The 269,869-nt window shown below is 39.3% G+C and overlaps 1 protein-coding gene across 4 annotated transcripts; it reads left to right on the top strand.

The window, feature by feature from the left end:
• Positions 1–40,690: 40,690 nt before the first annotated feature.
• Positions 40,691–223,653, top strand: LOC131070317 (uncharacterized). 4 transcript variants are annotated; one of them, XM_058005825.2, is made up of 10 exons: positions 40,694–40,759; positions 40,852–40,929; positions 106,808–106,887; positions 106,994–107,091; positions 137,114–137,145; positions 151,974–152,015; positions 200,714–200,797; positions 222,674–222,762; positions 222,902–222,952; positions 223,069–223,653. In XM_058005825.2, the coding sequence occupies exons 4-10, from the start codon at positions 107,018–107,020 to the stop codon at positions 223,117–223,119; spliced, it is 423 nt and encodes a 140-aa protein (XP_057861808.1). In that variant the 5' UTR covers positions 40,694–40,759; positions 40,852–40,929; positions 106,808–106,887; positions 106,994–107,017; the 3' UTR covers positions 223,120–223,653. The 4 variants fall into 4 exon arrangements, with proteins under 4 accessions (XP_057861807.1, XP_057861808.1, XP_057861809.1 ...); XM_058005824.2 differs by lacking the exon at positions 106,808–106,887 and having other exon boundaries at positions 40,691–40,759; XM_058005826.2 differs by lacking the exons at positions 40,694–40,759; positions 106,808–106,887 and having other exon boundaries at positions 40,779–40,929; positions 222,677–222,762.
• Positions 223,654–269,869: the final 46,216 nt, after the last annotated feature.

The raw sequence follows: 269,869 nt of genomic DNA, 5'->3' as shown, positions 1-269,869 counted from the left end.
ATAAAGCCTTGCACATTTGAGGTAGGTGACTTAGTTCTCAAAGAAAATCCTAAAAATCAGCAAGACAGAGAGAAGAAGGGCAAATTCGAACCAAATTGACTTGGTCCTTACATCATTACAGCAGCCTATGGATCAAGTCCATATCATCTCTCAACTCCATATGGTGAACCTTTGGAGGATCCTATCAACAACATGCACCTTCGTAGGTTTTACACATAGCTCTTCAGAGTATCCTAATTCAAAAATACAAAAAAATAAAAAATTCAAAAAATACAAATTTAATCATAAAAATAAAAAATCATTACTTGGTGAAAACCTAGCCAACGGGCGTCTTGTGACACACACACACAAAAAAAAGAAAAAGTAAAAAGAAATAATCTGTCCAATAGTGAAAACCACTTCGGTGGTGCCCTGGGCAAGTACCATGGTGAAAATTGGGTCACCAGCGCCATGCGTAGAGACATTTCTCCTCCCTCCTTCAAGATTCCATTTCATCCTTTCACCTAGAACACACTCACAACCTTTCCATCCATAATAAATCAGCTCCTATCTATGGCTAAGGAAAATCCTACATCTAGTGATGGGTGTGGAACTGAGCGCATCACATGTTTTGAGGAGTATAATTTCTTCCAATTTTCTTCAGTCTATTCGTGCACAATCTGCAATAAAGCAACATTTGCATCACCAATGTGGAATGGCTGCAGCTGGAATGGGTGCAATAAAGTTCCATCTTCTCTGCAATAAAGTATCAGTTGCATGGATTCAGTTAGTTTCAGATGAGACACAAAAGCAACAATGGGCTTCAACAAATCAAATCTTTCAATAGACTCAGACAACATTATGGTTCGGTGCTATCTATCCTTTTGTGAACGAAAAAATTGTGACCACAGTCAAATATACTTATACAAGTGACAAGAGACACTAAACTTGAGGACTACAGTGGATGTTGGTGTCGAGTCTTGTTTTTCTTTTGATATTATCTTTTGGTGACATGTCTTTTAGCTTTTCTAGGATGTCTCTAACTAGAGATTCTATCTCGAGGATGTCTTTGACTAGAAAGACGAGGATGGGGTATCGTCACCTATTTTTATTTGTTGTCTATGGATTGTCTCTTAGTAATGATATGACTTGTCCAAGGATATGAGCATAATTTGAGTCTAGTGTGAACTGGGGCATTCTTTGTTTGCAATTGTCTTATCTCCATGCAAATGGGTACAATGACTTTCTGGATCGAACCTATGTTTGGATTGTCATAACTTACTTGCCATAATAAACCTCAATGATGATAACGCATAAGAATCTCTTTCACTTCCATATCTTCTATCTTCCATCCCCCTTTCTTGATTGACCTCCATCATCCTTCCTAAGTCCATGTAGTCTTCTATCACATGACTGAGTATAATGACACACCAAAAATATTTGCATTTCATGTAGTTGCACTTGCACTACCACATGTTAGCATTTCATACATACATATAGATATCATAATTGCATCACATCCTACACACAAAACATGTTAGCAAATTTTACATTCTCATCATGTAAATAGTTATGTACATTATCATATTCATTTGCATTTCATACATTCACATTTGCATTTGCATAACATTTAAAACCATTAAAAAAAATTAAAAAACTTGCATTTCATCATGTACGTATTTGCACCACATAGGTACACATGCATATAGCTACCGCAAGGATAAATCATCTCATATATATAATAAGTGTCATGATACAATGATGTCAAAATCGTATGGCTACAATCACCTGAAGGTGTCTACATCATCATATAAAATGGTACAAAACTAATACATAGGGAGCCCTCTAAGGCTATGATGAACTCCCTCCCTCGGAGTCAGTTGAACTCGGAGGAGTCTGAGCTCTAGAAGGACCCGCCCCAGGATCATCTCTCCTGCCCCTTGTATCTGGTGGTGGTGGAGGACCCATGACCCCACCACTAGATGCTTGTCTCCTGTCTCTCCCTCCAGTGGTCGTCGTAGTCCGCGATGGTCTTCGGAAGCTCCTAGCCCACTGATTTGGTGGAAGAAATTCACAATACATGTCTCTCTAGTAGTCTATCTCCTCCCCTACCCACAAAGCATTGGCATATATGACCCCTCTGTCATCTGTTGTCTGCCTCCCTACCCTCATTGTTGTCTCAGCCTCCGTATAGTGCTGAATAGCCTGATCCCTCTCCCACTCAGTGTCCCTCGGCTATCTCCTGAGTCTAGCTGTCTCCAGATCCTAGATCTCATCTGCCCTTCCCTGGCAGATCTCCCTCAAGGATAGTAGCTCATCCTCCTCCTCTCCCCCCTCACCTTGTCCCTATGGCTACTCATGTGGCTACTTGTTTCCCTGTCCCTGCTTCTGTCCCTGTACCTATCTAGGAGCCTCTACTTGTCTGGGAACCTGTGCTATTGGCACCTGTAGCAGCAATCCACCTCTGCCCCTCACTATGTGAGCCTGTTGTTGAGCCTCTCTCTCCTATCCACCCTCTCTCCTCTGAGCCACTCTCCTCTCTACTACTGTGTCCTGCCTCCATCGTCGGCCTCTACCTCTACCATCTCCACTATCATATCCATCACCTCCACCATCTCCATCTATCAACTCCCCTAGATCCGTCAGTCGTGGAAACAGATGCTTTGCCCAATATGGAGTGTACTCTGCATCCATCCCTGCATCCTCTATATTTTCCCATATATCCCAAGGAATGGGAACCATCTCTACCAGTTGTGCCACTGCCTAATCATAAGACAGTAATGGACCTAAATGCACCTGATCCCTCATTGTTCGTGCATACATCCCTGAACCCCGTGGGATCTATTGTATCCTGCCAAACTGCCTGCATACCCTGTCTATCAACTACCACTCAATAACATATGGTGTCCGACCAATCAGATACCTGGTCCTGAACGCATATGGCAACTCTACTGCATCATCCTCCCACTCCTCACAGTATAAGTAAGGCCTCCATACCACACTGTCTATCTCATCGATAACCCTGCACCAATACTCCAGTCTCCCAATCTATGCCTATGACATAATCATATCATATAGATGTATGTAACTACGCCCATGTCCTCTGCCCCTAAAGTGTATCAGTTGTGTAACTAACACATGCTCATAAGCCCATACTTGCAGTAGTGTCACTCCGCATCCCAATCCTTTTGATCCGTGATATAGAAACTGATGCAACTCATAATACAAGTGTGACAGTAGACACGACCCCCATACAAACCTTGTGTGCTCAATCACCAATATCTCCAGATTCCTCCCCATCCCACAGCCAACCCTCGTGTCGTCCTATCCGGATAGAGGAACCCATTGATCACTCCTACCAGCACTGCTGGTAGTGCCAATCCTATCATTGTCATAGTGTCCCAAGCCACATGTCCAACCCTCATCTCTAGTCCTGGATCTTGAAACACTCATCTCAGTGCATCCCTGTCTCCATCTTGATCGTAAGGAACCAACTCCCCATCGATCGATATCCTCAGTATCTTGTATACATCCTCCAAGGTGACTGTCATCTCACCCATCAACAAATTAAATGTGCAAATCTCTGAGTGCCATCTCTCAACTAATGTAGTCAACAATCCCATGTTCGCCCGAAACTCGGGCACATACAAAATATGTCACAGTCCCATAGCCTGAACTGCTGCTCTATCCTCGACTATCAGCTCTGGTCGTAAACTCTGAGTCAAATGGAATCTCTCCCGTGACTCCAACATCAGTAGGTCCTCCTGCAGTCAAGCAAATCAATTGTGTCAATCCTAGAGGCATTCCTTGTTCATCACAAAGTGCTGCTCTTTTTAGTACTCCATGTTCATCACAAAGTACTGCTTTTTTATCCTTGTAGCATTCCCTATTCATCACAAAGTGTTGCTCTTTTTTAGTACTCCCTATTCATCACAAAGTACTGCTTTTTTATCCTACTAGCATTTGTTCATCACAAAGTGTTGCTTTGATCCTATCCTAGGGCCTCTGCTTGAGTGTATCCACTTGAGTAGTTTCCTAATTGGCAACATATGTTCTATAACATAATTGTCAATCCTAGCCCTATCTGCTATTCTAGTCTTCCCTAGAGGACCTGCTTGAGTGTATCCTCTCAGCATCTTATCCAATCGACAACATATGTTCATCACAGAACTGTTGATTTTTCCTTGAAGACATAAACGCGCTTACATACTTCTCAAATGTGTCCGTCCTGCACAGACGCGCCTGAATCACACGGATGTGCCTATGCTCTACCCAGACACGCTTGTCCTACATAAATGCATCTGCAAGACACAGATGCACTTGCATTGAACACAAATGCTATTGAAATTGTAGACGCATCTGGCACAAACACATACGCACCTATCCTACCCAGACGCGCTTGGCACCAACGTAGACGCGCCTTAACATTTTTCCCCCTGCTTGACATTTTTCTCAACATTCCTAAAGTGCATTTATTGCAATACCTAGCATGCATTTATGACAATAATTAATGCAACAAAGTACAATGAGGTTTTGTGGTACTCACCGACTCTCCTGCATCTGCTGGCCTCTGATATCGACGAACGCGATCGAATATGTGCACCAATGCCATTGTTGTTCACTGCTCTCTGCTCTTTCTGCACTCTGATCTCTTAGGTGTGTGGATGACAATGAGGATGTTTTCCCTCGTATTCTATCTTATAGACTACCCTAGCCCTAGTATCCCGAGTCAGTCTTCTTTATCTCGTGACTCTGTCACCCTATCCTATCTTGTCAGTCCTTTCTAGCCTTTTTTTTCTTATCGAGAGATTGTCTGTGATCTTTCCAGACATTTTCATCTAATCTCTCAAGGAGTCATATCATTCCCATCTTGGGGCAACTTTGTATCAGTTCATCTTATCTTCTTTGAAACAACGCGACAAGCCGCATTGTCTCAAAGAGGGGGAAAATGTAGACACCTGAAATTGTCATGTCTAATTAAATAAATATCTTTTTTTATTTAATTATTTTAGCCTAATTCTTCTATTAATTAAATAAATCTTTATTTATTTAATTAATTCATTTATCCTCTTCTAGCCTTATTTCTCATTTAAATAAATATTTTTCTTTATTTAAATTACCCTTTTCCTAAATTAAATAAATACTTTTATTTATTTAATTGATCCCACTTCCTCTATTAATTAAATAAATCTTTATTTATTTAATTAATTCATTAGCCTTTTCTACCTTTGACACATGTCATTCATCTCTTAATACATACACTACCTACCCTCTTATTATTTTATTATTTTTTCTACCTACCCTCTAATCCTAGCCGACCATTTATCTTTTACACCTCTTAATCTTATCCCTACATTTCTTATAGTGTCTGCTATATAAGAGGATGCTTCTTTCATTATCAACCCTAATCAACCTAATCTATCTTTTAAGCCAACTACGCTTTTGAACTTTCATATGCGATCAAGCCTACTTGCAACCACATTTCCATTCTTTGTTGAGCTCTTGTGCACACATAAAATCTGAGAGAAAATATATCAAGCAAGATCAATAGAGATACGAAGAATGGAGATTCAAACCCTATTTGACATGTGATGGTATAATCTTTGTGATTTTGTTGATTTGCATTGTCTTAGGTAATCTTCATATGTTATGGTGGATCTTTGTTGTTGTTAGGCTAGGGTTTTGTGGTTGAATCCATTTAGTCTTTCAATATTGTTTCCATTTTTATCATAAACACCTATCAGTAAACTAGACCGCAGTATCAAAATATGTACAAATTTTAGAGATATCAATAAGGCTTGTCCTAAAGATGATTTTCCACTACCGAACATTGATTTGAGAGTGGATCTTACAGTTGGTCATGCATTTTTATCTTTGATGGATGGATTCTCCAGGGATAACCAAATAAAAATAGCACCTGAAGACCAACATAAAACAACATTTACTTGTCCTTAGGGTACCTTTTGTTGGAATGTTATGCCCTTCTGATTAAAGAATTCAAGTGCTACATATCAAAGAGAAATGACAACGATCTTTCATGATCTCATACACGTCACTATGGAAGATTATGTTGATGACCTTTTGTTAAAGTCAATAACAAGAGAAACACACATTGATATCCTATTTGTGGTTTTTGAACGTCTAGAAAAATACAAAGAGAATAAATCCCAAGTGTGTCTTTGGGGTGACCTCTGGGAAACTCTTTGGATACATTGTCTCACAAAGAGGAATTGAAGCAGATCTAGTGAAAGTCAGAGCTATATTAGAGATGCCACAACCAAATAATATTAGTCAACTTCGGTCTCTACAAGGAAGACTTCAATCGATACACAAATTCATTGCGCAAATTGCAGATAAATGTTGTCCTTTTCATCATCTACTTCGCAAGAATATCAAGTTCAAATAGGATGATAAGTGTCTATAGGCTTTTCAAATTCTCAAAGATTATCTTTTGAATCCACCAGTATTCATTCCACCTATTCCAGGAAAACCCCTACTACTTTACATATCATCTACGCAAATAGCATTGGGGGCACTCTTGGCGCAACAAGACAATGAAGGCAAGCAAAGAGCAATATACTATATTAATCGCACATTGATTGGTTATGAGCTTAACTACACTTCAATTGAGAATGCATGTCTTGTTTTAGTTTTTGCCTCGCAAAAATTACGTCATTACATGCTAACTCATAAAACAAAGCTTGTTGCAAGGATAGATCCACTCAAATACCTTCTCAATAAGGCGACACTTACTGGCAGATCAACAAAATGGGTTTTGATCCTAAGCGAGTTTGACATTGAATATGTGGATAGAAAAACAATTAAAGGACAAGCTATTTTAGATCAACTAGAAGATGCACCTATGATTGATGACACTCATATTGTCTTGGAATTCCCATATGAATCCATTCTTATGGTGATAAATTTAAAGCCTTGGCAACTATATTTTCATGGTTCATACACGCAGCATGGCGCAAGAGCTGGTATCCTCTTCATCACACCTCAAGGGGACTCCATTCCTAAGTCATATTCATTGTCATTCCCTTGCACAAATAACATAGAAGAATATGAAGCATTAACAACAGGACTACGAATTGTAGTTTAGTATAAAGATCCAAGAACTTCGTGTTTTTTGGGACTCTCGACTCGTGATTCGTCAAGAAAATGATGATGATCAGACTAAAGATGAAAAGGTAATGCCTTACAAGAAAATGGTGGACAATTTTAAGCAATAGTTCACACAGAAAGGGATAGCAATTGAGTTGTAGATGTCATGGCTACCATTCCTTCTTTGATTGATATGCCTCTGAATGAGACCTGCTATGATTTCTTAGTGGGTAATCTTTTGGTTCCCTCATATGAGATCCTTCCACCTGACCTTACCAACAATCAACATCACACCTTCATTCATCAATCCTCCCGCTATGTAATTTTAGTCGATATCCTTTATCATCGGGGTCTAGATGGTTCTCTCCTTAGATGTTTAGAAAGTGATGAAGCATAATTGTGTTACGTGAGGTTTACGAAGGTATATGTGGTGCTCACTCTCGTGGTATAACCTTAGCCAAGAAATTGTTGAGGACTAGATACTACTGGCCTACTATGGAAAAAGACTCATATCAGTTTATCAGAAAAAGTAAGCAGTGTCAGATTCATGGAGACCTTATTCATGCACCAGCACAATAACTTCATCCAATTGCCACTCCATAGCCCTTTTGTCAACGGGTACTCGACCTCGTAGGTAAGATTCACCTCCTTCCAATGGCCATAAATTCATTGTTACAGCCACAAAATATTTTACAAAATGGATTGAAGTTGTTCCTCTCACCCAAGTCATCGGAAAGTAGATCGCAACTTTTATCCTTAATTATATCATTTGTTGATACGGTGTTCCCCTTTCCATTGTCACAAACAATGAGCATCCATTTAAGAATCACAATTTTCATGAGTTGTGTGATTGTTTCCATATCCATCATCACTTTTCCACCCCATATTACCCCCAAGGTAATGGTCAAGCTAAGGCGTCTAACAAAACTATCCTCAAAATCCTTAAAAAGATAGTCGATGACGCTGGTCGTAACTGGCATATTCAACTCAACCCTGTGCTTTTGGGCCTACCGCAACAATGTTCGCATACCTACTGGAGCTCCACCTTATTCAATTATCTATGGAGTCAAAGCTATCTTGCCTATTAAGGTTGAGCTACCATCCCTGCGAGTCTATTTGCATAATCTAATCAATAATGAAGATTACAGGGTCTCCCGCTTACAAGATTTGGAATTATTGGATGAGCGTAGACAAACTGATTTCAATCATCTCAAAGTATATCAATGAAGAATGAGTTGAAGCTATAATCATAAGGTAAAGCCTCACACATTTTAGGTGGGTGACTTAGTCCTTAGAGAAAATCCTAAAAATCGGCAACACAGAGAAAAGAAGGGCAAGTTTGAACCAAATTGGCTTGGCCCTTATGTCATCATAGTAGTTTATGGATTGGGTGCATATCAGTTCTCAACATCAGATGGATAACCTTTGGAAGATCCTATCAATAGCATGCACCTTTGTAGGTTTTACACATAGTTTTTCAAAGTATCCCAATATCAAAAATACAAAAAATTGTCAAAAATACAAAAAAATCATTACTTGGTGAAAACTTGGTAAACAAGCGCCTTGTGACATTTTTTTTTTAAAATCGAGAAAAAGTAAAGAGAAATAAATTCGTCCAACGGTGAAAACCGCTTCAATGGCACGCTAGGCAAGTACCATGGTGAAAACCAGGTTACTGGCACCATGTGTAGAGACTTTGTTCCTCCCTCCTTCAGGATTCAATATCATCCTTTCACTTTGCACGCACTCATAGCATACCATCCCATAATAAATTTACCCATTCCTATCATGGCTTGTTGTTGATCTACCTAGGATTGGTTAGCCATTCATAATCAACCCCTCTTCACCCTTTCCTTCCATAATAAATTAGGTCCAATCTGTAGTTGGGGCAAAATCCTAAATCTAGTGATGGGAGTGGCACCCTCAGCATCGCATGTTTTGAGGAGCATCATCTTTTCATACCTCCTTCTTTTCATGCACAATCTATAATAAAAGGTCATTTGCATCACCGATCCACAATAAAGTTTTGTTCTTCTCTGCAATAAAAGTATCAGTTTCATGGATTTAGCTAGTTTTAGATGAGACACAATAGCAGTGGGCTCTCAACAAATCAAATCTTTTAGTAGACTCTGGAAATGACATGGTTTTTCAGCATTATCTATCCTTTATCAGGAAAACAAAATTGTGACCAAATCAAACATGTTAACATATGTGGCAAGAAACACAAATAACTTCAGGATTTCATTGAATGGCGGTGTCAAGTCTTGGTTTTCTTTTGATTTTATCTTTTGGTGACATGTCTTTTAGCTTTCCCAAGATGTCTCTAACTAGAGATTTTATCTCCAGGATGTCTTTGACTAGAAAGGTGAGGATGGGATATGTTCACCTATTTTGTTGTTTGTGGATTGTCTCTTAGTAATACTATGGCTCGTCCAAGGATATCAGGACATTGTGAGTCTAGTGTGAACTGGGGCATTCTTTATTTGTTAATGTCTGATCTCCATGTAAATGGGTTCAATGACTTTCTAGGTTGAACCTATACCTGGATGGTCATAACCTATTTGCCACAATAAAGCTCATTGATGATAATAGCACAAGAAAATCTTTCACCTGCATATCTTCTACCTTCCATCCCCCTTTCCTTTTGTCTTTCATTTATCCCTTCTTGAGTCCATGTAGCTTGCTATCACATGATTGAGTATAATGACATGCATCTCATGTAGTGTTCATTTGCATCACCACATGTTAGTTATATTTTACCATATGCATATACAAATCAGAATAATATCACATCCTTCACACACCACTTATTAGTATCTCATATAAGCATTTGCATATGATAACATAAAAACCAATGAATCACATCATATCTCATTGCATCATCATGGTATCATAGAATCATAATAAAACATGCATCATACATAGACTACATAATCATATAGAATCATCACATTACATAATCATAAATCATATAGACACGTCACATAAGAACACATGCATATAATCACCACAAGGATAGGTCATCTCGTATATATATCAAAAATATCAGCATCATGATACAATGATATCGAAATCACATATAGCTACAAAATCACCCGAAGGTGTCTACATAATCATATAAAAATGATACAAAATGGGATCCTAAAGAGCTATGATAAACTCCCTCCCTCAGAGTCAGCAAGTCTCATCGGAATCTGAGCTGTCAAAGTCCCAGTCTTAGGATCGTCTCGTCTGTCTCCCCCTACATCTGGTGGTGCACATGAACCCATAACACCCCCAATAGACGTTTCTCGCTTATCCCTGCTTGTGGTGGTCATGTAGGAAGCTCTCCTATAGCTACCTGCCCTCAGGTGTGGAGGAATTGTTGCATAGTATAAGTTCCTCCAGTATGCTCTCTCCTCTCCTACCTAGAGATAAAAAAGAAAATCTTGCTCCAGAGTTAACTGATAGTGTAGCTTGTCCTACCCTCAATGCCTCCTCTGTGGCTATATATTGTTGTATGGCCTCATCTCTCTCCCTCCGCATCTCTCCTAGTTATCGCCTCAATCGAGTCACGTCTCTCTCAAGATCATCGATCTCATCAGCCCATCCCTAATTGAGCTCTCATAGTATGAGAAGCTCGTCCTCCTCCTCATCTCCTCCCCGAGCTCCCTCTGCCTGTCCACCCTATCCTTGTCCCTGTCTCAGTCCAACCTGTACCTATCCCTGTACCTAATCTATAACCTATAATGGTTGTCCTCCTCTCCCTCTAGGTGGTCTTTGTGGTCTACCTCCCTCCCCACCTCCATGTGCTCTCTATCCTCCCTCCATCCCTCTGTCCTCCTCTCCCCTAGACAATCCTCCTCGCCCCTCCTCTCCTCAACCTCCTTCATCGACAACCTCCATCCTCATTGTGTCATCATACTCCTCTGTAGGTATGGGCTCTCCAAGATTTATCAGTCGTGGAAATGGATGTGCCTCAAAATATGCTTTGTACTCATCATCCATCCTTGCATCAACAATATCCTGCAAAATGTCAATGGCATAGGTACCATCTCTTGGAATTGAGTGATTGTTGCATCATATGACAATATCGTCCCAAAACGAGCCTTCTCTCTAACAGTCTGTGCGAACTCTCCCGAACCCCTGTGACATTTGTTGTCTCTTGTCAAACTACCTAGTAACCCTATCTATCAAATGGCTGTCCAAAATATATGGAGTCCTCCTGTTGAGATACCTGTTGCAGAAATAAAAGGTAGCTCTATGGCATCCTCCTCCCAGGCCTCGTAGTCAATATATAATCACCATGTAACACTATCTATATCATTAATAACGTACCACCAGTACTCTACCTTCCCAATCCACAACTAAAAAGTAATCATCTTGTACACATGGACATATGTCTGCAAATGCCCTCTGAATTTGAAATGGATCGGCCTCGTCACTGTTATATGCTCATAGGCCCATACCTGCAATAATGTCACCCCACACCCTAACCCATTGCCACCAAGGTAAACAAACTGATGAATCTCATGGTATATGTGTTCTAGTACACAAGGGCCCCATGCAAACCTCCTCCTCTCAATGAGTAGGATCTCCAGCATCCTCCTCCATTCAATGGCCAATCCACGTGTCGCTCTATCAAGACATACATACCCTTTGATTATCCCTCTTAACACTACTGTGAATGTCTGTCTACTGGAATACATGACATCCTAGCTCAAATTTCCTAGTCTAAGCTCTAGATACGGGTCTTTAAAGACTCGTCAGAGCCCATATTTGTCTCCCTCCCAATCATATAATACTAGATCTCCATGGATCAATATCCATAGTATCCTATATAAGTCCTCTAATGTGATTGGCATCTCGTTAGTCGGCAAATGAAATGTGCATGTCTCTGAGTGCCACCTCTCTCCAAGAGCAGTCAAAGTCTTGTGTTCGTCCAAATCTCTGGCATAAACATCGCATGCCTCAGTCACATAACATCAATGGTGGCATGATCATCGTCAGTCAACTCTGATCGTAATCGTTGAGTCAATAAGAATCTCTCTCGTGACTCTAGCTGGGGAAAGTCCTCCTGCATTCAATCAAATCAATCGTGTCAATCCTAGTGGTACTCATGTTCATCACATAGTTCTACGTGTCTTATCCTAACTATCCTAGTGCTTATGTTTATCACATGGTATTGTATCCTAGTGTATATGTTTGTCACATTTCACTTTATCCTATCTTGCTAGACAACTTGCTGGATTTTTTATCAATTCGACAACTTATCCTATACTCAGCTTAGAAAACCTACCTATTTTAGGGCACTTGTTGAGTGAGTCCTCTTAGCAATTTATCCAATTGGCAATGTATGCTTATCACATAATTGTCAATTCTAGCCTTGTTTCCAGTTTCTCTATCCTAGGGCACCTATTTGAGTGAATCCTCTCAGCTTTTAATCCAATTAATAGCTTATGTTGATCACAAAACTGTCACTTTTTGCCTTTTTCTAGACATACATGCATTTTTGCAATGAAGACGTGATTTTACCTAACCTATGTGTGGTTTGGCACCACAGACGTGCTTTATAAGCACAAACATGACACTGATAGACCTAGACACTCTTGTTAATCATAGACGTGCTTGTTCTACATAAACGTGCTTTTTCTACATAGACGCATTTGTTTATCACATGTGTGACCATACATGGTTGCAGATGCGATGACATACGCAAACGTGTGCAAACTTGACCCAAACGCACCTGTTTGTCACAGACGTGGTCAAATCTAACCTAGACATGTTTCTAGCCTAATTAATGATTCCATGTTTTTGTCTAACTACTCCTAGAATGCGTTAAATGCACCATAAATGCAAAACGTACAAAGTAAGGTCAGGGTACATACCGGCTCACCCATGTCATATGTCCGTTGGAACTGTCGGACACAATCAAATATGTGAAGCCTATGTGCCATCTCTTTTGTATTGTCGACTGCTCTCTAGGTACTCTACTCCACTCTACTCTACTCTACTTTGATCTCCTGAGTGCTATGGATACCAATGAGGATGTTTTCTTTTAGCCTACATATATAGGCTACCTAACCCTAGTTTGTCGTGTTAGTTTTCTTCTTGTCAGTCTTTTTCTTGCCTGACTCTATCACCCTATCTTGTCAGTCCTTTCTAACCTTTCTTTCTTATCGAGAGATTGTCTGTATTTTTTTTCCATTTAATCTCTCGAGGGGGCATATCATTCCCGTCTTGGAGCAACTTGGTATCAATTTATCTTATCTTCTTTGATCCAATGCGACAAGCTACATTGTCTCAAAGAGGGGCAAAGTGTAGACACCTAAAATTGTCCTATTTAATTAAATAAATATTTTTATTTATTTAACTATTCAATCCTATGTCTTCTATTAATTAAATATATTCTTATTTATTTAATTAATTCATTTAGCCTCCTCTAGCCCTTTTCTCATTTAAATAAATATTTTTATTTATTTAAATTATCTTTCTTCTAAATTAAATAAATATTTTCTTTATTTAATTGGTCCCACTTACTCTATTGATTAAATAAATCTTTATTTATTTAATTAATTCATTTAGCTTTTTCCTCTATGACACATGTCATCTATCTCTTAATTTTACTCTACCTGCTCCTTCATTATTTTATTATTTCTTCTACCTACCCTTTAATCATAGCCGACCATTTATTTCTTTCACCTCTTAATATTATCCGTCTATTTTCTAAAAGTGTCTTCTATATAATAGGATTCTTTCTCTCTTTCTAACACCTAATGCAACTATCAAGCCTTCTTGCAATCAAGCGACTTCACAACCACCATCTGTTCTTTCTTGAGCTCTTGTGCATATATAAAATCTGAGAGCAAATATATCAAACGAGATCAATGGAGATAGGAGACAATGGAGATTGAAACCCTACTTGGCATGTGAATGGTATTATTGTTCAATTTATTGATTTGCATGTTCTTAGGTATCTTCATTGGTGTATAGTGAATGTTTTATTGTAGGACTAGGGTTTATTGTGGTTGGATCTTTGTGATTTTACAATAGTTTATCATCATCATCATTTTTCATCGTATACACTAGTAATATTAAATAGAGATAATTGTGCATATATATATAATTGATTGATTAGTTAAACTTAGAGTGAGTGGAATTGAGGGATGGAAATGAAGATATAATTAACATTGAATAATTAAAACATATTTAATTGAGTGCATGAGAGGAGAAAATTAAATAAAATAATACTAATAAATATTTTTTGCTTTTCATGCATTTAAGTGTCACAAACTATTGAATATCCCGGACAACTGAGAGGGGGGGTGAATCAGTTGTCAATTAAAATATTTTACTTATCCCATAGAAACAGATGATGTAAACTAATCTCAAATTACTTAACCATAAACAAATATAAACATGAGAGAGCACACACATGAAACACTAGATATGATGTGAAAAATCCAACAAGGGAAAAACCATAGAGAATGTTAGTTCTCAAACATCAAACACCTGTCAGGGTGACACTAGTTAAGGTGATTTTTACAAAGGGTGGCTCATTACCAAAATTCTCACTGCAAGTAGGTTCGTTTCCCGACTAAAGCCGCAAGAAAATAAAGAAGGCTCACTGTCCAAATGAAGAAGAAAGAAAAAGAAAGAATCCACCACTGAGGCACAACTACCACACAACTACAATGCCAGAAGAAACCTTAGGCACACTGCCACCAATACCAAACAACATCAACACACTACCACACTGCTCAACCACAATCATACACAACTTCACACAAATCAATAGGAGATTGATCATATTTTTAATCCCCTTACTTCTATATAATATTAATCATCATCATCATCACCATCATCCTTTATTTATACTAATCTTTCAAATAGAATTTTCCAATTTGGCCAAAGAGATAATGAAACATAATTGGAAAATAGGTCTTCACTAAACACTCCTCCAAATAATATGTCATCTGCATACACAACAACAATTAGGATCTTATTTGATTCAACTTTGAAGTAATGATTGTTATACACAGACCCTTTTTGAAAACCTTGATTCAATAAATACTTGTCTATCCTTCCATACCAAGCTCTAGGAGCTTGCTTCAACCCCATGTAGTGCCTTCTTCAATCTGCAAACAATATCCAAATCATCTGACAACTTGAATCCTCCTGGTTGATCAATGTAGACTTCTTCTTTTAGCTCTCCATTCATAAATGTTGTCTTTACATCCATTTGATAGACTTTCAAATCCTTATAAGCTGCAAATGCAAAAAACATCCCGATAGCTTCCACTCTAGTGACAAGAGAATGTGTCTCTTTGAAATCAATACCTTCAACCTCTATGTAACCTTTGCATACCAATCTCGCTTTGTTTCTTACAACACACCCATATTCATCTGGCTTATTTTGGAACACCCACTTTGTTCCAATAGAATTCTTATCTATCAGTCTAGGAACTAATTCCCAAGTCTAATTTTTCTTATTTTGATCTAGCTCTTCCTTCATAGCCTCCATCCAATTTTGATCTCTACAAGTCTCTTCAACTATCCTAGGTTCAACTTCAGAAAGTAAACACAAAAGAACTTGTTCTCTAGCAACTTTGCTTCTTGTAATAACACCTTTGTTCTTGTCTCCTATAATTTGATTCTTAGAGTGATTCTTCTGTACATACCTCGAGGTTTTAGATATAGTTTCCAAAAAAACCTGAGTTTCTTTCTGCTTCTCTTCTTCTTTGTTCTTCTCTTCTTCTTTGCTTCTGGACTCATCAAATTCATATCCAACTTGTTTACTAGATTCTTTTGAAATATTTTCATCAACCTTCACATTTGCACTTTCAACAATTTTGTTCTATCTCTTGTTGTAACATCTGTAAGCCTTGCTTTTTGTAGAATATCCTAAAAATATGCCTTCATTTGCTCTATTGTCAAACTCTCCAAGATTTCCTCCATCTCTCGGGATATAACATTTACTTTCAAAAACTTTGAGATACTTCATAGATGAAATCCTTCCATACCATAAATCAAATGATGTCTTCCCATAATTATTTCAGAATAGAACTTTGTTAAGGGTATATATAAAAATATGTATTGCTTCTCTCCAGTAAAGTTTTGGTAGATTTGCTTCTTTGATCATAGTTCTCATTGCATCTTGTATAGTCATGTTCATTCTTTCCACTACACCATTTTGTTGAGGTGTCCTAGGAGTAGATAAGTATCTTTTAATCCCATATTTCTCATATAAATGTCATATTCATTAGAAACAAACTCTCCTCCTCTGTCAGATCTTAAGCATTTGACTCTTCTATCAACTTCATTTTCAAATCTAGCTTTAAATATCTTAAAGTTTTCTAATGTCTCTGAATTTTCTCTTAGAAATGAAACCAAGTCATTCTAAAATGATCATCAATTAAGAGCATGAAATATCTCTCACCTTGTAAACTCCTTGTTCTAGTCGGATTACATAGGTCTATGTGTACTAAATCTAGCAGGTCGATAGAAGATTGTTCTTTTCCTCTGAATGTTCCTTGTGTTTGCTTTCCTACTTGACATTCTTTGCAAACATTGTTATCCGATTTAGTTAATCTTGGTAAATCTCTCACAACTCTTGTCATACTAATATTCACCAAATTGTCAAAATTAATGTGACACATCCCCTGGTGCCATAACCAACTTTCATTGATCTGTGATAATAGACAATATCCTCTAGCAGCTTCCAATTGTCCTTTTTCTAGCAATAATAAAAGTTTTGGATCTCTTCTAGATTTCACAACCACCATCCTGAAAGACAACATTGTAACCATTTTTCGCAAGTCTATCCAACACTTAAGAGATTATGATGTAATCCTTTCACATAGTATAAAAAAAAATTGTCAGTGTTATGCTTTCCGGCAAAAGTAATATATTCTATTCCAACAATTTGAGCAGTCTAATCATCTCCAATTCTAACATAACCACCATCATACTTTTCAAGCTTCACAAACTTACTTTTGTCACTGATCATATGATTTGAACATCCACTATCAATCAACCATTCATTTCTATCTCTCCTAACATGCAATGTTGAAGCAACAGTTTCTACAATCTTAGAATTATTGCTAGGTTTAGGTCCATCTCTTTCTACTAAGAATAAATAATCACCATCTTCATAATTTAACTCATCATCTGAAATACCATGCTATCATCTCTAACATAGTAGGCTTTCTTATTGAACTTTCATTTGTTTTCTTTAAAATTTTGTTTTGTTCCTCTTTCCAGACATCTAGATGCATAATGATCAACTTTTCCACACTTAAAGCATTTAAGAGGTAACATACCTTTATACTTGTCGGTTCCTCTCTTTAGATTTCTAACATAGTTTGCTTCCATTTCATCTAGGCTCTCATCATCTGAATCTTCATCCGCAACTTTTGATGCTTTAACGGTTGTCTAAGTTTTTGCTTTGTCTTTGCCAAACTTCTTTATCTTGAATGCAGTTAGGGTACCATACAATCGTTCTCTAGTGAACTTTGACGGATCATAGGTTTCCTCAATAACTGAAGTATTTTCACTGTAAGATTCAGTAAATTCCTCATAATATTTTCCATCACATCCGTGTCATCCAAGGTGCCACCAAGATCTTCGATCTCATTCACTGCACTATTAACCTTCTGAAATTAGCTTGTTATATCTTCACCTTCTTCCATTCTTAAGTTCTCATATCTGCCTTTAACATTTTGCACCTTAGCTAGTTTAACTCTGTCATTTCCTTCATGGGTATTCTTCAATATGTTCCAAACTTCATAAGGAGTATCTAATGCAACAACCTTCACCAATGCATTTTTAGATAAAGCATTAAAGATAGCATACCTCACTCATTCATTTTCTTTATAGACTTCAATCTCATTTGGGGTAGTAGGTCCATTTGTTGGTTGCACATACTTGGTATCCACTACTTTTCAAGTCTTGTAACTCAAAGATATCAAATAGCCTCTCATCTTCACTCTCCAGAAACTATAGTCAGATCCTTCAAAAGTAAGAATAGTCAATTTATGTGTCATTGGATCTCCTTGAGTAGTTAGTCTCACTTTCTAGGAACTGAAACTCTGATACCAATTGTTGAATATCCTAGACAACTGAGAGAGGGTTTGAATCAATTGTCAATTAAAATATTTTACTTATTCCATAGAAATATATCTAGTAAACTAATCTTAGATTACTTAACCATAAATAGATATAAACATGAGAGAGCACACACATGAAATACTAGATATGACGTGGAAAACCCAAGAAGGGAATAACAACAAAGAATGTTAGTTCTCAAATATGAAACATTTGTTAGGGTGATACCGGTTAAGGTGATTTTTACAAAGGGTGGCTCACTACCAGAATGCTCACTGTAGGTGAGCTCATTGCCCAACTAAAACTGGTAGAAAAGAAAGAGGGCTCACTACCTAGAAGAAGAAGAAAGAAAAAGAAAGCTTCCACCACTGAGGCACAACTACCATAGAACTGCAATGCTAGAATAAGCCTTAGGCTCACTACCACCGATACCAAACAACATCAGCACACTACCACACTGCTCAACCATAACCATACACAACTTCACACAACTCAATAGGATATAGATCTTCTTTTTAATCCTCCTACTTTTATATAATCTTCATCATCATCATCCTTTATTTATACTGATCTTTGAAATAGAATTTTCCAAGTCAGTCAAAGAGACAATGAAACATGATTGGAAAAAAGGTCTTTACTAAACACTCTCACAGTGGAAAGGAATGAGAAGTGGATCACACCACAACGCATTACATCGATCAAAACAACATGTCATATTCACTAGAGCAAAAGGATATAATATTCAAGGTCAACCTGACTCAGAATGAACATATCTTGAAACTATGACTTTAGAGCACACAATCATGTGCCAAATTAGAATAAAAAAGATAAAGATGTGAACAACTTGAAACCAAAATATCATCATCAGAACTGAAAATGCAAAGAAATGTGGAGCACTACAAACATTACCAAATAGTATTATCATCACTGCGTACACATTCAAAGCATAAGATCTGGACCACCAAATCAAGAGAATGAAATCCTAAAGAAACATCCAAAAATATGCCAAAGATTCATGATTATAACTACAACATATAAAAAATGTGGAGCAAAAGACGAATCACTGAAACACAAAATTAGTACGTTGACATCAATGACAACCACATTGACACAACAACTTCACATTTGCATAAAAACAAGTCAAATTAAATCCTTATAGTATTTATTGATGAATTTTTTTGCATCTATATGTGAGTATAATATGCCTTCAATTTAATTAATAATAGTTATTTTATTATTAATGGTGGAGCAAGGGTTTAGGCGCGATGGCCTCTCATGCTAGGTATGGGATTACAGAGGTAGAAGAATTGAAGGATACCAAAATTGAGAATGACATCCCCCCTTTAGGGCATGGTAGGTTCAGGCAAGCCGATACAAGAGATCACAATATGGTCACAAATAGGTATTTGCCCGAGGTAGCGATCCCAACTGAAACAGTTTTGGTGGCCGAAGGACGGGAGGGTGAGCCAGTGATAAGAAAGGTATGTGCCAATGCTAATCAGTTGCTTGTGGTTTTCCTTCTCATTGAAAATCCAGAGTGGAGAGTCTCAGTTTAGTTATTGAAAGATAGGGATTTTTTCATGAAATGGAATTGGGAATGGCCTACTTTTTCTAAGGTTCAATCATGGGTTGACACACATTAGGGAGAAACGTGTGTTTTGAAAACACTCCCAAATGGGTTTTATCTAGTCATTTACCCAATTAAAAAAGACAAGGAATGGAATATGAATAGTGGGTTGTTTATTATGGTGGGTAAAGGGTTTTACATCAAGGAACGAAAACCCAATTTTGATCCCAAAATGGAGGAGATTACGAGTGTTCCGCTTTGGATAAGGTTGTATAATCTCCCTCAAAAATATTGGGACTTGGATACTCTCAAAATGATTGGTGACAAGTTGGGAACTTTCCTGAAAGCGGATGAAGCCTTGGAGCTCAATGAATACAGTATGTATGCCAAAATTTGTATTCAATGGTAGTCCATTCATCACCTACCACAATATATTGAACTGGATATAGGTGAGGGAGTATGGCACTAACCAGTTGAGGTTGAAGATCTCACAGATGCATGTTTGGTCTGCAAAAGTAAAGGACATACAAAAGAAGAATGTTGCAAAGTGCAAAGATCACAAGGGAAAAGGGTCAGATAATAACACCCTATAAGACCTTCTTATTCAATTAACAAAAGACAAAGTTGAAGTTGCAAGTAATGCAACTCTCTCGCTTCATAAGGAAAATGTAAAGGTTGGTGAGGATGGTAATTACAAAGAGATGCATATAGAAGAGTTAAATATGGATATAGGTCTAAAGGAAGGTAGGGACCCTGTAATTAGAGTGAATCTCTAAAGGGTAGTGATGGGCTTGGGTGTCATAAGGCTTCGGTTTTAACATCAAAGGACCCAGTATTTGCGGTGGCAAATGGTTCGATGAGAGCAGTTTTACAAAATGATACAAGGGGTAATCAGTTGATTTCAGAAGAAGGCTTGAGAGTGGATTGTATTTCTAGTGGAAGGATGGTAGAGTGAGAATAATTTGGTTTTATAAGTATCATAGATGAGTCATCTTCTCAAGACAAAAGTTTAAATCCTCTGGTTATTGATCCCTTAGCTGCCAACATTCCTCATATCAATGTAGAGGAGGTGGAAGAGGATGTTGATATGTTGGATGATGATGTGCTTAAGGACATACAGATCTCTTTGATCCAGACCTTGAACTTCATTGATGAAGACACTAAAGTTTTGGATTCAGGAGAGAGGGAAGGTTTGGAGTCCTTGGAAGTAGGTGAGGAAGGGACGGATTTAAACGATTTGGGTATACAAGCTAGTGTTGTTAATTTGGAAATTCGATCCCTCAATCAAACTGAATCTAAATAGGGGAAACTGTAAAGTAGGCAAGAAAAAGTCTTGTGGTCCTAAATATACAAGAGTCCAATTGGAAATTGCTAGAAGTGAAAAAGGATTTAAAAAAACTAAGATTGGGAAGAGGTTATGCCTCTTCTCGGGGGCAATGTTGTTCCTTTCATGGAATGTCAGGGGCTGAAATGCCCCTGACAAATGGCAATTGTTCAAGAGATGTCTTGATCAAGCGCGACCATACATTCTATTGCTTCAGGAGACAAAGTTAAAATTTGTGGAAGTTCAGGATTTTAAACTTAGGTTTCAGAGTTGGGGTAGTGAGTTTATGGAGGTGGAGAGTACCTTGGATGGTTTGGGGTTTTATAGAATTTTTTCTACAGTGAATGTTGTTCCAATCAGGCAGGAGAAGAATTGGCAATGGGTGAGAGTACTTTCTAAAACTCTTCATTGCTCCTTTGAACTTTTTAATATTTATGGTCCTGTAAGAACTACTAGTAAAAGAAATCTTGGGCCTAGCTATCTGGAATTCTTTCTTCTTTAGGTAACTTAGTGAGTATTTTGGGGGGTAATTTTAATGCTACTCTGACCCCTACTGATAAAAGAGGAGGATCAAATTGGTATAGTCAAGTTCAAAAAGATTTTAGTGATTTTGTTATTTAAAATGGTTTGGTTGAGGTAAAATTCAAAACTGGAACTTTCACTTGGACAAATCGAAGGGCAGGTTTTTTCAATATTGCAGAAAAGATTGATCGTTTGTTTTTAGCTAGAAATTAGGTGGTATAGAACTGGCTTCTGGAAGCTAATATTTTACCTATTCATGGATCATACCATTATCTAATAAGCTTCATCATTCAAGATGACTTTGCCCCTACTATGTGTCCCTTGAAATTTGAACTAATGTGGTTTAGAGATATTGGTTTCAAAGAGAGGATTGTTGAATGGTGGAGGAATGCGCCCATGTGGCATGGTAATTGTGCTTTTTTTTTCATAAAAAGCTCCAGTATCTAAAAGAACGCCTTAAAGAATGGAATAGGGGAAAATTTCAAAAAAAATTACTGAGAAACTGCTCATTGAAAGGGAGTTGGAAGCACTTCATAATTGGGTGATTCAAAATGGAATGTTAGATGTAGACTTTGAAGAAGAGAAAAGGATTCATCATAACTATCTAGAAATCTTGGCAAGAGAGGAGGTGTTCTGGTGACAAAAGTCTCAGGAAATGTGGTTAAAGGATGGAGACATGAATACAAAGTTTTTCCATAGATCTGTTAAAGTAAGGTGGTCGAGAAATAGGATTTTCTTGATCCAAAATCATGATGGAGTTGTGGTCATGGATCAAAAAGGTATACAGGAAACTGTAATTCAATACTTTCAATAATTGCTGACCGAGGAAAACACATAGATGGAGGTGGATGGGGACCTTCTGGAGGTAATACCTAATTTATTGACAGAGAACCAAAATAGACGGTTAATGGAAAGAGTGATGATGGACAAGGTCAAAAGTGCGCTTTTTGATTTGGGCAATGATAAAGCTCCAAATTCTAACGACTTTCTTGCCACATTCTTTTAGAAGTTTTGGAATCTTTTTACTAATGAGCTATTGTACGTCATGGAGGAATCTCGTGCAAGAAGGTTTGTTCTAAATGATTTTAATGATACTTTTATTTCTCTTGTCCCCAAGAAGAATGAAGTCATTTCCTTTAATGACTTTCAACCCATTTATTTATGCAATACCATGTACAAAATCATTTCGAAAGTTATTGCTAACAGATTGAAGGGTATTTCGACTTCTATTATTTTTGAAGAATAGAGTGGTTTCTCACCGAATCCATCGATTGTGTAAGATATTATTATTTCTCGTGAAGTGATTCATTCTATCAAGGTGGTAGGGACAGATAGAATGATTGTGAAATAGGACATAAAGAAAGCTAATGATAAGGTGAGATGGAATTTTCTCTTCAAATTCCTACAAAAAGTTTGGTTTTTGTCGTGAGTGGATTGGATGGGTCAAAAGTTGTGTTTCCACCCCAAGGTTTTTTGTACTGGTTAATGGGAGCCCACAAGGTTTTTTTGAATCTTCAAGAGGCTTAAGACAAGGTGGCCCTCTTTCCCCCTTCCTGTTCATCATTATGGCCAAAGTCATAGGCCGTTTGATTTCCAAAAAACATAATGATAGATTGTGGAAAGGTGTTAAAGTGACACAGGGGGTTAGAGTTTTCACTCACCTTTAGTTTACTGATGACACTTTATTGTTTGGGGAAGTCTCTCTAAGAGAAGCCAGAATTATGAAGGGATATTTAGATAATTATAGTATCTGATCTAGACGATTGATCAATTGGAGCAAATCTGAAATTTATTTCTTTAACACTCCTCTTCAAAAAGGTTGCCATCACTCACATTTCGGAGATGAAGACTGTAAGCCTTCATGGCAAATATTTGGGCATCACTCTATTGGATGGTGCCAATAAGTCTTCAATTTGGAAAATCTTAGTTGATTGTTGTCTTCAGAGAATGGATGGATGGAAAAGTCTGCAGTTAACCTTAGCATGTCGTATTTTAATGCTAAACTCTGTTATTTCTACTATCTCATTGTTTTCCATGGTGTGCATGAAGATCTCTATAAAGTTTTTGAAGGTCATAAAATAAAAAATGAGGAAATATTTTTGGAACGGAGCTCAGAATGGGGATAAAATCCCCTGGTGGCGTGGGAAAAAATTTGCAAATCAAAGCAACAAGGGGGGGCAAGTTTGAGAAATTGACAAAAAATGAATGAGGCGATGGGGGCCAAATTGGTGTGGGCTATTTATAAAAATTCTAATCAGCTTTGGGTCCAAATTTTAAGAGCTAAGTATCCGGATTGCCAGGATGATTGGAAGATTTTCATTATTTTAAATCCCCCCATGGCTTGGCCGTTTGGAATTTTATTGTGTCTTACAGAAAAGTAGTCATTGAGCATATAACTTGGCATATAGGTAATGCTTGGGATGCTGATTTTTGGATGGATTCATGGGATGCAAAGGAAATTATAGGTAAAACTAGTAATGTGGATGAAGTAAGAATAATTTTATGTGAAGCTTGGGGGATCGAAGGTCAAAGATTATATGAAACCAAAATATACTGATGGAAGAATGGAATGGGTCTAGAAATCTATTGATGGTGTTCTGTTGAACCCATAATCATAAACAAATCATGGAGACTGTCTTTAAAAGCAGAAGATTTTTACTCTCAGACAAGAAGGATGAAGTGGTGTGGTGTGGAGAAAAGAATGATGTCTATTTGGCCAAAATTGGCTACCAAGTAATCGATCATGAGGAGAGAGAGGAGGGATGAGTGAATGCCCTTTGTTGGAGAAAAGAATGTCTTCCCAAGGGAGGGACCTTTGCATGGTTGGAAATTAAAGGAAGGATTCTTATAGGGGAAATGAGGAAAACGTTGGGTTTTTTGGGCCCTACAAAGTGTGTTCTTTGTGAAAAGGAGGAAGAAAATGTAGACTATCTTGTTTTAAATTGTGATTTTGCCTCTTAGTGATGGAGAATGGTGCAACAAAAATTGTCATGGCTAGGGTCGTTGCCAACAAATCTTAAATCTGTTTTCAGGAGCTAGTTGGTTTGTTATACTAAGTTTGTTTTCTCCCGTATATGAAAAATCTACCCTTCAATGATTATTTGGGAAATCTGGAAGGAGAGGAACAGGCAGATTTTTATGATAAATTAGAATCTTTGGACAAGGTTCTTAATAGAATCAATATTTATACTGAGGAAATTGTTGGTGTTGTTGCATCCAAACATTCCTCAGAGAAGGTTGTTTTCTCAAAATAAGACACTCGCATTCAGAACTACTGGCTGAGGATCAAATTTTGGCTCGTTCATGGGCCCTCTTGGGTTGATTCGATGCCCCCTATGACCTCTACGGAGAAATGGGAAATTCCATAGACAAGGTGGTTTAAGGCCAATTTTGATGGTGCTTCTAAAGATAATCCAAGAATTTCAGGAGTATGGGTGGTGATTAGGGATTGGCATGAGAATATTATGATGTTGGGTGCTCAAAAACTTGAAAAGGGCACCAATAATGAAGCGGAATTCAAAGCAACCTTATTGGCGGTTCAATGGGGGTTGAAGTTTGAAGTTTAAAATTTGCATTTGGAAGGGGACTCACAAATCATTACTAATGTGATCATTAAAGGGGAAGCTAATGCATGGTATTTAAATAAATATATCTCCAAAATTAGAAATAATCTAAATTTATTCAATAATTACAAGATTTCTCATGTGAGAAGGACTAGAAATGAGGTGGCTGACATGTTCTCCAAATGGGCAACATCATTTGAGGAAGTGCGCAATACCCACTTGGAAGGTTTTCAAAATCTAGAGGAGGTCGATGTGGAAGGCGATGTATAAGGGTACAATTAATATCACTCATTTCTAGAAATAGGAGGAATGTAGGGACGAGACATGTTTTTCAATTATTTATAGGGCCTTGGGCCCGTTTTGGCAATATTGGATGTAGGCTTTTGTGAGAAGGTGACAAGTATGGAGGCCACTTTTAACTTGTACACCTCCCAACAACAACTAGCATTCGTAGGGGATATTTCTAAGAAGCAATTGAAGTAAATATTCAAACATGGTGAGGATGCCTTCATCCAGATTGTGAAGATGTTGTTGGGGGATTGTTTCCTTGAGACTATGCACAAATACATAACCAATATGGATGTAGTGACCATGGTTTTGGCGTGGGGTCTGGAATTGGGAGAGAGGAAATATATGTTGGTGGAGGTCTTGAGAAAATGTGTGGAAGATGATTGGTTGGGTGGCCTGATGGAGCTCTTGGCAATGGGAATACCAAGGGTTGGGTTCGACGCTAGAGAAGGACTAGACATTGATGGAATTCATGAGCTGCGTGAATTGGTCTTATATATTCGATGGCTCTTTGGACTGGATAGAGATTAACGAAGGGCTGAGACAACCATTGCCTGAGACTCTCAAATTGTTTTTGAGAGAAAAGGAAGTGGAAGCCCGAGATAACCCGACGAGTAATTCTGCAAGGGGAGGTGATGTGAAACTGCAAATTCAAGGAAAAGACAAGAGGAAGGTTTCGGGGAAGTGTAGGGTCAAGGAGCGAATGTGGCATCCGAGTGTGCAGGAACTAATATGGGTGATGGTGGTTACGGTAATGTTGGTGAAGGACCAAGTGGTTTTTCCCTAAATGTGCCCTAGTTCTCTTCGTAGGGCGGGTTTCTGTTTGATGGTTTTTTGTGGTAAATGATTTGTTTTCTTCTTTTTCATGTATATCTCTATACATGGGATGTTGTCGCTCTCTCAATATATGCTATTTGTAGTCAAATGTATGTAATGTAGTCATGTGTAGGTGTGGTCTTTAGTGAGTTTCAGGGTGTATGATCCAGGTTTGCATTAGCAGTTTGGGGTTCTTCTGCTATGCCCGATTTTTGTAATCTTGGCAATTTTTTGGAATGCCATAACTTTCAGGAGTGTAGGATTAATGGCGAATGGGTAGGGTTTACTGGTAATGGGTTTTCTTTCAATCAGTTTTTTTGGATATATGCAATGTACACTTTTATTTCCAAATATATTAATAAAATGAAACATTATTATCGATAAAAAAAATAGTTATTTTATTAAGATCAATTATAATAATATTACCTAAATATAATTAAATAAATATAATCTTAAACTATATATATTTTTAAAGGTGATAAATTACTGGTATATTGATTAGCATAAAAAGTTTTTACAAAAAGCTAACCCCATCACATAGTGCATCTAAAAACCTGGGTGGTAAGAGAGCAATAGTGTCGCTTGGAAAACAAAAACCCACAACCCTTTACATATTAACATTAGAAGATCAAAACCACAAGGTGACATGGCTACTACCAAACATAGACACAACAAGAAGGCACATAAAGATCAAAAAGCCTAGACAAGAAACAAAGCATGTACAAAAAACTTTGATCAAGACGAAAACCCACTGACATCTGGAGAAGCTTCAAACAAAGGTAAAAAGTAGTCACAAACACTTGAACCTGGAGCCTCCAAAAGATGAACAAAAATACTTCCAGATCATCCATCGATTGGGAGGAGGTGATTGGGGTGATTGAAATGAGCACAAAGTAGCTCGAGAAGGAGGTGCAAAGCTACAAACATGTCAACAACACCATCTATAATCTTTTTAGAAATGGCCAAGAAAAGATGAAGGACCAAATTTATCCTTGAAGGTGTCAAATATTAGCTTGGAGCGAATAGTGAACATAAGCTTTGCACATGCCACATTACAAACCAAATCAAGCTTATTCAAGAAACCACTAATTGGTGACAAAACTTTGAACAAACAATGGGATTGAAGGAACAAATCCAACTCTTAAAGGTTTAAGATGAAGGGTTAAACAAATAAGTTGGCAATGACATAAACCATTGCACCATCTAATAACAATTCCATAAAATTGGACAAGAAGAGAGACACAACTTCTGAATATAGAACATTTGGATAAGCAAGAAGCCAGTCTTACCCAACAACCATTCTAATTGTAATCTCCACATGTGTGAATGGAAAAATTAAGACTTTACTTAGATTTTCTCTATCATAGTTCGTTGGGTCATTGCATTCCCAAAAGCATTTGGGAAGTGAAACTTGCCATTGAAACTCCATAGAAACAAGCACTTTCTCTAAGACGTGCAGAACACATAAGTACTACTAAGAGGGGGGTAAATCAAGAGTACAAAAACTTAATCCTCTTAACAACTTAAATTTTTTATCAAGCTTTAATCTAAAATTGAAAGATTTGAAAGATGCAACAACTGAAATTGAAAATATGCAACAACAAAAGCACAATGTGTAAATACAATGTGAAAAAACCACGATGAAAAATGTCGCTAGAATCTAATGTCCTAATCCAACCTCACAATTAAAATGCTTTACAATATTTAAAGACACCATCCCAAGGAATAACCAAATACCTTTTCTATTGAGCACCAACTGAATCACCTTAGAGTACCAACTGAATCGCCTTAGAGAAATATGTTTAAAAGTCACTTTAAGAATCAAAGATACAAATATATTTTGATAATCTAAACATCAATGTATCCCTTGAATCATCTGAAGAAACTCATACAACAAACTAAGAAACTGATCAAATGCTTCGTGTATCTGCACAATAGTACATTGAAAAGGCTATCAAGTGTGTATGGATATTCACAAAATAATGTTCTGCAAACTGTTACCAAATTCTCCTGTAAATCTGTAGAATGATGTTCTAAAGATAGTTGTCAAAACTTTCTGTGTATTTGCATTATGATGTAATAAGAACAGGTATCCAAATTTTTCTGTGAAACACTAAATGTCCAGGGCAAAATCTGAATATTATATTACTAGCAACACCACAAAAATATGTGTGCAATCTTCAAATAGAAAGTCTACCCACACTATAATTATATGAGGAGCTTATACCTGAGTCTTTGAAACAGAATATAATTCAACAACCTATATATTGTTTCAGAACTTTAAATATCTTACTTCAGATCGAACAGGTTGATATCAGCATCAATGTCTCTTCTTTCACAAGACTCTTGTTCACATATCTTCCTTTAAAGATTGTTGTGTCTGTATTGCTCAATAATAACGCATAATGGTTGTATGTAAACCTTTCACTTCACATTACTCTCTCATTATCGGGTCGGTATATATAAAAATATTTTCTTAGCAATCCCACACCGTGACTTCTTTCTTTTCCGCTTTGTATCATTGATTTATTTGTATTGAATAACATCCATACAGTTTACAATCTGTTCTAACTAACCATCACTGGTCTTCTAGTGCTATGATAATCAACAGTTTGAAATCACTAAGATACAACCGCCAAAGCAAATGTAGACTCTTAATAAGAACAAAAGTTAAGTTATGTATAACCTTTGACACGTTCTTAATGATGCACGTCTCTTGCTTGAGATATTCAATCGTTGTAAACAGAGAATTGTTCGCTACATGGAAATCGAACAAGAAGAAGACTATATTGAATTTTACTCTATGTGCATATATTGTAGAATTGTTCATCTTCAACACTTGCATACAAGTTGATCAAACACATATTATACAAGGTGTTGATCAAACACATATTATACAAGGTGATGCACATGAAAAGGGAAAAGCAAAACCAAAGCTTAAATGTGAATATGTTAGTCTCAACCAAAATCAAAATGAACTTTTAATTTTCAAATGCATATCAAAAGAGAATAAAAAGCATAGAAATAGAAGCAAAACAAATGAAAAGAAGAGAGAAGAGACTCCCTAAGATACCCCCATTGTGCACTTGATGGCTCTCCTTTGTTCTTCTCCTCTCCAAGATCCAAATGCTTTCTTGAGTGTAGCTCTCAGTTTTAGCATGTAGCCATGGATGCCAAATGAAGGATTGAATGGTTGAAAATGAACTTCTATTGTCATGCAAATGGACAAATATAATTGCTATGAGAAAGCTAAATATGAGTGTCTATGCCAATATAGTAACAATGCTTAAAAATGCTTCCTCCTTTGCTTGAGGATAAGGGATCCTTTTATAGGCAAAATGGGTAATTGAAGGGTCAAGATTGATCTGGCTTAGCAATGGCTAGGATTGTATGAGGAGGGTTTGATCCTCAATCCATGTTTGCAACTTCCACTAGTGCAATGGTGACAAGTGGCATCATGAGAAGGCTTGAGAGGAGAGGGAAGAGGCATTAAATGCTTGAAGATACATGATGGTTACCCTAGGGGTTTGGTTAGGGTCAGGTTAGTGGATAATGCTTTTATCCAAGGGATGAATGAATGTGCAAGTGTTAAAGGGTAATCATGGTCAAAGAATTGAATGCTTGAAGAGACTTGAGGGTTAGATGGATGGTTGAGTTAGAGGAAAAGTCTCTAACCAAGGGTCAAAGGTGGGTTAGTTAGATTAAAGACTTTAAGGTTTATGAAGACTCTGGGGGTTAACTTGTGGAAGGGAGAAAACTTTTGATGCTTTTGAGAAGTGACTCCTCACCAATCGTTTAGTTACGAATGTGAAAATGTTTAGAAGGGGATTAAGCTAAATAAGAAGGGATTAGAAGAATTTAGAAGAAGGGTTAGTGTGCAAATGGGTTTTGTAGGAGAACACAAGTGAGATGGATTTTAGGATTTTAATTAAAATAAAATTTATTTATTTCAATCAATTGTGCAACTTGCATTTGCAAGTGGAAGAGTATTTTAAATAAATATTCATTTATTTAAATAGGGATTTTGATTGTGCATTTTAAATAAATATTTAAATGAGATGAAAGGGGATGATTAAATAAATTGATAGATTTATTTAATAGTTGGACTATAGTTAGTGTGATGTATGAAAATGGAATCAAGTGGCTAAGACCTAATCCCACTCTTGTGCACACATTGGAATATGAAAGAGCCTAAGGAGATGATTCAGTTCGACTTCTTCTTACAAGAGAAAGTCAAGGCATATCTTTAGGGTTTATATTCCTTTGCTGCTATGAAGAGATGTCTAAAATGCAATGCAATGATCAACTATGCTAGAAGATGAACATGGAAGCAAACATAAACTGAAAATGCAGAAACTTGTTGAACTAAAATTTAATGCAAAACTAGAAAATGAACTTAGAGGTTCACCTATCACTGAATTTTGGTGATGACTGTGTAGGAACAGGGCACCATGCCCTGGTCCCTAATGTCACAAAGAGTTGAACTTCTGGATCTGAGACTCTAAGGGGCAGAAATGCAGAACTGTCAGAAAATGCTGCAAAACAGGGAAGGACCAGGGCACCACGCCCTAGTCTTGGATCAAGAGGCTACACCCTAGTCCTTGAAAATTGGGATCAAATTATGCACTTGTGTGTTTCGTTGATCCCGAAATTCGTGCGTGCGTTGGATTCCTATACCTGCACCTGCAACTTGAAAAATGGTGTCTAGGTGGCTATTTAGGGTTTTGCCTTAGTCAAACCCCTTGTTTTGGTGATTTCCACCTCTAAATAGCCAATAACGTATTGAAAATGTGTGTGTAAGAATCTTGTGTGTATGCAAGATCCTAAATGAACAAGAAAATACATCTAGAGTTCTACCCTACACTCTAGAGAGCAAACCCTAAATGATTGTAAATGCAAATGTAAATGCTTCAAATCACAAATACTATAACGGATCTAAAACATGAATGTAAATCTAAAAATGAATATTATGAAGCTCATACAAAGACACGAATTTAACATGAAACCATACCAAACCCTAAAGGAGAGGTACAAGCCCATCAACAGTTGGTGATCTATTATTATTCAATGTCTTAAAATCTCCCAATTGATGTTGAAAATGATTGATATAGACTTGATAGATGCTTGATTTGCCGATGTAGACTTCACATAACCTACACTTTCACTTCATAAGAGGCTCCTTCAATCGCTAGAGATTGGATCCCTCAAATGAGGAAAGAAGAGGCTATATGTATGAAACCCTAACTTTTTTTTGGGTCATGGATCAACCTAGAATCAATATAATTTCACAATCTCCCGGGTTCAAACATTAAAATACCACCAAAGCATGCTCCTGAAATTTGGAGAGAAAATATCGGAACCAAGAGGTTGCCTCTTGGTCCAACCAGATTTTTTTCAAATTTTTGGGGAAGCAAGATATTGTGATTCTAAAGTGAATTCCAGAAGGATGTGGAGATTCAAGGCGTCTAGATATGCGAAATCGGGCCTTGAAGGCCGAAATAGTACATAATTAGGGTTTTTGATAAATTAATTAATTGGAGAAATAAAATAAAAGGGGCACACTTAGGGTTAAGAGCCCAAATTTATGATGTGTAGAGTGATGTAAGAAGACTTGAGATTCAATTAAATTAATTAATTAAATTCTTAAAGGAAAATTAAAATGCAAGATGCAAACACACTAAGGCGGGTGCTAACCTAAGCGTGGAATTGTACCACCCAATTAAGGGTGTATAATTTACGACGCTAAGTTTAGCCCCCACTTTAGTGGTCATATGACACTACGTGCATATGCAAGCTAAATTATAGTGAAGCAGTCATCGGTGAGGAGGGGACCTCAAGGAGATCAGTCCAGATCGGTCAACAAGAGTAAACAAAATAGAAACACACATATATGATAGAGGCAATGCAAAACATATAGTTTTATTGCATGAAATTTGATTACATCCAATCGGTAAGAACTGGGTTACAACATACTGACACACATCCTAGTAGAATAGGTCACACCGAGACCTTGAATCGAAAGATGTATCTTCTAGGCATAGTCTATCTTCGATTAATTATAATTGATCTTCATTGATTTCATTCTAAAGCATGATTATATATATATATATCGATCTAAAGGATCCAGTCGACCCAAAAGGATCAAAACCCGAAGAACAAGACCTAACGTGCAAAATGAACAAGGTTGGCCTCCGCCAAGAGATTCCTCCAGAAAATCCAAAGGATGAAACGTAGAAGGTCGAACGCACACTAAGAAACATCAAGATCAACATACAAGGCTCTGCAAGCTTCATAATGGGTTTCGGTAGATCACCAGAATAGGTCTCAGGCAATTGGTAACAAAGGAACAACCGGTAACAAGAAAACGTCATGGAAACCGGTAGCGGTATCTTGCCAGAAAGTGATCCAAACAAGATGCGATTTGGAAGAAAGAAAGATGATCAAGTCTTCAAGTAGAATCCAACTCCACAGGATCCAGTGAGCCAAAACCGAGACATACAGAAAGGAACACTAAAACTGCAAACAGAAAATAAAATGTTTTTGGTTAATGCAAGATTGTTGTGAATCGGGGATGCTCTTGCATCAGACATCCAAATATAATAAAAAAGTGATCCTCTCACTTTGTTGGGGTCAGAGGGAAACCAAGGCGGTCTACCTCTCCTGAGAAATCCAAGATGAATCTTCGATTGGTACCCTCTTCCACTTCACAAGAATTTCTTTGTATTGACTATTCCAGGTACTACGCCCAATCCTACTGTCCAAAATTTCTTCAATCTGATCTGGTTCCTTACGGGGCAATTGTTTCTCAAGGTCTGCAACACCGTCCTCACTAAATTTTGGTTCATGGTACTAATGAAGATCTGCAATGCTGAATATAAGCAAAATACTTAGACTATCCGGTAGCCCTACTTCATATGCATTTCCAGAACTGAACTTCCTCAAAATCTTACAGGGTCCAAACTTCTTCATCTACAACTTATTATAAGTTTCAACTGGGAATCTCTCTTTTCTCAAGTATACCATCACTTCATCGCCAACTTCAAATTCCTTATGTCTCCTCTTCTCATCTGCCTTCTCCTTATATTTGCTCTTCATGTCTTCCAAATGTTGTTTAACCTGAATATGCAATGCTGCCATGTGATCTGCAAATTCTTCTGCTTTTGAACTCTTTCGGTCTTCACTGCTAATGTCTCTCAATTCTGCTATTCCTCTAGGATGTACTCTAGTAACAATCTCAAAAGGTGTTTTTCCAGTACTTTTATTTATTGAATTGTTATAGGCAAACTCTATTTGTGCAAGGATCAAATCCCAACTTCCGGTTTTATCTCCCACTAAACATCTCAACAAGTTTGCCAAACTCCGGTTAACTACTTCTGTTTGTCCATCAGTTTGTGGATGAAAAGTAGAACTGAACTTCAAATATGTCTTCATCTTCTTCCAAAGTATTCTCCAAAAATAGTCAACATTGAACTTAGTGTCTCTGTCTAAAACTATGCTCTTAGGTAATCCATGCAATCTCACCACTTCCTTGAAAAATAGGTCTACTACATGCAATGCATTTGATGTCTTCTTACGAGGTATGAAATGAGCCATCTTTGAAAATCTATCCACTACCACAAATATAGAATCATTCCCTCTTGGTGTCTTAGGCAATCCAAGTACAAAATTGATGCTTATATCCTCCCAAGGTCTTATCAGTACTGTCAAAGGTTTATACAATCCTACTTTATGACTACTACCTTTTGCAACTTGACAAACTCTACAAGTGTGCACATATCTCTTAACATCCTTATGAATTTGGGGCCAAAAGTACTGCTCACTCACTAATGCAATTTTTTTATCAATGCCAAAATGTCCAGCTAAACCTCCACTATGCTTCTCTTTTATCAGGTTCTCTCTCATGGAACTCTTAGGTATGCATAACTGAACTCCCTTGAATAACATCTCATCCAACCATTTGCTTCTATAAACCATAACCGATTCTCTACATGCTTTCCAAGGTTCTGCAAAATCCGGCTCTTCATCATACAAGGTTTTCAAATCTTCAAAACCTAATACTGTCACTCTCATCTTTGTTAGCAAATTCCTTCTCCTACTCAATGCATTAGTAACTTTGTTAGATTTCCCACTTCTATGCTTCAACACAAAGGTGTAACTCTGCAAGAATTATACCCATCTCATATGTCTCTGATTCAACTTACTCTGATTGTTCAAATACTACAAAGCTTGATGATCTGTATACAACACAAACTCCTTAGGCAACAATAAATGTCTCCATTTCTTCAAGACTTGAAATATGTCATAAAATTCCCGATCATACACTAAATATCTCTTCCGGGCATCATTCAATTTCTCACTGAAATATGCTATTGTTCTCCCTTCTTGACTCAAAATTGCTCCTATTGTTGTTCCACTTGCATCACAATCCATTTGAAATACCTTATTGAAATCCGGTAAAGCCAACATAGGCTGCTCAATCACTTACTGCTTCAACAATACAAAACTTTTGTTTGCTCTGGTGGTTCACTTGAATTCCTTTTGATCTCCCCTCATGGTCTCAGTCATAGGGTTGCAAATTGAACTAAAATTTCTGATAAACTTCCAGTAAAAACTAGCCAATCCATGAAATGATCTTAACTCTCCAATGATTTTTGGTGTAGGCAAATCAACAATGGCTTTCACTTTCTCAGGGTCCATCTTCAAACCATCCTCAGATATCACAAAGCCCAAATAAACTAACTCATCCTTCATGAAAGTGCACTTCTTGATATTGATCAACAACTTTTCTTCTCTCAACCTCTGTAAAACTTGTCTTAACTACAACAAATGCTCCTCTTTTGTTTTACTGAAAAATCAGAATGTCATCCAAATACACAATAACAAACTTACCCAATAATTTCTTCAATACCTCATTCGTCAGCCTCATGAAAGTACTCGATGCATTAGTCAATCCAAAAGGAATCACCAACTATTCATATAGTTCTTCATTTGTCTTAAATATTGTCTTCCACTCATCACCTTCTCTGATCCCGATTTGATGAAACCCTCTCTTCAAATCTATCTTTGTAAAGTATTTTTTTTCACTCAAACAGTCCATTACGTCATCCATCCTAGGAAAAGGAAACCGATATTTTACTGTGATCTTGTTTATTGCTCTTGAATCGGTACACATCCTCCATTCTCCATTCTTCTTAGGTGCTAATACTGTTGGTACTACACAAGGGCTTAAACTTTCCCTGATCAAACCTTTCTTCAACAACTCTTGCACTTGTCTATTCAGTTCTTCATTTTTTGCCGGTGTTTAGCTTTGTCAGGCAAACTAGCTCCGGGAAACAAGTCCATGCAATGACTAATACTTCTAATAGGTGGCAATCCATCAGGTATATTATCTAAAATGACATCCTCGTATTCTATCAACAAGTCTCTTATCTCTGTTGGGTGTTCTCCTTCCGTTCCAGTCTCTCAGTCTTCATAGGAATCAAGGCAAAACACACATTCTCATGTCTTAGTCCATCCATGAATTTCCTTCCATCTACTAAATAGATTCTGGTATTTGTAAAAAATTCACTCTTAAAAGATTCCTCCAAAGGTAACAAGGTTTGTTTCATCCCATTGGCCACAATAGTGTATGTATTCTTCCTCCCATCATGTATTGCCTGTCTATCAAACTGCCAAGGCCTTCCCAATAAAAGATGACAAATATCCATAGGCATAATATCACACAAAACTTCATCATGATAATTCCCAATTTTAAATTTTACTAAACACTGTTCACTTACTAACAACTTATGTTCATCTTGAATCCATGTTGTCTGATAAGACTTAGGGTGTTTCAATCTCTCCAATTTCAACTTATTCACCATCTCTTCTGAAACAAGATTATCTGAACTACCACTATCAATAACAACTTTACAACACTTAACAGATACCTTACATCTGGTCTTGCACAGGTTCTTCCTCTGCAAGGGTTCTTCATCTCCTCAGGTATGACACAAAGCTATCCTCATCATCAACAATTCTCCATCTTCCGGTTTATTGTTTGATCTGGTGGGGTTTTCTTCCACTACTGCTGCTCTTCCAATAGCCTCTATCTTCTTACATTCAAATGCACGGTGTCCTTCTCCTCCACATTTAAAACAGGTTCCTCTAAATGTCCTCTTGTCTTGTCTTCCAAAGTTCTCATTCCGGTAACCATCCGGTTCTCTCCTCCGGTAAAAATTTCTATCATCCTTCCAGTATGAATTACCTTTTTTTCTCACTTCCTTATCCTTGTTTTGATCTCTAATGACTCCTCTTCCTCCAGTATATCCTCTTCCTCCTTGAAATATTCCCTCGGTAAACCTTCCACCTCTACCTCTCTGTCTCTACTCTTGTCTTTTGTTCAATTTCTCTTCAGCCTTTAGTGCACATTGGTAAGCCTCTTCAACACTCTCCAATTTGATCATACTGAGTTCATCTTGTATAGACATCCGCAATTTGTTCAAATTTCTTGCAATTTGTTCAACTTGATCATCAACATGTCCAAATTTGATGTTAACCTACAAAATGCTTCGATGTACTCCTTCACACTAGATTCCTTTTGTCTCAGGCTCTGCAATTTTTGGAACAAATCCACTTGATAATTCGTCGGGACAAACTTTGATTTTAACTTAGTAAACACAATGGAAACACACATATATGATGGAGGCAATGCAAAATAGATAGTTTTATTGCATGAAATTTGATTACATCCAACTGGTAACAACCGGGTTACAACATACCGACACATGCCCTGGTAGAATAGGTCACACCGAGACCTTGAATTGAAAGATCTATCTTCTGGGCACAATCTATCTCTGATTGATTCTAATTGTTCTTCATTGATTTCATTCTAAAGCATGTTTACAAATATATATATATATAGATCCAAAGGATACAATCGACCCAAAAGGATCAAAACCCGAAGAACAAGACCTAACGTGCCAAATGAACAAGGTCGGCCTCCACTAAGAGATTCCTCTGAAATTTCCAAAAGATGAAACGTAGAAGGTTGGCCACATGCCAAGAAACATCGAGATAAACGTCCAAGGCTCCACAAGCTTCAGAATGGGTTTCGGTAGATCACCAGAGTAGGTCTCAGGAAAATGGTAACAAAGGAACAATCGGTAACAATAAATTGTCATGGAAATCGATAGAGATATCTTGTTGGAAAGTGATCCAAATGAGATGTAGTTTGGAAGCCAGAAAGATGATCAAGTCTTCAAGTAGAATCCAACTCCATAGGATCCGGTGAGCCAAAACCGGGACATACAGAAAGGAACACTGAAACTGCAAACAAAAAACAAAAAAGAAAAGAAAATGTTTTTGATTGATGCAAGATTGCTGTGAACCGGGGATGCTCTTGCATCATATAGAAAAGTAAACATTTCATGAAAAATGATATATCCATAAGGTGTCGAATGAAGCCCCTAGCGGTATCTTCAGTACACTATTAGGAACCACACCCTACAAAACCACTTGTTAGATAAAATCACAAAATCACCTAAATGCTTACTAAGGAAGTGAAGAAATTTGTTGGTAGCTATATGCTCCCCCTGTTTCGACTTGCTAATCAGTGAGGTGAAACAGGGTAACATGTTTACCACAACGAATTGTGAAAAGAGGTGATGAAAAATGCTCACAATGAAGCTTAATACAAGATCGAAGCGCATCATGGAATATTTGGTAAGAAAGAGAACTGCACCCAATTCCAACACAACCAAGAGTGTGAGGATTGGAGCTCTCTAACACAAGATGAGAGATTAAGAGAAAAATGCAGAATTTATGGTTTAGAAAAGAATTACCTTCTAAATTGTGAAAAAGGAGGAAAAGATCATTATTCAAAGACATCCACCTTTGAGAATAGAGGGGATCTTTGATAAAGATAACATCTTGAAGGAGAGGAGAAGGAAAATAAGAATACCCACCTTCTCCAACATTTAGGAAAAAAGGATTCTTAGCAAAGGATTGCAACTTTCACTAAAGAGAGATTGTTCATGAAAGATGTATTATTTCAAACAAAGAATAGGTCCTATATAATGAAGAGACATATTCTATGCAAGAAATAACATCAACTGAAACAATACAACTCAACAAAGGAAAGGTGAATCTTTAGAAAAAGAGAGAGAAGATAGAAATATTACCCTTGCCTCCCAAGTATAGAGACAAGGACATCAAAGAGAGATAATTTATAAAAGAACATTCTTCTAAAAGAAGGAAAAAGACCTCATCAGGGATATGCACGTTCACCACATAGAAGGGTTCCTTTTAAAAGATACCACTCAATGAAGAAAATAATTTTGATGAATGATTAGAGACTTCTAATACCAAGGAAGATGCCCTAATTAAGGATATGTACTCTAGATCCTCATTAGGGATACTTGTTCCAATATGAGAGAAGGAATTCCAAATAGGAATATACACCTCTACAATCAATAAGAAATCCTTATGGAAGACACTATTTCACAAAGGGGAAAGTTTTAATCTTAAGAAGGAGAGATGTTTGAAATCACTCTTGATCCCATAGAGACAAGAGATGGGACAAAAATAGGCTATTATGTTGCTTCCAAGGTATGCTTGCACGTGAAATTGTACTATCATGAATGATAGTGAGCCCCCAATAAATGAGCTACCAATGTCACATAATGATGAGTAACGTAATAGCCGCTAATGCTATTTGAATATATGAGAGTGGATGAGGAATTTGAATATGACATGTGAAATGCTCTACACTCAATGAGAGCAAAAACATGTATAAGATGATGAGTATTGAAATGTCTTGATCAAGAAAGTAGTCTCTAGTATGAGTGTAGGCCACTAAGTAATTTTCCTCTTGCACATAAGAAAGCTTAAGAAAGGGACGAGCATAATTCATTAGGGCCTTATTTCTAGAAAAGAGGATATTAGAATGAATAGAAGATAAAGCCTCGTAAGTGGGATTGGAAATCTCTTGAGGAGATTCATAAAGAGACTTGTCAATCGCCATAATTTCCTTACAAGTGGGATGAGTGTTGAGAGACGTAGAGGATGATCCAATTGAGGTGAAGGCACCACCACTACTAAATATAGCATTCACATTGAGAGATGGTCTTTTAGATGCTTTGGTGGGCTTTAAAGGATTATATACAAGTCCAAATGAAGCTTCACGTATGTTATTTTCTAAAGGAACTTTAATCCCTTGTTCATTTGTGCCACAAATATTGCCATTATATCCACTCTTAGCTAAAATGTGGAAACCTGGACCATAAAGGGATGCCATATCGGAAAGAGATGGTGGGGCCTCATAGGTCTCATTGTTATAATTAGATGAATAAGAAGAATATTTTGAAGGATTATTTGAATTTGAAGCAGCCACAAAATTGTTAGTTAGTTGTTTAGACAAAGTGGTTTGCTTTTTAGGTTCATCCTTATCTTTCTCCTTCTCAATCTTAAATCCTTTCAAAGAGACCCCGTATTCTCCCACAAAGTAGGGTTAAAGTTTAGAGATCCCCAATCGTCATCTGAGAGTACCCCTTCGGGAGAAAAGATATCTCTGGGAGGGGATTCAGACTGAGCAGAATCCTTACTATATATGATTGCAAATAGTTAAACTATCATGTAATGCTTTGTTCAAGTATCCTTCTGTGAACCTTTTCAAGAATCTTGTATGTCTTAACCAGTGAATGATAGGACTCTTTTGTATTACTTATTCTTTGTTTGACATCAATGACAAATTCTTTCAAACAAGATAGACCAAAATAAGTTGAGAGAATACAAAAATGAAAGAATTAGCTTACAAATTTAATATGACAATTCATTCTGCAAGTATATTATGTTAGTTAAACATGATTAAACCATCAATCTCCAAACCCACTTCATAAATAAGCACAAGCCAAAATTTAATGAAATAAATGTGACAAGGTTGACACACAGAACATAATGTTTATATATTATTAACACTATTTTATTGAAGTGAGAGTTATAGTTAACATTACATAAATATAATTAAAATAATATAATCTTAAAATAATAATTAAGAATCACAACAAATATTTTTATTACAATATCATGAAAGCAAGTACTCGTCATTAATATTTAGTTTTATAAATAAAAAATTATATATTTACCGTCAAAATAGAAACATTACTTTAGCTAGTATCAAATAAATTGAAACATGTAATGCACTTGCACCATCTTATAAAAACATGTCAATATATATTATAAGCAATGCTAATTTATAATGATCATTTAAATTATTTTATGCCAACATTAAATTCTACAAATGAATTAAAATTAAGATTACAATTAAACTTAATTATAAATTATTTATAATTATTATAATTAAAATTGTGTTTAAAATTATTATTACAATTAAGAATATAATAAATTTATAAGAACTAAAATTATAGTTCTTTTTAGTGATTACAATTAAGATTGATTGTAAATCAATTAATCGACGATTAGCGACACTTGTTTTTAATCTTTGAAATACTTTTTCAATATATCTCCCGGGTAAAATCTATAGGTATCTTTTATTGCAAATAGATTGAAGTAGGGAATTGGTTTTGGTTCGTCTGATTTTTCAAAAATTTCTACATTGGCAGGGATTCGCAATATTTTCCTGTCCAATTTTTTTGATTGGCGTCGTTGACAGCACGACACAAGTTGTGCAGAATCTTGAGGTAAGTCTCTTTTGATGGTTTCAGTTGTCTTTTATTTTGGAAATCTATATGCGGTCGGATTACACTTCTTCATGATTCAAATTCAAGTCGTAAGTTTCGTGAGCTTCAAAACAACTAGTCTATCTCACCCACATGTATACTTGCCCAATATTAAGGAGAGTTTAACAAGGGCAGCCCATCTGTCACCATCCTCTTCCACTCGCTTTCTGAAATGAAAAGTTCAAATGGCCTAATGGCAATTGAATAGTTCTATCAGAGCTTGTTCCCCTTCACATATAGGTGTACTACATAAAATTAAGACGACAAGTTTAGTTATCATTGCTGGAGGTTGCGGGTGCTTATCTGGTGTATATATATTAAAAAAGTCTACATATGCCGTGCTCTTTTATCTTTTGGAATTGTATTTTATTCCTTACAGTATCGTCTCTTGTTTATAGAAAACCCTAAACATATCCAGTAATGGTGACAATTTAGTTTCATTAGGTTCTGAATCCATCTAGACCTCTGTACACATTCACAGTAATAACACTTCAATACCCACCTTGTAGTCCAAATTATAGCTTCCGTACACCCTTTCTATGAAATGGCTTTTTCCTAAAATTGTTTGCAGTCATGGTTACATGGATAAGGGCTGGCATTTGTAAGTTTTACAGAGATGGTTCTGCTGGGTGTACTTATGAAACTGGGCCATCTTCTTAGTTATTTTGTTTGTTCGTAGGCCACAAGGACTATTTTGAGCTACTGTTGGATTTCTTCTAAGCCGTTTTTTGATTATAAACCATAGAAACGAGACTCGGACTCGGTGAGGCCGACTTGACTTGGGACTCGGACTCGGACTCGGACTCGGACTCGGACTCGGCAAAGTGAAAAACTCAAGAAATTTAGAGATTTTTAAAGATTTAAAACTTGTTTCATGCACCCTTTATTAAATACACTTTAAAGACACAATAACATCATCAAATAGAAGCTAATTTGATTACATACACAAGTATAAATCAATCACATAAGCATAAACGCAAATTGTAGCTGAAGGAAATAACAAACATAGATATATAAATATTGTCAATTGTATACAATATTACAAAATTCATGGAATAAAAAATCTATGTCATCATATGATCAAATGAGATGCAAACTCTTCCTTTCCAACTCTTGATGCACCAAATGACAATATATGTTGTTATATGGAGTGTTGTCCGTATTTTTGTATTCACAGAAATAGACAACTCCTTTAAAATTTTTGTTAAAAAATGAAAATTTTTACTCTAAGAGACGCTTCCTGAGGCAAATTTTTGCTTTGCCCCTGGATTGGATTATCCTCACTCCATCCTCAATCCACGTTTCAAATTTCATCGCGTTTTGAGTTTGTTTGCTATGTTTTTTCTTCAATTTCGGGTTTTTTCTTTCTGAATGTAGGTGGAAAATTTTCCTTTGATTGCAAGTTTTATTTTTCTCTTGTTTTAGTGTTGTAGGAAAATTTTAAAACAATTACAAGTGCACTTTATTTAAAACATGTCACTTGTAACTTACTTTTTATTTCCCCCTTGCTTTTTATGTCTTTTAAGTCATTGTAGGAACTTTTTGGACAAATTACAAGTGAATTTAAAATTATAAGTTTAAAAAGAACTTGTAATTTCTTTTAAAAGTTCCTATTTAAGTGATTTTTAGATGTAATAGGGATTTATTTCCCTATTACATGTTTTATGTCCTTTAAGTTGTTTTATTTTAAAACTTGTAAAAGGGATTTTATTTCCCTATTACACAAGCCTTTTTGTCAAAGTCATTTTAAACTTGTAAAGGGGATTTTATTTCCCTATTACAAGTTATTTTGACATGTCTTTTTATTCTTTCCTCTCACAAACCCGAATTTGTCTAAGTGATGAAAAGTGAAATATTTAAAACTTGTAGAAGGGTCTTTAAAACCCGATTACATTTCTTTTGCAAAACATGTTCACTTGTAGTTTCTTGCCAAGAACGCGACCTGCCTTTCCCTCCAAGGAGTTCAATTTTGGAAGAGTTTGAATCCGATTTTTTGTGGGAGAATCCATGAAATGAGGGAGGCGTGTCATCTTTGAAGCGTTTTTGTTGCATCTTGGGCCACGTTTTTTGCCAAATGAAAGGTGTTTTGCTGTTCATTTGCCACGTTTTTTGCCTCCTTTCAATCCGTTTTTGCAGCATGTATGGAGGTGTTGTTGGTCTCCTAACCTAAGCAATTCATCTCTTTGCTTCCATACGTGGGTTTGCTAGGCGTATTGACCCGTTCTTTCTCCTCCTTGGATGTCGTTTTTGGTGCTTTTGGTTGAAATCCGAGTTTGTTTGGGATGTGGCAAGGGTTTTCAATGTTTTAGTTTTGCTCTTTATTTAAAGAGATGGTTCTTCCTTTCATCTCTTTGAGGGGCATCTTGATCAAGTAAGGTATGGCTTATTTTCAGTTTTGCTTTCTTTTCTTTTTAAATTGTTTTCATTTCTTTGTTTGATTATGATAGATGTTTGTTTTGCTCTTGTTTTAGTTCGGTTTTTGTGAGAGGTCTTCCCTTTCTTTCCAATCTTGAATGCAATTTGAGGATTGCATTGTCTTTCCCTTTACATTTTTCCCTCTTTACTTGCATTCGCGTTTTTAAAATCCGATTGCAAGTAAGATGAAAAAGTTAAATTTTTCCCCTTTGGTTGAAAAGACTTAATCCTCTTTTGCCAAAACTTTTCAAAGTTGTAACAAAAAACTTGTCTTTCCAATTTCTGGTTTTAAAAACCTGATTATAAGTAAAGGTGTTTTCCATTCCCATGTGGTTAAAATGAAGATGATCTTCCAAAATTCAATTCATATCCATCCGCACTCATTAACCTTGTTCACAAACTTCATTTCCATCATTTTTCTCATATCAAAATCCCATTTTCACACATTCTTTCATTTTTCTTATTATAAGTCTATTTGCATTCGGGTTTTAAAAACCCGATTGTAAATATGTTCTACCTCACTTGCATACTTGTAACACATCTCCCAAGATCCAAAATTGGCCAAAAGCCAAGTTTCAAGCGTTTCTATTTATTCACCATTCTCCTCTCAAGAGGGATGTAGTTTTTCCCCGTTGAAAAGAAGAAATATGTTTCTTTTGGCTGATCTTGATGTTGCTTTGACACTTCTAGATCTTCGTCGCAACGCGCCAGGCTCTTGTTCAATGACTGATTTACCGTCTTCTTCCTCTCAAAAGAAGATGAAGTACAAATATGATAAGTACCAAAACAAGATCTCTCCTTCCCAAGTTTCCACTTCCATGGAGCACATCAAAGATATGGAAATAGGGCATGTTGACATGTCAGAGTTCATTAAAAGGGTGGAGGATCCCAAGGATAGCAATATGCAACGCTTGTTGGACAACCACATTCACCATGCTTCTTCCTTTCTAGTGGCTGCCCTAGAACCTGAGTTCGTTCTTGCTTCTGCTAACTATTTTGACAAAGAGACAAGAACTATCAGGAATGATGATTGGGAAGTGATAATCCGTCTTGATGTGGACACTTTTGAGAAGGTTTTCAGAATACCACCAGCACTTGTGTACATAGAAATCTCCAGAGATAGTGTAGTTGAGTACTATGTTTCAAGAGAGAAAGATTGCAAATGCCATATCAATAGGTGGATCCATGAGCTACAAGCTGCTTTTACACGGTGGGCTAAGTTGTACTATTGTGATTTTAAATGGAAGATCGCAGACACAATCACTCTTCTCAGCAGGATGATGGGTTTGGAACATTCTAATGTTTTTGAACCATGGATGTATAAGTTCATCATGCTCATAAGGCAGTCTCAACACATCTCTTGGGGCGAAATCATCAGTGATACCCTTTGCGAACAACTTGCAGCAGTTCCTTCCATTGACGTTCTACATGAACTCATATTTAGTGTATATAGCAGCATCACTCAGACACTTCCCTGGTCTTTCTACCAAGGGTGATCGCTCTCTTATACCCGTATGGGATTACTATGACCAGCTGCCTTTAAGACCCAACAAATTGCACTGCAGGAGGGTCCAGGATGCCTTCTTTGGTCATTATATGTGCCTGTTTGACAAGACATTGAAAAACAGAAGAGTGTCAGATGCCGCATGGGAGAAGGTGAATGATTATGGCTGCTTATTCCTTCAATTCCCAACTTTCACTTACATGAGAGTTGGATGTTACAATGGCCAGCCATACATGCTTCCTAGATATCCAACTGATAAGATCATTCTTATGGAGTTGGGGAGACAGATCATGATTGTTCATTCACATCAATCTGCTAAGCATAAGGTTGGAATGAGAATTTCCACAAATAACCCATTGAAGATTGGTCATTATTCCCTCATTACATCCACCAAAGCCAAGGCCATGGAGACCGAAATGCAGGAAATAAAGCTCAAAAGGTTCAAGTCAAGAGCAGATTTTGATTACCGAGGCATGAAGGAGAGGATCAAAAAGTCTTTCACACATGTGCATCGGATAGAAGACATCTGGGTTGATCTCCGTACATAAAAGGAGGTTCGTAAGATGGATTATTGCAGACTCACTCTTGAGCAGATTGTTAACTTGAACTTGGTAAACATTCCTAAAGGAATGATTGATGATGGAGAGGTACTTGATCCTGAATATGTTGGAAAGAGAGTTGATGAAGCACCACTTCTATCGATTCAATGGTCACATAAGGGATGCACTTCCATTCTTGATAGATTTCAACTTATCTTAGCTAACACCAACTCTTGGCTCAAGAGCAACGGTGTTAGACTCATCAAGATCAAGATTGGTAAAGAAGATGATTCTTCAGGGCCTCTTGAACGTAAGTCCGAAATCAAAATGGACAACAAGGAAGGTGCATCATCTTCAGGCACAAGAATCAAGTTGAGAGTTAGCAGAGCAATGGTACTTCCTCCTGAAGAAGTGACAGTTTGAGGGAAAGAAGAGCCTCAGCTTCATATTCATGTAATTGATTCTGAAGATCCAGAGGAAGAACTACAATCAGATAATGCTCCCGAGTCACCAACTTCGGAGTTGTTGACGTGTTTTTTATGACTACGTCGAGCACAGAATAAAGTTGCCTAACGGTCACTTCACTCTCTCTTGATCAAAGTACGATTGCATGCTAAGATTGCAAGAAGTTCAAACAATCGACTCCAAGGTTCCTTCAATGCGTGGACGTGACTCAGTTGGCTGATGTGATTGCTGGTAATCCAAGGGGCCTTACGTGTGCATCGTTCTTTCACTTCTTTGCTGTGGCTGGAACTCCATCATCGGATATGGCAATTCTGCGATGCTATTGCTTCGAATGGACTAAAATGAACTGAAAGTAAAAGGGAAAGGGTTTAGAAGGATCTAAATCTACTCCTAAGGGCAGTGATAACAATGGATAGTGCTTTGGTGGACAGATTCCAAATAAACCAAGCTCTGCTTCGCCAAGATAAACTACAACTTTGCAGGAACTGGTGCAATCTTCTGAGGATGTTGGAGGATTTTCATATTGAGAAAAGTGCATCTGAATACCCAACACGGCGCAATCCAAACAACTATTCACAATTGAACTTAGCACAAATTTGGGGGGTTCAGGCTAACTTTACACTGCAACTGACAATCAGCAAGATGCAAAAAGTATGAACCATGGAAATTCATCAAACACCATTACATTCTCCATTGGAATCAAAGCACTAAACTAATTCTAATCTAAGTGAGGAAGGTGAAACCATGCAAGTTTTGAAAAAATAACTTAAGTGGACACCATCAGAGAACAATGTTTCACTATTATTTTCTCAAAAACTTATCGCAACAATTTCATGCAAAGCTCCCTCTTTTTCAAATGAGGGGGGTCACCCCTTATATATAGGCCTCAGGCCATGATTACATGCAAACCCTAATTAGGGTTTTCCCTAAAAGATTCTCCACTCAAGATGCAACAAGGTGGGAATCTCCAATTAATAACCCATCATGCCCATATACAATTAATTCAAAAGTACCCAAAATAGCATCCATTGCGCATTAAATGCACCACCTCCTTCAAATTCGCCCAACATGTGTTGAATATTCATCCATGCAAAAATCATCCCATTATGTCATAAATGCTCCATCATTTCCACATGCGGCGGTTGCATGCAAAAGGAATCTGCCATAAATTCAACATGCAATGACTAGGTCGCCATTTGGTCAAATATTCTGGTAATGAATGCGCCACTCTATTGCCACGTGTTCAATAGATCCTCGCCATGCAAGTGGACTTTGCCATCGTATATCTGCTCCTGCACATCTGGAATTGTTGGAGAGGGAAAATTCGATTCAGGAAGAATTTTCTTGAAGTCTCCTCAACTTTCCTTGCTTGAAGAAGGTTTTTTATCAATTCTGCACATTTCCTATTTTTTAGGAAAATTTCCAAATTAGGGTTCCACGGTCCAGGAGAGAGAAAATTCTCGTACAAGTCCAAATCTGTAAAACTTTTGAAATTTGGATGTGATTTGATGCCCGAGAATGAATTTTTTGAAATTTTTCCCTGGAGGGGAAATTTCTTGTTCAGTTCATCCCTAATTCCTTCCTTGCCTTAGAAATTTTATGTTCAATTCATCCTTGGGTGTATTTCTTCCTTGCTTGGAATTTTGTCCCGAAGGAAAGAATTTCCAATACTTAGCCAAATTTTCATCTTTCCTGGAATTCTGTCCTGAAGGAAGGAATTTCCAACACTTAGCCAAATTTTCACCTTTTTCAGGAACTCTGTCATGAAGGAAGGAATTTCCAACACTTAGTCAATTTTTCACCTTTCCTGGAATTATGTCCTGAAGGAAGGAATTTCCATTACTTTGTGAATTGTCCATGTCTCTTTTTCAACATCCCTATTTTTAGGGATCCTCCTAAAATTTAGGAGCCAGGTTCATTGGATGAAGAATTTCACCCCGATTCTGAATCTATAAAAATTTCCATATTTGGCTGGGATTTGATGTCTAAAAATAGCATAACTGAAAATTTGCCCGAGGGGAATTCTTCTTTTTATTCCTCCTTGACTCCTTGGATTCCGTGCCTTAGGCAAAATTTTAAATTCTTTGCTTGGACGAAATTTTTTTTACCACGCCAAGGATTCATGAATTTTCTCTTTGTGAATGACTTATTGGATTCAACACCCCAGCCCAGACCTGGGCGCATTTTGGCTCTGTCCATGGAGAGGTGGATTATTGCACTTGTGAATTCATTCTTGGTTTTAGCGCGCCAGCCCTGACTTGGGTGCATTTTGGCTCTGTCCATGGAGAGGTGGATTATTGCACTTGTGAATTCATTCTTGGTTTTAGCGCCCCAACCCTGACTTGGGCGCATTTTGGCTCTGTCCATGGAGAGGTGGATTATTGCACTTGTGAATGGCATCTTCAATTCAGCTCCCCAGCCTAGTCTTGGGCACTTTTTCACCACGTTCATGGATTCATGGATTTTTCCATCATTTCAGGCTCTTCGTCAGGATATATGTATGAAATATAACATTTAAGTATAAGTGGCATCTTCAATATGTTTTTTTCCTTTCTTATACTTTAAGTTATATTTCATATATATTGTCAGGATGTTTGAGAGTGGTTTCAGGTCCATAGGAATCATAATGCAAATTCTGGATTTTGGAAGATCTTCCAAATTTCCAGACTTAGTCAAATTTCAGGCCATTTTCGGATTAGGATGACATTGGTGGATTGATGTGAATTTCTGGACTTGGATGATCATGCTTGCTTTCCTCTTCTGGAATAGGAGAGCCAAACTTAGCCAAATTTTGACCACTGTCTGTGCTGAGATGCCACTTTTGGATTTTGAAGGTGGATTTTCCAGACTTACAACAATTTTGTGCCTTACACTTCAGGGATGATTCTCATACTTAGCCATTTTAGATCCCTGCCTATTCGCTTTCAACTTTCCAGATTTAGAAGTGATTGTGCATGTTGATTCTTCGTTGTCTGCTAGCCTGATCTTGCCACAAATAGACTTTCCCGAAATAGAAACTTTCCAATATGTCAGAGTTAGAGCTTAAAACAGGACGCAGGAATGACTTACTATAAATAGAAACTTACTAAAAATAGAAATTACTAAAAATAGTAAGTTTGATTTTTGGCAAAATGGCGACATTCCAGGACTCGGAAAAATCCCTAAAAAATAGGGACTTTCTAAAAATAGAAAGTTGCTCCGTTTGGGCTCAAATTTTACTGGGAGGTCCCTTGAAGGGTCCTAATTTCATTTGTATGTTCAGTTTTTCCAAAACCCTAACATAAACCCCTAAAATCTAGGACAGAAGGCAAAAACCCTAAAATTCACAAAACGAGTCCTAGACTTAGCCGAATTCGCTCAAACAAAAAGCAGATTTAATCAATATGACCCCCAAAGGCCCAAACACTTGCAAAGCAAAGAGATTGACAAGATTGCTGCGAAAAGACCACAAAAACGCAAGCCAAAAAACCAGGAGGGCCTAAAAAGAAGGGGGTCCCCATTTGCAATGGGGCGATGTTTGAAAACGTCACAACAGGAGTCACCTCATGAAGTTCCTCCTCAGATTCCTATAGAATTACCCATGTCTCCTCTCGACTCGGATGTGGATGCTTTTTCCATTATTCATACTGTTCCTGTTTCAGTGGGTGAATCTCCTCAGAGGGTCATTCCAATTTCAGCAGCAGAGCCGTCTCTTGATCTTGCTCAGGAGAATTTGATGAATATCTTTGAGGATAATCCTGCATATATCCCTTTGTCAGAGATTGATACTTCTACTTCTAGTTTTGACGAGTTCATGATGTAGTTGTCATGTCCTTTGGTTAATGAGCAGTTTATTGTTGTTGTTCAAATAGTAACTTCTCCTAGGATGACGATTGCCGTTCAAACAAAAACTGCTTCTCCCTCACTTTCAGTTGTTACTCAAGCAGAATTGATGACTTTACCTCCATGGCTTAGTTCTTTTACTCCTAAAAGAAAGAAGCAGGAAATCTCTCCTGACACCTTTGATTTCCAGCATCTCAAGCAATCAAAACCCAAGGTTGCCAAAAGAGCTAAGACGATTTCAAGGGTAACAGTGGATAGTAACAGAATGAAGGTGGCTGAAATTGTTGAACCAATTGTAGACACGCCATAGGAAGAGATGCAAGCTCTTGATTACAGGATCACGAGGGTGGAGTTTGGGCAAACAAACACATGAAGTGGTCAAGTATGATGCTCAATAGTTGGTAGCCTCATTGGTGCAACGATATGATGAACTTCTAGTGAAGAAGAATAAGCTAGAAGAGGAAAATGTGCAACTTGTCACAGCGATCCAAAAGATCACCAAGTCTTCTAATGAAGGGGACAATCCTTCAACTTCTTCAAATGCAAAAGAATCAGTCCAAGGAGTTGAAAGAGCTGCTCAAAAGGTACAAGCGTTGGATTCTTGGGTAGATCAACTTCATGATTTATGTACCCAAGTGTTGAAGGATGTGTTCCAAATGATGGTCAAGTTGGAGATCATTGAAGAAAAATTGAATCAGGCTTCTGAGGTTTTCAAACAGAACTTGGAAAGAGTTGAAGGCAATTTGATGGTCTGGCACAAGATGCCTCAAGAAAAGTTGAACGTTCTTCAAGAACATGACATTATTCCTTCTAGAGTCATGTATCTAGAATTTGAAGAACTCTTGGAGAATAAAGTCCTTGTTCTCAAGTCACTCATTGAGGATATTGATGATGCCTTGAAATTACGCACTGAAGTGTTGCAAGATGTTGTTTCTCGTTGTGAGAAAGCTTCTTTTAATATTATGGATCAGAATGGAGAATTGTTGCCAGAAGAAGTTCTCTCAGATCTACAGATGAAGATTCATCATGAATGGAGGAATGAACAATTTTCAGCTGTATCGATTCAAGCTTTGGTGAAATACCAAATCTTCTTGTAGGAAATCCGGTCTTCTCTTGAGAAGAACGACATTACAATCCTTCGTTGCAACGATGTTATTGTAAAAACCATGATCATTGCGAAGAATACTCACGAACTGAATCCTGATTAACTGCAAATGATCATCCAGAAGTTCGAAGGATTCATAGCTAAACATGCTGCAACATAAGTGTTTTTCAACACTTATTTGTAATTTCAGTATTGTAGTTTCCCTTTTGACAAGCCTACTTATAAAAACAATTTTGTAAATTGCAAGTTAAGTCATTACTTGCATTTTTGTAAGTACAAGTAGGCTGATTACAAGTCAATTTAGAATAGGACTTGTAATTTTGAATAAGTCTTAGTTAGTAGTTGAATAAGTCATGGTGGTTGAGAGAATTTCTCAAGTTAGTTGAGATCCTCCCGCCTTTTTCTCTAGACTCCTCTCCTATAAATACTTGAGAGGGTCTTTTGTAATAAGGATCTTTTGGAAAGCAAGCAAGTAAACTCTGCTAAATTTACAGCAAGAAAGACTTTGTGCTTTTTTATGTGCAAATTGAAGTCGAAAGAAATAGAAGAAGATTGCTCAAGGATTGAGACTTTGAGTTTGTGTTCAATATTTTGAGTTTGTGTTCAATATTATCTTTCTTGCTAGTGTTTCTCTAAGAGCTTAATCAAATTTGATTTGCAGACTTTGTGTTGCATGTATTGGAGATTAATATTAGCTAGAGTAGATATTCTGTTGAGAGAAGTTGTAGGACTTTGTGCCTATACTTGTACTTGAAAGAAATTAGAAGTAGATTTTTTGATAAGGAATAGCTGTGAGATTTTGAGCTCACACTAGTTCTTGCTGTTTTATGTAGAGAAGGATAAGATATTTCAGACTTTGTGCTGCTATACTTTGTTCTTGTTATCATTAATATAGAAAAGGGTAGATAGGATTTCACATATTCAATATTTTGAGCTTGATATTGCTCTTCCGTCCCGAAGGATGTGACGAAAGTCTTTGTGCTTTCAGGAAACATCCTTTCCTTTCTCTCACTTTGTTTTATAAGTTGTCGCTACTGTTATTTTCAATTGCTATCCCTTTTCTATGATGAGAAAAGGATATAGTTTTTCTTGAAAGAAGAAGAAAGACTGTTGTCTCATCCTTTTTTTAGTTTAGGTATAGTTTATAGATAGGGGGAGCCTTCCCTAAATTAGGAGAGTATCATACTCACACACTGTGGTTGAAACCACAATTTTGCACATTCCTCAGGTGTACAAAATTTTTAACCAACATGGAGCCTAATCAGACTTGGAGGTTAAAATTTCCCTACTTTTATTAGCGCAGTTTCCCCCCTAATTTACGACGGGGGTTTGGCCCCCAAGTTTGGGTCAAGGGGCAGCGCCCCTTGTGGGGTCTAGGGGTAGCGCCCCTGGCGCACTCCTTGTCGCGATACAAGGCGAGGTTGAGGGGCAGCGCCCCGCGATGCCAAAAGACTTATTTTATTTTATTTTTGTATTTTATTTATTTACTTTTATTTAAGGGGTAAACGCTTTTAACTCGGAGCTATGAACCGGTGAGACTTGAACCTTGATGGCAAGAACAACAACACAACAACTTAACCATCACAACATGCCACTATTGGTGACTTATTATTTTATAAAGGCATCGGGTGTTATTTTTCTATTGTTTCTCCTCACAACTCACCTTTCTCCTCCTATTTTGCCGAATGAATGAAATGAAGTTCACTTTTAGGCTCAAAGCATAATATAAACAAAAAAAAATCAATTTGTAACATATTAGAAGTGTTTTTTTTAACGTAAAGTTACATGCCGCTGGGACTTGCCAAACTCGGCCAAAATCGACGAGTTCGAGTTTGGGTGATTTTGGGCCCCACACTCGGCCAAGTCCGAGTTCGAGCCCCCTGGACTCACCCATCTTGAATCGACTCGGAAATCGCTAGACCCAAACTCGGCGATTTTTGGCGATTCTCGTTTCTCTGTTATAAACACTTAGTTAAGTATGATGTAATTCTGGAATACAGAGTTTCGCCACCTTATGCATCATGAGCACTATATTATGTATGTTGGCACATGAGAGATTTGGGGTTAAGTGCTACTTCGCACTTATTAGGCACCTATGTTTAGAGAAGGACTTAGAGGTATTGCTTTGGCTCTTAGATTGAGGCTTCTAATGACTCGAGGTCTACACCAAATTGCTGGAAATTGGTCTATCGAATGAATGGTAAAATCCCAATAGTATCATGTTTTTGTGCCTTAAGAGTGTTGATTTTAAGGTAGTGCTCGCTAACCACATGCAAACATCACATCTGTTGCCTTCCCAACCATAGACGATAAGCTCTTATCCTCACCCCCAAGCACGCTACATAAATTTCTCACCGTCAATTGATCTGCTTGTACATGAATTCGATCTGCCTGATTATGATCAAACTTGTTGCTTGATCTCTGTTCCAAAGAGGGAAGACCACGTCCATATATATCCGTTGAAAGGAGTATTCAAGAGTCGGCTCTCATCAAGGAGGCACGACCTTCATGAAGCATCGCATGCCTTCAAATGAGGGCTAGCGGACTTTAACCAAAAGTCGGCCCCTTTGAAACAAATTCGTCAAATCAAACTTGATAATGTATGTTTAATCATTAAACGTGATAATGCATATCTGACTTAATAAAGATATTAAAGGATTAATATAGGTTGATAGATTCATCAAATGTGTAAGGCCAATAGGCCATTCACACATTTGATCTTGCTGAGTCGGCTTGTAGGATTTCTACCGACGCTATATCATCAACACTCCCTCTTAGCTAGGGAGGAATCCTTCTTAATCTCTACAAGTCACATCACCTCATCGTGATGACTAACATAATGACTACACTCATGTGAATGAAAGAAGCTTATCACCTCATCGTGATGTTTGACCACAATGGCTACTCCCAGAGGGTGAATACACACAAATGCTAAGTCATGGAGTCTCTCACATGACATCCACCATACCTACTCGCAGAGGGTGGAACAAGGGCTGGAACCTTAAACTTCTCTCACAGAGAAGAATGCACAACGGATAAGGACATATGTCCTCTAGAGAATACCTTTTCAGTGATCTCCCTGAATTGGTTATCTGTTGTGAGAGATCATTTATTTGTTGGCATAAGATATCCATTTTTGTGTTGGGGGTGGGATATAATCATGGTCGACATATTGGTATTGTTTTCTGTCATAGTCATTGGTAGTTCAGTGCCTACGATTGTTTCTATCGTAGTTCCGACAATTATTAGTTTCTGCTTGATCAAGTGTTTCTACTACTTGCGAAACAGCAGAGTAAGAGGGGAGTTTTGCACCTTCTTGTGCGAGTTTGAGAAAGTGAGCATTTGCATTCTCTTTGAGTATTATGTCAAAGAGCTTGTTGAACCTAGGATCACATGTTGCTTCTTCTATTTCCTCGTGTAGGAGTTTGTGGATCTTCTCCTCCTACGAATTCTCTATGGTGAAAAGGATTAACGGTTTCGTCATCCTCTGATTCATGTAGTGATTCTTCTTGCTTACGCCTCATGGATCTAGTCTCAACCATGTGAAAATCTAGTGTATGAAAGCGGGATTGTGAAGATTGTGACGGTCTAACTCTCTCTATAGCTCCAATGTTTGACTAAATGGGATGAATTGGTTGTTGTGAATGAATGATTCTCAATACCACAAGTTCATCAATAAAGTACTCTTTAGATCTTTAGTTTGGTGTTCAACAGTTTGGTTAAGGTATAGCGAGTGTTGTGATTAACATCCACAAGCTATCTAACTATGAGAGGATGCACTCATGAGTTAGGTTTACCTACCATAGATGACTAGTATGACCTCTCCGGATGATTATTCCTAGATGTTAGAGATATACTAAGAAGTTGATCTGCTGGTAAGATGTGAAAAATCTGAAAAGACTAAGGACAAAACTTGTTAATGTTGAAAGTTGAATGGATGGTGGTTTTGTGTTGGATTCTGACTGTAAGCGCAAACTTTGGAGTTTCTAGTAGGAGATTTCTGGTTGTGGAATGTAAGATGGTGGAATGTATTGGCTTCTATTATGTGATTGCGATAAGGCTCTTCTTTGGAAAAAAGCTTGTGATCTCAAAGGTTCTAGCTCAAAGTCTGTTGTAAAACCATTTTGAAAGTCTTGATAACGGTGTATGAATGTTTGATGTTTCAACAAGAGCTTACGGTTTTTGTACACAAAGCTTCTTTTTTTTTGGACTTTCTTTTCACTAGGCTTCTTCTTAAAATGGTGCTAGATGGATTTCTTGACGTACTTGAGAGATTTCCAAACCCTAAGCATTGATGTTTGTGCAAGATTTTTCTTTGTTGGCAATTTGTTTTGATCAGTTGAGGATATGTACTTGTTTTGAATGTTTGATTGTGACAAGAAGACACATCAAGCACATGAACACATCTTTTCTTGGTAGAGTAACTTTGAAATGAATTCGATGGAATGTGTATTTTCGTAGGCCAAATTTCCACGGGTCGAAACAAACGCAGACAAATCAATCACTTTTTATCCCTAAGGATGGCCAATTGTAGTAATTCCAGCCCACACTTGATGCTTCTTCGAATCCAATGTGCAACACCTTAAGGAGTGTGTTATATTTTCATCTTTGCGAGAGTGGATAGATAGGGACCTCCAAAACTAGAAGGATGACCCAATCACTCTCTTTCCGTAAGTTGAAAACTTGTACAACTTGGAAATTTCTCTCTCATCTCAAGGAAACACATATGGTGAGTATCTTGGGGGCAAAACCAGCTATGCCCTTGCATTGAAATGACTGCAAAACTCAATCTATAGAACGGGTGGGCCTCTACACTAAAAAGGTTCTAGTAATGTTTGATGGCTTTAGATGTAAGTTTGTTCTTCAGTGACTCACTTAAGAGCCTAGTAACTCATGGTGGGGCCCATATGTCCTTTCGACAAGTTACATTGTAGGAACAGATACACCTAAGGTTACAACTTTAGCTCTCACCAAATTTCTATAGTGGCTCGAAGGATTTACTGCTTAAGGTCATCCCAAGGGTGACATGTCCCTTGGGAGGCCTTTTAAAAAAAAGAAATGGCTTTTATGCTAACAGAATGTGCAAGCGCACCAGTCACAATGTACACTTGTTCTCTTTAGTCCTTCATCACAAGATGTGAGTTTGTAGTTGTCAATCACGCATTAAGATTCTTTTTATGCCAACATTGCAAAATGTGTTTGTTCTTTTTATCGTTTGTAAGAAAGCATAAAATCAACAACTTCGTTTGCTTGAATTGAAGAACGAAAAGTGTTGTGTTCTTTTTACCACTTGCGAGACAAAAGTGTAAGTTCTTAAAATCCCAAAATGACAAATTGATTGTTTTTTTTAAAACCTGAAACTGACAAATTGATTGTTCATTTTAAACCGTTTGTTGCGAAAAATCAAATTGCCTATCCTAGGTTTGATCAATTTGCACCATTAAATGATTTTAAAGAAATATTGCCAATTTGACACCTTGAAAATTTGTAAACACAATTTGTTAGAAATCCTCCTTGATACCCTACATCTGCACCCTTGTTAGACAATTCATTAGCAAAATCAAAGGAAAGGAACAAATGACTTAAAGAAATGATTTCGAGAGGTAGATAGTGCAAAACTTACAAAAGTTCATGTGTCGTTTTCGCAATTTTCCCTATTTCTTGCTCATGTCTCCTACTTCTTATTTGGAATGTGAATTCATCATGAATTTCCTCTAGATGTGATTGGTCACCATGTATTCAATTGCAAAAATACCAGCGACACATGATTATGAAACCAATGCATCACCACCACATGCGCCACTTGCATTTGAAAGGATTTTGGAGACATGTTGATCACATAACCTTTCAGATGCAGAGTGTTGAACGATGACTATTGACTTCAAATAGAGTGAGTACCACAGGTTTGTAAACTCTGGCTCTGATTAGTAATTCCTACAATTTAAGAAGAAGAAAGCCAATTCATCCCTTTGCATATGCTAGCAAGCACTGTTCATACATTCATCACATTAGTGAGATTCCATTTTACTTTGGAGAACTATCATCCTCACTAACCCTCTTAGCATACTTTAAGTAGAGATCATTGTAATGTCCCCTTCCTTGTGATGTTGCATTCAGTGGTCCATTGGCCTATTCCGGAGACCCGTAGGCTATGTGGAAAGATGAATTAAGGGTTCCCATGTTCCTTGGAGTTCCGACCAGACTTGTTAGGGGTGGAATGTGAACTTACTATTTTTAGTAAGTTAGGGTTTGGCCTTCGGGATGGTATAGAGTTGCTAAGCTCGCCAAGCTCTTTCTCTGGTTGCGAAGATAACGATTTTCAGAGCATTACTTCATGACTTACTATTTTTAGTAAGTGGCAGTTTGGGGCATTCTATTTTTGGCAGTCTTGGATTTGGTCCTGTTCCAGCACAATTCAGTGATCCTCATTGTTCAGCCTCATCCGGATTCTGTTGATAATCAGTACTGGAGTTATAAGCGATTTAATTAAATATTATTCCTTATCCTAAGGTTATTATTTAATTATTTTATTACTGATTGATGTTATGGGGAATTGTGCAGAAATTGATATTTTTCCTAAGTCTTGCCTAGGCGAATTATTTAATGGATATAAGGAGACTTTATTTTCGATATACTCCAAAGTTATATCATGCCAAAATTGTGGTCTTCTTCCTAGGCGCAATTTTTGGACTTGGGAAGTGGGCGCAATTTTTGGACTTGGGAAGTGGGCGCCACTTTGGGTCCACCACATGAAATGAAACGTAGTTTGTATGATGTGAATTTGGAGGCAGTTTCATTTGAATTTCAGAGTTGAAAAGATATATAAACAGGTGTTTGGCTCCTCATTTGTTTATCCAAAGAAAATATATTGTTATGCTGTCGGAATGACTCCAGACTTCTTCGAGGGTGAATACCTCCTAGATCTTTCCTTCCGGTTTCGAGTGTGAGACATCACTCCTAGCTGTGGTTCGAAGTTGTGAGCTTTTTGGTGATTTTCGAGTGTGTTGGTGAAGAGTTGTGTGCTGCTGGTTTTTTGGGTGTTGCTGGTGTGTGTTGGCTGGAAGTGTATTTTGCTTGTAGCTGCCGACATGTTGAGTGCATCATTCTGGGTGAGGGCTTGTTGGAAGCGTATCAGAGAGACAATAATTCTCCTACATTGGTGTGGCATTTGGAGAACTCTCCAATTTACAGTTGCAAATCGAACTTTCAGCCAAAACGCCATTTCCAGAATTGCCTTGGGTTGCGTGCCTTGCAGTTGTTGCTCTCCAGTTGTAGTTTTAAGGTATTGATTTGTTTGTTTATGTCATACGCTTCATTTGCTTTTGGTTTGGCATGATTCCATTCAGTTTTGAGAGAGTTACAAGCATTTTAGTGGGTTTTGGGATGGCTGGTTCTGCATTTTCTTTGTATCTGATTTCAGAACAGCAAGTAGTGTTTATGGTGAGAGTGTGTTAGTGAATTCTGAGATATGTACTCCATTCTATCTTCTTTCACATCTCTATCTTTGTAAGAATTGCTTCAGTTGTACTGACCAATTCATTCTATGCTGCATTTTCCACTGAACAAGTGGAAGAGGATGGCTTGGCCACCTGTATGTTTGTAATTCAGTTTTGTCCTCCCACTGAGCAAGTGGTTGAGTGATATTGTCCTCCCACTGAGCAAGTGGTTGAGTGATATTGTCCTCCTGCTGCGTAAGCGGTAGAGTGATTTGGTTCTGTTATGCTCTTGTTACCTTGGCTGGTTTACTGCAAGTCTTGTTCTTCATCCCACTGAAAAGTGGAAGGGGCTGGCTTGCCGCCCAGTATGGTATTTGCATTGTAATTTCCAGCGGATTAGTGAGCTAACGAACCCCTTATCACTGTATGCTCTCACCTTCCCACATTGGGCACTTGGTGATCAAAAAGTGGAAGGGTTACTTTTTAGTAGCATTGGTATTATATTTCCTAACTTTAATGGGTGCATTGTACTATTTGTTGTGCTTGAAAACCGAAAAAATAAGTGGGAATATTACAGTGGTATCAGAGCTTGTTTTTCCTGCTAGCCTGTGAAGTCAGGGTAAACAGAGTTCTCCATGAGTGATAGAGACGTCGCTACTACAACAGAGAATAGAGATGCCAGCAGTATCAGATTCCTACAGTGCCTTTTGAAGAGACTTTTTCAGAAGTCTTGAGAAACAGAGATAAGGAAGTTGATTCAGTGGACTCAGCAGATTCAATGGGGGAAAGACTATTTGGACAGAATGAAACAGTTATGGCTGTAGAGAAAATAGAGAAGAAATTTGACACTATGATGGACATGATGTCCCAGATGATAGCCACCTTTAGGCAGAGTGCTAGAGGAGGGCATAATCAAGATCCAAATCAGAATATGAGTGGTAATAATGCCAGTACTTCCAACTCCGGTGGTAATGGAAATGGCAGCAACAATGGAAGCCATAGTAATGGAGTGCCTGTTGGATCGGTGACTAGGCCATTGCAACCTGTTTTCCTTCCAAGGGAAACACTGCCTCCTGAAGTGGAAGTTCCTGTAGCTGAGGAGATTCGGGCCAACTTTGTGGAGTATGCAGCATTTCTTCAAGAGATTCGAAATGCTATGTTTCTTGACCAATACATGAATCAAAAGAAGAGAAGGGAAGGGAGATATGATAATCGTTACTCCACTCCTAGAGATTTTCAACAGGCCCTTGGGAAGGTCACTCTAGCACACTTTGATGGAAGCAGTGTGAGCACGACTAGAGCTTGGGCGGTAGAGTGATTTGGTTCTATTATGCTCTTGTTACCTTGGCTGGTTTACCACCAAGTCTTGTTCTTCATCCCCCTGAAAAGTGGAAGGGGCTGGCTTGCCGCCTAGTATGGTATTTGCATTGTAATTTCCAGCGGATTAGTGAGCTAACACATCCCTTATCACCGTATGCTCTCACCTTCCCACATTGGGCACTTGGTGATCAGAAAGTGGAAGGGTTACTTTTCAGTAGCATTGCGATTATATTTCCTAACTTTAACGAGTGCATTGTACTATTTGTTGTGCTTGAAAACTGAAAAAATAAGTGGGAATATTACAATCATCCTATGCAATTTCTAATCCAAATAACTCAACTAGAAGTAATGAACCTTTCTCCTCTGTGAACGAAGGAAAACTGGGGGACTACACAGTGGAGTACGGGGCTAACTATTGAGTCACGTTAATTACATCCATTGGAGGCATATTTCAGTTGGTATTCTTCAACACCATGCCAATGCATACACATTAGCCATCCATATGGGCTCCTAGTAAAACAAATACAATTTTGCAGACATAAAGCTTGATTTCACAATCTTCGCCCAGTTCCTCTGCCTACGGTAAAACGAGAGCTTTGGAACGGACCAATCTTTGCTAGTGTCCCTGTTTGTGTCGAAATGGGAGTAGGTTTACAAAAATAAACTTACAAGCAAATGCAATTCGTGGGTGTACAGCCAAATGTCACGACCTTAGCCTCCTTCCTTGTGCTCAAAACGTGAGCTTTTTCCAATCCTAAAGTCGAAGTTAGGTGTGGAGTTTTTATGGATTTTTGGAAGTAGCGGATTGTGACTTAAAGATGGCGTTTCAGCATCATAAGTTGTCTTATTTGTACATTTCCTTAGTGTTGTGCATTATGCACACCCCATCCCTGTTACAGGGGACCCCCATTGTTTTCGTCTGTCTGCCTGAGCCGAAGTCTGGCAAACCAAAATCGCAGGTTAAAGCAAAATCGCATGAAGTCATGCATTTTTAGTAGATATTAGTTTGAAAGCAAACCAAAGGCATAGAAACAAAACAAGGTCGTGCGTCTAAGTCAAAGTGCCTAAATTCTAGGGCAAAATGAAGGCCGAAACGAAAATAGAAAATTGCGTGATTTCATTAAAATCGCGAAGTTTACAAACCAAAAGAAATCGCGAGTTTCGTGCATTCCAAAAGAGGGTAAATGCCCAAAGTTTAGAAAACCTATGAAAATCGCACAGACAACGCCTTCACAAAATCGTGCATTCATAGAGAAATGGCCGAAATTGGTTAATAGAATCCAAATCGTGCCAAACCTTCATTTAGGCTGAAAATGGGGTAAGAGTTTGAATTCGTGCGAAAGCCCCCATTTAGTCGAATATGAGACAAAGTTTGCAAAGTCGCCTAGTAGGCCGAAACTAGGGCCAAGTACAAAATCTCGCCACAGAAGTCAAAGAGGGAGGAGGAGGTCCAAGTTCTCAATTTCGGCTCATGAGCCGAAAAGTTAGAAATCTATATCGCGCCAAACCATCTTAAAATGCCGAAATGAGCAAAGTTCATAAAGCTCACAAAATTGGCTTGTAAGCCGAAAAGCATAATAAGTTCAAAATCGCGCTATCAAGCCTATTAGTTTGAAAATCATTCAAACTCGCAAAACAAGCTAAAGAGCCGAAAATGGGAAAAGGTTTCTAATTAGCCCAAAGGACCTCATTTAGCCGAAAATGATGAAGAATTCTAAATTGCCCAATTCTTTCAAGTAACTCGAGTTTTGCAAGTTGAAATCGTGCAAAGCTTGTAAAATGGCCGATTTTCTTCCAAAGGTGAAAGGCGAAAAGAAAATAAAGTTCGACATTTTAATGATTTCTGCAAAGGTAACTCCGCCTTGAACCAAAAGACCAAATTCTCGCAAAAGGCTCATTTAGGCCGAAAGTGAAAGGCAAGGTAAAGTCGCATAAATCGGCTCATTTAGCTGAAATAATAAAATAGACTAAAGTCGCGCAATTCACCAAAATTGGCCGAAATTAGGAGGCAAAGGAAATTCAGCAGTTTAATCAATTTTGTGAGAAATAGAAACAAGGTGAAAATCACACATTTTGACCACAATGGTCGATTTTCATCATAAAGGAGGGTGTTTTAATGTTTCATTCTCTCCATAGCCCGAGTTTCGCTTAACATAAGAGGGGCATTTAAAGTTAAAATTTAATATGATTGTTAAATTAATTTATTTAATTTTTCAAAATGATTATTAAAAGTGGAATTCGTTGTTTACAGGATGACATCGAGAAGAGCTAGAGCGTCAACCTGAGGCGTAAATTGGAGATGTGATCGCGAGCGATGCCAAGAAGCAAGAATGAGGAACGTGCTGCAGGGCGCAAAGCTGAAGCGGCAAAGCACGAGATCAAAATGACAAAGCCAGGCATTGCTAAAGCAGAGCACGTTGCGGAGGATCAACACCAAGCATGGGGAAGCGCGCCACCACGAACCACAAAGTCGAAGTCCATCTTCAAGACCAAAAATGAAAGAACACTCAAAATACGCATTCTCAGAAACGCACTACTGGAAGAAATTCTAGAAAATCAGTTTAAAAATTGAATTTGTTTAATATAAAGGACTGCTTGTGGGCCTCGTCTAATGAATTCAAAGTGAGGGGACACAAGTTAGTTATGTCCAACTACCTAATTGAGCAGATTAAAGCCAAATAGTTGTAGGTAGTTGGAAATGTGGTTGGGAGGATAACTGATAGTAACTAGGCATGGGTTAAAGCTGCTAGGCTTCTAGAAGGCAGATCAGAGCCCTTTTATGTAGTCGATCCTGGCCTCTGATTCAAAATTGTAAAATCTATAAAAGGTAGAGGCCTTTCTCTTGTAAAGGGTTAGATTCTAGTTAGATTTTGTTAGGGTTAGATTTTTAGAGTTGTTGTCCTCATTTTTGTTTCCAAAAATGAAGGACCACTACGGTGAAATTTTTATGAAAAAATGAAAATTTTTACTCTATGGCACGCTTCCCGAGGCAGAATTTCGACTAATCCTTGGACTGGCTTAATCCTCAGTCCATTCTCGAACTACGTTTCGAATTTCGTCCAATTCTGGGTTCGTTTGCTATGCCTTTCCTTCAATTTCGGGTTTTAAAACCCGACTGCAGGTGGAGAATTTTCTTCAAACTGCAAGTTTTAATGATATTCATTGTTTTGGTCTTTGTAGGGGAATTTTTGACCAATTACATGTACACTTTTATTTTAAATATGTCACTTGTAATTTATTTTAAGTTTCCCCTTTGATGTTTTTATCTTTTTATTGTTTTTTGGTCATTTTTAGTTAAAATAGGGATTTTTTCGCTCAACTGCAAGTAAACTTGCAGTTTGTTCAAAAAACCCCTACTTTAATGGTTTTCACATGTAATAGGGATTTTAAATCCCCATTACATATGTGCAAGTGTTTCTAACTTGTTGTAGGGATTTTATTTCCCTTTTACAAGTATTTTAAACTTGCAATTTGCTCCAAAAAACCCGATTTTGGCTTGCAAATGCATTTTTGACAATTTTTAAATTTGTCATTTGTCCAAAAAAACCCAATTTTGGCTTGATAAGTGAAAAAGTGAAAAATAAAACTTGCCATTTGTCTTAAAAAACCCGATTTTTGGCATGTAAATGAAAAAAGTGAAAATAAAACTTGTTATTTTCTCTCTAAAACCCGATTTGCTTCATTTTGGGCAAATCGAACTTGTGATGTGTCTCCCAAAACCCGATTTGCATGAAAAATCGATTTGTTGAAGATTTCAAAGCAATTTTTTGTGGAGATTTTTTAGGGAGGAAAGGCGTTTTTGCTTCTACCCTATTTTCATGCAATCATCAACATCTTTCATGCCAAATGGAGGTTATATTGACTGGTTTTTGGAGCTAAATCAGCAAAAACGTGGTTCTTTTAATCCACATTTTGGGCGTTTTTTACTTCATAAATCTGCAGTCTCCTTAAGCGTTTTGCCTTTCTCTACCTAGGCGTGGAGGGTGAGGGGATTTTCGCACCATTTAATGATGCCGTTGGAGTTTGTAATGGTGGCCACGTGATTCCCTTTGGCAACGGTTTTCAACCTTTGGCAACGTTTTAAAACATTTGGCATCATTGCTTCTTCTTCTACCTTAGGTGTTTTGCTCTAATAAACTTGGATGCACACTCTCATTAGCATTTTGGTCCTCCAAGTTTGAGATTGCTGCTATATTTATCAGTTTGGGGCATTTTTACAAAAAACGTGATAAGGGTTTGACATCTCGGATTGCTCCTTTTCACCGATTTTGCTTCTTCATTCCAAGAATTGTTGCATTATTGGAGAAGCATTTTGCATTTTTAAGAAAGGTATGTTCTCTTTCCTTTCTTCCCTTCATTTTATTATTTTCTTGTTTTCTTTATTTTTCGTTATTAGTTCCATTTTTGGCATGTGATGTTCTTCCCCTAAAAATTGGTTTTTGTGAAAGAAATCTTCCCCTTAATATGCAATTGTTGAAATGCATTGTTCTTCCCAAAATTCCCTCTTAACTTGTATTCGGGATTTTTAATCTCGATTACAAGTTCACTGGAAATTCTTGTTCTTCCCCTACGGTTAAGGAATTTAATCATTTTTGGTTAAAATTCCAAGCTTGAAAAGTGTGAAATACCCCTCCCTTGCAAATTTGGGTTTTAAAAACCGGATTACATGTTGAAAAGTTCTTCCCATTTTCATGAAAATGACTTTCTTAGATATTCCCATTTCTATCCATTCATGTTCTCCATATCCGTACTTTCCATTTCCATCATTTCCCGCAAGTCAAAATTTCATTTTTTGTCCATTTCTCCATTTTCGAATTTACAAGTGTACTTGTATTCGGGTTTTAAAACCCCGATTGCATGTATGTCCTTTCCAACTTGTATACTTGCGAAAATTCTCCCAAGATCCGAAATTGGTCAAAGTCAAGATTTTCCCATTTCTACATATCTCCCCTCTTCCTCTCACAAAACCGTGAAATTTAGAAATCAAAGTTTTACCCATTTGAAGAAGGAAGAATGATATTTGCAGCTGACTATGATGTTGCCTTAACTCTCTTAAGTCTTCATCACAGCATTCTAGGTTCACAATCAATGTCAGATTTGCCGGCATCTCCAGCTCCAAAGAAAATGAAATACAAATATGACAAATACCAGAATGAGGTTGCACCTTCCTAGGTTTCTTCTCCTTTGGATCGCATTAGGGACACGGAAATAGGGCATGTTGATATGGCAGAATTCATCAACAGGGTAGAAGATCCACAGGATAACAACTTGCAGCGGCTGTTGGACAGCCATATCCATCATGCATCTTCTTTCCCAGTGGCTGCCCTAGAACATGAGTTTGTTCTTGCATGCGCCCATCATTTTGACAAAGAGTCAAGAGTCATCAAAAATGATGATGGTGAAGCTATAATTCGTCTTGATGCGGATACAATCGAGAAGGTCTTCAAGATACCTCCTGCACCTGTTTATATGGAAATCACCAAAGAAAGTGCAGCAGAGTATTATGTGAAAAGGGAAAAAGATTGCAAGCGCCACATCAATAGATGGATCCAAGAGCCTCGTCCTTCCTTCTCAAGATGGGCAAAGTTGTACCGTTGTGATTTCAAGTGGGAGATAGGAGACACCATCACTCTTCTCAGCAGTATGATGGGCCTTGAGCACTCTAATGTCTCTGAGCCATGGATGTATCAATTCATTATGTTCATACGACAGTCGCATCACATTTCATGGGGCGAAATCATCAGCGATGCTTTGTGCGAACAACTTGCAGGAGTTTCTACCACTATGACCTTTTTCATGAATTCCTATTTGGTATATTTAGCAGCGTCACTTAGACACTTTCCAGGTCTTTCTACCAAGGGTGATCGCTCGCTTATACCAGTTTGGGAATATTATGACCAGTTGCCATTGAAACCTAGCAGACTGCATTTCAGAAGAGTCCAAGATGCATTCTTTGGATATTTCATATGTCAGTTTAACGTGGATCTCAGAAACAAAAGAGTATCAGATGAGGCATGGGTCAAGGTGTCTGAGTATGGGTGTTTATTCCTGCAATTTCCCACCTTCACCTACATGAGGATTGGATGCTATGATGGACAGCCATACATGCTTCCAAGATACCCAACCGATAAGATAATTCTTATGGAGTTGGGAAGACAGATCATGGCTGTTCATACTTTTCAGTCTGCTAGACACAAGGTTGGAATGGGGATCTCTAGCACAAACCCATTGAAAATTGGTCGATACTCCCTTGTCACATCTGTGAAGGCTAAGGCCATGGAATTTGAATTGCAGGAAATCAAGCTTAAGAGATTCAAACCTAGAGCTGATTTTGATTATAGAGGTATGAAGGAGAAGATCAAGAAATCCTTTGTGCATGTTCATCGCATTGAAGACATCTGGGTAGATCTCCGCACGGAAGTCGAAGTTCTGAAGATGGATTACTGCAGGCTCACTGTTGAGCAAATTGTTGACTTGAACTGTTGAGCATACGAGCCTTCTCTTGATCGACAACAAGAAAGTGTGTTGAAAGTTCCTGAAGATAATCCCACTTGCATTCAGTTATCAGAAATTGATACTTCCACTTCTGGTTTTGAAGAATTCATGAGGCAATCTTCATGTCCATTGGTAACTGAGCAAACCGTGGTCGCCATTCAAACAGATATTCCTCCCAGGGTGACCACGGTAATTCAAACAGAAACTGCTTCTCCTTTGCCTACGGCTGCTACTGGAAGTGAGTTGATGACTTTGCCTCCATGGCTTAGTTCTTTCACTTTGAAAAGGAAGAAGCAAGAGATCTCACCTGATGCCTTTGACTACCAGCAACTCAAACAGTCTAGATCCAAAGTTGCTAAGAAGGCAAAGACTATCTCTAGGGTAACTGTTGATAAAAGTAGCTGAAATTGTGGAACCTATTGCAGATAAACCACTTGATGAAATGTCAGCTGCTGATTATAAGGTTACAAGGGTAGAATTGGGCAAGCAAACACATGAGGTCATTAAACATGATGCTCAGTTTTCTGTTGCTTCACTAGTGCAAAGGTGTGACGATCTTCTTGCAAAGAAAGACAAGCTAGAAGAAGAAAACCGACAGCTCATGGCAGCCATTCATAAATCACAAAACCTGCTGCTGAAGGGAGTAACTCCATAGGTTCTTTTGGTTCCCAAGAATCGATTCGTGTAGTGGAAAGGGCTGCTCAGAAAGTATAAGCACTGGATTCCTGGGTTGATCAGCTTCATGATCAATGTGTACAAGTGGTAAAAGACATTTTTCAAATAATGTCTAAGTTGGAAACCATTGAGGAGAAACTGGATCAGACTTCTGACACTTTCAAAAAGAATCTGGAAAGTGTTGAGAAAAGTCTGGCAATCTGGCGTACCATGCCCCAACAACAGCTGAGTATTTTGCAGGAGCACGCCATCATCTCTTCCAGGGTCATGTACTTGGAATTTGAAGAACTCGTGGAAAACAAGACCCTTGTTCTTAAATCCCTCATTGAGGAGATCAGTGATGCAAGGAGATTCCGGGATGAAGTCTATTGAGGTATTGTCTCACATTGTGAAAGGGCCTCTTGCAATATAGTAAGTCAGGATGGAGAGCTGATTCCAGAAGAAGAGGTTCTTGCTGATTTATAGATGAGGATTCATAATGAATGGAGGAGCGAACAATTCTCGGCAGCTTCAATTCAAACATTGATGAAACACCAAGCCTTTTTGCATGAGATCCAGTCTATCCTGGATAAAGACAATTCCGCGCTCCTCCGCTGTCACGACACTATTGTGAAGACTATGGTTGTTGCTAAGAACACCCATGAACCGAATCCCGAGGAACTACAAGCGAGCATCCGGAAATTTTAAGGATTTGTGTCTTCACAAAATGCAACTTAAGTGTTTTTCAACACTTAGTTGAATTTTCCCTCTTTTGTAATCTTTAGTTGTAATTTTGTTTTGACAAGTTACATGTAAAAGTATTTTTTGTAAAATGCAAGTTACACATTACTTGCACTTTTGTAATTACATGTAAGGCAACTACAAGTTGTGTCCAATTAGGACTGTAGTTGGAATAAGTCTTAGTTAGTTAGAGTAACTCTTAGTTAGTTAATGAAGTCTCAGTTATTTATTGAATGAGTCTTGGTGGTTGAGAGAATCTCTCTAGTTAGTTAGGATCCTCCCACCTTTTTCTCAAGGCTCCTCTTCTATAAATACTTGAGAGGTCCATTGTAAATATATCTTTTGGAAAGCAAGCAAAAAACTCTTCCAAATTTATAGCAAGAAGTCTTTGAGCTTATGTATGTGAATTGAAGGTTTTGAAGAATAAGAAAGAAGGATTACTCAAGTTTTAAGTCTTTGAGCTACATGTTTGAGTTTGAATCTTTTTATTTCTTCTATGCAAAGTGTTTCTAAAGGAGCTTAGTCCAAGCTGATTTGAAGTCTTTGAATTGCAAGTAGAGAAGATTAATTAAAATAGGAAACTCTCTTGGAGGAGCAGCAAATCTTTGAGCTTGCGTCTATTCTTGAGGAAAAATTACTGTTTGATAAGAAATAGCAGCAAGTCTTTGAGCTTGCATTAATTCTTGTCTTTGTGTTAAAAGAATAGATTATTTCAGTCTTTGAGCTGTTATCTTTTATTCTTTGTAAAAATTTAGTATAGCAAAGGGTAGATAGGACTTCCAATAGTCAAGTCTTTGAGCTTGTTATTGCTGTTCTGTCCCGAAGGAAGTGACGGAAGTCTTTGCGCTTTCAGGAAACTTCATTTCCTTTCTCTTATTTCACTTGAAAGTGGTTACTGCTGTTATTCAATCGCTATCCTTTTCTGTGAAGAGAAAAGGATATTGTCTTTCTTGAAAAAAGAAGAAAGATTGCTGTCCCATCCCATTTTATTTTCCAAGTTGTAGTTAGATAGGGGGAGCCTTCCCTTAATTAGGAGAGTTTTTACTCGTGTGCTGTGGTTGAAACCACAATTTTGTATATTTCCGCAAGTGTACAAAATTTTCAACCAACAAGAGTTAGAACAGGTTAGATTTTAGTGGTTAGGAATAGAGTAGAATTGCTACAAAAATTGTTGTAATAGCAGCTGAAATCAATATATGGACATTGATTTGGTGTTTATCATCTTGGTTTTATTCTTTTTGCATGGTTTTCTTCAGCAAGTTTAGATTGATTCTTTTTGGTGTGCAGGTATTTGATGGTTTCAAGTTCATACCATTGGGGATATGCTGATTGTGTATCCCTGTGTATGGTTAGTTTGAACCTTTAAAACCGTGCTTAGTTCAATTGCAGGTGTTCGCTTGAGCTACGCTAGAATTGGGTGCTTAGGCATGTACATGCTGTCTGAAAATCTTCTAAGACCCTTTGAAGATTGCACCGTTCTTGTGAGGTTGTGAGTTATTCTGGCCAAGCAAGGATTGGTTATGTTGAATCCGTCTACTCACACACCAGTCTTGTTTATCTTAGTTTTCTTAATCCTATCCTTTTGTATTTATTTTTCCTGCAACATCTTAGGATGCAAACCAACTTGTTGCAAATGTAAGGCCCCTTGTGTTTCTAGCAAAACACATCAACCGTTGAGCTATCCCGCAGTCATGAACTGACATTTGGAACCTTGAGGTTGTCCCCATTGATCAATTAAAAACAACTTCAGGGATTCCTTACACAAGAGAGGATAGGATACTCAGCGAGAACATTCTATTCTGCGTTGACCGAAGAGAGTTTTAGCGATACGATTTTAGCAACGTCAACACTTAGTGTTAATCCTAGAGGATCCGGTTAATACTGAGAGGGGGTTGAATCAATATTAACAAAAATTGAAACTTTCAACACCAAAACAGACTTATCTCAGATCTGAAAACATTCAATGCTTAAATCAACTTATTAACTGATCAAAATGCTTCATCAATCATATAATCATCAATATCGGTAACCACTTTAATATCTCTGATAAACAAACATAAATTGTCGTAACCGGTTATCAGAAATAAAACATGAACATCATAAGAAAAACATTCCACACATGAACACAATGATTTTCACGTGGAAACCCAAATAGGGAAAAACTGTTGTGGGAATTGGTACCCACAAATATTTTGCACTCTTTCAGAATGCGCCTTGTTAGGAGCCAAGACTGGTTAGAAGCTTACAATGATGCCCTGTTAGGAGTCACCCGGTTAAGGGATTTCCCTCAGCCCTGTTAGAAGCTTTGATCTGTTAGGATCAAAGAAACGGGACTCGGACTCGGCTCGGACTCGGGACTCAGCTCCAGACTCGGCTGGACTCGGGAAAGTGAAAAACTCAAGAAATTTAGAGATTTTTAAAGATTTAAAACTTGTTTCAGACACCCTTTATTGAATACACCTTAAAGACACAAAAACATCATTAAACTCGGCTCATTTGATTACATACACAAGTATACATCAATCACATAAGCATAAACGCAAATTGTAGCTGAAGAAAATAACAAACATAGATATATAAATATTGTCAAATGTATACAATATTACAAAACTCATGGAATAAAAAATCCATGTCATCATATGATCATCATCAAATGTTTCATACAAATACCAAAGGTAAATAGTAAATACTAAATACAACTACAAGTGTACAAGCCTATGGCTCAGAGGGCCGTGCACCCTCTCGCCCTGCCCCCTGCGAAGGCGTTTAAAGTAGGTCCTGGATGATTCAGCAACCATAGTCGCTCCCCGTGACACCATGCCATGCTTACCAACATCAGGAACGGTTGTGTCATGCTCACCAACATCAGGAACAACTGTGTCACTTTGAGTCTCAGTATTTCCTGTCTCTGCTCGTGCTCTCTGCTCCTCCTCTGCCATGGCTACAGTCTCAGCCTCTATATCTACCTGGTCGATCCAATCAATGTCATCATCACTAAATACAACTGTAGGAGTCCCAGGAGTTGTCTGATTCTCATTGGCCCACTCTGCTTCAAGATCAACCTCATCTAGAATGATAGGAGACATGTCAACTATTGCATTCTTTCTCATTCTCAGGCGGAGGTTGTAGTGAACAAAGACGAGATCATTCATCTTCTCCACAGATAATCTATTGCGCCTCTTGGAGTGTATGTGCTCAAACATACTCCAATTGCACTCACAACCTAATGCGTTGCATGGTTGGCTCAAGATACAAATGGCCAACTTCTGAACATTTGGTGTCTTTGGGCCAAAAAAGTTCCACCAATGATCTGAGTTTGAAATGAGAAAAATAAATAAAATCAGTCTCACTCATGAACTCATTTAACAAGTTACAATATAGTATTGAATAAAACTAAAATTAAGCCTAACAATTTATTTTTACCTGGCATCATAGTTGTCCTACCGTCTTTGGCGATAGGACTAGAGAAGGTCTCCCCTTGTGCATCTGAGAACATCTGTAGCTCTCGAAAAAGGTCTATCTGAGAAGTACCAGCAGGTCCAATCTTCTCCATGATTGCATATAGCCCATTAAGGACCTCCGCATTAGCCTTGAAAGAAGGGATAAAACGGAATGCCGGATTCAGATAATAGGCTGCCGCATGGATGGGCCTATGAAGCTGATGATGCCATCTCCTATCAATGATCTCCCAAATGGGACTATACTTGCTCTCATCTGCTCCATAGACGAATCTGATGGCCTCCTTCGCCCTATCCATGCCCTCATATATATAGCCCATTGCGGGCTTATCTCCATCCGCAACTCGCAACAAAACCACCAAGGGCTTAACAAACTGCAAAATTGAAAATATTGTGTAATTTAGAAAAATGAGCAAATAAGAGAATACATATAATAAGTTATAAAACATGAAGTTAAATTGTAGAATTTATAAAAAAATTACCTTCACTATCTCATCACAAGGGACCCAAAAGCCTTGCTCATCAAAAATGCAGTCTGCCATCTCTATCTCTGCAGGGGTGGTAGCATAGGATGAGGAAGACCACTCCTCACCAACAATCATACGTCTCAAGGCATACTTAGACCTAAGCATGGACTGCAATGTGAGGAAGTTTGTGGCAAATCTTGTGATTCCTGGACAATGCAACTCCTTCTGCTCTGTGTATTGTCTCATAAGAGCCAACACCCATGAATGATTATATACAAATTTGCAGACATTTCTTGCCCTTTCTACACATCTCTTGACCCATGGGATTTTTCCAATATCCTCCAACATGAGGTCAATGCAATGAGCAGCACATGGAGTCCAAACTATAGATGGGTGCCTCTCCATCAATAGTCTACCTGCAACAACATAATTTGTTGCATTGTAAATTGTAATTAATGGAGGTACAAACTACAAGATAGTAATTAATTTGCAAACAAAATTAGTTTGTAATCAAAAGTTTACCTGCAGCAACATAATTTGCTGCATTGTCCGTCACCACCTGTACCACGTTCTCCTCACCCACATCTTCAATCACCTCCTCTATCTGCTCACATAGGTAGGTGGCACTCTTGCAATGGGCGGAGGCATCAATGGACTTGATGAAAACGGTGCCCCTTGAAATAAAAAAATAAAGCTAGGTCAATGATCATTCAATAAACCATTAGATAAAAATTAAAAAATTAAAGACTATATGAAACTAAAATTAATCAATCACCTGCGGAAGAAATAAGAAAATTAAGGAGAGTTCTATTTCTCCTATCCGTCCAACCATCAGTCATGATGGTGCAACCTTTAGTGCTCCATATGTGGCGTTGTTCGTCTAAATCCTTTTTCACATCATCCACCATTTGAGACAAAATGGGTCCCCTCAAATCACTCTCACTAGGGGCTTTGAAGCCCGCCCCGCATATGGTAATGGCATCAACCATTTGTTGCCAATAAGGAGACCTGTCGCAAAGAAACTCAATGAGATAAGTTAAGTATAAAAATTCAATGAGATAAGTTAAGTATAAAAATTAAAACAATCAAAGTTATCAAACATAAAAGTTAGTAAAACATTCACCTGGCTACAAAGAATGGAATACAGCTGTAGCTCCAAAACTTGCCAATTGCCATTTTAGCAGCATCATGGACCTCCTTCTTCCAACCCATGCCCTCAAGCGACGGTTGGGACCCAGGAGTAGTGCGAGGCACAAAGAAGGAATCCAACCTAGATTTACGAATCCTAGGTCCAATGGTAACATTCCCACTACAACTACTAGTGGTAGGAGCATGAGAAGTGGCGGTGGCACTGCCACTTATAGAAGCATAAGCAGAAACGGAAGCACCAGCAGTAGCAAACTGAGTGGGACGATATGGAGGTAAGGAATAAGGGCCTCCAACACAACCTAACTGTGTCCCTCTTCCTAAAACTGTCTCTCTCCCAATGGCTGCTCGATCCTCCTTTTGTTTCTTTTTTCTTTCAATCTCCTCAACCATTACATAACAATCACGTACGGCCTCAAAGACTGCTTTTAGGCATGGTTCGGCATCATGTCCACGCACACCAGCAATATGGTATTTCAGCCTATATATACCTCCATGGAATATTGTTTTGCAAAACATACATCTTGTTTGCCCCTTTCCTTGCCCTGGAAAATCCTCATGATATTTCCAAGCAGGGTCCTTTCTCATGGGGGGTCTAGAAGCTGAAGTAGACATTTTAGGATAGTTTTGTGAAACTTGAAGTTGAGGCAAATAATAAAGTGAAGTTTGCTGCAATAAAACATTACAAATACAAAATAAAATTAATACATACATTCAAAAAAACTAAAGTAAGGTTTGTAAATTTTTTTTTTTAAAAATTGTAGGGTTTGTCAAACCCTACTTTTAAAAAATAAAAATTTATAAACCCTACATACAACCCTACATAGTACAACTACATACTACATAATACATACAAATTACAAACATACAAAAGATCTTGCATACAAGAAAATGTAAAACTTTCAAAATAAATGAATAGAAAATGGAATTTTTGCATACAAGAAACAAAATAATGTTCAAAAAAACAATCTTACCTCTTACAACAAGCTTGAAATGAGCTGCAAACTCTTCCTATCCAACTCTTGATGCACCAAATCGAAACACAATGCAGCTCCAATGTGACAAATTGAAGAAAACTTGAGCTTCCTCCTTGCCGGTTTTTCTTCTATGCACCCTTGTTTTTCTTCCCAACTCACTTTACTCTTCCTTTTTTTGCAAGTGAATGAAATGAAAGTCACTTTTAGGGCTAGAAGACAATTAACATTAAAAAAGGGATTTAAAAAAACTTTCCAAACTAATTTTTTTTTGCGTTTTAACTTATGCCAACGCCGGCCGAGTCCAGGGCTCGGGACTCGCCGAGTTTGGCGAGTTTGGGCCAAACTCGCCAACTCGGTGAGTCTGAGTCCGAGCCCCTGGGACTCGGCCAACCTGACTCGGACTCGGACTCGCCGAGTCTGGGCGATTCCGGGTGAGTCCCGTTTCTCTGGTTAGGATCAACCTCGCAAGAGAATTTAGAACTCTGATAATGAGTCACCCTGTTAGGGGATTTTACAATATGAGGCTTGTTAGGACCTACCCAGTTAAGGGATTTTAGCTGTTGTAATTGTTAGAAAACAATAGTGAATGATCTGTGTATAGCACTCAACTGCTTTCTTGATTAGATCCAATTAAGTTCTAAGTCTGCATCACTTTGGCAGATCTTCTCACACATACTGGTTTGGCTTCTCTCACTTCTCAAAATCATCGACACTCCAAAACATCAACCTTACTGACATAAATAACTTTTACAACTAGGTCGGCATCAAAACCCTAAGACTTACTACATAGATCATCACAAATCTTTACAACTCATTACAGATCATCATATGGATCATTACAATCAATTACAAATCAATATCGTCTGTTGAATGATCATAAATCGTCACAGCAAGTCGATCTGGTACAAATTCAAACCCTTAGCACATTCCGCTAAGCACTTTGCACATTCCCAAGAAATTCGTTCTCCAACCGTGCCAAAACATCTTTCAAACACATCACGTGGTTTGTGCCGTGTTATCATCAACACGTGAACCCGATGTAGATCACCACCAAACCAAAAATCATTACCGGTTAAGAGAATTCTTTACCGGTCCTTAAACCCTTATTAAACCCTGGCAAAACTTCATCAAAAATTCAAAACATGCCTTCCAGTAGCCATCATAGGATGCGGTTCCGGGTACATACTCAAATCCATCATAAAAGCTTATGTATCAAACCACAAGTCACCAAACATCGCCAAACACCCGATTCCGTCAAAACTTATTTGCTTTATCAGTTAAGGTCCTAATTCACAGTCTTGCCGGTAAACTCTATCAAACTGTCAAACCCTTATTCCGGTAGACCAAATCACTTAGCCAACAAGTCAATCACCGAAAACCAACTATAAACATCATTAAACATCAGTTGACTCTGGTTGCCATCAATGACAACACAAATAACTGATCATGTCATCTTTCCTCTACCGGTACAGTCATCCATCATCATCTCAACCTCATCAGTTATGCCAAACATGCCAACAATCTCCCCCTTTGGCATTGATGGCAACACTAAATATCAATATACTCAACTCATACTGTTCCGCTCTGTTCTGGACCTTCTTTGCAACTCTTCTCTTCTCTACTGCACCTCATCTGTCGTTTACACTCTATCTTCTCCTCTTGATCATATGTCTTCTCTTAATCATATTTCTTCTCCCCCTTTGACAACAATGCCAAAGGTGCATAAGCATCACAAATCATCAAATCTGCTGCAACTGCTGTCTTCATTATGTCTGCAGACTCATCTAAGCTGCTCCCTCTGCGGAGTACCTTGCATCTCATCAATCCAAATTGAAAAATAGTCACGAAGCCCACTGGATTGATGCATCCTGCATTCTAGTGTTTTTTGAGTAGGGGTTTGACCCCTAATTTACCTCTGAGATACTCAAAGGTTGTCTTCGGCAATGGTTTTGTGAAAATGTCTGCTAGTTTCTCTTTGCTTGTCACATACTCCATTCGGACTTGTTTTTCCTGTACTCTTTCCCTTAGAAAATGATATTTCAATTCTATGTGCTTAGTTCTTGCATGTAGCACAGGATTTTTCGAAATATTAATTGCACTAGCATTATCACAGTAAATAGTTACTTGTTTAGATATATCAAATCTGAATCCTTCAAGCACATGTCTCATCCAGGTTGTCTTTGTGCAATTCATTGATGCTGCAACATACTTTGCCTTTGCTGTTGACTGAGAAACACAAGTTTGCTTCTTACTTGTCCAATCAACCAATCTGCCTACAAGACGTGAAGCTCCACTAGTAGTGCTTTTCCGGTCATCTACATTGCCTACCCAATCTGCATCAGTAAACACATTCAAAGAAAAATTTCCTTTATAAGGATACCATAAATTATAATCTACTGTGCCTTTTAGGTACTAGAATATCCTTTTCACCGCTACCAAGTGAGTCTCCTTGGGATCCTTTTGAAATCTAGCAACCAATCCAACAACATGTGCAATATTCGGTTTGCTATGAACGACATAATGCAATTTACCAATCATAGACCTTTATTCTTTCTCATCAACAGATGGTGAGTCATCTTGTTTAGATAACTTGCAGCCTATCACCATCGGGGTACCAACCGGTTTACAATCCTCCATGCCAAATGTTTTCAACACCTTTTTGACATACTTACTCTGACAGATAAAAATTCCACCATCCAATTGCTGGACCTGCAACCCAATGAAAAATTTAATTTCTCCAATAAGAGACATCTCAAATTTCTTTTTCATCTCCTCAGCAAAATCCATGCATAAGTCATCATTACCACCAAAGATAATGTCATCCACAAATACTTCAGCTATCAATACTTTCTCTCCATCAGTCTTTAGATATATGTTACTGTCCTCACTAGTACGCTGGAATCCTATCTTGATCAGGTTTGCATGCAACCTTTCAAACCATGTTCTCGGTGCTTGCTTCAATCCATACAGTGCCTTATGTAGTTTACAAACAATATCTTTGTCTTCAAACAAAGCAAATCCATCCGGTTGTTCTATGTATACTTCTTCTTTAAGGACGCCATTAAGAAAAGCTGATTTAACATCCATCTGATAGACTTTAAATTCTTCAAATGCAGTATAAGCAAGTAGCATTCTTACTCCTTCCAATCTTGCCACAGGGGCAAAGGTTTCACCATAATCTTCTCCTTCTTCTTGTGCATAGCCTTTGCAAACCAATTTTGCTTTATTTCTCACAACCTTGCCTTCTTCATTTAACTTGTTTCTAAAGACCCATTTATTTCCAATCACATTCTTGTCTTCCGGTCTGGGAACAAGTGTCCATGTCTTGTTCTTCTCTATCTGATCCAACTCTTCATTCATTGCACTAATCCAATCATCATCCTTTAATGCCTCTCTTACTGTTTTCGGCTCAATAGTAGAAATCAGACAGGAATTTTCTCTGATTTTCCTCCTTGTTTGTACTCCAACATGTTTATCTCCAATTATTTGTTCTTCTTTTGAGTAATTTATCTTGACATAGCTTGGAATAACCGGTTCCGGTGCTGTGCTTCCTGCTTCATGTTCTTCATCTTCTTCATCGCTCTCTGTATTTACCGGTTGAGCACCTATTTCTGGAACATTTTGCTCATCAGTCTTCTGCACTTCCGGTTTTATAAACACAAGTCTTTCTTCATCTTTCTCAGGCTCAGATCTGTTGGTCTCTCTAGATTTCTCAAGGAGTTCATCTATCTTCATATTAGCACTCTCAATGATCTTCTTAGTTCCCTTGTTATAACATTTAAATGCCTTACGCTTTGTAGAGTAACCAAGAAAATGTCTTCATCACACTTAGCATCAAACTTTTCAGTGTAATTCATCTCTTTTAATATAACATCTATTCCCAAAATTTTTGAAATAACTTACACTAGGAGTCTTTCCATGCCATAATTCATAAGGTGTTTTGTTATTACCTTTTTTGACAAGTACCCGGTTCAAAGTATAAATAGTAGTGCTGACGACTTCTCTCCATAACATCTTCGGTACTTCACCTTGAATCAACATGGTTCTAGCAGCTTCAACAACTGTTCTATTCATTCTCTCTGCTATCCCATTCTGTTGTAGAGTTCTAGGAGCTGACTTCTGCCTCTTAATTCCCTGTTCATCACAAAACTTCACAAACTCATCAAAAGTAAATTCACCTCCCTGGTCAGATCTCAAACATTTTAGATTCTTCCCGGTATCTTTCTCAACAAGAGCTTTAAATGCTTTAAACTTATTGAAAGCCTCAGACTTTTCTCTCAGAAAAGTTACCCACATCATTTTGGAATAATCATCAATAAAGATCATAAAATATTTATCACCAAAATAGCTCTTAGTCCTCATAGGACCACAAAGATCAGTATGAACCAAATCAAGAGTATTCTCTGAAGAGAAAGACTTACTCTTAAAGGATACAGAGGTCATCTTACCCATCTGACAATCCTTGCATAATACATTGTCCGAATTCACAAGCTGGGGCAAACCTCTAACATTACTTGACTTACTAACTTTAATCAAATTGTCAAAATTGACATGACAAAATCTCTTGTGCCACAACCAGCTGTCTTCAATTTTCGCCACCAAACAATCATTTACATTAGTATTCAGATGAAATAAATTACCTCTAGTCTGCTTACCAGTAGCAATCAATTCTCCATTATTTCCAAGAATCCTGCACACTCCACTTTTGAATTCAAGTAGATATCCCTTATCATTAAGCTGTCCTACACTCAAGAGGTTATGTTTTAGTCCTTCAACCCAAAAGACATCATCTGCATTACTCTTCCCATTTAATGAAATTGATCCTTTACCTTTAACCATGCAGGGAGAGTTATTACCAAATCTTACAACACCTCCATCAAAATCTTTGAGGGATAAGAACTTACTTTTGTCACCGGTCATGTGGTGTGAGCAACCACTATCTATTATCCATTCATCGCTGTTATCCATGTGAGACACCAAAGCCTTCTCATCAGTCAGATCCTCCTTCACAACAACAAATACAATCTCGTCATTGTCATCTTCTTCCGATTCATCATCGGTCATTCCTTCATCCACTGCAACATAACAATGTTTCTTGCTTTTTCCTTTGAATCTCCTAAACTTATCTTTCTTATCAGTGTTAGGGCAGTTAGCAGCTATGTGTCCAATCTTACTACAAGAGAAAGACTTCAAGGGTAATTTACCTTTATATTTACCTGTTCCTCTAGGGATTCTTCTAGCCAGTAATGCCTCATGTTCCATCGGATGATCTTCATCATCACCATCACTTCTGCTACCGCCATGACTAGACCTGCAGTCATGATTATGACAAACATCTTTTCCTTTCCTTGCTGATGTACCGGTTACAAAAGCTTGAAAGGTAGATTCAAAAGGTTTGGAAACATTATTATCAAAACTGTTAAGTTCAAATGCAGTTAACTTTCCAATTAAAGAATCAACATTAACTTTATCTTTTGAAATGGATCTCAGTTCTTGAATAGCAAACACTCTGATAGAATACTGCGGTAAAAGAGTTCTAAGCATTTTGCTAACAACAGTATCATCTTCAATCTTACCTCCGACACTCTTTATTCCACCTACAACTTCCTTAATCCTTTGTCCATATTGAGCTATGTTCTCACCGTCAACCATTTTCATATCATCAAATTTCCTCTCAAACTCTCTTCCTTTTCCCTTTGTACATGTTTATCTTCTCCATAAATTAAATTAAATTTCTCCCATACTTCATTTGCAGTTTCTAATCCATGAACATCAATATACTTAGAGTCCGACAGAGTACTTACAATTGCTTCAAGAGCCTGAATGTTTTCCTGCTGTTCTTTGAGTTCATCCGGTGTCAAGGGACTTGTAGTAGGAGCAACATACTTGGTTATCACATGATTCCAATATTGTGAACCCATTCCTTTAACGTAGATCTTCATTTGATCACTCCATATCCGGTAGTTGTCTTTGGTAAAATTGGGACCCTCCTCCTTCATCATCTTTCACAAAATCTTTCCCTCAAGCTGTTAGGCTTTCTGTACATAGAGGACCAATGCTCTGATACCAATTGTTGATCCTAGAGGATCTGGTTAATACTGAGAGGGGGGTGAATTAGTATTAAAAAAAACTGAAACTTTCAACACCAAAACAAACTTATCTCAGATCTAAAAACATTCAATACTTAAACCAACTTATTAACCGATCAGAATGCTTCATCAATCATATAATCATCAATACCGGTAACCACTTTAAGATCTCTGATAAAGAAACATAAACTTTTTTAACCGGTTATTAGAAATAAAACATGAACATCACAAGAAAAACATTCCACACATGAACACCATGATTTTCACGTGGAAACCCAAATAGGGAAAAACCATGGTGGGAATTGGTACCCACAAATATTTTGCACTCTTTCGAAGTGCGCTCTGTTAGGAGCCAAGCTCGGTTAGAAGCTTACAATGATGCCCTGTTAGGAGCCAAGCCCGGTTAGAAGCTTACAATGATGCCCTGTTAGGAGTAGACCTTGTTAGGAATCATCCGGTTAAGGGATTTACCTCAGCCCTGTTAGAAGCTTTGATCTGTTAGGATCAACCTCACAAGAGGATTTAGAACTCTGATAATGAGTCACCCTGTTAGGGGATTTTACAATACGAGGCCTGTTAGGACCTACCCCGTTAAGGGATTTTAGCTGCTGTAATTGTTAGAAAACAACAGTGAATGATCTGTGTATAGTACTCAACTGCTTGCTTGATCAGATCCAATTAAGTTCTAAGTCTGCATCACTCTGGCAGATCTTCTCACACACACTGGTTCGGCTTCTCTCACTTCTCAAAATCACCGACACTCCAAAACATCAACCTTACTGACATAAATAACTTTTACAACTAGGTCGACATCAAAACCTTAAGACTTACTACATAGATCATCACAGATCTTTACAATTCATTACAGATCATCATATGGATCATTACAATCAATTACAAATCAATATCGGCCGTTGAATGATCATAAATCGTCACAGCAAGTCGATCTGGTACAAATTCAAACCCTTAGCACATTTCGCTAAGCACTTTGCACATTCCCAAGGAATTCGTTTTCCAAATGCGCCAAAACATCTTTCAAACACATCACGCGGTTTGTGCCATGTTATCATCAACACGTGAACTTGATGTAGATCACCGCCAAACCAAAAATCATTACTGGTTAAGAGAATTCTGTACCGGTCCTTAAACCCTTTTTAAACCCTAGTAAAACTTCATCAGAAATTCAAAACATGCCTTCCAGTAGCCATCATAGGATGCGGTTCCGGGTACATACTCAAATCCATCATAAAAGCTTAGGTATCAAACCACAAGTCACCAAACATCGCCAAACACTCGAGTCCATCAAAACTTATCTTCTTTACCAGTTAAGGTCCTAATTCACAGTCTTGCCGGTAAACTCTGTCAAACTGTCAAACCCTTACTCCGGTAGACCAAATCACTTAGCCAACAAGTCTGTTTGCCCTCTCGGGTGAATACTTAAAGCATGAAGTACGTAATGCAGAACAATGTCATAAAGATCAGACAAGTTTCAGATATGTTATTCCATTCATAATTTGTGTCCTTTACAAGTTACAATGAGGAGTATATAAAGATATCGAGGGGGTGCGAGCGCCAACCACCGCATCGCAACTGCCACCCCTCGGGTGCCAACTAACAACGACTTAATTAACTATTCGTATTCCCGTATACAATAATGCGGCTAACATCATCCCCCCCCAAAAGAAAAGTCGTCTCTAGGCGGCTTACAACAAAATGGAGAATACATGGAGCTCGCAAAATCTAGAAGAAAAAAAAACTAAGTGCGTGCAAAAGGCGTCCTTGATGAAGAAGGCACCGGTGGTGGTGTAGCAGTGGACGCCAAGCGCCCACGGAGCTCATACACCTGCTCTGTCCTCCTCTTGAGATCCCGTTCCGCGACCATCTGCCGCTCCATAGCAGTCTTTACCATGTAGGCTGCCTGGAGCACCTCCTTATCCTTCTTGTCCACATTTTCCAGGGCATTGACCAACCGAGTCTCCAACAGCTCCCTCGAGGCCCTCTCCTCCTCTAACTGTGCCAGCAAGGCGGACTTCTCTGCTACTAAGATGTCCACCGCCGCTTGGTTCTGTGCCATGGTAGCCTCGAGCTCGTGGAACCTGGTAGCCAGCTCCTCCTGAGCTGTGACTGCTGCCATCCTCAAAGCCTCAACTGTAGTTGCCATCTGTTGTGACCTTCGAAGCTCCAGATAACCTTCCGGGAAAGCCTGCTCTACCTCTCTCACCAACGACTGCATCCGGGTCTCGCCAACCCCCTCAGTGAGGCGCCAAGCCTCCAGCATCGCTAGGCTCTCCGTGTTCGGCCACCCGACATGCTCAAAACACCTCTCAAACTCAGCTTGGCATCCCGTGCGGGCAAAGGTCAACAACCCTTCCATCCGCTCAAGCATGGTCGCGTCGACCTGGAGCGTGGCAGATGACACAAGCCGCTGTGCTCCCAAAGTCATCTTAGTAATAAACTGCTCCAACTTTGTACCCTGCTGACTTCCCACTGGCACTTCCTCTGCTCTGTACGGACTGGTTACTACCACCGCCGGGGGTGAAGCAACCCTCTAAATTGCCCTGCTGCTCGGGGAACTCCCTTCCTCGAGATCAATGACATCCAAGGAATACGCGGTCCGCCCTGGGGATAGAGTGGCCTCTCTCGGTGCCATGGGTGCCATCTGGTAACGGCTCAACCAGCTAGTGAGGTCATCATGAAGAGTGCCTGCTGTCGTCATTGCCTCCTGCATATATCCGGCTAACCCTGGCACATTCTGTCCTGCCACATCCGGCACTTCGTGCACCATGGAAGCCTCTGCACTCGCCAAGGTCTCCCCTCGTGGTGGTGTCATGGTTATTGTCGCCCGAGGCTGCCCGAAACTAGGAACTGGTACCGTGGTAACTACACTCACTGTCCCGAAGGACCGCGGCACCGCCAACTAACAAGTCTCTGGTAAGCGGGCTGGTGTAAAGTGGACCTGCACCTCCGATGCTACAGTAGACCCTACTGTACCTGCAGACTCCACTACCCCTTCTTCAGGCAACTGGTCGCCCCTTCTCCCTGTCAGTCGGAAACTCCCTTCGCTTACCTGGGAGGTGTCTGCGGATTCCTCCCTGCCACTGTTTGCATCCTCAGCCTCAGACTCTTTTGTGTCGGACTCCGTATCGGACAGGCGGCCTTCTTCCGTTTTGTGCCCAAACGTGCCTCCGTGCCATGTGCCAAGACGTCTAAGTGTGACCAGTAGAATATGGGCGGCTGGTCTGGTGCAACACAACCCTGTGGCTCCAATGGCTGTGAGCCCGGGGTGATCTGTGTGCAGACTGCGTCCAGGAATAATCCAATGGCGTGATGCGGCATGTAGAATTTCTTGTATTGCAGCGTCATGAACTCGTCCATCCTATCCACCAATAGTGACGCCCAATCATATATCACTCCATTGTGCAGCCCGTTCATCAGTACTATCTGTGCAATGGCTATGTCCGACGCGTGGGTGGCACCTGTGAGGCAACTCTTCACCACCGACAACAGGCATCGCCATACTCCCTTGGCGAAAAATTGTTTCTTCACTCCCCGACTCTTGCCTGCACTCTTGAGGCTATCTTTCTCGGCCTGGGTAAGGTTATCGTGCAACATCAGCTGGAGCAGTGTAGCACGATTCTCGGGGGATATTTTTTGGGAGGTGTCTATCTTCTTTCCTTTTATCCCTGGTATGCCAAATACCCTAGTGAACTCGCCTGCCGTGAATGACACTGTTATCCGCTGATGTTGATAATCAAACACCGACTGGTGGCGATGTCTGTCATAGGTGCCAATCATGGCATGCAAAACCACCTCAAAGTCTTTTATCGAAAAAACTGGCATCTGGACCGCCCAGTGTACTTGTGCCTGGCGAAGGCTCTTCTTTATTAAATCATCCAGAGGTGTCTTTGCCCACTAGTTCCGACAGTCGATTCCATTCAAACCCTCGAACATAACATTATCTGCCGTTATTTCATCTCTGTCCTTTGTCGCCAAGGGTTTGGGACGATGCTTCTTGCTTTTTTGACTGGTGCTCATATCGAGACTACCTGCAATGCGCACCCCAGATGGTAGAATCCGTTTGCCTGTGTCTGCACTGGTTCCTTTTTGCCCTCCTTGCAACTTGTCTTCTAACGGTTGCAACCGCTTCCGCCAATCTGCCTTGTTCCTGTTTGTGTCCATTAGTACAGATTACTTCTTCAATTCTGCTTTTATAACCCCCTTTGTTTTGTTTTTTCCCAAAATAAAAAACCGTCTGCTCGTAATCGGCACAGATTCGTGCGGCTTGGTGCGTGCGGGCTTGTGCCGGCTGCGGCTGCGTGGTTGTGCATCTCTGTGCGGCTGCGCGCTATGGCTGTGCGGCTTCGCGGTTGGCGTTGTGCGGCTGCGGCTACGCGCTGTTTCCAGCTGTGGGTTGTGCGCTGTGCGGCTACGGGTGGAGGCTGCGCGTGGAGGCTGCGCGTGGAGGCTGCGGGAGTGTGCGGCTTCGGCGTTGTGCAGGCTATGGAAGTGGTCGGCGCAGGCGGGGTTTTATTGGCGGTTGGCGGCGCGTGGTTGGCGTGTGCGGTTGGCGGTGCGGTTGGCGTGTGCGGCTGGCGGTGCGCGGTTGGCGTGTGCGGTGACCACCGCACGGTGGCATCCACCGCCGGTGGCCCCACTGCACAGTGGTGCTACCGTCGGTGGTGCACGGTGGTGCTACCGTCGGTGGTGCACGGTGGCATCCACCGCCGGTAGCCCCACCGCACGGTGGTGTCACTGTCGGTGGTGTTACCGTCGGTGGTTCCACCATACGGTGGGCCCACTTTTCTCTCTCTTTTTATTTATTTATTTATTTATTTGTTTTTAATTTTAATTTTTTTTTTCTCGTTTTTTCCAAACATTCGTCATGGTTCGGGCTCCCTCTATTCGTGGTAGATTTTTAATTTCAACCCGTTGACGGCATCTGGTATCTCTTCCTCGTCCAGCGTCCACAACTTAATTGCCCCGTTGGTGTTGACCTCGCGTACCTTGAATGGTCCTAGCCAACGCACTTTGAATTTCCCAGGTTTAATTTCGTTCCTTCCGTTGAATTTCAATACCAACTGCCCAGGAGTAAACTTCATTCGCCGGAAATGCTTGTCGTGCCAAACCTTCCGTCTTTGCTGGGCCGTCTCTGTCGCCCATTGAGCCATCATCCTTCGTTCGTGCAATTTGTTCAAAGCGTACAGTCTCTCCCTCAGGCTTTCCATGTCGCCAAGTCGATTATCGATGGCGATCCGGAGACTCGGCACCATGAATTCAACTGGCACCACCGCTTCTTGTCCATACATTAGCTGGAAGGGAGTCTGTCCAGTAGTTACCTTGTAAGTTGTTCGGTATGCCCAAAGTACTGACGGTAGGCGCTCCTCCCAGTCATCCTTCTCCACTCCGGAAGACTTATATATCACCGACATTATTATTTTATTGGTCGCCTCGGCCTGCCCGTTCGCCCGTGGATAGTAGGGGCTTGATAAGGAGTGGAAGATTTTAAACTCGGTTGTTAGCAATCGGATTATGTGATTTACAAAATGGCCTCCTCTGTCACTCGTCAGTTGGATTGGAATCCCATATCGCGTAATGATGTGTTCATAGATGAATTTTGCTGTATTGACCGCTGAATTGTCGGGTAAGGCCCATGCCTCCACCCACTTGGTCAAGTATTCTGTTGCCACTACAATGTATCTGCATCGTCGAGCTCTACTTGGTTTTAATGGTTCGACGAAATCCAATCCCCATCTTAAACAGTTCCTGGGCATTCAATGGGTTGAGGGGCATAAAATCCCTTTTTAATGGCCGTCCGGCCCGTTGGCATGTATCACAGCTTGTTACCCACTCCCTGGCGTCATTATGTAGTGTCGGCCACCACAGTCCTGCCAACAGGACTTTCCTCGCTGTGGTGTCGAGCCCCATGTGTCCACCTGCGGGCCCTTCATGTGCTTCTCTTAAGACGCCCGGGATTTCCTCTTCTAGGACGCATCGCCGTAGGATCTGATCGGGCCCCATTTTATACAATAAGCCATTAATGAGTTGGAATGTCTTACTCCTTAGTACCAGTTTCCTTCTTTCTCCTGGTGGCATCTCCCTCGGAAACTGTGATGTCGACAAATATTCCCCCACGCTTACGTACCAGGCGGGAAGAACTGCAATGCGGAATAAGTGAGTGTCTGGAAAATCTTCGTTCACTCCTTCGGCTGGTTCTCCTGACTGGATTCTCGATAGCTGGTCAGCTATCACATGGCTCTTCCCAGGTCTTACTATAATGTTGAATGTAAATTCCTGTAGCAATAGCAGCCATCGACTGATTCGTCCTTGGATAATTGGCTTATTTATCAGATACATTAAAGCCTGGTGGTCCACGTAAAATGTGAACGGGGTGGCGAGCAAGTAATGTCGAAATTTCTAGACGGAGTACACCATCCCGAGGGCTTCCCTTTCTGTGGTGCTATAATTTTTCTCTGCCTTCGACAGGAGTCTGCTTGCAAAGTAGACCGGGTGATCTAGCCCGTGGTCGCCAACTTGCGCCAGTGTGGCCCTTATGGCAAAGTTGGATGCGTCAACGTGTACGTGGAACTCTTTGTCCCAGTCAGGATAGGCGAGGATTGGCGCACCCACCAATCGTGACTTCAGTTCTTGGAAGGCCTCCTCCTGAGCCGTTCCCCATATATACCGTTCACCTTTCCTTGTCAGCTTGTCCAAAGGGCAGGATACTCGAGCAAAATTTTTGATAAATTGCCTGTAATACCCTATGTGTCCTAGGAAGGATTTGACTCCCGTGACATCTGTGGGTGCCTCCATTTCCACTATCACCCGAATCTTGTCCGGGTCAGTCTTGAGTCCAGCCTTACACACTATGTGTCCTAACAACTTCCCTTGAGGCACCATGAATTTGCATTTTTTGGGGTTGAGTGCTAGGTGAGCTCGCCTGCATCTCTCCATGCATTCGCCCAGTGCGGCCAAATGTGTATCTTGGTTACTGTAGATGGACCAGTCGTCCAGGAACGCCCTGAAGTTCCCTACTGACATCTTTTCAAATATGTGAAGGATTATTCGTTGAAAGGTCGCTGGTGCGTTGCATAATCCGAACGACATTCGATTATACGCTTACATGCCATCCTCCACTATGAAGGTGGTTTTTAATTTGTCTTCTTCGGCGATGGATATCTGGTTATACCCAGAAAATCCATCCATGAATGAATAAATTTCATGACCGGCCACTTCTTCCAAGATGCTATCCATGAATGGTATTGGAAACGGGTCTTTTATGGTGACCGCGTTAAGGCATCTGAAATCCACGCAGATTCGTATCTGGTTTGCCTCTTTTTTAAGGGATATCACTATGGGCGATACCCACTCGCTGGTCTGCACTTTAAAAATAATCCCGGCTTCGAGCATACGTTCAATTTCATCATTCACTCTTGCCGCATAGTTTTTATTCATTCCGTATGGCCTCTTCCGTACAGGTACGGCCCCAGGTACGAGTGAAATTTTGTGTACGCACAGTTCTGGCGGCACCCCTTTGAGGTCCTTATACGTCCAAGCGAATACATCCTTGTATTCCATGAATATTTTAAACGTAGCGGCTTTCAGGACTGGGTTCCAATCATCGCCAACCAGGATGTTTCTTGGCTCTGCTTCCATGCCAAGGTTTGTAGGTTTTACCGATTCTTTGTACTGGATTGGTTTTGTCATGTCGAACCTGTGTGCTGGTACTTCGTTGACTAGGGCATCCCCTTCGGTGTATTCCCTGTACGCCGGCGGAAATTCGTTCTCATCCCGATCCTCGTCTACTTGCAACATGTTACACCCATACAGCAACTCGTAGTCCTCCATTTGCCAGTGAAAAAGCCCATTAAGGGAATCGGTCTCGTCCTCAGAACATCCTTGGATTCCGAGAACGCCTTCCTCGTTCGGTTCCCTTCCGTACTTTCCTCCGTCAACTCCGCCTTCGCCGTCTGATTCCGACTCTGACGCTAGTTCTTCACTCACAAGTTGTGTCTTCAGGTCGATAATAAATTTTCTCCCGACTTTTTCCATTGACAACATGTTACGCTTCCAGTTGTGATTCACTCTGGCTGCCACCAACCACCCCTTGCCCAGAATGGCGTCGTATCCTTTCTTGGCTAGCGGAATCACCACGAAGTCGAGGACAAATGGTTGTGTCCCGATGGTCACTTGTTGCGCCATGAGCGTTCCAAGGGGTTTGATACCATGTTGATCCGCTCCCAGTAAGTTAAAGGTTGACGGCCATAGTGTTGGTTTGCCAAGCTGCTTCCAGGTTTCTTCCGGAAGCACATTCACTCCGGACCCGCCGTCGACGATAGTGTCAGTCAGAATGGTTCCCAGTATTCCCATTTCTACCACCGTTGGGTGTCGGCCACTGTATAGTGTCAGGACCAATGGGTCTATAGGTGTTCTGCCGGTACCATCCGTATTCCGGGTTGCCTGACTGTGCGGGGTTACTTGGACCGTACGTAGGAGTGTTGTACGTAATTGCGGCATCATTTCCAGGAGGTCCTTCATTTTTATTGGCACTTCAATCTGCAGCATTTGCTTCAGGATATTCTCCTCCGCCTCAGATCGGGAGGTACTTACCGCTTCCTGAGTGCTCCTTTGTGCCAACATTTCCTTCGCCACTTTCGCCTTGGCCTCTTGCACCCGCTGCTTCTCCGTGCGAGGGTCCGGGTATGTGGCCTTCTTTGCCTTGGACCGTGTGATTGCCAATACCTTTTCCTCTTTCCTGTTGTGTTGAGCAGGTTTACTCCAGACTTTGGGCATGTTCCATCATCGTGGTCTCTAGGCCCACACCATTTGCATAATTTTTGTGGAGTTTCTTCTGAGGTGCATTCTCTAGCAAAGTGGCCCCATTGATTGCAGGCTCGGCACTGGATCATTGGCCGTCCCTTTGCATCATATTGGATTCGGCTCCTATTATTATTATTGGTCCTCCCCCCTCGCTGGTTGTTCTGGTATCCACCAGATGATGCATTATTGTTGGCGGTTTGTGAAGTTCTGGCGGCCGGTTGCTCTTGCGTGAAGAGAACTTGTTGGTTCCTGGTTTTCATATTGTAGGGACATTCCTTTGTCAAATGTCCCGCAATCTGGCAAATGTCGCAGAAAGCCTTCTTGGGACAGGACCCCTTGGTGTGTCCGTCACTCCTACAGTCGGTACACCACACTTCATTTTCTTCCGTCTTACTTGTACTCCCTTTCATGGCTTTGAATTCTTTCAGCATTCGTTCCATGTCCTTTTGGAGCACGTGTACCTTTTTACTCGATTCGCCACCGCTACTGCTTTTCCCGTTAGAATCTTCATCATCGTCAGATGAATATTTATTACTTTTCTTCTTCCTTGATGTTTTGTATTCGCTCTCTAGGTCCATTGCCCTATTATAGGCGTCGTCATATGACGTAGGGGGTACAATTTTCATTTTTTTCCGTAGGGAGGATTTCAATCCTTCCACAAACCATCGTTTTTTCAAGCCCTTAGTCGGTTGGCTCTCCATTTTACCCAACAATTCCTTTAGTCTCCTGCTGTATGCCCGTACTATCTCCTTGGTACCTTGTTTGGTACTGTATATCTCTGTTACAATTTCGTTGTCATCACGGAGCAACCGAAACTCCTCCGTGAATTCCTTCTGTAGGTTGGCCCACGTGGCCACTTTTTGCTTATCTACATCGGAGTACCAATCTATGGCGACTCCACGTAACGTGGCTGGGAACTACTGTACCTAGTCATTCTGGTCTGTCACTTCGTTGGCAGACCAAATGGTTTCACATGTATGGTAGTGCCGTAAGGGGTCTTCCTTGCCGTCCCCTGTGAACTTTGGTAATTTTTGTTTACTCGCCCTCCCGAGTCGTCTTCCTGGGGGTGGTTGTTCCTGTGTCTGTGGCCCTGCGATGCTTCCTCCGGTGGCGTTGGTGGTGTGTCCTGCATGGACGACTGGAGGTACGGTGTTTTGCCTGCCCTGTGTGGCACCTACACTCGTACGGTTGCCCTCCCCTTCGCTCTCACACGCGCCCACTCCTGCTTCCCGTTGGTGATCTTCACTCCGTGGCGTAAGGGATAAGTTTCTAAACTGATCCCGAGTCTCCTCGATTAGATTTTGCCGTAACCTTGTTTCTTCCAGAAACTCTTTGTGGCTCCGCGTCCTACGATGATCTAGCGACTCGTAGAAATTTCCGTCGGCCTCTGCACCCTTTGTGACACCTCCTTGGTTCCCCTCGGGCCACCCTTCGGCAGGTCGTCCTTCGGCAAGTTGCCTTAGCCTCCGTCTACGTTCTACTTGCTGCTCCAGAATCAAGACCCTCTGCGCGGCCTCCCACTCGTTCGTTTCTGGTTTTTTATTTCTATCTTTATTCAATAGGTTTGGCATTAATTGTTGTACATTTCCATAATTCTCAATTCATAAATCAAAACATGTCTTTATTAATTCATCTGCTCAAGTACAACTCGTGTCAATGACACTTTTATTTGAAAATAAAAAGTTCAATGTTCAATTCCCTCCTGGCCTGGCGCCATCTCGTTCCGTTTCTCGTCGACTGTTTTCTTCGTAGTTGCGAAGGATCTGTTGGCGTCACTCTTCCTGGGCAATCTCCTCCAGGTGCGCCTGTTGTGCTAGCGATGCTTGTGCAAGCAACCGGGGGAGGTGGTTCTTCAACCGGTTCACTGCTGGGCTAACCTCCAGAGTTGTCCACACGGCACTTGGTGGGATTTCCGCCTCCGCCGCCTCTCGTCAGACGTAGGTCTGGATGGCTACCTGGAGTAGAATTGAAAATTCTCTCGTTGCCGTGTCTTCGCCTGTGTAAAGTTCCATTTGCGCGTCGTCCGCCTCTGGGTTTATTTCACCAACTGGTAGGCCCATTGTGTCTGTACGCCATCCGTGTCTTCCGTTCCCGAGTACGTCTAGGCAACGGCGCCAAATGTTTGCCCTCTCGGGTGAATACTTAAAGCATGAAGTACTTAATGCAGAACAATGTCATAAAGATCAGACAAGTTTCAGATATGTTATTCCATTCATAATTCGTGTCCTTTACAAGTTACAATGAGGAGTATATAAAGATACAGAGGGGGTGCGAGCGCCAACCGTCGCATTGCAACTGCCACCCCTCGGGTGCCAACTAACAACCCCAATTACGACTTAATTAACTATTCGTATTCCCGTATACAATAATGCGGCTAACAAAGTCAATCACTGATAACCAACTGTAAACATCATTAAACATCAGTTGACCCTGGTTGCCATCAATGACAACACAAATAACTGATCATGTCATCTTTCCTCTACTGGTACAATCATCTATCATCATCTCAACCTCATCATTTATGCCAAACATGCCAACACTTAGGCCCTAGACAAATAACATAGGCCCATTGTATTGTTTCAAATCCATATTATACAACGTTGAAGTTTCTTTCAAAGCCTAAAATGCTGTACGTGGCAGATATACATGCAACAACTAGTAAAATCAGGGGTAAATGCATTTGGCAGCATAAAATTCAGTGATCTTTGCCGGCATCCTTTTAATGAAAACGCTATGATTGCAGAATTTGCTTAAAATGGATTTGTAGAAAAGGCATAATTAGCGTTCAAGCAAATGCATTTGGCAGATGTAAAGCCAAATTTGACAACATGCGCCAACATCCTCTCAGTGCTGTTTGACAGATTCTCAAAAAAAAAGACTTCATATAACGGAAAGATGATGGCAGGATATGCGCATTGCATTTGTTGAAAAGGCTTTAAAAACTTTAAAGCAAATGCAATTTGGCAGTCGTAAAGCCAAATGCCATGACCTGCACAAATTGCCTGACAGAATGCCTTAAAAAAACGATGTTACCTCATGGAATGCGTGGGTTGCAGATATGCACAAAGTGGATTTGTTGAATAAGCTTTAGAAGCTTTCAAGCAAATGGAAATGACCGTAATGAGAGTTGTAAGCCTGATTCCACAACCTTTAGCTAGCGCCCTCCCTGCATGTGTCAAAATGAGAACTCTGAATTTAATGGTTTGTGCTCAAAATGTGAGCTTTGGGGAAGGTATGAACATCAATCAAAGCATAATTGTGGAGAGTCAATCAAAGCATAATGGTGGAGAGTCTTTTGTTGAAAAGGCTTCAGAAACTTTCAAGCAACATGCAATGTCAAAGAGATGTCGTCTCATGGAGATGAACGATTGCAGGATATGTGCATTGTAATTGTTGAAAAGGTTTTAACAACTTTGAAGCAAATGCATTTTGCATGTCTAAATTCCACGACCTTTGCCAGCCGCCTCACTGTCTTTGTTGAAATGGAAACTGTGAAAACAGTGAGTGCATGATATGCACAAAATGGATTTAGTGAAAAAGCTTTAGAAACTCTCAAGCAACCGCTGCGGGAGCATAGAGAAGGGGTGTTAACTGTTTGACATAATGTGCAAAAGAAATGTGGTCTCAAGGCATGCAACGATTTCAAAATAATGCTCAAAATAAAGTTTGAAATGGTTTTTCAACAGTCTGCAATATATCTGCTGAAATGGCTTTAGAAAACTTGGAGACAAAGACAAATTTGCAGGCATTAAAACTTATTTTGGTGAAATGGTTTCCTTTTAGAACAGTCAGCAAATGGCAAACAAAATGCAAATTTCATAACCTTCTTCAACGTCCTCCCTACTGGTAGATTAGGCACGTGATCTTCTACAATGCTTCATAGAAATGTCATCTCATGGAACACATTAATGGATAATGTGCAGCAAATACATTTATTGAAAAGGCTTTTAAAAATTTTTCCACTCTACATCAATTGAAACTTTCGAGTAATTCTACAAACATAATGAACCATACTTGTCAGGCAAATACATGATCAAATCCTTCATTTCAGGTAAATACATGTATTTGATCATTTATCTAATTATGAATCCTTTATGCAATTACGTGTTTGAGTTCTAAATATGTCGGGTTCACAAAATGAAACGCTAAAATGGAGATTAGCAAAATCATTATGAAATCATGTTAGTAATGAGCTTTCAACCATAAGCAAAACATGAAGACAAATCCATCCAAAGCATTATCAAATAAGATTAACACAAGAAGCTAGTTAGGAAATAAATAAACAAAATGAATACGAAACTTTCCCATGATGCTCCCTATGCCATGACTCTTCCTTGTCCTCCTCTCCAAGATCCGGTTGCTATGTGAAGTATGGCCTCGGCTTGAGCACTAGCACAAAAGGATGTCAAATGGAGGATGGGAGATGGTTGATTATAGTAAGGATGTAAATGAATTATTAATGTCAACTAGCAACTCCAATTAGTGGAAGAGCTAAAACATAATACAAATCATTCAAAATCTAAGCAAAGTAACAATGCCTATGGGTAACTCTTGTGACCTTCTAACCATGAAGGCAATGACTCTATTTATAGGAAAAATGGGCAAATGAAGGGCTGAGATTGATTTGGTTGAGGAAGGGCTAGGATTGATTGAGGAAGTGTTGATCCTCAATCCATGTGCTCTCCTTCAAGCCAATCACATGTTGACAAGTGTCAACAAGGGAAGGCTTGAGAGGAGAGGGGGACAAAGCATTAAATGCTTGAAGAGACATGAAGGTTACCATGGATGGTTAGGTTAATGGATAAAGCTTTTACCCTAGATTGCCGGTTTGGGTTCGGGCACGGGTTCGGGTTCGAAGAACCCGGTACGCCGGTACGGCAAAATTTTGAAAAGGGTTTTGGGTTCGTTTGGGTTCGTTAGTACAAAAACATGTAAATTTTTTTTATATATATATATATTTTGATATTTGTGAAGCCTATAAGCATGAATTAAAATTTGCATGTCACATAGCATCATATAAACAACAAAACAAACATAAACTTGTAATCATAGCATCACGATCATACCATAATAGCATCATATACATGAAGTTTAATATCAAAATGACAAAATATTCAAGTATCATTGTTTCAACTTTCAACAATATAAACTTAAAGTTTAAACATTAGATAAGCCAATGCCACTTGCACTTGCACTATAAGTTGGCTCAATTTCCGAGTCATCAAGTGTCAATGCAAGAAGCTGAGAAGCAGGAGCATCCAAATCAGTATGCTTTGGCTCTATATCCCACATCTTTGTTTCCAATTGTATGTAGTCATGTTGTTTGTGTGAAAGAAGACGTAGGTTGGAATGCACATATACTAAATTCTCCGCTCTTTTTGATAGCAGCCTATTGTGCTTTACAGAGTGGATGAAAGAGTATTTGCTCCAATTTCTTTCTGAAGCAGATGAACTAGCAACCTATGAAGACAAAGTAAACTATAAATAAACTAAAACTTGTAAATTTAAAATTTTAATTAATTAAACTTGTGATAAAACTTTTATAGCGAGGGGTTGTAGGTGTTGGAAGCATGTGCCATGGAAGTACCACCAGCTATGAGCATCCTTCTTGGATCTATGACGAAGTGCATCAACACTTAGACCATTCCCATTTGCGAATTCTATGAACTCATTTGTAACAACATCTCGCAAATCATCATCAGGATATAGTCTAAGAAATGCTGCCTTGTACCCATCAGATACTTCTAGATCTCTCCATGGTGGAATCCTTCTTGGTTTATCAAGAAACTGATTGCTATAGTACTTAGGTGTCAAGGCATAGGCAAGAAGGTGCAAAGGAGTGGTCATCTTATTCCACCTTTCTACAATAATTACTTCTAGTTCTTTGAAGAATTTCTCTTGAGGATCATTCTCTTTTTCATTTATAGTGACCTTTATTTTTTCAAGCATTGAGTAAATGCCATCATAAATCTCACCTATGCAAGGCCTATCCATGTCTGTATAGCGAATCATGCTCATGATGGGCTCAGTGATAATTAGGAGATATGTAACAAGATCCCACCATTTCTCACTCAATATTCTATCCCTAATTTTTTCTGCCCTCTCAGTGCTACTTTGCTTCCATACAGTCCAATTGGTGCTGATCACCATATTGCATAGTGCCACTCTAACTTTCACAAGTCGTCTTAAGACGATTATCCCACCATTTCTCACTCAATATTCTATCCCTAATTTTTTCTGCCCTCTCAGTGCTACTTTGCTTCCATACAGTCCAATTGGTGCTGATCACCATATTGCATAGTGCCACTCTAACTTTCACAAGTCGTCTTAAGACGATTATCCCACCATTTCTCACTCAATATTCTATCCCTAATTTTTTCTGCCCTCTCAGTGCTACTTTGCTTCCATACAGTCCAATTGGTGCTGATCACCATATTGCATAGTGCCACTCTAACTTTCACAAGTCGTCTTAAGACGATTGTGTTTGATGCAAAACGGGTCTCAGCAACCTATAACACAAATTAATGCCAAATGATTAAAAAATAAAGCCATACTTTAAAGAAGAATACCCAATATAGCTTACACAATGATATTATGAACATTGAAAATTAAAAAAAATCAGAAAATGTAAAATTAAATTACTATTTCACTTACCTTCAATAGCTCCAAATTCGAATAGGCTTTAAAAATCCCTTGAGACGTGTGGTGGTTTGTGATGAACATCTGGATGTCCTCAGCCTCTGCATACACATCTCTGATCCATTTTATTTTTTGCCCAATCCTTTGTAGCATAAGATTGAGTGAATGTACTGCACAAGGTGTCCAAAAGATGTGTTCATAGTGTTGCTCAACCAACAAACCAACAACTCTACAATTTTTTGCATTGTCCGTTATGACTTGGACAACATTGTAGGATCCCACGGACTCAATGGCAGAGATGAGAATTTCTGCAATAAATTGGCCATCTTTTATTTGGCCCTCACAATCCAGAGCTCTCAAAAACATTGCCCCTTTAGGGGACACCGCTATGACATTGATCAAGGGACGGTTTTTAGCATCTTTCCACCCATCTGAAACAATTGTTACACCTGTCTCAACCTATGAATCCCTTATGGGTTTCAATGCATCTTCAACCCTCTTCACCTCTTTCTCCAATAATGTTCCACGTACCTTCTCATAACCGGGGCCCTTATACCCTTTTGGAGTCTCATTAACACTTTTTATCATTTGCTTCCAATATGGGGAGCGAACAATATTGAATGACAACCCATTTGCATAAATGCACCTTACTATATCTTCATCAGCATTGTCTCTACTCTCATTTTGGAATGCAGTTTCTAAAGGCCCCTTTGTTCTTTTACGTGTCAAGGGTGGTTCACTTTGAGGTTCATTTGTGGCAAAGAAGGGGTGGTCTTCTACTACAATAGTGGGATTAGAAGGGCCTTGCATTCCCTTTGTTTTCTTTGATGCGGTTTGGTTCAATCTACGGGCTTCCCTCTCTTCTGCCGCCTCATGCTCCCTAATATATTTCATCACTGTCTCATCTAGTATAGGTTTACCATTTTTTCCAGGGCATTTTTTGATGCCTCTTCCTTTTATTCCACACAAATGGCCTACCACCCGATAATATGAACTATTACGTTCAATATCACATCCATGGCATTTCCAACGGAATCCCCCACCTCCCGGAAGTTGTTTTATAATGTCCACATATTTCCATAAGGGAGAATTTGGATCATTTCTTTGTTTTGCAATTATTTGTTCATTGCCAATGGAGGAAGATGTAGATGCCATTCTAGTTCCTATGGCAAGAAATAATATAAACATATTCAAAAACAAAAACTAAATAATGAAAAAAAATTCAAGTTTCATGTTTGACAATTTGTGAAACAAAAATAGTTGGAAAAAAATGTTTAAAAACCTACCTCTTGCAGCCAATGGAAGCTTGAAAATGTATGGAAATGATGCTGCAACACTTGTTGAAGCTTCAAAAATCAGTCTTCAACTCCTCTTTGATCTTGGAAGTCAAATTTTGTTCACCCTTTCTTCAACTTGCTCTCATAAAACTTTTGTTTGCAACACAAATGAGGTGAAATGAGTTAATAAAATGTTTTAGAAGTCAATTTTAGGTTATAACTTTCACTTTTTACAAGGCAGAATTGAAAAAAAAATTCAATTTGTATTGTTTTTTAACTTTACGGGCCGCCCAGCCGCTCGGGTTCGACTGGGTCGGCCCGAGTTTGACTGGGTTCAACCCCGGGTTCGACTGGTCGAACCCACTCTGGGTTTTTCGAACCCTGGTCGAACCTAGGTCGAACGAGACCCGTACCAGGGGGGCCCAGAGGTGAACCCGGTAACCTAGCTTTTACCCAATGGCTAAAGGAATGTGCAAGGGTTAAGGGGTTTTGCTTGTGGAAGGGAGAAGGCAATGAATGCTTTGTAAGAGCCTTAAATGTTTGAGAAGTGCCTCTTCCTTAATCCCTTGGTTTAGGAATGTACAAACACTTAGAGGGTGTTTAGGCTGATAATAGGGGTTAGGACATGATTAGGAGGGTTAACTTGCAACTTGGATTTTCTAAAAAGTGCAAGTGGGTGAGGGATTTAGGAATTTAAATAATTAAATATTTATTTAAATGTGAGAGAGGATTTGAATAAATGTTAATTTATTTTAATGTGAGAGGGGGGTTAATTAAACAAATATGCTTTATTTATTTAATTAATAGTTAGAATGTGGTTAAGTGAGTTAAATCAAATAAATTGAATAATTTATTTAATTAATAGGACAAGAGGGCTGGGGTGAATCAATTAAATATTCATTTAATTAATAGTTGAACGGTGGTTAAATAATCAAATATCTATTTTTAATTAAATGGACAGAAACAGGTTTCTACACTAACCATATAAGTGGAAGCAATATCTATAGAGAAATATGTGTTCCAAATGTGAAGAAGTAGAGTTTTCTGTCAGGAAAATTCAAATGGATGGCCATGTTAAACCTAAATTGCTGGTCTTGGTTCAGGTTTGGGTACAGGGTTTGGATAAGGCAGTTTGCCAATTTTTTAAACTTGGGTTCAATACGGATTGGGTATGGCTGTACAGAAAATGTAAAAACTCATACATATATTTAACAATAAGATGCATAGAATAAACAAAATTAACCACAAGACACAATTGAAAGATTAATTATTCAGTGTTTTTTGTCATTAGGTTTTAGTATTTGAATTTTTTGAGTTTCATTAGATTTAAAAATGTGTTTTAATTTTGTTTTTTTGGTTTAGGGGCTTGGACATGTTCCAAGTTGACTTGGGTTCATCTTAGATAAAACCCAGGATGTACTTCTGCAGGGCATGGGAAATTATTGGAGCCCAGACCTTTTTGGTAGAGGATTTATTTAAAGTGGGCCCAAGTTAGAAGGGTTTGGGGGTGGAGCTTGGTAACATATAGATAAACCCTAAATCCTAAACTCTAACAAATCCAAAAAGAGATGCAAAGTTAAATGGGTGCATTAAAACCCTATTCAATTGATTTCAAAAAAATGTTGTAGCTCAGGACATATGACATACACAAGAAATGCAAAAGAGAGAACTATATGTCATTATATCCCTTGGAGCCTTTGGCTAAAAGGAAAACTTTATATTGACACATGTTGAAGTTGGAATATAGTTCAGTGGTGCACATAAATCATATTCTCAAAGATTGTTGACAAGGACAAAAGCATAAGGGTAAAATAAACTATTTAACAAAAGAATCTCTTACTCCCTACCAGATAGAGGATAGAAAGTCTAAACAATTCATTCTCTTTGTCTATAGTGCTCGGAAAAGTTTAAGTCTAAATAATTCTTCTTTTTGTCTAGAGTGCTTGGAAAAGTTTCTTTTACATATCCTGTGACTGGCTATACTTTTATAGAGAAATTTCAAAATACCTGAGAAGAAAAGTTTGTTTTGTGAAAATAGATAATTTGAGTGACTCAGTTGTTATAAGATATATTGATAGATAAATCTAAGGTAGTGATGTTAAAGAAAGCACCATTGTTTGTTTTTTTCATAGACAAGCATTAAGCACCAATTAAAACATAACACTCTATATGATGTTCACGACTCAACTTCTCCTCCATCACAAATCCGTCTCTCCATTCTGGCTGAACTCATCCCTCCCTAAGACTCTCTTTCTCCCCACCAGATAGAGGATAGAAAGTCTAGACTCTAAACAATTCATTCTCTTTGTCTATAGTGCTTGGAAAAGTTACTTTTACATATCCTGTGACTGGCTATACTTTTGTAGAGAAATTTCAAAATACTTGAGAAGTAAAGTTTGCTTTTGTGAAAATAGATAATTTCAGTGACTCAGTTGTTACAAGATATATTGACAGATAAATCTAATGTAGTGAGGTTAAAGAAAGCACCATTGTTTGTTTTTTCATAGACAAGCATTAAGCACCAATTAAAACATAACACTCTATATACATTGAATTTGTAATGTCCCCTTCCTAATTTGCCCTAAAATTTGCAACAAATTAGGGTTAGGGTTATTTCTTACCAACTAAATATCTCTTTAAATAATGTGATCCTAGATTTGAATATATATATATATATTCAATCATTAGGGTTAGACAAGATCACATCATATTCATATTTCATCAATAATATTACACAAGCATATTAGGGTTTGGAGGAAGAGACATGATGGGTCCGCTTGAAGCCATTTTTATACTAAGCCCAAGAATGGATGTCTACCACAACCCTCTTGCTTGCTTAGCAGTTTTTACCTACTTTCCTCATCAATGCCTCATCAGTAATGTCCCCTTTTAAGATATCTTGGAATATTGGAACAATTACCTTGAACTCTCTGTTCTTGCTATGAATTGCAATGTATGATGCCACTTAAAACTTATATAATGGAAAGAATATAAACAACGATAATGTTATTACAAGAATAATGACTAATATCAATACCACTGCTATCTTTGATTATACAATTAGATGTATGCTAAGTCCTTCACTCTCCCACTCTCATCCACTCCCCCAAGTCCTTCTGGCGCACCCTTTTCCCTCGTCGCTCCCCCTTCCCACTGATCTGGACCATAGCTCTCTGGTTTCCCATACTTTCGTGCTTTATGATATCCCCAATCAGCCCCTCATCCTCGCCGCCTCTCCTCCTCATTGCCATCGTTTTACCCACACGAACATCAAGGAAGCTATTAGAACTATGAACAGTAGCAGGGCAGTTGATGAGGAGGTTTTCAGGCCGAGTTCTTCAAGCATGGTAGTGCCATCTTGAGTTCTTATTTAGCCGACTTATTCAACCATGTGGTTTGCACTAGGTTCCCTCCTTGGTCACATCACATCATCCACCCGATCCACAAGGCGGGCTCGACTTCCGATCCTAACAATTACAAGGCTATTGTGGTGGGTCACTCTTTTTCCAAACTCTACGCCACAATTCTTCATGCTATTCTCTCCAGAGAGTTGGACCACTGTGGTATTCGTACTCGGGGACAAGCCGGTTTCAGACTAGATTATCAGACCACAGATCATATCTTGACCCTTAGAGCTATTATTGAGGAGGCTCGCCACCACTCCTCGAAGGTTTAGTGCTGCTTTGTGGACTTTTGCAAAGATTTTGATATTGTGCCCAGGACGACACTCTTCCAGAGACTTCGTGACATTGGCATTTTTGAGACTTTTTTGGCTGCCATTATGAGACTTTATGAGTTGGTCATGGGTCATCTTAAGAACCCCCTTGGTTTCTCTGACTTCATTAGGAGCACTATTTGTGTTAAGCAGGGCTGCCCCCTTTCCCCCACTTTGTTTGGTATTTACATTGATGAGTTGGAGGGGTTTCTTTTGGAGCACTCCCTTTCTGTGGATGGTTGCCTTCTCCACATGCTCTGATCTCTATTTTGCTCTTCGCTGATGATGTTGTTCTTTTCGCCTCCTCCCCTGAGGGTTTACAGAGATAGTTGGATTGCCTCACAACTTTTTGTGACCTTAGACAGTTGACGGTCAATTTGGGGAAAACGAAGGTCTCGCCTCCACTTTTTCTTCAAAGGGGTGGAGATTGAGATCTCTTCCTCTTACACTTATCTGGGGATAAAGTTCTCTGGCCCCTGTTTTAGTTTGAGGCCTGCCCTCAAGTCGCAAATCAACAAGGGTTATGGTTCCTTGGCTCTTCTTGAGAGGTAGTGCTTTCGACACCACTTCCAGGACACCACGTCCAAGATGAACCTCGTGGACGCTTTGATTAGGCTTACTATTCTTTATTGGTTTGTGGTTTGTGGGCCGTCCCTCTTGGAGTCTGATTGGGCTTCTGCGGAGCAGGTTCAAGTTCTTCTTCTTTGGTGCATTATCAGATGTAAGCAGACCATACCTCATAATATTATTCTTGTGGAGTTCGGGGCTCATCCCTTCAGACTTGGGGCCATCTTCGACCTTATTTGGTTCTTGCACCGCCTGCGGGTTATGCTGACACTGTGGAGGGGCGCCTCAGGTACCCCTACTTTGCTTACTGCTCTCTTGAGGCCATTGCTGCCTCGGTGTCCATCGGGCTTGTGGTTGGTTTGCTGAGGCCTTGACCCTTCTTGGCTCTATTGGGATTCAGATTGATTGTCTCTCGCCCTTCCAGTACTGTCTCGGTGCTCCTCACCATCTCCTTCCTTCTAGACAAAAGCTTAATAGGTGTGTCCCTAAGGATATTTAGAGGCAGTTCATCCACAACACCTGGGTCAACCCCCATGGGGGCCTTCGCCCTAAGATGGCCTTTTATGCTGAGCATTTTCTAGAGCTGAAAGATGGGCTCATTGTGTGTCCTTATCTATCCTACCACTAGGCACATTCTCTTCGGATACCCCTTGGCTCTTTTAGGGTGGGCTCTCATCATCTCCACATTGAGACTGATCATCAGTTAGTCAGAGATAGCAGGATTTTCCGGCTTTGCAGTATGGGGGAGGTCAAGATTGAGGAGCACTTCATTTTCCGTTGCCCTATTTACTATGAGATCAGAGGTGGATTTTACTGCCTCTTCAGGGAAGCACAGTCCATCTCCACCTTTTTCAGATACACTGACCAGAGGTGCCTTGCTCTTTACATTTAGGAGGTCGTTCGGTTTCGGGATTTCTCCTCTCAGCATCAACACCATGACATTGTTCAGTCGCATCGGCTCTTTACCTCCTTTCCTGAGATTCACTCAGCTCGGGGCCCCAAGCGCTAGCATGGTCACCTCCCCAGCTCTCTTCAGTCAGCGATCTCCTGGAGGGGCTCCCTTCAGCAATGGTGCTCCTCTCCTTCCAGGAAGCGTCATAAGGGCTCTGGGCCTCATGTTGACTCTTTCGGTTGCACATCTATTTTGAGGTTCTTCTCTACGGTGCAGATTTTGTAGTGGGGGTTGAGGGGTTTGGACTGTCCCGGCTGGGATTTCCTTCCCCTCTTTCCCTCGTCCCCTCTCTCTTTCCTCTCTTTCAGTTTCATTGGCTTTGTTTGTTTTGTTGCTTTTCTTCGGGCACCGTTTGGTGTCCTTGCTATGGGCTGGCCCCCTTTTCTGGTTGTTGGCAGTCCCTTGGACCCGCTTTGTGGTCTTCCGTTGGACGTTAATGAATTTATCTTATCTTATCTTAAGTGATTTGACCTTATAGATGTATATGTTGCACTTGGTGCAACAATATGCTGATAAACTTTACCGTTCACCTATATTGATGAAAGATAAAGATTGGAGAACAAAACAATGCTATATCTTATACAATCTTGGGGATCATGCAAAGTTAGAAATTCCAATCTGCAATAATATAGAGATAGGTGCTCTTCCTGATATATCGATGTGAATTATGCAATGAACTCTTTCCACTAGTAATGCAAATATCAAATGCTATGTCTACTTCTAATCCTTCAAATCATGCAATCGATAACACTTGCTGTGTCTGATATGTTGATACACTTATGCATTTCAGAAAATACTAATATCTCTTGTAGTGATATGTTGCTGTTTCTGATTGGGAGATGTATGCTTGCAACAATGAATGAAGATGCTGTTTCTGATATGAATATATATACATGCAGCCGAAGGTGCCCAAAGGCAATGCTCAAATGAGCTGATCCAATAATGGATACAAATAAGAATAAAAGACAAAATCCGATGATTATCAATAGAGTGGGAAAGATCTTGCTTATATATCTCCAAAACTTAAAGGATAGGACCCTTTGGTAACGATGAGACACCCTCCTTCATTATTGCACTCCTTTTGGATGATTACAAATTACATTAATAACAAATGCTAACTGCTGTATACCCATCACACTATTTCATTAGTATGCTAATCGCTTAGTCTTTTTACTAAATCAATATTCGTCATGCTCTTCTTATCATATTATCATCGACTTAGATTATCGATTACTTGGGCAATATCGATGCCAACCTCCTTCATTAATGTGGTCGGTCAGCCTTAATTTTCAATATTCTCTGTAACATCTTTGCATCGTAAATATGACTATCTATGCTTGATATCCTGAGCGATATCTTTTATGGCAAGGAAGTTCGATCTTTGTATTTACTTTCTATCGATTCTCAATACCTGATTATCAATTCTTTACCTTCTTAACAATACGAATCCCTGACGATTGTATGACAGTGGACTTCCAAGCTGATTATCCACATAGATGCTTCCTGATGTATACATGTAATGCCCCCTACTTGGTTCAAAACAGTTTTAACCGTAATTAATCGATTTCCAATATATTTATAACTTACTAAATCGATTAGGAGACAAAATTATCTTAACATGAATCCAATCTAGGATGTTCTACCTTTTCTTTAGTCAATCAAGTACTAGCTATCTTACCATACTAAATAAATAATTAATCCTATTTTTGATTTATAAATCAATTACACATTTATTAATTTTTAATTAATAAATACTTATTATTATCAATTAATTAATAAATACTTTGTTTTGGTGATTAAATAAATATTTATTAATTTACTAATTAATAATTACTCTTTATTATATTAATATTAACTATAATTATTATATTAATATTTATTATTATCAATATCTATATTTAGGATCCTTATATTATTCCTTATACTGAATTGAATATATATATATATATATATATATAAATAAAGAAATGAATTAAATTATATAATCAATTATTTATGTATCTACTAATTACTTTTTATATAAGTTATTAATATACTGCTGCTTAAAACATTAATCATCACTATATTCAGTGGTTGTAAAGGCAGACAGATCTGACATACGTCAGATCTGGTCTGCCACTGTATGTGTAACTAAGTTTGGCTGTCATCATATTGCAGTCTATACTGATATTACTATTAAATTCTGCATACAGACATTATCAAGCTTCATATATTAGGCATACGTATTAAGCATATCCCTGTGCATACTACCGAGAACAAAGATGTTACTGCCTGTAGCTTTATAACAGTTTTGATCTCATTATTACAGCCTTCGGTATTGGTAATATTCCTTCCTTTTTCCCATCCCCCGAATTGAATGATAGAACTACCTTCTTATATGATGTGTTTGGAATGATGAACCCCTTGGTATGAGCCACGAAACATGTTCCTTAATACTTTTCTTTATACAACTATTAATCGCATCCCTTGGGACATCGTTAAGACTTGTAATGGTAACACTTATCGATTTTCTTATTAAATTATTAGTTACGGTAACCATTGTTAACTTACCAATCATCGTGTTGCTCTGAGACGGTAACATGCTGGTGTATTGTAATCGATCCTTATCCAAATATAAACGGCGACTATTATTTGCAATTAGTTTCATTATTATTGCTGATATGATTACGATGAGAATTATCCGTTGCTTCTAGCAATTGTTCCTAGTTGGTGTTGACAATCGATATCTATCCATCTAGTATAATTCTAAATCGATCCATATTCATTGGAGATTACTTGGTATTCTTCTCTGATTTATATGTGTCACGTATGTGATGGGTTTGGAGTCTCTTTAGAGATATCTCCATTCCAACTGATTCGATGTCACTACTGTCTAAAATTCTTGCGGTCACTCCGCTCACAATGAAGAATCTTGTTTCTGGATGGGGTTGACAACACCTAGGCTTCTTATTGCTGACAGTCGATTGTCTCAGAAGCTTGACTAATCGCTCGATTAGTTTCTCCTCCTTAAATCGAGCTCGTTAGAATGCCATAGCCTATCGTCTTATTCATCCTGGCATAATTGTTGTTCCTTATCAACCCACAATTCTTTTGTAGACTTCCTTACTATATACAGCTTATCTCTTGTTGTTTGCCCTACAGTCACTGGTCTCGTGGAGGTATTCTACCACCGCTAAGCTTGAGTCCCTTTGTTGACGTGCTTATGTAGTCCTCATAATAACTCTGCAACACAAACTTATGGATGTTCGGAATTATCATCCACTATCCTTTATTTTTTTATATTTAATGAATGATTAATATTACTGTTAACATCAATAATTAATTACATAATAAATGATAATTTATTATTATTATGATGAAGAATCACATAATCTATTATTACTTACCTCACCAGATGTGGGGTTATGACAGCCCTCTCACTTTAGAGGAAAATCGTGAAGTCTCATAAATGAGACGATTTTCTAATATTATTAGATGTTAATTAATAAATGTTTTAATTATCGTATTTATTTAATCACAATAATCCAATGTCCAAAGAGGGGTTATGACAATACAATTGTCTCTGCTCAAACTGCCTGCCTGATTCATATAATGCATCGTAGGTAATCATTCATCCATGGTCTTGAGTGTGATTGTCTTATTGATGGAGACACTCTCTGTACTTAGTATGATGATCTTTATTTTGGAATCTTAGGAAACCGTCTTATTTATAAGACTTCACGGTTTCCTCATCTTTTATTCTTTAAGTATAAGAACTTTACTAATTCCACTAACTACTACTGATAATGGTGTCCAAGGACTGCCACTTCTTGTCCACAATTGCATTGTACTATTCTAAGTTAAAGATGGGGATATTACATCATCTCCGTAAAGCTAGGTGCCATCTTGTGGAGTTGGGCGGAGGTTGTAAGTGGGTTCCTCGGCTCTTTTATGTAAAGGCCCTCTAGTCCTAGGAGCTAGTATGGTCAACTCTAGGATGGCCTACTTAGCCCTCTCAAACCCGTTTTGCTTACACCTCAGGCCCTTTCAACAAAATGGATTTCAGACAATGAGGCATATCTTCTATCATATACTCATATTTAATCATCATCTATAGTATATAGGCAGCATTAACATGAACATACACTTTAACATAATTCATTATGCGTAAGCAAAATGTTAATATGTATACCACATTCGAGTTGTCAGATATGTTATCGATACTGCAGAAATAATGCTTTTATTCTTATTTAAGTACCCTGATCTGATCCTTCTTAATGATCCGATGCTGCTACTTCCTGTGTAATTCAACCTCTTGAATGGATTGGTCTGCTTGAATGATTTCCTAATGCTTTGATGGTTGATTGATTTTCTGATTGATGATTCTCAAGTGTGATTTTGTTTGAATGCTTGGATCTGATTCTACTTGATGATTCGACGCTTGATGATTCCATGGTCTGAATATTAATCACTGTGGGTATCCTTTGCTTCCTTTATTGGAATGTTTCTTGTTCAATGCTGCTTTCATTTGGAGATTTCAAGCTATCCTCTTGTTCCACGGTGATAATTTATTCTATTTGTTGATGTTTGATGCTGCTGCTGTATATGGGAAGTTCTGCCCTTCTTTCCTCCCCTTGGAGTGGTCAAATGAGTTGTATATGTATTCCTTCAATGGTGGTGAGAAGGCACGTCATTTCCTGCAGTTGCATCTGCTTGCAGGAGAGGCGACTCTTCTTTGTTTGACCGCTGCCCCTTTGTAACTACTCACTTACCTTTTGTAACTAATGAAATGTCCCTTAGTCTTATGCTAACAAACCCGTATTAGCAAACCATTTTATTAATAATGTGATCGATGTTATTTAGTAGAGGATTTAACGATTAATAGAAAGCGTTATGTTCCTCGATCATGAATATTAGCCAGTTGATCCTTCCCTGTTGCAGTTCGGTTGGAACTAAGTCTTTAGAAAATTACGAAGTCTTCAATCAAGGCAATTTTCTTTCATCGATTATGTTTATCATAACAGGGACATGACAGAATTTTAAATGTTGCTCTTGGAAACAATTGCTTATTATCCCTCAATATAGATTGTTTGTAACTTGCATATGTTGGGAATACATGCTGCCATATATCTCATAAACAATAAGAACAAATTACATTTTACATATTTATGAGGTTTGATTGCATGGTTTCATTATGATTTCTGGGATTTCATCTATTTATCCTTGAAGATTGGGTTAAGAATTTGGGATTATATATCAGAAATCAAGGAGTCTGGTTATTTGTGTTCAGCTCTTTCAGTAAATACTGGTGATATGGTGATAAATTTGCATAGGAATGAGGTATACTCCACTATTGTTTGTCAATATGTTTTTTGTGTTGAAAATTGTTTTACTTGTTAGCTGGCTCTATAAATTTGACCAAAGCTTGAAAGTTGTTGTTATGCAGGTTAACTAAGAAAGGAGAAATTTGATGGGGCCTCACCAATGTCAAGTGTGTGTCCATGCAGAGTCCAAGTACAAGTGTCCAACATGTCTCCTTCCATAGTAAGTTCTTTATCGTCACATCTTCACATGTCCATGTTGGTTTTTGATTCCACCACAAATTGTTAATGGGCTATTTAGAGCATTCTATTTGATCACCAATAATAATTATGCTCACTTTATTAGACCACTTTATCAGAATTCCATCTACTCCAGAGATTATTCAATTTTAATAAATAAAGAGGCTGAAGTCACAATTGACATGCTTGTGGATTTCTGTTGTAGGAAAGGCACTTGAAGGCTCAAAGTCAGACTCTTAATCCTTCTTTTGCCAAACTACACTTATAGAGTATTCTAGGCCAAGCTTTTTCCTTTATTTCAGGTGTTTTATCTGCTTTTATGGTATAGTCCTTTCCCATTCTTTTTCATTCTCTTTTCTCTTCAAACTTTTTCTCATATCAAATTTCTTCCCCTCCACTATTAGTTTCTGTCTCCTTGGACCACCTATGCTGCCTCATTGGTTCCTGGCTCCTTTTCTTTTTTTGTATGTCTATCTCCGATCACCCCCTCTTTGTTTGCCATCATTGTTTGTTGATATTCCATGTGCATGAACTTGTTGATATTGGTTTTCTAATTACAGTGGTATCCTCTTTAGTGTGGAGCAATTTCAATTTATATGAGAAATCGGTAGGGCTGGTGATCAGATTGAAGCCACTTGATCATGTCCAATGATTGTCTTATTTTAGTCAACTACCCAGCCAATTTTTACATTTTGTCCTCTATGAAGTCCTTGATGTGAGGCACTAGTTAGATAAATGCCCTGGTGCATCTTTGCTCTATTCACTGATTTTGTTTTATGGGGAAGGGGAGAGGGAGAGGGAGAGGAGGGAGAGCATCACACATCGACACTAAGGTATTAGTGACCTTTATGAACATCTTCTTATGCTTTGACCTTTTCTTGGTTTAAATCATAAATTTCATCAATAGTGTCCATTAAAAACCTGAATTCTTTTTTAAACTACTTCCTCAGAGCATGCAATTTTCTTGAAGTAATTGGAGAAGAATTTACCTGCTTTGGTGATATTTATAAATGTGATTAGGAACATCTTCACCATAGCCTGATTGTTGATGTAAAATAGGGCTGGCATATCTGACTTCTCGTGTTTACCATGGACTGGATGAATCACGACTGCAATTTTTTTGAGATTTTGTCATGTCCCTTTTCTCACCAATAATCTTGCTATTATTGTTATTATAATTGTATAAAATAGAATATTTTATCAGTGATATTATGTAATATAAATATATAAATAAATATTTAATAGGGATATATTTCAGGTTCAGATCTGTTTACATATGGTTCTCATGTTGGAGATCCATGTTCAAATCCCCAAAGTGACATCTAGTTGCCTTAATGGCTTATGTGGCATATGTATGGGGAGGAGGTCCCCCTTGTGACCTCCCCTGGGCTCAGGCTAGGCTAAAAAACTCAAGCGCAGCTTCGACTGTGCATCACCTAGCAAAAAAAATAAAACATAAAATAAATATAAATAAAATTAAAAAATTTAAAGGTGGTGCCAAATTTGGGTCCATGTGACCAGTCCATGAGGGGATATAAATACAATTTTCATTCTTCATTTAAGGGGCAACTAGTATAACAATAAATAAAATAATAAGACAATTAAATTAAATTCAAATAAAAGTATTTTTAAATACTTGGAGAGAATTTTGGGTTGTAGGCCCAAATCAAAAAGGGTGTTTAAAGAAAGTGCCCAGCTTCATTTGGATCATTCAGTTTAATTTGAGTAATTCTTCACTTTGAGTTTGAACTCAATTTGCACTCAAGGCAAAAACACTTGGCTGCAAACATTGAGAGGTTAAGACGAAAACCTTCGTCTCTCACTTCGCAGTTCTACACAAGAATTGCAAGGTGGACAGAAATTGAAGTTGTGCAATTTGTAGATTGGGCGATCAGGATTGGCTATCAAATCAAAACCTTGAGGGTTGTTTGTCATTATGACATATTTCATTTTGAGTACCTTACATTGGAGATCACCATTATCATATTTAGCTGGAGTTTCAGGAGTTTGGCTTACAACTCAAGGGCAAATAAGGACGTGTTTGAATAGAATTGCAAGTGGGCTTATTGCTCTTCACTAATACTCAACCGAACATGAAATTACATTTGCAAAACAAATCCTCCGTTGCTGGAGTCACACAAGCAATTGGACCTTTCTTTGATCAGTGAACATTCATTATCATCAATTATGAACGTTAAATGACTAGAACCTGGCCACAGCAAATCTCATTTGTTCTTGCGCACAGGTCACTGTCAGTTGAAGTGGGGCACAACAGGGACTGGTATTCCATACATTGCAGTTCCACTTTTATTATTGTTGCCATCTCACAGCCACTCCCTTCAAGCATAGGCTGAAGTATCTATGTTTGAGCCGCCAGCATCGACATCCATCTGAGGCTGCAAGATACAAGCCATTCAATAGTCAGCAGATTCACAGGGATATATTTCAGGTTCAGATCTGTTTACATATATTTGGGATTGTATATTTGTCAGAAGAGTCAAATGATTGTTATACGTTCAGCTGATAAATTTCTCACTGGAAATCTATAGTTTGAAGTTATAGTGATTGATAGACACATACTGTAGCTGTTTATATCTCTCAGATCTGCAAATCTACAATTTCATTTGAAGGATTCATCAATAATTTGTTCATAACCAGAAACACAAGAAGTAACTCAAATATATCAAAAACACTGGTCAGGGCCACTGCATTGGTATTAGAGTTGGAATCCTGCTAGCTTGTGAATTATTGGAAGTTAACATCTTATTGTAGATTATGTCCTTTGCATGTCAGCTTGTAGTTGCATGCCAGAAAGATGTAGACATTTCAAGAATCCATGTTAGAAATGTTACAGGAATTGCATGAATATTAGAAGGATATAATTGCATGGATGAAGCCTCCTGGTGATGAAGAGAATTTTTTTGAAGAAAGAAGAAAAATCAAAATTGAAGGAAATGTCTAAGGTAGTAGCCAAGAAGCAAGAAAAACAATCAAATTTAGATTCACAAGACATCATGGAGTGAGAACAAGAGGGACCCAGCAAGCAAGTTGAAGGTAAATATTCTTTGGTGGAGAAGATGTTTTATTGGTTTATAATGATTGCATGGGGCAACAAATTATCTATAAGTGAAGGTGGAAACGGTTCAACTTATTGGATGCAACGAGTTAAAGTTGAAGGAAGTATCTTTCAAAATTCAAATAGTGAGCCATAAATTGATGAATATGCATTTGAGAAGAATATTTTGGTTAGCCCTGTTGGTTGAAAATTTTGTACACTTGGGGGAAATATACAAAATTGTGGTTTCAACCACAGCACACGAGTAAAAACTCTCCTAATTAAGGGAAGGCTCCCCCTATCTAACTAAAACTGAAATTAAAACAGGATGGGACAGCAGTCTTCCTTCTTTCTTCAAGAAAGACGATATCCTTTTCTCTTCACAGAAAAGGATAGCAATTGAAAATGAACAGCAGTAACTACTTTCAAGTGAAATGAGAGAAAGGAAATGAAGTTTCCTGAAAGCGCAAAGACTTCTGTCACTTCCTTTGGGACGGGATAGCAATATCAAGCTCAAAGACTTGACTATTGGAAGTCCTATCTACCCTTTGCTATACTAAATTTTTACAATGAATAAAAGATAACAACTCAAAGACTGGAATAATCTATTCTTTTAACACAAAGACAAGAACTAATGCAAGCTCAAAGACTTGCTGCTATTTCTTATCAAACAGTAATTTTTCCTCAAGAATAGACGCAAGCTCAAAGACTTGCTGCTCCTTTTAGAGATTTTCCTATTTTAATTAATCTTCTCTACTTGCAGCTCAAAGACTTCAAATCAGATTGGACTAAGCTCCTTTAGAAACACTTGGCATAGAAGAAATAAAAGATTCAAACTCAAACATGTAGCTCAAAGACTCAAAACTTGAGTAATCCTTCTTTCTTATTCTTCAAAACCTTCAATTCACATACATAAGCTCAAAGACTTCTTGCTGTAAATTTGTCAGAGTTTTTGCTTGCTTTCCAAAAGATATATTTACAATGGACCTCTCAAGTATTTATAGAAGAGGAGCCTTGAGAAAAAGGTGGGAGGATCCTAACTAACTTGAGAGATTCTCTCAACCACCAAGACTCATTCAATAAATAACTGAGACTTCATTAATTAACTAAGAGTTACTCTAACTAACTAAGACTTATTCCAACTACAGTCCTAATCAGACACAACTTGTAGTTGGCTTACATGTAATTACAAAAGTACAAGTAAGGTGCAACTTGTATTTTACAAAAATTACTTTTACATGTAACTTGTCAAAACGAAATTACAACTAAAGATTACAAAAGAGGGAAAATTCAACTAAGTGTTGAAAAACACTTAAGTTGCCTTTTGTGAAGACACGAATCCTTGAAATTTTCTGATGCTCACTTGTAGTTCCTCGGGATTCGGTTCATGGGTGTTCTTAGCAACAACCATAGTCTTCACAATAGTGTCATGACAGCGGAGGAGCGCAGAATTGTCTTTATCCAGGATAGACTGGATATCATGCAAAAAGGCTTGGTGTTTCATCAATGCTTGAATTGAAGCTGCCGAGAATTGTTCGCTCCTCCATTCATTATGAATCCTCATTTGTAAATCAGCAAGAACTTCTTCTTCTGGAATCAGCTCTCCATCCTGATTTACTATATTCCAAGAGGCCCTTTCACAATGTGAGACAATACCTCGATAGACTTCATTCCGGAATCTCCTTGCATCATTGATCTCCTCAACGAGGGATTTAAGAACAAGGGTCTTGTTTTCCATGAGTTCCTCAAATTCCAAGTACATGACCCTGGAAGAGATGATGGCGTGCTCCTGCAAAATACTTAGCTGTTGTTGGGGCATGGTACGCCAGATTGCCAGACTTTTCTCAACACTTTCTAGATTCTTTTTGAAAGTGTTAGAAGTCTGATCTAGTTTTTCCTCAATGGTTTCCAACTTAGACATTATTTGAAAAATGTCTTTTACCACTTGAATACATTGATCATGAAGCTGATCAACCCAGGAATCCAGTGCTTGTACTTTCTGAGCAGCCCTTTCCACTCCACGAATCGATTCTTGGGAACCAGAAGAACCTATGGAGTTACTCCCTTCAGCAGCAGGTTTTGTGATTTTATGAATGGCTGCCATGAGCTGTCGGTTTTCTTCTTCTAGCTTGTCTTTCTTTGCAAGAAGATCGTCACACCTTTGCACTAGTGAAGCAACAGAAAACTGAGCATCATGTTTAATGACCTCATGTGTTTGCTTGCCCAATTCTACCCTTGTAACCTTATAATCAGCAGCTGACATTTCATCAAGTGGTTTATCTGCAATAGGTTCCACAATTTCAGCTACTTTCATCTTGTTGCTATCAACAGTTACCCTAGAGATAGTTTTTGCCTTCTTAGCAACTTTGGATCTGGACTGTTTGAGTTGCTGGTAGTCAAAGGCATCAGGTGAGATCTCTTGCTTCTTCCTTTTCCGAGTGAAAGAACTAAGCCATGGAGGCAAAGTCATCAACTCACTTCCAGTAGCAGCCGTAGGCAAAGGAGAAGCAGTTTCTGTTTGAATTACCGTGGTCACCCTGGGAGGAATATCTGTTTGAATGGCGACCACGGTTTGCTTAGTTACTAATGGACATGAAGATTGTTTCATGAATTCTTCAAAACCAGAAGTGGAAGTATCAATTTCTGATAACTGAATGCAAGTGGGATTATCTTCAAGAACTTTCAACACACTTTCTTGTTGTCGATCAGGAGAAGGCTCGTATGCTCAACAGTTCAAGTCAACAATTTGCTCAACAGTGAGCCTGCAGTAATCCATCTTCAGAACTTCGACTTCCGTGCGGAGATCTACCCAGATGTCTTCAATGCGATGAACATGCACAAAGGATTTCTTGATCTTCTCCTTCATACCTCTATAATCAAAATCAGCTCTAGGTTTGAATCTCTTAAGCTTGATTTCCTGCAATTCAACATCCATGGCCTTAGCCTTCACAGATGTGACAAGGGAGTATCGACCAATTTTCAATGGGTTTGTGCTAGAGATCCCCATTCCAACCTTGTGTCTAGCAGACTGAAAAGTATGAACAGCCATGATCTGTCTTCCCAACTCCATAAAAATTATCTTATCGGTTGGATATCTTGGAAGCATGTATGGCTGTCCATCATAGCATCCAATCCTCATGTAGGTGAAGGTGGGGAATTGCAGGAATAAACACCCATACTCAGACACCTTGACCCATGCCTCATCTGATACTCTTTTGTTTCTGAGATCCACGTTAAACTGACACATAAAATATCCAAAGAATGCATCTTGGACTCTTCTGAAATGCAGTCTGCTAGGTTTCAATGGCAACTGGTCATAATATTCCCAAACTGGTATAAGCGAGCGATCACCCTTGGTAGAAAGACCTGGAAAGTGTCTAAGTGACGCTGCTAAATATACCAAATAGGAATTCATGAAAAAGGTCATAGTGGTAGGAACTGCTGCAAGTTGTTCGCACAAAGCATCGCTGATGATTTCGCCCCATGAAATGTGATGCGACTGCTGTATGAACATAATGAATTGATACATCCATGGCTCAAAGACATTAGAGTGCTCAATGCCCATCATCCTGCTGAGAAGAGTGATGGTGTCTCCTATCTCCCACTTGAAACACAACGGTACAACTTTGCCCATCTTGAGAAGGAAGGACGAGGCTCTTGGATCCATCTATTGATGTGTCGCTTGCAATCTTTTTCTCTTTTCACATAATACTCTGCTGCACTTTCTTTGGTGATTTCCATATAAACAGGTGCAGGAGGTATCTTGAAGACCTTCTCGATTGTATCTGCATCAAGACGAATTATAGCTTCACCATCATCATTTTTTATGACTCTCGACTCTTTGTCAAAATGATGGGCGCATGCAAGAACTAACTGAGGTTTTAGGGCAGCCACTGGGAAAGAAGATGCATGATGGATATGGCTGTCCAACAGCCGCTGCAAGTTGTTATCCTGTGGATCTTCTACCTTGTTGATGAATTCTGCCATATCAACATGCCCTATTTCCGTGTCCCTAATGCGATCCAAAGGAGAAGAAACCTGGGAAGGTGCAACCTCATTCTGGTATTTGTCATATTTGTATTTCATTTTCTTTGGAGCTGGAGATGCCGGCAAATCTGACATTGATTGTGAACCTAGAATGCTGTGATGAAGACTTAAGAGAGTTAAGGCAACATCATAGTCAGCTGCAAATATCATTCTTCCTTCTTCAAATGGGTAAAACTTTGATTTCTAAATTTCACGGTTTTGTGAGAGGAAGAGGGGAGATATGTAGAAATGGGAAAATCTTGACTTTGACCAATTTCGGATCTTGAGAATTTTCGCAAGTATACAAGTTGGAAAGGACATACATGCAATCGGGGTTTTAAAACCCGAATACAAGTACACTTGTAAATTCGAAAATGGAGAAATGGACAAAAAATGAAATTTTGACTTGCGGGAAATGATGGAAATGGAAAGTACGGATATGGAGAACATGAATGGATAGAAATGGGAATATCTAAGAAAGTCATTTTCATGAAAATGGGAAGAACTTTTCAACATGTAATCCGGTTTTTAAAACCCAAATTTGCAAGGGAGGGGTATTTCACACTTTTCAAGCTTGGAATTTTAACCAAAAATGATTAAATTCCTTAACCGTAGGGGAAGAACAAAAATTTCCAGCGAACTTGTAATCGAGATTAAAAATCCCGAATACAAGTTTAAGAGGGAATTTTAGGAAGAACAATGCAATTCAACAATTTGCATTTCAAAGGGGAAGATTTCTTTCACGAAAACCAATTTCTAGGGGAAGAACATCACATGCCAAAAATGCAACTAATAACGAAAAATAAAGAAACAAGAAAATAATAAAAAGAAGAGAAGAAAGGAAGAACATACCTTTCTTAGAAATGCAAAATGCTTCTCCAACAATGTAACAATTCTTGAGATGAAGAAGCAAAACCGGAATACCAAAACCTTTATCACGTTTTTTTGCAAAAAATGTCTCATATGGAAAAACGTGGTACCAAGCAAGAGCAAAATGTCATGTAAAATGCTTGAATGCTTCTTAAACCTCAACGCCTTGATGCTTCAAGCTAAAACGATCCATGTTCTAGAAGATGCGTGGCATTCAATACTTCTAAAACGCAGCCATAATGATTTACGTTAGGGAAAAAATGTGGCACTTGTTGCATAATGGATATGGCATCATTAAATGACTAAAAACTCCTCCCAAACTCGACGCCTAGGTGAGAAAGGGCAAAACGATTTAGGAGTTTGCAATTTGTTAAAGATTTAATCCCTCAAAATGTGGCATTAAAGAAAAACGTGGTTGCTGATTTAGGGCAAAAAACCAGCAAATGTATCCTCCAAATGGCGTGCAAGATATCCAACAATGCATGAAGATAAGATGCAAACCAAAACGCCTCCTTCCTCCAACAATTTCTCCACAAAATTCGCCTTGAAATGGTCAAAAATCGTTTTTCCCTTGCATTTCGGGTTTTTTGGAGCAAAAGGCAAGTTCGATTTGTCCAAAATGAAGCAAATCGGGTTTTAGATAGAAAACAACAAGTTCAATTTTCACTTTTCCCACTTACAAGCCAAAATCGGGTTTTAGAAGACAAATGACAAGTTTAAAAAAAAAAAATTATCAAAAATGCACTTTTATGTCAAAATCGGGTTTTAAAAGACAAATGACAAGTTTAAAAATACTTGTAAAAGGGAAATAAAATCCCTATAACAAGTTAAAAACACTTGCACATATGTAATGGGGATTTAAAATCCCTATTACATGTGAAAACCATTAAAGTAGGGGTTTTTTGAACAAACTGCAAGTTTACTTGCAGTTGAGCCAAAAAACCCCAATTTTAACTAAAAATGACCCAAAAACAATAAAAAGATAAAAACATTAAAGGGGAAACTTAAAATAAATTATAAGTGACATATTTAAAACAAAAGTGCACATGTAATTGATCAAAAATTCCCCTACAAAGACCATAACAATGAATATCATTAAAACTTGCAGTTTGAAGAAAATTCTCCACCTGCAGTCTGTGTTTTAAAACCCGAAATTGAAGGAAAGACATAGCAAACGAAACCAGAATTGGACGAAATTCGAAACGTAGTTCGAGAATGGACTGAGGATCAAGCCAGTCCAAGGATTAGTCGAAATTTTGCCTTGAGAAGCGTGCCATAGAGTAAAAATTTCAATTTTTTCATAAAATTTTACCGTAGTGGTCCTTCATTTTTTGAAAACAAAAAATGAGGACAACAAGCCCTGAGATGGGAGTTTTGAGTCACAAATATGGAGGTGTTGAGGATATCTCAACAAATTCTCTTTTGGCAAAAGAGGTCAAACATTGTTTTCACAGTCCAAGGTATGAGAAAATTTCAGATTTGTTGCTTCCTATGCCACTACAAAATTCTTGTCATCATGGAAAGAATACAATAAAGGGTGATCGAGTAAGGGATACAACTTGTAGTACAGGGCATGCGGACTCTATTTAAAGTTCCAAATTGTTTTTGCATATGAGATTCGAGTAATCTCATGACGGTCAAAGTGGATAGAAGCATTGATGTTACTATTGAGTTTTCCATCTCTTGCACTTGAAATGAAAGGAAGTTTATGAGGAATCGCATAGGGTTTCTTTGTGCATTGTAACCACTTTGTGAAGGATCAATGTTCACAGTTTATAGATCACTTGTGGGAGCCAAGTACCACAATTGAAGACACGATTGTGGGTGATAGCCAAATGGAGATAGTCACCTCAGGGTGCTTGATGCTAGATGATGGTAAGAAAAATAGGTGTCATTTTGATGTTCAAGATTTTATGACTAAGTATGGTATGTGGTATGCTATTTTCAGTATCAAGCTACAAGCAAGTGGTATGGTATTGTGATATAGGAGTAGTACCATCTGCGTTGAAGACTCTTGATTGTGTAACACTACATGTTACCATATTGGGTTTGATATTTTGTTCTGTAAACGCAAGGAGGGAGTTTGGGCATTATCGGCATTTCCTGAAGATTAATGCTTCTGTGGATTAATCTACTAAGAAAGTACTATTGATCTCAGCTTTTCATATTCGTGTCAATATGCTGGTGCCGGCTCACTGAATGAGCTTGTTCGATGATAACAACAAATACTATTTGGTCAGCTTGGAACTGGCTTCGGATGTCTTACTGGTGCCACTTGAAGATATGTATCAACTATCAACTGCTATTGATGTTGAGGAAATATATGTTTTCAAATTTGATATATTATTCTGGAGACCACAAAGCTATTCTGTGTTTTAATTGCAATGAAATAAAAAAGTCAGAATTCATATTAATTTCCTGAATGTTATTTCTTTCAATCCTTCTGCAGTTTTCCAATTTATGTTCAATTTATATCTGCATAGATACTGGTGTTATATTTCTTATTGAACATATAAAACAAGCCTTTCAAATCTGCATAGAGAAATCTCGAGGTAAATTGGGTTGGGAACTTTACACACCTTGGTTCTGTTTTTCTAGACCGTGGCTGCTCCATTATTTAGTTCTAAATTTGGCTAGAAGTAGCATTCAGTAGTCTACTATCTTACGATATACATATATATTTTACAATTTATTTTGCAGGAAAACTGAATGCCATAAAAAATACTCTATATACTCTAATAACAAGACTAACAAAATAGAGGAGAGTTGACAAGTGACGATGTTTTGCATTGTTACTCATAACCAAAATCCCATCTACTTCAATTGAGTGATACATCATTATACTTAATCAAAATTCCATTTTAATTGTATATATGGATTCTTATTGAAAAGTTATGCAATTGAAAAACACATACATAATTTTGAGTCTATATGCAAAAGTTATGTTTGTTGGCGGTAATATTGTACGTACGGGAATAAAAAGTAATTAATTAGAAAGTACTTGGTTTAGTAATATAATAGAGGGTTGGTAGTTATGGGTGTGACGGTTGTCCCTCGCACCCCCTCGGTACCTTTATATACCATGTGATGTAACTTGTCAGTATCACGATTATGAATGAAATGGTATCTTTTCTGTTGGTGTAATATTGTTGTCTAGTATCTATGGCATTACTGTTTCTTGTTAAGTATTCTGTCTGCATGTATTAAACTGTTTGCCCAGAGGGCAAACATTTGGCGTCGTTGCCGAATTAAACCTGGAATGACGAGAGCATATTACATGGCACGACGATAATGGGACAACCAGTAAGCGAGGGGACAAGTAGTAATCCCAAGGAAGAGCCGGAGGAGTTGTTCGAAGGAGAGAGAGCACTGACAAGGGATTTCACCTGCATCCTACAGGCATCGATCGAAACTTACGTACGGAGGGAGGCCACGGCTGAGGACGTCCCTGAGAGCGTCGTGTGGAGTGCCCTTGGTGTAAGTCCGACGGTAAACCGGTTGATGAACAACTTGCCTAGCTTGTTGGCACAAGCATTTCTTGCTCTACAAACTTGCCGAGAGGAAACCTATTGCAAGAACCGTCGGCAACATATCCTACAACAGTTCGAAGAGAGGAGTTGGCAGGAGGAGGAGGAATGTGATGAAAGCCATCGACGAACCTTCAACCCTACAGAACAAAGGAATTGATGCTCGTGACTTTGAACAAGGATAGAAATCGTGTGTCGAAGGGACAGGAAGAAGACGGGCACGAGGCAGCCGTGAGGGCACTAAGGTTGGAACAACAAGCCGAATGGTGGCGACGATTGAAGAAACTTGCTGAAGAAGGAAGCGAAAATGGCAATGATGGCTCGAGTGGCGAAGGCCAAGGTTCTGTGTTAATAGAAACCACTAGAAAGCGGTTGGGGGACCTTTCCCTCACGTTGGAAGAGATTGGCGACGGGAGTACGCTAGAGCCGTACACACCATTTAGAGGTACAGAGACCAGGAGAGAAGAGGAGACCGAGACTGAGAATAGAGAGGCAGAGGATACTAGTGCGATCGAAGGTGTCGGGAGGACACAAGGGCACAGTAGTAGAAGCAATCTGTTCGGTTCAAGCTCATCACACCCTGGTAGTCAGAGTAACCTAGTGGGACCCAATGTACCAAATCTCGGCGAAGTACCTTCTGGAGGACCAGTGATTGCAGGAGTTCCTGGAGGGTTGAGTTCAAGTTCCGGAGGGCAGATTGGGCCGCCGCTAAGGAGCATGATGGTGAATTGGGAAAAATTGCCTAAGTTCAATGGAGACGGAAAAGAAGACCCGGTACGACATTGTCGTACGTGTGAAACAATCTGGTCAGCCAATGGCGTGACCGACAAGGCGGAATGGGTGGTGCAATTCCCCGCCACCTACGAGGGGTAGCCATCGATTGGTACTCTGATGCTGATAAGACGAAGCTGGCAACTTGGGACGAATTACATAAAACCTTCGAAATAGAGTTTCGACTTCTTAGGGACAACAATGAAATCGTGGCGGAAATCGTGGGTACCAAGCAAGGGAAAAACGAGTCCGTCTGAACGTATAGTCGACGCCTGAAGGAATTGCTGGGAAAAATGGACAACCAACCGGGTGATGGGTTAAAGAAAAGGTGGTTTGTGGAGGGTTTGAAATCCTCCCTCGGGAGGAAAATGAAAATTGTACCACCCACCTACGAAGATGCCTATAACCGGGCAATGGACCTGGGAAGTGAAGGCAAGACATCCAAGAAGAAGAAAGACAAATCCTTTGGGGAGGAGGACTCCTCCGAGGGAAGTAGCAGCGATGAGGGGTCGAGCAAGAAGGTGCAAGCCTTCCAGAAGGACATGCATCGCATGATGAAGGAATTTAAAAGTATGAAGGGGAGCATTAGCAAGAATGAGGAAGTGTGGTGCACGGAGTGTAAAGAGGAAGGTCATACAAAAGGCAGTTGTCCTAAAAAGGCCGTCTGCAACATTTGCCAAGTGTTGGGACACTCCACCAAAGAATGTCCCTACAACATGAAGACACAAGGGAATCAGGTGCTCTTCACCCAGGAGCAACCGTCACCCTCCGCTACAGCGGGCACATCCCAGCCTCAAGCCAACACCACGGTATCATCCGACGGTTACAGAGGTAACCGAAGGGGAGGGAAAGGCAACAACAATAATAATAATAACCGGAGTCGGATGTGGTATGATGCCAAAGGACGACTGATGATTCAGTGTCGGGCCTGCTAGAAAGAGGAAACACCCCAAACTTGTGCAAATGGTGCGGTCTTGGAGACCACGATGACACAAATTGCCCCGAGCCAGGGGTTAATCTTCTCAATATTGAGAAAACCGATGATGATAAAGAAGTGCTGGCAATCATTCGTGCTCAAGCCATGAAGGCCACTTATCCCGACTCCCATACGGAGAAGGAGAGATTACGGGAGGCAAAGGCCAACATTGAGCGGGAGATGATGACAAAACGACGAAAAAATGTAGAGGTGGTGAGTACCTCATCCTGTATTGAAGCAGAAAAGAACATTATTGGGCAAGTCTTGCAGATGGAGGTGCTGATAAGGGTGAAGGACCTTCTGGACACAATGCCACAGCTGAGGATTGCCATTCTCAGTACCGTACAAAGTACCGCACACACCTTCAGGTGTGACCCAGATGGAAGTCCCGGTCAGCCTTTCAGCTGATCCAATGTTGTTGGCCTTAAATAGTGGTCGACATCCTGCGGTAGTGGAAATGGGAATCCTCGGGACTATCCTTAATGACACCATCGTGGACGGAAGATCTGGGGTGAATGTGCTACCGGAGGATACATGGAAGAAGCTCGGGAAGCGAACACTATGGCCACCAACATTCATTTTGGTGGGAGCAGACCGACACGGTATCAAGCCACTCGACGCCCTGATGGCCCAGCCGGTGACCATTGGCACACAACCCTTCTTACTGGATTTTGTGGTAATCCCACTAAAAAAGAAGGGCTATGATACCATCTTAGGGAGAGGATGGCTGGTCACGACAAAAGTGAATCATAATTGGAAGAAGAACACCCTCTCCATGGAAGAAGGGGGGCGGAAGTACGTTATTGATTTGAGGACCCAGGCCGTCAGTGAGGAGCTTGCATTATCTGACTTCGACTCAGAAGACTCAAACAGATGGGAGTGGGATTCCTATGAAGGCAGAGACGAGATGGAACCAAATAATGAAGGAGTGCTGGAACTCGATGGCTGCTTGGAAGACAACATTTGCTCATTGAATGGGCTGTTCCATTGGCAGATGGAGGATTATGAGCTGTTCCAATGCAACATGCTCCAAATAGAAGAGCCGGAAGAGAAAACTGTGTTTCCACCTGAGCATGGAGAATACAGAGAAGGGGAGGCCCGAGTGGATGAAGCTCCGACGCATCAGCTTGAGAAGGACAAACCTATCAAGTATTAGGAGTCCAAGTTAAAGGTGACCAATCTGGGAATAGAGGAAGCCCCTAAAAACATATTGGTCAGGACGATTGGGATCTCGTGTTGAAGGTAGCAACTTTCAAAATCTTTTTGGAGTATAAGGATGTTTTCACCTGGACATATAAAGATCTGAAAGGAGTGTCCCCTAAGATGTGCGTACATCGCATTCAACTGGTATCTAGAGCCCAGTTGGTACGGAAGAGGCCGTATCGGATGAACAGAAACTATGCCACAAGAGTGAATGAGGAAATAGAAAAAATGTTAGACGCTAGCATCATTTTTCGGGTCTAGACCAGCGAATGGGTGTCTCCGATTATTATTTCCTTAAAGAAAGAGGCTAATCAAATCCGGATCTGCGTCGACTTTTGGTACTTGAATGCAGTCACCATCAAGGTTATTTTCCTATTCCTTTCACGGATAGCATATTGGAAGAGTTAGCCGGCCACAAAATGTATTCCTTCATGGACGGGTTTTTTAGGATACAATCAGATATCCATCGTCGAGGAGGATAAGCTCAAGACCACCTTCGTGGTGGAGGATGGCGTGTACGCATATAACTGGATGCCATTCGGTCTATGCAACACGCCTGCAACTTTTCAGAGGATCATCCTACACATCTTTGATAAGATGTTTGTGGGAAACTTTAAGGCTTTCCTCGACGATTGGTCGATTTATAGTGGGCAGGACACACATTTGGTAGACCTAAGAGATTGCATGGAGAGATGCCGGAGGGCAAGGTTGGCACTCAATCCTAAGAAGTGCAGATTTATGGTGATGCAAGGCAAATTGCTCGGGCACATTGTTTGTAAAGTAGGGCTAAAAACAAACCCTGATAAGATCCGGGTGATCGTGGAGATGGAGTCACCCATAGATGTCATAGGGGTAAAATCTTTCTTGGGTCACATTGGTTACTATAGAAGGTTTATAAAGAATTTTGCTGATATATCCTACCCCTTGGATAAACTAACTCGGAAGGGTGAGCCATACACGTGGGGGACTTCGGAAGGCGAAGCTTTTGAAGAGTTGAAGACTAGGCTGGTGGCGGCCCCCATCCTCGCATATCCGAATTGGGACAGGGAGTTTCATGTCCACGTAGATGCCTCTAATTTCGCAATTGGTGCCACATTAGCTCAGGTGGGTGACCATGGACTGGACCATCCAATCTATTTTGCGAGTTGATTATTGTCTAAGGCTGAAAAGAATTATAGTACAACGAAGCGAGAGGCCCTAGGAATGGTCTATGCTGTGCAAAAATTCAGACATTACCTTCTGGCGATGCCATTCACGTTTTACGTGGATCACCAGGTGCTTATGTATCTGGTCAACAAACCAATCATTCAAGGAAGGATCAGCAGATGGTTACTCTTTTTGCAGGAGTTTACATTCACCATCATTGTCAGACCGGGAAAAAGCCATGTGATAGCCGACCACTTATCTAGGATAAGGTCGGGGGAGCTGCCAGAGGGAGTTAATGATAAATTTCCGGATGCTCACCTATTCAAGATCACAGTATTGCTATCATGGTATACTGCTATCGGGGAATATCTCTCCACCTCCGTGTTCTCGCAAGGGGTGCCACCCAGAGAACAAAGGAAACTGGTGTTAAGAAGCCATACATTCCAGTTGATTAATGGGTTACTGTACAAAATGGGGCTCGACCACGTGTTGCGTTGGTGTGTGATGGAGGAAGAGGTGCCTAGCGTTCTGAGGGAGGCACATGAGGGGCCCGTGGGAGGCCATATGGGATCGAACACTACCGCACGAAAGGTGCTACTTGCAGGTCTATGGTGGCCCACGCTATATATTGACGCCATAGAATGGGTAGTGGGTTGCGACACGTGTCAGAGAGTTGGGAAGCCATTGAAGAGGGATTTCATGCCACTCAACCCCTCACATGCTCAAGAGTTATTTGAGCGCTGGGGGTTGGATTTTATTGGACCACTCAAGGCCAGCCATGACAGGAGGTGCCGCTACATTGTGGTTGCCACAAAGTACTTATCCAAGTGGATAGAAGCACAGGCCTTGCCTGACAACTCGACCCTGAGTACGGCGAGATTCATCTATGAGCAGATAATTACACGATATGGCATCCTCATATAGTTGACTAGTGACTGGGGTGGAGATTTTGTAAACCATGTCATCAAGCTCCTCACTTCTGAATTCAAAATTTTTCATTCCTTGTACCCTTACTACCCACGAGCGAATGGGCAGGCGGAGGCCACCAACAAGATTCTCGTTGCAATGATTTACAAGTCGTGTGGAGTCGAGGGGGAAGACTGGGAGGAAAAATTACCCTCGGTTTTGTGGGCCTATCGCACCACCTACAAAGTGACCGCAGGCCAAACTCCATTCCAACTGATGAACGGGTAGGAAGCTGTTGTGCCAACTGAGTTTATGGTGCCCAGTCTCCGTATTGCAATCGAAAACAGACTGGGGGATATGGAAAGCCTAAGAGAGAGGCTGCATGTCTTGAACAAGTTGGATGAGAAAAGAATGATGGCTCAGTGGGCTACGGAGGCAGCCCAACAAAGGAGGAAGCTGTGGCACGACAAGCACTTAAAACGAATGAGGTTCACCCTGGGCCAACTGGTACTGAAATATAATGGGCACAATGAGATTAAACCCGACAAAATCAAAGTAAGATGGTTAGGGCCATATAAAGTTCGAGAGGTGGCCGAGAACGGGTCGATCAAGTTATGGACATTAGATGGCCGCAAAGTGCCGAAGGTTGTGAATGGGTCCAAATTAAAACCATATCATGAGCAGAGGCGATTGACTGACCCCGAATCCTCTTGTAGAGGTACTTAGAATTTTTTGAACACTTCAAAAAAAAAATGACGAAAAGGAATTACTGTACGGTAGGAACCATATGGCGAAAAAAAAAAAACAACTAAAATCGGAAAATCTTCGTACGGTGTATATTAACCGTACGACAAAAAATATATATATGAAAGCACCGTACAACGAAGTGAAAAAAGTTGTCGACAAAGCACAGAAGCATACGACGCTGTATAACGGGTAATATTGACGTGTGGGTGTGGTCACCATACGGGAAAGAAATATTGGCGTGTGGGTGTGGTCACCGTACGGAAAGGAAATATTGGCGTGTGGGTGTGGTCACCGTATGGTGAGAAGCGAACATTACCGTACGGGTAAGAACCGTACGCTGTGCAGCAGGTGGAGAACACGCCTTCGTACGGTCTATATCATATTTGCATACCGTACAGTGAGCCGGAGACGAAGACAAGCACCGTACAGTGAAAAAGACCAACGCATGACATAAAATCACCGTACAAAGCAATAATCAAATATTGTACAGTGTACGGTGAGCAAAAGAAAGATTTCGTACGACAGGCACAATAATGTACGACGGAAAAACGACATCATTGTACGGTTGAGTGCCATACACCATACAACGGGGTATTGAGGACACCATCGTACGGTCTCTATTACCAGACGACAGAGAGCACAACATCACTGTGCAGAGAGGGAAGGCATTTAAAAGGCGGACAATTTGAAGAAGGCAAACACGTATCGTACAGTCAGTATCGCAAAGAGAGGAAAAGAAATCAGATCGTCGTGCACTAGGAATTTGCTGACCGACAGAAGTGGTTCGCCATTGGCGGAAGGGTCCCACGTTTGGAGGAGAGTAAGCACGTGTAGAATTTTGTTACCCGAACCCTATTTTTTTAATATTTAAAAGTCACAAAAGACAAAAGCAAAATTGTTTAATGGACCCCAGCGGTGGAAAGAATTGGCAAAGACAATTGCGGCAGTTACCTGCTATAGTGCCGTCAACCTCTGCGAACAAGAAATCTATTCGGATTCTGCCTTCCGGTGTGAAAGTTAGGGGCGGTATGGCTGACAACAACAAAGCAAGGGCAAAAAGGTGCAACCCAAAGTGCAGCAACAGATGGTAGCGAAGAATGATGTGACCGTGGACACCATTACCTTCGAGGGTTTGAGTGGAGCAGATTGTAGAAAATGGTGGAACGAGACCCCGCATGATGATCCCGTGAAGGCACAGCGGCGACATGCACAGGTACAATGGGCCATCCAAATGCCCATCTTTTGCATTAAGGATTTTGAGGTTGTGTTGCGAACCATGATTGGTGCCTATGACACACAAGCGGTAGTCGGTATTCGATTATGAGCACCGCCAGGTTACGGTCTCTTTCGCCTCCACAGAGTTTACGAGGGTTTTTGGTATTCCAGGAGCGCAGGGAAAGAAAGTAGATAAGGGGCAGAAAATATCCCCTGATTTAAAGGATAAACTCCTGAAGTTGATGTGCCGCGACGACCTCACACAGGCTGAGCTTGATAGTCTCCAACATGCCAGCAAGGGAAGAGGCCTGAAGAAGTCATTTTTGAGAGAAGGGGTATGGCAGTGCCTTCTGGATGTGTTGAAGAGCCGCTTGATGGGAGCCAGTAGGGCTTCAGACATTGGCATGGCGCAGGTGGTATTGATGAATGACATCCGTGTTTGCCACATACGGGTAAACGATTAAATGCAGAAAGTAAGTGCACAGAACATAATGGAAATATATTAAAGAACCAGTCTCTGTATTAATTCAATAGTCCATGTACATCAAGTGCTTATAACATCACACCTAGATACCACTATGATGATCCTAGTTCGAAGGAAAGGTATGCAATATATACTACCCGAAGGGGTGCGACCAACCGTCGCGTCCAACTGCCCTTCGGGAAGACTAACTGACTGCTGTAACCCACAATTACTAACGACAACATAACATAATGATTATTCTTGACAACATCATCCCCCCCAAGAAAAGAAGTCGTCTCTGGATGACTTAATACAAAATAGAGATGAGGTTCATACACTAAACAAAATGAAGGTATAGAACTGCTGACGCCAGTCGAGCCCGGAACTCATACACCTGCTGCGTCCTCGCCTGAAAACCCTTTTCTGCTATCATCTTTTTTTTTCTTGACATCACAGTCCTCCGGTGCCTAAACCAAACTTGTCTGGAAAACATGCTTTTCAGTCTCAGCCTCCACCAACTACTAAAATGATATTGTCTCACTAGCCAATTTGTCCTCGATAGCCACCCGCGCTACCTTCTCGGCATCCAACTCCTGGGTACACTGAGCTGAGTCTCACGCTACTACTGCCTCCAACCTGGTGGTCAGCTCCTCTCGAGCCCTCTGTGCATCTACCAAGGCAACCTCACGTCCAGCCGAGACATACTCCGAGTTCCTCAAAGCGTACCATTCATGCCTAGAAGTGGCCACAACCTTCTGGCACAAAGGCTAGGAGACGCCTCAAATACTCCATCACACTCCCCAAAGGCTGATAACTAAACTGAAAAACTCCCTAGTGTTGTACGACTTCGCAGGCTTGCAATGCCTTCCCTCAAACTCTATTTGTTTGCAACCTCCAAATCCGTCTCCCTCTACGGCTTATGGCTTCCCCGCCAATGCTTAGCTTCAGGCTTCTTTCTCACAGTACGGAACAACCCCAACACTTACCGTGACTTCTCTGATGCCTTCGCCCAACTCAAAAGACTGGGGGTTTGAGGGTAGTGCCCCTCGCGGGGCCCGGGGGCAGTGCCCCCACCGCCAACACCAATTTACAACCTTCAGAACCACATGGAAGTCCATGGCGCACATCATTTTTGTGATATTTTAAGATGCCAGATGCCAAATACCTTCTTCTCGACTCTAATTTTTTTAGTGTCCTGGCTCCAGACTCCATCAAATGATTTTTCAATTTGGTCGTCGTTTTTTTTTTTAAAAATTAAATGCATCCTTGTGTGAATGTTGGCGTATTTTTCTTTTCACCCTTTTTTAAAACTGCTGTCGCCGTGCTCCTTCAGGCCTACGGTCTGTAATGTCCTGAGCTCGTACAGAGGTTATCTGCCGTACGATGGAGTGGTTTGTTGTACGGTGGAGTGAACCCGTACGGTGGCTGAGCCGTATGGCGACTGGGGTCACCCAAAGGCTTGGTGTCGTACGGTGGCTGGGAAGGTCGTGCGGTGGATGAATACCCGCTGAGTTCCGCCCTCAAAGGCTGGTGACCTCCGTCGACGGTGTTCCATCGTATGGTAGTTCCACCGCACGGTGCTCCCACCACCACTTTCAAAAAAATATTTTATTACCTCCCTATGGGTAGGTTCGATTTGCGATTTCTTCCTTCAGCGCTGAATTGTTTCCCTTCGAATTACATATGACACCTTTCAGCCGATGGCAATTGAAATCTTTCTTTGGAGTCCACCTCTATCCAACACCCATCGGTAATATACCCCTTTGGCTTCCAAGACCCCCTTTGGCTGGCGTTTTTATTTGCTCCTTTGTTAATTACTATCCTTCGGCGACTTCGTATCTCTCTTTGGTGCTTTTCCCACGACAAAATCTTCTTCTTCCCAATGGCGTCGGGTTTCTTTTACTCCCTTTTGCTGCAATTTCTTTTTCCCTCACGATTTTGTCTTTGGCTGGGGCGTGGGCACTTCTATTTTCTATCTCGGCGGCTAGTATAATAGATTTGTCGGGGCCTATCCGCGGTGGAAAACGACCGCATGGTGGTCATCGGCGGTGGCCCCCCGACGGTGGTTCCACAGTGGCCACCGATTTTTTTTTTTTCCTTTTCAAATATATATATATTTTTTTCAATTTCCTAATCTAATTGTCCAGAGAGTCTTCGGCTCGGGTCTCGTGTCTTTGGGATTGCCCTTCATCCTTCTCGGTTTGCCTCGCCCGAGAGTCTCCCGCTTTGGTCCCGTGCCTCTCAAGTCCCCTTCCATCCTTTCAGGTCCCCCTCCGGACTCTCAGGTGTCCTTCCAGCCTCTCGGGTCCCCTGCGCGCTTCTCGTGGTAGGGTTTCAATTTGGACCCGTTGATGGCAAGTCTATTTTCAATGGCCATCTGAAGACCTGGAACCATAAATTCTACAGGAACCACGGTCTCCTTCCCGTACATAAGAAGAAGAAGAAGAATAAAGATTTTGAAGGTTGCGGCCTTCCACACAGGGTTCCAATCGTTGCCGACACGAATGATCTTGGGATTATCTATGTCAGCAAGGTTTGTCTCCTTCAATTTTACCTCTTGATACCTGATGGGTTCTTCCTTCGGGAATTGGTGTGCGGTGGTGTCACTCACACGGGCGTCTCCTTTCCAATATTCTGGTAGGTACACCTCCTCTGTTACTTGCTATGGTTCCTCTACTTCGAGCCTGTAGCTCTGGAACATTTCGTAATCCTCCATCTGCCAGTGGAAGAGCCCGTTCAATGACCTCGTCTCATCCTCGGAGCACTCTCCTAGTTTGAGAATCCCTTCGTCGTTGGGCTCCTTGCAGCCTCGTCCTTCGTTCCTCAGGTCGCTTTCTCCTTCACCCTCCGATTCCGAAGATGATGCCAGTTCCTCACTAACCAACTGCGACCTAAGGTCTATAATAAACTTCCTGCATTCTCCATAGAGAGAGTGTTCTTCCAGTTGTGGGTGGCCTTGGTTGCCACCAGCCACCCTCTCCCTAAGATCACATCATACCCTTTTTTCTTTAGTGGGATTACCACGAAGTCCAGTATGAAGGGTTGCACCCCGATGGTAACTTGCTGGCCCATCAGTGTCCCGATGGGTTTGATTCTATGTTGATCTGCTCCCAACAGATTGAATGTAGGTGGCCACAGTGTCGGCTTCCCTAGCTTCTGCCAGGTTTCTTCTGGAAGAACATTCACTCCCGATCCACCATCGACGATGGTCTTGGTTAGAATGGTGCCAAGGATACCCATCTCCACAATGGCCGGGTTCCTTCCACTGTTAACTGCCAACAGCCTGGGGTCTATTGTAGACCCCTCAGGAACATCCGTGCGGTGGTTGGTATTGGTGCATGGTTGGGAGAGATTATTCAGCAACGCCGTTCGTAATTGAGGCATCGTTTGGAGGAGATCGTGTACCTTCACAGGCACCTCCAGTTTTAAAATTTGATTTAGTATAGCCTCCTCCGCCTTCGGTTGGCTGGAAGTACCCACCGTACCCTTCGCCTTCACCCTCTCTCGTATCTTTCTCAATTTCTTCCCGTGCTTCCCGTACCCTTCACTTCTCCGTCTTTGGGTATGGGCTCGTTGCTTGTCTGGCTTGGGCACAGGTTACGGCCAGCACTTCCTCTTCTTTGGTTTCCTCGATATTGAGCAAGTTGACACCGGACTTCGGGCAGGTGGTGTCTTCGTGGTCTCTCGGTCCACACCATTTGCACAAATATTGTGTGGCCTCTCCCATCGGGCAGTCTCGAGCGAAGTGCCCCCACTGGCTACACGCTCTGCATTGGTATCATCGGTCGGCCTTTGGAGTCGTATTGGATCTGGCTCCTTGTATTGTTATTGTTGTTATTGTTGTTTCGTCCTCCCCATCGGTTATCTCGGTAGCCTCCCGATGTTGCATTGTTGTTCGCCTGGGAGCTACCGGTACCGCCCGATGTAGTTGGTTGTTCCTGCGTAAGCAATACTTGTTGGTTTCGTGTTTTCATGTTGTAGGGGCATTCTTTGGTGGGATGCCCCATCAACTGGCATATATCACAATAGGCTTTCTTTGGGCAGGAGGCTTTTGTGTGGCCATTCGTTTTACATTCCATGCACCAAAGCTCCCCTTCGTCAGTCTTGCTCGGACCTCCCTTCATAACCTTCATCTCTTTCATTATCCTCAACATGTCCTTCTGCAGGGCTTGCACCTTTTTCTGAACTTGCCATCGCTGCTGCTTCCCTTGGAAGAGTCATCATCCTCGGGCGAGCTATCCTTCTTCTTTTTCTTCTTGGATGTCTTGGTCTCGCTCTTGAGATCCATCGCCGTATTATATGCATCTTTGTACGAGGTTGGTGGAACAATTTTCATCTTCTTTCGGAGGGAGTGCTTCAGTCCCTCCACAAACCATCTCTTTTTCAACCCATCTACTGGTTGACTCTCCATTTTCCCCAACAGTTCCTTGAGCTGCCGACTATATGCTCAGACCGTCTCGTTCTTGTTTTGCTTTGTGCCATAGATTTCGGCTACTATTTCATTGTCGTCTCTGAGGAGGCGAAACTCTATCTCGAACTGCTCCTTCAGGTTGTGCCATGTGCCGACTTTGACCTTATCCGTATCGGACTACCAGTCGATGGCCACTCCCCTTAAGGTTGCTGGAAATTGTGTTACCCATTCGTCCTGGTTGATAACACCGTTCGCTGACCATATAGTTTTGCAAGTGCGGCAATGGCGGACAGGATCTTCCTTCCCGTCGCCGTTGAACTTTGGCAGCTTCTGCTTACTTGCCATCCCACCACTTGGTCTCGCTCCTCCGGTGCCTTGTGTGCTTGTACCTGGGGATCCTCCGCCTCCGCCTCCTGCACCTGACCCTCCACTTGTGGGTCCTCCGGAGAAGGTTGCTGACCCCGAACTGAACAAATTGCCTCCCGTACGGTATCCTTGTGCTCCCCCGGCACCTTCGGTCGTCTCCCTCCGGTTGTTCTCCGAAATGGACAAGTTCTTTAGGTCTTTGGTAGCGTCGATTAGGTTTAGACTTCGCCTTGTTTGTTCCACCAACTCTTCGCGACTTCTTACCCTACGATGGTATTCTGGCGAACTGTAGAGTTCTCCTTCGGCACCCTCCGTGACTCCTTCTAGGTTCCCTTCGGGCAACCCTACGACAGTGTAGAGAGTGTAATTCTCTCAGTCTATCTCTGCCTCTGCAACCTCTGTGATACCTCCTGGGTTCCCTTCGAGCAACCCCTCGGCCGGTCGTCCCTCGGCAAGCTGCCTTAGCCTACGCCTTCGTTCTATCTGCTGTCTGAGATTCAACACCCTTTGTGCCACTTCCCATTCGTCACTTTGTGTCTTGTTTTTTTTGTCCTTATTTAGTATATTGGGCATCAATCACTTCCGTACATAGCAAGCACACACCATGTACACAAAAAAAAAAAAAACTTTTATTATTTTCCCTTTTGGCCACAATTTATGTCAACATTGTGCCGGGATTATTACAGGGTTCAATTTCCCCTTCGCCTCTTGCCATCACGTTTGCGTCCCAACGACGATTGTTTTCTTCGTATTGTCGGAGGACCTGTTGGCGTCGCTCCTCACGGGCAATCTCCTCCAGGCGAGTTGGATGTGCCAGTAATGCCTGTGCAAGCAACCGGGGGAGGAGGTTCATCAACTGATTCACTATGGGGCTAACTTCCAGTGCGGTCCACACGGCACTTGTTGGGACTTCAGCCTCCGTTGCCTCTCTTCGGACGTAGGTCTCGATGGCCGCCTGAAGCAGGATTGAGAATTCCCTCGTTGCAGTGTCCTCTCCGTCATAGAGTTCCGTTTGTGCATCGTCGACCTCTCGGTTAATCTCACTGACGGTTAGGCCCATCGTGTCCGTACGCCATCCGCTCCTTCCTTTTCCAAGTATGTCTAGGCAGCGGTGCTAGATGTTTGCCACATACGGGTAAACGATTAAATGCATAAAGTAAATGCACAAAACATAATGGAAATATATTAAAGAACCAGTCTCTGTATTAATTCAATAGTCTATGTACATCAAGTGCTTATAACATCACACCCAGATACGACTATGATGATCCTACTTCGAAGGACAGGTATGCAATATATACTACCCGAAGGGGTGCGACCAACCGTCACGTCCAACTGCCCTTCGGGAAGACTAACTGACTGCCGTAACCCACAATTACCGACGACAACATAACATAATGATTATTCCTGACAACAATCCGCAATGGCATGGTATACGACTGGGCATCGGTACTAGCGGATAGGATGGAGGAATTTATGACCCTGCAACACAAAACCTTCTACATGCCCTACCATGCCATTGGACTCTTCTTGGATGCCGTACGCCTTCAGGGTTCACCAGACACACAACACTTGGCACCACAAGGCCGTGTACACCCTAGTCAGCTGCCTATATTCTACTGGGCTCATTTAGATATCATGGCACCGAGTGGAGATACACAATCAAGCAAGAAACAGAAGCGGCGGGTGGTGGTGTTTGACTCCGAGTCTAGTGACCCGAGTGAGGAGGCGAGTGCAGAGGACTCCATGGATATGTCATAGGCCACCGAGAGTAGTTTCAGGATCGTGGGTAGAGGTGGACAGCAGGTGGAGGAGGAGACGAGGGCGACATCTTCTGTAGTTGCGCAGACAACCACACCTCCACCTCCCGTAGTTGTGCCAGCAGCGGCAGCCACACGGCCCCCGGGTGAGTTATTCCAGTAGACAGCCTCAGCTGGTGCCACTTGGACTCTGCCTGGAGCGACAATATTGGCAGTGCCGGTTCCTGGTTTTGGGCAGGGCCGAACACAAGTGATTATGATTCCCCCACACGTGGCCACGACATTGGTAGCCCTACTAGAGCCTCAAACGGCCGGCGTCAGGAGTCCCATGGCCACAGTAGTAGAGGTAGGGACCAGTGGCGGGACGGTTGGTAGGGAGGTTGCGGTACAATTAGAGAATCTTGGAGAGAGTGGTACCCCTTCTCAGATGGATATGAGTGCTTGGCTGAGTCGGTACAAGATGGCACCGGTAGCACCGATTGGAGCAGCGGTCCTCTCCCCACGGCGTGAGCTGAGCCCTCATGAGATTGTGGACTTGGTTGGAGATAGCTCACCTGAGACTTCAGAAATAGTACAGAGAGACCACTCACCCATTCGTGAGTTGGTGTTGAGTCCCAGGCAGGAGGAGGAGTTGATCCAGAGCCCCCCTCATGACGAGCCACTGCAGAGTCCTCACGAGGATGCCCAGGAGCACGGTGTCCTAGCATCTCTGAGAGTGGAGGGTGACAGGGAATTGGAGTAGTTTCTTGTGGACATGGCTGTCAGAGCCCGGAGGATTGTAGCCTCTGCTAGGTCTCAGGGAGATGCCAGGACAGATGGTGAGTTCGAGCAGATGCTTGGGTTTATGAGGGGCAGTTGCATGACACACTTTGCTCAGTGTTTTGAGTCTAGAGGGTGGCCTACTACGGAGACTTTGCAGATGCTGGAAGATTGGGGCCTCCGGGAGCAGGTTGGTGAGACCAGTAGACAGTCACTGTTGCGGGTCCGTGAGACATACTATGAGATGAGGACACAATATATTGCTCAGGGTAATGAGACTTAGCGCCAGGAGGCCATGTCCGCACGGGAAGAGTTGGCTATTCGACTCCAGTAGATGGAGGAGTCACACAGGGAGCAGTTGGCTCGGGAGAAGGCCTCGTGGGTCGTAGAACGCGCTACCTTGGAAGCAGAGTTGGCCAAGGAGAGGTCGGCGAGGGATGCCTTGGGGGCACGGTTGGAGGAAGCCCAGGAGGACAGGGCTATGTTGGAGAGCCGCTTGGCTAGTGCCTTAGAGATGGTGGAGCAGAAGGATAAAGAGGTCTTGGAAGCCGCGATGATGGTGAAAACAGCTATGGAGCAACAGATGGTTGCAGAGCGGGACTTGAAGCTGAGGACTGAGTAGGTCTATGAGTTACGGGCACGCTTGGCAGCCGCACCTCGCGCATCGGCACCCTCCTCACCAAGGACGCTTCCTCAGCCCCCATTCTTAGTCATGATTTCTTTTTTGTTGACCATTCCATTTTGTTTTCAGTCGTCAGGAGATGACCTTGTTTTTTGGGGGGGATGATGTTGCAGTAATATTGTACGTACGGGAATAAAAAGTAATTAATTAGAAAGTACTTGGTTTAGTAATGTAACCGAGGGTTGATAGTTATGGGTGCGACGGTTGTCCCTCGCACCCCCTTGGTACCTTTATATACCATGTGATGTAACTTGTCAGTATCACGATCATGAATGAAATGGTATCTTTTCTGTTGGTTTAATATTGTTGTCTGGTATCTATGGCATTACTGTTTCTTGTTAAGTATTCTGTTTGCATGTATTAAACTGTTCGCCCAGAGGGCAAACAATGTCCTCCACAAGCTGCAAGACTGTGTGAATCGTAGAAGGCAATTTTATTTTGTCAACTGGCTTTTTTGAAACTGCCTGTCTGCTTAAAATGATGGCTTCATTTGCATTAACTATGTAATGTGGTGGCTGCTTCTTTAGAAGTTGTATGGATAAAAGCTTAAAACAATGGCAGAGTACTCCTGGGAGTTCTTTGGTATGTGAAAGGATACTTCCAGGATTATAAGTGTGATGCAAGTATCTGATTGAGGCAATGAATGAGTCAGAAGAGAGAGTGAAAGTGTGAAGGAGTGAATTGGTGCTGTATGGGGAAGTGACCAGCTGTTCTTAGGTGGAACTACTATATGTTTTTGTAAATCTCTCTATAGCAGCAATAAGAAGATAGGGGGTCATAGAGTGTGCGTTTATGCTCTTACAACTCTTTGTATTTGCCTCATTAATGAAGGGAGGAAGAGGAAGATGTGCTATTGCCACTTTCAGTTGGTTTTTCCCTCTTGGGGTTTAAACTTAAAAATCCTTGTGTCATTGTGGTTTGTTTCCTTATCTCGCTGGTGTTTATGATTCAGCAAGCATCGCACTCATTCTGATGCACATTCTATTACTCTTGGTACATTCTAAAATCATTGCCAATTCATATACATTCTAATAGTTTGCATGTTAATACTATTTCATTAATGAGGGCAATGGTTCTGCCCTTGGGCAACTAGAAGGATCTTGTTGTCAGCATACATGGCTACACCACAAGGCATTTTGGCAATTCTTGATACAATGCCTGACCAAGTAGAAAAACTTGATTATTAGTACAAAATCCAGATGGAGCTTGCTTATTTGCAACTTAGCCAAAGGATGAAATGATAATGCATGCAACAGGTGTTTTTTATTTTGTTTGGTAAGCTATGGTGGATGTAAGTAGCTGTTATGCATATTTTTCTACAAGACAAAGATTGCAGACTATTGAAGCTTCTAATTTTGATCGGAATCTATAATTAGAGGGTGACTTGTGGTATTATATCTTTCCCTAACTGTTTTTCATGGGTCAATATAAATATCAAGATAGTTATTTTTCATTTAATAATGCAAAAGTTCTGTTTTGTATTGATGTAATGCAATTCTGCAAGTTGAAATAAAACATTTCAACCCTTGACTAGTTTCATTTCTAGTCGCAAATTTCTCCAAGGTAAACAATATGACATAAGAAAAAATCTGCTGTCCTTGTTGGACAAAATGATTAATGGTAAGTACCCTGCTTATGAATAATATTCTGTGATCTAAGGCTGGCAGATAGTGAATGTTCAATATCCACTGTTTCACTATAATCCAGGTTAGAGAATATCTTGTAGAGGTAATTTTAAGGGATTTAACAAATAGGCTTCCAAGTTTGTAGGAGGCATGAGAAGGGGCAATCATCTTCCTTGGCATGTTTGTAGTCTGTCTGTTTCTTTACTATATACTAAAGTGTCCGAGTAAAATGAACCATAGATGAAAAAATCGCCTAAAACTTGCTAGACATGCAAGTACTCGCAGCAATACTCGGTGCTGCACTAAACCTAAAAATTGCAATGATTTCATACAAAATACTCACGATTTATTCAATGAATTTGCCAAAAAACTCGCCTCAGAATGCAAAAAATTTCATTTTATTCTATTCAATGCTGTTTTTACTACTCTAACGCAATGCGACTTGGGTTTTCAGTGATACAATTGAGGTTTTCTGTGATGTGACTGGTTTTCTGTGATCACCTTTGCCCACTACAATGGCGCCATAATGATTTCTCCATTTTCCCTCTCAACAATTGCAACCAAGAATGATAATGAATTGATTTTATAATGCAAAACCTCATTTTAATAATTTTAGTTTAAATAAATGGATTTAAATTTAAAGATAGCTCTATTTTTTTTAATTTTAATTAAATGAATCAAAATGAAGTACTTACAAATCTTGAAGAAAATAATATCTAAATATTTAAACCTTTTTCAATAAAGTGTAGTTTAAATAAGGAGGAAAAGGACACTTTCATGATCTTGCTTGTCTATCATCCATAGACTTTAGAATGATACGAGATATATCTTAATCTTGTAGGAAAATATAATAGATTTCTAAAACATTATAAATAATGAATTTATATTTAATAAGTTCATATTAAATTTAAAGAATACGTGTGTAATTAATGTAAACTTAGTTTATTATTACACCAATGAAGTGCTAGCAGGATTTCATACCTGAATTCATTATACCTTCAGTTTGAATGCATTGACTAGGATGCTTACTAACTCTAAAAAGTACTTGTAAGTTCATAACAATACTTCTTAGACCTATAATATGTATTAAACTCTAATTTTGATTTTTAAATGATAAAAATCAATAATATGTTCTACAATTCAGTATAAATATGTGTTTTTGAAAAAATATTTAAAAAATTATGTATTTTTCGAAGGTTCGATAAAGCTGCCGAGTTATTTCTGAGTCTGAGTTTTTCAACTATGAAATGAACATTCCAACATATATGGTTTTGAATCTTGATTGAATGCACTAAACATGGATGTGTGTTTTACATTTCATCATCTTGTGTGTTTAATTGAAACATGGTATACATGTATGTTTTGCTTATGGTGGTTGAAGGCAATTTTAATATCATTTTATTTGAAGCCTTTTGCAGTTTGTCTTTACTACTTCTACGATTTACTTTGATGCTTTAGTGATTGTGTTTTGATAAACCTTTATTCTGGTGGTTGCAGTTGCTCTGTGATGTGCTTTAAGCAGCATAAAGGTGAGCATATCATGTCCTAACCTGAATATCCATGAATGGACTCCCAGAATTGTATGTCAGATTAATCTTCAAAAAAATATATTTGCTTTAGGTGGTCCCTAAATTTTGTAATCTGATATTTTCTTTTTTAGAAAAAGGACCAATAAATTTTGTTATGTTGTTTTAGGGTATTACCAATGGAAGCTAGAAACCCTCAATATAAGAGGAATTATGTGACCTTTTACTTTGATAGCTTGACTCCAGATGATTATAATTTTTACAAAAAGGTCAAATAGTGTAACTTATTTTCTCTATGAAACAGTTATATGGCTGTTTAGCAACTAAGTACTGTTCTGAATGGGTTTCAAATGGAACCCTTAGTAAGGCATCATAGAAGTTATTAGTTGTATGTTGCTCCTCAAGTCACTTAGCGACTGCCAATGAATGGTAGAATTGCAACTGATTGTGAAAATACCCTATTGACAAAATAGTGACTAATGTGCAAATGAAAAATGATGGGATGAAACAAAATGTTAAGCTCCATAAAGATGAATAAATTGATTGATTTTTCTTATGTGGGGTCCTTGTAGGACATCAAATACTCATAGGCAATGAATCTAAAACTAACATTAAGTGACAGCCAATTTATATATTATCTACATTTGAACCATGAATATTTTTGTAAGTGAATGACTGATCTTTTCTTTATCTGATTGAATTTAATTGGTTCTATACAAAAGATTTAGAATGCAAAAGAAAAGAATTAATAATGTTTCTTTAAGTTTAGAGGATGGTGTGATGGGATGTAGTTTGGGGACAACAAGGTTTCCCGGGATTTTAATAATATAAAATACTAATATCTGAATTTTTTTTTATGTTAGAAATAGTTTACCTTAACAGAAATACATTATATGGAGCTGCAGATCCAGTTGTATCAGTAGGGTTTACCAGCTAGCAGTGTCAAGATAATATATTTGTGTTTGCAGTTCATAAAGCTACTAGATCATCAGCACAATAGAAATAACTAGTCCCAAGATCCTATTACATTATTGCTGCATTCTGCTATATCACAGTAATAGGTGCCTAAAGGAGGTACAATCAGGTTCGGGTCAATCTCTTTTAAGTCAGACTGGGGATTAATCTTCTCTTTCTTACTGTTTCCTCCAGGACTGGTTTGGTGATCTGCCTTTCTTCCAAATTTTTACCAAGCAGTTCCAACACTCCTTGTGCAGGTTATTCCTCCCTTGTGCGAAGAAGTGAGCAGATTTTATTTCTGTTTTGTAAACAAGGGTGATACCTTCCTTAAATAGTATCATGAAACAATCCTTGGGGATCTCCGAGGCTGCAGATACCTGAAACTTAATAGCTAAATAGGTGAGCGCACTAATGAACTCAATAAGATGTCTTCTTTTGCTCTTAAATACCTCATCATTCCTCTTCTTCCATAGAAACAAAAAGAAATTCATTACAAAGGACAAGCCAAAACTTATTTAAATCAGCATAAAAAGTTTCAACATAACCAGCAAGAATCTCGTGTCAAGAAAAGCCAAGAGTACCATTCCTGTCCACAGGTCGGCCAAAAAACAAAGACTAAATAGAAAGAACATACTTGCATTCAAAGAATAAGTGTTCAAAAGTTTCGGGCATAGAGCAACATTCATAGATTCTAGCGGAAAGCCCATAATTATGCAAGACATGCCCCATAACCAATTTTGTTTAGACTGTGCAACCAGTGAAGGTAGGTCTTTTTGAGTTCAACTGAGTTATGCCATAGATGGTTTAGGATTTTGGTCCACGTAGAGTTCAGCCCAGTCAATTGCCAGGAGGTGTTAAGACAATTATATACCTCTCCCAAGCCAAAAAGCATTGTATATATTTTATCAACTGAGACAGACATCAGTTTGGATTCATCTTTGCACTTAATCCTGTCAATTAAGTTTGTATCCTTTACTATTTTCGTAGGGAACCAGTCTAATTATTTTTTTGTGTGTCATAGGTAAACCAAACTTAGTCCTCAATTGCTCCCAAGAACCCAGTCTACCATTAATCAGGAGATCTTGCATTACCTTAATCCCAAAGGAGTTCCACGTTTCAGTTAAGCAACCTTGGGAGAGACCCAATGGCTTCCCATTTGGGGCAATATTCCACCAGGTGGACCTAATAGGTACAAGATATGGGGGATATTTATCCACTGCAGCTTCATTTGAAATCAAATGTCTAACTTGAGACCATGCCTTCCATAGAGTGGTAAAGCCAGCAGAGCCAAAAATTCCACCCTCAAATTGGTCGAACAAAATATCTTGAATGTGCAGAGAGTACCACTATTTATCTTTTTTGGGTTGTATGATGCCAAGTTACTTTTTAACAAGAATTTCTAGGGTTCATCTCCCTCAATTGCATTAAATCCATCTAGATGCTAGAGCAATCCCTTGTATTCTTAGATCTTTTAAGCCAAGACCTCCCTGGTTTTTTGAAAGACAACACCAGGTCCAATTTACATTGTCTCTTTTTATTGCCCTTACAATCTGACCACAAGAATTCCTTAGGATCTTTTGAATTTTACCAAATTGGTCATTAGCAAATAGCCATCCCAAGGAATGAAAGACAGCATGAGATGCAATGACTTTTTGAACAACTTGAATTCTGCCTGTAACAGAGAGTAAGTGTGAGCGTGGTTGCCATTTTTGGTGTTTCTTCTCAATTTTTTGAAGACCCACTCCCGCATGATTTTTAGAGAGGGGGAGACAGCAAAGGGGATACCCAAGTATCTCACCACCTTGTGGGGGTCAGACCAACCCCACCCCTTCTTTACCAGCCAACTGGGAGGTCTTGAGACCAGCCAATTACAATGGACTTATGAGGGGCAATCTTGGAACTTGAAGCAGCACAAAGTACCTTTAGCCTCTTAATGGTGTTATCAAAGTTGGCTTCAGAGAGTTCAATGAAGAGAGCAGTGTAATCTGTAAATTGCGCATTCAAAAGCAACTTCTGATTAGGAAGCCTGATGCCATTGATAGGGGGGGATGTTAGGTCAGATTTGAGAAGGTAGTGTAGAGCATCAGCAGAAATAACAAACAAAGCAGGGGCAATTGGGAAGCCCTGTTTGATTGATCTTTGGAGAATGATCAGATTAGCGAGTTCACCATTAACATCAACTACAGTAGCAGAATCATTGAAGAGGCTATTAATCAACTTACAGAAATTTAGGAGGGAAACCAAAGGCGTGAAGCATATCTAGCATAAAAGGTCGTTCAATCCTATCACAGGCCTTTTCAAAATCTAAAAGAATCATTGCCACATTCTGATTGTCATGTTTGGCCCAATTCATTCCCTCCCAGCTTGTAATGAGATTCTCCAAAATGCACCTCCCTTAAATAAAGCCTGTTTGGGTGACTGACACAACTTTCCCAAGAATGTCTATTAATCTGCCAGCAGGGGTTTTGGCTACAATCTTATATGAAACATTCAAGTGGGTGATGTGCCTCCAGTTCTTTAAAGTGTTTTATCCCCTCTTTGGGGATCAGTTTTATAATCCCCTTATTTACATTATGTCCTAAGGAGTTATTCTGAAAAGCAACAGTGTAGACTTCAAGCAACTCAGACCCAATCCATTTAACATTAGCTTTGTAAAACTCTGTTGTAATCCCATCTGCTCTAGGAGACTTACCATTAGCTAGGGACCTAATAGTAGTTTCAATTTCTTGCAGAGAGATGTCCATATCAAGGATCTTAGCATCCTCCTTACTGACCTTATTTGGAATCATTTTAAGACAATTCCCTGGCCTCAATGGCTTCCTATTTTGTTTTTGAGGAGAATAACTGCTAAAAGGAGTGAAAAGCCTCTTTCATAAAAGTAGGGTCATCAAAGAGATTTACATTGTCCATGATTGGCCATATTGCCTCTTTGTCTTGTTTATATTTGATTAAATTGAAAAATTACTTGGACCCCTTATCACCTTCATGAAGCCAAATCATCTTGGCTCTAATCTTTTGACCTTGAAATATGTAATTTTGCAGTTTTCTGAGAAGAGATTTGGTTCTAATAAGGCTAGCCTCCAATTGGTTATTAGGACTGCAGTCTTGTAGTTGACCTTCAAGAAAAAGCAACTTTTGATGCAGCAGGTTACCTATCTTGTTTCTATCCAGTCTTTTTCTCACCTACCACTTCAAAGAGTTTTCTTCATACAGACACCAGGGAATCCCACATCTGAATATGATAAGGTTTTTAGTCAGGGCTTTGAATAGAGCAATAGCTGTTCTAATGCCACCAAGGTAGTCCTGGTCATGAAGCAAGGAATAGTTCAACTTGAAGTAGCAGGGCCTGGGAGGCTTGAGGGCCGAGGCGACAGGTCCAAAGCAGGCAGAGGTTTAAATGGGAGAGTGATCAGACATTGAAGTGGGGACAACATATACAGGGTTCTCACCATAGGTCCCTGTGAAATATATATGATTCCTATTTCCATAAAATCTATCCAACTGGTGATATATCCTCTTATTCATGGACTGATTATTACACCAAGTGTACCAAATGGAGAGAGATTAAGCCTTCCCATTCTCCAAGGTGTCTGCTGAATTCAGTTTTCTTTTCATTTTGGTCTAGAAAAATGTCTCATCCCCTTTCCATAAAAAGTCCTTGCCACTTTTTTTTGTCAGATTTGTATTCAATCTTGTTAAAGTCCCCATTGCAAATCCAAGGGTTTTTAGGGAGATTATCAGCCATCTAGTTCAACAGGTCAGACCTTTACCCATAATCATTTGAGACATAAAGAGAGCATAGCCCCAAAACATTTGAACCAAAGGTCAAAGAGGCCCATACTAGTCTATTATATGGGAAAGAGCCCCATTGAGAAACATTTTTATGCCATTTGGGGTGTATGAGGATAGCGGTAACCCTTTTGCCTTTTGCATGGACTGAGATAATCATTTTAGCATTTCTCCAAATGAAGTTTAGGACATTCTTTGCTTGGAATCCAACCACCTTGACCTCTTGTAGGCATGCAAAGTCTAGATACGGTCTATTACTGCAAAAAGCTCTAACCGTATACTTCCTATCAACAGACTCCAGACCCTAACATTCCAGCTGTAAATGTTAAAATTCATTAAGGGTTAGGGGGAGGAGTATTCTTCTGATTCTTATACAATCTATCAAACAAAGTTCCCAGACTCGGACTCGGCTCTGACTTGGCAAGGCTGACTCGACTCGTGACTCGGCTCGGACTCGGCAATGACTCGGCAACAACTCGGCAAAATAAGAAAACCCTTGAAATTTAGAGATTTTTAACGATTTAAAACTTGTTTCATACACCCATTATTGAATTAAGCTTAAAGACACTATAACATCATCAAATAGAAGCTAATTTGATCACATACATAAACATACATCCATCACATGCGTAGAAATGTAAATTGTAGTTGAAGGAATTAGAAAACATAGATATATAGAGTTATAAATGTTGTCCAATATATATAAAATCCATGACTTCAAATGTTCCCAAACATATATGTAACTCTAAAGTGTAAACAAAAACAAGTCTATGGCTTAGGCTCTGGCTCAGCCTCGTCTATCTGCCTCCTAGAAAGGCGTCTAAGGTAGGTCCTGGATGACTGAGTAGCCATAGTCTCTGCCTGTGATGTGCCAGTCTGAGCAGCCATAGGTGTTGTGCCTAATCGTGCTCTATCCTCCTCCTCTGCCATAGCCACAGCCTCAGCCTTTCTGTCTGCTTGGTCAACCCACTCAAGGTCCTCATTAGTGAAGACTGGATCGGTGGACTCAGTGAGCCAATCGGACTGTAGTGTTGCCCCAATGTGATTTGTGCAAGCTTTTTACCTCTTCCTCTCAGCTGGTTGCAAAACTATGGCTTCCTATTTTTCCAGTGTTCCACGGGCGTTGGGGACGAGGGGACGCGTTTCCAGGACGGGGGGACCAAGGGCCTAAGTTTGGGGACGGCAGGGGGACGACGACGGGGGGTTGGCGGGGTGGTGGTGCTGATATAGTTATACATATACATATAGTACTTGAAAAACTAGTTTTGAAAAGATGTATGACACTATTACAGTATAAGAATTACATTGTCAAATGAGACTATAGGAAATTTGAAATACTAAATCTAAATACCAATTACCAAGATTTCTAAGTTGTGTTGTTATATGGAGCCTAATCAGACTCGTAGGTTAGATTTTCCCTACTTCTATCGGCGCGGTTTCCCCCTATATTTTTCAACGGGGGTTTGGGGGCAGCGCCCCCAAGTTGGGGTCAAGGGGCAGCGCCCCTTGCGCGTTCCCTATCGCGATACAGGGCGGGGTCGAGGGGCAGCGCCCCGCGAGGCCAAAAAATCATTAAAAAATGTTATGTTTTTTTTTTGTTTTTTTTACTGCACTGTTTTAAGTGACTCTGGCCGGGTCATGACCCTCAGACTCGGTGAGTCAGGGAGTGACTCGCTGAGTCGGCGAGTTAGGCGAGTCACGCCCCCTGACCCGTCCGAGCCCGGGTCAGGGTCACCGTGACCCGGCAGGGGTCACTCGGCCCGTTGACTCGCGTGACTCGCCGCGAGTCACGGAACTTTGCTATCAAAACACTCTGGTATCTTATCTTCCTTTCTATTTTTTGTCACTTTCTGTCTAAGCCTAAGTCAGAAGTAGTAGGTCTATCATTAAGTTTCCTCTTTTTATTATCCTCCTCGGAAAATGACACTTTTGGCAGAGGAAGTTTTTGTTTGTCTCAGGACTTGCACACAGTGAATTTTAGAAGGACATCACAATTTCCTTGCCATAGGCTTCATTGCCCAGTTTGAGATTAGAGTGGTTGACTGGGGCTTCTTTTACCACTCCAAATTCAGAGATTTTCATGATTTGTCTGATTTTTTTTCTTCCTGAACGGAGTCTAAGGCTAATTGTTGAGCATTCTTAGGGCTATGGGAGAAGGTAATCGTTTGTTTTGATGTTGCCCTTGAGGTAGGCTTGGGAGCAGTTGAGCTCTTAGCATGGATGACCTCAAGTTCACCATCAAATAGGGGATCTACTAGTGACAACTGAATCTTTTTTGTTATAGGAATATCATCTGTTTTCCCCTCATTAAGGGCATTTCCTATGTCCTCGAGGTGTTTGTTATTTCTTTTAGTGGAATCCATAACATGGATAGATTTATCTTCCATTGATTGGGGGTTATTACCCTCATGTTTTTCCTCGTTAGGCTGAAAAGCCCCTACTAGTTTAGACTTGGCTTTAGGAGAGTCCTTTCTAAGGTAACCATTTCTCTTGCAAAGAAAACAAGAGTTTAAAGAATCAAGCACCTCAATTTCGTAGACAATTGTTCTATTGTCATTTTGTAAATACACTAAGGAATTTTTGCATCCGACACCAAAGAAATGATAACCCTAGCATTGAGGTGAGGGATAGTACCCTCAACTCCTTTATTTGCATAACATTACCAATGGGTTTTAAAATATTAGGAATGAATTTCCATAGGTGGGGTGGAACATTTTCTGTTTTTAACTGATAGGGAACAGACCTAGCCACTACTTCAAATTATCCTTCAGAGACCATGGAAGGGCTCTGAACATAGATTGCCCAATATTTTAGAATTCTTTTTTAACTACCCTGTCGCATTCCATGGTTTTTGAAGAAAACCACAAATAAACCTTTCCGAATCATCCTACAAAAGGATACATGAATAGCCATTTTCTTTCCCCAAATAGAGGCAATCCAATCATCAATTTTTTTTGAAGGAAGGCCAGAAATTGGAATCCAGACAGAAAAAACACAACAATATTTCTTAGTTTTGATTTCTCTGTTTTCAAAGCTTTTACCATGTCTTCGTTAGGAGAAATAGAGAGGATTTTGGGTGTGGAAGACATCTTACCATTTTCTCGTCTATTATTTCCTCCAATGAAGCCTCCATCTTCCACTCTATCTACTCTGGTCCTCAAAAATTCATCTCTTCTCACTTTTGGACCCTTGGCCACCTGAATTCGTCTGTGGCTAGCAAGAAAAGTAGCAGAAGGTGGACAGACCTTGTTGACGGCGACTGAGTTTAGTACACTCTTGTATGTTTGTCTTAATGAATTACCACTTCTTGAAACTACCCATTAATGCTAACTTGTGGGATTTTATTAATTCTAGCCTTATCAAGCACCTCCTTGTTCATATAGGCTCTGTCTCCCATTAGCCAGTTGGTTTAGGAGAAGAAAATATGCTGCGGGTGTAGTACGACCTGAGTAAATGGAGGAATTAAACCAACTTTAGCTGAGGGCAGGGAATAAGAATTTTAATGGGAAAGCAAACCATGGCCAATAAGGCAGGAAGAAATATAAAAAAATTCAAATAAGTTCCCGTAGACAATCTCACATGCAACCAAACAAGCACGAGTAAGACATAAATTAAAGCAATCAAAACCAAATCAAGCCAAGCAAAAGTGGACCAAAAAGGAAAGAAGTGGAATAGAGGATCCAATATTGACGAAGAACACAAATCTGAGCTCACTGCAGTGAAAGAAAAGCTCTAGGAAGCAGCAATGGTGGGTGACCATTCAACTTCCACAGAGCTTTGCACTCACCTAAAAGTTATTATTCAATATTTGAATTTTTAAAATACAAATAATTAAAATATAACTTGCTAAGTGAAGCTGAAATTTGAAAAAAGATTAGGATTTAAGGTTGAAGCATTTTCATAGGACAACATTGGGTTTAGGGTTTTAGGTGTACTTTAGGGTGGGCCCCCACCTTTTAGATTTTATTAACTTTTTAGGAGGTCCAAAAACATGTTATGACTTTTTTTCCTCACTCTTTTATAGGTGTAATGTCCCCTATTTATACACTGTCAATTCCCAAGAGCAACATCTATGTTACTACCTTCTATCACTATTAAATGAGTATAACTAACTAATTCTTTGTAATATAACTTATGATGCCATTAAAACCATGCCTAAACCCAAACCAATCTGACCCTATTCCTAGAAGAGGGCTTGGCTGCCTAGGGCGCTTGACACAACCTCCTTAATGTAGCCCAGATTACCGGAACTCAGTCCATTCACCCTTGGGGCCTGCAGCCCAGATTTCAGGAGGAGTCCTTTCACCCTTGGGGCTTTCTATTGAAGTGGTTTTACTCTGCCCTTTCCTAGCACCCATCTCCCTTGGGGAATAGAAGAATCAGAATAGATTAAGTACTGAGACTGTGAATATATTTGTCTTTCAATTATTATGAATTTATATTAAGTATGACTGTCATACATATTGCAGTCTATATTATTAATATTACTACTAAATTCTGCAGAAGAATATTATTAGGCTGCATATATTAAGCACATCCCCATGCATACCACCAAGAACAAGGATGTTACTGCCTGTAACTTAATAACAATTCTGATCTGATCTGATCAATGATGATGTCAGTGGATGCTTTTGATTCTTTTCCTTTATATCTCTCAATGTGAGGGAGAGGTGACACCTCTTCATCATGTATGCCCTTTGGCAAGAGACACACCCTTTCACCATAAGCAACTCTTCATTATTTCTGCCCTTTGAAAGGGACACAACCTTCACAATCAGATCTGCACTTCTTATTTAAATCAGACCTGCACTTCCCATTCCCAAATTATGCCCCCTTCAAATGAAGTTCTCTTCTCCCTTTTATATCTCATATTTGAGGGAGTGACAACTTTTCATTTTATGTCTTTTGACTATTCATTAACTTAATTAAATCTTAATTATATTCTTTTGTATTTTAATTTAACTCTTTAATATATTAATTTTATTATTTATTATTAAATTCTATTTCAAAGTGGAGACTTCACAATAGGAAAGTGCTAAAGGGGCTGCCATGACATCTATATATCACTTGGTTGTATTGGGGACCAAGGTGTCCCAAAAAATGGAGGTGTTCCAAAAAGGTGCAAAATTGAAAGGGGTTAAGAGGGCAGGTTAGCTCGTCCTTGCCGCCTAATCCTTGAAACCTCTATTATTGGATTTTGCCAAAACCCATCTTGTAGCTAAATTGGTAGGGATTGGGTATGGATCCTTGCTTGAGAATCCACAAGCCCAGGTAGAACCCTAGGCCAACATGGGTGAATCCAAGAAGAGCATGTCTCTATCCCAAACATAGAAAATTCATTTAGAAAAAAACATAAAAATTAAAAAGAGACCCCGATGAACCTATAATGTGAAATCCAATGTCACTAACAATGCACAAAACAAAAGATACATTCTTACCTCTTATTCATCACTCCTAAAATCTCCATTTCGACCCATTGATTAGGTCTGCTAGTTTTCTTTGTGTTCAAACATCATGCTTTGCAATTCTTATGCATCAAGGAGTTAGAAAGGTGCCAAGCAGATTATAGACCTTGCATAAGGGAGAATCTCCATTCAAGGTAAGTTATTAATTTTTTTTTTATTCCAAGCTCCGGAAGATTTTATTTTCAAAAATATTTTATTATTGTTTATAATCTCTTATCCATTTTCTCATCAAGTGATGGTAGACTAGGGCTACCTTAATTTTATTTTTTGATCTGTTTTTTTCGAATTTTAAATCATGTAGATACATGTATAGAGTCTAGAATGGTGTGGAGTTTTAGAGTTGTGAGCTAAGGTTTGGCTAGGGATTTCAAAACATACCATTTTTCACTGCATTGGTGACACATGACAATTATTGAGTAGCTTCTTGAAGGTGAGGATTATCTTTTCAGCACTATAAAATGATTTCCATATTGAGTACATGTGATGCCCCCATCTAAACAATCAAAAACATGATAATGCCCGCTCTAAAATAAAATTTAATAATACAATTAAAACATAAAAATATATATATATATATATAACTAACTAAATAAATGAATAGAATGAACTAAATAAATCTTAATAATAATAATAAACAAGATTTAATATATAATTTATATTTATTAAATATTAATATAAATTTCATATTTATCAAATATAAATTATCAAATATCAGTGGCTATCTGCATAAAGAATTGGATAGCAATGAAAGAGTAATAAAGGCAAAACACATATGGAACCTAAACGAAGACATATGGCCAGCCACGTAAGCAATATCAAAAAGTAAATTAGGCCAGAGGGAAGATTATAATCCCTTCGCTCATAGTAAAATTCCGCACAAAGAAACAAATGCAGATCGGTGGAGTATCGAAAAGTATTGGGAAGTAAAAGTCTACGGAATTATAAAAGGTAAGATGTAACGTATACATATACGATGATCACACAAGAATATCATCGACCAAGGCAAGAATAATAGACAATGCTTGGTATAAGAAACACGATAATACCCAGCCAAACATCAGAAATAAATATATCCACTGCTATATTGATTGGAAAGAGAAGACCATCCATCTTTGAGGGATACATGATATTGTCGAAACATAAATTATATTCATTGATAAGTGGACCAGTTATATTAATCACCGGAAGATTAATTATACATGAGTGGTTAACATAAGATGGATGCAACGGATAGCATTAATTATCAAGGTTACGATTAGTATGTGTTAGGAAGGAAGGTAATCACAAAGAGAGATGAGACATGCCTTATCCACGTAACTTCTCATCCTAAGTGCATGGTATAAGAGGGTATTCACAATCTCTTTATTCATCATCAATTACTTTCTGATTCTTTTACAACCTTATTGGGTCAAGGGAAGAAAAACGAGAAGATTAATTCAGAACTGTCATAAAGTTTACAGATAGCAACTTCCTTGTTAGTGGTATGCATGGGATGTGTTTAATAAGTATGTTTAATTAATGAAGTCTGATAATATCTTTATGCAGAATTTGAATAATAATATTAACATAGACTGAAATAGGCACTACGGTAATACATAATTTCATGAGTGGCAGACCAGATCTGACATGTGTCAGTTCTGTTTACCATTACCAGCCATTAAATATATTAATAACTAATAATGTTTTACCAGTGGCAGTATTAATAATTGATATAATAGGTTATCAGTAAATACATAAACCATAGGTAATATTATTTAATTCATTTATTTGTTTATGTATATTTATATACTCAAATCAGAATAAGGAATAAAATAAAGATTAGAAGTGTAGATATTGATATAATAATAGATATTAGTACAGTAATTATAATATATATATATATATATATATATATATATCAATTCAATATCAGGAAAAATATTATGTTATCATTGATTTTTATTTATGTTAAGATAGATTGTCTCCTACTCAAGTTAGTTTTAAGTCAAAATGTATAGAAATAGATTAATTATGGTTAAACAGGTTAGTTTTTACACCACAAGAATATATATGTGTGTGGACGTGTGTGCCACACACACACATATATGTTTATAATGGATCTGTCTCTTTGATAGAGTGATAGTTTTATAATAATATTGTCTCATGTATACGTACCAATATATATATATATATATATATGTAGGATATATGTGTGTATGTAGAATCAATAATAGTAATTAAAAAATATGTAGAGGCAGGCATAAATTATAGATTAAAAATGATAATGAAATATAAAATGTTATATGAATAATAATGATTTGTCTATGTGATGGAGGCTATTGGGAGAAAATCCTTTTAGCCTAATTCGGGATTTTGATAATCCCTGGTAGGTAGTATATACTGAGTACTCATATGCATAAATGTTAAAGGCTTGGGTGTCAAAATCTCACCCAAGAAGAGACGGATCTTGGCGGTCTTCTCTGGTAGACTTGGATGATAAGATGTATCATCCAAGGCAAGGAATTGATCATATATGATGATCTTCCTTGGTAGGCTTGGATGTAAGATGCTACATCCAAGACGGGAGTCAAATTATCCATCGATTTCCCTGGTAAGGCTTGGAACCATGATGGGTTCCAAGAAGGCAGGCATTACAACCGCCTAAGGACATATCCCAACACTTCATTCGTATCCTTTTTATTACCTAAGAATTGAGATTAGTTTTAATTAAGTAATTGAAGTTTAATTGTAAATTAGATTGGTAATATATATTTTGTTGCATTCTAACAGTCTGTTTTGCAGGAAAGTGATCTCTAACTAGCAGGGACATTACAGTACAGTAGCTCCCATAGATGGGTGATAGTCCCACTTGTGTTATATTTCTATCCAAGGAATCAAAGCTTGTCATGGGCCAACCAAACGTGGGTTTTGAAAGAGACAAATTATATGAAAGAGCAATATGAAGCAGATTGTGTGACTGATATAACTAGATCAAAGTTTCATTCTTTGCCCCAGAAATGATCCTAAAAGCCACCTATTGGGTTATCCTTGATTTCTTCAAAAGCGGGCTGCCACACATCCATTTTTTGTGCTATTGCATTCAAAAGAAAACAATGCCCATCTCTTTCATGCAGAAGGACAAAATATGTAGGCCCATTAGAAAGGACATCCCATGATGAGGTAAGGAACAATGCAAATAAGCATATTGTGTGTTATATTTATGCCAGTGGGCTTCCTTTCAACCTCGTAGGATCACCATATTGGTAGGAAATGGTGAGGGGGATAAATTTGACATTTATAGGGTTGTAAGTTATGAAAAGATATGCACTAGCTTATTGATCAAGTCAACAAAACTTGTAGATACTTTATTGTAGTCCATTAAGTAATTCATGGGCCAAAATGTAGTTGTCCATTGTTTCTGATGAATAGAATAATTTCAAAAATAGGTCCTTAATTATGTCATTGTGTTGGCCCTAAAAGAGTAGTGTATTTTAGTGCAATTCATTGTGAAGGGTAGGTAAAGGAGGCAAACTTAATTACAAATATGTTCATAGTCTATTGAGGTGGTTGAGTTTCAAAACATTCCCCAAGTCTTAATGAACAATGTTATATATTGTAGAACAATGGATGGGTTGATTGAGATGAGATAATGAACACATATTTTGGACACTATTTGTTGTTCACTAGCTCAACTAGGTGAGCAAAGTTTGGCAGACAAATTAAGTGCCTGAAACAACTCTGCATGAGCAGTGATGAGATCCATATGTTTTTGAGTAATCTTCATATGTCACAAGCCATCTCTAGGTCCTCAAAGTCAAGAGCTGTTGAAATCAAGTAACTTTACGAATTTCAACATGCTGTTTTTGATCTACTGCAGTTTTAAAATTTGAAATTTTAATCTACACTTCTAATTTTACATCTACTTTGAGTATTTAAACTAAAAATAAAGAAAATAAAGTAAATAATTTGAGTATTTACTGTTTAGACATCTGAGACTTACTATTTACCCACGTGCATTCATAATCTAGTCTACAAGGGAAGATGCACATTAGGAATTGACTCTCTTGATTTTGAGGACCATATACTTTGGATCTTAGGGAGGACACAAAGTCACATGCCACATCTACCTTTCTGTGCTGCTTGATGAAGATACATTTCCATGATTGCTCAGTATTTTAGTTTTGAATATCTTTATGGTAGATGTTCTGAAGGTTAAATTTATATAAAAATCCCTAGCCTAATTAACCGAGCCATCGATTGATGCATGTTCAAGTAAACAATTTTCTTAATTGATATCGTTGACAGTTCTAGAATGCATGGTTGTTGTAATTCCTTTATGAAATGTGTTTTTAACTAAAGCCTTATAATAAATTGCCGTTTTTATTGTTAAGTTTAAATTTGTTTTCAAGGTGAAGTTTAGGAGTGCTGTATCAAAGAGTGAAATATTTTATAGATTTTTTTTCAATGAAATGCTGCTTTTGAGATGTCAAAATCTTCAAGAATCCTGGTCATTAATAGCCATTTTTAATTTATCTGATTGGTATGGGCACAAATATTTTCATTTACTTAGTCTAGTCTTCTTTGGATTATATGTATTGTTTCGTTTTCTGTATCTAAAATACACTAGTATGTCATGAACAGAAGTGCCATGCTCAAGGGAGGTGCCTTCTATACAAGTTAATCGTGAGTGCTTCAACTTTAACTTTTTTTCCTTTCTTGAACTTCCTTTTACGAATATTTTCTATAACTTTTTTGAATCATTTATTTTGTCATTTGCCATTATAGATGAAATAAATATTTTTAGGTGAATTTGGTTGTCAATTTTAATGCTATTGATTTGATGAACTACTGCAATACAAAGTCTACAATATCTACCAATCTGTATTCAACTCATAATATATATTTATATATATACAAAATTACGTAAGTTGGCTTGAACAATTTCAGCTGCAAGTAAGAATAAAGGTATCATTTGTCCCCATTTAAGTTTCTATAAATCATTTGTTCATGATTTTTTACAATATTTTGCATGTTTCAAATTTCAAGAATGCTATTTTTTAAGATAAATAGATAGCAACTTACTAAAGATCTACTCTAAAAACAGTTTTCTTGAACATAAAGCAAGCCTTAAATAATTAAGTGTCTAATCAAGAAATCTTCAAGTGGACTGCTATTTTTGCATCATACGTTTCGTCTCCAAAGAAGATATTTTTTGGGAAGCTTGACTAGATCAAAATTCATCAACCTTGTCGTGAGAAAAACTTCATGCAAACAGCTTGACTAATAATCATCCCTTGTGCAGCTTGGGTCTTATGCAAGGTAGTAGGAACTAGAAAACAACTTTGATCTTCCATAGAGAACATTTGGCATATTGGTGTAATTTTGCATGTTGGTATGAAAGTGCATTCTCTAATGAAGAAAAAAACAGCTTGACTTGTAATCATCCCTTGTGCAACATGGATCTTTATGTAAGGTAGTAGGAATTAGAACACAACTTTGACCTTTAGATGTTTGTGTACTCTCATCTTCCATAGAGAACATTTGATATATTAGTGTAATTTTGCATGTGTTTAGTATAAGAGTATGGTCTTCCTTAGGAAAAAATCTTTTATCCATCACAAAAAAAATGAACAGACCTCACAGAGTAGGCCAATAAATCACCCTTTTCCTGTAACTTAACAATACAGGGGAAGAGATATTGTTGTTCCATTGGTGCTTCCATCCATACTTTCTCCTCCTTTGCTTATTTTTTTCCCTTTTGTAATGTCCCCTTCTCAATGATGTGCTTTCAGTGGTCCATTGGCCTATTTCAGGGACCCGTAGGCTATGTGGAATGAAAAATTAGGGTTTCAAACGTTGGTGCAGCATGAACTTACTATTTTTAGTAAGTTAGGGGTTGACTGTTTGGATGATGCTATCTTACTGAGTTTTCCATGTTCTGTCACTGGGTGCGAAGATTATGTTTTTCGGAGCAGTATTGCATGACTTACCATTTTTAGTAAGTATCAGTTCAAGTGGTTCTATTTATAGAAGGGCAGCTCAAAGATTCAGTTCAGTCCAGTGGATGGTTCGACACTTCAGTCCTCAATTCATTTGGGTTTTGAGCAGTATTTGGCTTGCAGAATGATTTATTAAATATTAACACTACATTCTAAGGTTAATATTTAATTATTATATTTTGGACGACTTTGGGAAATACAAGTTTATTTTATTTAGGTGATTTTATCAATTTTTCCTAAGTCAATGGCATAAGAGAAATATAACTTATTTCATGAGCATCACTATATGTTTTTAACTTTTGTTTGCAAGTTCTTGTCCTAGGCAAAGTTCGAACTTGCCTAAGGGAAGGGGACGCTATCTTTGAGGGGATTTATTTAATATATTTCAAATGTGTTTGGGCGCCCTTGGGGTGTAGTGAAGCGGCATGTAATTTGGGCGTATTTGGGTGCATTTGCATTTGAATTTGGGAGAGCAAAAAGTTATAAATAAGAGACTTGGGCTCTCATTTAGATCATCTAAAGAATTTGCATTGTTATGCTGCCGAAATGGAGAGCAAAACTGAGCTTCGGAGTTGAGGCTTCCTAGCTATCACACTTTCGTACTTGCAATATAGTACCTAGCTAGTTGGTGTGTTGAGAGTGGATTTTGGTGTTAGGATTTTCAGTTTCAGAGTTTTGGTGAGTTTTCTGTGTTGCTGGTTTGGAGTGGCTGAAGCGGATTTCTGTTCATAGATCTCTGCCTGAGTGTCTGTTTCTTTTGGGTAGAGGCTTGTCGGAAGCGTATTGGAGAGGCAATCATTCCTTTGGAAGGGCGTTTGATTTGGTGTTATTGGAATTTATGAGAGCAAATCGAAATTCCTAGCTGGCCATACCTTTTCTGGAGTTGCCTTGGTTTGCATGCCATCAGTGTGGTGATTTTGGTGCTGGTTTGAGCTTCTTGTTTGTTCACCTTGGTCTTAGCAGTTGTTCGTCTGAGTTTGTGAGGATTTTGGAGCTGATTTGGAAGAGTTGTGTGCATTTTTGTGTTGCTAGCTCATTTCTGGAGATGCCGGTATTTATATCAGAATTGTTGTTTTATGTTTTAACCTGAAATCAGTTTTAGTCTATGATTGAATGTTTGTAGTACTTCATTGTAATCATCTTGTATCATTGGTTAGTAGTACTAACCTCTTATTGAACTTGAAGTGCTCATTGTAATCCCCACTGCATAAGTGGAAGAGCATGCCTGGGCCGCCTTAGTGCTTGTAATTTCATTTGTACTTCTGTCCTCCCACTGAATAAGTGGTGGAGTGGTATTGTCCTCCTGCTGAAATATGCGGTTGAGTGATAGTTTTTGTGTATAAGTCCTCCCGTTGCATAAGCGGTAAAGTGATTTGGTTTTGGTTATGCTTTTGTTCCCTTGGCTGGTTTACCGCCAAGTTCTTGGTCTTCATCCCGCTGAAAATGGAAGGGGCTGGTTTGCCGCCCAGTATTGTACTTGCATTGTGATTTCCAGCAGATTAGTGAGCTAACGAACCCCTTATCACTGTATGCTCTCACCTTCCCACATTGGGCTCTTGGTGATCAGAAAGTGGAAGGGTTACTTTCAGCAGTATTGAGATTATATTTCCTAACTTTAACGGGTGCATTGTAGTATTTGTTGTGATCAAAAAGAAAAAAAAATTAGTGGGAATATTACACCTTTTCATGCTCTTTTGCAGCTTTGCAATCCTATGAATACTTGTAAACATCAAGTGCATGGCAATGCTGTTTGCTACCTCATCAAAATCAGTTTCATATTCAATATACCCTATTATAGAAACACCATTGGGTTCATCTTGTAGAAGATGAGGGTCACCCAAAGTCTCTCAATCTGGATTTGAAATTGCTAATAACTGTGTGAGAATTTGCATTTCTGTATAACTTCTTCTATCACATCTATCAGTTTTGTGGAATCTGCAATGTGTAAACTGGAGGAGGCAGTTCCAAAGCCAATCTTGGTGATGGAACTAGTAAAGGAGACTCACTATTGGTGTTGTGAGGAGGATATTTGTGTTCAAATAATTCGATGCATTAACAAAGGAGAGGATGGCTCCTTAAATAGAATTTACAAGACAATGTTTCTAAAAAGAAACAATTGTTAGCAGGAGTTACAAGTAACGCTAAAGTAGAGACTACCTGATGACTCTAAATAAAAAGAGCTTAAGATGACCATCATAGACTAAATATAGTATTATTTTAATAAGTTGTGGGCCTTTATATTGCTGGATTGGAACATTTCAGGGCATTTGCCTCTTCATGATAGTTAAATTGACAACCTTCTGCAAGAAAGGATCATCAAACTTTGAACAAGTGGCCTTGTTGAGTCCTCCTTTATCATCCTCTTTCAGTGCCAAAATTCTTTAGTTTTATGTTGTCATGCCTTGCTGATTTTCTATTTTGTCAGAGGAGTACTTCAGGCTTGTAGCATTTGTTCAGTGAGATCCCCGCTACATTTGTCAAAGGCCTTGTATATGTGGAAGACTGGTCATGATGCCCGAGCTGTTGAGTTGTAGGGAGTATAATTATTTCCTAATGGCAATAATATTGTCCGACATTAGGGACAAATGTGGATTGTGCTTCTATGATTAACTTTGGGAGTGAAGGTTTCAATCAGAGTTACTGAAATCACAAACTTATGAAATAAATTGCAATTTGGCATAATGCCAGTTTTTTTTGTTTTTACAATTTTTGAACAAAATCAGTCAACCAATATTTGCCCTAGAAAACCACAAATAAATTGTGTGTTTCTTGTCATACCTTGTTTTTCCCAAATTTTTGTCAGTAGCTTTTTAAAATTTTTCCTTACTCCTAATCTGATTTTTTGTCAATTAATTGTAAATAGTTTGCCAACTTATTACTGAGAAAGATTTTTGCCACTATGGTTTTAGGCAAATTAGCCTTTGATTTGGAAAGGATTTTAATATTTTGTGAACCATACTGCAAAGAAGAACAAGTCTATAATTCTCCATCTTGTTGGCTGTGGACTGTTTTTTAAATTAGAGAAAGCTATGATTAGGTTGCAGAACTACAAGTCTACAATCCTAGAATTTTGTCTCACCTTCAGGACCAGGGGTTGTCTTCAAGAAGATCAAGGGGAGCTCATTAATTGATTGAAGGTGGTTGAAGGCCTACTACAAGAGTAGGTAAAATTTCTTGCACTTCAAGCTCAGCTTAAACCTAGGAGGGTGTTCCCAAATGTTTCCTTAACAAGTGTTTTGCTTCAGTTAGATTGTAGCAATTAATAGAAATGAAATGTAGCCATACCCAACTGTACACCTGACCCCAATTTGTAATAACCACCCTCAATTTTTTTTTTATAAATCTGTTAGCTTTCAATTGAAATGAAATGTATAACAACTTGCTTTCCACTTTTTGATCACCCAGATCATAGTAAGGGTAAAGTGAGAGTATTTGGTGTTCAGGATCACAAATAACTAAAAGCAAATTGCTGAAAGGAAAGCATCAGGTGGCGAGCTGATTCATGGGATGCATTTGCAATACAGAAAAGTAAACATGTGCTTATTCAGCAGGAATTACAATGACACTTCCACTTTCATGGGAAATCTTAGGGGCAAATCCACTTTTGGGTGAGAAAGTTTAAACAACTAAAAGTAAATAATAAGTTCCTTCCACTTGTCCAATGGTGGGCTGTAATGTCCCCTACTTGGTTTAGACATGTTTTTGTTGCTGGGAATAATCATTATGTTATGTTGTTATATTATGTTTATGTTGTTGTCGGTAATAATGAGTTACGGCGGTTAGTTAGTTAGCCGGCGGGTAGGTAGTTGGAGTCGCGACGGTTGTGTCGCACCCCTTCGGGTATTATATATTGTGTACCTTTTCTTCGAAGAATCATCATGATAGTCGTGTAAAATGTAATGTTATAAACACTTGATGTACATGGACTGTTGAATTAATACAGAGACTGGTTATTTAATGTATTTCCATTATGTTCTGTGCATTTACTTTCTGCATTTAACCGTTTACCCGAGAGGGCAAACATTTGGCGCCGTTGCCTAGATGTACTCGGGAATGGAAGACACGGATGGCACACAGACACAATGGGCCTACCTGTTGGTGAAATAAACCCAGAGGCTGACGACGTCCGAACAGAACTTTACACAGGAGAAGACACGTCAACGCGAGAATTTTCAATTTTGCTCCAGGTAGCCATTCAGACCTACGTCCGACGAGAGGCGGCGGAGGCAGAAATCCCACCAAGTGCCATGTGGACAGCGCTAGAGGTTAGCTCAGCAGTAAACCGGTTGATGAACCACCTCCCCCGGTTGCTTGCACAGGCATCGCTGGCACAACAGGCCCGCCTGGAGGAGATTGCCCAGGAAGAGCGACGACAACAAATTCTGCAACTCTACGAAGAGAACAACCGATGGGAAACGGAACGAGATGGCGCCAGGCCAGGAGGAAATTGAACCTTGTAATAATCCCGACACACTGCTGATATAAATTGTGGCCGAAAGGCAAAATAAAAATAAAAATAATAAAAGTTTTTTTGTGTACATGGCGTGTGTTTGCTGTGTATGGAAGTGACTTATGCCCAATAGACTAAATAAGGACAAAAATAAAAAGATACAGAGTGATGAATGGGAAGTGGCACAAACCGCGTTGAATCTCAGACAACAGATAGAATGAAGGCGTAGGCTAAGGCTGCTTGCTGAAGGATGACCGGCTGAGGGGTTGCCCGAAGGGAACCCAGGAGGTGTCATGGAGGTTGTGGAGGGAGAGATAGACGGAGAGAATTACACTGTCGTAGGGTTGCCCGAAGGGAATGGAGAAGGAGTCATGGAGGGTGCCGAAGGAGAACTCTATAGTTCGCCAGAATACCACCGTAGGGTAAGAAGTCGGGAAGAGTTGGTGGAACAAACAAGGCGAAGTCTAAACCTGATCGACGCTACCAGAGACTTGCTAAAGAATTTGTCCATTTCGGAGGACAACTGGAGGGAGATAGCGGAAGGTGACGGTACAACCGAAGGTGCCGAGGGAGCACAAGGGTACCGTACGAGAGGCAATTTGTTCGGTTCGGTGTCAACAACTTTTTCCGGAGGACCCACGAGTGGAGGTTCAGTTGCAGGAGGCGAAGGATCGCCAAGTACAAGCACACAAGGAATTAGAGGAGCGAGACTCAGCGGTGGGATGGCGAGTAAACAAAAATTGCCAAAGTTCACAGGGGAGGGCAAGGAAGACCCCTTACGGCACTGTCGTACATGTGAAACCATTTGGTCCGCCAATGGAGTAACAGACCAGGATGACTAGGTACAGCAGGTCCCAGCCACGTTATGAGGAGTTGCCATAGATTGGTACTCCGATGTGGACAAGCAAAAAGTGGCCACGTGGGCCAATCTACAGAAGGAATTCACGGGGGAGTTTCGGTTGCTCCGTGATGACAATGAAATTGTAACGGAGATATACAGTACCAAACAAGGTACCAGGGAGACAGTACAGGCATACAGTCGGAAGCTGAAAGAACTCTTGGGTAAAATGGAAAGCGAACCCGCAGATGGATTGAAGAAACGATGGTTCGTTAAAGGGTTGAAATCCTCCCTATGGAGGAAGATGAAAATTGTACCCCCAACGTCATATGACAACGCTTATAATAGGGTGATGGACCTGGAGAGCGAACACAAAACATCAAAGAAGAAGAAAAGTAATAAATCCTCATCTGAGGACGATGACTCTTCATAGGAAAGCAGCAGCAACGACGAGGCTGGCAAACGGGTGCAAGCGCTCCAGAAAGACATGGAGCGAATGAGAAAGGAATTCAAAATAATGAGAAGCACTGGTCGGAACGAAGGGGACATATGGTCCACTGAGTGCAAAGAGGAAGGGCACACAAAGGGTACTTGCCAAAAGAAGGCATTCTGCAAGATTTGCCAAGTGATGGGACACTCCACCAAGGAGTGCCCATGCAACATGCAAACCCGAAGTACGCAAATGAACCAGGTGCTGTTCACGGAGCAGGCCACAACATCCGCACCAGCGGGTATCGGCCAACATACTAACACAACGGCATCATCTGGAGGATACTGGGACAACAGATGCGGCGGCGGCGGAAGGAATAGCAACAATAACAATAACGGAAGCCGTATCCAGTATGACGCCAAGGGCCGGCCAATTATCCAATGTAGGGCTTGTAATCAGTGGGGGCACTTCGCCTGTGATTGCACGAAGGAAGCCACCCCTCAGCACCTCTATCGTTGGTGTGGGCCAGGCGACCATGAGGACGCAAATTGCCCGCAGGCAGGGGTTAATCTCCTCAACATTGAGAAGGATGAGAAGACTGGTGAGAAAGAAGTACTGGTGATCACCCGCGCCCAGACGAAAAAAGCCATTTATCCCGACCCCCGTACGGAGGAGAGATTACGGGAGGCAAAGGCCAATATTGAACGTGAGATGACGACCGAACGACGGGACAACGAGGTGGCGAGTACATCATTCCGTACGGAAGCGAAAAATAACATCATTGGGCAAATCTTGTAGATAGAGGTGTCGATAAAGGTAAAAGACCTTCTAGACTCTATGCCACAATTGAGGACTGCCATCCTCACCAATGTGCAAAGCACCGCATTGTCGAGTGCACCACAGGTAGGGGTTCCCGCCATCGCATTGTCGAGTGCACCACAGGTAGGGGTTCCCGCCACCGCATCGTCGAGTGCACCACAGGTAGGGGTTCCCGCCACCGCATCGTCGAGTGCACCACAGGTAGGGGTTCCCGCCACCACTTCAAAGAGTACACCACAGGTGGAGGTTTCCGTTAGCCCTTCGACTGACCCGATGTTACTAGCCTTGAGCAGTGGTAGACACCCAGCTGTGGTAGAAATGGGTATCCGTGGGACCATTCTGAAGGACACCATTGTGGACGGGGGATCTGGGGTGAATGTACTACCAGAAGAAACATGGAAGCAGCTGGGGAAGCCCACCCTGTGGCCACCCACATTCAACCTGGTGGGAGCGGACCAACACGGCATTAAGCCACTCGGCCTATTGATGGCCCAGCAAGTGACAATTGGTACACAACCATTCTTGTTAGATTTCGTGGTTATTCCCTTGAAGAAGAAAGGCTATGACGCCATCCTGGGGAGAGCGTGGTTGATCAACGCAAGGGTAAACCACAACTGGAAGAAAAATACACTTTCCATGGAGAAGGGAGGGCGGAAATATACCATTGACCTACACACCCAAGATGTCGGCGAAGAGCTCGCCTCTTCCGACTCGGACTCAGAGGACTCTAATAAAGGGGAAGGGGGTCTCGATGAAAGCAAGGGCAAGAATGCGATGGAGTCGAACAGTGAAGGGGTGCTCAAATTGGAGGGATGTTCTGAAGATGAGGTATGCTCACTTAACGGGCTCTTCCACTGGCAAATGGAGGATTACGAAATGTTCCAAAGCTACAGGCTCGAAGTAGAGGAACCAGAGCAACCAACAGAGGTGTACCTGCCGGAATACAAAGAATATTGGAAGGGAGACGCCCCAAACCTTGGCGACGTAGATAATCCGAAGAGTGTTGGCAACGATTGGAACCCTGTGTGGAAGACCGCAGTCTTCAAAATCTTTATTCTTCTTCTTCTTCTTATGTACGGGAAGGAGATCGTGGTCCCTATAGAATTTGTGGTTCCAGGTCTTCGGATGGACATTGAAAAATAGATTGGCCACCAACGGGTACAAATTGAAACCCTACCACGCAAAGCGCGCAGGGGACTCGAAAGGCCGGACAGACACCCGAGAGCCCGAAGGGGGACCCGAGAGGATGGAAGGGGACCTAAGAGGCTGGGCAGGCGACTCGAGAGGCACGAGACAAAAGTAGGAGACTTTTGGGGGCGAGGAAAACCGAGAAGGATGAAGGGCGATCCCAGAGACAGGGGACCCGAGCCGAAGACTCTCTAGACAACTTATAAAAAAACAAAAACAAAAAAAAACAAAAACCGTACGGTCGTACGAGACAGTTAACTGTACGGCAAGAAAAAAATTGTAAAAAAACACCACGGCACGGGGCCGTACAGCAGATGACCGTACTACTAGAAGAAAGAAAAAAAAAGAGAAAAAAGAAGAAGAAAGACGTGAGGCCACCGGCTTCACCGAAGGTGGTCACACCGGCGGTGGATGCCATCGTGCGGTGGTCAACCGCACACCCAGCATAAACCCCCGCACAGTCGCACACGCCGCACACAAAGCCGCGCAGTTGCTCTGTCGTCATGGTCCGCCGTACGGTGGAGGGGTGTAGGCCGCACGGGAAGGTAGTCGCACGATTGGGAAGGTGGCCGCACGATCGGAGGTGTCAGTGCTCTTGTTGACCGTACGGGGAGGTTGTAAAAAAAAAAAGAAAAAAATGACGACGACCAGATTTAAAATGATTCGCTGGAGTCTGAAGCCAAGACATTGGAAATTCAGAGTGGAGAAGAAGGGTTTTTGGCATCTTAAAATATCACAGAAATGCTGTGCGCCATGGACTTTCGTATGGTTCTGAGGGTTGTAAATTGGTGAGAAGAAGGGTTTTTGGCATCTTAAAATATCACAGAAATGCTGTGCGCCATGGACTTTCGTATGGTTCTGAGGGTTGTAAATTGGTGTTGGCGGCGGGGGCGTTGCCCCTCGACCTCGCCCTGTACTACGACAGGGAGCGCACCTAGGGCGCTGCCCCAGGACCCCGCGAGGGGCACTGCCCCTCAACCCGCAGGGGCGCTGCCCCTCGACCTCATTGGGGGCGTTGCCCTCAGACCCCCAGTTTATTTTTGAGCTACAGAATACCACGGGAAGTGTTGTGGTTGTCTGTACTATGAGAAAGAAGCCAGCTAAGCATTGGCGGGGAAGCCATAAACCGTAGAGGGAGACGGATTTGGAGGTTGGGAACAAACAGAGTTTGAGGGAAGGCATTGCAGGTCTGCGCAGTTGTATGACACCAGGGAGTTATTTAGTTCAGTTTTTAGCCTTTGGGGAGTGTGATGGAGGATTTGAGGTGTCTCCTAGCATTTGTGCCAGCGGATTGTGGCCACCTCTAGGCATGACTAGTACGCTTTGAGGAACTCGGAGTATGTCTCGGCTGGACGTGAGGTTGCCTTGGTGGATGCATGGAGGGCTCGGGAGGAGCTGACCACCAGGTTGGAGGCAATATTCGCCTGAGACTTAGTTCAGCGTACCCAAGAGTTGGATGTTGGGAGAGCAGCACGGGTGGCTATCGAGGACAAATTGGCTAGGGAGACAGTATCAATTGAGTAGCAGGTGGTGGAAGCTGAGACTGAAAAACGTGTTTTGCAGACAAGTTTGGGTTAGGTATAGGAGGACTGTCATGGCAAAGGAAGCAATATTGGTGAAATCCGCACTTGAGCATCGGATGGTAGTAGAAAAGGGTTTTCAGGCAAGGACGCAACAAGTGTATAAGATCCGGGCCCGACTGGCGTCAGTAGTTCTTGCCGTTCATCTCTATTTTGTATTAAGTCGTCGGAGTCGACTTCTTTTCTTGGGGGGGATGATGTTGCCGGGAATAATCATTATGTTATGTTGTTATATTATGTTTATGTTGTCATCGGTAATAATGAGTTACGGCGGTCAGTTAGTTAGCCGACGGGTAGGTAGTTGGAGTCGCGACGGTTGTGTCGCACCCCTTCGGGTATTATATATTGTGTACCTTTTCTTCGAAGAATCATCATGATAGTCGTGTAAAATGTAATGTTATAAACACTTGATGTACATGGACTGTTGAATTAATACAGAGACTGGTTATTTAATGTATTTCCATTATGTTCTGTGCATTTACTTTCTGCATTTAACCGAAATAACAAGTTCCTTCCACTTGTCCAATGGTGGGCTGTAATGTCCCCTACTTGGTTTAGACATGTTTTAACCATAAATAAACTATTTCAATATACTTATGATTCAAGCTAAATATATTAGGTGACATCTCCACCTTAACATGAATCCAAACAGTGATATTCCACTACTCAATCAATCATCTATTAACAAATAAATTGTTCATCTATCATAACTCTTAATGCAAGTGTCAAACCAATTGTAATGTCCCCTACATGGAAACATCTCCTTTCCCAACTTCTTAAACACTAGCAGTAGTAACAAAGATAAGCATATTCTCCTTCCTTTTATTGTTTTATGAACTCCTATTGATCACAACCTAATATTACCATTTGTCTGATTAAGACACTATGTATATATATAAATATATAATCTTTATTTTGATTTGAACATAAAAACAAATAAATATATTATCTTATATTATAAATCATTTATATATTTATTAGTTACGTATTTATGAACTACCAATTTGTTAATTACCCTTTTGTATAATTCACTAATACCACGTAAGTTGTTAGTACTTAGTATATTGGTGTCTGTAAAGGCAGACAAATCTGACGCACATCAGATCTGGTCTGCCACTATATATTAAATATGACTGTCATACTTACTGCAGTCTAGTTTAATATTACTATTAAATTATATATAAGCATTACCAATCTTCATATAGTAAACATTCTTATTAAAGACATCTCCATGCATACCACTAAGGATGAGGATATTACTGTCTGTAACTTAATTGTTACTGCCTGTAACTTAATAGCAGTTCTGATCTAATATGTTCGATGGCTGTAGATAATATACGTATCTTTTTTCCTCCCCTTGATCCCTCTTATTGACTTCGGTGGCTTTTTTTTTCTTTATTTTACCTCCCTTCCTTCTGTCCCCTCTCCTTAGGGAAGATCGGGCCCCTTTATCCCTACGGAAGAGGCACATTCTCTCTTTGGAGGGTGGCACCGATTTGCCCAAAAGCTGCGTGCCTTTTCTTCACACCCCACCAATCACGTGGGTTGCAGCCCAAATACTTACTCATAATAAGGCCACATAGATAAAATAACATTTGATTATAAATAAGATATTATAATAAATATATGATCACTACCAATTGGAATTTGTAAATAACATTTTTGTAATAACATATGAATTTATGGAATGATGAAAATAATTAAAAGTAATTAAACATTTAGATTATAATTATGAATAAATATTATATAAGGAGCTATATCTATATTTCAGAATTTGAACCTGTGTTTTTACAATCAAGAATATGTAAATTATGTTTATAATATAATGATTTATTTTTTTATTTAAATATTTCAAGAAAATTATTAGTAATAAATAATAATTAAATAATAATATTTAATTAATAAATAAATTTTAAGTAATCATTCGTTAATAGATATTTTATTAATTAATAATAATAATTGCTTCGTTTAGGTTATGTATAACGATCAAGGAGGGGACATGAGATGGGCGATTACAAGAAACCACTCATTTAGTGGGGTATGTACCAACAATAATCAAAATTAACTCACTGGTGGTATTACCATACAGTGTTACAATGTAAATGCTTATAAAGATAAAATCTTCGCCGGTATAATCTTTTGAAGGGTTGCAAGATTAGTTCATAAGCATCATAATCACTGAATAACTGCTGTAATGAAGTTTTGGTACAAAGCAACTGCTGAACACACCCCCAAAATATACCAAATATTGAAGATAACCCACCCAACTTGAACATTAGCAATAATATACCTTTAACTAAGGATTGATACTTGCTGATATAGGTCTGCATACACTGGAAATTGAGCTAACAAGTATGGGCTGCAAGAAAATCATCCATAAACCTCATGAAAGCACACCAACATGTCCACGTTGATGATAAATAGAAATCCCTCCACATAGTATGCCAATTTTCACTCTGTACACATCATCCAACAAAATCAGTAAAATACCCTCTAATCACAAAGTCCACCTCCAAACACCAAATGAGAGCAATAGGTTCATTCAAGACCATCAAACAGCCTTCAAAGACGAAGAATAAGGAGTCGGTTCATGCTCAAATCATTACGTTAGGTCTGAGAGTGGTGCGACCTGTAGTAGAGTTGTACCATTCTAGTGCCAAAGTCACTTTAACCCCTCAAAATTCCATGGTTCTGCTACAAACAGCCTTCAATGTGAGTGTTTGGTATAAACTAGGCAATACCTTCAATACAAAAACTCGGTGAGTCTGTGGCAAAATCCCTGTTATATAAATAAAAAGGCATAGATGTGCCAAAGAATTATCTAAATTTTTTGGGGGCATAGCCGCCTAACTCCCACTTTCGACTTGTGAGGGAATGAAACATTCCCCACACTCCCTCTATCATTGGGTTTTTCTCACATATAACACCTTTGCAGCTTGCCATCGTTGCCTTCCCAAACCCATCGGGGTTTCCACTCCCAAGCCCCCACTAGTTATTAGGATTTCTTGTCATATAAGAAATTTGATTACAATGAGGGTGTTTGTGAGTGGAGACAAAAATCTAGAACGTAGACAACTAATTTTAGCACTACCATAATTTCATCATTGAATGATGAAATATCATACTATCAGTATCAAAAATTCAAATGTAATTATTAGAAATTTAGAACCTCTCCCAAAGTTTCACTAGACTAGGGAAGAGGAAGATGTAAAATGTTGTAATATGCAATTTATGAATAATGCTGAGTCATGGTGATGTTCAGAGCCAGTCATCATAAATTCATAACAGTTGTCAACTAACTATTATATCAAGATTCTACATGAGGATACAATTTTGTACTCAATATGCATTCTAGATCAATCAAATTTAATAGAAAACACTTTTGTACTCATTTATGGACTAACTAGATACATCTTATCATTGAATTTTACAAACAAAAAAAGTGTTTCTGATGATATTTAAGCAAATTTTTAAGTTGCTGAGTTTTTGCCGAACTTTTGTTGAGTTGTGTTTTTGGGCTTGCCAAGTCCAAGTTTTCCAACTATGGTTACAACTACACCATGAGGATTTGTGTTATACACACCCTAATGACTATGCATGTATGGATGCCCAAGGAATATTTTACATGTTAGGATTCCCAAAGATACTAAGGGTGGGGGGGGGGGGGGGGTGAATCAGTATCTAACCGGTATGTGAATTTTCTTAACTGATTAAATGAATTGTATCTCAAAACAGTATACCGGTAAACAAGAATTAATGCAGTAAATGAGAGTAATAACCACAACATAGAAAGCACACCATAACACAATATTTTTAACGAGGAAACCCGGTGTGGGAAAAACCTCGGTGGGATTTGTGACCCACAATATTCGCTCACTGGCCAATAAGTGAATATTACTGATACAATAGGGGCCTGCACATGCAGGAAGGCCAACTGCCTAAAGCTCACTGCTTAAATACAAAAAGAGAAGTCTCACTGACTTACAAAAGTGGATTAAGTAAATCCAATATCATGTACTGCTTCGGATCAGCATTTGCTATGCTAGGTTCAGTACCGGTTTAAGCTCTTGCTGTAATCATAAACCTTATTCCACAATCTGCCTTAATATTCACACATATTATGCATCTTGCATATTTTCTTATTACAAATGTTCTACAAGATCTCATTACTTATATGAGTCCTAATACAATTCGCCTTGTTGGCTTACAAAAAGATTTTACAATTAAATACAAAATACAATAAACAGAATCTTATTGGTCAGGGTGTCGGTGAACATCTTTGCCGGTGCCGGTGCCGGTGTTTGTCCCTGTGCCGGTGTCTGCTGGTGCCATAGGATTGTAAGGTTGCCATCAATGACAATACCTTCAATCACCTACAATTTCTCATTGGAGTGTGCATTTGCCAACATTACAAACCTCCATTGGCACTCTATCATAGACATTCTCCTCCAAAAAATGATGAATAGCACATGAAAAATGACATTTGAGATTGGCATGTATAACTTGGGTGATATAGGAGCTGGTTACTAAGCCATTCTAGCTTGTTGGGTTGCAGATGAGGCATGGTTGTTAGCTTTTATCTCTCAACAATTTTTGAAGAGATTAGAATCATCATGCTATTGCCATTGATCATGAAGTCTAGTGTTTGTCCTTTCAACCACATTTGTGACTAGAATAATTACAGTGCTTTGGCTTCTTGAGGTATCTTTTGTGCAGTGTTGACTAGAACGTTGGAATTTGTGTCCATGATTCCATTTGAGGACTTGACATCATTATCCTTTGTTTGGAGCCTTGTAAGTAGAGTCTATTGAGTATGGCAGTTAGTGTTAGAAAGCAACTCTTGTCACAACACTTCCTAGTCTTGAATGGTGTGCTCTTGTCCAAAGGTCACATTTTCTGTGGCGTGGGGGTGGTCTTTTCCTTAAACTCCTCAATGGTAGCAATAGACCTCTCCCATCATCTTGAACTTGATTATCTTTAGGTTGGACTAGATGGCTAGTTGTAGGCTAATGCTTTTTGATGAATTGATGTTGCTTCGACTAGAATGAGCTCAACTTGAGCTCAAATTTTCATAGTGCTTGTGGAAGGCAATGGTGTAGGCCTTGATTGGTTGGTCATGTCCTTATTCCAATTGTGACCATAGTATGTAGTGGTTAGCGTAAACATCTTTAGTATAGTTTTTATCCTTAAAGGCTTCAAAGAATTGCTCCTAGGCTGGCTTAGGTTTTCCTTTTGTATTTCCTCCTTCCAAAGTGCATGGGCTTGCCATCACTTCTTGATAGTTGAAGAATTTTTTTGGAGATCAATCTCAATCTTCTCTTCATTAGAGAAGTTATTCATCGAAACTTAAGATTCTAATTGATTTAACTAGTTATCTACAAAATTAGCATTAATCTTACCCTCAAACAGAGGAATGCCAAGGTTGTCTTGAAACCTAGTTGGGTTTGATTTTTGAAAGCTCTACTTGATGAGGAGTCAAACATAACCACCTAATAAAGGACTTTTTGAAATTGGTTGAGCAAGAATTTTCGTTGGTCTAGAAGTATTTCAATTTTGCTCCTAATCATTGTGTGTTTCTCCTCTTGCATTAGTTTGACCATCTTGAAACCAGTTGGCAGGTAGTTTGATGGATCTTGAGGTTCAATGTTGAAGCTTAGGTGCTTCAATTGTATTTGATAGGACATGTAGGATGGAGATGAATTGCTCAAATATGATTGATTCGAGGACCAAGATGAATCTTGATGAATCTTGGTGGACATCTCTCTAGATGAAGTTGTAGGCATATGCAAAAGCTTTTCTAGAGACATGCAAAGACAAAGAGATATAGAACTTAAATGGTAAATGTAATTTTATCCAGCTGCTCATTCTATACATGACATACATCTCGAGGAAGATGTGTGACTACTATCGGCCTATTCGTTGCTTATCTCTATTATATATCTATTTGATGTTACATATATGCACATATATAGATTACAACGATCGATGTCATGGAGACCAAGGGTTGCTAAGAAGTTGAATTGTCTCCTATGAAAGGGAAATCATTTCCTATGTTTGGCTCGACTTTGGATAGCTATGGAGTATAACTATTTCTGAATAGTTACCTAATGTGCTAGTAGATGACCTGGCATAGTTTGAGCCTCAAGAGTGCCACCTCGATTATTGCATTGGTCACAAAGTTTGAAGTTTGTAGAGTGACACTCAAAATAGCCTAGTGAGTTGCATCAACAATTAGTTTTGGTTTGGCTTTGTTAGAAATTAGGATCTTAGGATTCTAATCAATATAAACAAAATATAAATAAATAAAATGAAAATCATACAAGCATAGATTTTACACGTTACCTAAGATATACATGGGGAACACCCTCTCAAGTAAAAAATCCCCATAAAACATCTTTTTATTAACACACTTAGAAAATAGTCTATTAAAAGATGGAGTTAACCTGGGGACATTCTATTGTGCTCGCACGTCACGCCTTGTCTAGAATAGGGACCACCCGTGCCTTCAGTCTACCCGATTGAAAGAGAATGAGAGAAAGGAGCCGATAGTGAGAAATAGACTCATGGAGTTTTTCGCATTGAGTCCTAGTGTTCAATAAGCTCTTTTTCAAAATTTTGCCTTCATTAGCCGAGTATGAGCCGAAGTAATTAGAGGGAGTCGATTTGAAGTTAAAACATTTCTCTCTCCCTTGCCTCAAAAACCCGATAGAAATCTCAAGAATGACTCAAGGATGAGCATGCCACATAAAGAACAAAGTGCGGGTTTGAAGGAGAGATGGCGTCAAACAAAGTCTATACGGGTTGAGTCTATTAGTTTCAACTCCTGCCAAAACCCCTGATATTGGCCACCAAAGCCAGCAAAAGTAATAAGTTCGGTTGTTTGGCAATGAATCGTTTTTCTAATTTTGCCTCAAAATCGCCAAAAATTTCCCGAAGCTTGGCACTTGGAACACAGAGAGAAAAGTGATATTGTGTATTCCACCCCACGCCTATGAAAAGGCCGAGGATAATACTGAAAATACCCCACGAAAATGCCCAAACCTTTTTAAAGCATAAGCCTCCAGCCCAAAGATATCCCAAAATGTGAAGACAAGATGAAGTTTGAATGTTGAAGTGAAGGTGCTATTATATTCGTTGTTTGCCCGCTGGGCGAACAGTTTAATGCTTGCAGATGAAATACATAACAAAGAACAGTAATGCCATAGATTTTAGATAAACAGAGTCATAATGTATTAAGTCACACAATGTATATCAATTGCTAGCCAACAAAAAAGATACCATTCCCTTCATAATCGTCCTCCTAGCAAGTTACATCACATGGTATATAAAGGTATCGAGGGGGTGCGAGGGACAACCATCGCACCTGTAACTACCTACCCTCGGTTACATCACCAAACAAAGTACTTCCTAATTACTTAATTACTTATTATTCCTGTACATACAATATGCCGCCAACATCATCCCCCCTAAAAAACAAGATCGTCTCCTGACGACTGACAAAAAAAACGGAAGGATCAAAAGAAAAAAAATCAAGACTGAGAATGGGGTTGAGGAAGCGTCCATGGTGAGGATGGTGTCGATGCTCGTGGTGTGGCTATCTGGCATGCCCGTAACTCGTAGACCTACTCAGTCCTCAACTCCAGGTCCCTCTCTACAACCATCTGTCGCTCCATAGCCGTCTTCACCATCATCGCGGCTTCCAGGACTTCCTTATCCTTCTTCTCCACCATCTCTAAGGCACTAGTGAGGCGGTTCTCCATCATAGCCCTTTCCTCCCGGGCTTCCTCCAACCGTGCCCCCAAGGCATCCTTCTCCGACCTCTCCTTTGCCAACTCTGCTTCCAAGGTCGTTCTCTCCCCTACTCGCGAGGCCTTCTCCCAAGACAATTGCTCCTTGTGCGACTCCTCCATCTGTTGGAGTCGAGCAGCTAACTCCTCCCTTGCTGACATGGCCTCCTGCCGCTGGGTCTCCATATTGTTGTGCTCGCACACACCTCATTTTCCTCAAACAGGGGCCCCCATTTTTTTAGTTGTAGTCTGCCCGAGCCGGAATGAGAGGGCCATTTGAAAAAGTTTTTGCGCAATTCGGCCTCTAGGGCCGAAAGGCAAGCAAAGGCTCATAAGATATCAATCGCGCTATTCACTCTTTTTAGGCCGAAAACGAAGACTAAATCTCACTCATTTCACACCAAATTACTCGAAACCCTAGAAGGTGATGAAAAGATACATCTCACAAAGAGCTTCTCAAGCCCAAACTCCACAAGACAAATCCCGATGTCATTTAAAATTTGATATATTTGTTAAATTAATTTAATTAATTTTTCAAATTGATTGATTAAAGGTGAAATTGATTGTTTGTAGATTGACAACATCGTGAGGAGCTAAAGTGATGACTTAATGCAAGATCAAAGCCAGGCGCTAGAAGATGTAGAAGAAGATGCAAGAGCGCGAGATCAGAACCAAGCATTAGGAAGCGTGCCACTGGATGACAAGTTGAAGACCACCACCGAGACCAAAGACCTAAGAACATTCAGAATGCAGCAAGTCTGCATTCTCGAAGGATGCACTATTGGATTTAATTCCAGAAATTCAGTTTTAAAAACTGAAATTGTTTAATGTAAAACTGCCCGTGGGTCCCGCTCAAGATATTTTGAAACAAAGTGTAACACAGGTCAGTTATGTTCAACTATTAGATAGACCCAAATAGAAGCCAAATAGTTGTCGGTAGCTGAGGAGAGTGGTTGGGTGGATAACTAAGAATTGAGTGGGCATGGGTTAAAGCTGCCAGCTTCTGGAAGGCAGATTGCAGCCCTTGGATGCAGTTGATCCTGACCTTTGATTCAGTTTGTAAATTCTATAAAAGGAAGAGACCTTTTGTAAAGGGTTAGATAGTTAGACTCTAGTTACACTGTTAGAATATAGTTAGATTTTTAGGTAGTTAGAATAGGCTAGATTGTAGAAGGTTGAATTTTAGCAGTAGCATAGAGATGCTGTAGAAATTGTTGTAATGGCAGCTGAAGCAAATATATGAACATTGAAGAATGGTGTTTATTGTCTTTGTTTTCTTCTATTTGCATGGTTTCTTTTAGCATTTTAGATGGATCTTTCTGTTTTGGGTGTGCAAGTATCTGATGGATTCAGGCTCATACCATTGAGGATATACTGATTGTGTATCCTTTTGTATGGTTAACCTAAGCCTTTGAATCGTTCTTAGTTCAATTGCAGGTGTCTGTCTGAGCTGCGCCAGAATTGGGTGCTTAGCCATGCTCCTGCAGTTTGAAAATCTTCCAAGTCCCCTTGAAGATTGCACTGTTCCTGTGAAGTTGTGAGCCATTCTGGCCAAGCAGGGATTGGTTATGTTGAATCCGTCTACTTGCATACCAATCTTGTTAGGTTTAGGTCTCCTAAACCCTTCTCCTTTGCTTTTATTTCGCAGTCTGAGAATCGCAGCAAACCAGCTTGTTGCAAAACGTAAGTCCCCTTGTGCTCCAGCAAAACACATCGACCATTGAGTTATCCTATAGTCAAGAACTGACATTTGGAACCTTGAGGTTGTCCCCTTTGATCAACTAAAACAGCATCAGGGCTTCCTTATGCAAGAGAGGATAGGATACTTAGCGAGATCATTCTATTCTGCAATGGCCGGATAGAGTTGCAGCGATGTGACTTTAGCCGCATCAACACGTACCTTGAGCAATATGCTGTGTCCGCCTCAGATCTAGTATGTCTCACGGAAGACCTGCTCTACCTTCTGCAACAGGGATTGTGTGTTGGTCTCTCCAACCTGCTCCTGGAGACCCCAATCTTCTAGCATCTGCAAGGTCTCCGTAGTAGGCCACCCCCTCGACTCAAAACACTCGGCAAAGTGTGCCTTGCAATCGTTCCTCATAAACCCAAGTAGTTGCTCCAATTGTCTGTCTATCCTGGCATCTCCTTGGGACCGTGCCGAGGCTACAATCCTCTGGCTCCAACAACCATGTCCGCAATAAATTGCTCCAAATCAATGTCACCATCTACTTGGAGATGCGGGGACTCCTTTCTCCTGGGCATCCTGGTGAGGACTCTGCAGTAGCTCAACATGAGGGGGGCTCTGTATCAACTCTTGCTCCTGCCTGGGACTCAGCCCCAACTTACGAATGGGTGAGTGGTCTCCTTGCACTGCCTGCGAGTTCTCTGGTGAGCTATCTCCTACCAAGTCTACAATCTCGTGGGGGCTCGACAATGCATGTCGTGGAGAGAGGACAACTGCTCCAATCGGTGCCACTGGTGCCATCTTATACCGACTCAACCAGGCACTCATATCTACCTGAGAAGGGGTACCACTCCCTCCAAGATTCTCTGATGCCATGGGAGCCTCACTACCAACCATCCCCCCACTGGTCCCTACCTCCATTGCTGCCGTGGGAATTCGACCTCCTACCGTTTGGGGCTCGGCTGCTCCTGGTAGGGCCACCAATGTCATGGCCATGCATCTCGGGATCATAATTACTGATGTCCGGGCCTGCCCAAACCTAGGACCAGGCACTGCCAATACTATTGCTCCAGGTGGTAGAGTCTGAGGGGCAAACGTTGCACCTGATGATGTCATCTGCTGGGGTAACTTACTCTGTGGAGGTGTGGCTGCTGCTGCCTGCGTAACTACGGGAGGTGTTGCCATGGTCTCCTCCTCCACCTATTGTCCTCTTCTACCTACCATCCTGAAACTACCCTCCATGGTTTGTGACGTATCTACGGAATCCTTTGCACTCTCTTCCTCACTCTGGCCACTAGTCTCGAGCTCCGACTCCGGCTCGGACTTAGACACCACCACCTTCCGCTTTCGTTTCTTGCTTGTTTGTATGTCTCCGCTCGGTGCCAAGATATCTAAATGGACCCAATAGAATATAGGCGGCTGTCCAGGGTGTACACGGCTGTGTGGTACCAAAAAGTGTCTGGGGCAGTATCTGAAGACGCATTGCATCCAATTAGAGTCCAATGGCATGGTACGACATATAGAAAGTTCTGTGCTGCAAGGTCATAAATTCCTCCATCCTATCAGCGAGCACAGATGCCCAGTCATATACCACACCATGGTGGATGCCATTCATCAATACAACCTGCGCCATGACAATGTCCGAAGCCCTACCGGCTCCCATCAAGCGGCTCTTCAACACATCCAAGAGGCACCGCCACTCTCCCTCTTGTAAAAAAGACTTCTTCATGCCTCTTACCTTGCTTGCATGCTGGAGGCTATCGAGCTCGACCTGCGTGAGGTTGTCCCTACACATCAACTTCAGGAGTTTATCGTTGAAGTTTGGAGATATCTTCTTGCCCTTATCTACTTTCTTCCCCTGCATCCCTGGGATACCAAAAACCCTCATGAACTCTAGGGAAGCCAAAGAGACCGTAACCTCGTGGTGCTCATAGTCGAACACCGACTACCACGTGTGGCTGCCGTATGTACCGATCATAGCCCTCAACACGACCTCAAAATCTTTGATGCAAAATATGGGCATCTGAATGGCCCATTGTACTTGTGCATGTCGCCGTTGTGCCTTCACGGGATCATCATGCAGGGTCTCGGTCCACCATTTTCTACAATCTGCTCCACTCAAACCCTCGAAAGTAATGGTGTCAACAGTCACATCATCTTTCGCTCTCATCTGACTCTGCACTCAAACCCTTGAAAGTAATGGGCTCAGGTGCTCCCGGTAGGGCCACGAATGTCGTGGCCATGCATCCCGGGATCATAATTACTGATGTCCGGGCCTGCCCAAACCTAGGAACAGGCGCTGCCAATACTATTGCTCCAAGTGGTAGAGTCTGAGGGGCTACCGTGGCACCTGATGATGTCGTCTGTTGGGGTAACTTACTCCGTGGAGGTGTGGCTGCCGCTGCCTGCGTAACTGCGGGAGGTGTCGCCACGGTCTCCTCCTCCACCTACTGTCCTCTTCTACCTACCATCCTGAAACTACCCTCCATGGTTTGTGACGTATCTACGGAATCCTCTACACTCTCTTGCTCACTCTCGCCACTAGTCTGGAGCTCCAACTTCGGCTCGGACTCAGACACCACCACCTTCCGCTTTCGTTTCTTGCCTGTTTGTATGTCTCCGCTCGGTGCCAAGATATCTAAATGGACCCAATAGAATATAGGCGGCTGTCCAGGGTGTACACGGCTGTGTGGTACCAAAAAGTGTCTAGGGCAGTATCTGAAGACGCACTGCATCCAATTAGAGTCTATGGCATGGTACGACATATAGAAAGTTCTGTGCTGCAAGGTCATAAATTCCTCCATCCTATCAGCGAGCACAGATGCCCAGTCATATACCACACCATGGTGGATGCCATTCATCAATACAACTTGCGCCATGGCAATGTCTATAGCCCTACTAGCTCCCATCGAGCGGCTCTTCAACACATCCAAGAGGCACTGCCACTCTCCCTCTCGTAAAAAAGACTTCTTCATGCCTCTTCGCTTGCTTGCATGCTGGAGGCTATCGAGCTCGACCTGCGTGAGGTCGTCCCTGCATATCAACTTCAAGAGTTTATCCTTGAAGTTTGGAGATATCTTCTTGCCCTTATCTACTTTCTTCCCTTGCATCCTTGGGATACCAAAAACCCTCGTGAACTCTATCGAAGCCAAAGAGACCATAACCTCGTGGTGCTCATAGTCGAACACCGACTGCTGCGTGTTGCTGTTGTATGCACCGATCATAGCCCTCAACACGACCTCCAAATCTTTGATGCAAAATATGGGCATCTGAATGGCCCAGTGTACCTGTGCATGTCGCAGCTGTGCCTTCACGGGATCATCATGCGAGGTCTCGATCCACCATTTTCTACAATCTGCTCCACTCAAACCCTCGAAAGTAATGGTGTCGACGGTCACATCATCTTTCGCTACCATCTGACTCTGCACTTTAGGTCGTACCTTTTTGCCTTTGCTGCTGTTAGCCATGCCGCCTCTTACTTTGACACCTGAAGGCAAAATTTGAATATCTTTCTTGTTGGCAGATGGTGACGACACTATAGTAGGTAATTGCTGCAACTGTCTTTTCCAGTTCTTTCCTCCGCTGGGGTCCATTAACTGATTTCTCGTCTCTTGTGCCCTTAAATATAAAAGAAAATTAGGGTTAGGGTAACAAATTTCCGCATGTGCTTACTCCCCTCAATATGTGGGACCCTGAATGCTACCCCACGTTTGCCGGAAAAATTCCCCTCCGTGCTGACGAGTCTTGCTTGGGGTGTCCCATGACAACCCTGTCACCGACCTGTAAGATATTAGCTCGGATGCCACCGTTGGCTACCTATTGCCCCTTGATACCCCGCACCGCTGTTGACTAGAAACTTCCGCCACATGGAGAGATTCGTGGCTTGTTTGAATAGGACTCCCGACTCCCCTTATGGAATCCGTGCCATGCTATTTTTTAAAGTTCGCCGTGTCAACTTACGCTGCTATAACGCATGCGTCCGCCGGTTACCTTATACCTCCGACACCATTTGCTATGTCTAGAATTTATATGATTTCCCTCCTTTGTGTTTCGTGTGGGTTTTGGGGTCTATTTGTTGGATCGTTGTCGTCGCTCACTTTATTTTTGTGTTCTCCGATGTACGGTGGTGTTCTTTGTGGCTTTATGTCACCGTGTGGTGATTGTCATCGTACGGGAGCGGAAATGGCTGAGCCGTGCGGTGGATGTCACCGCATGGTGGTCTCTTTTTTGGGTTTGTACTCCACCGTACGGTGAGTATATACAATACGACAATTTTTTTCCTTCTCCACTGTACGGTGAGTGTATACCATACGATAGTTGTTTTTCTTCTCCACCGTACAGTAGTTCTTTTTTCTTCAATTTTTTTTTTCTTTTTAAATTTTACCTAAGTATATCCACGAGAAGATTTCGGGCCGTTCCTCTGCTTGTGCTCATGATATGGTTTTAGTTTCGACCCATTAATGCTGTCCGGAACCTCTCGTCCATCCGGTGTCCACAACTTGATTGACCCTTTTTCAGCGACTTCTTGAACTTTATATGGCCCTAGCCACCTTACTTTGAATTTGCTGGGTTTAATCTCATTGTGCCCATTGTATTTCAGCACCAATTATCCCGGGGTGAGCCTCATTCACTTTAAGTGTTTGTCATGCCACATCTTCTTGCATTGTTGGTTTGCCTCGGTGGCCCATCGAGCCATCATCCTTTTCTCGTCTAATTTGTTCAAGGCATATAACCTCTCCCTTAGGCTCTCCATATCCCCGAGTCTGTTCTCAATGGCGATGCGGAGGCTTGGCACCATGAACTCAACCGCTTCCTACCCGTACATAAGTTGGAATGGCGTCTGACCTGTAGTCACTTTGTAGGTGGTGCAGTAGGCCCACAACATAGAGGGTAACTTTTCTTCCCAATCTTCCCCCTCGACTCTGCACGATTTATAAATCACCTCGACTAGGATCTTGTTGGTAGCCTCGGCTTGCCCATTGGCTTGTGGGTAATAAGGGCTGGACAACGAGTGAATTTTTTTGAATTCAACCATGAGTAATTTGATGACGTGGCTCACAAAGTGTCCACCCCTGTCATTGGTCAACTGGATGGGGATGCCATATTTGCGGTATTCAAGGCCGAGTTGTCAAGCAAGGCCCGCGCTTCTACCCATTTAGTTAAATACTCCGTGGCTACCACAATGTAGCGGCACCTCCTGGCATGGCTGGCCTTGAGCGGCCCAATAAAATCTTGCCCCTAGCGCTTGAACAACTCTTGAGCATGCGAGGGGTTGAGGGGCATGAAATCCCTCTTCAGTGGCTTCCCGACTCTTTGATATGTATCACATCCCACTACCCACTCTCGGGCGTCATTATACAATGTGGGCCACCATAAGCCTGCAAGTAGCACCTTTCGTGCGGTAGTGTTGGGTCCCATATGGCCTCCCGCGGGGCCCTCATGTGCCTCCCTCAGAACACATGGCACCTCTTCCTCCATTACACACTAACGCAATACCTAGTCAGGCCACATTTTGTATAACAATCCATTAATTAATTGGAATGTATGACTTCTCAATAGTAGTTTCCTTCGTTCCCCAGGTGGCATACCTTGCGGGAACACGAAAGTGGAGAGATATTCCCCGATAGCAGTATACCATGATGGCAATACTGGGATCTGGAATAGGTGAGCATCTGGAAATTCATCATTAACCCCCTCTGGCGGCTCCCCCGACCTTATTCGTGATAATTGATCAACTATCACATGGCTTTTTCCGGGTCGCACAATGATGGTGAATTTAAACTCTTGCAACAGGAGTAGCCATCGGCTGATCCTTCCTTGAATAATTGGTTTGTTGACCAGGTACATCACAGCCTGGTGGTCCACGTAAAACGTGAATAGTGTGGCCAGAAGGTAGTGTTGAAACTTCTACACTGCATATACCATTCCTAGGTCTCATGCTCTATTGTGTTGTAGTTCTTTTCAGCTATAGACAATAATCTGCTCGCAAAATAGATTGGATGGACTAATCCATGGTTGCCCACCTAAGCTAATGTGGCACCAATTGCGAAATTAGAGGCATCTACGTGGACATGGAACTCCTTGTCCCAATTCGGATATGCGACGATAGGGGCCGCCACTAGCTTGGTCTTCAACTCCTCAAAAGCTTCACCTTCCGAGGTCCCCCATGTGTACAGCTCGCCCTTCCGAGTGAGCTTGTCCAAGGGGTAGGATATCTGAGCAAAGTTTTTTATAAACCTTCTATAGTAGCTGATATGGACCAAGAAGGATTTTACCCCAGTGACATCTGTGGGAGGCTCCATTTCCACAATCACCCGTACCTTGTCCGGATCCGTCTTCAACCCCGCTTTACAAACAATGTGCCCAAGCAGTTTGCCTTGCTGCACCATTAATCGACACTTCTTAGGGTTGAGTGCCAACCTTGCCCTTCGACATCTCTCCATGCATTCCCTTAGGGCTACCAGATGTGTGTCCTGCCCACTGTAAATCGACCAATCGTCGAGGAAAGCCTTAAAGTTTCCCATGAACATCTTGTCAAAGATGTGCAGGATGATCCTTTGAAAACTTGCAAGTGCATGCATAGACCGAATGGCATCCGGTTATATGCGTACATGTCGTCCTCCACCACGAAGGTGGTCTTGAGCTTATCCTCCTCGGCAATTGAGATCTTGTTGTATCCTGAAAACCTGTCCATGAAGGAATACATTTCGTGGCCGGCTACCTCTTCCAATATGCTATCCGTGAAAGGTATGGGAAAAGGATCCTTGATAGTGACTGCATTCAGGCATCGAAAATCAACACAGATCCGGATTTGATTGGCCTCTTTCTTTAACGAAATGACAATCAGAGACACCCATTCGCTGATTTGGACCCGAAAGATGATGCCAGCTTCCAACATCTTCTCTATTTCCTCATTGACCCTTGCGGCATAGTTTTTGTTCATCCGGTACGGCCTCTTCCGCACCGGCTGGGCTCTAGGTACCAATTGAATGCGATGTACACACAGTTCGGGGGGCACTCCTTTCAGATCTTTATATGTCCAGGTGAAAACATCCTTATACTCCAAAAAGATTTTGAAAGCTGCTGCCTTCAACACGAGATCCCAATCGTCCCCCACCAATATGTTTTTGGGGTCTTCCTCCTTTCCCAGGTTGGTCACCTTCAACTTGGACTCCTCATACTTAATAGGTTTGTCTTTCTCAAACTGATGTGCCAGAGCATCATCCACTTGGACCTCCCCTTCTCTTTATTCTCCATACTCTGGTGGGAACACATCTTTCTCATCCGGCTCTTCTATCTGGAGCATGTTGCATTGGAACAACTCATAGTTCTCCATCTGCCAATGGAAGAGTCCATTTAATGAGCACATGTCGTCCTCTGAGCAACCTGTTGACGTGTCTAAAGTCGCATCGCTGCAACTCTATCCGGCCAACGCAGAATAGAATGTTCCCGCCGAGTATCGTATCCTCTCTTGTATAAGGAAGCCCTAATGTTGTTTTTAATCGATCAAAGGGGACGACCTCAAGGTTCCAAATGTTAGTTCTTGACTACGGGATAACTGAACGGTCGATGTGTTTTACTGAGAGCACAAGGGGCCTTACGTTTTGTTGGTTGAAAATTTTGTACACTTGGGGAAATATACAAAATTGTGGTTTCAACAACAGCGTGTGAGTAAAACTCTCCTAATTAAGGGAAGGCTCCCCCTATCTAACTACAACTTTGAAAATAAAATAGGATAGGACAGCAATCTTTCTTCTTCTTCTTTCAAGAAAGACAATATCCTTTTCTCTTCATAGAAAAGGATAGCGATTTGATATAAACAACAATAACAACTTTCAAAATGAAATAAGAGAAAGGAAATGAAGTTTCCTGAAAGCGCAAAGACTTCCATCACTTCCTTCGGGACGGGACAGCAATATCAAGCTCAAAGACTTGATTATGTGAAGTCCTATCTACCCTTTTCTATACTAATGCTATAAAGAACAAATTATAACAGCTCAAAGACTGGAATATCTTATTCTTTTCTACTAAAAACAATGTTTAAAATTCCCTACTGGGATGAACTGAAAACAGATGTAATTGCCCAGTTTACACGGGATGTAATGTGAATTTACTGGTTGTCTATGAATTGAATAATAACACACATGTAATTCCATTGTACGATTCCTTTCTGAGATTGTATGCAAATAGATATATATTTGTAACTTTAACTTGTGCCTATTTAATACTTGAAATTCCAGATTAACATAGCATCAATTATTCATCATACAACAAGGTATTTCATGATGCACTTGAATATACGATGGTTGTCCATATCTGTGCTTCAGACATCTACTGTGAAATAAATCAGTAATGTGATGGCTATTTGATGAAGACTGCTCGTTCACTGTAGAAGGATATCCTTTTGGCTATCGTTAATACCCCAAAGCATAGGTTGTACGTGCTTCTGCATTAAACGCAGTATCTTCTCGTGGTCGTAATTCCCCGAAACTCATCTCGAGAATTTCATTTTCTTGCACAGCCATACCAATATCTGCGTTACGTCTTTTGTAGTTAGCACCTTCCGTTGGACAGTAGGAGATGCCCCGATGATCCCAATATCGGGTTATCAAATCTGCGGAGACGCTATAGTGTGCTTGGGTTTGTGAAGTACCCCACGTCGTCCTATTTCCTGTGATTTAATGGCGTGGTAGGGGCGTTTAGAGTATGTCGTGGTTTGAACGCTGCACTGTCATGCACCGCTAGTGTATTCCTGATGCAAGATGACTCTGCCGGAAGCAAACCAATAGATACCTTCTCAATTCTGCATACCAATAGGCCAGCCAAAAAAACTGACGAAAGGTTACTAATTGTTGGGTTGTGTAATAACATACGCAGCTTCAGACTTACTATTCCATGAATTGTTTTTAACCCCTTTTCCTCCCCTGTCATCGCGGGTGTCCATCCCTTTTATTCACGCCAGGTGGTTCAAAAAATCTTGTGTGGTTCAAAAATCCCGTAATAGTTAAAACTAGTTACGGTAAAATACTTGTAATTAAAAAAAACCCGTTGTTTAATATATGTAAATATTAATTATTTATATAAATAAATGGAAGGTTTATATAAAATAATTAATATTTCTTATACATTTCTATACATACTCTCCATCATATATTAGGGGACATGACACAATGGGAAGCAGTATAAGCTCAAAGACTCATAGCTATTTCTCACAAAATCTACTCCTAAATTCTTCTAAGAACAAGTGAAAGCACAAAGACTTACAACTTCTCTCAACAAAATATTTATTTTAATCTATATTAACCTCAACTACTTGCAGCACAAAGACTGCAAATCAGATGTGATTAAGCTCTTTAAGAAACACTTGCAAGAAAGATAAAATAGAACACAAACTCAAGTATGTAGCACAAAGACTCAAAGCTTGACAATTTCCTTCTATTCCTTTCAATTCTTGACTTCACACATGAAAGCTCAAAGACTTATTTGCTGTAAATTTGGCAGAGTTTTTGCTTTCTTTCCAAAAAGATAAAAATTACAATAGACCCCTCAAGTATTTATAGAAGAGGAGCCTTGAGAAAAAGGTGGGAGGATCCTAACTAACTTGAGAGATTCTCTCAACCACCAAGACTTATTCAATAACTAACTATGATTTCAATAACTAACTAAGACTTATTCCAACTACAGCCCTAATTGAACACAACTTGTAGTTGCTTTACATGTAATTACAAAAGTGCAAGTAATGAGTTAACTTGCATTTTACAAAAAGACTTTTACATGTAACTTGTCAAAAGAAAACCTACAACTAAAGATTACAAATGTGGAAAAATACAACTAAGTGTTGAAAAACACTTAAGCTGTAGCACGTGAAGATACGAATCCTTCAAACTTTTGGATGATCATTTGTAGTTCCTCGGGATCCGGTTCATGGGTGTTCTTGGCAGCAACCATGGTCTGCATGATAGTATCATGACCCCGGAGGAGCACAGAGCTGTTTTTATCCAGGATGGATTGGATTTCATGCAAAAAGATTTCATGTTTCATCAACATTTGAATTGAAGCAGCCGAGAATTGTTCGCTCCTCCATTCACTATGAATCCTCATCTGTAAATCAGCAAGAACCTCTTCTTCTAGAATCAGCTCTCCATCCTGACTTAATATGTTGCAAGAGGCCTTTTCACAATTAGAGACAATATCTCGGAAAACTTCACCCCGTAATCTCATTGTATCACCAATCTCCTCAATGAGGGATTTGAGAACAAGGGCCTTATTTTCCAGAAGCTCTTCAAATTCCAAGTACATGACCCTGGAAGAGATGATGACATGCTCCTGTAGAACACTCAACTGTTGTTGGGGTATGGTAGGTCAGATTGTCAAACTATCTTCAACACTTTCCATATTCTTTTTGAAAGTATCGGAAGTCTGATCCAGTTTCTCTTCAATGGTTTCCAACTTAGACATCATCTGAAAAATGTCTTTCATCATTTGTGCATATAGATCATGAAGCCGATCAACCCAGGAATCCAATGCTTGTACCTTCTGAGCAGCCCTTTCCACTCCACGAATTGATTCTTGGGAACCGGAAGAACCTATGGAGTTACTCCCTCCAGCAACAGGTTTTGTGATTTTATGAACAACTGCCATAAGTTGTCGGTTTTCCTCTTCTAGCTTGTTTTTCTTTGCTAGAAGTTCATCACACTGCTGTACCAATGAAGCTACAGAAAACTGAGCATCATGTTTAATCACCTCATGCATTTGCTTACCCAATTCTATCCTTGTAACTTTGTAATCAACAACTAACATTTCTTCAAGTGGCTTATCTGCAATGGGTTCAACAATTTCAGCTACCTTCATCTTGTTAATGTCAACAGTTACTCTGGAGATAGTCTTGGCCTTTTTAGCAACCTTGGATCTAGATTGTTTTAGTTGCTGATAATCAAAGGCATCAGGTGAAATTTCTTGCTTCTTCCTTTTTGGACTAAAAGAACTAAACCATGGAGGTAAAGCCATCAACTCTCCTTCAGTAGCAGTTGTAGGCAAAGGAGAAGCAGTTTTTGTTTGAATAACCGTGGTCATCCTGGGAGGAATATTTGTTTGGATGGCGACCACGGTTTGCTCAGTAACCAATGGGTATGAAGATTGCCTCATGAATTCTTCAAAACCAGAAGTGGAGGTACCAATTTCTGATGGCTGGATACAAGCAGGAGTATCTTCAGGAACTTCCTGCACATTCTCTTGTTGATGATCAGGAGGTGGCTCGTATGCCGAAATAGGAATGGCATTTTGAGGAGATTCATCCACAAGCAAGTCAGGAGGAGAAAGGGGCGTCTCAATGGAAACTGGGGGAATAATCTCATGAGGCGAGTCCGATGCTGGAGACTTGAGAGCATCATCAGATTGCTGCCCTTCTTCTAGATTGTCCAGATCGATCACTTGAACATGAAATTGTGACTTTTCGTTCCCACGAACTGTCGCTTCCTTAGGAGGAAGCACTACTGCCCGACTAACTCGTAATTTGATCCTTGTACCCGAAGATGATGCACCTTCCTTGTTGTCAACTTGAATTTCAGACTTACCTCCAAGAGGCCCCGTAGAATCATCTTCTTTTCCAATCTTGACTTTTATTAGTCTAACAGCATTACTTTTCAGCCAAGCGTTGGTGTTAGCCAAGATAGGCTGAAATCTCTCAAGAATGGATATGCACTCCTTGTGTGACCATTGGATTAAAGGAAGTGGAGCTTCCTCAACCCTTCGTGAAATATATTCAGGATCAAGTACGTGCCCATCATCAATCATCCCTTGTGGAATATCCACCAAGTTCAAATCAACAACTTGATCAACAGTGAGCCTGCAGTAATCCATCTTCAGAACCTCGACCTCTGTACGAAGATCTACCCAGATATCCTCAATGCGATGCACGTGCACAAAGGATTTCTTGATCTTCTCCTTCATACCCCGGTAATCAAAATCAGCTCTAGACTTAAACCTTTTGAGCTTAATTTCCTACATTTCAGTCTCCATGGCCTTGGCTTTAATGGATGTGACAAGAGAATACCGGCCAATTTTTAATGGGTTTGCTGTAGAGATTCCCATTCCAACCTTATGTCTGGCAGACTGATGAGTGTGGACAACCATGATTTGTCTTCCCAACTCCATAAGAATGATCTTATCAGTTGGGTATCTAGGAAGCACGTATGGCTGCCCACTATAGCATCTGATTCTCATATAGGTGAAGGTCGGGAACTATAGAAACAAGCATGCATACTCACTCATCCTTTCTCGTGCCTCATCTGATACCCTTTTGTTCTTCAGAGTTCTGTCAAACTGACACATGAAGTAACCGAAGAATGCATCTTGGACTCTTCTGAAATGCAATCTGTTGGGTCTCAAAGGCAACTGATCATAATATTCCCATACCGGTATAAGCGAGTGATCACCCTTGGTAGAAAGACCTGGAAAATGTCTAAGCGATGCTGCCAAGTACACCAAATATGAGTTCATGTAGAAAGTCATGGTGGAAGAGACTATTGAAAGTTGTTCACACAAAGCATCACTGATGACTTTTCCCCATGATATATGATGGGACTGCCTTATGAACATGATGAACTGGTACATCCAGGGCTCAAAAACATTAGAATGTTCAAGGCCCATTATCCTGTTGAGGAGGGTTACGATGTCTCCTATTTCCCATTTGAAGTCACAGCGGTACAACTTTGCCCACCTTGAGAAGGCGGCTCGTGGCTCATGGATCCACCTGTTGATATGTCGTTTAGAATCTTTTTCCCTTTTCACATAATACTCAGTTGCACTCTCTTTGGATATTTCCATGTAAACAGGTGTGGGAGGTATTTTGAAGACTTTCTCAATTGTGTTTGCATCAAGGCGGATTATTGCTTCGCCATCATCATTTTTAATGATTCTTGTCTCCTTGTCAAAGTGATGGGCGCAAGCGAGAACAAATTCAGGTTCTAGGGCAGCCACCAGGAAAGAAGATGCATGATGGATATGGCTGTCCAACAGTCGCTGCATATTGCTATCTTGTGGATCCTCAACCCTCTTGATAAATTCTGACATGTCTACATGCCCTATCTCTGTATCTTTGATACGATCCAAAAAAGAGGAAACTTGGGAAGGCACAACTTCATTTTGGTACTTGTCATAGTTGTACTTCATCTTTTTTGGAATTGGTGATGACGGCAAATCTGACATTGATGGACAACCTGGAATACTGTGATGAAGACTTAAAAGCGTTAAGGCAACATCATATTCAGCTGCAAATAACATTTTTCCTTCTTCAAATGGGAAAAACTTCGACTCTTGAACTTCACGACTTTGTGAGAGAAAGAGGGGAAATAAATGGAAATGGGGGAATCTTGACTTTGACCAATTTCGGATCTTGGGGAAATTTTCACAAGTATACAAGTTGGAAAGGGCATACATGCAATCGGATTTTTAAAACCCGAATGCAAGTACACTTCTAAATTTGCAAATGGAGAAATTGATAGAAAATGAGAATTAGACTTGCAGAAAATGACAAAAATGGAAAGTACGGATATGGGTGACATGAATGGATAAAAATGGGAAAATCTGGAAATGTCATTTTCATGAAAATGAGAAGAACTTTTCAACATGTAATTCGGTTCTTAAAACCCGATTTTGAAAGGAAGGGTATTTCACATCTTTTCAACTTGGAATTTTAACAAAAAATGGTTAAATTCTTTAACCATAAGGGAAGAACAAAGATTTCCAGCCAACTTGTAATTGGGATTTAAAATCCTGAATACAAGTAAAGAGAGAAAATGGGGAAGATCAATGCAATTCAAAAATTGCATATCAAGGGGGAAAATCTCTCTCACAAAACCGATTTTTGGGGCAAGAACAACATATTTACAAATTTAGAACTAGAAAGGAAAACAAAGAAAATAAGAAAATAAGAAAATGAAACAAGAAAAGAAAAGAAATCATACCTTGTTTCAAATTGAAAATGCCTCTCCAAACGATGCAACAATCTTGGAATGAAGAAGACAATCCAATAAATAAAGACAATCTGCAATGCTAAACCCTTGCCACGTTTTTACAAAAACGCCATTTGCATAAAAACATGGTGACCAATGCAAATAAAATGGCACGAAAAGTGGCCAAATCTCCCTCTAACTCCAACGCATAAGCAAGAGATGCAAAAACGACTTGGGAGATTGCTGCTTCGTGGAGTAAAGATCCCTCAAAAAGTGGATTCAAGGAATCACGTGGTAGGTTTTGAAGGAGAAAAAAACAGCAATCTAAAACCCCCAACTGGCGTGAAAGATGTCTAAAAATGCATGAGAATAGGAAGGAATCCTAAACGCCTCTACCTCCAAAAATTTCTCCACAAAAACTTGCTTAAAATCCTCAAAAAACGTTTTTCCTTGCTGATTGGGTTTTTGGGAGAGAATGACAAGTTCGAATTAGCATGAATTGGAGAAAATCGGGTTTTTGGGATGCAAAAATTGCACTTTTTCATCAATAAGGCAAAAATCGGGTTTTTAAAATGCAATTACATGTCTAAAATCCTCAAAAATGCACTTTATAGGCAAAATCGGGTTTTGGAGAGAAATGTGCAAGTTTAAAATCACTTGTAAAGGGGAAATAAAATCCCTACAACAAGTTATAATTCACTTGCACACATGTAATAGGGGTTTAAAATCTCTATTACAAGCAAAAACCATTAAAGTAGGGGTTTTAGAAAAGAATTACAAGTTTACTTGTAACTTAACCAAAAAATCCCTATTTTAACTGAAAAAGCCAAAAAGCATCAAGGGGGAAATAAAAAGCAAATTACAAGTTTTTATTTTTCAATAAAGTGCACTTGTAATTAGCCAAAAATTTCCCTACAAAGGCCAAAACAATGGAAATCATTAAAACTTGCAGTTCAAGGAAAATTCTCCACCTGCAGTCAGGGAGAAAAAACCCAAAATTGAAGGAAAGACATAGCAAACGAATCCAGAATGCGACGAAATTCGAAAAGTAGTTCGAGGATGAACTGAGGATTAAGCCAATCCAAGGATTAGTCAAAATTCTGCCTCGAGAAGCATGCCATAGAGTAAATTTTTCATTTTTTCACAAAGTTTTTTCACAAAGTTTTGCAACAAGCTGGTTTGTATTTGATTCTCGAATTGGGAAATAAAAGCAAAAGAGAAGGGTTTAGGAAACCTAAAATTAACCAGGCTGTTATGTGGGTAGACGGATTCGACATAACCAATCCTTGCTTGCCAGAATAACTCACAACCTCACAGGAACGATGCAATCTTAAAGGGGACTTGGAAGATTTTCAGACTGCATGAGCATGGCCAAGCACCCAATTCTGGCGCAGCTTAGACGAACACCTGCAATTGAACTAAGCATGATTTAAAGGCTCAGGCTAACCATATACAAGGATACACAATCAACATATCCTCAATGGTATGAGCCCGAATCCATCAGATACCTGCACACCAAAAGATCTATCTAAATTGCTGAAGGAAACCATGCAAACAAAATGAAACCAAGATGATAAACACCAAATCAAAGTCCATATATTGATTTTAGCTGCTATTACAACAATTTTTGCAGCATTTCTATGCTATTCCTAAAATCTAACTTTCTACAAAACTCTAACCTATCTTATCTGCCTAAAAATCTAACCCTTTACAAAAGAAAGACCCCTGCCTCTTATAGAATTTACAATTTAACCGGCGGCCAGGATTGATTGCATCCAAGGGTTGCAATCTTCCCTCTAGAAGTTGGTAGCTTTAACCCATACCTACTCAATTCTCAACTACCTACAACTGTTTGGCATTAATTCGGTCCTCCTGGTAGTTGAACATAATTGGTCTGTGTCCCTTTGTTTAAAAATACATTAGGTGGGGCATATAGGCAATCATGTACAATAAAGTATTTCAGTTTTTAAACTTTAAACTGAACTTATGGAATTAAATCCGGCAGTGCATCCTTCTGAGAATGCACATTCTCGTTGCATTTTGAATGTTCTTCGTCTTTGATCTTGAGGGTGGACTTCAAGTTGTCGTCCATCGACACGCTTCCCAATGCTTGGTTCCGATCTCGCGCTCCTGCATCTTCTTCTCCAGCTTCTAGTGCCTGGCTTTGATCTTGTGTTAAGTCGTCTCTTTAGCTCCTCCCGATGTCGTTTTCCTGCGAACAGTCAATTTCACCTTTAATCAATCAATTTGAAAAATTAATTAAATTAATTTGACAAATATTAAATTTTATTTAACATCTAGCTTCGTCTCGGTGGAGTTTGGGCTTGAGAAGCTCTTTGTGAAATGTATCTTTTAAATGTCTCTCTTTTTGTCATTAAACTCGAGACTCCGATACAAAATGAGCAAACCTTCTTTTACAAAAATCGGCTACTTAACTTAAAAGATGTGACTTTGTTCATAGTCACTCCAAGCCCTATGAAATTCGGCCATTTCCATTTGGATGCGATTTAGACCTTTTTCGGCTTTTTAGGATAAGATGCGCAAACTTGACGTTTTGACACTTTCGGCCTCTAAGCCGATTTTGCAAGTTTTTTCCCAATTTCGGCCTAAATGATGGTTTTGCGTGAATTGAGTTTAAGTTCAAATGCCCCTTTATGGCAATTTTGGGCTAACAAACCTAAATGTGCGATTTTGAATATTTATTGTTTCGGCCTGATCAGAGCCCTTCGGCTTGCAAATTCATTTTTGACTTATTGACTAAAAAACGCGAACCCTAACTCGGCACTTTCACCTAAAATGCGCGAGTTTTGCCTTATATTTAAACGCCTCCCTAAAATAAGAAATTCGGCCATTTTACAAGATTTGCACTCATTCAACTTGCAAAACTCGGGTTATTTGAATAAATTGGGTGATTTTCGACGAATGAAGGAGGAAAGTCGGGATGAAATCGCGCGATTCATATCTCCTTTGCCCTAGCAATGTCGGGCTTCTTGAGAGTTTTGAGCGAACGTGGATTTTGCTTCAAGTTCACGATTTCTTTGTTTATTTCGAACCTCCTTCATCCAATGATTTTTGGGCCATTGGAGGAAAATGCGCAAATTTATGCCTCTCTGTTTCGCCCTTCATCTTAGTGATTTTCGGGTTTTGAGGATTCACGCGAAGTTCCGGATTTGGTTTGAACGTCCAACCTCAGGAATGAATTTCGGGCAGATCAATTGCTTTACGTGATTTTGCCTTTGGTTTTCTTCGGGTTGCCTTCTTTCTATCATTTTCGGCTTAATAGCCGAGATGGCGAACTTGAAGCCTTTGTTCATTTTCGGCCTTGAAGGAGATTTTGTGAGCTTGGAAATTTTCGCGTTAATGAACTATTTTGTGCGATTTGAACCTTGAAATAAAATCAGCATCCTATAGTGTTTTGGGGCGATTCATGTGAAATTTGGGCCGTCATGAATTTGTGTGATTTTCCTCCTTCATCGCATCCCTTTCACTTAAGTATACAAACTTTTGTGAAAACTTCGGGCATTTGTTCTTAATTGGGCGAATTTCGAGCTCCTTGGTTGATTTGCACGAAGCCTAGGGTTTGGTTTGCTCTGCAACTTCAGGGTATTCTCGGCCTTGGCAAGGCGATTAGAAAGGCATTTTAAATTTCCTTTCGGCCCTCTCTCATTTTTCGGGTAGACTTCAAAAACGATGGGGGTCCCTTGAATCAAGGGTGAGGTGTGCATAACGCACAACACAACCATCGAGTTCAAACACTCCTTCACTATTTGGTTCCATCCACTCCTTTCCTTCATCTACACCAGTCGTTTCTTCCTCTGATTCAGACTCCGAGGAAGACACCAACTTCTCACTTACCATTTGTGTGCGGAGATCAATGACATACTTCCGCCCACCTTTCTCCATGGAGAGGGTGTTCCTCTTCCAATTGTGATTTACTTTCGCTGTCACCAACCACCCTCTCCCTAAGATGGTGTCATAGCCCTTCTTCTTAAGGGGGATTACTACAAAATCTAGTAAGAAGGGTTGTGTGCCAATGGTCACCTGTTGGGCCATCAGGGTGCCGAGCGGTTTAATACCATGCTGGTGTGCTCCCACCAGATTGAATGTGGGTGGCCATAGTGTTGGCTTTCCCATCTTCTTCCACGTTTCCTCCACCAACACGTTTACTCCGGATCCTCCATCCACGATGGTATCCGTAAGAATGGTCCCAAGGATACCCATCTCTACCACCGCGGGGTGCCGACCACTATTGCCAACCAACAGCATTGGGTCAGCCCAAGGGTTGACTAGGACTTCCAGTTGGTTTGAAGATGTGTAGGAAAATGTGTGGGCCGTGTTATGCACAGAGCTCAGGATGGCAATCCTCAGTTGTGGCATTGTTTCGAGAAGGTCCTGCACCTTTACCGGTACCTCCATTTGCAAGACTCATCGCATAATATTTTTCTCCGCCTTCATACGGGATGAGGTGCTCGCCGCCTCCGTTGTTTCTCGTCGTTCTATCATCATTCCTCGTTCAATCTCACCCTTTGCCTCCAGTGCTCTTTCTTTTTTGTACGAGGGTTTGGGTAGGTGGCCTTCTTTGCGTGTGCTCGGGTGAGTGCCAACACCTCCTTTTCCTCACCAGGTTTCTCAATATTTAATAGATTCAGTCCAGGCTTAGGGCAATTTGTATCGTCTTGGTCGTCAGGACCACACCATTTGCACAAGTTCTTAGGGGTTTCAGCCTTCTAGCAATCCCGTGCAAAATGCTCCCACTGGTTGCAGGCCCAACATTGAATCATTGGTCGTCCTTTAGCGTCATACTGCATTTGGCTCCGGTTATTGTTGCCTCTTCCTCCCCTTTGGTTACCTTTGTAACCGCCAGATGATGCTGAGGTGTTGGCTTGGGGTTGGGATGTGCCCGCCGTAGTGGATGGCGACGACTGCTCCTGGGTGAAGAGCACCTGATTCCCTTGTGTATTCATATTGTAGGGACACTCTTTGGTGGAGTGTCCCAACACTTGACAAATTTCACAGAAGGCCTTTTTAGGACAGATGCCTTTTGTATGACCTTCCTCCTTACACTCGATGCGCCACACTTCCTCATTCTTGCTCGTGCTTCCCTTCATACTTTTAAATTCTTTCATCATGTGGTGCATGTCCTTCTGGAGGGCTTGCACCTTCTTGCTGGATCCCTCATCGCTACTACTTCCATCCAAGGATTCCTCGTCACCAGAGGACTTGTCTTTCTTCTTCCTAGTCGTCTTGCCTCCACTTTCTAGGTCCATCGCGCAGTTGTAGGCATCTTCATAGGCCGTGGGTGGTACAATTTTCATTTTCTACCCGAGGGATGATTTCAGATCCTCCATGAACCACCTTCTTTAATCCATTAGCCGGCTGGTTGTCCATCTTTCCCAGCAATTCCTTCAATCGCCAGCTATATGCTCTAACTGTCTCGTGTTTTCGTTGCTTCATACTCAGGATTTCCGCGACGATTTCATTGTCATCTCGAAGGAGTCAAAACTTCGTCTCGAAGTCATTCTGTAACTCGTCCCAAGTTCCTACCTTTGTCTTATTTGTATTGGAGTACCAGTCGATGGCTACTCTGCGTAGGGTGGCGGGGAACTGCACCACCCATTCAACTTTGTCGGTTACTCCATTGGTCGACTAGATCGTCTCACATGTTCGACAATGCCGTACAGGATCTTCCTTCCCGTCTCCAGTGAATTTAGGCAACTTCTGCCTATTCGCCATTATGCTCCTTGGCTATGGCCTAGTCTGCCCTCCAAAACTCGAGCCTCCAGAAATTGGTCCTCCAGAAAGTGGTCCGCTGAGATTTGGTACTTTGGGTCCCACTAGGTTACTCTGACTACCAAGGTGTGATGAGCCTGAACCGAACAAATTGCTTCTACTACCGTGCCCTTGTGTCCTCTCGACACCTTCGGTCGCACCGGTATCTCCCACTTCTCTGTTCTCGGTCTCGGTCTCCTTTTCTCTCCTGGTCTCGTCACCTCTAAATGGCGTGTACGGCTCTACTATACTCCCGTCACCAATCTCCTCCAACATGAGGGAAAGGTCCCCCAACCGCTTCCTAGTGGTTTCTATTAACATAGAAACTTGGCCCTCACCACTCGAGCCATCATTGCCATTCCCGCTTCCTTCTTCAGCAATTTTCTTCAACCGTCTCCGACGTTTGGCTTGTTGGTCCAACCTTAGTACCCTCGCTGCTACCTTGTGCCCGTCTTCTTCTTGTCCCTTTGGCACACGGTTTTTGTCCTTATTCAGCATCACGGGCATCAATTCCTTCGTTCTGTGGGATTGAAGGTTCGTCAGAGGCTTTCGTCACGTTCTTCCTCCTCGCGTCGACTCCTCTCTTCGAATTGCTATAAGATTTGTTGCCGCCGGTTCTCACGGTATGTTTCCTCTCGGCGGTTTTGAAGGGCAAGGAAAGCTTGTACCAATAGGTAGGGCAAGTTGTTCATCAACTAGTTCACCGTGGGGCTCACTCTGAGGGAAGTCCACACAACACTCTCAGGAATGTCTTCTCATGCTGCTTCCCTTCGTACGTGGGTTTCAATGGACGCTTGCATTATGCACCTAAAGTCTACTGCCAATGCCCTTTCCCCTTCAAACAATTCTTTGGGTTCTTCTTCCTCAGGGCTGCTCCTCCCTTCATTCAGTGGTTGGCCTATTATCGTTTTGCCATGTAGTATACTCCCATCATTCCCAGGTTTAACTTGGCAACGGTGCCAGATGTTTTCCCGTTGGGCGAACAGTTTAATGCATGCAGACGAAATACATAACAAAGAACAGTAATGCCATAGATTTCAGATAAACAAAGTCATAATGTATTAAGTCACACAGTGTATATCAATTGCTAGCCAACAAAAAAGATACCATTCCCTTCATAATCGTCCTCCTGATAAGTTACATCACATGGTATATAAAGGTACCGAGGGGGGGCGAGGGACAACCGTCGCACCCGTAACTACCTACCCTCGGTTACATCACTAAACAAAGTACTTCCTAATTACTTAATTACTTATTATTCCCGTACATACAATATGCCGCCAACATTCGCCTTGTAAAATACCGATATATATTGAGGTTGGGTTAAGATAGGCAAAAGTGCTTACAAAGAGGCTCAAATTGTTTTAAAATAAAGCACCTATCATATCATTTCTGCCAAAGCTCCTGTCTTAACCGAAAAAATTCTTAAGTGCCAAATTGGGGGGTCATTTTAATTAAATTTGACCTTTTCTTTTTAAAAAAAAACGCAAAGTCAAAAGGAGGGGGGCCAGATAAAAGGATATAAAGTTCGACATTTCTTTTAAAATCAAATGGTCTTCACATCGCCTCGAAATCCCCTCGAGAATGCCTTTTTCACATTTTCCCAATATGCCTTCAATCGCCTTACTTTTCCCTTGTTGAGTTAAATATTAAATGAAAATAGAGGTATAAAGTTTGCATACTTTGCACTTTTGCCTGAAATGGCCGAACTTTCCCCTTAAAATGGCTAGATGTTAAGTTAAGCGAATGAAAAGGGGGGGTATAATGTTTCAAATGACAAAGGGGCAAAGGATAAGGTTTTGTGTTTTACGTTTCTATTTACATAGTTGGCTGATCCTTGATTTACTTGTCTGTATGAAGGGCGACAGGAGGAGGTCCAACATGCATATGAAGCTGAGATCGTAATGAAGCAGAGGTGAAGATGCAATGCATAGGATCAAAATGGTGATCACAGAGTGTTGAAGAGCATGCCATAGAGTCGAGACCAAGGTGATGCTGTTTTGAGTTCCTTAAAGGCATCAGCCTAACACTCAGAGTGCTACCCAGGAAGTATGCAGAGTCAGATTTGCACAACTAGAAATTCTAGAGAAATCAATCAGTTTGTAAAAACTGAACTGCCTTATTGTAAAATAACTACCTATGGGCCGCATTTAATGTAATTAAAATAGAAAGGGACACAAGTCAGTTATTACTGAGTCACTTGATTGGCAAAATTGATGTAAAACAATTGCCAATAGTTGAGGAAATGGTTGAGAAAGCAGCTGGGATGTTATGGAAGTTAATAGGCATGGGTTAAAGCTGCCAAACTTCTAGAAGGCAGATTGCAGCCATTAGATGATTTAAATCTTGGCCTTTGATTGAAAATTGTAAAATCTATAAAAGGTCAGTGCCTCTCTTTTGTAAAGGGTTAGAAAATTTAGATAGTTAGATTTTTAGCAGTTAGTATATTAAGAGTAGAATAGGATTGCTAGAAGAAATTGTTGTAATGACAGTTGAAACCAATATATGAACATTGAAATATGGTGTTTGTTATTTTTGTTTTCTTCTATTTGCATGGTTTCCCTTCAGCTGGTTAAGTATAGTTTAGTGATTTTAATAGTGAAATGTGGGGGGTATTTGATTTGATTTCAGGTTCATACCATTGGGGGCTTGCTGATTGTAGGTCACCATTTATGGTTAATCTGAACCTTACTATCATGCTTAGTTCAACCGTAAGTATTTGTCTTAGGCTATGCCAGAATTGGGTGCCTGAATGAGTACCTCTAGTTTGAAAATCCTTCATTTTCTTGGAGCTTGCACTATCCTTGTGAAGTTGTGAGTATATCTTTGGCGAAGTAGGGGTTGGTTTATGGAAATTTGTCTCCCCGTAGAACCAACTATTACCATCATTGTGCTTAGGAATCCTAAACCCTATCCCTTTTGCTTTTATTTCCCCAGTTTGAGAACCAAAGCATTGTCAGATGTAGGCCAGCTTGTTGTAAGCGTAAGCCCCCTTGTGTTTACTAGCAAAACACATCATCCTTGAGTTATCCTAAGCCGTCAAGATTTGACAGTTCTAACCTTGAGGTTGTGCCCTTTGATCATTCATACCAGCATTAGGGATTTCCTTATACAAGAGAGGATATGATACTTAACATTCTATTATGTGTTGACCGAAAGAGTAGAAGTATGTCTTTTTCACCATCAACACACTCCTTTACATACTTCCGCATGACCAATAATACTCTTGTGCATAGTGATATAATTCACTATAAATCTCAAAATTCACACACTCTCAAATGAGAGAGAAACTCCTTAAATATAGAAGAAAGGGTGGAAAATAACTTAAAAGGTATTAGTCACAGCTATTCAAAACAACCATTCATAAATAATAATAATCTAATAGTTATTAGATTATTAATTATTAATTGGTATATGCTTTATAATATGTGGCTTTATAAACTTATGTTACAACAACATGTAAATTTTATAAGGGTATGACTCATAGAAGTGAGACTGGGACTCGACTCGGGACTTTGGACTAGGCAAAAAAACTCGGTTTGGACTCGGCAAAGTGAAAAATCCAAGAAATTTAGAGATTTTTAAGGTTTTAAAACTTGTTTCATGCACCCTTTATTAAATAAACCTTAAATACACCATAACATGATCAAATAGAAGCTAATTTGATCACATACACAAGTATACATCGATCACATTAGTATAAACGCAAATTGTAGCTTAAAGGAACTAGCAAACATAGATATATAAATAGTGTCAAATGTAAAAATATTACAAAACTCATGGAATATGAAATCCATGACATCAAATGTTCCACACAAATGTCAAAAGTTCAAAACAACTACAAGTCAATGGCTCAGAGGAGCTTGCATCCTTCCTACAAAGGTGTCTAAGGTAGGTCATGGATGATTCAACAACCATACTCTCTGCCCGTGACTCCATTCCACCCTCACCAACATCAGTTGTGGCTGTGTTTGGATCTGGCTCTGGTCATGCTCTAACCTCCTCTGCCATGGCTACAACCTTAACCTCTCTATCTACCCAATCGATCCAATCAAAGTCCTTGTCACTAAAGACAAAATCCATAGCCTCAACGATCCACTCAGATTCTAGATCAACCTCTTCTAGTGTTATCTAGGTGGTGTCATGGTCCATAACTTGTCTTTGTCTAAGACAGAAGTTGTAATGAACAAAGAGTAGATCATTCAACCTCTCCACAGATAGTCTATTGCGCCTCTTGTAGTGTATGTGCTCAAACATACTCCAATTGCGCTCACAACTGGAAGCACTACATGGTTGGTTCAAAATACGAATGGCTATCCACTGAAGATTTGGTGTTTTAGAACCAAACATCTGCCACCATCTATTTGAGATGAGAAAAAGAAAAAAAAATCAACCTTATTTAATAATAAATTGAATAATATATGATTAAAATTATGCTCTTAAAATATATTTTTACTTGGTTGCATTTTTGTTCAATTTTCTTTGCACAACTGACGAGAGAAGACCTCGGCTTCTGCATTAGTAAAGGTCTCTAGCTTGTGGATTATAGTGCTACTATGACCAAGCAACATTCACTCTATCACCGAGTAGAGCCCACTAAGAACCTCCTCATCCGCCTTGAAATCAGGGTGGAAATGGAATGCCGGATTGAGGTAATAAGCGGCTGTATCGAGGGGCTTGTGAAGCTAGACTTGCCATCTCCTATCAATGATATCCCAAATGGGACAATACTTACTCTCATCCCCTCCATAGGCAGATCTGATGGCCTCCTTGGTCCTATCCATGCCCTCATATATGTAGCGCAATGCGGGCTTCTCCCCATTAGCAACTTGTAGGAGAACTACCAAGGGCTCAATGAATTGCAAATATTGTGAAACACTATCTAATATCAGTTAACTTAAGTGTGAAATTGTGAATGAAAATAAGCAAATAAAAGAAAAATATGAATAAAAATTAAAACATAATGTGGAATTTATAAAAAATTTACCTTCACAATCTTAGCACAAGGGGCCCAAAAGCTTGGCTCATAAAAAATGCAATCTGCCACATCAATCCCTGCAATAGTCGTAGCATAGGATGAGGAAGTCCACTCACCACCACAAACATACATCTCAAAGTTGCCTTACTCCGAATCAAGGATTGCAATGTGATGAAGTTGGTGGCAAACCTAGTGATTCCAGGACGAGCCAACTCCTTCTGCCTCATGTATTGCCTCATTAGGTAAAGGACCCATGCATGATTGTATACAAATTTGCAAATATTTTTTGCCTTCTCTACACATGTCCTGATCCATAGAATCTTTCCAATGCACTCCAACATGAGGTCAATGCAATGGGTGGCACATGGAGACCAAAATATAGATGAGTGCCTCTCCATCAAAAGTTTATCTGCAGCAACATAATTTGCTGCATTATCGGTCACCACTCGTACTACATTCTTCTCACCCACTTTATATATGACGTCTATGACCTCACATATGAAAGTGGCATTTTTGGAATGTGCAAAAGCATCAATGAACTTCAGGAACATGGTGCCACCTGAAATTTGAAAATAAAGCAAAATCAATGATCAATATCATTCAATAAATCTTAAATTAAAAATAAAATACTAATCATTAAATCAAATTCAAATTATTCAATCACTTTAGAAGAAAAAAGAAAATTTAGGAGCGTCATGTTTCTCCTATCGTTCCAACTATTGGTCATGATAGTGCAACCCTTCTTCCATACCTCGCGCTGGTCCTCTAATGTGGCTTTTACATCAGCCATTGGATCTGTCAAAATTCGGCCACTTAGCTTAGAATCAGTAGGGGATTTGAACCCCGCCCCACAAATAGTGATGGCATCAACCATGCTCTGCCAATAAGGAGATCTGTCACAAATAAATTAAATAAGATAAGTATGTCTATATCCAATAAAAATTCATTAGACAAAACAAATTGTAAACTAAGTTGCCAGATTCTTCTAGAATTTATCAAGGTAGTAGTTCGGTTTTGCATAAATTTTGGTCCTTTACAGATTCTCTGCAAATTCTTCCAGGGTCCCGAATTTTCCCTGTGGGTTCGTTGAGAAGGACCCGAGGAGAATTTTGAGGAATTTGCAGTGAATTTCAAATTCAGTGGCAGAACCCGAGCCGAATTTGGACGCTAAACACATTTTTTTCTATTTTTTAAAAGTTATTTAATTGCCTATTTTGATGAATTTTGATGATATTTGATTAGTGATGGCTTATTGTTAATGTTGACAACTTGACATTATAACTGAAACATTGATATGGTGGTGTATTTTGCTATGTTACTTTACTATTAGTCTATTACCATAGTTGACACTTGACAATGGTGTATTATGAATTTATTTGCTGCTGCATATATCTATATATTTTTTATTTATTTATTTTATATGTTTTTGTATGGACGAACCCAAAGCGAACCTGAACTCACCCTGAAAAAAAATTTGAACGAAGTTGCGAATCTGAATCTGAATCCGAATCGAGACTGACAACTTAGACACAGTAAATATTAAAAAGTAAAAACAATCAAATAAAAGCTAAAAGGAATTACCTGGCTGCAAAGAATGGAATGGTGCAATAGTACCCAAATCTCCCAATTGCACGTATAGCCGCATCGTGTACCTCCCTTTTCCAACCCATGTTATCAAGCGAAGGTTGGGCACTTGGAGTAGTGTGTGTCTCAAAAAAGGAGTCCATCCTAGATTTACGAATTCTAGGACCAATGCTTGCACTCCCACTACCACTGGCACTAGCACTAACATAAGCAATAGCACTTGCACTAGGATGATATGGAGGCATGGAAGAAGCCTCTCCAATACAACCAATGCTTGCTAACTGCTCTCATTACCTATTCATTTATTTTTGAACCTCAAATGTCTCTATTTGCACTTGGCACTCACGAATATCCTCAAGACGTGTCAGTGTGCAAGGATCAGCATCATTGCCACGTATGCCAACAATGTGATATTTCAATCTATTTATGCCTCCATGAAGATTGTTTTGCAATATTTATGTTTTGCCTCCCTTTTTTTGCCCGAGAAAATATTTAGTATGTTTCCAAGCTGGATCTCTTCTACCTAGGATTGTTCTAGGAGTAGAGTAGAAGTAGACATTGTGAAAAATATGGTTTTAAAAAATTGAAGGTTGCTGGAATAAGACACAATTACAAAAAAATGAATATTTGTGCATTGTTAAATTATAAATTAGTATAAGAAAAACAATGTAATAGTAATGTTTTGAAACAAAAAACAATATAATAGAATTTGTATTCATTTTCTTCCAAAGAAATCAGCAAACCCTACCATGTAGATTGGTTTTTTTTTTCAAAACATAAAGAAATCAGCAAACCCTACAATGTATGGATGGGTAGGAATGATATGAAAGTCTTTTGGACGGATGGAAGGTGCTCAAAGATGTGTGGCTTTGCTGATCCTCCATAAGGGATGGAGGGATATTAGGACCTAAAATGGATGGAAGGGATGAGGGGGAAGGTGTATGCTTGGATTTTGATGGAGGGATGCGAGATTTAGTAGGAATACCAACACCTTGAGAGTGAGCTATGTAACCAAGGTCATGACAATTAGGATTTCTTTTGATATTGAGGGGTTCTAAAATACCTTTCTTGTAGAGGTCGACCTCTTTGCCTTGATAATTTTTTTGCTGAATAGGATACTTGTTGCTTTGGGAGGAAGATGCGAGTCCATTTTGAAGGAGGAACTCATTTGATATGCTAGGGGTTCATGAACAACTTGCAAAGACATCTTGGGATCATGAGGGGGACTAGGAGGAATGACAAGTTCTTGAGGTGGATCAGAAGGAATGATGGGATCATTTGGTAGGATAGGATCATGTGGTAGACATGGAGATGAAGAAATCGTAGAATTTTGTAGAGGATCCAAGGACTCGCCTAGGACTCGGACGAGCTAGGGTCCGAGCCCCTAGGACTCACCCATGGTCACCCAGCTCAGGACTCGCTAAGTCCTAGCGAGTCCAGGTGAGTCTTGGAAGTTGGAACTTTGGTATGACTAATAAATTAATAATGTTCTAACAGGCTTGAATGTGTATTGTTAATTGTAAAGCTGTGGTAGGAAGTTTAGAATGTTTGGTAGCATTATGATTACCACAAGTGTTTAATTCTATACAAAGTGCAACGTGCCATTGTTGGAGTATGTGCGGCACTTGCTAGGGACTGTGGAATTGTCTTTGTGTCCCTGCGAGCATTTCGTAGGTGCTTTTGTGTACTGCAGACCAAATAAATGTTCCAATAGTTACAGCAAGCCATGAGAATGGTCTGGCATTACTATGGGTAATATTTTGGTGGATTTTCTTGGATCAAAAGTTTGAACAAGGTCAGTAGATTCTCATTGGGGTTGAAGAAAGGAGACTTATTGGAGTATGTGCAGCACCTAGGGACTATGGAATGGCCTTTATGTTCCTGCAAGCATCTTGTAGGTGTGCAGGTGTTTTTGGGTACTGTAGACCAAACAAATGTTCCCACAATTACTGCAAGCCATGAGAATGGTCTTGGCATTATTGTGGGTACCATTGTTGGTGGATTTCCCTGGATCAGGAAGTCTGACCTTGGAACAGGGTTGGTAGATTCTCATTAGGATTGAAGAAAGGAGATTAATGCTTCATGAACAACCAAACTAAGGCACCCTTTACATAGAGGTTTTCTGTCTCCATTTGGTAAAGACTTGAAATATAACATCGATGTTTGGTTTGACAAATATGTTTCATGCCTTAATAAAAATGATCGTAACAAATTAAAATTATTATTGATGACAGTGACTTATTTTTCTACCATGTTGTAATTTTGTGTCTATATTTTCTTACAATGCATTTTCCATCTAAATGATGCTCTATTGATGTTGCAGGACAACCCACTCAACCTCCACGATCCTTTGAAGAGAACGACGAGGAAGGATGGAGGCTTGATGAATCACAGTTAGAAGCTGTTGGTAATTTTCTTTTTTAAATAATGCACATCTTTTCCACAAAATCAATGGTATTCTTTATTTTTTTAATGAATGAACTAGTGCATTTGACCTTCTCAGCTTTTGAGAATATCATTGATTGGAGGAATCTATCTGTTTATAATGCACAAGTTAGGTCTGTGAGATTGAAATTCTTAGGGTTTCTTGAAAATGGCATTTCCTTTAATACTCTATTCTACTATTGTCATTTTCTCTATCCTAGTTTGTTTGGAAAAAGAATTAGCAAGTTGAAAACTGAACTCTACTCAAGGTGGATTTTCATTTTTCCTAGTTGCTACTTGTCCAAGCACTTTCTTGTTAGGCCATTCCTATTGCATTAAATCTGGAGCTTGATTTGATTGAGAGTATTGAACTGTCTTTGATTTTCTTGCTGTTTAGGTAAAAAACATTCATTGTTTTTAGTATGAGGAGTTATCATTAGTTTGGGTTTGGCTGGTTTATTTAATTTTACATAACATCATTAGGGTTTATGCTCATTAGGATTGTTCCATTGCATTTTTTTTGGTAGAGATTGATGAATCTCAAGCATAAAACTCCTTCCTTAAGAGTAAAAGAAAGTACAATATCTTTTTGCAGCTTTAATATTTTTAGAGTCCCACTATGCTTGGACTTTTCCTACTAGACAATGGGATCATTATTGGTTTTAATATCAGTTTGAAGGTCATTGACAATATCTAGATTTGAATTAATAATATACTAAGATTTACAATCTCACATTTCCTTTACTGGTTTTGCAAAATGCTGTCTTTTACTTGAATAATAATGTATGTAAGAACGAGAAATCATAGGGCTACCTCTTCGTACCCATGAAAGAAGAGCTATCATACTAATTGTGTGCCAGCATCAACATCTATAACATTTTTTTTAATTAATAAAAGCTCAGATTGAAGCTGAGTATGAACTCATCTAAGAATCTATAGGAAAAATCATGTTACAAAATCTCTTTCAAAGGCTTTGTACCTCAAGTATCAATTTTTATTGGGGAAATGTTGATGTATTTTTTATGCACGATCGAACACAGAATAAAATACCAAGGTATCTTATCCTCTCTTGAACAAAGTCTCTCAAATGCTATGCTTCGCGATCAAACTAGACAACTCCAAGGTTACGAAATGTCAGGTCTTGACGCGTGGATAAGCTCAATGGTTTGATGTGATAATGCCGGAATCACAAGGGGAATTACGTTGTACATGAATGCTTGAAATACTTGGACATTGTTGGAACGTGGGACTTGTGACGTTTTCACACATCTCCCCATTGCAAATGGGACCCCCTAATTTTAAGGTTCTCTTGGTTTTTTGGTTGTGGTTCTTTGAGTTTTTTCACAGCAATTCCTTCGGTCTCCTCAGTTTGCAAGTGTTTTGGGGTTAATTTGATCAAGTCTACAAGTCGTTTGAGTAAATTTGGCTAAGTTTGGAACTCATATGATCCATTTTAGGGTTTTGTCCTTCTGACTTAGATTAGGGTTTTGGAAAAACTGAACATTGCATTGGAATCATAGCCCTCTAAGGATCCCGCCAGTGAAATTTGAGCGAGTTCTGAGCAACTTTCTATTTTTAGAAAGTTCGTATATTTTAGGGATTTCATTGCCTCCCGGATTGTCTTTATTTCACCAAAAATTAAAACTTACTATTTTTAGAAGTTTCTATTTTTGGTAAGTTTCTATTTTTAGTAAGTGTTGTCTCATCTTGTTTTGCCCTAATCTTAACATTTTGAAATACTTACTATTATTGGTAAGTCTATTTTGGGCAGGTTCTTCACAAGCAAGAGTCCTGACATTGAAGATTGAACATTCTTGAAGATTTTTCTAAATCCGAAAAGTCAAAAAAGTAGGCAATTTGATCAAGAAATGGCTGTCTGGATTCATTCCATAAATGGAAAGGTGTGAAAATCTCCTAAGGCGTAGGAAACCACTTCAATCCCTTATTCTAGAAATGGAAAGGCATGAAAATCTCCTAAGGCACAGAAAACCACTTCAATCCCAAAATGGCATCCTAATCCATAAGTGAGCAAAAAATTGACTAAGGCTGAAAGATAACCAAGTAGATTCCTTTACCCCATTGAAATGCATATCAAAAGGAAGTGGGTGCCAGATCATGGTCATGGAGGAATTTTCCTCCATGACAAGTTTTCCTCCACCACGTGGCTTTAGCGCCCAAGCATGCAAGTGGGCACCAAAATGGGGCCATGGAGGAATTTTCCTCCATGGTGAATTTTCCAGCACAAGTTGATTTTGGCGCTCGAGGGAATATGGGCACTAGAATGGGGTGGTGGAGGAATTTTCCTCCACCCCCAAAATTCCTACACCATAGTGTTTTAGTGCCCAAAGCCAGTTGAGAGCGCTAGGTGAGGGGTGTCATGGAAAAGTCAAGCACAGTCAAAATTCCTTCATGGAGGTGAATCAACAGCCAAGTATAAGGGGAAGTGCTAAACCAAGGTGAGGAAGGAAATTCCTTAAGGCATGGAATTCCTCCACTATAAGAAATTAGCACATAGGTTGGATAAGGAATGTTGGATAAGGGTAAGGAAGGAATTTTCCTTCTAAAGAAGAATTCCTCCATAGGGTCATTCCAATGCCCAAGATTGAAGGTCGAATTCCAAGGCATGGAAATTTGAAGTTAAGGATGAAATTGAAAAGAAAATTCCCTATAGGAAAAAATTTACAAAATCCTCTTCTAGGCATAAAAATTCGCCTATATGTCAACATGATGACAAACTTGGTTAACTGAGAATTTTCTCTCTCCTAGACCCCGGAACTCAAATTTGGAAAAAAATCCTAAAAAATAGGAGATGTTGAAAATTGATGAAAAATTCTCCTCCGAGACAAGACATGGAAAAACTCGACAAAATTCTTCCTAAATAAACTTTTTCTCTCTCCAAAATCCAAGCGTACAGGTATCCTTCAAAAGTAGAAAAGATTGTTAAAATTCTTCCAAGGTAGGAAAATCTTCCAAAATGTCTTTTTGTGAGCCCGAAATGTAAAATTTTTGTGAAGGATGAGTTGGCGACATGCAAAGAGAATATTCTGTATTAATGAAGCACAACTCGGGAAATTATAAAAGTTCCTATGATGGCGGGGTCCATTTGCATGGCGAGAATCTGCTAAGTACATGGCAGCATGATGGCACATTTATTGCTAGTGGACATCTTGACTGAGTAGTGGCATACTTAATGCATGGCGGCTACCATATTCCTGAAAGTGATGGTGCATTCATCGCACATTGGGTGAATTAGGAGGTGATGGTGCATTTATTGCATAGTGGGCGATCTTTTGCATGAGGGTGCATTTATTGCATAGTGGGCACTTTTTGAATGTAATGGTTGATTAATGCTTTATGGGCGCCATTTTTAGTAGGCAGGAATTTATTGTAAGTGGGCATAATGGGCATTTAATGTTTATTCCCACATTGTTGCATCATGTGTGTGGAATCTTTTAGATCAAATCCTAATTAGGGTTTGCGTGTAATCAAGGCTCGAGGCCTATATAAAGGGGTGATCCCCTCATTTGTAAGGAGGGGGATTTGTATGAAATTGTTGCGATAAGTTTGAGATAATAACAGTGATACATTGTTTTTTGATGGTGTCCACTTAAATTATTTTTCAAAACTTGCATGGTTTCACCTTCCTCACCTAGAGTAGAAGTAGAGTGGTGCTTTGATTTCAATGGAGAATGTAATGGCGTTTGATGAATTTCCATGGTTCATACTTTTTTCATCTTGTTGATTATAAGTTGCAGTGTAAAGTTAGCCTGAACCACTAAATTTGTGTTAAGTTCGATTGTGAATAATTGTTTGGATTGTGTCGTTTAGGGTATTCAAATGCACTTTCTCTATATGAAAATTCTTCAACATCCTTGGAAGATTGCACCAATTCTTGTGGAGTAGGTTTAGGACCTTCACTGCCCTTAGGAGTAGGTTTAGATCCTTCTAACCCTTTCCCCTTTAATTTTAGTTCATTCCAGTTCAGTTCGTTCGAAGCGAGAGCATCACAAAATTGCTATATCTGATGATGAAGTTCCAACCACAACAAATAAGTGAAAGAACGATCCAAGCGTAAGTCCCCTTGGATTACCGGCATATCACATCAAGCCAACTGAGTCACATCCATTGTGAATAGGAACCTTAGAGTTAATTGTTTGAACTTACTACAATCTTAGCATACAATCGTATTTTGATCAAAAGAGAGTAAAGTGACCGTTGGAGAACTTTATTCTATGTTAGACGTCATAAAAAACACATCAACAGGACTAACTCATCTAAAAAGAAAGATCAAAAGGAAAGGGTTGAGAGTCTAATCTAATCCTAGGAATGTAAGATGTAGTGAATGACTTGGTGAGACTCTACTAGACTTTGCTTTGACATCATTGAACAACTCCACAAAGCTAGTGCAATCTTCTAAGGTAAATGTATGATGTTCAAATTATTACCATCAACATCAATACCATCAAGGCAATGCATACCAACAGACGGGTAATAATTGAAGTTAAGTTCACATAAAATTCCAGTTGACCATGCAAGGCGAACTTACAATCAGCAAGAAGCTAGTGGTATGGACTAAACGAATTTCACCATTAATCATTCACCTAATCAACATAAAAGTAAATGAGAATTGGAAACCATGCAACTTGTTGAAACAACACATTTCACCATATCTTCAATGAAAAGAGTATATTCATTTACAAGCAGTGTTTCACGGGCATTGGGGACGGGGGGACGCAGGGATGCGTTTCCGGGATGGGGGGACCAAGGGCCTAAATTTGGGGACGGCGGCGGGGGGTGGTGGTGCTCATATAGTTATACATATACATATAGTACTTGAAAAACTAGTTTTGAAAAGATGTATAACAGTATAAGAATTAGATTTCAAATGAAACTATAGGAAATACCAAGATTACTTAGATTAGTAATACTAATTGCTAAATGCTAAATAAAATTTGACAAATGAAATTGTCAAATTGGAGATTTCTCATTTCTATCATATGAATATCGAAAAAGGAAAACGAAAATATGAATATCTGATGCCATTGCAAAGTCTATAATAATAAAGATGATTACATGATTCATCATTACAATGAGTAGCCAAATACAAATACATGTAGCAATAGCATTACAAAAGAGACTAGAGTCAAAGACAAAATGACAAAACTCAAAATGTAGCTAATGGAGGCCTCTAATCATCTGCGAACTCCTCCTCACTGGAACTGTTGGACTCCTGAAGATCAAGGTCCCTCAAGCTCACATCAACTAGCCTTGCATCTGAAGTGGTACGATCATCCTCATCAATCTGTGAAGGCTCCTCTAGCTCTACATCCCATCGTGCCGCTGGACTCTCCTTGTACACAAGTGTGGTGGTTGCAGATAAACATCTGCACATCTCTCGCATCAGTGACCACTCCTCTAATCCAGTCTATCTTCCCCATGTCCTTGAGTGCATTGTTCATGGCATGCACCCAACATGGGGTCCACCAAATGTGTCTATAGGCTGCCTCAATGAGTCTCCCTGCTGCTCTACACACATGGGCTGCATCTGTCACTACTTGGACCACATTTTGTGGCCCAACCTCCTCAATAGCCTCCCCGAGGACCTGAAATTGGAAATCAGCATCTTTACGATGCCCTGTACAATCAACTGCTCTAAGGAAGTATGGGCCCTCTGCACATGTGACCATGACGTTGATGAGTGGACGATGGCTAATGTCTGTCCACCCATCCATAACTATGCTACACCCCAATGCCACCCAACATGCCTTCATCTTCTCCATCAAAATATTGATCTTGGAATAACATTTATCCAAGATCGAGGTCCTCATTTTCGTCTCCCCTGGTGGCACATAAGATGGTCCTCCCTTGGCCACCATAGCCATCATCTCCTTATAATAAGGAGACCGTCTAACATGAAATGGAATGCCATTGGCAAAGAAGAACTTGCCAATGGATTCATCTATCTCATCTCTTAGCTGCACATTCAACATATCAGCAATGGGGTTGCTCTGTGGTGTCTGCAACCTACGTTTCCCAGCCCTGGCGGCAGTAGAAGTGGAAGTGGATGGAGATCCAAACATCATTCCTCCCGTCTGCGAAGCATGAGAAGTATGTGGCACATTCTGGCTGCCCTGAATTGCTGCCCTAGCAGACAAAGTAGTAGGCATTGAAATATTTGTGTCATCTGGAACCCCCCAAAGCCTATTAAACTCAATTTTGTACTGTATATTTTTAGCTTCCTCCAAAAACTTACAATGTTTCACGCCTTTTCCTCTCCAAAACAGAAAGTGTGCATTCAACCTACTAATGCTACCGAACCATTCTGTGTCACAAATGTTGCACTTCCACTTCCTTGTTCCCCCACTTGAATGTGATGTGCCTTGTACGGATATTCGTGAAGCAAACTGTTTTAGAGGAGACTTGGGATCAAAATGACCCCTAGCATATGGTGCCAACAACTCTGAAGAGCAACCTGTACTAGCTGGTGCACTCGCCATAGAACTAGATTGGGCTCCAGGATAAGCCCCATGGTCACCTCCCTCATTTTCAGGTTCATACTCTGAATCATTCTCACTATGAGAATGGATTTCCATGTCATCTTCACTCATGCCTTGGGAGCTCATTGTCAAATTGACACTACATTTCACAAAATAAAAATAAAAATAAAATCAGCCTAGTTTAACAATATATTTTTATTATTTTTAAATTTTTTTATTCATCATTTTGCCCTCAAGATTCAACATCAAATCTCATTTTGAGATGAACAGGGAACAAAAATCCAAAAATGACATAGAACAATGAAAATCAGAAAATAAAACCCAAAAAAAAAACAATAAAAAGTTGAAAAACCCTACCTTGTGTTTGAAAAATCTCTCCAAAATGTAGAAGAATCTTCTTCTTCCTCTTCTTCTTGCTTCTTCTAGCTCCTATCATGCTTGCAATCACTTTTCTCACCTCTTCAATCAGTCTTCTTCAAGTTTTTCCTCCTCTTCAGCTTGCTGGAAAAAAAATCAGTTTTCCAAAATGAGTGAAATCTGAAAAAAACATGCTTTTGTGTTGTTTTGGGGGGTAGGGTGGGGCCCACGTCTAATTAGGGTTACCCCTTAACCCCCCCAAAAGTCACATGTTTTTAAAAAAATGCTTTTTTTTGTTTGCTTTGATGTGGGTGACACGGGAGACGTCTGGGCGTCTCCCCGTCCCTTGAGAGACAGGGAGACGCGGAGACGTCTCGGCGTCCCGACGACACTTGGGTGGCGGTGGTGGGACGGCGGGGGACTTCGCATCCTCGTCCCCCTGTCCCCAAGACGTTTCTTACAGGGGAACGCGCCCAAAAAGGGGGGGGACGCGTCCCCGTGGAACATTGTTTACAAGTCTTTGCAACAATCTCTTCTTCTCCTACTCTACTCTACTTCTAACTTCTAATCTATCTACTCTCCTAATCTTGCTCTCCAACTATTAATTTTTACAAATGAGAGCACTGAGCCTTATATAGATAGCTCATTACAATGAATGGCTCAGATTGATTCAAGATCAATGGCCAAGATCAAAAGATAGAAACCTTAATTAGGGTTTGTTACAAACATAGATGAAAAACTCTGCACTTTTTTAACAGATTCGCGAGTACTCGCGAGTCCTAGTTGATCGCAAGTCACTCGCGGATAAACTCGACAACGATTTTTGTAAAAGGTCGCCGTGATATAAACCCTTAAAATTTGCTGAAAATCACTGATACTCGTGGAAAAAATCAGCGCTAAAAACATAATAACACCGCCTTCACTCTCGACACACGAGGGCAGATTTTGACTCAAGATTTTTCTTCTTTCCGGATGCACCAGGGCATGTTTTTCATGCAAACTGAATTGATGAATCAAATTCCATTCCTAGTAGTCGATCTACTACGAAATAAAATCTCAGGAAACAAGAAGTAAGCAAGCTTTCTATGCCGTGAAGGGATCGTGGTTTGTTAAGATTTTTTGAGACTAACTTATCACCATTTTAAAATTTGAGTTGGTAATTGGGGCGATTATTTAAAAAAATCTGAAGGGATCGTGGTTTGTTGAGATTTTTTGAGACTAACTTATCACCATTTTAAAATTTGAGTTGGTAATTGTGGCGATTATTTAAAAAAATCTTAACTATGGGTTATTGGTATATATTAAATAATTTAATACTAATCAAAAGTAATTTCTATAATAGAAAAAGATAATTATTTCTTTTTATTACCGGTTGAGGTTTTGAAAGTTCATTGATTAATTAAATATCAAATTGTTTATGTTTTTAATAAAATGTTAGTGATTCTTAATTGTTTGACCTTGGATTATTTAAAAACGTGATTATTGAATTTTTTCAAAATGTATATTTAGTTTGAACTTTTGATATGTATGTATTTATGATTTATAATTTTCATTTATACAAAACTTGAAATTAATATTATTGGTTTTTTGTGTATGTGTTTTATAAAAATATTTTAAGAATTTATATATTTTCAAATGATTGATGAATTTGCCAAGTTATTGCCTATTTTTTCCCGAGTTTTTTGGCGAGTCCCGAGTTTTCAAAATGTTTGGGTCAGCTAAGTCATTGCCGAGTCTGAGTTTTTCAACTATGGTTACAACCACCATTACATTGACCAATGAGAGATGAGGGTAAGTAAGATAAATAATATTTGTTGTAATGCCACATGTCACTTGTTCCTTGCTTGAATGAACGTTGACTTGATACCCTTTGATTGAACAAATGGTAACTAGGATGCCACCTCAGCTTGCATTGTAGATTAATTTATCCTTGAAAATTCCCCATGATGCTTGGAATTTCTTGTGATACTTTGCATTTCATCCTTATGTTAGGAAATTCCTTGAACCAATTCCTCCTTAATGTTCTTTGACTTTGGGATTCCTTGATGTAGTTCCTTCTTCATAATGTGGAATCCCTTGTGCTCATGTCTCGAACTTGCCTTACTTCATTTATTCACCATCAAGGTGAAGTCCTCTTCATGTTTGATCTAGCCCACATCTTTTCCTTGGGAAATCCTTGTCATGAAATCCCCTTCCAATCCTTGAAGTGTTGACCTTCCTCATCCGCATTGCATTTCACTTGCTTGTCATCTTGGAGTTGTGTTGTGACCATTTCACACATCGCCCCATTAAAATGGGGACCCCCTCTTTTTGCTTTTGTTTCGCTTGTTCTTCTCTCTGCTCTTAGGGTTTTGATTAAGTGAGTGAGTTGTCTAGACTAGGGTTAAGCCTTAGGGGTTTCTATTGGATATTTTCAAGCCGAGTCCAGTCAAATTTTTGAAGATTATTGAGCATCCTCCCGAGGGTTGCAAATTTTGAAATAGGATGAGCCTGTCAGGAAGGTCAGGTATGTCTCAGGATAGGTCCAATCAGGGTTTTTGAGGGCACATTCAAATTTTGTCTAAGTGTTAGCATTTTAATGATGGAATTGTGCATTTTTTTGTCTGGGTAATTTTTGACCAAAATTTTTGATGGCTTGATAACCGATTCCTGGCCTTGGAAATGACCTAAATATGCCTTGTGAAGTGACTGAAGACCTAAATTTTGGATATTTTGGCTTATAGAGGTAAAATCACTCCTGTCCCTCTCCCAGGGACCAAGGCGAAAATGATATTTGGTGCATCTTGGTTATTGACTTGTTTTAATTATTTTGTGCAGGGTCGCCAGGGGATATGATCGGACGTGAATTGAAGATTTTGAAGATTTTGAAGATTCAAAAATGACAAGTTTTTAAGATTTAAGGTGAATTCGCTCCTGTCCTTCACTGAAGGACCAAGGCGAAATGGTTTACTTAGATCATTTTTGGCCTTGATTGGTCAAGTTGGAGCGCCAAGGGTGCAATGAAGGATGAAATCGACATGATAGACCACCCAGACTTAGTCGTAAGCGGTGGAAGGTTGGGCCTTTTACCTAGCAAGACAAGTTCGCTCCTGTCCCTCTCCAAGGGACCAGAGCGATATTTCTTCAAACACACCTTCTTGGACATTTTTTGGACTTGGGCTCTCGTTCACGGATTGCAAAAGAATGGTATCTTCCCCAACAAAGGAAATTTGAGATGAAAATTGTAATGATTTGGCCTTGAGGACAAAAGGCGCTCCTGTCCCTCACTGAAGGACCGGAGCTTGAATTCCAAATTTGCATTATCCTCACAAGATTTAAGTGATTTCGCGATTTGAGGAGGTCAAGAGAAGTATGTTTTGCCCGTTGAATATAACTCGAATGAGTCACAAAGGAGAAAATCAACCCAAGTTGCAGTAGGCGCTCCTGTCCCTCTCCAAGGGACCAGAGCGATTTTCAAAGGAAGCTCCTGTCCCTCACCCAGGGACCAGAGCGATTTTCTCAAGAGACAAGTTTTGGGCAAAGGAAAAGCAAGTTTTACGTTTGAGATGAGTGAAGGAAGGCGTAATCAATCCGTTGAAGATAATTTTGAAAGATTGCAAAACACAAGTGAAGCTCATAATAGCCAAGGCGCTCCTGTCCCTCACCCAGGGACTAGGGCGAAAAATACATTATCAAGTCTTCCCTTCCAAATTTGGTCGAATCCAGGCCAAGGCACAAGATGGCGATGATATTTGGAATGCTTCAAGGAAGAACGAAGTTGCAAAGACCACATGACTTGATGAAAATGGCTAGGGCGCTCCTGTCCCTCTCCCAGGGACCAGAGCGAAATCTTCAAGTATGCCTAATTTTAGAATGCCACTTTCGTTTCCAACACTCAAGATGGAATAAGCAATGACGTTTTTCGCCTTGAATATAATTCGAGGTTGATATGATCATGAACGTGTGCAATAATGCAAAGGTCGCTCCTGTCCTTCACTGGAGGACCAGGGCGATTTCTATAGAATCAACCATTGTCTTCCAAGACCACGCCAAAGCAAGGTTGTGCAAAGTCAAAAATGCCTTTCAAAGGACGATGAACAAGGAATCAACCCCAAAAATCAACTATCTTAAGCACAAATGCAAAAATCACTCCTGTCCTTCACTGAAGGACCAGGGCGAAAATCTTGAGAGGAACTCATTTTGTCTTAAGAAAGCAAGATGAACATGCATAGAACGAACAAAGAAGATCATTGATTGCCCTGCAACATGAATTGGCGATTGGAAGAGACAAGGACCAAGGGCAAAAGGTAAGATCGCTCCTGTCCCTCACCAAGGGACCAGGGCGAAAGTACTTTAAGGCACACTTCTTCCAAAAAAGGAATGAATTGAACTCAAAATTCCAAGCGAAAATGCCATTTTGGACGCCCAGTAAAAGACTTTGAACGTGAAAGACAAGAAATACAAGATCAAAAATGAAGGGGCGCTCCTGTCCCTCTCCCAGGGACCAAGGCGAGGTTCTTGCAAATCAATATTTTACCATGCCTAGGCGCCAATGTCCTCTAAGACACATTAAATGCCAATTTCGCTAAAACTCCAAAATATTTAAAAAATTAAATTGACATTTAATAAGGGCGCATATCATTTAATAATTAATTTAAGCCTTTAAAAAATCAAAATTTTTAATGATAAAGGTATTTAAAATTAATTATTATTAAATTAAATTCAAAAATGGAGCGCTTGGGGTATTATTTTAATAAAGTCGGCCTCCTCTTATTTAAAAAATTATTTTTATGCCTATTTTCCAAGTCGGCCTATGGGCAATTGAAATGGTGAGCGCTCTATATATTTGGGGTGTGTTTTTCATTATTCAAATCATTCACTCATTGTTTCAAGTGCGATTTGGAGAAGCAAGGAAGGAGGTGCGAAATCTAGCTTGTGTGGAGCGAATTTCTACCAAGTGTGGAGACTAAGGAAGGCGAAATTCATCTTGAAGGCTATTGGAGAGGCATATTTCTTGCTAGATTGGAGGATAAATTCCAGATGTTTTGAAGGTATTTGAAGGCGAATTTCCAGATTTTTGAAGAGGAAGGTGGAGTTCTTTTCCAAGCTAAAGGAGGTGCATTTTATCCAAGGGAGAGCTTTGATCTGCACTTTGCCTAGCAAAATTCATCTATTTTTACATCATTTCTTAGAGTTTAATTCTCAAGAGGAGGTATGGCAAAATCATCTTGACACCCTTATTCAAGGTTTGATTTTTTTTTTTTAGACATTTTTTTTAGAAAAGTCTAAGTATTGCATGGTTAATTAGGAAATGATAACTCAAGATTTATCATCAAGTTTCCTAATTAAAATCTTGAATCTTCCTTTTAAAAGTTTAATTTTTAGATTTCAAGATATATTACTAATTTTGAAATGTTGTGTAGGTATCAAGATGGCGACTCCAAAGCCCGGAGGATCTACAAGTCGGCAGGTTCTCATCAAGGACGATCAAGCAAGGACAAGGGCGACCTCCTCCAGCCTAGCATCGACAAGGACGGCCTTCTTTGGACTAACGTCATCAAGGGCGACTTCTCCAATCCAGTATTCCAAGGCGAGGTACATCAATCATCCTGCACATCAAGGACACAAGAAGTTAGAACAAGGGTTCGTTGAAGAAGCAGATAGTTCGAGATGAATTAATTAAAGCTAGCTTCTCAACAACATCAAGTTGAATATCTACCAAGTTACAAGTGTCAGACGAGGTGGCATCCCAGTCATCACTTCTCCAGTCAGTGTGGTCCACCTCAGCATTTCCAGAGTCAATGTACCTAACTCATGGAAGGTGGCACAAACTCCCATGTACCTACCCCAGCGATCCATTGGTGGAATTTTCTAGAGAGGACATGTGTCCAAGCAATACAATTTTATCATTGGTCAAGCATTAAATGTTATGTAATGGTTGTAACAAACCCTAATTAGGGTTTTCATTGTTGAATCTTGGCCATTGATCTCGAATTGATCTAAGCCATCGAATTGTATTGAGGGCACTATATAAGCCCTGGCATTTCATTTTGTAAAGGGGTTAAAATATAGTTGGAAGCAGTCAGAAGACAGATAGAGAGTAGTTAGAAGGTGATTAGCTAGTTGATAGAATAGCAATTAGAGTAGAGTAGAGAGAGAAGGCAAAGATTGTTGCGAAGATGTTGTTGTAAAAGACTTGTAACTTCATTGAAGGAATGGTGAAATTTATGGGTCGATTCGACAATTTGCATGGTCTTTATACTTCTCATGTTTGATTTCATATTATTAGATGAGTGGAAGAAATGTGCTTGATTGATGGTGGAATTCGTATATCCATACTACTAGCAGTTTGTTGATTGCAGACTTGCCTTGTGTAGTCAACTGGAATCATTCAGCTTAAGCTTAATTTCGGTTGTCGCTTCTTCATTGATATGCATCAACCTGATGGTGTCTATGCCTGCAGTGATGATTTGAACATCATAAAGCTTTCCTTCGAAGATCGCACTAACCTTGTGGAGATGTTCCTGTGATGTCAAAACAAGACTTAGTTAGAATTTCATCAAAGATCAATCATTGCTCCTACATTCTTAATGTTAGGATTAGATCCTTTCCTTGTCCTCATCTTTTTTCCTTTTTTTAAATCAAAGCTAGCAAGAGCCTGTGTTCCAGCAATATTCAAAGCAGATCAGACGTTCAATCATCAAATGTAAGTCCCCTTGTGATTCCAGCAAATCACATCATACCACAAAGAGCTTATCCACACGTAGAGACCCTACATCAAAGTACCTTGGAGTCATCCTGATTGATCCTTTTTCGCGACATCTTCAGCAATCAGAGGCTTTATTCAAGAGAGGATAAGGTACCTTTAGGTATTTTATTCTGTGTTTGATAGTGTACAAAATACACGTCAACAAGTTGATCCATCATCATTCGCTGCCTTGCAGTGTTGAGACCTTGGTATCCTTGCAAGCCACAACTTCATTCGCCTCAAGCCTTGATTGTTGTGCTTCCTTCCTCATAGCTGACCTGCAAAACGAAAAAACATTGAATCAAACACCTATGGGGTAAACCTTGTTTCAACCTTGGTGGAAAATTGATTCCCATCGGGACTCACTACCCTTGAAATATCCGCATTATCTTTATCCGTTCCTTCACTTGGTGGAAATTTAATGCCTATCTGGACAACTTTGTTATTGATCTTCATTTGAATTGATTTGCCCCTTTGTAATTCTACCCTCAAGTGGAAATCCGACCCCCATTGGGACTCATTGTACTTGAAAACTTTGTTTGATTTTATCACCATTTGATGGAGTGGAAATTTGAACTCCATCAGGATACTTTATTGTTCCTCATTCTGTCTGCACAAATAATTTCCCAGAATTATGGTTCTGATTTCAAATAGTTTTTAGACCTCTAAGCTCATGAAAATCAGAAATTCAATATTAGGTAACACAAATAATGGAAAATACAAGAGATTTGATCAAAATTTGGAAAATTTGTCTTTAGAAAACTTGGTTTTCAGACTTGGAATAAGTTTGATTGCAATAAATAAGTTTGAAGACACCCCTGTAAACTTAGAAAATGGCATGTTTGATGCAATCTTAGGTCTGATTTCTGAATATAAAGTCTGAGGAAACCCCTGAAAATGGTTGATTTAGGTGCTGGAAAGTTGTCTCAGATTTGATTTTCTGAGTACCAAGTCTGAAGACACCCCGGTATACTTAGAAAATGACTGTTTTGAAACTTAAAAAAGTATACCCAGGTCTGAAAATGTCACTTGGAAGTCCGAATACACTTAGAAAGTGACTGATTTTTTATATCAAAGATGTAATAAAGTCTGATTTTATGAGGACTGAGTCTGAATACATCCTTCAATGTCTGAAAAATACTCAGAAAATGGTGTACTGAAGTCTGATATTCTAATGTCAAAGTCTGAATACACCCTCGGAAAGTCTGAAAATGGCTTCCAAAAGTCTGAAGACACTTTGAAAATGGATGATTTTGGCTGCCCCAACATGTCTTAGGTCTGAATTCTGAGTTTGGAGGTCTGAAAACACTCCGAAAATTACAAATTTCAACTGTCAAAGTTTCAACAAAGTCTGGTTTTCTGAGGACAAAGTCTGAATATGCCCTCCAAAGGTTTGAAAATGCTCAGAAAATGATTGATATTAATGGCTGGAAGTGGTCACAGCCATGGCACACCTCCATACTTGAGTTGTTTTGCCTTTCCAAGCTCCAAAATGGTCACGCCTGGGCACTATCAAGTGGCTGGTAAAAATGAATAAGTCTGAAGACAATTCTGGAAATGGTGTTTCAGACTTATACCAACAATGGAATCTTCACCAAATGCCCCCAAACTAACTAAAATTGATGCACAAATGAAATTGCCCAAGCATGGAGATAGCTGGAAATGACAAATCAGTATGAAGACAACGTGCAAATGGAGTTTCAGACCTACACCGGCAATGGTGTACTCAGAAAATACCTTCAAACCTTCCCTAAAATGGCTCCAAACAAAATTGCCTAAGGTTGGAAATGTAAAATCAGGCCCGAAAATGCATGCTTCAGTCAATGACCAGCAATAATGGTGACTAGAGTCACCCACAACAGCGCCCAACCATGGAGTCCAACTCAGATTTGAGTGTGATCGCAGCCTTTGGTCATCAATGGCGCCCAGCAATAGCAATAAAATCACCCTACAAAGTGAAGTAATCAGCCACCAAGCAAAATCATGGTCTCCCCAATCATGGCGCCACCCCAAGTTCGCAGAAAATGTGGCTTAATCAGCCACCAAAACTCGCTGTAGCTCCTCTCATGGCAACGCCTAGGTCTGATTGGGCAAACAAACTCCTCAAATCTGCAACTCCACCTCAACAATGGTGTCTAAATGACACTTGGGCAAAAATCGCCCAGCTGGAACCTCCAACTTGCCTCCAATCTGCCACTTGACTGTCATAATCAGCACGTATAATAATTTTTTAATGCTGGGCTGGGCATATTTAAACTAGTTTTTACCTTGAAAGTTCACCACACAAGCAAAGTGGGATAAAAACTTGCCTCTTGATACTTGCTTGGGGAAAATTGATTTGCCTTGGAAAAATATTTTAATCATTAAATAATTGTTATTGATCCTTAAATAATTGTTGTCAAGGCAAAAACAATTAAATTCAACCACATTTGCATTAAATTTAATTCACTTTCATCAAATTTGGGCCAATTGGGGAAAAACGCCCTTTCTGGATAAAATTCCACATTAAAATCCTCAATAACTCATCACAAAATGCATTTGGGGAAAGTCAACCCCCATTAGGATAAAATTCATGAGATAAAATCCATCAGGATGGATTTTGCTCAAAAATCCATCCTGGCGAAAAATGTGGCCTATTAGAATAAATATTCATGTTTGTTTCGCCACTTAACAACACTTTGGGGAAATTCGATCCCCATTAGGATAAATTTTTGCACTTATTTCCATTAAATTTTCTTACAAATTGACTTGGGGAAAAACGACCCCCATCAAGACAATCAATTTCATCTGCATTAAAGTTCATACTTCTTTCCTGGGGAAATTCGACCCTCATCCGGAAAATTTCCAACACTTTGACAAAATTTGGGCCTCCTAGTGGAAAAACGTGGTCCATCAGGATAAAAGTTAGGATAGTTGGGGAAAAATGCCCCTCATCAGGAATTTGAATGGGGAAAATCAGGGTCCTTTGGAAATTTGCTCAAAAATTTGGGGAAAAACGCCCTCCATTGGGAATTTTGACCTCTAGACCTCAATTTAATGTTTTCCATTGGAAATATAGTGATTTCCACACTCAAAAACATGTGGATATATCAAATTTCATCATTACGCGTCAAGAATTTCACCACTTTAACTAAATTTGAGTGAGAAAGCTAGGGTTTCATCGGGATAAAGTGCAATTTTGACTTGACTAACCTTCTAGGAGCAGAAAAACAACTCCTAAAGGACCTCTTGATGCTCACACACTAAAATATCACCGACTTAGACATATTTTAAACTCATTCATGCTCAAAAATCCAGACTTAGACAAAATTTGGATCACCTAGACAATTTAACATTCTACATGTTCGATCCTCTTCAAAATTTAAAACTCTAAAAAAGTGAAAAGTGGGGGTCCCCATTTGCAATGGGGCGATGTGTGAAAAGGTCACAACAGGAAAGAGACGAGAAAGTTTGACATTTGAAATAACCAGATTGGGTACAAAACTAGGGATAGCAAGTAAGATTTCCAATTTTCCATTCAATGGAGAGGTTGACAAAAGATAGTTGGAAACCAATTGCTTAGAATTGAACATTTCAAAACTCTCTGAGTCTGCTATTAGGTTTCACATTCTTGAGAACTGCCTTTATCTTTGTCATCAATAAATCATGTTGTTTCCAAATATATTGTCTCATGATTTTAAATTTGTATTTAGAACAACCCCTCATAGAATCCCATAGGTCATGCGATTAGTTAACTGATCAACCCTCTTAGAATCTCATAGGTTACACAATTTACATATTCATTACTTACGAAAAAAATTTCATCACTCAATATAGAAACATAACTGAGAGAATTGACATTTGTTTAGGACACCAGATGTTACCGTCACTGTAATCCCAACTATACCCAGAACCTTGAGCATTCTAACTGATGGTGAGATGAGATTGTTTTGTTGAGCTTTGTAGATTCTTCTAAAGAATACCAAGGATATTCTTTATCTATGGTATTTGTTTTTTGATCATACCCTATGATTGGACTTGTGGGATTAAAACCTGGGACTAGCTGTCAAGACAAGACCTTGTATCATCACATCTATTGGTGCCAAGTCTTCTTTCTTTTTTGGTGAAGTGTGAATATCCATCTAAAGTAGAGGCAAACCTCTTTTCCATCTAGATTTTCTTGGGGGTAGTTTAGAAGGAATTTTTTTGTTTGTAGCCAGTTCTATCACAAGGGAAACAAGAAGGATGCCAAATATTGTTGGCTGCTAAGTTTTGAGATGTAACAATAAGTTTACTTTCAAACGAAATTTCCCTATGGCATGGGTTTCATTTTCAATGTTGCATGCACCTAATCTTGCACAATCTTAGTTGAGAACTTGAGAGCATTAGTTTTCACTGAGTATGGTGCAGGAGCACCTAGCCATGGAGATGTATCATGAGGTCAAATTGAATTTGTCTTTCTCTGTAATGTTTTATTAATGATTTGTAAGGTCTTAAGGACCATTGGTAGCCAAATAATTCACTTTGTAAGGCTTGATGAGCCAATTTGTTCCAAGAGATCTAAAAGGTCCTGATAGGGTGATAGGGTCAATTGTGGTCAAAGGGTGAAGAACATCCAAAAAAGGTTTGAAATGTTGTAATTGGTCAAATTTAATCCGTTATAACATGTTAGGGGTGTCCATGAATGCTAGGGTCAAGTTTAGTAGTAATTTGTCAAAAATTGTAAAAATTGCAAAAGTTGCAACATAGCAACATTGCAAAAAAGTGCAAAATGATGCAAGAATGAGATCCATCAGTTCCAAAGGTGGTTAGGCAGTTGTAGAAGGTTGAAAAAGGTTTATAAAACCTTGTTTGGTCGAGATCAAGAGGAGAGAGCAGTTTGGAGGGGTTTTATCAAGGTGTATTCATCAAACCCTCAAACTGTCCAATAGTTTTGAGTGGTGTGTAACAGTCACAGGGCTATGAAGGCTCAATTTTTATGTAATCTTACCATGTAAGCGTTTTTGAATGATAGTTTAATGAATATGCTTTCCAATGAATCCTTTTGCAGTCAATTCCATGAAGTTTTGTGAGAATTACAATGGTTTTTCTAAAAACTGCCTGGAACCCTACCAAGGGTTACCCATTTTGGCAAAGTCCTCATAAGTTTTGATTTAACCGCTGGATTTGGCTATAAATTGGAGAAAAGTTTCGTAACTAGGTAATCTAAGATTTGACCGGAGCGATTGGCTTCATGATCAATTTTGAGAAAGTTATTAAAGACTGTTTGTTACGGTTCATAGTGAAAATTAGACTGGTAAAGGCAGGAACAGTCACATTTCAGCAAGTTGTATGGACATATACGACCTGGTATTGGTATGAAACCACTTGTATTTCTTGGCTACATGAACTAACTTTAATTTTCTTCAAGTTTCATCGATTTTCATGAAGAAATGAGTAAGTTATGATCATTTTTGTGAAAGCAGCCTGTTCATAAAATATTTTCCAGAATTTGCAGTTAGAAAACGTGTTAGTACAACTATGTATGATCAATTACGGATTTGAAACTTGGTTGAGAGGAAGGCTAATCATGTTACAACAAAGCTTTCTTTTTACCAGAAAAATTAGTAAGGCCTTTTGAGGGGTCAAATGGGCTCATTCCCGAAAACTGTCATTTTTCTGTATAGGCTCCTATCGCTGCCAGAACAGGAAGTGTGTGGAATCAATGTTTGTGAGGGTTGCTAAGGGTGTGTTAGTATTTGGATCTGTATAAGATATGATGGTTGATAGTTCTCTGATTCTTGAAGGTTATCAAGGGTGCAATGATGTTGTATTGAATTGCTACAGGAAGTCTTTGAATTTACTAGGGTCTAGTGAACAGTAGAAACCATAATTGCCATGTGTATCCATAAGGCAAGGAGTCATTATGAAGGGGAGTTTTGAGTTTGTGAAGTATGATATGGTTGTTATTTAGGACCCGATTCTTGATGAGTCCTTATGTATTTGAGATGTTGGGATGCCAAAAGATCTATGATACAAGCCTTGTGTTGAGTTTGGTGAAGGGCATTGAAATGTTTCCAAGTTGAATCATGAACGTAAGCCTCTACATCAGAGTACTCATGAGTTTTAACTCCATTGTGTCTTTTCAAGGCAAACTAGCTAAAATTTCATGGTGGGTCGTAGCCTGCAGGCAAGTTTTAGTGAGTTAAGTGATGAGTACTTTGCAAAATCATACTAGAAACAAGTGGTGCACAGGGATATCACATGGACATGTAGAAAACACTCTAAAAATGCAAAAAGAATGCTGAAGAAACACAAATTTCTGCCTTCATAAGCCCTAGCCACCCAAGTTCAATAAGCACACTAGCATTTCAGCATTGTTGAACAAAGTGGAAGGATTTTTTAGGGGAATCAAACAATGCCTTTTTGAGATTTCAGATATGTAGGTTAGTTGTTTTTCTAGTTTTTTGTCAAGCATATAAAATATTTCGAGCAATTTTTTAGAAGATGTACAATTTACAAATTTAATTCCTCTGAATAAGCATTTTTTAATAAGATGTAATTCACACTTGTAGCTGTGAGAGACAAGCCAAGAGTGTGCAAGGAGATTCTACTTCAGGGTTCTCAGTTGGGTTACAAAGAAACCAGTTTTGGAAGAGGTATTTGCTGATAGAAATCTGAAAGAGGAGCTTTCTTGTTTAGCCACCCCCTATTTGGCCTTCTTGTTTAGTCTTTTGATGCATTTTCAATTGGGGTTTGTATGAAATTCCATTTCCAACAGTTTGAAGTTATTTGCATCAATTTTTGGAAGGGGTTTTGGACCAGATTTAGGAGTCTTCTAGTAGTGGCTGTAGTGAGGTGGTTGCTTGCCAGACTGACCCCCTTTGCAGCTCATTTGAAGGTCATTCCAGCCCCAAACTTCGTTCTAGGTAGCTGTCCATCAGGAGAATCACACCTCCAATACACTAGTTCAGTCTACAAAGGTTGCAGCAGACAAAAGGGATTTAATATACATAAATCAGACCCATAATAGATCGTACCAGCTGTAGGATGTGGAGTCCCTAAACATCCCCAAACTCAAGGGTTAATCATTGCATATAACTTCCAATATGAGCGCCTACATCAGACCTTCATATGACAGCAGTTTGGAGAAGGGAAGAGCAGATTTCTAAGTCACTGTGAATCATTTTCTGAGTGAGCACCCTGGTTGTTTGCTTGCCCAAAGATCAAATCATTAACTACTCTTATGCAAAGGAGCCACCGGGTATGTTAGAAAGTGGTTTGGAAGACATTGCTTGTTTGTAATAGCACCATTATCATGAGAAACTAGTGTATTTGTTTACAGTGGAAATCTGATTGAAATAACAAGCTTGACTGTAATTCCCAAGTTAGTTTCAGTTTGGTTCATTAATTGCAAAAAGAATATAACTGTTATTTCACTTCAAAAACTACAAACACAAATCAAAACACATCTTCTCCAACTTCTGTCTAGTTCTGAAAGACCACCAAAAACACGGGAAAAGATAGTTTATTAAATAAAAAATTAACCAGCAGCTTGCTACAGAACGTTCTCAGCAGTTCCACCTAGGGCGGGACATTACACATCTATGAATCATAAGTTTTTCCTCAGATAAATGTAAGCCCTTTCAATGAATTCTAATCATTCTTTAACTATGTAAATAGACTTCCTGTCCTTTCTCATATACTCTTTTCTTTTTTCGCTGTCTTCCATGACCTCACTAGTAGTTATGTAGATTTCTTTGCTAACATCTCATAATAATTTTAATTTATCAACCATTATTTTCATTGCTTTTTTGAAATATTTATCTCTAGTTACATAGACTATTAATACCTACCATTGATTGAATTCGGTTGCTAGGCATTGTCAGTGAAACATTTATTTTATATATATAATTATTTAGTTATTTGGGTTCTTGAAACGTTTTTTTTAAACATTAAAGATTATATGTTTTCCCGACATATTTCTTGGGATACAACTTGAAGCAACTTTGGATCTGCTTCACTTAAAAGTCTAGTAATAAGGTAATTATTCCTTTATTTGATTTTTTGTTATTTTGACATTATTTGTTGTCTGTTCAATTAGTCAGGAGTTTCTCGTGCATTTGGATGGTCACAGCTTTAATTTACAATCTTGATCTTTTACAATAAGACTTCCTGAGACTTCTACGCTTGTACTTAACTACCTTTATCATTTATGTCCACGGTCTTGTTGCCTATTGGATATGTATTTTCTGACAGAGGCAGCCTTTGAAAATGGTGCAAATTTTCTAATATTCAATGATGTCATAATGTATTGCAGCAGAATCGAGTGAAATTCGAAACCTTTTGAAGGATGAGGAACTCCAAAAAATCATATTAAAAATTGATTCCTCCATAAATGCTGAGGAGGTCATTTTTCTTATATTTCTCTTACATATGCATGCATCATTTTGTATGTTTAACACTTACCTCAATGCGAGGGGCAGGATTTCATGCCAGATGCACTCACAAAGGCATACTGAGACTTTCAAATTTTTTCTCTTTTCAGGAACTTGATAAGGCCATGGAAGGGCCACTTTTTAGAGAGTTCACAGAAAAGGTATGCCATCTGCATGTTCAGGCATCTTAATTATAATGAAATAATGAAATAATGAAAAGTTTACTTTTGAATTCATATTTAATGGGTGTAACATTTGTACATATCATTCTGTGTAGATTTCATCTATTATCAATCCAGAGGAGCAATCACTTGTAACCCAAGTTTGATGGTGGTAGGTAGTTGACTTACCCAGAGTCTTTAGAGGAAGTTGATAATTTTTTATCTATCCACTTCAATTACCCTATCATATGCTAATGATCACAGCATAACAGGATCATAGGGAGTAATGTAATTATTTCTTTAGTTCATGTCCTTGTCTTCTTCTGGGTTGAAGTGGGATTGAATATGTTCCAGCCTAAAAAATCCCCACACCAAGCTGTATCTTCTGAACATAAATAGCATGTGCCTTTTTTTGTCTGGCTTTGTAGCTGTCTACATTGTCAGGCCATTGCTTCAAATCTATGTCATCTAAACTAAATCTTTTGGGTGGATTTCCCGATGTTTATAGGCATGATTCTGTTAATATAAGCCTTAATATTTTGGTATGTTTATTCTGTTGAATTATCATGGAGGCTCAGAATCCTTGTGAAGAAATGTATTCTCGCATGCTATAGTGAACTCTAATTATGTTTAAGAAACCCTCAACATATAAAGAATTAATCTAGAATTCTGGTTATAATTATAGAAATTCACTAAATTAATTGTGGTCTTTTAAAGATTTTTTACCTTTGCATTTATCTTTGGGAACCACTCTGTTGATTGTTATCTGCTTCATTAAATGCTCATTTATACTATAATGTTGGAGCTTGAAAATGCTCATTTTTTACTAGCATTGCCACAAACCTTTTATTCAATGACAGCATTTAACAGCTTTATTGCCATGTTATATTTTAGAAGACCTAGATTGTGTACATATGAAAAAGTTTCAAATGACATGCTTGTGAAAGTTGATATAACAATGCAATTTAAAGATACGAGTTTCATGTTAGGGACCCCTCTTTGCAAGTTGTGGGTAATGAAGACGCATGAACAAACCTTGTCATTTGTGATCTCCTAAACATGATTGTTCTTATAGTTGTACCTTATGTTGTCATTACACTCTTTTTAACACTTTGTGCCTCACAATAAAACATAGCCCTGTGAGGGTATGCTGGTAAAGTATTCTTTCCCTAGCTAATTAGTCAGAGGTCTGATGATCCTGTGTGAAGCAATATAGCTACAAAATATTTACCGTAAAACAATTTTAACATAAACAAGACATTTCTCACACAAATAAATGAACTATCTTTGAGAATATATATACAAAATCCAAAATTCAATCCGAGAATGAACACATCCTGGCATGAGAAAGTAAAAATGTCTTCAATGATATACATGGTCTCCAAATATGTTTAGGTCTAACTCACATATTATAGTCAACTGATATGTGGATGGAAAACATTGATAGGATGATTTGATTCACATGTGAAAGTAGGGATGGTATCGACCAGCTGATTATTGCAATAATCTGATCATATGTAACCTTGTGAACCCATTGCCAATGCAAATGGAATTATGACATGACAACTATTTTACATCTATGCATATCATTTGTTTATTGATGGTTCTACATACAAGGGTTGTACAATGATTTGTCATGGTCACTTAGCATGTAGTTGAATTTTACATGAGCTACATGTTAAATTATAATTTACTATTTCTATAAGAATCAATGTTATATTGCTTTATTGATAGTGACAATAGAAGCGTAAAATAACCTTGTAATGAGATGTAATTGGTAGAAACATAATCACCTACCTTGTAATAAGATAGTACTAGAAGTATATTATCATGATTGAAATGTTGTACATAGAAGCTTAAGTTCTCCTAATAGGATTTTATTTTTGTACAGACTGTGAATCCCACTAATCAAGATAGGCTTTTGAGGAAGAGAGCAATGCATACTACATACAACATTGTTGCGAAACAAAACAAATGATATTTTAATTAGAGAAACAAAACAACTTCAATGTAAGTACTAGGAAATCTCCAAATTTTTAACATGTTATAGCATCATAGATCTCTAACATATGCGATTTTTTAAATATGTTTGTCTTTCTAAGGGTTGTCTCCTTTCACAAAAATCTATAAATGTAGTTGTTATTGGTGGAGTTGTTAGCAACCGTGGCCTCAAATAAACCCAACACTCCTTGAGGATGCATCCCTTGTCTTTTTACCCCCATCCCCTCTAGGGGACGTTTTGGAGAATTGGGGTTGCTAAGAAACTTCCCCTCATCATCTCCTTTCAGTGCCAAATTTTGGAAACATCCTAGGGACTTTGAAAAAATTGCAGGGTGCATTAGGGGACAACTAGGAGACCTTAAAAAAAACCTTAAGGACGATTTCAAAAAAAACTTATAACCTTTCAATGCTTGTTTGTTTTATGACACGTCCTCTAGGATCTATAAAATATGAAAGGTGTTTTCCATGAAGGTCTATGTGGTTTTGAAGGTGTTAATTTGGATTCTGTTTGGAGCACTACCCCTCAACCTCGATGGAAGTGCTGCCCCCAAACCCTTCTGAGTGGCACTACCCCTTGAACCCATTAGTGGCATTGCCCCCAAACTCCCATCAAACTATAAGTCTAACCAAGTAATAGATCATTGATGAATCGTAATCACAAAATCTACAAAATACATATCCCCTATTGTAAATCAAAATCGCAATCAAGGATTGTCTTGTTTTATACATTGGAGAACTTGTTTATTATACAAGGATTATTATAGAAAAAGTTGTCATGCTATTGTCACTAGATTGTTGAATATGAGTCATAGTTGGTAGGAAATTCCATTTTCATGATGCCAAAATGTATTTGCATAGACAATCCCATCTAAGGTTAAACTAGAACGTAATCAATTATTATTTTACTTAACCATCCCTCTTTGGTAATGAGTTTGACAAAAAAACATGCAATCTCGAAGGCTTTGGGAAAATTTTAATATTAAATCCCTACTTGAGTATATAATGTCCTTATTAACTCATACTCATGTATATATAAAGAGCATCAAAATTCCTATTCAATTACCCATGGTCACAAACATCCTATAATGTCTATGAAGAATGCTATATCAATGTTATCATTTAAATATTTGAAATTTTCGTATATTATATAAATTTCCTTTTTTTTTTAATAGTCATCCCCTAAAAAATGACCAAAAAGTGCCCCCGCACCAGAAACACATCCCTTGGTCACCTATCATTCTTGTCTTGGAAACTTGGGGAGCATAGAATAAACCTTGTAAGCTTGTGTAGAATTTTTAATGTCAAGGCAATGAAGTTTCAAAAATTTCTAAATTTGAGCCTACATGTAAGTGGCTTGAATCTTTTTACTCTGATAGGATATTTTGCTAGCAAAATTTTCTTGAGGCACTCTCAAGAACTAGATCTAACCTACTTGGGAGCCACACAGAGTCAAGTGTGAGCTTGCTTAATAGATGATCAAGGGTTTTATCATTTTTAGGTTTTCCACCCATAAACATTCTTTAGTTTTGATTAAGTAAAAACAGGTATTTGAAAGGTACCCAAACCTTTTACAAGCCAAGAGAACAGAAAAGCATAAAAAAGTGCCTGATCACTTCAAAAAGCCAAAATGAACCCACCGGATGGGCCTAGCTAAAAACATCATAAACATTCTTTAGTTATTGCTAAGAAAAGTGCCTGTTTTCTCAAAAAACACATGTATTCTTTCTTTGGGCATGGCATTTTATAGTTTTAAATAAGCCAAGCTTAAATTTGTTTGTATTGATTTCCTAGTCTAACATTACTTATGGGATATTGTTGATAGGCTTATCAAACATTTAGAGAGGTTTACTTGCCATGAGCATAACAAGTTTATTTCTTACGACTACAAAAGCTTGTTTGTTTTAAGGTTGACCTCTTTGAAGATATTAATGCTTGGACATTGAAATAAGCAATAAATGCTCTCTTCTAGAAAAATATTCTATACAAATTTCCAAGATGTTTCCTTTCATTGTCCATCTGTGGAGCATAATATTAGATGTTGTACATTCATGTCTAATGCTTGATGCTCACTAGCAATTATATATTCCACTAAAGCAAGCAAGTCTAGTGAGGACAACTAAGAAGATTGGCCAATTGAGAATGGCAAGAACAATGCTCAATTGAATAAAAGAAATGGGAAAGCCTCCCTTCATTCTTCTAAGACAATGGGAGTGGTTATTCATTAAACCTTTCCTCTTGACTCTTATAGTTTATAGGTTTCAATACAACTCTTAACTGCTAGTACTCCTTGAGCAAAAAATTCAATCACACATGTTTTAAGGTAATGAAGTAATACATGAGAATAAATAATTGTTTAAATCATTTTTAGTAGAGGCATGTTGCTTGAACGAGTTGTAGGATAATATGAACCTTGTTCTCCCATGAGATCTAGCTAGTTTTTAGAGTTTCTAAGAAATGCATGTTTTGAACATTCAAGAATTTGAGATTGTGACGTTTAACTATAGGAAAAAGTTATGCCAAATTGGTTTGATGTTGTATGCCACATATCAAACCAATATGTCAACCAAGGCGCAACTTTTTCATGTTGTTTTCTCCAAATTTTGCTTCTTTTGTATTAGTAAAGCGAAAATGGTTGTTTGGACATCATTCAACTTTGACAAATCTTTTAGCATTATCAATACTTGTGTCTCTTAATACATTGAGCAAATGATATTTTGGAGTTGTTTTGTAGACATGCTACATGATGCCCATTGTGTTATTCGTAGGGATTCCAACATGATAGAATCCATTGATGCAAATAATAACTTATTTTTATGTGTTAGTGCATGGTTTTACATACACTACAAATAGGTACTTTTTATGGCAACAACCATTATTGTCATTGTTAGGGATTTTCACCCTTGTTACAAAGGATTGACATGTTGGCATAATGAGTTCATAAGATTATGTGCTCAAGTAATAGTCAACCACATGTAGCAAATTAAAATACGCGTAGGACAGTAGAGGAACATCATGTAGTCACAAGATTAAACACGACATTTTTTATACATGAGAAGCCCTTATAGGAGAAAACCCACCATTAAAAGACATTCATAATTGTATTATTGAAAATCAACATTGATTTAATATAATAAGATCTATGGAAAACTTGTCAAAGTCTCAATCTCGTGTACCCCTTTTTCGTAGTTTGTCAAGTTTCAAACAAACAATGAACAAATGTCTATAGTGTCTATCATAATGAGTTTAAACCTTGAGTTATCTTGGTGTGTTCACACAAATTGTTAAATACATGCATATTCATGGGAATACCAACTATTGAGTTATATGACTATCTGACAAAATTACGAGTCCTTTAATCATATTTTGTGCACATGTGACTTCAACTTGTCATGCATGTCACCAAAATATCTCTACGTGGACAAGGTCCTTATAAAATTTGCTACTACCACACTATGAAAAAACAATTACAATTTTACACTATTCATATGAGTATGTTTCTTGTACAACGATTGCTCACATCATCTCATTTGCGATAGCACATAAAGACATAACTTCAGTATAGATTGTTGCTTGTAAGTTATATCATCTTCTAGGACATTAGCCAACCCTCAAACCATGCTCACATCTTCACTAGTTCTATTGCAAGTCCACCTATGTAAATGATCATTCTCTCAATAATATTAAGTAACTATGTGATTATGAGTTCTTCTAGAGGCCTTGTGATGACTATCTTGACATCTTTGTATGTAGAATGATGCACCACAACTATTGTCACATAATTATCACATGTTAATCACATCAAATGCTACACAACAATACTCAAAACTCACCACATTTCATTGCAAGCCATTATAGAGAAGACCATAACAGGGATTCTCCTAGTTGAAATATGACATAAATCCTAATTTCTCCCAATTGATATTTATTGCAGGAGATTGTGCAATATTTCAACCTAGGAGATTAACTTCATGCTTTGGACAAACCATTTTATCTCTACATCACATGAATTTTGTAGTACATAGAAGTTTTGTCGAAGAGTTTGCAATTTTTACTTGAGTATCAGTGTTCTCCATTTGGACTTCGTTAGCTAAATATAATTTGCCTTTGCATGGTAAAAAAAAAACTCTTATCAACACTATTTAACTCAAAACGAATATTTATAGTTAACCTCTTAAACCATACAACTTCCTTATAAGCATGTGCTATGGTTATATATTTTGGTTTAGTCAATGACAAAGTAATTGTTCTTTGTCTCTTGATCATCCAACTTATTGCTCGACCAAATAGATTAAAATTTTATCTATTTGTAGACCTTTAGTTGTCAAGATCTCTCGCTTGATTAGAATTAACAAATCCATGTACACTCAACACATTTCCCATATCATCAGTACCATGATAAAACAAGTAATTATTTAGTGTTCCCTTCAAGTACTTGAGCACTCTTTTCACACATATCTAATGATTTTTACTTGGCTGCACCATGAACTTAGAACTCTCATTGCTTAAGCAATGTCTGGTCTTGTACAAACCATCACATGCATGAGACTTCCTATTACATTTGCCTAAGGGATCCTTTCCATATTCTCCAAACCCTCAACAGATTTAGGACATTGCTCCTAAATTATTCCTATCAAATTGTCCTACATTTTAAATCTCAGCAAAGTTGTTTCAAGTTATTTTCTTTCATCTAGCTATAGTTTCCATCTAATTCTATCACTACATATCTCCATTCCAAGAATCTATCTAGTAGCTCCTAAATCCTTCCTATCAAACTTACTAGACAATTACATTTTGTGTTCATGAAGTAATTATCTTCAATGAGCATATTATCAACATATGAAACAATAATTAGAATGGGACCATTTACATTCTTAAAATATACACAATGATCAACATTTGTTCTTCCTAAACCCAATTCTAGCATGTGTGTCAAACTTTGGTTTCATATCCACAAAGATCACCTTAATCCATATAGAGACCCATTTAGCTTATAAATTAGCTTCTCTTTAACTTTCACCTTGTATCCTTTAGGCAATTCCATCAAAAGTTCGTCCTTGAAGTTGGCATGTAAGAATTATGTAAGAATGTTGTCTTTACATCCATTTTCTCAATTTTCAGATTAAGTATTGTAACAATAGATAGCGATAGTCTAATAGAAATTAATTTAGCAGTAGGTGAAATGTTCTCTCCAAAGTCTATTTGTCCAACTTGGAAATAATCGTTTGCCACCAACCTTGCCTTATATTGCTTATGTGATCCATTTGTTGTGAACTTCTTGATAACTTGTAGAAAATGAGTTTCGTATCCTCAAATAGAGTTATCCAATTCTAAACATTACACCACTTTAAGTCCATGATCTCATCTATGACATTTTCTTCAAGACTTTTTCTTCTTGGAAGTGAGAGCCTCTTCCACGAAACGTAATTCACTAACAATACTAGTTAGATCAAAGAAACAAAGTTAATCATCTGGATTGTACTTTTCAGTTGATCTCCATTGTCCAATAGATCTTTTATTAGATTGCAAGGAAGAACATGTTGCATTTTTCATTTTCTAAAATTTGAGCTAGATATTCTTTCCTCTATCCTATTCAACTTCCAATACATTTTGTTGCTCCATATTTGTTTCAAAATTTACCCTCCCAATTTCAATATTCTTTTATTGTTTAACTTTAGGCTTTAAGCCAAGTTCCTTGAATATAACATTCTTTGAGTAGAGAACCTTCAAGGTTTTTGGATTCCAAAGCTTGTAGCCTTATGACATTTCTATCCATAGTTGATGAAAATACACCTTTTGGCTTTGGGATCCAACTTGGATTGGTGCTCCATCGGCCCTTGAACAAATATCCTCAATCGTGTCACAATTGGTTTTCTTCAACTCCACACTTCATATGGTGTCTTGTTTATTAGTACAAAAGTAAGAAACTTGTTTTTCAAGTAACTTGTGGTGCTCCCCACCTTCACCCAAGACTCCTACGCTAGGTGAAGCAGTCACCAATAAGGAGGGACCTCAAAGGGATCAATCCGGATCGGTCAGCAAGACTTAACCCAATGGAAACACAAAGACATGATGGAGGCAATGCAGAACAGATTGTTTTATTTCATGAAAACTGATTACAACCAATTGGTAACAACCGGGTTACAAAAACCAGCTCACAAGCATGCTAAAACATGTTCAAAGTACAGAATAGGTCACAACTGGGACCTTCAATCTTAAGATCTATCTTCTACGCTCAGTCTAACTACTTGATTACATTCTAATGCTCAATTACAATGATTTATACGATCCAAGGGGATCCGATTGGTCCAAAAAGGGATCAAAACCCGGAGAACAAGAGCTAACGTTTAAAACCAATAAGGTCGGTCTCTGCCAAGAGATTCCTTCAAAAAATCCAAACGATGAAGTGTAGATCATGGGAAAAGGTCGGCCACACGCCAAGGAACATTGGAATCAACGCTCAGGGCTCCGCAAGCTACGAAAGGGATCTAGTAGATCACCAATGCAAATAGGTCCAGGCAACCGGTAACAGGAAACTGTCATGGAAACCAATAGCGATAACTTGTCAGAAAAAGATCCAAATGCTCAACAGTTTGGGAATAAGAAAGATGATCAAGTCTTCAAGTAGAATCCAACTCCACAGGATCCAATGAGCCAAATCCGGGACACACAGAAAGAAATGTTGAAACTGCAAACAGAAAGCAAAACAGAAAGGACAATATTTTTGGTTTATGCAAGATTGCTATGAATCAAGGATGCTCTTGCATCAGACATCTGAGGTTATTGAAAAAGTGAGTCACTCACTTTGTCGGGGTCAGAGGAAAACCAAGGCGGTCTACCTCTGCCTAAGAAATCCAAGATGGATCTTCAATTGGTATGTCCTTCCACTTCACAAGATACTCCTTATACTGACTGCTCCAAGTACTACACCCAATCCTACTGTCCAAAATTTCTTCAATCTGATCTAGTTCCTTCCGGGGCAATTGTTTCTCCAAGTCACTAAATTTTGGTTCATGATACTCATCAAGATCTGCAATGTTAAACACAGGTGAAATACTCAGATTATCTGGTAACTCCACTTCATATGCACTCCCAAAACTGAACTTCCTCAAAATCCTGCAAGGTCCAAACTTTTTCATCTGCAATTTTTTATAAGTTCCAACCAGGAATCTTTCTTTTCTCAGATATACCATCACTTCATCACCAACTCAAATTCCTTATGTCTCCTCTTCTCATCTGCCTTTTCCTTATACTGGTTCATGTCCTCCAAATGCTACTTAACCTCAATATGCAAGGTTGCCATGTGATCTACAAAGTCCTCTGCTTCTAAACTTCTCCAGTCTTCACTGCTAATATCTCTTAATTTTGATATACCTCTAGGATGCATTCCGGTAACAATCTCAAAAGGTGTTCTTCCGGTACTCCTATTTACCAAATTGTTGTAGGCAAACTCTGCTTGTGTAAGAATCAAATCCCAACTTTTGATTTTATCTCCAACTAAACATCTCAACAAATTTCCCAAGCTCTGGTTAACTACTTTTGTCTGTCCATCAATCTATGGATGAAAAGTAGAACTGAACATCAAATCTGTTTTCATCTTCTTCCAAAGTGTTCTCCAAAAATAGCCAACAAACTTAGTGTCTCTGTTTGAAACTATGCTTTTAGGTAATCCATGCAATCTCAGTACCTTGAAAAATAGGTCTGCTACATGTAGTGCATTTGATGTCTTCTTACAAGGTATGAAATGAGTCATATTTGAGAATCTATCCACTACCACAAATATAGAATCATTCCCTCTCGTTGTTTTAGGCAATCCAATTATGAAATCCATGCTTATATCCTCCCAAGGTCTTACCGATACTGTCAAAGGTTTATACAATCCCACATTCTGACTACTACCCTTTGCAACTTGACAAACTCTACAACTTTGCACATATTTCTTAACATCCTTATGAATCTAGGGCCAAAAGTATTGCTCACTCACCAATAATACTGTTTTGTCAATACCAAAATCTCTGGCTAATCCTCCATTGTGTTTCTCCTTTATCAGATTCTCCCTCATAGAACTCTTAGGTATTCACAACTAAACTCCTCTGAATAACATCCCATCCTGAATGAAGTAATCCAACCACTTGCTCTTATCTATCATAACCGATTCTCTACATGCTCTCCAAGGTTCTGCAAAATCCAGGTCATTATCATACAAGGTCTTCAATTCTTTAAATCCTAATACTATCACTCTCATATCTGTCAGCAAATTCCTTCTCCTACAATACATCAACAACTTTCTTAGATTTCCCACTTCTATGCTTCAACACAAAGGTGTAACTCTACAAAAACTCTACCTATCTCATATGTATCTGATTCAACTTACTCTGATTGTTCAAATACTTCAAGGCTTGATGATCTGTACACAACACAAACTCCTTAGGCAACAGGTAATGTCTCCACTTCTTCAAGGCTTGAATTATGGCATAAAACTCTTGATCATACACTGAATATCTCCTCCGGGCATCGTTCAATTCCTCACTGAAATAAGCTACTGCTCTCCCTTCCTGACTCAAGACTACTCCTATTGTTGTTCCACTTGCATCACAATCCACTTGAAACACTATTGAAATCCGATAAAGCTAACACGGGCTGCTCAATCACTTTTTGCTGCAACAGTTCAAAACTTTTGTTTGCTCCGATGGTCCACTTGAATATCTTCTTATCTCTTCTCATGGTCTTAGTCATAGGGTTACAAACTGAACTGAAATTTTTGATGAACTTTCGGTAGAAACTAGCCAATCCATGAAATGAACTTACCTCTCCAATGCTTTCCGGTGTAGGCCACTCAACAATTGCTTTTACTTTCTGAGGGTCCATCTTCAAACCATCCTCAGATATCACAAATCCCAAATAGACTAACTCATCCTTCATGAAAGTACACTTCTTGATATTTATCAACAATTTTTCTTCTCTCAACCTTTGCAAAACTTGTCTCAAATGCAACAAATGCTCCTCTTTTGTCTTACTGAAAATCAAAATGTCATCCAAATATACAATAACAAACTTACCCAAGAATTTCTTCAATACCTCATTCATCAACCTCATGAAAGTACTCAATGCATTAGTTAACGCAAAAGGCATCACCAACCATTCATACAGTCCTTCATTTGTCTTGAATGTTGTTTTCCACTCATCTCCTTCTCCAATCCTGGTCTAATGATATCCACTCTTCAAATCTATCTTTGTAAAGTATTTGGCTCCACTAAAACAGTCCACAAACCTTTCTTCAACAGTTCTTGTACTTGTATATTCAGTTGTTCATTCTTTGTTGGTGTCATTTGGTGTGCAACTTTGTTAGGCAAACTAGCTTCGAGAACCAGGTCCATGCAATGACTGATACTTCTCACAGGTGGCAATCTATCAGGTACATTATCTGAAATGAGGGCTTCGTATTCTGTCAGCAAATATTTTATCTCCTCCGATCGTTCCTCTTCATGTTTTGGATCTTCAGTCTTCTTAGGAATTAAGGCAAAACACTCATTCTCATGTCTCAATCCATCCAGGAATTTTCTTCCATCTACCAAACAGATTGTAGCATTCATACAGACTTCATTCTTCAAAGGTTCCTCCAAGGGCAACAAGGTTTGCTTCATCCCATTGGCCACAATAGTGTATGTTTTCTTCCTCCCATCATGTGTTGCCTGTCTATCAAAGTGCCAAGGTCTACCAAACAAAAGATGACAAATATCCATAGGCATAATATCACACAAGACTTCATTATGATAATTCCCAATTTTCAATTTTACCAAACATTGCTCACTTACTAACAACTTATGTTCATCCTAAATCCATGCTATCTGATAAGGCTTAGGGTGTTTCAATCTCTCCAAATTCAACTTATTCACCATCTCTTTTGAAACAAGATTATCTGAACTACCACTATCAATAACAACTTTACAACACTTACTGGATACCTTACATATGGTCTTGAACAAATTCTTCCTCTGCAAGGGCTCTTCATCTCTCCCGGTATGACACAAAGCTCTCCTCATCATCAACAGTTCTCCATCTTCCGGTTTATTGTCTGATTCGGTGGGGTTTTCTTCCACCACTGCTGCTCTTTCAGTATTCTTTGTCTTCTTACACTCGAAAGCACGATGTCCTTCTCCTCCACACTAATAGCAAGTTTCTCTAAATGTTCTCTTGTCTCGTCTTCCAAAATTCTCATTCTAGTAGCCATCCGGTTCTCTCCTCTGGTAGAAATTTCTATCATCTTTCCGGTATGAATTACCTTCTTTGTTCACTTCCTTGTCCTTGTTCTGATCTGTACAGGTTCCTCTACCTCCAGTATATCCTCTTCCTCCTTGAAATCTTCCTCCGGTATACCTTCCACCTCTGCCTCTTTGCCTCTGCTCATGTCTTTTGTTTAACTTTTCTTCTGCCTTTAGGGCATACTGGTAAGCCTCTTCAACACTTTGTAATTTGATCGAACTGAGTTCATCTTGTAAAAGTGTTGCAATTTCCAATTTAATAAACAAGTTATATGCTAGATAGTGTATTTATGATTTTGGTATTATTGTTATGACAATAATATTATCGTCTTTATTTTCTGCAGGTCTGAAGGATGAACATGTATCGATTTCAATGTCATTCCTTTTCTTTTGAATGTTGCATATATAGTAAAGCAATCACGATCAAGTAGCACCTTGATCGGACATGTCTTTTAGACATGTTCGACCAAGATGTCACTTGGTCGTGACTGTCTACTAATTCATTCGGTGTTTATGATAACTTAATCGGTGCCATTACTAAATGATAACAGATCGATAAACACACCCGATAATGAATCGATGTCAAGGCAAATGTTAACTGATTGATATAACCACACTCGAATGAATCGGTGTCAAGGCAAATGTTAACCGATCGATATAACCACACCCGAATGAATCGGTGTCAAAGCAAATGTTGATATTATAATCAGATAAACATATTCAGTTCGGAAAGCATAATCAAAACAGAACAAGAGAGATTGATAGGTTCGGAGAGACGTATCTTGCATAAGCTACTAATGCATTAACACTCCCTCTTAGCTTTGGAAGATAGATAAAGTAACCTGCATCACATTTCTTTTTCCATAATGTCAGTCTCTAAGAATATATATCATCTGTACATATGATATGAAATATCATCAGAACATAATATACAAATATAAAACATCACTCTAAGCATGTGACATAGAGTATCACCTAATCATGTGATATAGAAGATTTATCATTTCATTATGACAAGATATCACCTAAACACGTGATATCAGTATTGCCTACACACACAATACTAAGGAGAAACATATGAGGATGGTTAGATTCTCATCTTATCCAGGTTGTGATATGTGCACAAACATTTTATACAAATATTTTATCACAACACCATCATGGCACATCCATGACATACCAGAAATCCAATCATGATAACTGGTTTAGAGAATCATAAGATCGTCACCTTATGATGTCTACATACAAGTGTTCATAATCTGAGAGATCATCACCTCTTAGATATGAACACAGAGGGTGAAACCCAGAATGTCCCAACATGACAAAAGAAGTTTACACATTAAACATCTTATTTACAAAGCAAATTACCTTTCTATCATACCTAAACCTTTTATGAAGTGATCAACCTTCACTCTGGAAAGTGGTTTGGTCAAAATATCTGCAGTCTGATCTCCTGTGCTAACATATTCCAATTTGATCACATTTTTGTCTACCATGTCTCGCACATAATGGTATGGAATCTCAATATGCTTGGATCTGTCATGAAATATTGGATTTATAGAAAGCTTTATGCAGCTCTGGTTGTCACAATGGATGACAGTGGGTTTCATAGGTTCACCAAATAGTCCCACAAGCAACTTCCTAAGCCATACTGCTTCTCGAGTAGCCATGGAAACTGCAATGTACTCGGCCTCGGTGGAACTTTGAGCTACAAAAGACTGTTTTCTATTGATCCAAGATATCATGGCTGATCCTAAACTGAAGCAACACCCTGAAGTGCTTTTCATGTCAGTCACACTCCCAGCCCAATCTGAGTCTGTAAATCCGTGTAGGTCTAGATTGACTTTCTCATATTTGAGACCAAGGTTTAGAGTACCTTGTAAATATCTCATAATGTGTTTCACTGCAATCAAGTGAATTTCCTTAGGCTCACACATAAACTGACTTAAGGCATTGACAGCATAACAGATATCTGGCCTTGTATTCACCAGATACATCAGGGACCCAATCATTTGTCTGTAGAGTGTAGGATCAGTGGATTGTGACTCTGTTGCTGCTTCCCTAAGTTTATGTAAATTTGTTTCCATGGGAGATGTCATAGGTCTGCAGTTATGCATTCTGAATCTCTTCAAAATGTCCAAGGTATACTTTCCTTGGTTTAGTATAATATTGTCAGAATTCTGCCATGCTTCCAATCCTAGGAAGTAATGAAGGAGTCCTAAGTCCTTCATATCAAATTCTTTGGATAGATCATTCTTGCATTGATCTGTAAGATAATCATTTCCTGTGATTAATAAGTCATCAACATATAAAATCAACAATAACATATCGCCTTTATTTCTTTTGTAGTAGAGATTAGGATCTACATCATTTTTATAGAAGCCTAGTCCTGAGAGATAGGTGTCAATTCTTTCATACCAGGCCCTAGGGGCCTGTTTAAGCCCATAGAGAGCTTTCTTGAGTCTGCACACATGAGACTTTGCATCATAATTTTCAAATCCTTCAGGTTGCTCTAGGTAGACTCTTCTGAGATCTCACCATTTAGAAATGTTGTCTTAACATCCATTTGGTGTACCTTCCATCCTTTTGCTGCCGCAATGGCTAATACAGCTCTCACTGATGTATACCTGGCAACAGGTGCAAAGGTTTCTTCATAGTCTATTCCCTCCCTTTGTGAGAAGCCTCTGGCTACAAATCTGGCCTTATGTTTCTCAATACTGTCGTCTGCAGCATGTTTGATTTTGAATAACCATTTAGATGAAACCACAGATTTCTTGGTTGGCCTAAGAACAATCTCCCAAACATCATTTTTCATAATGGATTGATACTCTTCAGACATGGCATCCTTCCATACTTGATGTTTAAGTGCATCTGATGCATTGTTTGGTTCAGTTCTAGAAAGATTATTCATAAGAGCAACATAGCTAGTGAATTTATTAGGTATTTTGCTTTCCCTAAAGGTTCCTGAAGGAGCAGCAAACTTCTGAGCTTTTGCTATAGTCTTGGTGGCCCATAGAGGTCTTTTCTTGAGGTTCTCTTTAGGTGGGTTTGAAGTTTCACTTATGGTTTCCTCAAGATTCTCCGTCTGAAGCTCAAGAGTGGGGTCTTCTTCTATGTTAGGAGCGGGGATATAAATTTCAGGCTCTATTGTACTTACTGCTCTTTTGAAGGCTAAGTCTTCTTCAAATATTACATCCCTACTAAGTTCAATATTTTTCTGACCATGTATATATATTCTATAGGCCTTGGATGTTTCACTATATCCTACAAGTATTCCCCTTTTTCCAGAGGGTTCTAGTTTGTCTTTTCTCTTTAGGTATATGTATATAGACATGACACCCAAATATCCCAAGGTGGCTAATATCTGGTTTTCGTTTGGTAAATACTTCCTTAGGAATTTTATCTTCAAGATGAGAGTGAGGACATCTATTTTACATATATATAACAGTGTTAGTTGCTTCTGCCCAAAGATTTATATTTAGATTCTGATCAAGAATCATGGCTTTGGCAACTTCTATAATTGTCCTATTTTTCCTCTCAACTACACCATTTTGTTGAGGATTATAAGGTATTGTTAACTCCCTCTTAATTCCTGAGTTTTTACAAAAATCTTTAAATAATTCTGATGTGTATTCCCCCCCATTATCAGTCCTTAGGGTTTTGATTTTGTTACCTGTGTAGTTCTTTGTCAGTGATTTAAACTCTTTAAACCTACTAAGGATCTCTTCTGATTCTTTACACTTCAGAAAGTATATCCAAGTTTTCCTAGAGTAGTCATCAACAAAAATTACATAATACAAACATCCTCCTAGAGAGGGAGCGAACATGGGTCCACATACATAAGAATGAACTAACTCTAATACTTTGCTTGTTTTCCTAGTACTATTGTGGAAGGCACCCTTGATATTTTTACCTAGGGCACATCCCTTGCATGCCTCTGAATGATATTGCTGCAACTTAGGTAAACATATGACAAGGTTTCCCATAGATGACAAAGCTCTATAATTCAGGTGGCCTAGTCTTCTATGCCAGACCTCATTTGCATTTGTTGCTTCGTGAATCAAGGCTAGGTTGGGCTCTATGCACAGCTCATACAAATAGCCTCGTCTTTGACCAATGACTTTAGCTTTCTTGATGGAAGAATTTCTCGGCCAAGCCAACACCTTGTTCTCCTTGAAGGTTACTCTGTATCCGTTATCTTCTAGGGCTGATATGGAGACTAGATTTCTCTTGATGTCGGGGACATACAGTACTCCTTCGAGTTGCAATGATATACCTGTCTTCAGTTTGATGGTGCAGGAACCAATTCCTCTAACTGGATGTGAGGAATCATCTCCGATGGTTACTTCCTCTTCATTATCCTCTGTCATGGAGTCTAGCACTTCTCTAAACCCTGTAATGTGTCTGGATGAACCACTATCGATCACCCAGGAGTTAGACTTATTTGATGCATGGCTTGTAAGTGCTGAGTAGAGGACATAGTTCTGGGAGTTATCTTCTCTTTTAGATTTTCCTGCTCTTGCAAATGTGGCTTGTTTGGCTCTCTCAAGACATTTTGCAACATAGTGCCCGAACTTATCGCACCTACAGCATTGAATATGTGATAGGTCTCTCTTTGAAGTGTTCTTGCCTTGATGACTCTTCCTTTTCCTAAACTGCTTCTTCTTGGTTGTCTTATTTGTGTTGGTATTTAGGACTTGAAGGTCTTCATCTATGTTCTTTTGTTTTACTCCCATCTTGTTCAATCTTGATTCTTCTTGGAGACAATTGTCCCTTAATCTTTCAAACTTAGGATATTTGGACCTTGCACTGATGCCTTGGACGAATGTACTCCATCCACTAGGGAACCCATCTAGAGCAATGAGTGTTAACTCTTTGCTTTTGATCTCGTAATCCAGAGTTGCTAGTTCATCTCTTAGAGTTGATATCCGCATAAAGTAGGCGTTGATTGTCTCCCCCTTGTTCATGGCGATATTATTTATTTCTCGTTTTAATGCTAGAGTTTGACTTGCATTCGATATCTCAAATGTGCTTTCAAGTGCTTTGAACATTTTATAGGTTGTCTGATGTTTTCTTATGATTGGCATTATGTTGTTTCTTACCCCATCAACTATTATTTTGATGGCTTTTTCATTTCTTTCAATCCATGCGGTTTTGTCAAGTTCATTTTCAGGTTGATCATTTTTAGTTTGAACAAATGAATCTACTTTGTTCTCTCTTAAGATCATCTGGATTCTGAACTTCCAAGCTGAAAAATCATTGCCACCTCCAAGTCTGTCTTTGAATTTGATAGCGTTGGCCATTGGAGAAATGCGATGTAGTATATAACCTTGTTCTTAAATTTTTCACAAAATTGAATAGCCTCAAGTTCGATCAACTTAGCTCTGATACCATGTAAAAGTGTTGCAATTTCCAATTTATAAACAAGTTATATGCTAGATAGTGTATTTTTTATTTGGTATTATTGTGATGACAATAATATTATCGTTTTTCTTTTTTGCAGGTCTAAAGGATGAACATGTATTGATTTCAATGTCATTCCTTTTCTTTTGAATGTTGTATATATAGTAAAGCAATCACGATCAAGTGGCACCTTGATCGGACATGTCTTTTAGACATGTCCGACCAAGATGTCACTTGGTCGTGACTATCTACTAATTCATTCGGTGTTTATGATAACTTAATCGGTGCCATTACTAAATGATAACAGATCGATAAACACGCCCGATAATGAATCAGTGTCAAGGCAAATGTTAACTGATTGATATAACCACACCCGAATGAATCGGTGTCAAGGCAAATGTTAACTGATCAATATAGCCACACCCGAATGAATCGGTGTCAAAGCAAATGTTAATATAATAATCAGATAAACATATTCAATTCAGAAAGCATAATCAAAACAGAACAAGAGAGATTGATAGGTTCGGAGAGACGTATCTTGCATAAGCTACTAATGCATTAACACATCTTGTATAGACACTCGCAATCCATTCAAATATCTTGCAACTTGTTCAACTTCATCATCAACATGTCCGGATCTGATATTCAACTTTCGGAACATATTCACTTGATAATCAGCCAGCATAAATTTTGATTTCAACTTAGCAATGATCTAATCCCATGTCTTGATCTTCTCTTTACCTCTTCTTTGTCTATCAACCTACAAATGTTCCCACCAAAGAGATGCATGACCTTTCAACTGGGTACAGGCATATTTCACCTTCCTTTCTTCTACAATGTTTTCAAAATCAAAATATTTCTCCATCTCTGAGATCCAATCCATCAATTCATCTTAATCCAACTTTTCATCATATTCTGGTAGGGTAAAATGAGGTGTAGTATTCGCCCTACTCAAAACTCTCAAAAACGTTTCCTCATCTGGATCAACCATCAGTTGCTTTACTTGTTTCCTTGTTAGACACAAAGCACCACTAAGAGGGGGACAGGGTGAATCAATGGTTCTCAAATCTCTTTCTCTTTTGCAAACCTATGTGAGCATACCGATTGATAGATTTAACTCAATGTAGGCTTACCGGTTATGGAGGAGACTAACATAAGTGCAAACACACTCACAAGGGGACATCACATAACACCAGCATATACGAGGAAAACCCAAGATGGGAAAAACCTCGGTGAGCAATGTTGTTGGAGTTTACTGCTCCAATCCAACCTCACAATAAACATGTTACAAATTTTAGGGTATCAAGCCAAGGAGCACCAACCCCTGACTTTAGGGCACCGACCCAAGGAGCTACAACCCCTGCACCAAGCTACAACTCAGTGCTCACAATGTAAACATCAAATACATAAGTAGTTATCTTGTTACAAGTGAATCTTGCCACCATTATGCATATCTTACTCTGTCGGTGAGATACCTTCTCTGCTTCACCAACTCACTTCTTTGTTGCTCTTCACCTGTTGCTTCTCTGCTGGTAAGTCCTACCCGTTTATATCTCTTATGAATTGCTCTCACTGTATCTCCTCCTCACTGCTCTGCTCTTCACTGATTCAACACTCTGGTCATTCTCTGTCTTTCTTCTCTGCAGTCTCCTTCACTTCTATTCTGCCGGTATGAATACTACCGGTTCTTCTCTCCAACCGGTTGAATGCTTCAACCAAGTTCTCTCTTACTCCCACTCTCTTCACAGATGCTCGTTGAGCACTTGGCTGATTTGCTCTTAGTTGCAAAAGTCTTCAACTTTGCAATCGCACAATATTCTTCTATTCAACAGCAGCAAACATTCTCTTCGACCCCCACACTTATAGCCAAGTTTTCCCTCCAAAAACCACTTCAAAATCCAGGCAGTTAGAGTTTCCTCACCATCCTCGAGGCAAACCAAATCCAATCAGATCTTGCACGATCCGATCTTTCTGACATCCAATTGCACAACTCCACCATTTTCACATCTCCTAGATCACGCCTTTCATCTCTAGCAACTTGCTTTTTACCCTAATAGTTGATCCCTTGGTCAATCACGAAAGAATTGTCGTGTTGTTTCCTCCATCGCCTCGATCTTCTCAATTGCTCTTAGTTGACTCGTAGTTGTCTTCCAGACCTCAAGCCTCAAACCCTTGCAATAGCTTTGCAACATGTCCCATGATTTGAGTGACTTCTCATTAAAGTCGACCAACCCTACAACAACCCTGTCAATGTACATTCCATCTTTATCCACACGCATGTTCACCAGGTTGACTCCATGTGGCATCCATATCGACTAACTGCCAGCTTGGCACTTCATGTTGGTCCAAATAGGATCACCGACTAGCCAATCAACCGGTTCCTCTTTCCCACCGATTCATTAACCTCGTCGGTACCACACATTGTACTGGTAACCTTATCATATCTTCATTCTGCACCTTTCCCATATTACCTGTGAGCTTTACATACCGGTTATCACTCTTGATGATACAAGTCATCATCCTTCACTAGACTCCTTCATCGGTCAGACCATTCTCCTCTGACTGTATCTGCTCAGCCGGTTTGTCTGAATGACAAACACATCACTCTTCTGTTGTATCAGCATCTCAGCATGCCTTCTCTGTCGGTCCAGTGCATAACCCTGATGTCATGCACTTAAGGCATTCCCTCAATTTACCAGTGGATCTAGATTGATCCTTCAAGTTCTTGCCTTTACCTATTTACTCTTATCCCACCAAACTATAATGCACTTAATGCATATAGGGGATAAACTCCACTTACTTGGTGGAGGAACACCTTGTCATCTGCTCATGTGAGTTCCCTGTTTGTGCAACATATCTTCAAACAAGCATATGTGAACCGGTGTAAGCACATACACTGTCAGTCATTGCTTCTCATGATGATTGCATCTTCATCTGGTGGGAGTCCTATTGTTCTGCAACCTCACAGCATACCGGTGACCTGTTCAATCTTCTCTTCTGGTGTGGATTTGATCCAAATAACATTCTGCATGTTCATCATAAACAACCACTCAAACAACTCTCTATCTCATCACACAAGTCAGGCATTAACTTGTGTGCAGGTGACTCCTGAGGTCATCTTCCTTACCTTACCAGTGTTCTGCAGCACAAGGTGATACCCAAGATATCACATCATGTACTCCTTCATAGCAGTGTTGCACATACATCTCATCTGCCGGTGGTCATCCCATACCGATTGACATCAATGACAACACAATGCCAACAATCTCCCCTTTTGGCATTGATGTCAACACATGTAGTATCCGGCATACTACATAGTCTTTCTCCCCCTTACTGTGATCCATGGATTTACACACATGTAGTATGCGTTATATTACAAAATCCTTCTCCTCCTTTGACAACAATGGCAAAGGGCAATGTCAGGATATTATTTCTCTTGTATGTACGGGTCACTGACAGAATACTTTTCTCCCCCTTTGTCTTTATGTTACGTAACACTTTCTTTGATACCACTTGTCATCTTGTCACCGGTTGTTACATCTTCTTACGTCACAGTACTTGAGGTGGGGAACTTAACCATCAACTGACACCTATTGAGCATGCACGTCCAATGCAATTTGAGCTCAGTTTGCAAAACGACTGACCTGCAGCTTGGGCAGTCAGTATCCTTTCAAGTTCAAGCAAACCAGCTCTTCATCATGAGCACTTGAACTCCCCTTGAGTCATACATCTTAGGTGCTTATCTCTAGTCAGGTACATTATCGAGGCTTAAATCTTCTCCGTATACCGGTTTAGCTGTACATATGTGATCATCTGTCGATCCTTCAACTCCATTGTAACCACCACAGCCTATGACATGATCCTGAACCCAATGCCATATAATGACATCATCATGCCAAGAGACAAACCGGTTAGCCCAAAGACATGCAAGCCTGCATGACCAACAATTGGGGCCAACATATGTCTTTCAGGTCTCCATCAACACCTCCTGAGACGTAATTTCACTCCATGCTATCGGGGCTAATGCAATGCTCTCCAACCTTATTGTCTTACATAACCCGCAAGTACCTGTTAGCATACATGTTGGTAACATCCTGCACATACCGGTTAACATATGATGCCAATTGTTAACCTTCACTCTTTGAAACATGCAGTGGTTATCTATCACTGATCTGTAGGTGTGTAGTCAAGGCAGCATCTATACACACTTATCTTTACATTTTCATCCTTCATACCAGTAACATCATGTTCTTTCATGTTGCCTCCTTCACTGAGGGGGTGGAAGATAAGTTCAATATGCTACTCCCCCTAGGATCCTGCATCTCCTTTAGGCCTTAGGAGATATCACTTGTGCGCTGAGTGCACGGTGCCAGTTCACGGTCTTCTTCCTCCATACCTCCTTGGTCTCACCCTTCTTCCCATTTCCAGATTCTTCATTACGCCCAGAAGTAGTGCCATAGTAGCACACAACCTCCATCCCAACTTCATGATTGGGAAATCTCTTGACATACCGGTTTGACCATCTTCTCTTGGTCATGTTACTTTGACTAGCAACCGGAACCGGTGAACCTCTTACTCCTGCAGGGACATTTCTCCTTTGGTTCCATGCAGGTCTTTGCCTTCCATATGCTCTGTTTTCACTTTTCTGCAGAGCGTGGTCATTTTGTCGACCCCCATGTGACTGCAGGTTCCTCTTCCTGCATTCAAACTCTCTATGGCCAGATCCATTGAGGTTATGACAAACAATCTTTGCATAACCGGGAGAAGGGACATGCATGTATCTAAATCTGGATACATCTTTCCCATAAGCATGATTTCTATGAGATCCTACATTATCCTTTCTAGATCTCTTTCTACATTCCCCTACCATATGGTCATAATCATTAGAAGTAAAGCAGTAACCAATAAATGATGGCATATGACTTACATATTTACTTTGCCATGCATGAGGAGATCTTGCCGATTTTACATCCCCATCTTTTCCTTTTTGAGAATGTACCCTTGGTTGTCCATTCTGAGCACCTCTTTCATTTGATCTCTTCTTCTTCTCCCACACTTGCTTTCCCCTGTGGGTGGTAGCATTTTTTTGTCCTCTGCTGGTAGAGGGTCTCCTTTGCTGCTTCCTCATCTTCCTGCTTCCGATGGAGTTTTCTTCTTCCATCTTCCCCTTACCTCTGGGATCTGCATGAAGATTCCTTTTTGCAGCATTGATCTTCACTTTTGTCTGCAAGTCCACACCAATTGTGGTCAGGTCAACCTTCTTTCGAGGAGCATATCTAACTGGGGAGTTCTTGCTTTTTTTCTCTCCAAGAAGCCACTGAAGTTTTTTGTCTTTTATCTCTAGCTGAGAGGCTAGATCTTCACACCGGCATTTCTTGGTGTTTTCTGCCTGGATCTTCAACTCTGAGACGCATTTCTCAGATTCTTCAAGGCATTTGACTAACCGGTTCTGCTCCACAATAGCAGCATTCTTGAATAACTTGTATTCCCTTTTAACTCTATTGAGTTCTTCAAGTGTATTTACAAGCTCTCCTTCAAGGTCAACTTCTGCTACTTATTCATCATCAGAAGGGTCTTGATGGCTAGATCTATCTGCCATGTCTTCCTCTTCGTCATCATCACTGCTCAACACATCTTGTTGAGGGGAACTGTTTGCCCAGCCACTTTCAGATTCTTGGGCCACGAAGAGTTGAGCTCCTTCTTCATCATTGTTGCGGCTGCTAGCAGATCTATCTTCATCATCTAGATAAATATGAGAGGTATTTCTCATATTTGCTTCAATTTTTGGTTCTACAGTTGAGGGTTCATTTCCATAGAGCTTCTTCAATCTTTCCCATAAGCTCTTTGTTGTTTTACACCTATCCACCTGTGAAGAGACATCACCGGTGAGTCCACTGAAAATAGCCTTCATGGCTTCTTCATTGCACTGGTTTTTTCTTTCTTCTACAAATCCGGTAGGAAGACTGACCTTTTCAGGGAGACCATCAACTACTGACATCCATACATCAAACCCTAAAGAGGATAGGAAAACTTCCATTCTGCAACTCCAAATAGAAAAGTTTGAACCATCAAATACTGAAGTAGAGATAGACACTAAACAAACCATTGTGTCCTTAAGCCGGAATCTACCCAAGTTGGAGAACACTCTTCTAACTGGGAACCTACGCTCTGATACCAATTGTTAGACACAAAGCACCACTGAGAGGGGGAGGGGGTGAATCAGTGGTTCTCTAATCTCTTTCTCTTTTGCAAACCTATGTGAGCATACCGGTTGATAGATTTAACTCAATGCAGGCTTACCGGTTATGGAGGAGACTAACATAAGTGCAAACACACTCACAAGGGGACATCACATAACACTAGCATATACGAGGAAAACCCAAGATGGGAAAAACCATGGTGAGCAATGTTGTTGGAGTCTATTGCTCCAATCCAACCTCATAATAAACACAGTTACAAAGTTTAGGGCATCAACCCAAGGAGCACCAACCCCTACCTGATTTATGGGCTACAACCCAAAGGAGCACCAACCCCTGACTTTAGGGCACCAACCCAAGGAGCTACAACCCCTGCACCAAGCTACAACTCAGTGTTCACAATGTAACATCAAATACATAAGTAGTTATCTTGTTACAAGTGAATCTTGCAACCACTATGCATATCTTACTTTGTCGGTGAGATGCCTTCTCTGCTTCACCAACTCACTTCGCTACTGCTCTTCACCTGTTGCTTCTCTCCTGGTAGTCCTACCAGTTTATCTCTCTTCTGAATTGCTCTCACTGTATCTTCTCCTCACTGCTCTGGTCTTCATCGATTCAACTCTTTGTCGATTCTCTGTCTATCTTCTTTGCAGTCTCCTTCACCTTTGTTCTGCCAATATGAATACTACCGGTTCTTCTCTCCAACCAGTTGAATGCTTCAACCAAGTTCTCTTTCACTCCCACTCTCTTCACAGATGCTCGTTGAGCACTTGGCCGATTTTCTCTTACCTGCACAAGTCTTCAACTTCGCAATCGCACAATATTCTTCTATTCAGTGGCAGCAAACATTCTCTTCAACCCCCACACTTATAGCCGGGTTTTCCCTCCAAAAACCAATTCAAAATACAGGCAGTTAGGGTTTCCTCACCATCCTCGAGGCAAACCAAATCCAATCAAATCTTGCGCGATTTGATCTTTCTAACATCCAATTGCACAACTCCGCCATTTTCGCATCTCCTAGATCATGCCTTTCATCTCTGGTGACTTGCTTTTTACCCTTATAGTTGATCCCTTGGTCAATCACGAAAGAACTGTCGTTTTGTTTCCTCCATTGCCTTGATCTTCTCAATCGCTTTTAGCTGACTCGTAGTTGTCTTCCAGACCTCGAGCCTCAAACCCTTGCAATAGCTCTGCAACATGTCCCGTGATTTGAGTGACTTCTCATTAAAGTCGACCAACCCTACAACAACCCTGTCGATGTACATTCCATCTTTATCCACACGCATGTTCGCCACGTTGACTCCATGTGGCATCCATATCGACTAACTGCCAGCTTGGCACTTCATGTTGGTCCAAATAGGATCACCGACCAGCCAATCGACCAGTTCCTCTTTCCCGTCGATTCATTAACCTCGTCGGTACCACACATTGTACTGGTAACCTTATCATATCTGCATTCTGCACCTTTCCCATATTACCGGTGAGCTTTACATACCGGTTATCACTCTTGATGATACAAGTCATCATCCTTCACTAGACTCCTTCATCGGTCAGACCATTCTCCTCTGACTGTATCTGCTCAGCCGGTTTGTCTGAATGACAAACACATCACTCTTCTGTTGTATCAGCATCTCAGCATGCCTTCTCTGTCGGTCCAGTGCATAACCCTAATGTCATGCACTTAAGGCATTCCCTCAATTTACCAGTGGATCTAGATTGATCCTTCAAGTTCTTGCCTTTACCTATTTACTCTTATCCCACCAAACTATAATGCACTTAATGCATATAGGGGATAAGCTCCACTTACTTGGTGGAGGAACACCTCGTCATCTACTCATGTGAGTTCCCTGTTTGTGCAGCATATCTTCAAACAGGCATATGTGAACCGGTGTAAGCACATGCACTATCAGTCATTGGTTCTCATGATGACCACATCTTCATCCAATGGGAGTCCTGTTGTTCTGCAACCTCACAGCATACTGATGACATGTTCAATCTTCTCTTCCGGTGTGGATGTGATTCAGATAACATTTTGCTTGTTCATTATAAACAACCGCTCAAACAGTTCTCTATCTCATCACACAAGTCGGGCATTAACTTGTGTGCAGGTGACTCCTAAGGTCATCTTCCTTACCTTACTGGTGTTCTGCGACACACGGTGATATTGAAGATATCACATCCTATACTCCTTCATAGCAGTGTTGCACATACATCTCATCTACCGGTGGTCATCCCATACCGGTTGACATCAATGACAACACAATGCCAACATTCCTGTCGGGGCATCTTCTCCTTCAACTTCACTTACATCTTCAATGTGTCGGCCTCTTTTCTGGGTTGTCTCCACGACTTCCAACCGGGCTGCTATACCTCACAACATTCCATCACAACAGGGTCTGTATTCTCACGTTCTCCACCATTCCTGTTTCCTCTTCACGCCATCTTTTACGCCAGTCCTCTGCAACTGCAAGTCTGATCCACAGTCTGCCACCCTACAACAAAAATTCTTAGGACAACGCAACCTCCAGAATGAAAACTCGCTCTGATACCACTTGAAGCAGTCATCGGTTAGGAGGGACCTCAAAGAGATCAATCCGGACCGGTCAGCAAGAGTTAACACAACGGAAACACAAAGACATGATGGAGGCAATGCAGAATAGATTGTTTTATTTCATGAAAACTGATTACAACCGGGTTACAGAAATCGGCTCACAAGCCTGCTAAAACATGCTCAAAGTACAAAATAGATCACAACTGGGACCTTCAATCTTAATATGTATCTTCTTTACGCTCAGTCTAATTACTTGATTATATTCTAATGCTCAATTACAATGATTTATACGATCCAAGGGGATCCAAGCGGCTCAAAAAGGGATCAAAACCCGAAGAACAAGACCTAACGTGTAAAACCAACAAGGTCGGCCTCGGCCAAGAGATTCCTCTAGAAAATCCAACAGATGAAGTTTAGATCATGGGAAAAGGTCAGGCACATGCCAAGGAACATCGGAATCAACGCTCAAGGCTCCGCAAGCTACGAAAGGGTTCTGGTAGATCACCAATGCGAATAGGTCTAGGCAACCGGTAATAGGAAACTGTCATGGAAACCGATAGCGATAACTTGCCGGGAAAAGATCCAAATACTCCACGGTTTGGGAATAAGAAAGATGATCAAGTCTTCAAGTAGAATCCAAATCCACAAGATCCGGTGAGCCAAATCCGGGATACACAGAAAGAAATGTTGAAACTGCAAACAAAAAGCAAAACAAAAAGGAAAATATTTTTGGTTGATGCAAGATTGCTATGAACCGAGGATGCTCCTACATCACTAGGCCTAGGCTTTTCAATATATTCCTAGCTAGATCAAGGAAGATACTATTCAAGTTTTCAATCGCCCCATTTCTCTATGGCGTATATGGGATGTCCTTTGCATCACAATTCTAACATGCTTATATAGTACATCAAACTCTTTAGAGCATAATGCACCATCATTCTTTATTCTAAGGACTTCTATACTCTTATTGATTTGATTCTCAGCCATGCTTTTGAACTCCTTAAACTTGACAAATGTCTCAAATTTAAGCATAAGAAAATATATCCAAGAATAACTAAAATAATTATCATTGAATGACAAATAGTGCATGGACTTACCAATGGATGACATATCAATAGGACTAAACACGTTGTTGTGTATCACTTCCAAAATCTCATTTTCTCTAGTACTTTTAGAGGTAAGCCACACTTTATTATCCTCTCCTAACACAATACTCACAAAAATCAAAACTATTAGAACAACCAATAAGGCCTTCCACAGGTCTATCGTTGGTGCATTGTTTGGTTATGTCTCCTCTGTTACAAGAGTTTTGGTTGTCGTAGGTGTGCTTCCTATTGTTGCGACAGCTACAATGTTGTTTGGCTCCATTTCGTTTATCGTTGGTTGATGTTATTAATGCGCAATTTATTGTTGCTATTGTTGCATCATTTAGGCTGACCTTTGTTATTGATGGACATAGCTTTGCTCAAGCTACTAGTTTGGGTGTTGCTCACCGTTTGACGAAGAAAACTCATCCTCTTCTTTGTGCCACATAATCTCTGGTAGTGGTTTGTGGCCAAGATGTGGTGGAAATGTGGATTTCTACCAGCATAGAGGTTTAGTGTGTAGATTCTCCAATCCGTGGCCCTCTCTTCCTGATCTACACACATGAGTGTTGGATTCTTGGAGGCCTTCATTTCCTCCTTTGCCTCCTCTAAGGATAGAGACTTGGTGTTGGTCAAGTTGTGGGCTTGGGGGAGCATTCTTTCTTTGTTAAGCCTTGGACAACCTCCTTCAAACATATTACTAAGCCACTAAATGTGCACTTAGTGTGGGTTGCACTTTGGAACCTCTATATTTTTGGAAGCCTTATTGTTATGAGGTCATTGGTAACTCTATTGGTTATTTTTTAAAACTTGATGAATCTACATTGTTCATGGGACACTCCACATTTGCATACATTCTGGTGGATGTTGACATCTCCAAGCACCTTCATGGAGATGTTTTGATGGTTGGGGATAGGCCTTAGACTCAAGTTCTTGATTATGAGGTCCTTCCCTGTTGATGTTGTCAGTGCTTCTCCATTGGTGACCTAGTTGTGGATTTTCCTCTTTCACATCACAAGGGTGTTGCTACATGGTGGAAGGATGCTATTGATGACCATTTAACTATGAATCCTTTTGATTCATCTAATGACTCTCCGAAGAGGAGGATGATTTTTCTATTCTTTCAATGTAAATCTTATGCCCCCAATCTCTTTTGTGGAACCTCTTGCCTCGCCGATGCAAATTGAGTTGCCTTCAAAACCTCCTTGTCGTTACTTGTGATGTGCTTCTTGTTAGAAAAATTGTCTCAACCTTGCATATACATAAGGTTACTATTTTTACTAAGTTTTTGTTTGAGCACGGATTGGTTTGAAATTTTCCCCAAAGCTTAAAATTGGCTAGATAAGCATAATGGTGAATTTTCATTGCAAGATCATGTCTAGATTTGAAGATATTAAAGTTTTCATTTTTAAAAGTTGTGAATGAAAGCTTTAGAGTCAATTTTGAGGACCTTAGAGGCTTTGAAATAGCTTGAAAGTGTCTATAACTAGTGCAGTGGGTTATAGCTTGATAGAGCATGTTGCGAGCTTTCCAACGTTTCGAACAATTCATCAATTAGACACCCGATTCAAAAGTTATGGCCTCCGAAAGTTGGTCTCCTAAAATAGGAAATATTAAAACATGTTGGACACATAAATGAATTGTAAAGGGCAATTAAATGCGTTGGTGTGTGTATTGACACATCATAGGTCATTTTGTGTTGGAGATAAGATGGGCGCCACTTTGAATGGTTTTAGCCCATGGTTTTTTAATTTGTCATTTGACGATTTCATGTATTGTATCTCCTATATATTAGGTGTGTGAGATGGAGGTTGTGTGTAAGAATTTGATAGCTTTTGAGTTGCCTCTGGATCTCTATGGGTGATACTCTTGTGAGAAGCTTTCTCTACAAGTATATTGTAATCTATTGATTCCTAAATAATATATTGGGCAGCTTTTGGAGTGTGGGGTTTTTCTCTCTAAAGGGTTTTCCCCACATAAATCACTGTGTTGTGGTATGCATGCTATTCATGTTTATTTTTGTTAAGTTTCTGTAACTGTTGTAAAGATCTGCAAAAGTTTTGCATTACCCTCTTCTCGGGGTTAGTGTAGGAGGTTGCTTCGCTACTTAACTTCCTTACACTTCTTATGTCTTTTGTCATCTACAACAATCACAGTTTACTTGTTCTACCTATAGGTTTTGTTCTATAACTTTCACCTATTCGTCATGTTGCCCCCTCTTCGTGTGTTGATAACCCCTCCATGGAGGTTTCCCCTCTTGCTTCCCTTTGTATTGGGTTGTTGGATGACAATTTTGCTTGGACTATTATTTGTCGATGGAGGAAAGGTCTTCCTCTTCCTCTTCCCAAACTCATACTCGAGTTGTGGTTATATGTTCATCCCACTCTTGATGAGGGTTGTTTAACGTTTTGCATTTGTGTTGTTAGTGGCTTGTTATGGCATGTGTGTTGTAAGTGGCTTGTTATGGCTTGTGTGCTATAAGTGGCATGTTATCGCCTATATTCTTAGCCCTTGGGGTCTTTGTTGTAAAGCGTTAGCACCCTAATTTGTTGCTTATCTAATAAAAACAAGGCCTTCCAACATATTCTCATTCACTAGGGTTTTTAAGTCATTCTCACTCAAATGACCAAACCGCAAGTGCCACAATATTCTTGATTTAGTTGTAGTAACACTAGCACAACCAAATAAAGTTGATGCATCCAACCTATACAAACTAATATGACATACTCCTTTGCAAACACCAAATTACCTCAAGCTAATCTATATTTTTTCATTAAAAGTGGCATCAACTCTTCCATTGGATATGTAGAATAGACATAAGGTTTCTTGCCAAACTTGTTATATGCAATAAATTTGTGAGTGTTTGTACTTGTTATCCTTGTTTTTTCTTTGAGTAGCAAAAACTGGATAACCCCTACGAATTTTTATTCTAATCCATTCTCATTTTTCTAAGGGTTCATTTTTCGAGGCATCTTGTCCACCTCATTAGTCCTTGGGAAACTTTGTTGTCGTTTCCTGTTTTTAGTTTTGTTGGTTAATTCAGAGAATTAATTAACACAACACGTTTTTTGTCTTTTACTGTAAAGTCCGACATTACACCACTTTTGGGTCTTTGTGTGCAAGGTTGGAATTTACTCCGACACTACACTCTTACCATTTTTTTTTTCTTTTTTCAATAATGCAATTCGGGTTTATAAGTTTGATTTCCACCATTTTGGGTCTTTTTTTAGAATCATACATAGAAACCTGATAAGCATATTTATGGCACATGATTATGTATTAATTGCTTTAGGTTTTCTAAATCTTTTTTATTTCTTCCACTCCTATTGTGACCATAAGCATACAAAACCAAGAATTTTCATCCCAAGTGTTGTCTATAGGAGTAGAAGATGATACACCTTTACCATCCTGGCTAGTCTCCAATACCCCTAAGAGGAAGAAGCAAGCCATCTCCCCATATGACTTCGACTTTAGCTAGTTGGTTCCTGTCAAACCTAAGGGTACGAAGAAGGCCAAGACTTCATCTAGGGCAAATGTGGAGATAAGTCAAAAAACATGTAGAAATGACGATTCCTCCTCCAGATACAGAAATAGACAAGATCCAACCCGCAAATTATGTTATTAATGGGATTGATTTGGGTAAGCAAACTCATGAAGGAACAATAGAAGATTCTCAATCATCTTTTGATAATCTTGTGTCGAGATATAATGAGGAAAATGTCAAGAAGGATAAACTAAAGAAACAAGTGGAACAACTCACCAATGTGCTGATCAAGATAACAAAGTCTTTAGAGATAATTGATTCAGTCACCTCATCAGTTGATGAACATGTCATCAAGCAGGCCGAGCAAGTAAATTCATGAGGAAGAATAGTTGGTGAGTGGATGGATAGGATACTGAGCCAAGGAACACATCTCATAAGTTATGTAGTTGTCCTAATCAATAATCTAGAGGGTATTAAGTCCAAGATAGATAAAACATTGGTCTATTCTCATAGGAGTTAGAGACACAAGAAAAAGACTTTGAATCATGGTTGAAGTTAGAAGATTTTCAATTAGATGTTCCGATTGATAATGGAGTGCTTCCTTCAAGGGACATGTACATTGAGCAAAGGGAAGCAATAGAACATCAAATGAACACCCTGGAAATGCTTATCAAGGATATGAGAAAAGCTCAAAAGGAATGCAATGACAAAGGTAAGGAAATCATTGAAAAGGTATAAGTACTTCCTTGTACATTCCTTGATGAAAATCAAAAGCCTCTTCATGAAGATGTTATTATCAAAGAATTCAATTTTCTCATTAGAGAAGAAGTGGATAAAGAAGTCTTCTCAATATCTTCCATTGATAAGTTGATAGACATTCAAGTCAATCTGGATGATTTGGCTTCTCTTCTAAAGAAGCATAAAAAGTGTTATGTGAGCCTCAGAGATTCCATCACTTGGGTCAAAGTCATCACAAGCCATACCAAAGGACCTGATCAAGAACAAATGAAGATTGCCCTGCAAAAGTTTGAGGAGTTCATGAAACAAGATCATAATGGAGTGTCTGGAGACACTTAGTATTTTCATTTTTACTAAAAGTCGTAGGTGCATTTTTGTAGTTAGATTTCGACACCTCAAGTGTCATTTTGTATTCATGTGTTTGCATCTAGAATTTGCACAAGTTTTAAGTCAAGTAGGACTCTCATTTTTTACTTAGTCATAGTGTTCCTAAAATAGCTCATTGCACCTCACCTATATATATGAGGTTGCTCATTGAAATTTTCATCATTAATCTTATGCAAAGAAACTCTGCTAAATTGAAATGCAAAGTGAAACTTTGAGTTCATATTGTCATTTTGCAAATTTGATCAAATAAGAAGGAAGCTTTGGCGTTCAAACTTTATTTTGAATACTTTGTGGTTTATGGTGAGAGTGTGCTTATGTCATTCTTGTCATAAAGTCTTGTTTAGATCAAGTAAAAGCATTGTAGAAAGATATTATTAAAGAGTAGAACAAGTTTTGTTTGTGTAAACTTTGTGTTACATTTTAGTGCTTGTTAAATAGAATTAGCAATTAGTAAAAGAGGTAGTGATTTGAAGACTTTGAGCTTCATTTTGTAATTTTCGAGAAAAGGTTATCAAAATTGTAATTAGATATCAATACAAAGGCTTTGTGCTTTTCTTTATTATCTTCTTAAAATATTGTGTGTTACAAAAGTTATTTGTAGAAGGTAGATAAGATTATAGTGATTGTAAGACTTTGTGCCTTTATGGAAACTTTGTTTCTCTTTATTTGTATTTTTCATTAGCATGCATTAAGTTATTTTTTAGTAACTTCAAAGTTGTATTAATCATTTTTGCTCCAGATTGTAACTTCTTTTCTGAAAAAAAAAAAGAGAAAAGAATAACATCTATTCTAAAAAGAGAACAAGATGGTGTACCGCCCAAGTTTAGATTAGGAATCATAGTTTGTATTTTGTTTTGAATAAAAGAGAGTAGTAAGTAAAAGGGGGGGCCTTCCCTTATAATTAGGAGGGATTTAATCTCACATATTGTGGTTGAAACCACAATTTTGTGAGCTTCCCCAATTTACAAAATTTTCATCCAACAGTTTTTGACAACTCCGCTTGGGAGGACACACAACCAAGTACTTTCAAATTTGGTTCTAGCATTCTAGTGTTCCTATTTTGGGTATTATTTCCCAATTTTCTTCTTGTACCTATTTCAAAGTTGCTAATCTGGTTGGTCCAAGTTACACTCGTGGTAGGTGAAATCAAGGTATCATTGATCTTATTTTTGAGTTGCTATGGAAGAATAATTTTGATCATTTCCCTCTCAGATTAGTATCTCCTTTGCAGCGTGCAAGATGTTATCCCCCTACAAGTGAAAGATCGCCTATTCCTAGTGAAGCATCTAGTGCTCCAAGACCCTTGGTATTATCTCAAGTTCAAAGGTTTGTTATTCCACCTTTTCAACCAATAGTCATGGTTGCAAGAGGTGGTCAACCTGCTCAAGGTCCATAGGGACAAAATTTTGGTACTCTCGATTTTCCTCTCCCATGGGCTTCATCCGCTTCCACAGGGTTCTAGGAAGAATATTCCTAAATTCTATGGAGATGGAAAACAACATCCTTATGAGCATATCACTGCCTTTTACATTGCATGTGACGTTCTTGGTGTTGAACATGAAGATGTTTCAATGAGACTGTTCGTTGAAACATTACAAGGCACTGTTGTTGATTGGTTTTATCATTTAGCACCAAATACGATAACTAATTGGGATACCCTCAAACCCCATTTTGAGGCTAGATTCAAGCCGATTGAAGATGCTCATGCCCTCTTGGTGCAACTTACACACATGAAGAAAGAACCTCATGAGCCTATGCATGTTGTTATCATGAAGTTCAATAAGTTGCAGATCCGCATTCCCATAGTTTCTCAACCAACTGTTGAGAATCTCAAGTGTTTATTTGTCAACTCCCAATTGCCAAAGGTGAGTTTTTCATTGAGAAGAGCACAAATGCTAGATTTGGCACATGCATAAAGGATGGAAACGGAAGTAGATGATGATCTTATCCTTGTTGGTAAGATTAGGAAAGATCATAATAAGTCTAAAAATCCTTCTATATTGCTCGAGTTAGCGTCTTCAGATACCACTAATCCGATGGTGCAAAGGTTGTCAAATGAGCTTCTCGCTCTAAAGAAACAAATATCTCAAAATCATTTCTCTGCTCATTACAAAGTTATCCTAAGAAGAACCTACCCAAACAATGCTAACAATTATGCTGCTAAGAACCAAGCTAAGCTTCCTCTTGCTCCAGAGAGGTTGGCTCTTGAAGCTCCACCTTCTAATTGAGCAGTGGGATATTTTGAAGCAGAGCAAGGTGACTTCATATCTTCTAAAGAAGATGTTGTGCAACTCTTTTCCAAGAGCATGGAGAGGAAGTTATTGGCAACTCTACGATCATCTGCATGCATTGTGAAGAATCCTCTAAGGTAGCAGATGCAAGTATAAATGTAGTTCTCATTCATTCTCAAAATCAGCCTAATCATCTCAGAGATGATGGGGTGAAGAAGAAGGATTCTCCTCAACTACTAGTCACTATTGCTAAGAGAGGAACTCCACTTCCAATGTTACCTAAAAATACAATAGGTGATGACCAAGTGCATGCATTTCGCCTCCTCTTGTTTCAAATGCAATAAAATCTAGTGCAATTAATCCTAAATCCTAAGAAACTCTTTCATCCTCTACCTAGTTCTTACGAACCTTTTGATATAATTGATCATGCTAAAAAGACTGAGATTCAGATGTTTGAAGTTGAGTACCTACAAGCCAACCCTGGCGAATTTGATAGGTTGGTTAGGTTTGTAAAGGATAAAGATTCTTGACCAATTGCAAGTCCTCAAAATATCCTTGTGTTATCTAAGCCTAGGAATCTACCAAATAACCCTGTTACTATTACTTCATCCATTCTAGGGAAGATTGATCCTTTTTATATTTCCTTGTTGATTAATGGCTTTAACTTAAGTAAATGTGTTATTGATTCTGAAGCCTCAGATAATACCATGACCCTCAAAGTAGCTAATGCACTTGGTATGACCTTGACTAAGACATTTGGTGACTGTTATTCCATGAAAAATAAACAAGTGCATCTTGTGGGGCAAATCAAGGATGCACAGTTTGCATTCGCATCCTTCCCTGATAAGAAAAAACAAGATGACCGTTCTAGTTGTTGATGTCCCTGCCTCATACAGGATGTTGTTGGGGCTTAATTTTTGTAAAGATGTGGGAGGAGAATTACATATCAACATGACTCAAGCCAAGATTCCAATTAAAGGATTCATGTAGAAGTTCATTCCCAAGAGAGAAACAAATTATATTGTGGTGAAGTTAGATTATCCGCATGCACAAATTCTATTTGAATCAACAGGTATGGTAAACTATTATCTACACATTGAAGAAGTTTTAGAATTTGTCGAGGATTGGGTAGAAGTCTCTGAGTTGGAAATATCTAAATCTTCCCATAGTATTGATAGTGAAGAACCTAGTTATTCACGCATATCAGAGAGTGATAAGTTTGTTGATGCTTGTGAAGACCAAGAGTTAGATGCTAGTTCTAGTAAATCCTTTGTCATGATTGATAAGGGCGAAAGCTCTTTCAACGAAGGTGAAGTACCTTTCCCTCGTGTTGAAGGTACTTCCACGGTCTCTATTAATAATACTTTCAACAATGGCTGGAACTTGGAGTTTGATGGCAGTTGCGCTTCAATTGGTTCTGGTACAAGTGTTGTTCTCATTTCTCCCCAACAAGAAGTCATTCCTTACTCTTTAAAGTTGCAATTCGCCAATACTAATAATATGGCGGAATATGAGTCGTTATTAATAGGCATTGAGGTTCCACACAAGAAAGGAATTCAGAATCTTCATGCACAAGGTGATGCTGAGTTGGTAGTGTGTCAAGTAAGAAATATATGTCAAACAAGAAATGATAGGCTCAAGCACTATCACAATCTTGTTTGGGATAACATTGAAGGTTTTGATGCTTTCAATATTTTAGTGGTTCCAAGAGATTTCAATGACAGGGTAGATTCTCTTGCAACGTCTGCCACACTTTTGATCCCACATAAAGATTTCAACCAAAAAAGGTATACCATTGAATTGGTTTCAAGGCCAATTGTTCCTAATAATTGGGATCATTGGCAGATTTTCAATGATGACAAGCATATTATAAATTTCGTTGAAGTTAAGGATGATTTCAATAATCTTTACTTTCAAGGTAGCAATTGTTCTTCTTCAGATTCAACTTCTAATAAGGAATCTGAACAAGGCAAAGAAGTCTTGCAGTTAAAAGGAAACAAAATCCCTAAAGGTTTAGTTTCACTTGAAAAAAAAATTAATAAATATGATCGTTCTATCAAAAGACAGCAGGTGGGTCCAAATTCCTCTATGGGATATGAAAGATACAATATTGGATCAAAAGATGATCCAAAATTTGTTAACATGGGTAATAGTTGTACTCCAGAAGAGAGATATTAGTTTATTTAGTTGGTGTGTCAATACATTGATGTGTTGGCATATTCATATGAGAATCTCAAGTCTTTCCAAACAAAGGAGTCGCAACATGATATTCCCTTCAAAGCTAGTGCAACTCCTTTCAGGTAAAAGCAACGACAGTACAATCTAAAGATTCCAGGTACCATTCTTTCAAAAATTTCGAAAATGCTAAACGATAGAATTATTTTTCCTATTCATCATTCTACATGGATAGAAAATATAGTTCCAGTACGCAAGAAGAATGGGGAGATCCGTACCTGTGTGGATTTTAGGAACCTGAATCAATTGTCATTAAAAGATAATTACGCTTTGCCAGTTATGGATCAAGTTTTACAGATAGTTACAGGATCTCAAATGATGTTTATGCTTGATGGTTTTTGTAGGTATAACCAAATCGAGGTAAGTGAAGTTGATCAACACAAGACTGCATTTAGTACTCCATGGGGCACATTTGCATATCACAAGATGCCTTTTGGGTTAATAAATGTAGGTGCCACTTTCCAAAGAGCTATAGATTTGGCTTTTCATGGCACTATTGGTAGTTTCATTGTTGTTTATCTTGATGATCTCACAGTTTTCTCTAAAGATTGTGAGAATCACCTTTACACCTATAGGAGGTGCTTGAGATATGTCGAAAGCATGGTACTTCCCTCAACCCCAAGAAATCGGTTTTTGGGGTAACAAAAGGGAAGCTCTTAGGACACATTGCATCTAAAGAAGAGATTAAAATTGATCCTGAAAGGGTTAAATCTATCCAGAACCTTGCTCTACCCACTAGTAAGATAGATGTTCATTCTTTCTTTGGGAAGGTGAATTTTCTCTGCGGATTTATTCCTGACTTTGCAAAAAAGATTCGTCACATTGTTGATATGATGAAGGGTAACGTTGTTTTCTAGTGGAATACTAAAGGAAAAGTCGCTTTCAATGAGATCAAGGAGGCTATTGCTCATGCTCCAGTTTTGGTTTGTCCTAATTATACTAAGGATTTTATCATATACAATTATGCTTTTGAGCATACCATGTCCGCTATATTGATGCAGAAGAATAAAGAGGGGATTGAATCCCCTATTGATTTCAAGAGTTATCCTTTGAAGTCTCATGAGTTGAAATATTCCCAGATGGAGAAACATGCTTTCGTTGTGGTTAAGGCAGTTAAGTATTTCAGGTTCTACATCCTAAATTCTCATACACTTGTCTTGGTCCCTAATACAGTAGTTAAGTCAATTCTCACTCAATAAGAGTTTGAAACCAAGAGAGGTAATTGGATTGACAAAATTCAGGAATATGACCTTAAGATCAAGCCCACAAAGCTTCTTCAGAAAAAAGGTTTGTGTCAACTGATGGTTGAGAATGATTCAATTCATCAAATTAAGGAAGACGAGGAAATTCTAGAAAATTTTCTACTGTGTTGTTTGTCAACACCACAAAAGAGTGTTATTGTAATATTGCTCATTTCCTCGCGTATGGTGAATGTCCTTCCTATTTGAGTTATAAGGAAAAAGGTAACATTAAGCTCAAGGTTGCAAACATTGTTCTTTGGGATAATTGTTTGTACAAGAAAAATATTGATGGTACATTTTTTAGATGTGTTGACAAAGCACAACAGGTGAAGTTTCTGGAGTCTTTTCATAACTTAGCTTGTGGTGGGCATTTTTCTGCACCTGTAACAACTCATAAGATTCTAAGGGCTAGGTATTATAGGCCTGCACTTTTCCAAGATGTGTACAAATGGGTACATAAATGTGACCTTTGCCAACGCTTTGTTGGAAAATAAAAGCTTGCAACACTTCCCCTAAAACCAATTATAATTGAAGAACCTTTCAAGCAATGGGGAATCGATTTCATTGGTGTTATTAATCCATCTTCTAGTGCAGACATACCTATGTCCTCACAATGATAGATTATTTCACTAAGTGGGTAGAAGTTATTCCAGTGAGGCATGCTACTTCGGAAGTGGTATGTCGATTCTTAAAGGCATGATCTATAGATTTGGTGTTCCTCATAAGATTGTTTCAAATAATGCATCTACATTTTCTTCTTATGAAGTAAACCATCTTTATTTTGAATATGGAATCACCCTTGCACATTCATCTAATTATTATCCTCAAGGCAATGGTTAGGCATAATCTAGTAATAAAAACTTGGTGAATATCATCAATAAGCTTGTTGATGAAAATTAGAGATTGTGGCACAAAGCCTTGTATGATTCTCTATGGATTGATCGCATTACACCCAAGCGAGCCATTCGTATGTCTCCATTTCATTTGCTATATGGGCTTGATGCTGAAATTCCTATTACTTTAGAGTTACCAACTTTGAAGTTAGCAAGAGCTATTGAAGATGAGACTTATCTAAATTCTATGGATAAGTGGATCATGTTCCTTACTCAATTGGAGGAATAATATCCACAAGTGGTGGATTGACTTGCAAAATATCAAAAGCAGGTTAAAGCCCTCTTTGACAAGAAAACAAGGCAGAGAGATTTCAAAATTGGTGATCTTGTTCTACTCTAGGACAAGAGGCATGAACCAAAGGGTATGCATGGAAATTTTGATTCATTATGGGCTGGCCCTTTTACGATTCATCAAGTAGGTGGAGAATCAAGCTATCTTTTGGCATCCCAGGATGGAACCCCATTTGCATTGCCCCATAGTGGACAACATCTTAAATTGTTTACTCAGTAAAGCTTGTAAAACCTTTGTAAATTTTTGTATAGTTTTGCATTTTCTTTCTTTTCTCTTTTTCTTTTTGGTTGCTTGACTTTGTGGCCCAATGGAATAGAAGAAGGCACTTAGAGATATGAGGTTCTACATCTTCTAGTTATCCTTAGGAATGATCAAAAAATGCTCCCCAATCAAAGCTAGTTGTTATCCTTGTTTTTGCTTTGAGTAGCAAAAACTGGATAACCCCTACAAATTTTTATTCGAATCCATTCTCATTTCTCTAAGGGTTCATTTTTTGATGCATCTTGTCCACCTCATTAGTCCTTGGAAAACTTTGTTGTTGTTTCTTGTTTTTAGTTTTGTTGGTTAATTCGAAGAATTAATTAACTTAACAAGTTTTTTGTCTTTTGGTGTAAAGTCGGACATAAAGTCTGACATTACACCACTTTTGGGCCTTGTGTGCAAGGTTTGAGTTTACCTTTGACACTACATTCTTACCATTTTTATTGTTTTTCAATGATGCAATTCTGGTTTATAGGTTTGATTTGCACCATTTTGGGTCTTTTTTGAGAATCAGACTTATAAATTGATAAGCATATTTATGTTGCACGATTATGTATAAATTGCTTTAGGTTTTCTAAGTCTTTTTTATTTCTTCTTTATTTTTATTTTAGTCTTTCTTTCACCCTCATTTGTTCGAGGGTTTTCAGTAGATTTTGGAGAGTGACTACGCAAGGCCGAAGCCTTTTCTTCTCGATATGTCTTTCTTTCTTTTCTTATTGTTTCCCTTTTTTGTTTTTTAGTGTACGTCAGAGCTTAAGACTCGACACACACCATTATTCGTTTAGTGTATATCGGGCCTTAACCCTGACATACACTGTTTCATTTGCTTTCGCCAAGTTTTGTGCAAATTTTAGTGTATGTTGGGTCTGTGTTCCTAACATACATCACATTTTGTATAAAGTATATCATGTCCGCAAGTCCGACATACATATTTTTGATACACCATGGTTTCTCCAGTGCAAGGCAGGGTGATGACCTCAACCTGCAGTGAAGCCTTAGCTTGCGGTGTATGTCAAGGCCATGCCCCCATCCTACACCAGCCCTCTTATGCTATGCATAATCTTTACCAAGTATGAATGCGCGTAATGTATGTTGGGGTTGTATTCCCGACCTACACTATGGTCATTTCATATAGTGTATGTTGGGGTTGTAACCTTGACATGCACTGTATGCAATGTTTCTCCCTTTTGCTTTTTAAGTGGTGTAGATCCGGCTTTTAAACCCAACTTACATCATTTTTCTTGATTTGACCTCCAAAGAATTAAATCGGGTTTACAAGCCCGATCTACACCATTTTTGTATTTTCAAGCCTCTCAAGTACAAATTGGACTTATAAGTCTGAAACACACTTTTTTTTTTCTTTACACCAATTTTAGGTGTAAATCGGGTTTATAAGCCTAATTTGCACCGCATACACACACACATAGAACCAAGATGTAAATCTGATTTGCACTCAAAGGCATTCATGTTTATCAATAAATTGGGATTTTTGGAATGCTAATAAGATGGTTCTAATAAGCTAAAGCATGGCAATGATCTTTTCCAAATGTTGTAACTGCAATCATAGTCAAATGTCAGAGTCGTTACCAAGAAAGAAAGCAATGAAGTTCAAGAAGCAAGACCCTCGTCCAGTCTTCTCATCTTCAACTGTGTCATCTAATATTGACAACATTACAGACACAAAGATAAGACACATAGATCTTGAAGAGAGTCAGAGAACCGCTAGAGTACTACAAAATGGATGCAACCATCAATAGTGTCATTCATTTGGTTGCAACTTTCCCAATGTCAACACATAATCTTGAGTTGGTGTTAGTATTAGCTAACAAATATGATCCAGTAAGCAGGTTCGTCAAGGACGCAGAGGGGAAGAAAACTCTCATCAAGTTGGATGAGGATTTCTTTGACACTATCTTCAAGTGTCTTAACATTGATCGATATGCTAATATTGACATGCAAATGACACAAGCATACTATGACAACAACTCAAATAAGTGTACGACAAACATCAATGATAACTGGTTGAAGACTCCTAGTGCCAATTATTGCAAGATGGCCTAAGACTATTCATCAAAGTGACCTCATTGAAGAGGTAAATGATTTGATTACTTTTTTCAGTAGAGTAAAGGGACTTCATATTTCAAATACTTATCATGAGTGGATGTATCAATACATCCATATTATCCGACAAAACAAGAAGAAGATCTATTGGGGTAAACAGATAAGTGATGCTCTGTGTGAACAATTGGCCAAAGTTCCTACTACTGTGAAGTTCTACATGACTTCATACCTAGTATATGTTGCAGCCTCAATGAGGCATTTCCTAAGATTGTCTGCCACATGAGATAGGAGCCAAATTCTTGTATATCAATATTATTCACAGTTGACTCTCAAGAACAGTTTACATCATTTCAGGAGAGTGAATGATGCTTTCTTTTACCACTATATGTGCATGTTTGTTAAAGATCTTCAGAAAAAGAGAGTGTCAGATGAGGCTTGGAATGTGGTAAACCAATATGGGTGCATGTTCCTACAATCCCCTACTTTTACATATCTCAGAATAGGATGCTTTGATTGTGAACCTTACATGCTTCCTAGGTACCCATCAGACAAAATTGTACTCATTGAATTTTAGCTCGTCAAATGGTAGTAGTGCATGAATGCCAATCTGATTTTCACAAGATTGGTTTCAAGTTCTCTCTCACTATTGGGAGATATTCAATCAATTACATCTACAAAGCCCGGGCCATGGAAGAAGAGATGAGAAGGGTAACAATGAGGTTCTTCAAAGCCATGAAACATTTTGACTATAGAGGTATGAAGAACAAACTGAAGAAAAGTTATACTCATGTTCACCGAGTTGAGGATGTTTGGGTTGATTGTAGAACTGAAGAAGATATCAGAAGGCTTGATTACTGTCGCCTTACTGAAGAACAAATTGAGAACCTAAATCTTGCTAACATTCATGAAGACCTTGAAGATGATGGAGATGTTCTAGATCCTATGTATGAAAAGAATAAGATACCCTTGCCTCTTATTCAATGTTCTCAGAAAGAAAACACTTCAACAAGGGCCGAATTTCAGAATATCCTTGCCAATACTAATGTTTGGTTGACATGGAAGGGGATTCAGTTAAAATCTTTCCAAACTGGATCTAAGGATGACACTACAGGGCCAGTTGAGAAAAATTTTGAATTGAGAACTAAGAACAAACAAGATCCGACAGCCCCAAAGGCTCCTAAATTCACTGTTGGAAAAGGTAAGGATAAGAGTCAAGGAGAATCCTCAAACACAGGATGAGGTTGAAAAATAATTGCTTGATGAAGAGCTTCAACAAGAGGAAGAGGAAGAGTTAGAAAAGGAGCTAGAAGAAGAGTACGATGAGGAGGAATTACCAAAAATTCCTAGTCTAAAGGGACACAAGAAATCATCCCTCCTACATCTCATGATGCTCTAGGTACAACTCTTCCTTCAATTTCAATTTCTAATCCCATTCCTTTTGGTTCCACCATTTCATATGCATCTGAGACTCTTGGTGTAGTAATTCACACTATCATGTACACAACAACCAGTGAGTCGGCTCTAGATACCCCACAAGATAACATGAAGAATGTTTTCCTTCAAAATTTGTCGGGAGTGTCATCTTCTATGCTAGAAGATTTTGATAAATTCATGTCAAAAATTGAGCTTCCTCCTAAGGTTTGAGTTGTTGAAAACCTACCTACAATTGTAACTTCCACTCCTCCTATTGTGACCACAAGCATATAGAACCAAGAATTTTCATCCCAAGTGTTGGCTACAGGAGTAGAAGATGATACACCTTTACCACCTTGGCTAGTCGCCAATACCCCTAAGAGGAATAAGCAAGCCATCTCCCCAGATGAATTCAACTTTAGCCAATTGATTCTTGTCAAACCCAAGGGTACGAAGAAGGTCAAGACCTTATCTAGGGTAAAGGTGGATAAGTCAAAAAACAAGTATGTAGACATGATGATTCCTCATCCAAATATAGACATAAACTAGATTCAACCCATAGATTATGTTATTATTAAGATTGATTTGGGTAAACAAACTCATGAAGGAACAATAGAAGATGCTCAATCATGTTTTGATAATCTTGTGGCAAGATATAATGAGGAAAAGGTCAAGAAGGATGCACTCAAGAAACGGGTGGAACAACTCACCAATGTGTTGATCAAGATAACAAAGTCCTCAAAGATAATTGAGCTAGTCACCTCATCAGTTAATGAACAGGTCATCAAGCAAGCCGAGCAAGTCAATTCACGAGGAAGAATAGTTGGTGAGTGGATGGACAAGATAGTGAGTCAAGGAACACATCTCATTAGTTTTGCAGTTGTCCTAATCAATAATCTTGAGGGTGTTAAGTCTGACATAGATAAAATATTGGATCTATTCTCTTAGGAATTAGAGACACAAGAGAAAAATTTCAACTCGTGGTTGAAATTGGAACATTTTCAATTAGATGTTCTAGTTGATAATGGAGTGTTTCCTTCAAGGGACATGTACGTTGAGCAAAGGGAAGCATTAAAACATCAAATGAACACCTTGAAAATGCTTATTAAGGATATGAGAAAAGCTCAAAAAAAATGTAATGACAAAGGTAAGGAAATCATTGAAAAGGTATCGACACTTCCCTATACATTCCTTGATGAAAATCAAAAGCCTCTTCATGAAGATGTTATTATCAAAGAATTTAGTTTGCTCATTGGAGAAGAAGTGGATAAAGAAGTCTTCTCAATATCTTCCATTGATAAGTTGATAGACATTCAAGTCAATCTGGATGATTTGGCTTCTCTTCTAAAGAAGCACAAAAGGTGTTATGTGAGCCTCAAAGATTCCATGACTTGGGTCAAAGTCATCACAAGCCATACCAAAAGACCTGATAAAGAACAAATGAAGATTTCCCTGCAAAAGCTCAAGGAGTTCATGAAACAAGATCATAATGGAGTGTCTGGAGACACTTAGTAGTTTCATTTTTTCTAAAAGTTGTAGGTGCATTTTTGTAGTTAGATTTCGACACCTCAAGTGTCATTTTGTATTCATGTTTTTGCATCTAGTATATGCACAAGTTTTAAGTCAAGTAGGACTCATTTTTTACTTAGTCATAGTGTTCCAAAAATAGCTCATTGGACCTCACCTATATATATGAGGTTGCTCATTGTAATTTTCATCTTTAATCTTATGCAAAGAAACTCTGTCGAAGTGAAGAGCAAAGTGAAACTTTGAGTCCATATTATTATTTTGCAAATTTGATCAAATAAGAAGGAAGCTTTGGCATTCAGACTTTGTGTTGAATACATTGTGGTTTATGGTGAGAGTGTTCTTATGTCATTCTTGTTATAAAGTATTGTTTATATTAAAAAAAGCATTGTGGAAAGATATTATTAAAGAGTAGATCAGGTTTTAATTTTGTAAAGTTTGTGTTACATTTCAACGCTTGTTAAATAGAATTAGCAATTAGTACAAGAGGTAGTGATTTGAAGACTTTAAGCTTGATTTTGTTATTTTCAAGGAAAAGATTATCAAAATTTTAATTAGATATCAATACAAAGACTTTGTGCTTTGCTTTGTTATCTTGGTAAAATATTGTGGGTTACAGAAGTTATTTGTAGAAGGTAGATAAGATTATAGTGATTGGAAGACTTTGTGCTTGAACACTATTTTCTCGTCCCAGAGAAGCAACATAGGATTTTGCGCCTTTATGGAAACTTTGTTTCTCTTTATTTGTATTTTTCATTAGCATGCTTTAAGTTATTCTGTAGTAACTTCGAAGTTGTATTAATCATTGTTGCTCCAAATTGTAACTTTTTTCCTGAAAAAAAAAAAGAGAAAATAATAACATCTATTCTAAAAAGACAATAGGATGATGGACCGGCCAAGTTTAGATTAGGAATCACAGTTTGTATTTTGTTCTGAATAAAAGAGAGTAGTAAGTAAAAGGGGGAATCTTCCCTTATAACTAAGAGAGATTTAATCTCTCATACTGTGGTTGAAACCACAATTTTGTGAAATTCCTCGGTTTACAAAATTTTCATCCAACTGTTTTTGGCAACTAGTGAAGACTATATTTAGTAAAATGTGTGTGGTCAACACGGGGGTCCTAGAAGTACATGTATTACTCGGAGTTAACATTCTTGGGGCCACTTTATGTGTTGTAAGTAACATTGGAAATTATATTTAATGTGAGGTCTCACATTGGGAAAATGTATTTAATTTAATATTAGGAAAATATTAATAAATTTAAAACTTAATACCCAAAATCAAATGAGGGGTTTTCATAATCTCATGGTATTGGTCACATGGTTTTATGTAATACCACTTGGTGGTTTTGCATGAGCTTGTTTCTATAAAAGCAAACACAAGGCTAGTTGTCTAAGGTTGGCTAGTTGGGGTTTTGTGTCTTTTGTTAAAGAGCATATATGTGAAACATGTCATAGGATGTGTGGATTCATGCTTAGGCATATGGAGGATACATTAAAGATACTTGACGTTTCAGAGTTGCTCATGGAGGCTCTCAAGATGTATTTTAATTTTTAGTGTTGAATAATACATTGATCATGGATGCTTTAGAGGTTGGGTTTTACCTCTTGATGGTTTTTGTAGGGTATATATTGTGTCACTTTTGATAGTATGTTGTCTATTATCTTGCACATGGATTTTGAATACTTGTTTGCATATATTTCCTTTTTGGGTCTTGTGGAAAATGTCATTATATGGATGCAAGTTTCCTTTAGTTTGGTGTCAAAGCCATGGTTGTGGTTGTACAACCCTTGTTGGAATAAAGATGTTGTTAAGTTAAATTTAGTGCTTGCATGGAAAAACTGAAGACATGACAATATATGAGATTTTTGTAGGTTCTATTATTGATCTAAGGGTTTTGGGTCTATTGTTATAATGGGCTACTTACAAATTTGGGGTTTGAGAAATGCTAGGTCAAAAGGGTTTATTAGATGTGTTTTCATATGAGGGTTTTATGGAGGAAGTTGTGTAGATGGCCCTTGAGACAAAATGGACCTCACCATTAGATCCAAAATGGTTGGGAAACAAACAATGATATAAAATTTGAAATATTACTAAAAAGATGAAAAAAAACCCCAGCCATGGTCATACATCTATTCAATGGGTTGAGAGGTTATAGGTCAACAAAATTTTAAAAATTCTTTTTCATTTTGTAGAAATTTATTTACCTATAAAATAAAAAATTATATGTCAAAGAACTTTGGTGATGGTAGAGCCCTAGTCCTATGAAAACCCAATTGCTAGCAAACAAAACAAATTTTAAATTAATTTGAATTCTGCCTTTTGAAAAATAAGAATGCCTCATTTAAAAACAAATTAAACCATATTACATATAATGTCTGGTTCGACATGAAAGGTGTGCTCGACCCAGTGCGTCACCTCAGGCAGTGCCACCACTGGTGGACCACCACCAATATGCCCTATATAGCCAAATTGGCTAATATTCTCAAATAAATGTAACTTTTGCCTAGATTGTCCCTTTTTTGACTTCCAATAGTCGACAAAAAACTCTCTCTAAAAACTACATAGTGACATGGGTTTCATTCCTAATGTTATTATTTTGATTCGTTTTGGGGGCCTAGAAGTTAGAAGTTCCTATTTCATAGTTTTAAGCAT

This window comes from Cryptomeria japonica, chromosome 1 (assembly GCF_030272615.1).
Source record: "Cryptomeria japonica chromosome 1, Sugi_1.0, whole genome shotgun sequence".
In the NCBI taxonomy this organism is placed as follows: domain Eukaryota; kingdom Viridiplantae; phylum Streptophyta; class Pinopsida; order Cupressales; family Cupressaceae; genus Cryptomeria; species Cryptomeria japonica.
Note: the sequence above shows the minus strand (reverse complement) of the source record. Positions and strands in the feature narration are given on the sequence as shown.

What these genes read in the sequence shown, in the direction of transcription:
- LOC131070317 (XM_058005824.2), top strand. Translation starts at nt 107,018, where the DNA reads ATGGGGCCTCACCAATGTCAAGTGTGTGTCCATGCAGAGTCCAAGTAC. An exon ending in GTGCTTTAAGCAGCATAAAG is followed by an intron (nt 137,146 to 151,973) that starts GTGAGCATATCA and finishes TGTCATGAACAG; the next exon opens with AAGTGCCATGCTCAAGGGAG. An exon ending in ATCACAGTTAGAAGCTGTTG is followed by an intron (nt 200,798 to 222,673) that starts GTAATTTTCTTT and finishes AATGTATTGCAG; the next exon opens with CAGAATCGAGTGAAATTCGA.